The sequence below is a fragment of the Salvelinus alpinus genome, chromosome 25, assembly GCF_045679555.1.
Source record: "Salvelinus alpinus chromosome 25, SLU_Salpinus.1, whole genome shotgun sequence".
Taxonomy (NCBI): Eukaryota; Metazoa; Chordata; class Actinopteri; order Salmoniformes; family Salmonidae; genus Salvelinus; species Salvelinus alpinus.
This window is the reverse complement of record NC_092110.1, coordinates 44,711,816-45,000,173: the sequence shown is the minus strand read 5'-3', so window position 1 is coordinate 45,000,173 and position 288,358 is coordinate 44,711,816. Positions and strand designations below refer to the sequence as shown.

Below are 288,358 nucleotides of genomic sequence, written 5' to 3'. Positions count from 1 at the left end.
GTCAGACAGCAACATAGTGAACCCCACAGCGACAACAGTCAGTCAAACAGCAACATAGTGAACCCCACACCGACAACAGTCAGACAGCAACATAGTGAACCCCACACCGACAACAGTCAGACAGCAGCATAGTGAACCCCACACCGACAATAGTCAGACAGCAACATAGTGAACCCCACAGCGACAACAGTCAGTCAAACAGCAACATAGTGAACCCCACACCGACAACAGTCAGACAGCAACATAGTGAACCCCACACCGACAACAGTCAGACAGCAACATAGTGAACCCCACACCGACAACAGTCAGACAGCAACATAGTGAACCCCACAGCGACAACAGTCAGTCAAACAGCAACATAGTGAACCCCACACCGACAACAGTCAGACAGCAACATAGTGAACCCCACAGCGACAACAGTCAGTCAAACAGCAACATAGTGAACCCCACACCGACAACAGTCAGACAGCAACATAGTGAACCCCACACCGACAACAGTCAGACAGCAACATAGTGAACCCCACACCGACAACAGTCAGACAGCAGCATAGTGAACCCCACAGCGACAACAGTCAGTCAAACAGCAACATAGTGAACCCCACACCGACAACAGTCAGACAGCAACATAGTGAACCCCACACCGACAACAGTCAGACAGCAACATAGTGAACCCCACACCGACAACAGTCAGACAGCAACATAGTGAACCCCACACCGACAACAGTCAGACAGCAGCATAGTGAACCCCACACCGACAACAGTCAGACAGCAACATAGTGAACCCCACACCGACAACAGTCAGACAGCAACATAGTGAACCCCACACCGACAACAGTCAGACAGCAGCATAGTGAACCCCACAGCGACAACAGTCAGCAACATAGTGAACCCCACAGCGACAACAGTCAGACAGCAACATAGTGAACCCCACACCGACAACAGTCAGACAGCAACATAGTGAACCCCACAGCGACAACAGTCAGCAACATAGTGAACCCCACAGCGACAACAGTCAGACAGCAACATAGTGAACCCCACACCGACAACAGTCAGACAGCAACATAGTGAACCCCACACCGACAACAGTCAGACAGCAGCATAGTGAACCCCACACCGACAACAGTCAGACAGCAACATAGTGAACCCCACACCGACAACAGTCAGACAGCAGCATAGTGAACCCCACACCGACAACAGTCAGACAGCAGCATAGTGAACCCCACACTGACAACAGTCAGACAGCAGCATAGTGAACCCCACAGCGACAACAGTCAGACAGCAACATAGTGAACCCCACAACGACAACAGTCAGCAACATAGTGAACCCCACAGCGACAACAGTCAGCAACATAGTGAACCCCACACCGACAACAGTCAGACAGCAACATAGTGAACCCCACAACGACAACAGTCAAACAGCAACATAGTGAACCCCACAACGACAACAGTCAGCAACATAGTGAACCCCACAGCGACAACAGTCAGCAACATAGTGAACCCCACACCGACAACAGTCAGACAGCAACATAGTGAACCCCACACCGACAACAGTCAGACAGCAACATAGTGAACCCCACACCGACAACAGTCAGACAGCAACATAGTGAACCCCACAGCGACAACAGTCAGTCAAACAGCAACATAGTGAACCCCACACCGACAACAGTCAGACAGCAACATAGTGAACCCCACACCGACAACAGTCAGACAGCAGCATAGTGAACCCCACACCGACAACAGTCAGACAGCAACATAGTGAACCCCACACCGACAACAGTCAGACAGCAACATAGTGAACCCCACAGCGACAACAGTCAGTCAAACAGCAACATAGTGAACCCCACACCGACAACAGTCAGACAGCAACATAGTGAACCCCACACCGACAACAGTCAGACAGCAACATAGTGAACCCCACACCGACAACAGTCAGACAGCAACATAGTGAACCCCACACCGACAACAGTCAGACAGCAGCATAGTGAACCCCACACCGACAACAGTCAGACAGCAGCATAGTGAACCCCACAACGACAACAGTCAGACAGCAACATAGTGAACCCCACAGCGACAACAGTCAGACAGCAACATAGTGAACCCCACACCGACAACAGTCAGACAGCAGCATAGTGAACCCCACACCGACAACAGTCAGACAGCAGCATAGTGAACCCCACACCGACAACAGTCAGACAGCAGCATAGTGAACCCCACAGCGACAACAGTCAGACAGCAGCATAGTGAACCCCACACCGACAACAGTCAGACAGCAGCATAGTGAACCCCACACCGACAACAGTCAGACAGCAGCATAGTGAACCCCACACCGACAACAGTCAGACAGCAGCATAGTGAACCCCACACCGACAACAGTCAGACAGCAGCATAGTGAACCCCACAGCGACAACAGTCAGACAGCAGCATAGTGAACCCCACACCGACAACAGTCAGACAGCAGCATAGTGAACCCCACACCGACAACAGTCAGACAGCAGCATAGTGAACCCCACACCGACAACAGTCAGACAGCAGCATAGTGAACCCCACACCGACAACAGTCAGTCAAACAGCAACATAGTGAACCCCACACTGACAACAGTCAGACAGCAACATAGTGAACCCCACAGCGACAACAGTCAGTCAAACAGCAACATAGTGAACCCCACACCGACAACAGTCAGACAGCAACATAGTGAACCCCACACCGACAACAGTCAGACAGCAACATAGTGAACCCCACACCGACAACAGTCAGACAGCAACATAGTGAACCCCACACCGACAACAGTCAGACAGCAGCATAGTGAACCCCACACCGACAACAGTCAGACAGCAGCATAGTGAACCCCACAACGACAACAGTCAGACAGCAACATAGTGAACCCCACAGCGACAACAGTCAGACAGCAACATAGTGAACCCCACACCGACAACAGTCAGACAGCAACATAGTGAACCCCACACCGACAACAGTCAGACAGCAGCATAGTGAACCCCACACCGACAACAGTCAGATAGCAGCATAGTGAACCCCACACCGACAACAGTCAGACAGCAGCATAGTGAACCCCACACCGACAACAGTCAGACAGCAGCATAGTGAACCCCACACCGACAACAGTCAGACAGCAGCATAGTGAACCCCACACCGACAACAGTCAGACAGCAGCATAGTGAACCCCACACCGACAACAGTCAGACAGCAGCATAGTGAACCCCACAGCGACAACAGTCAGACAGCAGCATAGTGAACCCCACACCGACAACAGTCAGACAGCAGCATAGTGAACCCCACACCGACAACAGTCAGACAGCAGCATAGTGAACCCCACACCGACAACAGTCAGACAGCAGCATAGTGAACCCCACACCGACAACAGTCAGACAGCAGCATAGTGAACCCCACAGCGACAACAGTCAGACAGCAGCATAGTGAACCCCACACCGACAACAGTCAGACAGCAGCATAGTGAACCCCACAGCGACAACAGTCAGACAGCAGCATAGTGAACCCCACAGCGACAACAGTCAGACAGCAGCATAGTGAACCCCACACCGACAACAGTCAGACAGCAGCATAGTGAACCCCACACCGACAACAGTCAGACAGCAGCATAGTGAACCCCACACCGACAACAGTCAGACAGCAGCATAGTGAACCCCACACCGACAACAGTCAGTCAAACAGCAACATAGTGAACCCCACACTGACAACAGTCAGACAGCAACATAGTGAACCCCACAGCGACAACAGTCAGTCAAACAGCAACATAGTGAACCCCACACCGACAACAGTCAGACAGCAACATAGTGAACCCCACACCGACAACAGTCAGACAGCAACATAGTGAACCCCACACCGACAACAGTCAGACAGCAACATAGTGAACCCCACACCGACAACAGTCAGATAGCAGCATAGTGAACCCCACACCGACAACAGTCAGACAGCAGCATAGTGAACCCCACAACGACAACAGTCAGACAGCAACATAGTGAACCCCACAGCGACAACAGTCAGACAGCAACATAGTGAACCCCACACCGACAACAGTCAGACAGCAACATAGTGAACCCCACACCGACAACAGTCAGACAGCAGCATAGTGAACCCCACACCGACAACAGTCAGATAGCAGCATAGTGAACCCCACACCGACAACAGTCAGACAGCAGCATAGTGAACCCCACACCGACAACAGTCAGACAGCAGCATAGTGAACCCCACACCGACAACAGTCAGACAGCAGCATAGTGAACCCCACACCGACAACAGTCAGACAGCAGCATAGTGAACCCCACACCGACAACAGTCAGACAGCAGCATAGTGAACCCCACAGCGACAACAGTCAGACAGCAGCATAGTGAACCCCACACCGACAACAGTCAGACAGCAGCATAGTGAACCCCACACCGACAACAGTCAGACAGCAGCATAGTGAACCCCACACCGACAACAGTCAGACAGCAGCATAGTGAACCCCACACCGACAACAGTCAGACAGCAGCATAGTGAACCCCACAGCGACAACAGTCAGACAGCAGCATAGTGAACCCCACACCGACAACAGTCAGACAGCAGCATAGTGAACCCCACAGCGACAACAGTCAGACAGCAGCATAGTGAACCCCACAGCGACAACAGTCAGACAGCAGCATAGTGAACCCCACAGCGACAACAGTCAGACAGCAGCATAGTGAACCCCACAGCGACAAACAGAACACACTGAAACTCCTCCCCCAACCCTAGGAGATGAGCTGTTCTCACCTGACAGACAGATTCCTTCTTGGGGCCTCCTCCGTTGGTCTTCTTGGCCCCGTTGGTCTGGTCTATGCTGTCACTGGGGGACTCTGGACGCTCCTCAATGCCAGAGCCCTCCGGCTCAGGACTGGATGCTGCTTGCTTCCTCTTCTTGGTCTGGGAGGCTGCTAATTGGCTGGCTGAGTCCAGCCTCCTCTTCATGATTGGCTTTGTCTTCTCTGGTTCTTTCTCTGGTGATTTAGAACTAATGAATCCTTTAACTTCTGTCTCCGTTATCTTTCTGTTTCTCTTCTTCGTGGGGGCGGAGGAGTCTGCTGCCACAGCCTGAGGTTAGAGTTAGGAGAAGAAGATCTGACTCGTCATCATCATCATGGACATCTAAAAAGGCAACATACTGGCAGTGTTTTCCACAAGTACATGGAGTAGCCAGCCAACTAGAAAAAGGGCCAGACAGGTTCCCACGGGCCAGCTTGGTTTGTGGCCTCCGGTACATTCTAATGCCTTGATTCCATCCAAAATACACAGCTAAATTATTTCATGCTTTAATTGGGTTTACTTCCCAGAAAAAAAGCAAGCCCTGCAGGGTCTAATTTTGTCTTATCTTGATTATTGTCCAGTCCTGTGGTCGAGTGCTGCAAGGAAAGACCTAGTTAAGCTGCAGCTGTCGGGCTGCGCGTCTGTCCGTATTGATACGTAGGCTGCGCGTGTGTGTCCGTATTGATACGTAGGCTGCGCGTGTGTGTCCGTATTGATACGTAGGCTGCGCGTGTGTGTCCGTATTGATACGTAGGCTGCGCGTGTGTCCGTATTGATACGTAGGCTGCGCGTGTGTGTCCGTATTGATACGTAGGCTGCGCGTGTGTGTCCGTATTGATACGTAGGCTGCGCGTCTGTGCGTATTGATACGTAGGCTGCGCGTGTGTGCGTATTGATACGTAGGCTGCGCGTGTGTGTGCGTATTGATACGTAGGCTGTGTGTGTGTGTGTGCGTATTGATATGTAGGCTGTGTGTGTGTGTGCGTATTGATACGTAGGCTGCATTTGTGTGTACGTATTGATATGTAGGCTGCGTGTGCCTTTTTAAAATTGATGTAGTTCTTGTCTATTAGTGTCATGTTTCATGTGGACCCCAGGAAGAGTAGCTGCTGCTTTATCAACAGTTAATGGGCATCCTAATAAAATACCTCAAAAACCAGATTGGAAAAATGCCTGGTATTGAGTAGAAATACATGACTTTACAATTTAAAATTACAGAATATTTAGGAATTCAGTGCATTGTTCGTTATACCTAGTCAGTTGAATACCTTCAACTGAAATGGATCTTCCTCATTTAACCCAACCCCTCTGAATCAGAGAGGTGCGGGGGGCTGCCTTAATCAACATCCACGTCTTCCTCATTTAACCCAACCCCTCTGAATCAGAGAGGTGCGGGGGGCTGCCTTAATCAACATCCACGTCTTCCTCATTTAACCCAACCCCTCTGAATCAGAGAGGTGCGGGGGGCTGCCTTAATCAACATCCACGTCTTCCTCATTTAACCCAACCCCTCTGAATCAGAGAGGTGCGGGGGGCTGCCTTAATCAACATCCACGTCTTCCTCATTTAACCCAACCCCTCTGAATCAGAGAGGTGCGGGGGGCTGAGGGGGGCTGCCTTAATCGACATCCACGTCTTCGGAGCCCGAGGAACAGTGGGTTAACTGCCTTGTTCAGGGGCAGAACAACAGCTGTTTACCTTGTCAGCGCTGGGATTCAATCCAGCAACCTTAAGGTTACTGGCCCATCACTCTAACCACTAGGCCACCCGCCTCCTCTTAACCACCCGCCTGCTCTTAACCACCCGCCTCCTCTTAACCCACCCGCCTCCTCTAACCACTAGGCCACCCGCCTCCTCTTAACCACCCGCCTCCTCTTAACCACCCGCCTCCTCTTAACCACCCGCCTCCTCTTGGCCACCCGCCTCCTCTAACCACTAGGCCACCCGCCTCCTCTAACCACTAGGCCACCCGCCTCCTCTAACCACTAGGCCACCCGCCTCCTCTAACCACTAGGCCACCCGCCTCCTCTAACCACTAGGCCACCCGCCTCCTCTAACCACTAGGCCACCCGCCTCCTCTAACCACTAGGCCACCCGCCTCCTCTAACCACTAGGCCACCCGCCTCCTCTAACCACTAGGCCACCCGCCTCCTCTAACCACTAGGCCACCCGCCTCCTCTAACCACTAGGCCACCCGCCTCCTCTAACCACTAGGCCACCCGCCTCCTCTAACCACTAGGCCACCCGCCTCCTCTAACCACTAGGCCACCCGCCTCCTCTAACCACTAGGCCACCCGCCTCCTCTAACCACTAGGCCACCCGCCTCCTCTAACCACTAGGCCACCTGCCTCCTCTAACCACTAGGCTACCTGCCGCCCCCATGTGGTCTAGGCCTATATCATCAAGACTATTTTCTAACCTGTCTTCGAGATTAAAGTATTATTTCAAGTTTTACTGCAAGATATGAACTGTCACAATGTTTGTTTGTGCACCGGGGCCTCCCACTCCTCTTTCTATTCTGGTTAGAGACCGTTTGCGTTGTTCTGTGAAGGGAGTAGTCCACAGCGTTGTACAAGATCTTTCGTTTCTTGGCAATTTCTCGCATGGAAAAGGCTCCATTTCTCAGAACAAGAATACTGACGGGTTTCAGAAGAAAGGTCTTTGTTTCTGGCCATTTTGAGCCTGTAATCAAACCCACAAATGCTGATGCTCCAGATTCTCAACTAGTCTAAAGGCCAGTTTTGTTGCTTCTTTAAATCAGGACAACAGTTTTCAGCTGTGCTAACATTATTGCAAAATGGTTTTCTAATGATCAATTAGCTTTTTAAAATGATAAACTTGGATTAGCTAACACAACGTGCCATTGGAACACAGGAGTGATGGTTGCTGATAATGGGCCTCTGTACGCCTATGTAGATATTCCATAAAAAAAATCTATCGTTTCCAGCTACAATAGTCATTTACAACATTAATGTGTATACACCGCCGTGTTCTCTTCATGCTCCCCATACACCGCCGTGTTCTCTTCATGCTCCCCATACACCGCCGTGTTCTCTTCATGCTCCCCATACACCGCCGTGTTCTCTTCATGCTCCCCATACACCGCCGTGTTCTCTTCATGCTCCCCATACACCGCCGTGTTCTCTTCATGCTCCCCATACACCGCCGTGTTCTCTTCATGCTCCCCATACACCGCCGTGTTCTCTTCATGCTCCCCATACACCGCCGTGTTCTCTTCATGCTCCCCATACACAGCCGTGTTCTCTTCATGCTCCCCATACACCGCCGTGTTCTCTTCATGCTCCCCATACACCGCCGTGTTCTCTTCATGCTCCCCATACACCGCCGTGTTCTCTTCATGCTCCCCATACACCGCCGTGTTCTCTTCATGCTCCCCATACACCGCCGTGTTCTCTTCATGCTCCCCATACACCGCCGTGTTCTCTTCATGCTCCCCATACACCGCCGTGTTCTCTTCATGCTCCCCATACACCGCCGTGTTCTCTTCATGCTCCCCATACACCGCCGTGTTCTCTTCATGCTCCCCATACACCGCCGTGTTCTCTTCATGCTCCCCATACACCGCCGTGTTCTCTTCATGCTCCCCATACACCGCCGTGTTCTCTTCATGCTCCCTATACACCGCCGTGTTCTCTTCATGCTCCCCATACACCGCCGTGTTCTCTTCATGCTCCCTATACACCGCCGTGTTCTCTTCATGCTCCCTATACACCGCCGTGTTCTCTTCATGCTCCCTATACACCGCCGTGTTCTCTTCATGCTCCCTATACACCATGTTCTCTTCATGCTCCCTATACACCGCCATGTTCTCTTCATGCTCCCTATACACCGCCATGTTCTTTTCATGCTCCCTATACACCGCCATGTTCTCTTCATGCTCCCTATACACCGCCATGTTCTTTTCATGCTCCCTATACACCGCCATGTTCTATTCATGCTCCCTCTACACCGCCATGTTCTTTTCATGCTCCCTATACACCGCCATGTTCTATTCATGCTCCCTATACACCGCCATGTTCTATTCATGCTCCCTATACACCGCCATGTTCTATTCATGCTCCCTATACACCGCCATGTTCTCTTCATGCTCCCTATACACCGCCATGTTCTTTTCATGCTCCCTATACACCGCCATGTTCTATTCATGCTCCCTCTACACCGCCATGTTCTTTTCATGCTCCCTATACACCGCCATGTTCTATTCATGCTCCCTATACACCGCCATGTTCTATTCATGCTCCCTATACACCGCCATGTTCTATTCATGCTCCCTATACACCATGTTCTATTCATGCTCCCTATACACCGCCATGTTCTATTCATGCTCCCTATACACCGCCATGTTCTATTCATGCTCCCTATACACCATGTTCTATTCATGCTCCCTATACACCGCCATGTTCTTTTCTAATTACTGTGGTTGTGTGTGTGTGTGTGTGTGTGTAGCCAAGTTATTTTTATTCCTCATGTCATTATTTCTATTTAATAATATCTTTAACTCTGCGTTGTGGAAACGGACCCGTAAGTAAGCATTTTACTGTTAGTCTACACCCGTTGTCTACAAAGCATGTGACAAATCAAATTTGAGTAAATGGCCTATGGACCACGACTCTGCGTGGCTGGCTATGTGAAACACAAAAGAAAATAAATGAATTTTCCAAAAAACTAGGCTAAGTTGATTTTGACTCATCATTCATTACCACTTACCATTGTAATGCATGTGCAAATTCACTTGATAAAGGAGCATCATGCGCTCTCTCTCTTTAATGTAATGAAATTTGACTGTAACCAGCTACAACGCACACATCACACAGGTACCGGGAGGTGGAACAGACTGTCAAACCAGCAGTGTCCCCTGTCATTGCTCGCTTTGTGACTGACAGGTGACTTTCCTCTCAATAGATCGCTAGGAGATGCATATCGGTCATTCTAGCAGGAAAGGGCTCAACTTCATTTTCTGACTAACGAAATTAAACTTTTAAATGAAACGTAGCCTGGTTAATATGAAGTGGAAAAAGTCTTACCGGCTGTTTAGCTGATAACCAGTGCGAATGGAAAACACTGATCATACTGCACCGCCGTTTCATACCGTATAATAACTCACCTTCTGTTTGTCACCAACTCCACGTTTCTTCTTGGGTTGTTGGTCCTCATCGATCTGTAGAGCTCGTTTACCAGGCAGCTGCTTCTTCTGAGGATCCTTCTTACCTGGAAACAAGTCAGAGGCCAGATTGTGATGAAACTACAACGGATCCTCATGAGCAACATTCACCCGATCAGTAAAGACTGTGGAACTAACGGCAAGTATCAACAACTTCTTACCTTTATGTTCTGCCTTTAGCTGTTCTGTAACGGGACAGGTCTTGGTACCTTTCTTAGCTAGGAGGAAAACCGACATGTTAACTGACACATTTTACAAAACTAAATAATACCCTACCTATAACTGACGATATGTTGATATGACCCGAAATTACCTATAGGTGCATGCGGCAGGGTTTCTAGCATGTTGGTAGTCAAGGCAACCCCTTTGGACCTCTTCCTCTCCGTCTTGGCAGTTAGTTGAGGTTTCAGTTTGGACTTCTTCTGTTTCTGCTTGTGAGGGTCAAGTTGTCCAGTCTCTGAGCTAGGGGAGACAAGATCCTACAAGCAACAACTTCCTCAAAATAAGGACAACACAAAAGAGTGAAAACAGTCCCGTCCTGTAAATAACACAGTATATCAGTCCCGTCCTGTAAATAACACAGTATATCAGTCCCGCCCTGTAAACAACACAGTATATCAGTCCCGTCCTGTAAACACAGTATATCAGTCCCTTCCTGTAAACAACACAGTATATCAGTCCCGTCCTGTAAACAACACAGTATATCAGTCCCGTCCTGTAAACAACACAGTATATCAGTCCCTTCCTGTAAACAACACAGTATATCAGTCCCGCCCTGTAAATAACACAGTATATCAGTCCCTTCCTGTAAACACAGTATATCAGTCCCGTCCTGTAAATAACACAGTATATCAGTCCCGTCCTGTAAATAACACAGTATATCAGTCCCGTCCTGTAAATAACACAGTATATCAGTCCCGTCCTGTAAACAACACAGTATATCAGTCCCGTCCTGTAAACAACACAGTATATCAGTCCCTTCCTGTAAATAACACAGTATATCAGTCCCGTCCTGTAAACACAGTATATCAGTCCCGCCCTGTAAACAACACAGTATATCAGTCCCGTCCTGTAAACAACACAGTATATCAGTCCCTTCCTGTAAACACAGTATATCAGTCCCTTCCTGTAAACAACACAGTATATCAGTCCCGTCCTGTAAATAACACAGTATATCAGTCCCTTCCTGTAAACAACACAGTATATCAGTCCCTTCCTGTAAACAACACAGTATATCAGTCCCGCCCTGTAAACAACACAGTATATCAGTCCCGTCCTGTAAACAACACAGTATATCAGTCCCTTCCTGTAAACAACACAGTATATCAGTCCCTTCCTGTAAACAACACAGTATATCAGTCCCGTCCTGTAAATAACACAGTATATCAGTCCCGTCCTGTAAACACAGTATATCAGTCCCGTCCTGTAAACAACACAGTATATCAGTCCCGTCCTGTAAATAACACAGTATATCAGTCCCGTCCTGTAAACAACACAGTATATCAGTCCCGTCCTGTAAATAACACAGTATATCAGTCCCTTCCTGTAAATAACACAGTATATCAGTCCCTTCCTGTAAATAACACAGTATATCAGTCCCGTCCTGTAAATAACACAGTATATCAGTCCCTTCCTGTAAATAACACAGTATATCAGTCCCTTCCTGTAAATAACACAGTATATCAGTCCCTTCCAGGATTCCCAGGATTCTGCGAATACATAATTCAATCCAAAAATCAACCAATCAGCGCATATTATGCGAGAGCTCGCAATTTTGACCAATCCCCGCTGAAAGAATCAAGGCGAGTGGCGTTTTACTCAAACTTTGACTCTGCTAACCTTGCTCTCCCCAGTCTGTCTATGGAGAGCGCTGCTCAAAGCACTGAGTGAAATTTGCCAGCATTGCCTTTTTAAAAACTCTAAAACTTAACACGGATCACGAAAGAACAATCTTTCTGGATTAAAAAAAATGGTAATACTGTTTTAAAAGTACATCTCCTTTATGACCCTTTCGGGTTTTTATTTTTATTTTTTTTAATCACAATCTCTAATTAAAAACGTATTAGAAAGAAATATCGATCTTCAAATTGAAAGTGATTGATCACCTTTGAATCTATTTGATTTTTTGAGAGAGAGAAGGAATGGGAGGTGCATCCCGTGCTGATAACAAGCCCCAAGCCTGATGGAGGGGAGAGGTGTGAGAGTGGGAATGAGAGGTGCATCCCGTGCTGATAACAAGCCCCAAGCCTGATGGAGAGGAGGGGTGTGAGAGTGGGAATGAGAGGTACATCCCGTGCTGATAACAAGCCCCAAGCCTGATGGAGGGGTGTGAGAGTGGGAATGGGAGGTACATCCCGTGCTGATAACAAGCCCCAAGCCTGATGGAGAGGAGAGGTGTGAGAGTGGGAATGAGAGGTACATCCCGTGCTGATAACAAGCCCCAAGCCTGATGGAGAGGAGAGGTGTGAGAGTGGGAATGGGAGGTACATCCCGTGCTGATAACAAGCCCCAAGCCTGATGGAGAGGAGAGGTGTGAGAGTGGGAATGAGAGGTACATCCCGTGCTGATAACAAGCCCCAAGCCTGATGGAGGGGTGTGAGAGTGGGAATGGGAGGTACATCCCGTGCTGATAACAAGCCCCAAGCCTGATGGAGAGGAGAGGTGTGAGAGTGGGAATGAGAGGTACATCCCGTGCTGATAACAAGCCCCAAGCCTGATGGAGAGGAGGGGTGTGAGAGTGGGAATGGGAGGTACATCCCGTGCTGATAACAAGCCCCAAGCCTGATGGAGAGGAGGGGTGTGAGAGTGGGAATGGGAGGTACATCCCGTGCTGATAACAAGCCCCAAGCCTGATGGAGAGGAGGGGTGTGAGAGTGGGAATGGGAGGTACATCCCGTGCTGATAACAAGCCCCAAGCCTGATGGAGGGGTGTGAGAGTGGGAATGGGAGGTACATCCTGTGCTGATAACAAGCCCCAAGCCTGATGGAGAGGAGGGGTGTGAGAGTGGGAATGAGAGGTGCATCCCGTGCTGATAACAAGCCCCAAGCCTGATGGAGAGGAGGGGTGTGAGAGTGGGAATGGGAGGTGCATCCCGTGCTGATAACAAGCCCCAAGCCTGATGGAGAGGAGAGGTGTGAGAGTGGGAATGGGAGGTACATCCCGTGCTGATAACAAGCCCCAAGCCTGATGGAGAGGAGAGGTGTGAGAGTGGGAATGAGAGGTGCATCCCGTGCTGATAACAAGCCCCAAGCCTGATGGAGAGGAGGGGTGTGAGAGTGGGAATGAGAGGTACATCCCGTGCTGATAACAAGCCCCAAGCCTGATGGAGGGGTGTGAGAGTGGGAATGGGAGGTACATCCCGTGCTGATAACAAGCCCCAAGCCTGATGGAGAGGAGAGGTGTGAGAGTGGGAATGAGAGGTACATCCCGTGCTGATAACAAGCCCCAAGCCTGATGGAGAGGGGTGTGAGAGTGGGAATGGGAGGTGCATCCCGTGCTGATAACAAGCCCCAAGCCTGATGGAGAGGGGTGTGAGAGTGGGAATGGGAGGTGCATCCCGTGCTGATAACAAGCCCCAAGCCTGATGGAGAGGAGGGGTGTGAGAGTGGGAATGGGAGGTACATCCCGTGCTGATAACAAGCCCCAAGCCTGATGGAGGGGTGTGAGAGTGGGAATGAGAGGTGCATCCCGTGCTGATAACAAGCCCCAAGCCTGATGGAGGGGAGAGGTGTGAGAGTGGGAATGGGAGGTGCATCCCGTGCTGATAACAAGCCCCAAGCCTGATGGAGAGGGGTGTGAGAGTGGGAATGGGAGGTGCATCCCGTGCTGATAACAAGCCCCAAGCCTGATGGAGAGGAGGGGTGTGAGAGTGGGAATGGGAGGTACATCCCGTGCTGATAACAAGCCCCAAGCCTGATGGAGGGGTGTGAGAGTGGGAATGGGAGGTACATCCCGTGCTGATAACAAGCCCCAAGCCTGATGGAGAGGAGGGGTGTGAGAGTGGGAATGAGAGGTACATCCCGTGCTGATAACAAGCCCCAAGCCTGATGGAGAGGAGGGGTGTGAGAGTGGGAATGAGAGGTGCATCCCGTGCTGATAACAAGCCCCAAGCCTGATGGAGAGGAGGGGTGTGAGAGTGGGAATGAGAGGTGCATCCCGTGCTGATAACAAGCCCCAAGCCTGATGGAGAGGAGGGGTGTGAGAGTGGGAATGAGAGGTGCATCCCGTGCTGATAACAAGCCCCAAGCCTGATGGAGAGGAGAGGTGTGAGAGTGGGAATGGGAGGTACATCCCGTGCTGATAACAAGCCCCAAGCCTGATGGAGAGGAGGGGTGTGAGAGTGGGAATGAGAGGTGCATCCCGTGCTGATAACAAGCCCCAAGCCTGATGGAGAGGAGGGGTGTGAGAGTGGGAATGAGAGGTACATCCCGTGCTGATAACAAGCCCCAAGCCTGATGGAGAGGAGGGGTGTGAGAGTGGGAATGGGAGGTACATCCCGTGCTGATAACAAGCCCCAAGCCTGATGGAGAGGAGAGGTGTGAGAGTGGGAATGGGAGGTACATCCCGTGCTGATAACAAGCCCCAAGCCTGATGGAGAGGAGAGGTGTGAGAGTGGGAATGGGAGGTACATCCCGTGCTGATAACAAGCCCCAAGCCTGATGGAGAGGAGAGGTGTGAGAGTGGGAATGAGAGGTACATCCCGTGCTGATAACAAGCCCCAAGCCTGATGGAGAGGAGAGGTGTGAGTGGATTATGACGGAGCAGTTTGTTCAGGAAAATAAACACTTTAGATGTTTCTAATTGTTTTGTTTTCTGCTGGAAATCCTAAAACTGAGCACATTACTTTTTATTAATTAACATGAAATTAATGTGGAAAAAAACATAGCAAAATATATGGCAGGATTTCAGAAAAGCTGCCACAAAAATCAAGCATTTTTTGCCGCAGAAATCACAAAATTGTCGCGAAATCCTGGAGGGACAGGTATATATGGGAAAATGATTCTAGTTTATCCAGACCTGAGAGGGCATCTCTGTTTGTCCTTTATGGGAGACCAGGACTTCAGTCTTCTTAGTCGTTTCCTTTTTCAGTGTGGAAGTGGTCTGCTTCCGTTGTTTCTCAGTTCCATCTGTTGTTCTGGGGCCGTCACTCTTCTTTTCCTCCAGTGAAGTGCTGCAGTCTGTGGGGGTGGGCTGGACCTGGGGACTGGTTGGGCTGGGTGGCTCCTGGTCCGGTGTTTGGGCCTTTGTCTGCTCTGGTCCAAGGTCGGGGCTAGGCTCAGCGGGGCCGGGCTCAGCCAGCAGGCGGGGGTTGAGGTGTGGCCCGTCAGTATCGTAGGTAAAGGTATACTTGGCCAGGCGTTCCTCCAGGGCCAGGCTGGCAGCTTCCTTGGCCTGAGTGATGCCCACCACCCACTGGGCATGGAGCTTCCTGGGTACGGAAGAAGTGGTACTCTGGGGACAGAGGACAGTAAAACTCAGAACTACTAGTAAAGGACAGTAGAGCTCAGGCTGACAGTAGAGCTCAGAGGACAGTAGAGCTCAGGCTGACAGTAGAGCTCAGGCTGACAGTAGAGCTCAGGCTGACAGTAGAGCTCAGGCTGACAGTAGAGCTCAGGCTGACAGTAGAGCTCAGAGGACAGTAGAGCTCAGAGGACAGTAGAGCTCAGAGGACAGTAGAGCTCAGAGGACAGTAGAGCTCAGGCGACAGTAGAGCTCAGGCTGACAGTAGAGCTCAGGCTGACAGTAGAGCTCAGGCTGACAGTAGAGCTCAGGCTGACAGTAGAGCTCAGAGGACAGTAGAGCTCAGGCTGACAGTAGAGCTCAGGCTGACAGTAGAGCTCAGGCTGACAGTAGAGCTCAGGCTGACAGTAGAGCTCAGGCTGACAGTAGAGCTCAGGCTGACAGTAGAGCTCAGAGGACAGTAGAGCTCAGAGGACAGTAGAGCTCAGGCTGACAGTAGAGCTCAGGCTGACAGTAGAGCTCAGGCTGACAGTAGAGCTCAGGCTGACAGTAGAGCTCAGAGGACAGTAGAGCTCAGAGGACAGTAGAGCTCAGAGGACAGTAGAGCTCAGCTGACAGTAGAGCTCAGGCTGACAGTAGAGCTCAGGCTGACAGTAGAGCTCAGGCTGACAGTAGAGCTCAGGCTGACAGTAGAGCTCAGGCTGACAGTAGAGCTCAGGCTGACAGTAGAGCTCAGGCTGACAGTAGAGCTCTGGCTGACAGTAGAGCTCAGGCTGACAGTAGAGCTCAGAGGACAGTAGAGCTCAGAGGACAGTAGAGCTCAGGCTGACAGTAGAGCTCAGAGCTGACAGTAGAGCTCAGGCTGACAGTAGAGCTCAGGCTGACAGTAGAGCTCAGGCTGACAGTAGAGCTCAGGCTGACAGTAGAGCTCAGGCTGACTAGGCTGACAGTAAGCTCAGGCTGACAGTAGTGCTCAGGCTGACAGTAGAGCTCAGGCTGACAGTAGAGCTCAGGCAGGCTGACAGTAGAGCTCAGGCTGACAGTAGAACTCAGGCTGACAGTAGAGCTCAGACGGACAGTAGAGCTCAGGCTGACAGTAGAGCTCAGGCTGACAGTAGAGCTCAGGCTGACAGTAGAGCTCAGGCTGACAGTAGAGCTCAGGCTGACAGTAGAGCTCAGAGGACAGTAGAGCTCAGAGGACAGTAGAGCTCAGGCTGACAGTAGAGCTCAGAGGACAGTAGAGCTAGAGCTCAGGCTGACAGTCAGGCTGACAGTAGAGCTCAGAGGACAGTAGAGCTCAGAGGACAGTAGAGCTCAGGCTGACAGTAGAGCTCAGAGGACAGTAGAGCTCAGGCTGACAGTAGAGCTCAGAGGACAGTAGAGCTCAGAGGACAGTAGAGCTCAGAGGACAGTAGAGCTCAGGCTGACAGTAGAGCTCAGGCTGACAGTAGAGCTCAGGCTGACAGTAGAGCTCAGGCTGACAGTAGAGCTCAGGCTGACAGTAGAGCTCAGAGGACAGTAGAGCTCAGGCTGACAGTAGAGCTCAGAGGACAGTAGAGCTCAGGCTGACAGTATAGCTCAGAGGACAGTAGAGCTCAGGCTGACAGTATAGCTCAGGCTGACAGTAGTGCTCAGGCTGACAGTAGAGCTCAGGCTGACAGTAGAGCTCAGGCTGACAGTAGAGCTCAGAGCTGACAGTAGAGCTCAGGGACAGTAGAGCTCAGGCTGACAGTAGAGCTCAGGCTGACAGTAGAGCTCAGGCTGACAGTAGAGCTCAGGCTGACAGTAGAGCTCAGGCTGACAGTAGAGCTCAGGCTGACAGTAGAGCTCAGGCTGACAGTAGAGCTCAGGCTGACAGTAGAGCTCAGGCTGACAGTAGAGCTCAGAGGACAGCAGAGCTCAGGCTGACAGTAGAGCTCAGGCTGACAGTAGAGCTCAGAGGACAGTAGAGCTCAGAGGACTGTCAGAGGACAGTAGAGCTCAGAGGACAGTAGAGCTCAGAGGACAGTAGAGCTCAGAGGACAGTAGAGCTCAGAGGACAGTAGAGCTCAGGCTGACAGTAGAGCTCAGAGGACAGTAGAGCTCAGGCTGACAGTAGAGCTCAGGCTGACAGTAGAGCTCAGAGGACAGTAAAGCTCAGGCTGACAGTAGAGCTCAGAGGACAGTAGAGTTCAGAGGACAGTAGAGCTCAGAGGACAGTAGAGCTCAGAGGACAGTAGAGCTCAGGCTGACAGTAGAGCTCAGGCTGACAGTAGAGCTCAGGCTGACAGTAGAGCTCAGGCTGACAGTAGAGCTCAGAGGACAGCAGAGCTCAGGCTGACAGTAGAGCTCAGAGGACAGTAGAGCTCAGAGGACAGTAGAGCTCAGAGGACAGTAGAGCTCAGGCTGACAGTAGAGCTCAGGCTGACAGTAGAGCTCAGGCTGACAGTAGAGCTCAGAGGACAGTAGAGCTCAGGCTGAAAGTAGAGCTCAGAGGACAGTAGAGCTCAGGCTGACAGTAGAGCTCAGGCTGACAGTAGAGCTCAGGCTGACAGTAGAGCTCAGGCTGACAGTAGAGCTCAGAGGACAGTAGAGCTCAGGCTGACAGTAGGAGCTCAGGCTGACAGTAGGAGCTCAGGCTGACAGTAGGAGCTCAGGCTGACAGTAGAGCTCAGGCTGACAGTAGAGCTCAGGCTGACAGTAGAGCTCAGGCTGACAGTAGAGCTCAGGCTGACAGTAGAGCTCAGAGGACAGTAGAGCTCAGAGGACAGTAGAGCTCAGAGGACAGTAGAGCTCAGGCTGACAGTAGAGCTCAGGCTGACAGTAGAGCTCAGGCTGACAGTAGAGCTCAGGCTGACAGTAGAGCTCAGGCTGACAGTAGAGCTCAGGCTGACAGTAGAGCTCAGGCTGACAGTAGAGTTTAGAGGACAGTAGAGCTCAGAGGACAGTAGAGCTCAGGCTGACAGTAGAGCTCAGGCTGACAGTAGAGCTCAGGCTGACAGTAGAGCTCAGGCTGACAGTAGAGCTCAGGCTGACAGTAGTGCTCAGGCTGACAGTAGTGCTCAGGCTGACAGTAGAGCTCAGAGGACAGTAGAGCTCAGGCTGACAGTAGAGCTCAGGCTGACAGTAGAGCTCAGGCTGACAGTAGAGCTCAGGCTGACAGTAGAGCTCAGGCTGACAGTAGAGCTCAGGCTGACAGTAGAGTTTAGAGGACAGTAGAGCTCAGAGGACAGTAGAGCTCAGGCTGACAGTAGAGCTCAGGCTGACAGTAGAGCTCAGGCTGACAGTAGAGCTCAGGCTGACAGTAGAGCTCAGGCTGACAGTAGAGCTCAGGCTGACAGTAGAGCTCAGGCTGACAGTAGAGCTCAGGCTGACAGTGGAGTTTAGAGGACAGTAGAGCTCAGAGGACAGTAGAGCTCAGAGGACAGTAGAGCTCAGAGGACAGTAGAGCTCAGGCTGACAGTAGAGCTCAGGCTGACAGTAGAGCTCAGGCTGACAGTAGAGCTCAGGCTGACAGTAGAGCTCAGGCTGACAGTAGAGCTCAGGCTGACAGTAGAGCTCAGGCTGACAGTAGAGCTCAGGCTGACAGTAGAGCTCAGAGGACAGTGATGACATTGCTAGAAAAGGTACATTTCCTGAAGAAAACTTGAGTAATTGAGTGGGGGTTTAAGGTTACTGTACCTTTCTGTGGACGACCCGCGAAGATGGTTGTTTGTTGCCATGGCAGAGTTCAACATATTGCTCCTCCCTACTGAAGGAGGCCATGTTCTTCTCAAAGATGTAGCCCCTCTCCGGGGTGTTCCCAAAATACTGGACGTGGTACAGGATGCCAGATGTATGACTGTTAATTGCTAAAAAAAAAGTTTAATTAAAAACATTAGTTAGAACCTCTGTGCACAAATATTCCACTGGTTACTATTGCCATCATAAACATGCTTTCTAATGTCTCTTTGTAATCTAACCAAACTGTGTGTATAAGGACTTGACAGGTAGTCTGTTCTGTTATGTGTTTTTACCTTTGTGTTTGAGGTGTGTGTTGAGTTCTGGGTCGGTAGAGACCATGCAGGGCCACCATGGGTATCCTGACACCTTGGTCCACACTACATCACCCACAGAGAACACTGTATGGACAGGGAGCTCCTCCTCCTGGCTCTGTTCCACCAGAGGACTGGCCTGCTGGATCTGAGAGGAACAGCATGCTGTCAGAAACCTCAATATTAACACTGAGGATCAGGAGGACTCTCAGAAACAAGGACTCACAAGGAGTGTATGATAAAGTTCTATTGAATCACAAAGACTGACAGGCACAAGTGACACTATGATCAACCTTTCATTTGGTCAGGGTCCAGCCCATAGAGATACAACAGTTGTTTTATGTCAATGATCTGGCCTTCTGTGTATTGAACTATAGAACCCACCCCCACCTGTTGTGGTGCAGCAGTGCCCTCCTCTGGCTGACTGGCTGCTGACACCTCCACAGGAACTGGGTCATGGTTAGAGGCAGAGGCAAGTTTGTGCAGAGGTTTGGGTTTGATGAGTCTTCTCTTCCTCCCTGCCCTACTGGCTGGAACCAGGAGGCCCTCAGTAGGCAGGTTGGGCCCCTCTCCACAGAACGTCTCGAAGCGCGCCGGAGTCCCCTTGGACACCATCTTGGTGATCTTCAGTTTAATCTCAGGGGAGGTGGCCTTCCTCTGGGGGCTGGGGTGGGAGGAGGGGGCCTCTGCACCCTTCAGGGTGGGGGGCTCAGGGGGGCACAGCTTGGGCAGCTTGTCCTGGTCTCCGTTCAGCATGAGGGACGTCAGGTCCTTCAGCCTCTCATGACTATGACCATGGGAGGCCATGTTGTTTAGAACACTGTCCTGGAGCGTCACAGCCAGCTGGGCAGCTGCCTTGTCCATCAGCAGGGCCGGGTCCGCCCCCAGGTCCCCCCCACCCCGACCCTTCCTCCCCCCCAGGGGCTCAGACGGCTGCTTCATGCTGACTGGGTTGAGGGCCTCTGGCATCGAGGGCAGAGACCGCCCCTTACTGGTACTGTCCATCCCAGACCGTCCCTTACTGTCCATCCCATCAAACTCCAGCCTCACTCAGCTACAGCACAGAGGGGGAAGGAGAGAAATAATGAATTACTCCTTATGGTCCAAAGCCCATGCACCTTCCAAACACACTTCCAGTTTAAAGTCTGATTCAATAGGCATCAATCTGATTATTACATTACTCATCATGATGTTGTCAAGTAACTTGACAATCAAAATCATACTTACACTAACTCGTAATTTAATGGAAATACATGAGGCATTCTGGATTTCACATTGCATATTTTATGGCAGCCATTAATTTTTAAAAGTGTGTATTGTCAGACTAATGGAAGAGTCAGGACTTTTTCTATGAGTCTAGAATGACAATACTGAGCAAGCCAACACAATTTGCAACAAGCTTGACCTACAGGTATTCACAACTGCACCTGTTCTGGGTTGGTTTAGCAATGCATGTTGGAGCTAGGGTGATGCAGAAAGTCTAACTCAAAACAATAGTGCAAACAAATAGTCAGTGAAAATGCACAGGCGGATACATCAAACACTGGACTGAAAGCTGATAAAGCTGCGTCGTTAACGCACTAAGATGGCCCCACATTCAAATCTGAACAGTGCAAATGAGCTAGTAGTACAGTTAGCTACTTTGATAACCTGCTGACCAACTACAGCGCACCGAGTGGACACTTTGTTACAGTATATGATGTCAAATGTAGCAATCGGAAAACTTACGAGCTTGCTAAGCACTCTATAGTAGTTGGCTTGCTTACTTCTGCAATGTCCCAACATTGAATGAATGTCTAGTACATGCAAGGAACAGCTAGCTAGCTCGCTAACCACATGCAATGTGTAACAAGCTAACAGTAATGCAGCCAGCATCGCCGACCGTGAAAAGCCGCGGAAAGATGAGACAGTCTAGCTAGTTAACATATTTCACCAACAGAAACATGTAGACATTGCCAATCACATATCACGAATAAATAAAAGTCAATACACATTTTTTTAAAGTCTCACTCTTTAGGAATATGGTAACATATTTCCCATTTTGAGATACTGACCTAGCTTTAACTTAGCTAGGATCTCTGGGTAACGTTAATGGCCAAGGTTAGTTGCAGATCGCTTAAGTAGCGTCAACTAAACCATGGCATATGAAAAATAGAGAATGGCAATGTTCTGTTAGCTACTTCACATAATGAAATGCATCCAAAAAGTATTTAAATTAACCGATGCTCAATGACACTAGCTCCCGAGTTAACGTTAGCTAGCTAGAGTGGCTAACTGGCTATCTAGCCACCATTCAAAGTTAGCTAGCGACGTGCCAACTTGCCTGACATGCGCAGCTACAGCTAGCTAGCGAACGTTACATTGCTAGCTAACTCGCTATGTTAGAAGAGACAAGTTTATTGAAAGATGACCACGCTCGCCTTGTCCTCCCATAATTGTAGTAATGTGTTAAATTACCTGTTGAATTTCTCGAATAGTTATCAAATTTGAAAATAGCCTGTTTGAATCATCTTGAAAACCCCGATTTCATTCAACTTGAATCAAAGCTTGCGGGAAACTCTACTCCCAATCAGCGCGAAAAATACTCACTTCCGATTGGTTGGGAGGAGCGACGAGTTTAACCGGCCCTTTCAAAAATGTCTTTGCTATCTGAGATCCTTGGGACGTCCCTACCCCATTGAAGTTTACATTTTAAATGGATAAGGTCAGGTAAGGGTTATAGTAAGGGTAGGGGTCGGAGTTAAAGGGGGAAAAAAAGAATCATCATCTCCACTACCACCCCAACATATGTGAAAATTGTGCTTTTCTGTGTTTTGTCGTAGAAAGAGCTGTTTGGCATCACCCCTCAATAGAACAAAAATTATAATCAATATACCGTTTCCAAATAACGATGTTAGGCAAGAAAACATTTTTGAGAGGATTGAAAATAGACTTGTTTCTCCATGTAACCCACATACAAATTAGCATAGTTAGGAGCCATGGGGGATGCCATAGCAGTACCCTTCGTCTGAATAAAGACATCATTTAGAAACATGAAGTAGTTGTGTGTGAGTACTATTTCAGCCAATGTTATAATGCATGCACTGGAAGGTAGTTCATTAGGGTCACGTTGCAGAAGAAAATGTTCCATAGCTTCAATACCGCCCTCGTGTGGAATATTTGTGAATAATGACTCAACATCAAACGTAACTAACAAAGTATTCTCAGGGAGAGGATCAAGAGATTCAATAATAGAGATCATGCTAGTGGTGTCCTGTACAATGTTTCTAAAGAACTTAAACATGTCCACCTTCACATCAAAATCGTTGTAGGCACAAAATATAACCCTTTATTAAACAAGGAGATATGCGCAGGGCTCAATATCTTGCTTGATAAATTGAAAACACTCAGTCCCGTGGGTTCTGGGACCGTGTGAACGGTCTCCTCTGCCTCTGGTAGTCGTTTCTTCTTACCCCGTCGGGTGCGGCATCTCGTCAGTGCGCGTGCCCGTGGCCACCTCCGCGCTTCCGTCGGCCCAGTCTCTCGTTGAATAAAAAACTGCCACTGGAAGTGGAAGAGGCGCTGGTTGTAGAGCGTTGGTCAGACGGGTGGATAGAAGTAAACGGCATCCCTCCTGCGTCTGTCATGGAGAGGAGCAGAAGGACCTCTTTTGTCAGGGTTTCTCCAGAAGTAGACTTTGTCTTCGGCCTTGTCTTTTTTGTCTTGGTTGAATTTCTTGATTTTAAGTTCCTTAATTTCTGTAGACAACTTGTCCTGGAGCGCTTGGTTAGTTTTCATCAGTTCATTGAAAATGACATCATCAGTAACAGCTATTTGTAGAGCTGTGCGTTTCTCTTCAATCGTGTTTTCCATTTCAATAAAATCATTTTTCAACTGGTCAACAATTAATGTCATTAAATCAATAGAGCATTTGTCCAGGATGGCACACCAGCGCTCACAGAAAACATCTGTGCGCTGTCCCAATGATGGTTCTTTTTGCCACCTGAGTCCCCGTGGAACACCCGCAATAACATCTGCTAAATATATGTGCGACCAATAAAATTGATTTGATTTGAAGTGTTTCTAATGACATCATCGGTGTGCATCGTGATTTTAACACATGTTTAGTATGTGTTGCATACTAATTACCAAGTCATTGTCTACTAATTGGTTGGTGATGTCAATGGAAACACTTATCTTCCTCTATCTATTTTACCACAAAACATAGAAACGCCCATTTTCACATTTGTTGAAGTTGGGATGGTCCTGGAAATGCTGAAAAAGATAGGGACGCCCCAAGAATCCCAGATAGCATTGCCCTGTTCAAAAACCAACCTTTGTTAGTTATCTCCATGGGTTCTCTGAAGAATATCCAAATCATTATTTTGACTCCATGGCATTGTTGAATATTAATTTCTGATTGGCCTGAAGGCCATTCTAGAGCGTGCATTATTTCCCTGTAATGCAAGTTATAATTAAATTACTTTCAATTCCAAGATGGCGTTGCAGTGTTTGTCTTGTCCCGTGTATATATCGTTTTCTTCCTATTTATTTCGTACATACTTTTAATATTTTTAATCTCAATTTCCATCTACAGACTGAACATACTCTCCTCACCCAATGTGGTACGGATCTGCTATTTTTATACTTTAGAACCGGACCCCCATCAGAAGCTACCCAGCTTACTAGCTACTACCTAGTAGTCAGTTAGCCACTGCTAGCGGTCCTCACCGTCGGACATCAGCCAGCCTCAGCCCGGTCAACTTCTGCCAGTCTGCACAGCGCGATATCAACCCAGAGCATATTGGACTGCTTTTTCTCTACCACATCTCCGGATTCCTACCGCAAGTTCTGAACCTTTACACCGGATCATCGCAGCTAGCTAGTTGCTATCTGAGTGGCTACTCCTGGCTAACATCTCTGTCCCGAAGCAAGCACCAGTTAGCCTGGAACTAGCCACGAGCTAGGCCTATCTCCCGGCTAGCCGACGAGATCCATCAGACAATTCCTGGGTTTCAATACCTCTTTTGCCAATTGGCCTGGACCCTTTGCTGCAGACACGGAGCCCTGCCGATCCATCACGACTGGTCTGCCGACGTAATCCGTCCAAGGGGGTTTCAACAAGCTCTTCCGTTGCAACGTCCCCCTGAGGCCCATCTGCTAGCCCCGGCCTGCTGGCTGTCTGAATCACCGTAGAGCCTCCAGCCCTGCTCAATATGCCTTAGCTAGCCCTTTTGTTCCACCCCCCACACATGCAGTGACCTCACCTGGCTTAAATGGAGCCTCTAGAGACAAAACCTTTCTCATCGTCACTCAATGCCTAGGTTTACCTCCACTGTACTCACATCCTACCATACCCTTGTCTGTACATTATGCCTTGTATCTATTCTTCCGTGCCCAGAAATCTCCTCCTTTTACTCTCTGTTCCGAACGCACTAGATGACCAGTTCTTATAGCCTTTAGCCGTACTCGTATCCTTCTCCTCCTCTGTTCCTCTGGTGATGTAGAGGTTAAAACTTCTTATGGCTGGGGGCAGTATTGAGTAGCTTGGATGAATAAGGTGCCCAGAGTAAACTGCCTGCTACTCAGGCCCAGTTGCTAATATATGCATATTATTAGTAGATTTGGATAGAAAACACTCTGAAGTTTCTAAAACTGTTTGAATGATGTCTGTGAGTATAACATGAGAGAAAAACCTGAGAGAAAATCCAACCAGGAAGTGGGAAATCTGAGGTTTGTAGGTTTTCAACTCATCGCCTATCGAATATACAGTGGGATATTGGTCATATTGCATTTCCTAAGGCTTCCACTAGATGTCAACAGTCTTTAGAACCTTGTTTGATGCTTCTACTGTGAAGGAGGGGGGAATGAGGGCTTTTTGAGTCAGGGCTCTGGCAGAGTGCCATGAGCTGACCACACGCGTTCACGTGAGAGAGTTCCATTGCATTTCTGAAGACAAAGGAATTCTCCGGTTGGAACATTATTGAAGATTTATGTTAAAAACATCCTATGTATTGTGTAACATTAAGTCCTATGAGTGTCATCTGATGAAGATCATCAAAGGTTAGTGATTCATTTTATCTCTATTTCTGCTTTTTGTGACTCCTCTCTTTGGCTGAAAAAATGGCTGTGTTTTTCTGTGAATAGGTGCTGACCTAACATAATGATATGTTGTGCTTTCGTCGTAAAGCCTTTTTGAAATCGGACACTATGGTGCGATTAACAACAAGTTTATCTTTAAAATGATGTAAAATACTTGTATGTCTGAGGAATTTTAATTATGAGATTTCTGTTGTTTTGAATTTGGCGCCCTGCACTTTCACTGGCTGTTGTCATATCGATCCCGTTAACGGGATCCCAGCCATAAGAAGTTAACCCAGGCCCTGCAGCCCCCAGCACCACTCCCATTCCCAGGCACTCTCATTTGTTGACTTCTGTAACCGTAAAAGCCTTGGTTTCATGCATGTTAACATTAGAAGCCTCCTCCCTAAGTTTGTTTTATTCACTGCTTTAGTACACTCCGCCAACCCGGATGTCCTGGCCGTGTCTGAATCCTGGCTTAGGAAGGCCACCAAAAATCCTGAAATTTCCATCCCTAACTATAACATTTTCCGACAAGATAGAACTGGCAAAGGGGGCGGAGTTAGCCTGCAGAGTTCTGTCATACTATCCAGGTCTGTGCCCAAACAATTCGAGCTTCTACTTTAAAAAATCCACCTTTCCAGAAACAAGTCTCTCACTGTTGCTGCTTGTTATAGACCCCCTTCAGCCCCCATTTGTGCCCTGGACACCATATGTGAATTGACCGCCCCCCATCTATCTTCAGAGTTCGTACTATTAGGTGACCTAAACTGGGACATGCTTAACACCCCGGCCATCCTACAATCTAAGCTAGATGCCCTCAATCTCACACAAATGATCAATGAACCTACCAGGTACAACCCCAAATCCGTAAACACGGGCACCCTCATAGATATCATCCTAACCAACTTGCCATCCAAATACACCTCTGCTGTCTTCAACCAAGATCTCGGCGATCACTGACTCATTGCCTGCATCAATAATGTCTGCGGTCAAACGACCACCCCTCATCACTGTCAAACGCTCCCTAAAACACTTCAGCGAGCAGGCCTTTCTAATCGACCTGGCTCGGGTATACTGGAAAGATATTGACATCCCGTCAGTAGAGGATGCCTGGTTATTCTTTAAAAGTGCCTTCCTCACCATCTTCAACAAGCAACCCCATTAAAAAAATGTAGAACAAGGAACAGATATAGCCCTTGGTTCACTCCAGACCTGACTGCCCTTGACCAGCACAAAAATATCCTGTGGCGTACTGCATTAGCATCAAATAGCCCCCGTGATATGCAACTTTTCAGGGAAGTTAGGAACCAATATACACAAGCAGTTAGGAAAGCTAAGGCTAGCTTTTTCAAACAGAAATTTGCATCCTGTAGCACAAACTCTAAAAAGTTCTGGGACACTGTAAAGTCCATGGAGAATAAGAGCACCTCCTCCCAGCTGCCTACTGCACTGAGGCTAGGAAACACTGTCACCACCGATAAATCCACGATAATTGAGAATTTCAATAAGCATTTTTCTACGGCTGGCCATGCTTTCCACCTGGCTACCCCTACTCCGGTCAACTGCCCTGCACCCCCCACAGCAACTCGCCCAAGCCTCCCCCAGTTCTCCTTCACCCAAATCCAGTCGCTGATGTTCTGAAAGAGCTGCAAAATCTGGACCCCTACAAATCAGCCGGGCTAGACAATCTGGACCCTCTCTTTCTAAAAATATCTGCCGAAATTGTTGCAAGCCCTATTACTAGTCTGTTCAACCTCTCTTTTAACTTCTTTGATATAGGGGGCAGCATTTTCACTTTTGGATGAATTGCGTGCCCATAGTGAACTGCCTCCTACTCTGTCCCAGATGCTAATATATGCATATTATTATTACTATTGGATATAAAACACTCTGAATTTTCTAAAACTGTTTGAATGATGTCTGTGAGTATAACAGAACTCATATGGCAGGCAAAAACCTGAGAAAAAATCCAAACAGGAAGTGAGAATTCAGAGACTGGTCAACGTTCAACTCATCGCCTATTCAATTCCCTGTAAGATATGGATTTGTTTGCACTTCCTACGCCTTCCACTAGATGTCAACAGTCTGTAGAACGTGGAATGAAACTTATGCTGTGTTGTGGGGCCGGATGGGAGGGGAATGAGTCAGTGGTCTGGCAGATTGCCAGTTCCTGGTCATGCGCTTTCCTCATGATATCGCCTTGGGTTCCATTTCTTCTACAGACATGAAGGAATGCTCCGGTTGGAACGTTATTGGATATACAGTGGGGAGAACAAGTATTTGATACACTGACGATTTTGCAGGTTTTCCTACTTACAAAGCATGTAGAGGTCTGTAATTTTTATCATAGGTACACTTCAACTGTGAGAGAAGGAATCTAAAACAAAAATCCAGAAAATCACATTGTATGATTTGTAAGTAATTAATTTGCATTTTATTGCATGACATAAGTATTTGATACATCAGAAAAGCAGAACTTAATATTTGGTACAGAAACCTTAGTTTGTAATTACAGAGATCATACGTTTCCTGTAGTTCTTGACCAGGTTTGCACACACTGCAGCAGGGATTTTGGCCCACTCCTCCATACAGACCTTCTCCAGATCCTTCAGGTTTCGGGGCTGTCGCTGGGCAATACGGACTTTCGGCTCCCTCCAAAGATTTTCTATTGGGTTCAGGTCTGGAGACTGGCTAGGCCACTCCAGGACCTTGAGATGCTTCTTACGGAGGCACTCCTTAGTTGCCCTGGCTGTCTGTTTCGAGTCGTTGTCATGCTGGAAGACCCAGCCACGACCCATCTTCAATGCTCTTACTGAGGGAAGGAGGTTGTTGGTCAAGATCTCGCGATACATGGCCCCATCCATCCTCCCCTCAATACGGTGCAGTCGTCCTGTCCCCTTTGCAGAAAAGCATCCCCAAAGAATGATGTTTCCACCTCCATGCTTCACGGTTGGGATGGTGTTCTTGGGGTTGTACTCATCCTTCTATTCCTCCAAACACGGCGAGTGGAGTTTAGAGCAAAAAGCTATATTTTTGTCTCATCAGACCACATGACCTTCTCCCATTCCTCCTCTGGATCATCCAGATGGTCATTGGCAAACTTCAGACGGGCCTGGACATGCGCTGGCTTGAGCAGGGGGACCTTGCGTGCGCTGCAGGATTTTAATCCATGACGGCGTAGTGTGTTACTAATAGTTTTCTTTGAGACTGTGGTCCCAGCTCTCTTCAGGTCATTGACCAGGTCCTGCCGTGTAGTTCTGGGCTGATCCCTCACATTCCTCATGATCATTGATGCCCCACGAGGTGAGATCTTGCATGGAGCCCCAGACCGAGGGTGATTGACCGTCATCTTGAACTTCTTCCATTTTCTAATAATTGTGCCAACAGTTGTTGCCTTCTCACTAAGCTGCTTGCCTATTGTCCTGTAGCCCATCCCAGCCTTGTACAGGTCTACAATTTATCCCTGATGTCCTTACACAGCTCTCTGGTCTTGGCCATTGTGGAGAGGTTGGAGTCTGTTTGATTGAGTGTGTGGACAGGTGTCTTTTATACAGGTAACGAGTTCAAACAGGTGCAGTTAATACAGGTAATGAGTGGAGAACAGGGGGGCTTCTTAAAGAAAAACTAACAGGTCTGTGAGAGCCGGAATTCTTACTGGTTGGTAGGTGATCAAATACTTATGTCATGCAATAAAATGCAAATTAATTACTTAAAAATCATACAATGTGATTTTCTGGATTTTTGTTTTAGATTCCGTCTCTCACAGTTGAAGTGTACCTATGATAAAAATGACAGACCTCTACATGCTTTGTAAGTAGGAAAACCTGCAAAATCGGCAGTGTATCAAATACTTGTTCTCCCCACTGTATATGATAACAACATCCTGAAGATTGATTTTCTACTTAGTTTGACCAGTTTATTCGACCTGTTATATAACTTTTAGAAGTTTTCGTCCGAGTTCGCCTGCATTTGCACGAGCGTATGGACATGTGCACTAAACATGCTAGCAAAAGTAGCTACTTAGACATAAGTAATGGGCATTATCGAACAAAACAACAATTTATTGTGGAACTAGGATTCCTGGGAGTGCATTCTGATGAAGATAATCAAAGGTAAGGGAATATTTATGATGTAATTTCGTATTTCTGTTGACGCCAACATGGCGGAGAAATTTTATTATTTTTGAGTGCCGTCTCAGATTATTGCATGGTGTGCTTTTTACGTAAAGTATTTTTGAAATCTGACACAGCGGTTGCATTAAGAACAAGTGTATGGCTGTGTTTTTCTGTGGCTATGTACTGAGCTAACATAATCATTTGGTGTGCTTTCGCTGTAAATCCTTTTTGAAATCAGACAAGTTGGCTGGATTCCAGCCTACAAACAGAAATTAAAACTACAAGCTCCCGCGCTCAGGTCTGTTCAACGCTGGTCCGACCAATCTGAATCCACGCTTCAAGACTGCTTTGATCACGCGGATTGGAATATGTTCCGCACGGCGTCCAACAACAACAATGATGAATATGCAGATTCGGTGAGCGAGTTCATTAGGAAGTGCATTGACGATGTCGTACCCAGAGCAACGATTAAAACATTCCCAAACCAGAAACCGTGGATTAACGGCAGCATTCGCGTGAAACTGAAAGCGCGAACCACTGCTTTTAACCAGGGCAAGGTGACCGGAAACATGACCGAATACACACAGTGTAGCTATTCTCGCCGCAAGGCTATCAAACAGGCTAAGTCCCAGTACAGAGACAAAATTGAATCGCAATTCAACAGCTCAGACACAAGGGGTATGTGGCAGGGTCTACAGTCTATCACGGATTACAAAAAGAAAAGCAGCCCCGTCGCGGATCAGGATGTCTTGCTCCCAGACAGGCTAAATACCTTTTTTGCCCGCTTTGAGGATAATACAGTGCCACTGACACGGCCCACTACCAAAACCTGCGGGCTCTCCTTCACTGCAGCCGAGGTGAGTAAAACATTTAAACGTGTTAACCCTCGCAAGGCTGCAGGCCCAGACGGCATTCCCAGCCGCGTCCTCAGAGCATGCGCAGACCAGCTGGCTGGTGTGTTTACGGACATATTCAATCAATCCTTAGCCCAGTCTGCTGTTCCCACATGCTTCAAGAGGGCCACCATTGTTCCTGTTCCCAAGAAAGCTAAGGTAACTGAGCTAAACGACTACCGCCCCGTAGCACTCACTTCCGTCATCATGAAGTGCTTTGAGAGACTAGTCAAGGACCATATCACCTCCACCCTACCGGACACCCTAGACCCACTCCAATTTGCTTACCGACCCAATAGGTCCACAGACGACGCAATCGCAACCACACTGCACACTGCCCTAACCCATCTGGACAAGAGGAATACCTATGTGAGAATGCTGTTCATCGACTACAGCTCAGCATTTAACACCATAGTACCCTCCAAACTCGTCATCAAGCTCGAGACCCTGGGCCTCGACCCCGCCCTGTGCAACTGGGTCCTGGACTTCCTGACGGGCCGCCCCCAGGTGGTGAGGGTAGGTAACAACATCTCCACCCCGCTGATCCTCAACACTGGGGCCCCACAAGGGTGCGTTCTGAGCCCTCTCCTGTACTCCCTGTTCACCCACGACTGCGTGGCCATGCACGCCTCCAACTCAATCATCAAGTTTGCGGACGACACTACAGTGGTAGGCTTGATTACCAACAACGACGAGACGGCCTACAGGGAGGAGGTGAGGGCCCTCGGAGTGTGGTGTCAGGAAAATAACCTCACACTCAACGTCAACAAAACAAAGGAGATGATTGTGGACTTCAGGAAACAGCAGAGGGAGCTCCCCCCTATCCACATCGACGGGTCAGTAGTGGAGAAGGTGGAAAGTTTTAAGTTCCTCGGTGTACACATCACGGACAAACTGAATTGGTCCACCCACACAGACAGCGTTGTGAAGAAGGCGCAGCAGCGCCTCTTCAACCTCAGGAGGCTGAAGAAATTCGGCTTGTCACCAAAAGCACTCACAAACTTCTACAGATGCACAATCGAGAGCATCCTGTCGGGCTGTATCACCGCCTGGTACGGCAACTGCTCCGCACACAACCGTAAGGCTCTCCAGAGGGTAGTGAGGTCGGCAGAACGCATCACCCGGGGCAAACTACCTGCCCTCCAGGACACCTACACCACCCGATGTCACAGGAAGGCCATAAAGATCATCAAGGACAACAACCACCCAAGCCACTACCTGTTCACCCCGCTATCATCCAGAAGGCGAGGTCAGTACAGGTGCATCCAAGCAGGGACCGAGAGACTGAAAAACAGCTTCTATCTCAAGGCCATCAGACTGTTAAACAGCCACCACTAACATTTAGCGGCCGCTGCCAACAAACTGACTCAGCTCCAGCCACCTTAAAAATGGGAATTGATGGAAATTATGTAAAAATGCACCACCAGCCACTTTAAACAATGCCACCTAATATAATGTTTACATACCCTACATTACACATCTCTTATGTATATGTATATACTGTACTCTATATCATCTACTGCATCTTGCCATCTTATGTAATACATGGACCACTAGCCACTTTAAACTATGCCACTTTATATTTACATACCCTACAGTACTCATCTCATAGGTATATACCGTACTCTATACCATCTACTGCACCTTGCCTATGCCGTCTGTACCATCACTCATTCATATATCTTTATGTACATATTCTTTATCCCTTTACACTTGCGTGTATAAGGTAGTAGTTGCGGAATTGTTAGGTTAGATTACTTGTTGTTATTACTGCATTGTCGGAACTAGAAGCACAAGCATTTCGCTACACTCGCATTAACATCTGCTAACCATGTGTATGTGACTAATAAATTTGATTTGATTTGATTTGATTTGATTCACAACATGTGTAGCTTTAATTTGGTGTCTTTCATGTGTGATTTCATGAAAGATTGTTTTTATAGTAATATATTTGAATTTGGCGCGCTACATTTTTTCTGGCTTTTGGCCAAGTGGGACGCTACCGTCCCACATATCCCAGAGAGGTTACCAAACAAATCACCGACCATTCCGAATCCCACCGTACCTTCTCCGCTATGCAATCTAGTTGCCGAGCTGGTCATGGGTGCACATCAGCCATGCTCAAGGTCCTAAACGATATCATAACTGTCATCGATAAGAGACAATTATGTGCAGCCGTATTCATCGACCTGGCCAAGGGTTTCGACTCTGTCAATCACCACATTCTTCTCGGCAGACTCGACAGCCTTAGTTTCTCAAATGACTGCCTCGCCTGGTTCACCAACTACTTCTCTGATAGAGTTCAGTGTGTCAAATCGGAGGGCCTGTTGTCCGGAACTCTGGCAGTCTCTATGGGGGTGCCACAGGGTTCAATTCTCGGTCCAACTCTCTTCTCTGTATACATCAATGATGTCGCTCTTGCTGCTGGTGATTCTCTTGCTGCTGGTGATACGCAGACGACACCATTCTGTATGCTTCTGGCCCTTCTTTGGACACTGTGCTAACTAACCTCCAGACGAGCTTCAATGCCATACAACTCTCCTTCCGTGGCCTCCAACTGCTCTTAAATGCAAGTAAAGCTAAATGCATGCTCTTCAACCGATCGCTGCCCTCACCTGCCCGCCCGTCCAGCATCACTACTGATGCTGGACGGTTCTGACCTAGAATATGTGGACATCTACAAATACCTAGATGTCTGGTTAGACTGTAACCTCTCGTTCCAGACCCACATTAAGCATCTCCAATCCAAAATTAAATCTCAATTTGGCTTCCTATTTCGCAACAATGCCTCCTTCACTCATGCTGCCAAACATACCCTCATAAAACTGACTATCCTACCAATCCTCGACTTTGGCGATGTCATTTACAAAATAGCCTCCAACACTCTACTCAACAAATTGGATGCAGTCTATCACAGTGCCATCCGTTTTGTCACCAAAGCCCCATATACTACCCACCACTGCGACCTGTATGCTCTCGTTGGCTGGCCCTCGCTTCATACTCGTCGTCAAACCGACTGGCTCCAGGTAATCTATAAGTCTTTGCTAGCAGCACCCACCCGTAGCACGTGCTCCAGCAGGTATATTTCACTGGTCACCCCCAAAGCCAATTCCTCCTTTGCCTTTCCTTCCTGTTCTCTGCTGCCAATGACTGGAACGAACTGCAAAAAGCGCTGAAGCTGGAGACTCATATCTCCCTCACTAACTTCAAGCACCAGCTGTCAGAGCAGCTCACAGATCACTGCACCTGTACATAGCCCATCTGTAAACAGCCCGTCCAACTACCTCATCCCCATACTGTATTTATTTCTCTATCTTGCTCCTTTGCACCCCAGTATCTCTACTTGCACATTCATCTTCTGCACATCTACCACTCCAGTGTTTAATTGCTATATCGTAAATACCTCGCCACTATGGCCTATTTTATTGCCTTACCTCCCTTATCTTACCTCATTTGCACACACTGTACATATACTTTTTGTCCTGTATTATTGACTGTATGTTTGTTTATTCTATGAGTAACTCTGTGTTGTTGTATGTGTTGAACTGCTTTGCTTTATCTTGGCCAGGTCGCAGTTGTAAATGAGAACTTGTTCTCAACTAGCCTACCTGGTTAAATAAACGTGAAATAAAAAACCTCTGCACTTAGCAAAATAGTGCAATCTGTACTGCTATTTTAGTTTTTAATCTGACTATCTGACTATCCGCTTATTGATTTAATTTATACTGAACAAAATGATGAATGCAACATTTAAAGTGTTGGCCCCATGTTTCATGAGCTGAACTAAACGATCCCAGAAATTGTCCATATGCACAAAAAGCTTATTTCTCTAAAATGTTGTGCACAAATTTGTTTACATCACTGTTAGTGAGCATTTCTCCTTTGCCAAGATAATCCCGCCACCTGACAGGAAATCTTAGGTTTTATTACATATAGTCGGGAGGAACTATTGGATATAAGAGCAACGTCAACTCACCAACATTACGACCAGGAATACCACTTTCCCGAAGCGGATCCTCTGTTTGGCCCACCACCAAGGACAATGGATTGGATCCCAGCCAGCGACCCAAAACAACGGCGCCGCAGAAGGGGCAGACGGAGCGGTCTTCTGGTCAGGCTCCGTAGACGGGCACATCGCGCTCCACTCCCGAGCATACTACACGCCAATGTCCAGTCCTTTGACAACAAGGTAGACGAAATCCGAGCAAGGGTTGCCTTCCAGAGAGACATCAGAGAATGTAACGTTCTTTGCTTCACAGAAACATGGCTCACTCGAGACACGATATCGGATTCGGTACAGCCACCTGGTTTCTTCACGCATCCCGCCGACAGAAACAAGCATCTCTCTGGTAAGAAGAAGGGCGGGGGTGTATGCCTTATGATTAACGAGACGTGGTGTGATCATAACAACATACAGGAACTCAAGTCCCTTTGTTCACCTGACTTAGAATTCCTCACAGTCAAATGCCGACCGCATTATCTACCAAGAGAATTATCTTCGATCATAATCCCAGTCGTGTATATTCTCCCCCAAGCAGACACATCGACGGCCCTGAACGAACTTCATTTGACTCTATGTAACCTGGATACCACATATTCTGAGGCTGCATTCATTGTAGCTGGGGATTTTAACAAGGCTAATCTGAAAACAAGGCTCCCTAAATTCTATCAGCATATCGATTGCACGACCCGGGCTGGCAAAACCCTGGATCATTGTTATTCTAACTTCCGCAACGCATATTAGGCCCTCCCCCGCCCTCCTTTCGGAAAAGCTGACCACGACTCCATTTTGTTGCTCCTAGCATATAGACAGAAACTAAAACAGGAAGCGCCCGTGCTCAGGTCTGTTCAACGCTGGTCCGACCAATTGGATTCCACGCTTCAAGATTGCTTCGATCACGTGGACTGGGATATGTTCCACATAGCGTCGAACAACATTGATGAATATGCTGATTCGGTGAGCGAGTTTATTAGCAAGTGCATCGGTGATGTTGTACCCACAGCGTCTATTAAAACATTCCCCAACCAGAAACCGTGGATTGAGGGCGGCATTCGCGCACAACTGAAAGCGCGAACCACTGCTTTTAACCAGGGCAAGGTGACCGGAAACATGACCGAATACAGACAGTGTAGCTATTCTCTCCGCAAGGCAATCAAACTCAAGTAGAGTCAACTCAAGTAGAGTCGCAATTCAACGGCTCAGACACGAGAGGTATGTGGCAGGGTCTACAGTCAATCACGGACTACAAAAGAAAAACAAGCCCGTCGCGGACCATGATGTCTTGCTCCCAGACAAACTAAACAACTTCTTTGCTCGCTTTGAGGACAATACAGTGACACTGACACGACCCGCTACCAAAACCTGCGGGCTCTCCTTCACTGCAGCCGAGGTGAGTAAAACATTTAAACGTGTTAATCCTCGCAAGGCTGCAGGCCCAGACGGCATCCCCAGCCGCGTCCTCAGAGCATGCGCAGACCAGCTGGCTGGTGTGTTTACGGACATATTCAATCAATCCTTATCCCAGTCTGCTGTTCCCACATGCTTCAAGAGGGCCACCATTGTTCCTGTTCCCAAAAAAGCTAAGGTAACTGAGTTAAATGACTACCGCCCCGTAGCACTCACTTCCGTCATCATGAAGCGCTTTGAGAGACTAGTCAAGGACCATATCCCCTCCACCCTAGACCCACTCCAATTTGCTTACCGCCCCAATAGGTCCACAGTCAACGCAATCGCAATCACACTGCACACTGCACACTGCCCTAACCCATCTGGACAAGAGGAATACCTATGTAAGAATGCTGTTCATTGACTACAGCTCAGCATTTAACACCATAGTACCCTCCAAACTCGTCATTAAGCTCGAGACCCTGGGTCTCGACCCCGCCCTGTGCAACTGGGTCCTGGACTTCCTGATGGGCCGCCCCCAGGTGGTGAGGGTAGGTAACAACATCTCCACCCCGCTGATCCTCAACACTGGGGCCCCACAAGGGTGCGTTCTCAGCCCTCTCCTGTACTCCCTGTTCACCCACGACTGCGTGGCCATGCACGCCTCCAACTCAATCATCAAGTTTGCAGACGACACTACAGTGGTAGGCTTGATTACCAACAATAACGAGATGGCCTACAGGGAGGAGGTGAGGGCCCTCGGAGTGTGGTGTCAGGAAAATAACCTCACACTCAACGTCAACAAAACAAAGGAGATGATCGTGGAGGGATCAGCAGAGGGAGCAGCCCCCTATCCACATCAACGGGACAAGAGTGGAGATGGTGGAAAGTTTTAAGTTCCTCGGCCTACACATCACGGACAAACTGAAATGGTCCAACCACACAGACAGTGTGGTGAAGAAGACGCAGCAGCGCATCTTCAACCTCAGGAGGCTGAAGAAATTCGGCTTGTCACCAAAAACACTCACAAACTTTTACAGATGCACAATCGAGAGCATCCTGTCGGGCTGTATCACCGCCTGGTATGGAAACTGCTCTGCCCATAACCGTAAGGCTCTCCAGAGGGTAGTGATGTCACGTTCCTGACCTGTTTTCCCTTGTTTTTGTATTTATTTAGTATGGTCAGGGCGTGAGTTGGGTGGGTTGTTGATGTGTGATTTTTATGTTGGGATTTTGTGTGTTCGGCCTGGTATGATTCTCAATCAGAAGCAGCTGTCAATCGTTGTCCCTGATTGAGAATCATACTTAGGCAGCCGGGGTTTCACGTGTGGTTTGTGGGTGTTTGTTCTTGTGTCAGTGTTTCACCACACGGGACTGTCACGGTAGTTATTTTGTTATTTTGTATCGCATATTGTTTGTTATATTAAATCACTATGGAAACGAACCACTCTGCGTATTGGTCCGATCCTTCTCGCCTCTCCTCGTCCGAGGAGGAGGAAGAAAATGACTATCGTTACAAGTGAGGTCTACACAACGCATCACCGGGGGCAAACTACCTGCCCTCCAGGACACCTACACCACCCGATGTCACAGGAAGGCCAAAAAGATCATCAAGGACAACAACCACCCGAGCCACTGTGTAACGGTTTTCTTCTTGGGATGAAGGAGAGGACCAAAATGCAGCGTAGCCAGTGCTCAACATGTTTAATTAAACAATAACCGTGAACACTTAACAAATAACAAAATAACAAACCGTGAAAACCGAGACAGTCCTATCTGGTGCAGAACAAACACAGAGACAGGAAACAACCACCCACAACGAACACAGTGAAACAACCTACCTAAATATGACTCCTAATTAGAGGAACGCAAAACACCTGCCTCTAATTAAGAGCCATACCAGGCAACCCTAAACCAACATAGAAACACACAACATAGAATGCCCACCCAAAACTCACGCCCTGACCATCACACACATACAAAACAACAGAAAACAGGTCAGGAACGTGACAGAACCCCCCCCTCAAGGTGCGAACGCCGGGCGCACCAGCACAAAGTCCAGGGGAGGGTCTGGGTGGGCATCTGACCACGGTGGTGGCTCAGGCTCCGGACGCTGTCCCCACACCACCATAGTCACTCCCCGCTTCTGTATCCCCCTCCCAATGACCACCCTCCAACTAAAACCACCTAAATGAAGGGGCAGCACCGGGATAAGGGGCAGCGCCGGGATAAGGGGCAGCACCGGGATAAGGGGCGGCAGGTCCTGGCTGAGGGACTCTGGCAGGTCCTGGCTGAGGGACTCTGGCAGGTCCGGGCTGAGGGACTCTGGCAGGTCCGGGCTGAGGGACTCTGGCAGGTCCGGGCTGAGGGACTCTGGCAGGTCCGGGCTGAGGGACTCTGGCAGGTCCGGGCTGACGGAAGGCTCTGGCTGATCCGGTCTGGCAGAAGGCTCTGGCTGATCCGGTCTGGCGGAAGGCTCTGGCTGATCCGGTCTGGCGGAAGGCTCTGGCTGATCCGGTCTGGCGGAAGGCTCTGGCTGATCCGGTCTGGCGGAAGGCTCTGGCTGATCCGGTCTGGCGGAAGGCTCTGGCGGCTCCTGTCTGGCGGACGGCTCTGGCGGCTCCTGTCTGGCGGACGGCTCTGTAGGCTCATGGCAGACGGGCGGCTTTGCAGGCTCATGGCAGACGGGCGGCTTTGCAGGCTCATGGCAGACGGACAGTTCAGACGGCGTAGGGCAGACGGGCAGTTCAGACGCCGCTGGGCAGACGGGCAGTTCAGGCGCCGCTGGGCAGACGGGCAGTTCAGGCGCCGCTGGGCAGACGGGCAGTTCAGGCGCCGCTGGGCAGACGGCAGACTCTGGCCGGCTGAGACGCACTGTAGGCCTGGTGCGTGGTACCGGAACTGGAGGTACCGGGCTAAGGACACGCACCTTCAGGCTAGTGCGGGGAACAACAACAGGGCACACTGGACTCTCGTGGCGCACTCTAGGCCTGGTGCGTGGTACCGGAACTGGAGGTACCGGGCTGAGGGCACGCACCTCAGGGCGAGTGCGGGGAGAAGGAACAGTGCGTACAGGGCTCTGGAGACGCACAGGAGGCTTGGTGCGTGGTGCCGGAACTGGAGGTACCGGGCTGAGGGCACGCACCTCAGGGCGAGTGCGGGGAGAAGGAACAGTGCGTACAGGGCTCTGGAGACGCACAGGAGGCTTGGTGCGTGGTGCCGGAACTGGAGGCACTGGGCTGGAGACACGCACCATAGGGAGAGTGCGTGGAGGAGGAACAGGGCTCTGGAGATACACTGGAAGCCTGGTGCGTGGTGTAGGCACTGGTGGTACTGAGCTGGGGTGGGAAGGTGGCGCCGGATATACCGGACCGTGAAGGAGGACACGTGCTCTTGAGCACCGAGCCTCCCCAACCTTACCAGGTTGAATGGTCCCCGTAGCCCTGCCAGTGCGGCGAGGTGGAATAGCCCGCACTGGGCTATGCAGGCGAACCGGGGACACCACCTGTAAGGCTGGTGCCATGTACGCCGGCCCGAGGAGACGTACTGGAGACCAGATACGTTGGGCCGGCTTCATGGCACTCGGCTCGATGCCCAACCTAGCCCTCCCAGTGCGGCAAGGTGGAATAGCCCGCACTGGGCTAAGCACGCGTACTGGGGACACCGTGCGCTTTACCGCATAACACGGTGTCTGACCAGTACGACGCTCTCTCACTCCACGGCAAGCCCGGGGAGTTGGCTCAGGTATCCAACCCGGCTTCGCCACACTCCCCTTTAGCCCCCCCCCCCCCCAAGAAATTTTTGGGTGAGCCTCTCGGGCTTCCAGCCTCTCTTACGTGCTGCCTCCTCAATCCACCGCTCCTGGGCTGTGGCTGCCTCCACCTCCCGAGAGCGGCGATTCTCTCCAACCCTTCCCCAGGGTCCTTTTCCGTCCATGATCTCCCAAGACCATTCCTCCTGTGTCCAGTAGTCCTGTGTACTGGGCCGCTGCTGCTCCCCGTTGCTACGCTGCTTGGTCCTGGTTTGGTGGGTGTTTCTGTAACGGTTTTCTTCTTGGGATGAAGGAGAGGACCAAAATGCAGCGTAGCCAGTGCTCAACATGTTTAATTAAACAATAACCGTGAACACTTAACAAATAACAAAATAACAAACCGTGAAAACCGAGACAGTCCTATCTGGTGCAGAACAAACACAGAGACAGGAAACAACCACCCACAACGAACACAGTGAAACAACCTACCTAAATATGACTCCTAATTAGAGGAACGCAAAACACCTGCCTCTAATTAAGAGCCATACCAGGCAACCCTAAACCAACATAGAAACACACAACATAGAATGCCCACCCAAAACTCACGCCCTGACCATCACACACATACAAAACAACAGAAAACAGGTCAGGAACGTGACACACTGCCTGTTCACCCCGCTATCATCCAGAAGGCGAGGTCAGTACAGGTGCATCAAAGCGGGGACAGAGAGACTGAAAAACAGCTTCTATCTCAAGGCCATCAGACTGTTAGCGCCCCTCTTGGGTTGTGCCGTGGCGGAGATCTTTGTAGGCTATACTCTGCCTTGTCTCAGGATGGTAAGTTGGTGGTTGAAGTTATCCCTCTAGTGGTGTGGGGGCTGTGCTTTGGCAAAGTGGGTGGGGTTATATCCTGCCTGTTTTGCCCTGTCCGGAGGTATCGTTGGATGGGGCCACAGTGTCTCCTGACCCCTCCTGTCTCAGCCTCCAGTATTTATGCTGCAGTAGTTTATGTGTTGGGGGGCTAGAGTCAGTCTGTTATATCTGGAGTACTTCTCCTGTCTTATCCGGTGTCCTGTGTGAATTTAAGTATGCTCTCTAATTCTCTCTCTCTTTCTCTCTCGGAGGACCTGAGCCCTAGGACCATGCCTCAGGACTACCTGGCATGATGACTCCTTGCTGTCCCCAGTCCACCTGGCCGTGCTGCTGCTCCAGTTTCAACTGTTCTGCCTTCGGCTATGGAACCCTGACCTGTTCACCGGACGTGCTACCTGTCCCAAACCTGCTGTTTTCAACTCTCTAGAGACAGCAGGAGTGGTAGAGATACTCTTAATGATCGGCTATGAAAAGCCAACTGACATTTACTCCTGAGGTGCTGACTTGCTGCACCCTCGACAACTACTGTGATTATTATTATTTGACCATGCTGGTCATTTATGAACATTTGAACATCTTGGCCATGTTCTGTTATAATCTCCACCCGGCACAGCCAGAAGAGGACTGGCCACCCCTCATAGCCTGGTTCCTCTCTAGGTTTCTTCCTAGGTTTTGGCCTTTCTAGGGAGTTTTTCCTAGCCACCGTGCTTCTACACCTGCATTGCTTGCTGTTTGGGGTTTTAGGCTGGGTTTCTGTACAGCACTTTGAGATATCAGCTGATGTAAGGGCTATATAAATACATTTGATTTGATTTGTTAAACAGCCATCACTAACATTGAGTGGCTGCTGCCAACATACTGACTCAACTCTAGCCACTTTAATAATGGGAAAATTGATGTAATAAATATATCACTAGCCACTTTAAACAATTCCACTTTCTATAATGTTTACATACCCTACATTACTCATCTCATATGTATATACTGTACTCTATACCATCTACTGCATCTTGCCTATGCCGTTCGGCCATCACTCAGTCATATATTTTTATGTACATATTCTTATTAATTCCTTTACACTTGTGTGTATAAGGTAGTTGTTGTGAAATTGTTAGGTTAGATTACTTGTTAGATATTACTGCATGGTCGGAACTAGAAGCACAAGCATTTCGCTACACTCGCATTAACATCTGCTAACCATGTGTATGTGACAAATACAATTTGATTTGATTACACAGGTGCATCTTGTGCTGGGAACAATAAAAGGCCTAAAATGTGCAGTTTTGTCTCACAACACAATGCCACAGATGTCTCAAGTTTTGAGGGAGTGTACAATTGGAATGCTGACTGCAGGAATGTCCACCAGAGCTGTTGGCAGACAATTTCATGTTAATTTCTCTACCATAAGCCGCAGTACGTCAAACCAGCCTCACAACTGCAGAGCACGTGTTACCACGCCAGCCCAGGACCTCCACATCCGGCTTCTTCACCTGCGGGATCGGCTGACACCAGCCCATTCAGCTGATGAACCCGAGGAGTATTTCTGTCTGTAATAAAGCCTTTTTGTGGGGAAAAACGAATTATGATTGGCTGTGGGTGGGCCTGGCTCCCAAGTGGGTGGGCCAATGCCCAGTCATGTGAAATCCATATATTAGGAACTAATTCATACATTTTAATTGACTGACTTCCTTATATGAACTATAACTCAATACAATCCAGATGTCTATGTGTCAGGGGAGAAGCTCCAGGTGGTATCAGATTTTAAGTACCTTGGCATCATACTTGATTCCAACCTCTCTTTTAAAAAGCAGGTGAAGAAGGTATTTCAAATAACCAAATTCAACCTAGCTAATTTCAGATTTATACGAAATTGTTTGACTACAGAGGTAGCAAAACTGTTTTTCAAATCTATGATACTCCCCCACTTAACATACTGCTTGACTAGTTGGGCCCAAGCTTGGTGTACAACATTAAAACCTATTCAGTCTGTCTACAAACAGGCTCTCAAAGTGCTTGATAGGAAGCCCAATAGCCATCATCACTGTTACATCCTCAGAAAGCATGAGCTCCTGAGTTGGGAAAATCTTGTGCAATACACCGACGCATGTCTTGTATTCAAGATCCTAAATGGCCTGGCTCCCCCTCCACTCAGTATTTCTGTTAAACAGAAAACCCAAACATATGGCAGCAGATCCACAAGGTCTGCCATGAGAGGTGACTGTATAGTTCCCCTAAGGAAAAGCACCTTTAGTCAAACTGATTTCTCTGTGAGAGCTTCCCATGTCTGGAATACACTGCCATCAGACACACATAACGGCACCACCTATCACACTTTCACAAAAAAACATGAAGACATGGCTAAAGGTCAATCAGATTTGTGAATATAATCCCTAGCTGTGTATTGCCGCTTTCCATGTTGTCTGTTGTATGTAGCTTGTGAGGCGTGGAAACACTTTGTTGCTTTTATGAATTTTGTCTTGCTGCTTTTTGTTCTATGTTGTTCTGTCTGTATGCTATGTCTTGCGTGTCCTATGTTGCTCTGCGTGTGCTCACTGCTCAATGATTGTCTGTATTGTGATTGTTTTTAATAACCTGCCCAGGGACTGCGGCTGAAAATTAGCCGGCTGGCTAAAACCGGCACTTTGACTGAAACGTTGATTAATGTGCACTGTCCCTGTAAAAATAAAAATAAACCCAAACTCAAATTGTTGCATGTTGCGTTTATATTCTTGTTAATTTACTCATTTCAGCCCATTTGAGTTTGGGTTTTCATTATAGTTTTCTAATGATGGCGGGACATATTATTCTGTTTTAATATTACTCCTGAATCACTATGATAAATATAATAGTTTTTCTTCTGTATATTTTTTACCAGAGCTGAGATTTACTTTGAAGTTCAAAGTGTAGGAATAGGCCTACAGGTGAAATCAGTCATTGATACAGACATGGTGGCATAGGAGGAAGACACTTTGAACCAAGAGGTTGTGAGTTCAAATCCCAGGTGAGGACATGATGAATAAAATGACTGTATGAATACACAATGTAATCATATGTGTCAAAAATGCAGTTGAAAACACTTTATGTTAAAAGCACTGTGTGTGTGTGTCCCTAGCAGTGCCAAAGACAAAGAGCTGTGACTGGATCAGTGGTTCACCAATCAGGACCTTGAAGGGCTTGGCAACAGTAACAAGGGGTGATGTGTAATGAAACTAGCGTGCCCTGGGTAAAATGTTTTATTGGTGACGCCATCAGGTGACGTGCCCGGGACAAACTGGGAACTAGACAAACATCTCCATGGGACTATGACACAGTGTTCAGGGGACCTTCAAGGGACTACCAAAATGTATGGGCAGAACGGAAAAAGCGAGTGCGAGCAAGAAAGAATTGCTACACCTCTACTTCTGGATGTAAATGATGAGAAAAACACTTGACCAAACCCCCCTTGTTGAAATTTCAGATGCTCCTTATCTTCCAAATGAGTTTCTTGCAATATCAATATTTTATTTTTTCAAAAACGACAGTACCTTTTTCCTTTTAATGGAGTTATGGCTCCCTCTAATGTTCCATGTACACACATGCAGTCTGTTACCTGCCATTGCACTTTGACCAATCAATATCCAGACTGAATCCTACTGTAAAGATGGGGTGTCACCTTCTCTCATGTGCTGAACTCTCATCAATCTCACCGAGCATAAACACACGATATGAACCCTGAACCTGAACCATACTAAACCCAAAAATGAAACATGTAAAGATCCAAAAAGGGGTTTTCCCACTAGCTAACATGCAGGGGATTTCAACTCTCCAATGTAGACTCTTAAGTCCGCATAGCCACTCTATAGCCCCAGTCTTTATATATATATGGAAATTAAAATCAATAGAAGAATATTGAAGCTCTTCCACCTAAAACCAAGCCTGGGCACCAATATAGATTCACACATATCTCAGTCTGAGCTATAGTGGCAGTTACTTTAGCAAGGAAAATAATAAAGATATGAATATTACTGAACAGGAGCACGTGAGAACTCACACCACTGCTTCATGATCAGATTCAAATAAAAAAGTTATCCAATGCTGTGGAGGAGCAGCTTACAGTTATTTACCCGAGAGAGTCAATAAACGCAGCAGCCTCTTCAGGTGTGTAGAGTTTTTTAGGCGATCCGTTGACCATAATCTTCAATGTGGCCGGGTACAGCAGCGCGTAGTCCATCTTCATTCTCTTGTGTCGAGACTTCACCTCATCAAACGCTCTCTGCGTCTTCGTACAACCGCTGTGGAATAATCATTGAAGAATGAGACCTTTGGACCTTTACGTTGACTACCGTCAGAACTGATGCTTCTGGCCGCATCCATGACGCGCTGCTTGTCGGTGAAGTTGTGGAACTTTATAACCACTGGCCGTGGGCGCTGGTTGGGACCGGGTATCGGTGCTTGAGAGCGATGGGCTCTGTCCAGCTTCACACGACCAGCCTTAATATCCATTTGTAGGTAGCCAGGGATCCATTCCTCAAAATATTTTACTGAACGTGTCTCTTCAGAATTTTCCGGGAGTCCCAAAGCACGGATATTGCATCTGCGTCCTAGATTATCCAAGTCGTCAATGTGCTCTGCAATTTCACGCACCTGTTTCTCAAGTGCCTTTAATTTAGTGTCCATTGATGTAGTTGAAGTTTCCACAGTAGAAATTCTTCCGTCCGCCTCATCAACACGTTTGACAACCCTCTGTAGTTCAGCTGAATGGCCTGCTATTGCTTCCAAGACCGTTCCTTTCTTAACATTGATCACTTTAGTAATGTTATCTGTCATCCTTTGAATCACCAGGTCCATTGTGCCTGGATCTGCAGTGGTGTTAGCTTCGCTAACGTTAGCTAGCTCCTCCTGCACATCTACAGGGATGGTGGTTTTGGTCGAGTTCTTAGTAGTTCTGCTGGGCATGTTGTCGGAGATTTTTGAGAAATAGCCATCAAGACTCATTGTATTTAGCAAATTCTACCACTTTTTCAAGCTAGAAAAAATATATGTAAAAAGAGAAATTTACAAATGCCACGGGAGCTCGCTGAAACACAGTGTTCTCTCTATGACGCCATTGTGTTCCCTCGTGTGTTTTCTGTACCTGTTCGCACCTCTCCCTGTAGGCTTTAGACCCTCCACACCCCTTGGCTGCAACCTTTCTCATTTAGTGTACCCTGCACGCACAACCCGGGTCTCTGGCAGCATTTGGAACTGCCGATCTGCGGTCAAGAACGTTGAGTTCATCTCAGCCTATGCTGCCCTTCAGTCCTTGACTTGTTGGCCCTGACGGAGACATGAATCACCCCAGAGAACACTGCTACTCCAGCTGCTCTTTCTTCATCTGACTATGTTTTCTCTCATAGTCTGAGAGCATCTGGTCGTCATGGTGGTGACACAGGTCTACTCATTTCTCCTAAGTGGAGATGTTCTCTTTTCTCCCTCTCACCTGTCCATCTCCTCATTTGAATTCCATGCTGTCACTGTCACTTGTCTAATCAAGCTTAACATTATTGTCATCTATCTCCCACCATGTGCCCTTAGAGCGTTAATCAATGAGCTTGACAACTTGATAAGCTCATTTCCTGACGATGGCTCACCGCTCTTTGTACTTTCCGACTTCAACCTCCCGACATCTACTTTTGATTATTTTCTTTCCGACTCTCTTTTTCCCCTTCCTGCCTCTTTTGACCTCACCCTTTCCCCTTCCTGCCTCTTATGACCTCACCCTTTCCCCTTCCTGCCTCTTTTGACCTCACCCTTTCCCCTTCCTGCCTCTTTTGACCTCACCCTTTCCCCTTCCTGCCTCTTTTGACCTCACCCTTTCCCAGTCTCCCAACTCACAAGGCAGGCAATACGCTTGACCTCATCTTTACTAGAGGCTGTTCTCCTACTAATCTCACTGCAACCCCCCTCCAGGTCTCTGATCACTACTTTTTTTTCTTCTCTGTCTCCTTTCCTCCAACCCTAACCACTCAGCCCCAACCCAGATGGTCATGTTGTTTCCTTCTCTGTCTCCCTTTCCTCCAACCCTAACCACTCAGCCCCAACCCCCCTCCAGGTCTGTCTCCTTTCCTCCAACCCTAACCACTCAGCCCCAACCCAGATGGTCATGTTGTTTCCTTCTCTGTCTCCTTTCCTCCAACCCTAACCACTCAGCCCCAACCCCCCTCCAGGTTTGTCTCCCTTTCCTCCAACCCTAACCACTCAGCCCCAACCCAGATGGTCATGTTGTTTCCTTCTCTGTCTCCTTTCCTCCAACCCTAACCACTCAGCCCCAACCCCCCTCCAGGTCTGTCTCCTTTCCTCCAACCCTAACCACTCAGCCCCAACCCCCCTCCAGGTCTGTCTCCTTTCCTCCAACCCTAACCACTCAGCCTGGTCTTGCGCCATCACAATCATTGTTCTCTCTCTCCCACTACTCTCTCCTCTTCTATCCCATCGTCTCTCCCTTCTGCTAAATCCTTCTCCCTCCTGTCTCCTGATTCTGCCTCTTCAACCCAACTCTCCTCCCTTGACTCGCACTATCCCCTTTCCTCCCGGCCGGCTCGAACCTCTCCTCCTGCTCCGTGGCTGAGTGACTCATTGCGAGCTTACAGAACAGGGTTGCGGGCAGCTGAGCGAAAATGGAGGAAAACTAAACTTCCGGGGGACCTATCATCCTTTGACTCCCTCCTCTCAACCTTCTATTCCTCAGGATCCTCTGTTAAAGCCACTTTCTAGTACTCTAAATTTCTAGCTTCTGCCTTTAACCCTAGGAAACTTTTTCCCCCCTCTCCTCCCTCCTTAATCCTCCATTCCTCCCTCTGTGGACGACTTTGTCAACCACTTTAAAAAAAAAGGTTGATGACATCCGTTACTAATTCACTCACCCTATTGAATCCACTGGTCTCACTCACACAGAACTACCCTACGCCTTGACCTCTTTCTCCCATCCTGCAACTTACAAGGTCTGGCCACCCAACAACCTGCCCGTTCAACCCCATCCCTTCCTCCCTTCTCCAGACCATCTCTGGAGACCTTCTCAGTTCCCTAATCAACTCATCTCTGACCACTGGCTGCATTTCCTCTGACTTCAAAATGGCCTGAGTTGCTCCCCTCCTCAAGAAACCAAAACCCGACTCATCTGACATCAGAACCTACAGACCTGTGTCCCTTCTTTCTTTTCTTTCCAAAACCCTTGAGCGTGTTGTCTCTGATCAACTTTCTCGTTATTGCTCTCAAAGCGATCTTTTTGACCCTAACCAATCAGGCTTCAAGACGGGTCACTCAACTGAGACTGCTCTTCTCTGTGTCACGGAGGCTCTCCGCACTGTCAAAGCTGACTCTCTCTCCTCTGTTCTCATCCTCATAGATCTATCTGCTGAACCATCAGATCCTCCTCTCCACCCTCTCAGGGCTGAGGGTTTCAGACTCTGCACACTCTTGAATTGCATCCTACCAGGCAGGTCGCTCTGACCAAGTGACGTGGAGAGGATCTGTGTCTGCACCACATACTCTCACTACTGTTGTCCCCCAGGGCTCGGTTCTAGGTCCTCTCCTCTTCTCTCCATACACCAAGTCACTCGGCTCCATCATATCCTCACATGGTCTCTCCTATCACTGCTATGTGGACGACACTCAGCTACTTTTCTCCTTCCACCTTCTCACACCCAGATGGCAACATGCATCTCTGCGTGCCTGGCATATATCTCAACTTGGATATCGGCCCACCCCCTCAAGCTCAACCTCGACAAGACAGAACTGCTCATCCTCCCGGGGAAGGCCTGCCCGCTCAAAGACCTCTCCATCACAGTTGACAATTCCAGTGTCGACCCTCCCAAAGAACCTAAGCGTGACCCTGTCGTTCTCTGCAAATATCAAAGCAGTGACCCACTCCTGCAGGTTCATGCTCTACAACATCCGTAGAGTACGACCTTCCCTCACACAGGAAGCGGTGCAGGTCCTAATCCAGGCACTTGTCATCTCCCTCTGGACTACTGCAACTCGCTGGGCTCCCCGCTTGTGGCATCAAACCCCTGCAACTTATTCAGAATGCTGCAGCTCGCCTGGTTTTCTAAGTTCTCCCATGTCACCCGCTCCTCCGCACACTCCACTGCACTTGGCCCCACCCCTTCTAGCTCTGGCTCTACTGATAGCTTGTGATAAGTAGTTGTCTCACCTAGCGATCTTAAGATAAATGCACTTACTGTAAGTCTGCTAAATGACTCAAATGTAAAACAAAATACTCTGCTTTTACCTAAACACATTTTAATACACAATTGAAATAGTCAAATCTTTATGTATCAATGACTACTCCTCTCCCTCCTTCTCCTCTTCCTCATCTCCCTTTAGGGGTGATTTAGAGGTTGGGTCCAGACGGGGGTTGGGACCGGTGAAGAAAAAAGTAATGAGGCAGTGGATGGGGAGAGAGTGGGAGGAGCAAAGAGGAGAAGGGGAAGGAGGAGGAGCAAAGAGGAGGGGAAGGAGGAAAGAGGAGGGGGAGGAGCAAGGTGGAGGGGAGGAGGAGAGGGGAGGAGGAGCAAAGAGAAGGAGAAGGGGAGGAGAGAAAAGGAGGAGCAAAGAGAAGGAGAGGGGGAGGAGCGAGGAGGAGGAGAGAAGGGGGAGGAGAGGAGGAGAGGAGGAGGGGAGGAGAGGAGGAGGGGGAGGAGAGGAGGAGGGGGAGCAAAGAGAATGAGGGGGAGGAGTAAAGAGAAGGAGAGAAGGGTGGAGGAGAGAAAGGGAGGAGAGGAGGAGAGGAGGGGAGGAGAGGAGGAGAGGGAGGAGAGAAGGAGGAGGGGGAGGAGAGAAGGAGGAGGGGGAGGAGAGAAGGAGGAGGGATGGATGTAAATCCTCCCCAGCAGCAGCAGCAATGTGGAAACAGAACTATCCATTGAGTAGCAAACAAGCCCCCTCAGTAGAGTGTGAATAGAGCTATAGAAATCTTCAGCAGCAGCAGGAAGTTCCACTGAGAGGCAGGAAGTTCCCTTCAGGACGCACTTCAGATGGGACGGGACCTGGGCCAACGGCCGAGCAGCAGCCTCAGTACAGACCTCAACAGCCGAGCAAGTACGAGGGCAGCCTGTAGCATCAGTACATACAGTGCATTCAGACCCCTTGACATCAGGTTGGGTGGGGGGCGTTGCTGCACAGCTATTTTGAGGTCCCTCCTATATACATCCCTGGGTCGCTCGTCTCTTCAGTTCGCTGCAGCTAGCGACTGGAACGAGCTGCAACAAACACTCAAACTGGACAGATTTATCTCAATCTCTTCATTCAAAGACTCAACGATGGACCCTTACTGACAGTTGTGGCTGCTTTGCGTGATGTATTGTTGTCTCTACCTTTTTGCCCTTTGTGTTGTTGTCTGTGCCCGATAATGTTTGTACCCTGGGCTGCTGCCATGTTGTGTTGCTACCATGTTGTTGTCATGATGTGTTGCTACCATGTTGTTGTCAGGATGTGTTGCTACCATGTTGTTGTCATGATGTGTTGCTACCATGTTGTTGTCATGATGTGTTGCTACCATGTTGTTGTCATGATGTGTTGCTACCATGTTGTTGTCATGTTGTGTTGCTACCATGTTGTTGTCATGATGTGTTGCTACCATGTTGTTGTCATGTTGTGTTGCTACCATGTTGTTGTCATGATGTGTTGCTACCATGTTGTTGTCATGATGTGCTGCTACCATGTTGTTGTCATGATGTGCTGCTACCATGTTGTTGTCATGATGTGTTGCTACCATGTTGTTGTCATGTTGTGGTGTCTCTCTTTATGTAGTGTTGTGGTGTCTGTCTTTATGTAGTGTTGTGGTGTCTCTCTTTATGTAGTGTTGTGGTGTCTCTCTTTATGTAGTGTTGTGGTGTCTCTCTTTATGTAGTGTTGTGGTGTCTCTCTTTATGCAGTGTTGTGGTGTCTCTCTTTATGTAGTGTTGTGGTGTCTCTCTTTATGCAGTGTTGTGGTGTCTCTCTTTATGTAGTGTTGTGGTGTATCTCTTTATGTAGTGTTGTGGTGTCTCTCTTTATGCAGTGTTGTGGTGTCTCTCTTTATGTAGTGTTGTGGTGTCTCTCTTTATGTAGTGTTGTGGTGTCTCTCTCTTTATGTAGTGTTGTGGTGTCTCTCTTTATGTAGTGTTGTGGTGTCTCTCTCTTTATGTAGTGTTGTGGTGTCTCTCTCTTTATGTAGTGTTATAGTGTCTCTCTTTATGTAGTGTTGTGGTGTCTCTCTTTATGTAGTGTTGTGGTGTCTCTCTCTTTATGTAGTGTTATAGTGTCTCTCTTTATGTAGTGTTGTGGTGTCTCTCTTTATGTAGTGTTATAGTGTCTCTCTTTATGTAGTGTTGTGGTGTCTCTCTTTATGTAGTGTTGTGGTGTCTCTCTTTATGTAGTGTTGTGGTGTCTCTCTATATGTAGTGTTGTGGTGTCTCTCTTTATGTAGTGTTGTGGTGTCTCTCTTTATGTAGTGTTATGGTGTCTCTCTTTATGTAGTGTTGTGGTGTCTCTCTCTTTATGTAGTGTTGTGGTGTCTCTCTTTATGTAGTGGTGTCTCTCTTTATGTAGTGTTGTGGTGTCTCTCTTTATGTAGTGTAGTGTTGTCTCTCTTTATGTAGTGTTGTGGTGTCTCTCTTTATGTAGTGTTGTGTTGTCTCTCTATATGTAGTGTTGTGGTGTCTCTCTTTATGTAGTGTTGTGGTGTCTCTCTTTATGTAGTGTTGTGGTGTCTCTCTATATGCAGTGTTGTGGTGTCTCTCTTTATGTAGTGTTGTGGTGTCTCTCTTTATGTAGTGTTGTGGTGTCTCTCTTTATGTAGTGTTGTGGTGTCTCTCTTTATGTAGTGTTGTGGTGTCTCTCTATATGTAGTGTTGTGGTGTCTCTCTTTATGTAGTGTTGTGGTGTCTCTCTTTATGTAGTGTTGTGTTGTCTCTCTTTATGTAGTGTTGTGGTGTCTCTCTTTATGCAGTGTTGTGTTGTCTCTCTTTATGTAGTGTTGTGGTGTCTCTTTATGTAGTGTTGTGGTGTCTCTCTCTATGTAGTGGTGTGGTGTCTCTCTTTATGTAGTGTTGTGGTGTCTCTCTTTATGTAGTGTTGTGGTGTCTCTCTCTATGTAGTGTTGTGGTGTCTCTCTTTATGTAGTGTTGTGGTGTCTCTCTTTATGTAGTGTTGTGGTGTCTCTCTTTATGTTGTGTTGTGGTGTCTCTCTTTATGTAGTGTTGTGGTGTCTCTCTTTATGTAGTGTTGTGGTGTCTCTCTTTATGTAGTGTTGTGGTGTCTCTCTATATGTAGTGTTGTGGTGTCTCTCTATATGTAGTGTTGTGGTGTCTCTCTTTATGTAGTGTTGTGGTGTCTCTCTTTATGTAGTGTTGTGGTGTCTCTCTCTATGTAGTGTTGTGGTGTCTCTCTTTATGTAGTGTTGTGGTGTCTCTCTTTATGTAGTGTTGTGGTGTCTCTCTTTATGTAGTGTTGTGGTGTCTCTCTTTATGTAGTGTTGTGGTTTCTCTCTTTATGTAGTGTTGTGGTGTCTCTCTCTATTTAGTGTTGTGTTGTCTCTCTTTATGTAGTGTTGTGGTGTCTCTCTTTATGTAGTGTTGTGGTGTCTCTCTTTATGTAGTGTTGTGTTGTCTCTCTTTATGTAGTGTTGTGGTGTCTCTCTTTATGTAGTGTTGTGTTGTCTCTCTTTATGTAGTGTTGTGGTGTCTCTCTTTATGTAGTGTTGTGGTGTCTCTCTTTATGTAGTGTTGTGTTGTCTCTCTTTATGTAGTGTTGTGGTGTCTCTCTTTATGCAGTGTTGTGGTGTCTCTCTTTATGTAGTGTTGTGGTGTCTCTCTTTATGCAGTGTTGTGGTGTCTCTCTTTATGTAGTGTTGTGGTGTATCTCTTTATGTAGTGTTGTGGTGTCTCTCTTTATGCAGTGTTGTGGTGTCTCTCTTTATGTAGTGTTGTGGTGTCTCTCTTTATGTAGTGTTGTGGTGTCTCTCTCTTTATGTAGTGTTGTGGTGTCTCTCTTTATGTAGTGTTGTGGTGTCTCTCTCTTTATGTAGTGTTGTGGTGTCTCTCTCTTTATGTAGTGTTATAGTGTCTCTCTTTATGTAGTGTTGTGGTGTCTCTCTTTATGTAGTGTTGTGGTGTCTCTCTCTTTATGTAGTGTTATAGTGTCTCTCTTTATGTAGTGTTGTGGTGTCTCTCTTTATGTAGTGTTATAGTGTCTCTCTTTATGTAGTGTTGTGGTGTCTCTCTTTATGTAGTGTTGTGGTGTCTCTCTTTATGTAGTGTTGTGGTGTCTCTCTATATGTAGTGTTGTGGTGTCTCTCTTTATGTAGTGTTGTGGTGTCTCTCTTTATGTAGTGTTATGGTGTCTCTCTTTATGTAGTGTTGTGGTGTCTCTCTCTTTATGTAGTGTTGTGGTGTCTCTCTTTATGTAGTGGTGTCTCTCTTTATGTAGTGTTGTGGTGTCTCTCTTTATGTAGTGTAGTGTTGTCTCTCTTTATGTAGTGTTGTGGTGTCTCTCTTTATGTAGTGTTGTGTTGTCTCTCTATATGTAGTGTTGTGGTGTCTCTCTTTATGTAGTGTTGTGGTGTCTCTCTTTATGTAGTGTTGTGGTGTCTCTCTATATGCAGTGTTGTGGTGTCTCTCTTTATGTAGTGTTGTGGTGTCTCTCTTTATGTAGTGTTGTGGTGTCTCTCTTTATGTAGTGTTGTGGTGTCTCTCTTTATGTAGTGTTGTGGTGTCTCTCTATATGTAGTGTTGTGGTGTCTCTCTTTATGTAGTGTTGTGGTGTCTCTCTTTATGTAGTGTTGTGTTGTCTCTCTTTATGTAGTGTTGTGGTGTCTCTCTTTATGCAGTGTTGTGTTGTCTCTCTTTATGTAGTGTTGTGGTGTCTCTTTATGTAGTGTTGTGGTGTCTCTCTCTATGTAGTGGTGTGGTGTCTCTCTTTATGTAGTGTTGTGGTGTCTCTCTTTATGTAGTGTTGTGGTGTCTCTCTCTATGTAGTGTTGTGGTGTCTCTCTTTATGTAGTGTTGTGGTGTCTCTCTTTATGTAGTGTTGTGGTGTCTCTCTTTATGTTGTGTTGTGGTGTCTCTCTTTATGTAGTGTTGTGGTGTCTCTCTTTATGTAGTGTTGTGGTGTCTCTCTTTATGTAGTGTTGTGGTGTCTCTCTATATGTAGTGTTGTGGTGTCTCTCTATATGTAGTGTTGTGGTGTCTCTCTTTATGTAGTGTTGTGGTGTCTCTCTTTATGTAGTGTTGTGGTGTCTCTCTCTATGTAGTGTTGTGGTGTCTCTCTTTATGTAGTGTTGTGGTGTCTCTCTTTATGTAGTGTTGTGGTGTCTCTCTTTATGTAGTGTTGTGGTGTCTCTCTTTATGTAGTGTTGTGGTTTCTCTCTTTATGTAGTGTTGTGGTGTCTCTCTATATTTAGTGTTGTGTTGTCTCTCTTTATGTAGTGTTGTGGTGTCTCTCTTTATGTAGTGTTGTGGTGTCTCTCTTTATGTAGTGTTGTGTTGTCTCTCTTTATGTAGTGTTGTGGTGTCTCTCTTTATGTAGTGTTGTGTTGTCTCTCTTTATGTAGTGTTGTGGTGTCTCTCTTTATGTAGTGTTGTGGTGTCTCTCTTTATGTAGTGTTGTGTTGTCTCTCTTTATGTAGTGTTGTGGTGTCTCTCTTTATGTAGTGTTGTGTTGTCTCTCTCTTAATGTAGTGTTGTGGTGTCTCTCTTTATGTAGTGTTGTGGTGTCTCTCTTTATGTAGTGTTGTGTTGTCTCTCTTTATGTAGTGTTGTGGTGTCTCTCTTTATGTAGTGTTGTGTTGTCTCTCTTTATGTAGTGTTATGGTGTCTCTCTCTATGTAGTGTTGTGGTGTCTCTCTTTATGTCGTGTTGTGTTGTCTCTCTTTATGTAGTGTTGTGGTGTCTCTCTTTATGTAGTGTTGTGGTGTCTCTCTTTATGTAGTGTTATGGTGTCTCTCTTTATGTAGTGTTGTGTTGTCTCTCTATATGTAGTGTTGTGGTGTCTCTCTTTATGTAGTGTTGTGGTGTCTCTCTTTATGTAGTGTTGTGGTGTCTCTCTCTATGTAGTGTTGTGGTGTCTCTCTTTATGTAGTGTTATGGTGTCTCTCTTTATGTAGTGTTGTGGTGTCTCTCTTTATGTAGTGTTGTGGTGTCTCTCTTTATGTAGTGTTGTGGTGTCTCTCTTTATGTAGTGTTGTGTTGTCTCTCTCTTTATGTAGTGTTGTGGTGTCTCTCTTTATGTAGTGTTGTGGTGTCTCTCTTTATGTAGTGTTGTGGTGTCTCTCTTTATGTAGTGTTGTGGTGTCTCTCTTTATGTAGTGTTGTGGTGTCTCTCTTTATGTAGTGTTGTGGTGTCTCTCTTTATGCCGTGTTGTGGTGTCTCTCTTTATGTAGTGTTGTGTTGTCTCTCTCTTTATGTAGTGTTGTGGTGTCTCTCTTTATGTAGTGTTGTGGTGTCTCTCTTTATGTAGTGTTGTGTTGTCTCTCTCTTTATGTAGTGTTGTGGTGTCTCTCTTTATGTAGTGTTGTGGTGTCTCTCTTTATGTAGTGTTGTGGTGTCTCTCTTTATGTCGTGTTGTGGTGTCTCTCTTTATGTAGTGTTGTGGTGTCTCTCTTTATGTAGTGTTGTGGTGTCTCTCTTTATGTAGTGTTGTGGTGTCTCTCTTTATGTAGTGTTGTGTTGTCTCTCTCTATTTAGTGTTGTGGTGTCTCTCTTTATGTCGTGTTGTGGTGTCTCTCTTTATGTAGTGTTGTGGTGTCTCTCTTTATGTAGTGTTGTGGTGTCTCTCTTTATGTAGTGTTGTGTTGTCTCTCTCTTTATGTAGTGTTGTGTGGAGTCTCTCTTTATGTAGTGTTGTGGTGTCTCTCTTTATGTAGTGTTGTGGTGTCTCTCTTTATGTAGTGTTGTGGTGTCTCTCTTTATGTAGTGTTGTGGTGTCTCTCTTTATGTAGTGTTGTGGTGTCTCTCTTTATGTAGTGTTGTGGTGTCTCTCTTTATGTAGTGTTGTGGTGTCTCTCTTTATGTAGTGTTGTGGTGTCTCTCTTTATGTAGTGGTGTCTCTCTTTATGTAGTGTTGTGGTGTCTCTCTTTATGTAGTGTTGTGGTGTCTCTCTTTATGTAGTGTTGTGGTGTCTCTCTTTATGTAATGTTGTGGTGTCTCTCTATATGTAGTGTTGTGGTGTCTCTCTTTATGTAGTGTTGTGGTGTCTCTCTTTATGTAGTGTTGTGGTGTCTCTCTTTATGTAGTGTTGTGGTGTCTCTCTTTATGTAGTGTTGTGGTGTCTCTCTTTATGTAGTGTTGTGTTGTCTCTCTTTATGTAGTGTTGTGGTGTCTCTCTTTATGTAGTGTTGTGGTGTCTCTCTTTATGTAGTGTTGTGGTGTCTCTCTTTATGTAGTGTTGTGGTGTCTCTCTTTATGTAGTGTTGTGGTGTCTCTCTTTATGTAGTGTTGTGGTGTCTCTCTTTATGTAGTGGTGTCTCTCTTTATGTAGTGTTGTGGTGTCTCTCTTTCTGTAGTGTTGTGGTGTCTCTCTTTATGTAGTGTTGTGGTGTCTCTCTTTATGTAGTGTTGTGGTGTCTCTCTTTATGTAGTGTTGTGGTGTCTCTCTTTATGTAGTGTTGTGGTGTCTCTCTTTATGTAGTGTTGTGGTGTCTCTCTTCTAGTGATGTGTTTTGTCCTATATTTTAATTCAATTTATTTATATTTATAATCCCAGCCCCCGTACCCGCAGGAGGCCTTTTGGTAGGCAGTCATTGTAAATAAGAATTAGTTCTTAACTGACTTGCCTAGTTAAATAAAGGTTCAATAAATACAAAATATGTTAGATCGGGTTCAAGTCCGTGCTCTGGCTGGGCCACGAGGGAAGGTCCCTCAACACAATCCTGTCGAGGGAAGGTGTGTGCCTTTCCAAATCATGTCTAATCATTTGAATTTACCACAGGTGGACTCAAATCAAGTTGTAGAAACATCTCAAGGATGATCAATGTAAATAGGATGCACGCTTTTTCATTATGGGTATTTAGATTGATGAGGAATTGATTTATTTTCATTTTAGAATAAGGCTGTAACGTAACAAAATGTGGAAAAAGTCAAGGGGTCTGAATACTTTCCGAATGTACTGTAGCCTAGACCCTCAGCCCCACCTCAGTACAAAAGGGGACATCAGCCATTTCTCTGCCTGCCCCCCCCCCCCCCCACCCCCTCTCAAATACCCCCCACCATCTCTCTCTCTCCAGCTGCCTTATGGGCTGGCTGCCCTTTAAACATACAAGCCTTTAGCCCCTCCACATCGCTCTACATACATCCAGAGAGGCAGAAGGGGTGAATAGCAACTCCACTCAGCAAACAAAAAAGCAAATGAAAGAGCTGTTAAGAGTGGGTCATGTGTTCAGTACGCTAGAGTAAGGCAACATACATACAGCAGAGCATGTAGATTTGTTTAACATATCTTTATCAAGAAGCCTATTTGTTTTCAGGGTGTGTAGGAAGCTAACACACGCACTCTACACACACGTACACATGGATTTTGTATTGTAGATATGTGATAGCAGAGTAGCGGCCTGAGGGAATAAATTTAATGTGTTCTGAAAAGTGTTATGAAATGTAATGTCAGATTTTTTATTCTGTATAACTGCCTGAATGTTGCTGGACCCCGGGAAGAGTAGCTGCTGCCTTGGATCCTTAATAAATAAATAAATACGTGATCACTAATCATTCATCCTGGATAAAGACATGAGGAAGATGTTTACTTGTAAGGAACAACATCCGAGCGTAACCTCGACAACACCCCTATTGAACCAATCACACCCTGACTCAGTCTCACATAAATTCAGATGCAGAATAAAGTCTGCTTGGAGAGCTACCTTTTTGTATAAATACGACAAGTCAGAGGTGACCAAGCTGGTTGCAAAACCAACAGATATCCAGGAGACAGGAGAACGTCTCCATATCATGGAAACAGGAGAACGTCCCCATATCCAGGAGACAGGAGAACGTCTCCATATCATGGAGACAGGAGAACGTCTCCATATCCAGGAGACAGGAGAACATCTCCATATCCTGGAGACAGGAGAACATCTCCATATCCTGGAGACAGGAGAACGTCCCCATATCAAGGAGACAGGAGAACGTCTCCATATCCAGGAGACAGGAGAACGTCTCCATATCAAGGAGACAGGAAAACGTCTCCATATCCAGGAGACAGGAGAACGTCCCCATATCCAGGAGACAGGAGAATGTCTCCATATCAAGGAGACAGGAGAACATCTCCATATCCTGGAGACAGGAGAACATCTCAAATAAAACTGTGAAGGACCTCGGCTACTCTGGACCCTGATCTCTCTTTTGACTAACATATCAAGACTGTTTCAAGGAAAAGCTTTTTTCCATCTACGTAACATTGCAAAAATCAGAAACTTTCTGTCCAAAAATTATGCAGAAAAATAATCAGTGCTTTTGTCACTTCGGGGTTAGCCTACTGCAATGCTCTACTTTCCGGCTACCCGGATAAAGCACTAAATAAACTTCAGTTAGTGCTAAATACGGCTGCTAGAATCCTGACTAGAACCAAGAAATGTGATCATATTACTCCAGTGCTAGCCTCTCTACACTGGCTTCCTGTTAAGGCAAGGGCTGATTTCAAGGTTTTACTGCTAACCTACAAAGCATTACATGGGCTTGCTCCTACCTATCGTTCCGATTTGGTCCTGCCGTACATACCTACACGTACGCTACGATCACAAGACGCAGGCCTCCTAATTGTCCCTATAATTTCTAAGCAAACAGCTGGAGGCAGGGCTTTCTCCTATAGATCTCCATTTTTATGGAACGGTCTGCCTACCCATGTGAGAGACGCAGACTCGGTCTCAACCTTTAAGTCTTTATTGAAGACTCATCTCTTCAGTAGGTCCTATGATTGAGTGTAGTCTGGCCCAAGAGTGTGAAGGTGAATGGAAAGGCACTGGAGCAACGAACCACCCTTGCTGTCTCTGCCTGGCCGGTTCCCCTCTCTCCACTGGGATTCTCTGCCTCTAACCCTATTACAGGGGCTGAGTCACTGGCTTACTGGTGCTCTTCCATGCCGTCCCTAGGTGCGTCGCTTGAGTGGGTTAAGTCACTGACGTGGTCTTCCTGTCCAGGCTGGCGCCCCGCCTTGGGTTGTGCCGGGGCGGAGATCTTTGTGGGCTATACTCGGCCTTGTCTCAGGATGGTAAGTTGGTGGTTGAAGATATCCCTCTAGTGGTATGGGGGCTGTGCTTTGGCAAAGTGGGTGGGGTTATATCCTGCCTGTTTGGCCCTGTCTGGGGGTATCATCGGACGGGGCCACAGTGTCTCCCGACCCCTCCTGTCTCAGCCTCCAGTATTTATGTTGCAGTAGTTTATGTGTCAGGGGGCTAGGGTCAGTCTGTTATATCGGGAGTATTTCTCCTGTCTTATCCTTTGTCCTGTGTGAATTTAAGTATGCTCTCTCTCAATTCAATTCAATTCAATTCAAGGGGCTTTATTGGCATGGGAAACATGTGTTAACATTGCCAAAGCAAGTGAGGTAGATAATATACAAAAGTGAAATAAACAATAAAAATTAACAGTAAACATTACACAACAGAAGTTTCAAAACAATAAAGACATGACAAATGTCATATTATATATATACAGTGTTGTAACAATGTACAAATGGTTAAAGCACACAAGTTAAAATAAATAAACATAAATATGGGTTGTATTTACAATGGTGTTTGTTCTTCACTGGTTGCCCTTTTCTTGTGGCAACAGGTCACAAATCTTGCTGCTGTGATGGCACACTGTGGAATTTCACCCAGTAGATATGGGAGTTTATCAAAATTGGATTTGTTTTCGAATTCTTTGTGGATCTGTGTAATCTGAGGGAAATATGTCTCTCTAATATGGTCATACATTGGGCAGGAGGTTAGGAAGTGCAGCTCAGTTTCCACCTCATTTTGTGGGCAGTGAGCACATAGCCTGTCTTCTCTTGAGAGCCATGTCTGCCTACGGCGGCCTTTCTCAATAGCAAGGCTATGCTCACTGAGTCTGTACATAGTCAAAGCTTTCCTTAAGTTTGGGTCAGTCACAGTGGTCAGGTATTCTGCCACTGTATACTCTCTGTTTAGGGCCAAATAGCATTCTAGTTTGCTCTGTTTTTTTGTTAATTCTTTCCAATGTGTCAAGTAATTATCTTTTTGTTTTCTCATGATTTGGTTGGGTCTAATTGTGCTGTTGTCCTGGGGCTCTGTGGGGTGTGTTTGTGTTTGTGAACAGAGCCCTAGGACCAGCTTGCTTAGGGGACTCTTCTCCAGGTTCATCTCTCTGTAGGTGATGGCTTTGTTATGGAAGGTTTGGGAATCGCTTCCTTTTAGGTGGTTGTAGAATTTAACGGCTCTTTTCTGGATTTTGATAATTAGTGGGTATCGGCCTAATTCTGCTCTGCATGCATTATTTGGTGTTCTACGTTGTACACGGAGGATATTTTTGCAGAATTCTGCATGCAGAGTCTCAATTTGGTGTTTGTCCCATTTTGTGAAATCTTGGTTGGTGAGCGGACCCCAGACCTCACAACCATAAAGGGCAATGGGCTCTATGACTGATTCAAGTATTTTTAGCCAGATCCTAATTGGTATGTTGAAATTTATGTTCCTTTTGATGGCATAGAATGCCCTTCTTGCCTTGTCTCTCAGATCGTTCACAGCTCTGTGGAAGCTACCTGTGGTGCTGATGTTTAGGCCGAGGTATGTATAGTTTTTTGTGTGCTCTAGGGCAACGGTGTCTAGATGGAATTTGTGGTCCTGGCGACTGGACCTTTTTTGGAACACCATTATTTTGGTCTTACTGAGATTTACTGTCAGGGCCCAGGTCTGACAGAATCTGTGCAGAAGATCTAGGTGCTGCTGTAGGCCCTCCTTGGTTGGTGACAGAAGCACCAGATCATCAGCAAACAGTAGACATTTGACTTCGGATTCTAGTAGGGTGAGACCGGGTGCTGCAGACTGTTCTAGTGCCCGCGCCAATTCGTTGATATATATGTTGAAGAGGGTGGGGCTTAAGCTGCATCCCTGTCTCACCCCACGACCCTGTGTGAAGAAATGTGTGTGTTTTTTGCCAATTTTAACCGCACACTTGTTGTTTGTGTACATGGATTTTATGATGTCGTATGTTTTACCCCCAACACCACTTTCCATCAATTTATATAGCAGACCCTCATGCCAAATTGAGTCGAAGGCTTTTTTGAAATCAACAAAGCATGAGAAGACTTTGCCTTTGTTTTGGTTTGTTTGGTTGTCAATTAGGGTGTGTAGGGTGAATACATGGTCTGTTGTACGGTAATTTGGTAAAAAGCCAATTTGACATTTGCTCAGTACATTGTTTTCATTGAGGAAATGTACGAGTCTGCTGTTAATGATAATGCAGAGTATTTTCCCAAGGTTACTGTTGACGCATATTCCACGGTAGTTATTGGGGTCAAATTTGTCTCCACTTTTGTGGATTGGGGTGATCAGTCCTTGGTTCCAAATATTGGGGAAGATGCCAGAGCTAAGGACGATGTTAAAGAGTTTTAATATAGCCAATTGGAATTTGTTGTCTGTATATTTGATCATTTCATTAAGGATACCATCAACACCACAGGCCTTTTTGGGTTGGAGGGTTTTTATTTTGTCCTGTAACTCATTCAAGGTAATTGGAGAATCCAGTGGGTTCTGGTAGTCTTTAATGGTTGATTCTAGGATTTGTATTTGATCATGTATATGTTTTTGCTCTTTATTCTTTGTTATAGAGCCAAAAAGATTGGAGAAGTGGTTTACCCATACATCTCCATTTTGGATAGATAATTCTTCGTGTTGTTGTTTGTTTAGTGTTTTCCAATTTTCCCAGAATTGGTTAGAGTCTATGGATTCTTCAATTACATTGAGCTGATTTCTGACGTGCTGTTCCTTCTTTTTCCGTAGTGTATTTCTGTATTGTTTTAGTGATTCACCATAGTGAAGGCGTAGACTCAGGTTTTCCGGGTCTCTATGTTTTTGGTTGGACAGGTTTCTCAATTTATTTCTTAGATTTTTGCATTCCTTATCAAACCATTTGTCATTGTTGTTCATTTTCTTCGGTTTTCTATTTGAGATTTTTAGATTTGATAGGGAAGCTGAGAGGTCAAATATACTGTTAAGATTTTCTACTGCCAAGTTTACACCTTCACTATTGCAGTGGAACGTTTTACCCAGGAAGTTGTCTAAAAGGGATTGAATTTGCTGTTGCCTAATTGTTTTTTGGTAGGTTTCCAAACTGCATTCCTTCCATCTATAGCATTTCTTTTTTTTTTATTTTTTTATTTTTTTTTAAATTTTATCCCCTTTTCTCCCCAATTTTCGTGGTATCCAATCGCTAGTAATTACTATCTTGTCTCATCGCTACAACTCCCGTACGGGCTCGGGAGAGACGAAGGTCGAAAGTCATGCGTCCTCCGAAGCACAACCCAACCTAGCCGCACTGCTTCTTAACACAGCGCGCCTCCAACCCGGAAGCCAGTCGCACCAATGTGTCGGAGGAAACACCGTGCACCCGCCCCCTCGGTTTGCGCGCACTGCGCCCGGCCCGCCACAGGAGTCGCTGGAGCGCGATGAGACAAGGATATCCCTACCGGCCAAACCCTCCCTAACCCGGACGACGCTAAGCCAATTGTGCGTCGCCCCACGGACCTCCCGGTCGCGGCCGGCTGCGACAGAGCCTGGGCGCGAACCCAGACTCTGGTGGCGCAGCATAGCACTGCGATGCAGTGCTCTAGACCACTGCGCCACCCGGGAGGCCCTCTATAGCATTTCTTAATGTTACTCAGTTCCTTTGGCTTTGATGCCTCATGATTGAGTGTTGCTCTGTTCAAGTAGACTGTGATTTTGCTGTGGTCTGATAGGGGTGTCAGTGGGCTGACTGTGAACGCTCTGAGAGACTCTGGGTTGAGGTCAGTGATAAAGTAGTCTACAGTGCTACTGCCAAGAGATGAGCTATAGGTGTACCTACCATAGGAGTCCCCTCGAAGCCTACCATTGACTATGTACATACACAGCGTGCGACAGAGCTGCAGGAGTTGTGACCCGTTTTTGTTGGTTATGTTGTCATAGTTGTGCCTAGGTGGGCATATGGGGGAGGGAATGCTGTCACTTCCAGGTAGGTGTTTGTCCCCCTGTGTGCTGAGGGTGTCAGGTTCCTGTCCAGTTCTGGCATTTAGGTCGCCACAGACTAATACATGTCCCTGGGCCTGGAAATGATTGATTTCCCCCTCCAGGATGGAGAAGCTGTCTTCATTAAAGTATGGGGATTCTAGTGGGGGGATATAGGTAGCACACAGGAGGACATTTTTCTCTGTTAAGATAATTTCCTTTTGAATTTCTAGCCAAATGTAAAATGTTCCTGTTTTGATTAATTTAATGGAGTGAGTTAGGTCTGCTCTATACCAAATTAGCATTCCCCCTGAGTCCCTTCCCTGTTTCACACCTGGTAGTTTGGTGGATGGGACTACCAGCTCTCTGTAACCTAGAGGGCAACCAGTGGGTCCGTCTCCTCTATACCATGTTTCTTGCAGGATGACAATGTCTGCATTACCGATTTCTTTGGTGAAGTCCGGGTTCCTGCTCTTTAGGCCAAAGGCAGATGACCTCAGACCTTGGATATTCCAGGATGATATAGTGAAGGCTTTTTGTTCCATAAAGTGTCCAATGTTGTTGGTCGGGGTTTGGCCTCAGGCCAGTAAGTGTGAGCAGAGCCTGCTGAGCATCTGGTACATGCCGTTGTCTTGGGCGAGTGTAAGAGTGGGGGTTGGGCCAGTTTGCCCGCTCACTACCTGGGCGTATGTGTGACTTCCATGTTGATGCCCTCTTTGCGGGGGTGGGGTGCATGGGGTGGGCAGGAGTGGCATGGGTCTGATCTGAGGGGGCCTAAATTGGGTGTGGGCATGGTTGATGTGGGCGGGGTGTGTAGGTCTAGGGGGGGGGTCCTGGAGGTCTTGGAGGGTGTCTCGCTGGTCTGGGTGGGGTGTCTATTGATCTGTTGCTCCTGTGTGAAGTGTTGGGGCTTCGTTTGAGAGCGATGTCCTTTAGAGTCCGGGCAAAGGTGGGCACTGCTGCCTTGTAGAGGTGGACCTGGTCATAGAGGCTGTTCAAGTCCAGGGTGGAGTGGTGGGCCAGAAAAACATTTGGTTTTGAGGCACAGTCACGGGAAATGCTTGCGTTTACCCGCTGTATTGTAGCAGGGTGGAAGTCTTTTCGTGGTAGCAGGGTGGAGATAACCACTTGTGCGTTGGGGAAAGTAGAAGAAGCTTTTTCAATCACTCCCTTCAGTGCTGTGGCCACCCTTTCCTGCTGTGCTCTCAGGTCGTTTGTGCCTGTGTGTATTATTATGTGGCTAGGTGAGCCTAGTTTGTCCTCAGACAGAAGTTCTAGGGCGCGCTGGGTGTTTGGACACCAGAGTTTAGACACACTGTGTTTGGGAAAAAGTTTTTTTTCTTCTATATATTTCCCATTTGAGTCCATAAGAAGGACAATCTGTGTCTTGTGTTTGTCCTCAGTGGGTGTGGGGGGGTTGTCAGGAGGGCTATCGGGGTGGCTGACAGGGGGGGTGCTCAGAGGGGGTGAGAGCTGCTGGGCTTGGGGTTTTTATTTTGTCTGTTCTGCTGTGATGTCGACTCTATGGTCAGAGTCTGGTGTGGACTGTTCTGCTGTGGTGTCGAGACTTTTGTCGGGTGCTGAGGTGGGCTGTTCTGCTGGCGTCTCTGTGGGGATGGCCACCTCCCTAGTGGGTTGTTCTCTGTCACATGCCATCCCCCTCAACCTCTCCTCCAGCAGTCTGATCCTCTCCTCCATCCCCCTCTCCCTCTCCTCCAGCAGTCTGATCCTCTCCTCTAGTGCTTTGTTCTGCTCCTGCTTCTGCTCTTTCTCCTGTTGAAGTTGTCTCACCACTGTACAGAGTGCAGATATGTCTCTCTCCACCTCCAGCTCTCCTGGTCTGGTTAAGGGGTTGTTGTGCTGGACTGTTGTATGGGTCTGTGCTGACTGGAGTGTAATCACCTGCTGTTCCAGCTCCACCTGCCTTACCTCCAGCTGGGTAAATTTATCCTTCATTTCAATGAGGGAGGAGTGCTCTGTACTGGGAGGTTGACTGTTTGCTGAGGGTTGCTCGTCTGTGGGGTTATATGGTGAGGAGGTCTGGTCTGACCCACTTGGGGTGGGGGTATCTTTATCAAGGGAGAGCTTCTCCTGCTGGGCTAGTTCTTTGATTAGATGAAAGTCCAGCTGAAACTGTTTGGGGTTGCCCTGTACCATTACTGTTCCAGACTTATATAGATTTATATTAGCTGACTCCTCGTCCTCGTTGTCAAGAATCCTGAGTTTCCACCCCTCGTTAACCCCCCCTCTCTTGACAGAGGGGTAGTGTGCTAATATAGCACTGTGCCATGCCAGGGGATGGTTTGTGTGGAAGATAAGGTTGCTGATGTTCCCATTTTTGTAATAGTCAGCAAAAAGTGTCTCTTGATTTTCCATAAGGAGCTTCATTTTGTGATCTTTTCTTGCCTTATCATTCTTAACACTCACAGGGTAATGTATTTTAATTACCTCTGAACAGCGGGAGGCAGCTTCTAAGTTCTCTCCATTTGGTTGGGGTAGACTATTCGACTCTCCTGCCATTGTTGGGCTAATGTGCTTTGACACCTCTCACTTGACACGTCAGTGCTAGTTGAAGCTGTATCAAGCTTGGAAGAATTATGTTACCATTCAGGCCTTATAAAGTAATGTCATGTATTTTTCTTCTTGGCTTTTGGAAATAGAATATAGTTTCAGACTAAACATTACTCACTCAGTTCCAGGTTGGGTGGTGTTTTCAGGTTTCTGTTGTTTTCCAGAGAATATGCTGTAAATAATTATAAACCTTGGTTGTTGTGAACTTTTCAGGTGATTCCGTAATTCCGTCCAAAATCAGGTTGTAGGTTTTGAGTTTTGATTTGAAGTGAAGGTTATGTAGTAGAGGGTAGCATCCTGTATGTGTTCCTGACAAAAAATCCAAGTTTATCTAACTCTAAACCTATCTTTTTTAAAGAAAATGCTGAAAAATGCAGGAGCTCATCTGATCATGACCTCTCTCTCTCTCTCGCTCGCTCACTCTCTCTCTCTCTCTCTCTCTCTCTCTCTCTCTCTCTCTCTCTCTCTCTCTCTCTCTCTCTCTCTCTCTCTCTCTCTCTCTCTCTCTCTCTCTCTCTCTCTCTCTCTCTCTCTCTCTCTCTCTCTCTCTCTCAGACCTGCTGTTTTCAACTCTCTAGAGACAGCAGGAGCAGTAGAGATACTCTGAATGATCGGCTATGAAAAGCCAACTGATATTTACTCCTGAGGTGCTGACCTATTGCACCCTCGACAACCACTGTGATTATTATTATTTGACCCTGCTGGTCATATTTGAACATCTTGTCCATGTTCTGTTATAATCTCCACCCAGCACAGCCAGAAGAGGACTGGCCACCCCTCATAGCCTGGTTCCTCTCTAGGTTTCTTCCTAGGTTCTGGCCTTTCTAGGGGAGTTTTTCCTAGCCACCGTGCTTCTATAACTGCATTGCTTGCTGTTTGGGGTTTTAGGCTGGGTTTTCTGTACAGCACTTTGTGACATCAGCTAATGTAAGAAGGGCTTTATGAAGAAATTGTATTGATTGATTGATTGAACCCTTTGATGCTCTTCTTCTTCCTAGTAGCCGATGGATCATGTTCCGGAATCCTTTGATGCTCTTCTTCTTCCTAGTAGCCGATGGATCATGTTCCGGAACCCTTTGATGCTCTTCTTCTTCCTAGTAGCCGATGGATCATGTTCCGGAACCCTTTGATGCTCTTCTTCTTCCTAGTAGCCGATGGATCATGTTCCGGAACCCTTTGATGCTCTTCTTCTTCCTAGTAGCCGGTGGATCATGTTCCGGAACCCTTTGATGCTCTTCTTCTTCCTAGTAGCCGATGGATCATGTTCTGGAACACTGATGCCACTTGATTATTATTTTCCCTTTAGTTACTAAATATAGACTCTGTAAACATTTAGACCACTGAGGGTCAACCGGAAAGGCAATTGCATAACGACAGGGTATTTGGTTATACATCTCCTGATCCTACTGCACCTAGATAGATCTAGTGGCAACATCACTCTGCTTACATTCTCTTCACAGTGCAGTAAATCCTTCAGGATATTCAGGATATTTTTAAATAAGATGAAAAATAATTTATAGAAAGACTCATTTGGCACTTCTTTCTTGATAAACCACATTTTAGGATCTTGGACTTTACCATCTTGTTGCACATTTTGCATTTAATAAAAATGTCTAAGTTATCTTCCAATACGTTGGCACATCAATGACTTACAAACACACACATGATCCAGAGTGAAAGCTATAATGCTATAACTATCTGCTTTGTGATTGTGACACCACAGAGCACACCTTCATGTTCTAAATTTATATTCTATAACACTGTAGAGCAGCAAGGAAACCTGGAGCGCCTGTTCAGATGTTTCAGTAACACCAGATAATGTTTCAGATGTTTCAGTAACACTAGAACATGTCAGTAACATTCTAGAACATGTTTCAGTAACTTTAGAATATGTTTCAGATGTTTTGGTAACACTAGATATCAACTTTGGAAAAAATTACAACACATACTGTCTATTACTAGCTCTCTATTTATTATAGTATAAGAGCTTAAATAATATATTGGATGAAGAGTACTACTTCTAGAACTAGCATGGGAAACTAGCATGGTAACTACTTCTAGAACTAGCATGGTAACTACTTCTAGAACTAGCATGGTAAACTAGCATGGTAACTACTTCTAGAACAAGCATGGGAAACTAGCATGGTAACTACTTCTATAACTAGCATGGGAAACTAGCATGGTAACTACTTCTAGAACTAGCATGGGAAACTAGCATGGTAACTACTTCTAGAACTAGCATGGTAGCTACTTCTCGAACTAGCATGGGAAACTAGCATGGTAACTACTTCTAGAACTAGCATGGGAAACTAGCATGGTAACTACTTCTAGAACTAGCAAGGGAAACTAGCATAGTAACTACTTCTAAAACTAGCATGGTAGCTACTTCTCGAAATAGCATGGGAAACTAGCATGGTAACTACTTCTAGAACTAGCATGGGAAACTAGCATGGTAACTACTTCTAGAACTAGCATGGGAAACTAGCATGGTAACTACTTCTAGAACTAGCATGGGAAACTAGCATGGCAACTACTTCTAAAACTAGCATGGCAGCTACTTCTAGAACTAGCATGGGAAACTAGCATGGTAACTACTTCTATAACTAGCATTGGAAACTAGCATGGTAACTACTTCTAGAACTAGCATGGGAAACTAGCATGGTAACTACTTCTAGAACTAGCATGGGAAACTAGCATGGCAACTACTTCTAGAACTAGCATGGGAAACTAGCATGGCAACTACTTCTAGAACTAGCATGGGAAACTAGCATGGTAACTACATCTAGAACTAGCATGGGAAACTAGCATTGTAACTACTTCTAGAACTAGCATGGGAAACTAGCATGGTAACTACTTCTAGAACTAGCATTGTAAACTAGCATGGTAAAACATACTTAAAATGTAAAATGTACTAAAATAAATGTGACTTTTAGCAAACATTTTACTAAAATCCTCTCTAGTGAGTTTAGAGACTCAGCTTCTTCTTCTTCTTTCCCAGCAATAGTTACTTGTTGCTTGATGTTGCAAAAGTCAACTTTGCAAACAAGGTAACCAAGTTAACACTCAATGTTTCACATCCTAGATTTAAATTTCATCGAGCTAAATTTCCTTGTCCTGCTCTGCTCATTAAAATTGCTTTAAATCTTTCATACATTCTTATAATTTTTTTTTTACTGCAAATGAAAAAAAGATGGATAAAAAACGAGAGAAATAAAATCTGCCAGTTGTGAAAATAATGTTGTTCTGTTGTCAAATAAGTTACAGAAAAAGAAATAAAAAATATTTGCTTACAGTACTAAAATTCTAAACTAGATGAAGCACATGTTACGTCTATAAATATCTTTACAAATATACACGTTAATTATTAAAATAGACATTTTGTATCACTTTAAATGATTATATAATCATGACAGTGTATTTTAGATTGCAATGCTTTGACTCAAAAACAATATTTTAGGAAATTGTACAAGGCAACAATATGATACATTTGAGTTTATACATTTACAATAACACCTTTATAAAGATACATAGAAACCTCCCTATCTATATTTATCTCCTGCTGAAGGAGTTGACTGAAGGGGCTGACTGGGAATGGTGTGACCCATTGGATTGTCAATAACTAAAGACTGGCCAAGTACAAAAATATACATTTTCATTTTGAAGAAGGAAAAATCAAATCCATCCTTCAATGCAAAGAGTCTTTTAAAAACGTGTCAGTTTGTACAGCATTTAATTTCTATCAAGAGTAGGAACACAAACATATCTGAAGCACTGTGGAAGTAGTGCCTGCGCTGTTCTGTTTCCATATCTGGAGGAGGTTCAAAGATGTCACGGGGTGATCTATGTCATGATCACCCCATCGGTCTGCAGTAGTTTGACAGGGTTTGGGAGACTTCATTCCCCTGGATCAGGTTGGGGAGACAGGCTTCATTCCCCTGGATCAGGTTGGGGAGACAGGCTTCATTCCCCTGGATCAGGTTGGGGAGACAGGCTTCATTCCCCTGGATCAGGTTGGGGAAGCAGGGTTCGTCTGGGAGGGGGTCGTGGGCGAACACTGAGTCGTCTCCTGAGGAACAAGTACTGCTGGAGTCCTGGCAGGCTGGTGAGTACTGCTCAAAAGGAACAGACAGGTCCAGGTATTCCTGAAGGAACCAACACATCACACAGCTATAATACAGACAGGTCCAGGTATTCCTGAAGGAACCAACACATCACACAGCTATAATACAGACAGGTCCAGGTATTCCTGAAGGAACCAACACATCACACAGCTATAATACAGACAGGTCCAGGTATTCCTGAAGGAACCAACACAACACACAGCTATAATACAGACAGGTCCAGGTATTCCTGAAGAACCAACACAACACACAGCTATAATACAGACAGGTCCAGGTATTCCTGAAGGAACCAACACATCACACAGCTATAATACAGACAGGTCCAGGTATTCCTGAAGAACCAACACATCACACAGCTATAATACAGACAGGTCCAGGTATTCCTGAAGGAACCAACACATCACACAGCTATAATACAGACAGGTCCAGGTATTCCTGAAGGAACCAACACAACACACAGCTATAATACAGACAGGTCCAGGTATTCCTGAAGAACCAACACAACACACAGCTATAATACAGACAGGTCCAGGTATTCCTGAAGGAACCAACACATCACACAGTTATAATACAGACAGGTCCAGGTATTCCTGAAGAACCAACACATCACACAGCTATAATACAGACAGGTCCAGGTATTCCTGAAGGAACCAACACATCACACAGCTATAATACAGACAGGTCCAGGTATTCCTGAAGGAACCAACACATCACACAGCTATAATACCGACAGGTCCAGGTATTCCTGAAGGAACCAACACAACACACAGCTATAATACAGACAGGTCCAGGTATTCCTGAAGAACCAACACAACACACAGCTATAATACAGACAGGTCCAGGTATTCCTGAAGGAACCAACACATCACACAGCTATAATACAGACAGGTCCAGGTATTCCTGAAGGAACCAACACAACACACAGCTATAATACAGACAGGTCCAGGTATTCCTGAAGAACCAACACATCACACAGCTATAATACAGACAGGTCCAGGTATTCCTGAAGAACCAACACAACACACAGCTATAATACAGACAGGTCCAGGTATTCCTGAAGGAACCAACACATCACATAGCTATAATACAGACAGGTCCAGGTATTCCTGAAGGAACCAACACATCACACAGCTATAATACAGACAGGTCCAGGTATTCCTGAAGGAACCAACACATCACACAGCTATAATACAGACAGGTCCAGGTATTCCTGAAGAACCAACACATCACACAGCTATAATACAGACAGGTCCAGGTATTCCTGAAGGAACCAACACAACACACAGCTATAATACAGACAGGTCCAGGTATTCCTGAAGGAACCAACACATCACACAGCTATAATACAGACAGGTCCAGGTATTCCTGAAGGAACCAACACATCACACAGCTATAATACAGACAGGTCCAAAAAGTTATCTGCGATTCCAAGAAAGTAAACTGAGAGACCCCTAAGGAAGGTCAAAGAAAGTCCAAGACATTAATCTTGGGTTAGGGTTATAGTAATTTGGGGTTAGGGTTACAGTAATCAGGGTTTAGTGTTACAGTAATCAGGGTTTAGTGTTACAGTAATCAGGGTTTAGTGTTACAGTAATCTGTGGTTAAGGTTACAGTAATCAGGGTTTAGTGTTACAGTAATCAGGGTTTAGTGTTACAGTAATCAGGGTTTAGTGTTACAGTAATCAGGGTTAAGTGTTACAGTAATCAGGGTTCAGTGTTACAGTAATCAGGGTTTAGCGTTACAGTAATCAGGGTTTAGTGTTACAGTAATCAGGGTTTAGTGTTACAGTAATCAGGGTTTAGTGTTACAGTAATCAGGGTTTAGTGTTACAGTAATCAGGGTTTAGCGTTACAGTAATCAGGGTTTAGTGTTACAGTAATCAGGGTTTAGTGTTACAGTAATCAGGGTTTAGCGTTACAGTAATCAGGGTTTAGCGTTACAGTAATCAGGGTTTAGTGTTACAGTAATCAGGGTTTAGTGTTACAGTAATCAGGGTTTAGTGTTACAGTAATCAGGGTTCAGTGTTACAGTAATCAGGGTTTAGCGTTACAGTAATCAGGGTTTAGTGTTACAGTAATCAGGGTTTAGTGTTACAGTAATCAGGGTTTAGTGTTACAGTAATCAGGGTTTAGCGTTACAATAATCAGGGTTTAGCGTTACAATAATCAGGGTTTAGCGTTACAGTAATCAGGGTTTAGTGTTACAGTAATCAGGGTTTAGTGTTACAGTAATCAGGGTTTAGCGTTACAGTAATCAGGGTTTAGTGTTACAGTAATCAGGGTTTAGTGTTACAGTAATCAGGGTTTAGAATTACAGTAATCAGGGTTTAGTGTTACAGTAATCAGGGTTTAGCGTTACAGTAATCAGGGTTTAGCGTTACAGTAATCAGGGTTTAGCGTTACAGTAATCAGGGTTTAGCGTTACAGTAATCTGGGGTTAAGGTTACAGTAATCAGGGTTTAGCGTTACAGTAATCAGGGTTTAGTGTTACAGTAATCAGGGTTTAGTGTTACAGTAATCAGGGTTTAGCGTTACAGTAATCAGGGTTTAGTGTTACAGTAATCAGGGTTTAGCGTTACAGTAATCAGGGTTTAGTGTTACAGTAACCAGGGTTTAGTGTTACAGTAACCAGGGTTTAGCGTTACAGTAATCAGGGTTTAGTGTTACAGTAATCAGGGTTTAGTGTTACAGTAATCAGGGTTTAGCGTTACAGTAATCAGGGTTTAGTGTTACAGTAATCAGGGTTTAGTGTTACAGTAATCAGGGTTTAGCGTTACAGTAATCAGGGTTTAGCGTTACAGTAATCAGGGTTTAGTGTTACAGTAATCAGGGTTTAGTGTTACAGTAATCAGGGTTAGCGTTACAGTAATCAGGGTTTAGTGTTACAGTAATCAGGGTTTAGCGTTACAGTAATCAGGGTTTAGTGTTACAGTAATCAGGGTTTAGTGTTACAGTAATCAGGGTTTAGCGTTACAGTAATCAGGGTTTAGTGTTACAGTAATCAGGGTTTAGCGTTACAGTAATCAGGGTTTAGCGTTACAGTAATCAGGGTTTAGCGTTACAGTAATCAGGGTTTAGCGTTACAGTAATCAGGGTTTAGTGTTACAGTAATCAGGCTTTAGCGTTACAGTAATCAGGGTTTAGCGTTACAGTAATCAGGGTTTAGTGTTACAGTAATCAGGGTTTAGTGTTACAGTAATCAGGGTTTAGCGTTACAGTAATCAGGGTTTAGTGTTACAGTAATCAGGGTTTAGTGTTACAGTAATCAGGGTTTAGCGTTAGGGTAATCAGGGTTTAGTGTTACAGTAATCAGGGTTTAGTGTTACAGTAATCAGGGTTTAGCGTTACAGTAATCAGGGTTTAGCGTTACAGTAATCAGGGTTTAGTGTTACAGTAATCAGGGTTTAGCGTTACAGTAATCAGGGTTTAGCGTTACAGTAATCAGGGTTTAGCGTTACAGTAATCAGGGTTTAGCGTTACAGTAATCAGGGTTTAGCGTTACAGTAATCAGGGTTTAGTGTTACAGTAATCAGGGTTTAGTGTTACAGTAATCAGGGTTTAGTGTTACAGTAATCAGGGTTTAGTGTTACAGTAATCAGGGTTAGCGTTACAGTAATCAGGGTTTAGTGTTACAGTAATCAGGGTTTAGTGTTACAGTAATCAGGGTTTAGTGTTACAGTAATCAGGGTTTAGTGTTACAGTAATCAGGGTTAGCGTTACAGTAATCAGGGTTTAGTGTTACAGTAATCAGGGTTTAGTGTTACAGTAATCAGGGTTTAGTGTTACAGTAATCAGGGTTTAGTGTTACAGTAATCAGGGTTAGCGTTACAGTAATCAGGGTTTAGTGTTACAGTAATCAGGGTTTAGTTTTACAGTAATCAGGGTTTAGTGTTATAGTAATCAGGGTTTAGTGTTACAGTAATCAGGGTTTAGTGTTACAGTAATCAGGGTTTAGTTTTACAGTAATCAGGGTTTAGTGTTACAGTAATCAGGGTTTAGTGTTACAGTAATCAGGGTTTAGTGTTACAGTAATCAGGGTTTAGCTTTACAGAAATCAGGGTTAGTGTTACAGTAATCAGGGTTTAGTGTTACAGTAATCAGGGTTTAGTGTTAAAGTAATCAGTGTTTAGTTTTACAGTAATCAGGGTTTAGTGTTACAGTAATCAGGGTTTAGTGTTACAGTAATCAGGGTTTAGTGTTACAGTAATCAGGGTTTAGCGTTACAGTAATCAGGGTTTAGTGTTACAGTAATCCGGGTTTAGCGTTACAGTAATCAGGGTTTAGTGTTACAGTAATCAGGGTTAGTGTTACAGTAATCAGGGTTTAGTGTTACAGTAATCAGGGTTAGTGTTACAGTAATCAGGGTTTAGTGTTACAGTAATCAGGGTTTAGCGTTACAGTAATCAGGGTTAGCATTACAGTAATCAGGGTTTAGTGTTACAGTAATCAGGGTTAGTGTTACAGTAATCAGGGTTTAGCGTTACAGTAATCAGGGTTTAGTGTTACAGTAATCAGGGTTTAGCGTTACAGTAATCAGGGTTAGTGTTACAGTAATCAGGGTTTAGTGTTACAGTAATCAGGGTTAGTGTTACAGTAATCAGGGTTTAGTGTTACAGTAATCAGGGTTTAGTGTTACAGTAATCAGGGTTAGCGTTACAGTAATCAGGGTTAGCGTTACAGTAATCAGGGTTTAGTGTTACAGTAATCAGGGTTAGCGTTACAGTAATCAGGGTTTAGTGTTACAGTAATCAGGGTTAGCGTTACAGTAATCAGGGTTTAGTGTTACAGTAATCAGGGTTAGCGTTACAGTAATCAGGGTTAGCGTTACAGTAATCAGGGTTTAGTGTTACAGTAATCAGGGTTAGCGTTACAGTAATCAGGGTTACAGTAATAGTTGTGACTTACGTCCATGGAGGTCATGGATAGAACCCTGTCATGGTCTTCCACCAGCTGCCTGAAGGTAGGCCTCTGAGATGGAACAGCGTGCCAGCACTCCCTCATGATCATATATCTACAGAGACACACAACAGTTACAATATTTTATTTTTTATTTAGCTAGGCAAGTCAGTGAAGAACAAATTCTTATTTACAATGACGGCCTACACCGGCCAAACCCGGGCCAATTGTGCGCCGCCCTATGGTACTCCCAATCACGGCCGGTTGTGATACAGCCTGGATTCAAACCAGGTGTCTGTAGTGCATCTCTAGCACTGAGATGCAGTGCCTTAGACCACTGCGCCACTCGGGAGCCACAATACAACACTCCCTCATGATCATATACAGTGCTGTGAAAAAGTATTTGCCCCCTTCCTGATTTCTTATTTTTTTTGCACATTTGTCACACTTAAATATTTCAGATCATCAAACAAATTTAAATATTACACAAAGATAACTCAAGTAAACACAAAATGCAGTTTTTAAGTGATGATTTTATTTATTAATAACGGATGACTGACGTACTCAAAGTAAACTGCCTGTTACTCAGGCCCAGAAGCTAGGATATGCATATAATTGGTAGCATTGGATGGAAAACACTCTGAAGTTTCTAAAACTGTTAAAATGTGTCTGTGAGTATAACAGAACTGATATGGCAGGCGAAAACCCGAGGAGAAGCCATCCGGAATTTCTTTTTTTTGAGGTCACAGCCCATTCAAATGCTTGTTTATGGGATATTCAAAGGTATACCTCCCAGATTGCAGTTCCTATGGCTTCCACTAGATGTTAACAGTCTTTAGAAAGGGTTTCAGGCTTGTTAAAAAAAAAAAAAAAGAGTTAGTAATTGTAGTTTTTCAAGGTGGCTCTCATTTTGGACTGTAGTCTTGTGGCGCGCGTGGCTGAGGGCGCGCACTTCGTTATTTATCTCCGGTATTGAACATACTACATTCCGTCTTAAATTGTATCATTTATTTACATATTAGGGTACCTGAGGATGGATTAGAAACGTTGTTTGACTTGTTTGGACGAAGTTTATTGGTAACTTTTGGGATTCCTTTGTCTGCATGTTGAACGACTGGAACGGTTGGATTACTGAATCAAACGCACCAACTAAACTGACTTTTTTGGGATATAAAGAAGGACTTTTATCGAACAAACAACCATTTGTTGTGTAGCTGGGGCCCTTGGGATTGCAAACAGAGGAAGATCTACAAAGGTAAGTGATTTCTCTTATTGCTATTTCTGACTTTTGTGACGCCTCTGCTGGTTTGGAAAATGTTAATAATACTGGTGTATGCAGGGCTCTGTCCTCAGATAATCGCATGGTATGCTTTCGCCGTGAAGCCTTTTAGAAATTTGACAAAGCGGCTGGATTAACAAGAACGTTAGCTTTTAAACGATGTATGACACTTGTATTTTCATGAATGTTTAATATTAAAATTTTTGTATTTTGAATTTCGGGCTCTGCAATTTCACCGGATGTTGTCGAGATGGGGCGCTAGCGTCCCACATAGCCCAAAGAGGTTTTAAGGGAAAAAAGCTATCCGAACCTTCATGGCCCTATGTGAAAAGTAATTGCCCCCTAAACCTAATAACTGGTTGTGCCACCCTCAACAGCAACAACTGCAATCAAGCATTTGCGATAACTGGCAATGAGTCTTTCACATCACTGTGGAGGAATATTAGCCCATTATTCTTTGCAGAATTGTTTTAATTCAGCCACATTGGAGTGTTTTTGAGCATAAACCGCCTTTTTAGGGTCACGCCACAAACCGTCATTAAAGACCAGGGTCTTCAGCTTGAGGTCACGAACTGATGGCCGGACATTCTCCTTCAGGATGTTTTGGTAAAGAGCAGAATTCATGGTTCCATCAATCACAGCATGTCGTCCAGGTCCTGAAGCAGCAAAGCAGCCCTAGACCATCACACTACCACCACCATATTTGACTGTTGTTGGTATGATGTTCTTTTCTGAAATGCTGTGTTACTTTTACGCCAGATGTAACGGGACGCACACCTTGCAAAACGTTTACATTTTGTCTCGTCAGTCCACAGAATATTTTCCCAAAATCAATTAAATAACGTTCCCAAGGTAAACGGATTACTTCTCAGGTCCGGATCGTAGAATATGCATATCATTTACAGATTAGGATAGAAAATACTCCAAAGTTTCCAAAACTGTCAAAATATTGTCTGTGAGTATAACAAAACTGATTCTGCAGGCGAAAACCTGAGGAAATCTAACCCGGAAGTGATTTTTTTTATTTTTATCTGTGTTTCCTTGCCCGTCTTTCTTCCATTTAAAGGGGTATCAACCAGATTCCTTTTCCAATGGCTTCCTCAGGCTGTGACCAGGCTTTAGACATAGTTTCAGGCTATTATTTTGAGAAATGAGCGAGATTTTTCAAAACTAGTCAGGTGTCCTTTGATTAGTTCCTGCGCGCGAGAGGGGTAGCTCTCCATTTTCTTTCTCTCTTTTATTGAATAGGTTACGGTCTAAATATTATCGATTATGTTTGTTAAAAACAACCTGAGGATTGATTATAAAAAACATTTAACATGTTTCTACGAACATTACGGATACTTTTTGGAATTTTCGTCGAACGGAACGAGGCTTTGGTTTTCTGAACATAACGCGCAAACCAAATGGCGTTTTTTTGTTATAAAAGTAATATTTATCGAACAAAAATAACATTTATTGTGTAACTGGGAGTCTCGTGAGTGCAAACATCCGAAGATTATCAAAGGTAAGCGATTCATTTTAGTGCTTTTCTGACTTTCGTGACCGTGCTAATTTGGGGCTAGCTGTTCTAGCATTGATTGATACGCTCACAAAAGCTTGGATTGCTGTCGCTGCAAAGCATATTTTCAAAATCTGACACGATAGGTGGATTAACAACAAGCTAAGCTGTGTTTTGGTATATTTCACTTGTGATTGCATGATTATAAATATTTTTAGTAATATTTTGCGCCCTGTAATTCAGCGGTTGTTTAGGAAAATGATCCCACTAAAGGGATCCGTAGCGCAGAGAAGTTAACTTCTAATTGCACACCATCCCGGATCCGGGAGCACCCCATCAGTAAAAAAGCTGACTAGCATAGCCTAGCATAGCGTCACAACTAAATACTAGCATCTAAATATCATTAAATCACAAGTCCAAGACACCAGATGAAAGATACACATCTTGTGAATCCAGCCATCATTTCTGATTTTTTTGAAATTTTTTTGAAATGTTTTACAGGGAAGACACAATATGTAAATCTATTAGCTAACCACGATAGCAAAAGACACAACTTTTTTTTCCCCACCATTTTTTTCCTGCATAGGTAGCTATCACAATTTCGACCAAATAAAGATATAAATAGCCACTAACCAAGAAACAACTTCATCAGATGACAGTCTGATAACATATTTATTGTATAGCATATGTTTTGTTAGAAACATTTGCATATTTCAGGTATAAATCACAGTTCTACATTGCAGCTGCAATCTGAAATAGTGCCGAAGCAGCCAGAATAATTACAGAGACCAACGTGAAATACCTAAATACTCATCATAAAACATTTCTGAAAAATACACAGCGTACAGCAAATGAAAGACCAACATCTTGTGAATCCAGCCAATATTTCAGATTTTTTAAGTGTTTTACAGCGAAAACACAATATAGCATTATATTAGCTTACCACAATAGCCAGAAACACAAGCCGTTTACCAGCAGCAAAGGTTAGCGATCCTAACAAACCAGCAAAAGATATATAATTTTTGACTAACCTTCATATACTTCATCAGATGACAGTCCTGTAACATCATATTACACAATGCATATAGGATTTGTTCGAAAATGTGCATATTTAACGGCACAAATCGTGGTTATACAATGTGAATTGTAGCCAAACTTGAAGCAATCTGGCCAGCGCCATCTTGGAGAGGCACCTAATCTAATCGATAACTAATCGTAACTAAAAAATTTGACTTGACTAAAAAATACAGGTTGGACAGCAAATGAAAGATACATTAGTTCTTAATGCAACCGCTGTGTTAGATTTTTTAAATTAACGTTACTCGACATACAGCGTGCGTTACAGCGAGACCATGCCGAAATTAATGGCGGACTAATAATTTTACATTTTTCCACAGAAATACTAATTAACATCATAAATAGCTCTTACTTTTTGATGAGCTTCCATCAGAATCTTGGGCAAGTGGTCCTTTGTCCAGAACAATCGTCTTTTGGTTGAAAGATGTCCTCTACTCCTGTAGAATTAGCTGCTAACGCCAGCGATGTACCGGAGAGGTGCCCAACTCGCGATAACGCCTGACAAAGAAACTCCAGAAAATCGCAATAAACTGATATAAACTGCTATAAGTCGGTTTAAATGAACTACCTTATGAAGTTTTTAAGACAAAAAACAAATTAAATCAGAGCCGGAGATATAGAACTGCTAAACCAAAAGCTTTTCAGGACGCCATGCTGGTGTCCCTCCTGCGTCAGGCCCCGCGTCGAAAAGGTCGGTCCTTCCGTTCCAAGAGGCTTTATACTCCCCCAGATGGTGCTATCCACTCCATTCAAAGTCTCACCGCTTACTGACATCTAGGGGAAGGCGTATGCAGTGCATGTAGCCCCATAGCTTACAAGGGAATTTATAAACCGACCCTGGAACAGAGACCTCGATTTCAGAAATCTCACTTCTTGACAGGAAGTGTGCTGCAGAATGAGTTCTGTTTCACTCAGAGAAAAAATTCAAACGGTTTTAGAAACTAGAGAGTGTTTTCTATCCAATAGTAATAATAATATGCATATTGTACGAGCAAGAATTGAGTACGAGGCAGTTTAATTTGGGAACGAATTTTTTACAAAGTGCAAATAGCACCCCCTATTGACAAAAGGTTAACTGAGGCAAGTGAGGCCTGCAGTTCTTTAGATGTTGTTGTGGGTTCTTTTGTGACCTCTTGGATGAGTCGTCGCTGCGCTCTTGGGGTAATTTTGGTAGGCCGGCCACTCCTGGGAAGGTTCACCACTGTTCCAAATTTTCTCCATTTGTGGATAATGGCTCTCACCGTGGTTCGCTGGAGTCCCAAAGCTTTACAAATGGCTTTGTAACCCTTTCCAGACTGATAGATGTCAATTACTTTGTTTCTCATCTGTTTCTTTGGATCGCGGCATGATGTCTTGCTTTTTGAGATCTTTTGGCCTACTTCACTTTGTCAGACAGGTTCTATTTAAATGATTTCTTGATTCAACAGGTCTGGCAGTAATCAGGGCTGGTTGTGGCGATAGCGTCCCACCTGGCCAACATCCGGTGAAATTGCAGAGCGCGAAATTCAAACTACAGTATTATAAATATTTAACTTTCATAAAATCACAAGTGTAATACATCAAAATAAAGCTTAACTTCTTGTTAATCCAGCAGTTGTGTCAGATTTCAAAAAGGCTTTACGGTGAAAGCAAACCATGCGATTATCTGAGGACAGCGCCCCGCATACAAACACATGAAAAACATATTTCAACCAGGCAGGTGCGACACGAAAGTCAGAAATAGCGATATAAAAAATGCCTTACCTTTGATGATCTTCTTCTGTTGGCACTCCAAAGGTCCCTGTTCCCTCACAAATGGTCCTTTTGGTCGATAATGTCCTTCTTTATATCCATAAAAACTCAGTTTAGCTGGTGCGCTTCAGTCAATAATCCACCCAGTTTCCCTCCATCAAAATGCATACAAAATGAATCCCAAACGTTACTAATAAACTTTTCCAAACAAGTCAAACAACATTTATAATCAAACCTTAGGTACCCTAATACGTAAATAAACAATACAATTTAACCTGTCTAGGATGAGAGTGGCGCTAGCGGCACTCCCCCCCCACCCCCACTGAAAAACCAGTGCCGCGAAATTCAAAAACAATATTTTTTTAAAATATTTAACTTTCACACATTAAAGTCCAATACAGCTAATGAAAGACACAGATCTTGTGAATCCAGTCAACATGTCCGATTTTTAAAATGTTTTACAGGGAAGACACAATATGTAAAGATGTACATCTATTACCTAAAAACACATTAGCATAATCCACCATCTTTTATTTGTCCACCAACACCAGTAGCTATCACCAATTCGGCTAAACTAAGATATTTATAGCCCCTAACCAATAAAAAAACTCATCAGATGACAGTCTGATAACATATTTATGGTATGGGATAGGTTTTGTTAGAAAAAAGTGCATATTTCAGGTAGATGGCATAGGTTACAATTGCACCCACCGTCACAAATGGAATAGAAAAACTACTTAGAGCAACGTGTTTACCTACTTACTAATCATCAAACATTTCGTAAAAATACACAGCATACACGAATCGAAAGACACAGATCCTGTGAATACAGACAATATTTCAGATTTTCTAAGTGTCTTACAGCGAAAACACAATAAATCGTTATATTAGCATAGCACATAGCACATAGCAGCCCAGCATTGATTCTAGCCAAAGTGAGCGATAAAAGTAAACATCGCCAAAATATATTAATTTTTTCACTAACCTTCTCAGAATTCTTCAGATGACACTCCTGTAACATCATATTACACAATCCATATAGAGTTTGATCGAAAATGTTTATATTTAGCCACCAAAATCATGGTTAGACAATGTGAAATGTAGCTCAGCTGGTCAGAAAAAGTCTGTGCGCCACTTAGACAGTGATCTACTCTTATACATAAATACTCATAAACGTGACTAAAAAATATAGGGTGGACAGGGATTGATAGACAATTTAATTCTTAATACAATCGCGGAATTACATTTTTTAAATTATCCTTACTTTTCAATACAGCTTGCGCCAAGCGAAGCTACGTCAAAAAACATGGCGTCCTAAGCCACTAATATTTTTCGACAGAAACACGATTTATCATAATAAAAATGTCCTACTTTGAGCTGTTCTTCCATCAGTATCTTGGGCAAAGGATCCTTTCTTGGGTCCAATCGTCTTTTGGTGGAAAGCTGTCCTCTTGCCATGTGGAAATGCCAACTGCGTTCGGGATGAACTGGAAGCGTGCCCAGCAATTCACAGCGTTTCAGAAATAAATGTCCCAAAATCGCACTAAACGGATATAAATTGCTATAAAACGCTTTAAATTAACTACCTTATGATGTTTTTAACTCCCATAACGAGTAGAAACATGACCAGAGTAATATTACTCCCTCCACTAATGCTTGGAACAGGTGCGGTTCGGTGTCCTCTAGGCGCATGACGCAGCTCCAAAAGAGTGACTAGCCTCAGGGTTTTTTAATTTATAGTGCCTGTGAACGCGCAATCGACCCCATTCAAATCGTCATCACGTAAAGACATCCAGGGGAAGACGTAAGCAGTGTCCGTATAGTCATAGCAATAACAGTGCCCTTTTAACTGACTCCAGAACAGTGGCCAAAATTTCTGAAATAAGACTCCATGTCAGGGAAATTGCTGTAGAATGGGCTCTGTTCCACTTAGAGACAAAATTTCAACTCCTATAGAAACTATAGACTGTTTTCTATCCAATAATAATAATAATATGCATATTGTACGATCAAGAACTTTGTGGGAAGCCGTTTCAAAAAATTACACGATTAGCATAAATAGCCACAACAGCGCCCCCATCCTCAACAGGTTAAGACGGAGAATCGTTATTGTCTTTACCAGATAAAAATACAAAAGAACGCGCTCTCTTCCACGCGCTTGGAAACACTACAGCCAAAATGGGAGCCACCTAGAAAAACTACAATTTCTGGCTAATTTTTCCAAAAACCAGGCCAAAACTCTTTCTAAAGACCTTTGACATCTAGTGGAAGCCCTAGGAACTGCAATCTGTGAGGACTTGGCCTTATAATAAAAGTGATGGTCATTGAAAATAGTGGTAGGCTGAACTTTTTGGGGGGGGATTGTTTGTCGCCTGCCATATCAGTTATGTTATACTCACAGACATAATTTTAACAGTTTTAGAAACTTTAGAGTGTTTTCTATCCAAATCTATCCAACCAATTATATGCATATCCTAGCTTCTGGGCCTGAGTAACAGGCAGTTTACTTTGGGCCCGCTTTTTCATCCGGATGCCCCCTACCCAAGAGAGGTTAACAAGGGGGGCAATTACTTTGTCACATTGGGCCATGAAGGTTTGGATAATTTTTGTTATTAAGGTGAAAAAGCTATCACTTAAAAACTGCATTTAGTGTTTACTTGGGTTATCTTTGTGTAATATTAAAATTAGTTTGATGATCTGAAACATTTAAGTGTGACAAATGTGCAAAAAAATAAGAAATCAGGAAGAGGGCAAATACTTTTTCACAGCACTGTACCTACAGAGACACAACAGTTACAATTCAACACTCCTTCATGATCCATGTCTATATGATAGTGTGTATTACATACCATCCAACTGACATCTTCATACAGACACCATGCATTAACTTCTTATGGCTGCAGGGGCAGTATTGAGTAGCTTAGATGAAAGGTGCATAGAGGTGCCCATAGTAAACTGCCTGCTCCTCAGTCCCGGTTGCTAATATATGCATATTATTATTCATATTGGATAGACAACACTCTGAAGTTTCTAAAACTGTTTGAATGATGTCTGTGAGTATAACAGAACTCATATGGCAGTCAAAAACCTGAGAAAAAATCCAAACAGGAAGTGGGAATTCTGAGGCTGGTCGATTTTCAACCAAGATCCTATTGAATTCACAGCGAGATATGGATGAGTTTGCACTTCCTACGGCTTCCACTAGATGTCAACAGTCTGTAGAACCTTGTCTGATGCCTCTGCTGTGAAGGGGGGCCGAATGAGAGGGGAATTAGTCCATGACCTGCCTCCATGACCTGACCATGACCTGCCATGACCTGACCATGCTCTGACCATGCGCGTTCACATGAGAGGGAGCTCTGTTCCATCGCTCATCTGAAGTCAATGTAATTCTCCGGTTGGAACGTTATTCAAGATTTATGTTAAAAACATTCTAAAGATTGATTCAATACATCGTTTGACATGTTTCTACTGACTGTTACGGACCTTTTGGACATTTCATCAGCTTTTAGTGAACGCGCTTCCTGACGTTGGATTTGTTTACCAAACACGCTAACAAAAATAGCTATTTGGACATAAATGATGGACATTACCGAACAAAACAAACATTTCTTGTGGAAATGGGAGTCCTGGGAGTGCATTCCGACGAAGATCAGCAAAGGTAAGTGAAGATTTATAATGCTTTTTATGAGTTTTGTTGACTACACAATTTGGCGGGTAACTGAAAGGTTACCCGCCAAATTGTGAGAACGCTGTTCTCAGATTATTGTGCTTTTGGCGTAAAGCTTTTTGAAATCTGACACAGCGGTTGCACTAAGAACAAGTGTATCTTTAATTATATGTAAAACATGTATCTTTCATCAAAGTTTATGATGAGTATTTATGTTATTTGACGTGGCTCTCTGCAATTTCTCCGGATATTTTGGAGGCATTTCTGAACATGGCGCCAATGTAAACTGAGGTTTTTGGACATAAATATGAACTTTATCTAACAAAACATATATGTATTGTGTAACATGAAGTCCTATGGGTGTCATCTGATGAAGATCATCAAAGGTTAGTGAATAATTTTATCTCTATTTCTGCTTTTTGTGACTCCTGTCTTTGGCTGGAAAAATTACTGTTTGTCTGTGATTTTGCGGTGACCTAACATAATCGTTTGTGGTGCTTCGCTGAAAAGCCTATTTGAAATGGGACACTTTGGTGGGATTAGTGTTTCAACATTACGTACTGTTCATGTGTGCAGTTGGCAGGCTTGTCCATGCGGTGGCCTTCCTTTAGCAGTTTGAACAGCTCCTCTACAGGGATGCCGGGGTACGGGGACCCTCCCAGGGTAAAGATCTCCCATAGCAGTACCCCATAGGACCACCTGGAGAGAGGGAACATAGGTCAAAGGTTAGGAACACAGTACAGTTGTACATTTTTTCCAGTTCCACTGCTCTTAGAAAGTCTGATATGTGTCTGGTTACTCTTCTTCGCTCAGAATAAAAGTTATAAGTTGAGGGGACAGTCTATTAACCCAGAGATCTATTGTTCAGCCTCCTCCTCCTCCCCCTCCCCCCCTCCTCCCCCTCCTCCCCCTCCTCCCCCTCACCTTCCACCTCCTCCTCCCCCTCCTCCTCCTCCTCCCCTCCTCCTCCTCCTCCTCCTCCTCCTCCCCCTCCTCATCCCCCTCCCCCCTCCTCCTCCCCCTCCTCCTCCTCACACTCCCCCTCCTTCTCCTGCCTCCTCTTCCTCCTCCTCACCCTCCCCCTCCTCCTCCTCCCCCTCCTCCTCCTCACCTTCCTCCTCCCCCTCCTCCTCCTCCCCCTCCCCCTCCTCCTCCTCCTCCTCCTCACCCCCCCCTTCTCCTGCCTCCTCTTCCTCCTCCTCACCCTCCCCCTCCTCCTCCCCCTCCTCCTCCTCCTCCTCCCCCTCCTCCCCCTCCTCCTCCTCCTCCTCCTCCTTCTCCACCTCCACCCCCTCCTCCTCCGCACCCTCCTCCTTCCTCCACTTCCGCCTCCCCCTCTTCCTTCTCCCCCTCCTCCTCCTCCTCCTCCTCACCCCCCCTTCTCCTGCCTCCTCTTCCTCCTCCTCACCCTCCCCCTCCTCCTCCTCCTCCTCCCCCTCCTCCTCCCCCTCCTCCCCCTCCTCCCCCTCACCTTCCACCTCCTCCTCCCCCTCCTCCTCCCCCTCCTCCTCCTCCTCCTCCTCCTCCCCCTCCTCATCCCCCTCCCCCCTCCTCCTCCCCCTCCTCCTCCTCACACTCCCCCTCCTTCTCCTGCCTCCTCTTCCTCCTCCTCACCCTCCCCCTCCTCCTCCTCCCCCTCCTCCTCCTCCCCTTCCTCCTCCTCATCCTCCTCCTCACTCCTCCTCCTCCTCCTCCCCCTCCTCCCCTCCCCCCTCCTCCTCCTCCTCCTCCTCACCCCCCCCTTCTCCTGCCTCCTCTTCCTCCTCCTCACCCTCCCCCTCCTCCTCCCCCTCCTCCTCCTCCCCCTCCTCCTCCTCACCCTCCCCCTCCTCCTCCTCCCCCTCCTCCTCCTCCTCCTCCTCCTCCTCCTCCTCCACCTCCACCCCCTCCTCCTCCGCACCCTCCTCCTTCCTCCACTTCCGCCTCCCCCTCTTCCTTCTCCCCCTCCTCCTCCTCCTCCTCCTCCTCCTCACCCCCCCTTCTCCTGCCTCCTCTTCCTCCTCCTCCCCCTCCCCCTCCCCCTCCTCCCCCTCCTCCTCCTCCTCACCCTCCCCCTCCTCCTCCTCCTCCTCCTCACCCTCCCCCTCCTCCTCCTCCTCCTCCTCCACCTCCACCCCCTCCTCCTCCGCACCCTCCTCCTTCCTCCACTTCCGCCTCCCCCTCTTCCTTCTCCCCCCTCCTCTTCCTCCCTCTCCCCCTCTTCAGGCCCAGAACAGAAGATGGACAAGGTGGGACTCTGACATCTAGCTAAACAAAGAGAGGCCCATGGACATTCCACAGGGGAGCCAGAGGGAAATACATCAAATGTATAGCTGGGGAGGTGACACATATAAGAGGGGGGTCACCAAAAGGAGGGAAGAGTTTAAAATGTGTTGTGAACTTTCTAAATGGATGCACTCAGCTGGTATTAAACACTTTAAACTTCTCTTGAGATTTTGGTCTCAATTCCTTATTGCAAAGAGGTTGCAACAGCATTTTCCTTTTGAACATTGCGTTACAGCCTTATTTACATAAGTATTCAGACCCTTTGCTATGAGACTCAAAATTGAGCTCAGTTCACCTGTGGTAAATTCAATTGTTTGGTCATGATTTGGAAAGGCACACACCTGTCTATATAAGGTCCCACAGTTGGCAGTGCATGTCAGAGCAAAAACCAAGCCATGAGGTCGAAGGAATTGTGCAAAGAGCTCCAAGGCAGGATTGCGTCAATGCACAGATCTGCGGAAGGGTACCAACAAATGTCTGCGGTATTGAAGGTCCCCAAGAACACAGTGGGCTCTATCATTCTTAAATGGAAGAAGTTTGGAACCACCTAGACTCTTCCTAGAGCTGGCCGCCCGGCCAAACTGAGCAATCGGGGGAGAAGGGCTTTTAGTCATGGAGGTGACCAAGAACCTGATGGTCACTCTGACAGAGCTCCAGAGTTCCTCTGTGGAGATGGGAGAACCTTCCAGAAGGATAACCATCTCTGCAGCACTCCACCAATCAGGCCTTTATGGTAGTGTGGCCAGACTGAAGGCACTCCCCAGTAAAAGGCACACGACAGCCCGCTTGGAGTTTGCCAAAAGGTACCTAAAGACTCTCAGACAATGAGAAACAATATTCTTTTGTGTGATGAAACCAAGATTGAACTCTTTGGCATGAATGCCAAGCGTCACGTCTGGAGGAAACCTTGCACCATTCCTACGGGGAAGTATGATGGTGGCAGACTGGGAGACTAGTCAGGATCGAGGGAAGGATGAACGGAGCAAAGTACAGAGATATCCTTGATAAAAACCTGCTCCAAAGCACTCAGGACCTCGGAGTGGGGCGAAGGTTCACTGTCCAACAGGATAGCGACCCTAACCACACAGCCAAGACAACGCAGGAGTATCTTTACCCCTACCTACATGTACAAATGACCTCAACTAACCTGTACCCCTGCACATTGACTCGGTACTGGTACCCCCTGTATAAAACCTCGTTATTGTTATTTTATTATGTTCATTTTGTTTATTTGTTAAGTATTTTCTTAACTCTTTCTTGAACTGCATTGATGGTTAAGGGCTTGTAAGTAAGCATTTCACAGTAAGGTCTACATCTGTTGTATTCGGCGCATGTGACAAATAAAGTTTGATTTGATTTGAATGTCCTTGAGCGGCACAGCCAGAGCCCGGACTTGAACATCTCTGGAAAGACCTGAAAATAACTGGGCAGTGACGCTCCCCATCCAACCTGACAGAGCTTGAGAGGATCTGCAGAGAAGAAAGGGAAAAACTCCCCAAATACAGGTGTGCCAAACTTGTAGCGTCATAGAAGACTCAAGGCTGTAATCGCTGCACTTCATCCACCAAACTTTACAGTTGGCACTATGCATCGGGGCAGGTAGCGGTCTCCTGGCAAACCCAGATTCTTCTGTCGGACTACCGGATGGTGAAGCCTGATTCATCACAGCCAGAGTCCAATGACTGCGAGCTTTAACACCACTCCAGCCGACACTTGGCATTGTGCATGGTGATCTTAGGCTTGTGTGCGGCTGCTCGACCATGGAAACCCATTTCATGAAGCTTCCGACAAACAGTTATTCTGCTGACGTTGCTTCCAGAGGCAGTTTGGAACTTCGTAGTGCAACCAAGTACAGATGGTTTTTACGTGCTACGTGATTCAGCACTTGGTGGTCCACATTCTATGAGCTTGTTTTTTGTTGATTTTTTTTGTGTGAGAATGAGGCTAAGGGAGGAAAATAAATAAATAGGCCATGGTGGCAAAGTAATTACAATATACCAATTCAACACTGGAATGGTAGATGTGCAGAAGATGAAAGCGCAAGTAGAGATACTGGGGTGCAAAGGAGCAAGATAAAGAAATAAATACAGTATGGGGATGAGGTAGTTGGATGGGCAATTTACAGATGTGCTATGTACAGGTGCAGTGATCTGTGAGCTGCTCTGACAGCTGGTGCTTAAAGATACTGAGGGAAATATGAGTCTCCAGCTTCAGTGATTTTTGCAGGTCGTTCCAGTCATTGGCAGCAGAGAACTGGAAGGAAAGGCGACCAAAGGAATAATTGGCTTTGGGGGTGACCAGTGAGCTTTACCTAATGGAGCGCGTGCTACAGGTGGGTGCTGCTATGGTGACCAGTGAGCTGAGACAAGGCGGGACTTTACCTAGCAGAGACTTGTAGATGACCTGGAGCCAGTGGGTTTGGCGGCGAGTATGAAGCGAGGGCCAGACAACGAGTGCGTACAGGTCGCAGTGGTGGGTAGTATATGGGGCTTTGATGACAAAACGGATGACACTGTGATAGACTGCATCCAATTTGTTGAGTAGATTGTTGGAGGCATTTTTGTAAATGACATCGCCGAAGTCGAGGATCGGTAGGATGGTCAGTTTTATGACGGTATGTTTGGCAGATTGAGTGAAGGATGCTTTGTTGCGAAATAGGAAGCCGATTCTAGATTTCATTTTGGATTGGAGATGCTTTATGTGAGTCTGGAAGGAGAGTTTACAGTCTAACCAGACACCTAGGTATTTGTAGTTGTCCACATATTCTAAGTCAAAACCGTCCAGAGTGGTGATGCTGGACGGGCGGACAGGTGCGGGCAGCGATCGGTTGAAGAGCATGCATTTAGTTTTACTTGCATTTAAGAGCAGTTGGAAGCCACGGAAGGAGAGTTGTATGGCATTGAAGCTCGTCTGGAGGTTAGTTAACACAGTGTCCAAAGAAGGGCCAGAGGTATACAGAACGGTGTCGTCTGCGTAGAGGTGTATCAGAGAATCACCAGCAGCAAGAGCGACATCATTGATGTATACAGAGAAGAGAGTCGGCCTGAGAATTGAACCCTGTGGCACCCCCATAGAGACTGCCAGAGGCCCGGACAACAGGCCCTCCGATTTGACACACTGAACTCTGTCAAGTAGTTGGTGAACCAGACGAGGCAGTCATTTGAGAAACCAAGGCTGTTGAGTCTGTGGTGATTGACAGAGTCAAAAGCCTTGACCAGGTTGATGAATACGGCTGCACGGTAATGTCTCTTATCGATGGCGGTTATGATATCGTTTAGGACCTTGAGCATGACCAGCTCTGAAACCAGAATGCATAGCGGAGAAGGCACGGTGGGATTGAAAATGGTCGGTTATCTGTTTGTTAACTTAGCTTTCGAAGACCTTAGAAAGGCATGGTAGGATAGATATAGTTCTGTCGCAGTTTGGGTCTAGAGTGTCTCACCCTTTGAAGAGGGGGGTGACCGTGGCAGTTTTCCAATCTTTGGGAATCTCAGACGATACGAAAGAGAGGTTGAACAGGCTAGTAATAAGGGTTGCAACAATTTCAGCAGATAATTTTAGAAAGAGAAGGTCCAGATTGTCTAGCCCGGCTGATTTGTAGGGGTCCAGATTTTGCAGCTCTTTCAGAACATCAGCTATCTGGATTTGGGTGAAGGAGAAATGGGGGAGGCTTGGGCGAGTTGCTGTGGTGGGTGAAGGACTGTTAATCGGGGTAGGGGTAGCCAGGTGGAAAGCATGGCCAGCTAGCCTCAGTGCAGTGGGCAGCTGGGAGGAGGTGCTCTTATTCTCCATGGACTTTACAGTGTCACAGAACTTTTTTGAGTTTGTGCTACAGGATGCAAATTTATTTTTGAAAAAGGTAGCCTTAGCTCTCCTAACTGCCTGTGTATATTGGTTCCCAACTTCCCTGAAAAGTTGCATATCACGGGGGCTATTCAATGCTAATGCAGAACGCCACAGGATGTTTTTGTGTGGCCTACCACTTAGTGGCTGAGCCGTTGTTGCTCCTAGACATTGCCACTTCACAATAACAGCACTTACAGTTGACCTGGGCAGTTCTAGCAGGGCATAAATCTGACGAACTGACTTGTTTGAAAGTCACTGAGCTCTTCGGTAAGGCCATTCTACTGCCAATGTTTGTCTATGGAGATTGTATGGCTGTGTGCTCAATTTTACACATGTCAGCAACGTGTGTGGCTGAAATTGACAAATCCACTAATTTGAAGGGGTGTCCCTATACTTTTGTATATATACACAGACATATATATACTGTATATATATGTGCAGGGGCACCGGTTAGCCAGGCTAATTGAGGTAATATGTACGTGAATGTATAGTTAAAGTGACTATGCATAGATGATAAACAGAGAATAGCAGCAGAGTAAAAGATGGGCTGGCGGGGTGGGGGGGGGGTAAAAGCTGGAGTCTTATGGCTTGGGGGTAAAAGCTGTTTAGAAGCCTTTTGGTCCTAGGCTTGGCGTTCCAGTACCGCTTGCCATGCGGTAGCATAGAGAACAGTCTATGACTGGGGTGGCTGGGGTCTTTCACAATTCTTAGGGCCTTCCTCTGACACCACCTGGAGAGAGTGGTCCTGGATGGCAGGCAGCTTAGCCCCAGTGATGTACTGGGCCGTACGCACTACCCTCTGTAGTGCCTTGCGGTCGGAAGCCGAGCAGTTGCCGTACCAGGCAGTGATGCAACCAGTCAGGATGCTCTCGATGTTACTGCGGTATAACCTTGTGAAGATCTGAGGACGCATGCCAAATCTTTTCAGTCTCCTGAGGGGGAATAGGTTTTGTCGTGGCCTCTTCACGACTGTCTTGGTGTGTTTGGACCATTCTAGTTTGTTGGTGATGTGGACATCAAGGAACTTGAAGCTCTCAACCTGCTTCACAACAGCCCCGTTGATGAGAATGGGGACGTGCTCGGTCCTCCTTTTCCTGTAGTCCACAATCATCTCCTTTGTCTTGATTACGTTGACGGATGGGTTGTTATTCCTGCACCAGCCAGGCAAGGTCTCTGACCTCCCTATAGGCTGTCTTGTCGGTGATCAGGCCTACCACTGTTGTGTCGTCTGCAAGCTTAATGATGGTGTTGGAGTTGTGCCTAGCCATGCAGTCGTGGGTGAACAGGGAGTACAGGAGGGGACTGAGCACACACCCCTGAGGGGCTCCAGTGTTGAGGATCAGCGTGGCAGATGTGTTGCTACCTACCCTCACCACCTGGGGCCGGCCCGTCAGGAAGTCCAGGATCCAGTTGCAGAGGGAGGTGTTTAGTCCCAGGATCCTTCGCTTAGTGATGAGCTTTGAGTGTACTATGGTGTTGAACGTTGAGCTGTAGTTAATGAACAGCATTCTCACATAGGTGTTCCTTTTGTCCAGGTGGGAAAGGGCAGTGTGGAGTGCAATAGTCATCATCTGTGGATCTGTTTGAGCGGTATGCAAATTGGAGTGGGTCTAGGGTTACTGGGATAATGGTGTTAATGTGAGCCATTACCAGCCTTTCAAAGCACTTCATGGCTACGGACGTGAGTGCTACTGGTCTGTAGTCATTTAGGCAGGTTACCTTAGTGCTCTTGGGCACAGGGACTATGGTGGTCTGCTTGAAGCATGTTGGTATTACAGATTCAGTCAGGGACATGTTGAAAATGTCAGTGAAGACACCTGCCAATTTGTCAGCATATGCCCGGAGCACACGTCCTGGTAAGTCCTGGCCTGTTTAAAGGTCTTACTCATGTCGGCTACGGAGAGCGTGATCACACAACTGTCCGGAACAGCTGATGCTCTCATGCATGCCTCAGGGTTGCTTGCCTCGAAGCGAGCATTGAAGTGATTTAGCTCGTCTGGTAGACTTGTGTCACTGGGCAGCTCGCGGCTGTGCTTCCCTTTGTAGTCTGTAATAGTTTGCAGGCCCTGCCACATCCGACGAGAGTTGGAGCCGGTGTAGTATGATTCAATCTTAGTCCTGTATTGGCGCTTTGCCTGTTTGATGGTCCGTCTGAGGACATAGCAGGATTTCTTATAAGCTTCTGGTGAGAGTCCAGCACCTTGAAAGCGGCAGCTCTAACCTTTAGCTCAGTGCGAATGTTGCCTGTAATCCATGGCTTCTCGTTGGGTTATGTACGTACAGTCACTGTGGGGATGACGTCCTCGATGCACTTATTGATAAAGCCAGTGACTGATGTGCTGTACTCCTCAATGCCATCGGAAGAATCCCGGAACATGTTCCAGTCTGTGATAGCAAAACAGTCCTGTAGTTTAGCATCTGACCACTTTTTTATATACTGAGTTACTGGTGCTTCCTGCTTTAATTTTGATTGTAAGCAGGAATCAGGAGGATATAATCATGGTCAGATTTGCCAAATGGAGGGTGGGGGAGAGCTTTGTACGCGTCTCTGTGTGTGGAGTAAAGGGGATCTAGAATTGTTTCCCCTCTGAGTTGCGCATTTAACATGCTGATAGAAATGAGGTAAAACTGATTTAAGTTTCCCTGCATTAAAGTCCCCGCCCACTAGGAGCGCCGTCTCTGGGGGAGCGGTTTCCCGTCTGCTTATTTCCTTATACAGCTGACTCAGTGCGGTCTTAGTGCCAGCGTCCGTCTGTGGTGGTAAATTAACAGCCTCGAAAAAAATAGATGAAAACTCTCTTGGCAAATAGTGTGGTCTACAGCTTATTCATGATAAGCTGTAGACCACACTATTTGCCAAGAGAGTTTTCATCTATTTTCATTTTATTTTTTTCAGGCGAGCAAAATCTAGAGGCTGTTTACAAATATACACAGACAACCCCCCCCTCTTCTTACCAGAGTGTGCTGTTCTGTCTAGCCAGTGCAGCGTGTATCCCGCCAGCTGAATCTTTTCCATGTCGTCATTCAGCCACAATTCGGTGAAACATAAGATGTTACAGTTTTTGATGTCCCGTTGGTAGGATTTTCGTGACTGTACCTCGTCTAATTATTTGTCCAATGTTTGTATGTTGGCAAGTAATATTGATGGTAAGGGCAGATTTCCCACTCGCCGTCGGTGGATCCTTACGAGACACCCCGCCCTGTGTCCTCTATACCTGCGTCTCTTTCTCCTGCCAATGACGGGAATTTCGGCCTTGTCGGGTGTCTGAAGTACATCCTGTGCGTCCTGCTTATTGAATCATTTTTGTTGTTGTCTAATCCGAGGTGAGTGATCGCTGTCCTGATACCCAGAAGCTCTTTTTGCCGTAAGACACTGTGGCAGAAACATTATGTACAAATTAAGTTACAAATAACGCGAAAAACCCCACATAATAGCACAATAGGTTAGTCGCCCGTAAAACGGCTGCCATTTCTTCCTGTGCCATCTTCTTGTACTGTCCTTATAATATGTAAAACACTGTTTAAGAGGTGGTGGGGAAAGTGTGAACTTAAACAGCATAGAGGTGGTGTTGGCAAGGCATACGAAGCTGTCAAAGCTCAGCAGGTTGTATTTCTTAATGATATTGGTAATAGCACTTTCAGAGTTTGTTTCTAAAGCTTTTGGAGTGGTTTCATTGCTGTGATACTAGTTTGTGACCAGGTTGTGATACAGTACGAGAAATGGGACAAAATCATTGAGAGCATATACAGTTTAGTTTGGTTTCTGATCAATCTGGAATTACCAGGTTGGGTTGGACTGCTCCATATACTTTGTATTTTGAAAGAAAGGCTAGAGTCAATAATTACTCCTAAGCATTTAAAATGTGACACAACATCGATCTTTCTTTAAACACTAGAAGCTTATTTACCAACATTTCTGTAAATTGATATATAGCGTTTTGGAATGAAAGTCTTCACATACTACGTCATTCTCCATCAGCCAGTGTGCTTCAATAGGACAAAGTGGAAAGAGTCAGTATGTGCTGCCACTTGGAATTATAGTGTAGTGTGCAATGCACTGCTAGAAAAACAGGCGATACGTATCTACAGGACGTAGAAAGTCCTGTAGAAAAGGTGATCTTGTATAATGTTGCAGAAACACTGTGCTACATTTTTACAGTAGCCAACTGCTTTACAACGCCCCTATTTCTGATCATTTAGCCAACTGCTTTACAACGTCCCTATTTCTGATCATTTAGCCAACTGCTTTACAACGTCCCTATTTCTGATCATTTAGCCAACTGCTTTACAACGTCCCTATTTCTGATCATTTAGCCAACTGCTTTACAACGTCCCTATTTCTGATCATTTAGCCAACTGCTTTACAACGTCCCTATTTCTGATCATTTAGCCAACTGCTTTACAACGTCCCTATTTCTGATCATTTAGCCAACTGCTTTACAACGTCCCTATTTCTGATCATTTAGCCAACTGCTTTACAACGCCCCTATTTCTGATCATTTAGCCAACTGCTTTACAACGTCCCTATTTCTGATCATTTAGCCAACTGCTTTACAACGTCCCTATTTCTGATCATTTAGCCAACTGCTTTACAACGTCCCTATTTCTGATCATTTAGCCAACTGCTTTACAACGTCCCTATTTCTGATCATTTAGCCAACTGCTTTACAACGTCCCTATTTCTGATCATTTAGCCAACTGCTTTACAACGTCCCTATTTCTGATCATTTAGCCAACTGCTTTACAATGTCCCTATTTCTGATCATTTAGCCAACTGCTTTACAACGCCCCTATTTCTGATCATTTCTCCCACATACGGTGCATTCGGAAAGTATTCAGACCCCTTGACTTTTTCCACATTTTGTTGCGTTACAGCCTTATTCTAAAATTGATTAAATCTTTTTTCCCCTTATCAATCTACACACAATACCCACCACAGGTTTTACATTGTTTATTACAAATGTATAAAAAAATAAAAAACAAAAAAATCTAATTTACATAAGTATTCAGACCCTTTACTCAGTACTTTGCTGAAGGACCTTTGGCAGCGATTACAGCCTGGAGTCTTCTTGGGTATGACGCTACAAGCTTGACACACCTGTATTTGGGGAGTTTCTCCCATTCTTCTCTGCAGATCGTCTCAAGCTCTGTCAGGTTGGATGGGGAGCGATCGGTGCACAGCTATTTTCAGGTCTCTCCAGAGATGTTCAATCGGGTCCGGGCTCTGGCTGTGCCACTCAAGGATATTCAGAGATTTGTCCCAAAGCCACTCCTGCGTTGTCTTGGCTGGTTTTCATCAAAGATCTCTCTGTTCTTTGATCCGTTCATCTTTCCCTTGATCCTGACTAGTCTCCCAGTCCCTGCCCCAGAAAGACATCCCCACAGTATGATGCTGCCACCACCATGCTTCACCGTAGGGATGGTGCCAGGTTTCCTCCAGACGTGACGCTTGGCATTCAGGGCAAAGAGTACCATCTTGTTTTCATCAGACCAGAGAATTTTGTTTCTCATGGTCAGAGTCCTTTAGGTGCGTTTTGCAAACTCCAAGCGGGCTGCCATGTGCTTTTTACTGAGGAGTGGCTTCCGTCTGGCCACACTACCATAAAGGCCTGATTGGTGGAGTGCTGCAGAGATGGTTGTCCTTCTGGAAGGTTCTCCCATCTTCACAGAGGAACTCTAGAGCTCTGTCAGAGAGACCATCAAGTTCTTGGTCACCTCCCTAACCAAGGCCCTTCTCCCCCGATTGCTCAGTTTGGCCGGGTGGCCAGCTTTAGGAAGAGTCTTAGAGGTTCAAAACTGCTTCTATTTAAGAATGACGGAGGCCACTGTGTTCTTGGGGACCTTCAATGCTGCAGAAATGTGTTGGTATCTTTTCCCCATATCTGTGCCTCGACCCAATCCTGTCTCTGAGCTCTACAGACAATTCCTTCGACCTCATGGCTTGGTTTTTGCTCTAACATAAACTGTCAACTGTGGGACCTTATATAGACTGGCATGTGCCTTTCAAAATCATGTCCAATCAATTTCATTTACCACAGGTGGACTCCAATCAAGTTGTAGAAATATCTCAAGGATGATCAATGGAAATAAGACTACTAACCATCGGTCCTGGCAACCCACATTACGCACACCTGGCAGCCATCATTGCGCACACCTGCTCACCATCGTTACACACACCTGGACTTCATCATGGTCCTGATTACTCTCCCTTCATTTAGCCCTCAGTAGTATCAGTCATCAGGTAGTATTGTTTTCTCTCACGTTCTGTACCCGGCTCATGTTTGTTCATTTGTATCGTTTAATTATTAAATGTGTCTGAAAACGTATTTAAATAACAAACATTTCTAAAAACCTGTTTTTCCTTTGTCATTATGGGGTATTGTGTGTATATTGATGATTATAATTGTTTTATTCAATCCATTTTAGAATAATGCTGTAACGTAACAAAATGTGGAAAAAGTAAAGGGGTCTGAATACTTTCCGAATGCTCTGTATGAGGGTAATGAAACTAAGACTGACATTTCATAAACGTGCTCTCAACCTGCCATTGAATACAAATTATTTTAAATTGTGCATGTCAAGTTATAGTCAAATACTATATGGAAAATTATATTTACCATCTACAATTGTTTCTATTCAACACTTGAAAAAGAGCAGTTTTGATATGTTTATCTTGTATGTTTTGCTGTAGGATTAAATGGTAGTTAAATGACTAAATGGTGAGTATCATTATCCGATGTCTTGGGGACTAAACTAAATGGTCTCAAGGTATGTCATGGAAAATGTAGATTTTGTATGAATGAGTCTGGGGTGAAAGATGTGTGAAAAATGTTGAACATAAGATAGGGGGCATTACAAGTGTTATCAGTTTACAGTCTTGTACCTAAGAGTTTTTCAAACATAACCACTTCGGCACATTTTTCAGATGTAAGGGGGTGTCTTCTATAAGAGATGGTGGATTACATGGCTACAACAAAATACAGGGCTGTGACACCTCTCTGATGCCTCGTTTAGAGATTAAAGTAAAAACTGTGGATGGAATGTGGTAGTCTGATAAAATGGAGCTGGAGTATCACACAGCACAGATGACAGGGAGAGAGGGAGATACAAGGGAGATTGAGAGTTACAGATACCGAGGGAGAGAGAGAGAGACGGATACTGAGGAAAAGATGGAGGGAGGGAGAGGACGAAAGAAAGAGAGAGAGTGAGACAGAGGGGCAGACAGAGGGAGAGAGAGAGAGAGACAGAGAGGGAGGTAGAAGAGGCAGAGAGCCATACGAGAGAGAGACAGAGATAGAGACAGAGGGAGAGCGAGAGAGAGGGAAACATATTGAGAGAGAGATGGAGAGCGAGGGAAGCTAATGAATCCATATTGACACACAGGACGTTAGGTTTGATGCTAATTGACTAAGTCATGATATTACAAAACAGATTCCTGTCCTGCATATCTCTCTACATGGAAGGAGCAGAGGCGTGCTGCTAATTGACTAAGTCATGATATTACAAAACAGATTCCTGTCCTGCATATCTCTCTACATGGAAGGGGTAGAGGCGTGATGCTAATTGACTAAGTCATGATATTACAAAACAGATTCCTGTCCTGCATATCTCTCTACATGGAAGGAGCAGAGGCGTGCTGCTAATTGACTAAGTCATGATATTACAAAACAGATTCCTGTCCTGCATATCTCTCTACATGGAAGGAGCAGAGGCGTGCTGCTAATTGACTAAGTCATGATATTACAAAACAGATTCCTGTCCTGCATATCTCTCTACATGGAAGGAGCAGAGGCGTGATGCTAATTGACTAAGTCATGATATTACAAAACAGATTCCTGTCCTGCATATCTCTCTACATGGAAGGAGCAGAGGCGTGCTGCTAATTGACTAAGTCATGATATTACAAAACAGATTCCTGTCCTGCATATCTCTCTACATGGAAGGAGCAGAGGCGTGATACTAATTGACTAAGTCATGATATTACAAAACAGATTCCTGTCCTGCATATCTCTCTACATGGAAGGAGGCGTGATGCGCGGCCAGCTGTCTCCACTCACACATCACTCTGGTTCGTGTAGACGCGGTCGAACAGAGCCTCTGGTGCCATCCATTTCACGGGCAGACGACCCTGCAACAACACACAGACAACAGAACAATAACCTCAGCACAACGGATTAAACTAGCAGCCACACAGAACAGATATACCCTACCAACCCACTACGCCTCCCAAATACTGTCTTACCCATAAAATATATATCCCGCCCACCCACATTCCCCAAATTATGTTTTACCCAGAACAGATACAACATCCACCCACACCCCCAATCACCGTATTTTCCATAACAGATATAGCACCTTAAACTCACATTGGTGGTCTTCTTGTAGTAGTCTATGTTGTGCACATCTCTAGCCAGACCGAAGTCTGCGATCTTCATCACGCTTTCTTCAGTTACCAGGACGTTCCTGGCTGCCAGGTCTCTATGGATACACTGAGGAGGAAGAGGAACAACACCTCAGGTTAAAACACACTGGACTGTATTATACTGTATAGACCAATACACTGGACTGTATTATACTGTATAGACCAACACACTGGACTGTATTATACTGTATAGACCAACACACTGGTCTGTATTATACTGTATAGACCAACACACTGGACTGTATTATACTGTATAGACCAACACACTGGACTGTATTATACTGTATAGACCAACACACTGGACTGTATTATACTGTATAGACCAACATACTGGGCTGTATTATACTGTATAGACCAACACACTGGACTGTATTATACTGTATAGACCAACACACTAGACTGTATTATACTGTATAGACCAACACACTGGACTGTATTATACTGTATAGACCAATACACTGGACTGTATTATACTGTATAGACCAACACACTGGGGTGTATTATACTGTATAGACCAACACACTGGGCTGTTTTATACTGTATAGACCAACACACTGGGCTGTATTATACTGTATAGACCAACACACTGGACTGTATTATACTGTATAGACCAATACACTGGGCTGTTTTATACTGTATAGACCAACACACTGGGCTGTATTATACTGTATAGTCCAACACACTGGACTGTATTATACTGTATAGACCAACACACTGGGGTGTATTATACTGTATAGACCAACACACTGGACTGTATTATACTGTATAGACCAACACACTGGGCTGTATTATACTGTATAGACCAACACACTGGGCTGTATTATACTGTATAGACCAACACACTGGGCTGTATTATACTGTATAGACCAACACACTGGACTGTATTATACTGTATAGACCAATACACTGGACTGTATTATACTGTATAGACCAACACACTGGACTGTATTATACTGTATAGACCAACACACTGGACTGTATTATACTGTATAGACCAACACACTGGACTGTATTATACTGTATAGACCAACACACTGGACTGTATTATACTGTATAGACCAACACACTGGACTGTATTATACTGTATAGACCAACACACTGGACTGTATTATACTGTATAGACCAACACACTGGACTGTATTATACTGTATAGACCAACACACTGGACTGTATTATACTGTATAGACCAATACACTGGGCTGTATTATACTGTATAGACCAATACACTGGGCTGTATTATACTGTATAGACCAACACACTGGACTGTATTATACTGTATAGACCAATACACTGGGCTGTATTATACTGTATAGACCAATACACTGGGCTGTATTATACTGTATAGACCAACACACTGGACTGTATTATACTGTATAGACCAACACACTGGACTGTATTATACTGTATAGACCAACACACTGGGCTGTATTATACTGTATAGACCAACACACTGGACTGTATTATACTGTATAGACCAACACACTGGACTGTATTATACTGTATAGACCAACACACTGGACTGTATTATACTGTATAGACCAACACACTGGGCTGTATTATACTGTATAGACCAACACACTGGACTGTATTATACTGTATAGACCAACACACTGGACTGTATTATACTGTATAGACCAACACACTGGGCTGTATTATACTGTATAGACCAACACACTGGGCTGTATTATACTGTATAGACCAACACACTGGACTGTATTATACTGTATAGACCAACACACTGGACTGTATTATACTGTATAGACCAATACACTGGACTGTATTATACTGTATAGACCAACACACTGGACTGTATTATACTGTATAGACCAACACACTGGACTGTATTATACTGTATAGACCAACACACTGGGCTGTATTATACTGTATAGACCAACACACTGGGCTGTATTATACTGTATAGACCAACACACTGGGCTGTATTATACTGTATAGACCAACACACTGGACTGTATTATACTGTATAGACCAACACACTGGACTGTATTATACTGTATAGACCAACACACTGGGCTGTATTATACTGTATAGACCAACACACTGGACTGTATTATACTGTATAGACCAACACACTGGACTGTATTATACTGTATAGACCAATACACTGGACTGTATTATACTGTATAGACCAACACACTGGACTGTATTATACTGTATAGACCAACACACTGGACTGTATTATACTGTATAGACCAACACACTGGGCTGTATTATACTGTATAGACCAACACACTGGACGGTATTATACTGTATAGACCAACACACTGGGCTGTATTATACTGTATAGACCAACACACTGGACTGTATTATACTGTATAGACCAACACACTGGGCTGTATTATACTGTATAGACCAACACACTGGACTGTATTATACTGTATAGACCAACACACTGGACTGTATTATACTGTATAGACCAACACACTGGGCTGTATTATACTGTATAGACCAACACACTGGACTGTATTATACTGTATAGACCAACACACTGGACTGTATTATACTGTATAGACCAATACACTGGACTGTATTATACTGTATAGACCAACACACTGGACTGTATTATACTGTATAGACCAACACACTGGACTGTATTATACTGTATAGACCAACACACTGGACTGTATTATACTGTATAGACCAACACACTGGACTGTATTATACTGTATAGACCAACACACTGGACTGTATTATACTGTATAGACCAACACACTGGACTGTATTATACTGTATAGACCAATACACTGGACTGTATTATACTGTATAGACCAACACACTGGACTGTATTATACTGTATAGACCAACACACTGGACTGTATTATACTGTATAGACCAACACACTGGGCTGTATTATACTGTATAGACCAACACACTGGACGGTATTATACTGTATAGACCAACACACTGGGCTGTATTATACTGTATAGACCAACACACTGGACTGTATTATACTGTATAGACCAACACACTGGGCTGTATTATACTGTATAGACCAACACACTGGACTGTATTATACTGTATAGACCAACACACTGGACTGTATTATACTGTATAGACCAACACACTGGGCTGTATTATACTGTATAGACCAACACACTGGACTGTATTATACTGTATAGACCAACACACTGGACTGTATTATACTGTATAGACCAATACACTGGACTGTATTATACTGTATAGACCAACACACTGGACTGTATTATACTGTATAGACCAACACACTGGACTGTATTATACTGTATAGACCAACACACTGGGCTGTATTATACTGTATAGACCAACACACTGGACTGTATTATACTGTATAGACCAACACACTGGACTGTATTATACTGTATAGACCAACACACTGGGCTGTATTATACTGTATAGACCAACACACTGGGCTGTATTATACTGTATAGACCAACACACTGGGCTGTATTATACTGTATAGACCAACACACTGGGCTGTATTATACTGTATAGACCAACACACTGGACTGTATTATACTGTATAGACCAACACACTGGACTGTATTTTACTGTATAGACCAATACACTGGGCTGTATTATACTGTATAGACCAACACACTGGGCTGTATTATACTGTATAGACCAACACACTGGGCTGTATTATACTGTATAGACCAACACACTGGACTGTATTATACTGTATAGACCAACACACTGGGCTGTATTATACTGTATAGACCAACACACTGGGCTGTATTATACTGTATAGATCAGTGGTACTCATTGCGCGGCCAGCCGGCTGCATTAATTTGTGGCTCGCAGTGATTTTCCTATTGTTTTTTCAGAATACATAACAAATACAATTTAATTCCAATGTGTTTAATGCAGGCCTGAATCACTTCATTGAATATATCTATTGTTCCCTGGACGGCAGATAGATGGCAGTATAGCGCAGCTGTTTAACAGAATCCCAAAATGGAAAGTTTGTGTAAATAGAACGCAACTGCTCAGCTATCATATCAGTTTGCTTCTAGCTAATTTTGCAGTCTGGTCGACATGGATTCATTTATTGTAAAAAAGAAACGTACATCTATTGACAACGAAATTGAGGGGGAAGAGCTGGAGAACAACGTGACAGCTATGAACGAACAACCACTGGAGAACCAGGAAAATCAGGAAGATGGTGGTGGGGAAATGCAGCAAGCTAACGTGGCTAACGTGGCTAACGTGGCTAAGAGAAGGATACGGTTGATTCAGGAAGAACACAGAAAGTTCCAAGAGAAATGGACAGACAAGTATTTTGTTGTACTGCATGATGGGTCTTATTTGCCAGAAGGCAGTCAACATGTTTAAAACGAGCAAATTTAAAGCAACATTTCCAGTCACACCATGCCCACTTTGACAAAACATATCCGCCACAAAGCAACCTCAGAAACAACAAAATAGCGCATCTCAAAGGACAACAACAAATGGACAGATCTAGCACTGTTGCAGAGAAAACCACAGAGGCAACATATGACATTGCTTGGATACTAGCAAGAAACAAGAAGGCCTTCACAGATGCTGAGACTGTCAAAGAATGTTTTTTGGCCTCAGCCAAACAAGGAAGCTTTTTTAAAGCAAATTAAGGGACTGCAACTCTCAGACTCGACCATAACAAGACACATAGAAAACATCGACGAGGACATCGCTAAGCATCTGATTACTGACATATCCTTGGCGCCGTGTTTTTAGTATTGCGCTTGCCGAAAGCACTGATGTAAGTGACATTGCCCAATTATGTGTTTGGGTCCTCTTCCCTCAAAACGAGTCGTTCAGAGAGGAACTTTTATGTTTACTGCCCCTTCAGGGACCAACACGAGGAGAGGATATTCTGAAAGCCCTTGATACATTGACTGGTCCAATCTGGCATCTGTGTGCACTGACGGCACCCTAAACATGCGAGTGAAGGAGAAGGGGTCATAGGCCTGATTAGAAAGAGAGAGGATATTCCCGAATTTGTTACGTTTCATTGCATCATTCATCAGGAAGCACTTGTGGCTGAACCCAAAGTGTGACTTAGAGAAAGTGATGCAGCAAGTTGTGCGCATGGTGAACATTAATATTGCGAGGGCACTGAATCACCGGAGGAATACCATACAGAATACCATACAGAATACCATACAGAATACCTGACAGAATACCTGACAGAATACCTGACAGACTACCTGACAGAATACCTGACAGAATACCAGACAGAATACCAGACAGAATACCAGACAGAATACCAGACAGAATACCAGACAGAATACCAGACAGAATACCAGACAGAATACCAGACAGAACACCAGACAGAATACCAGACAGAATACCAGACAGAATACCAGACAGACTACCTGACAGAATACCAGACAGAATACCAGACAGAATACGGCGACTTCATATTTCACTCTGCCACGAGAGTTTTGGAAAAATGTCTCTCTCTCCTCCCTCAAATCCGTGAATTTGTGGCAAGCAAGAGAAGAGAGGAGCCAGAGCTGGATGATCCACAGTGGATATTAAAGCTGGCTTTATTAACTGACATTACCTGCCACCTGAACACGAATGTCAGGAATTGTGAAAAACTGAGTTTAAATGTATTTGGCTAAGGTGTATGTCAATTTCCGACTTACCTTAGCCAAATACATTTAAACTCAGTTTTTCACAATACCTGACATTTAATCCTAGTAAACATTCCCTGTCTTAGGTCAATTAGGATCACCACTTTATTTTAAGAATGTGAAATGTCAGAATAATAGTAGAGAGAAGGATTTATTTCAGCTTTTATTTCTTTCATCACATTCCCAGTGGGTCAGAAGTTTACATACACTCAATTAGTATTTGGTAGCATTGTCTTTGAATTGTATAACTAGGGTCAAATGTGTCAGGTAGCCTTCTACAAGCTTTCCACAATAAGTTGGGTGAATTTAGCCCATGCCTCCTGACAGAGCTGATTTAACTGAGTCAGGTTTGTAGGCCTACTTGCTCGCACACACTTTTTCAGTTCTGCCCACATATTGTCTATAAGATTGAGGTCAGGGCTTTGTGATGGGCCCTCCAATACCTTTCCTTAAGCCATTTTCCACAACTTTGGAAGTATGCTTGGGATCATTGTCCATTTGGAAGACCCATTTGCGACCAAGCTTTAACTTCCTGACTGATGTCTTGAGATGTTGCTTCAATATATCCACATAATTGTCCTTCCTCATGATGCCATCTATTTTGTGAAGTGCACCAGTCCCTCCTGCAGCAAAGCACCCCCACAACATGATGCTGCCACCCCCGTGCTTCACGGTTGGGATGGTGTTCTTCGGCTTGCAAGCATCCCCCTTTTTCCTCCAAACATAACAATGGTCATTATGGCCAAACAGTTCTATTTTTGTTTCATCAGACCAGAGGACATTTCTCCAAAAAGTACGATCTTTGTCCCCATATGCAGTTGCAAACCTTAGTCTGGCTTTTTTATGGTGGTTTTGGAGCAGTGGCTTCTTCCTTGCTGAACGGCCTTTCAGGATTTGTCGATATAGTACTATTTTTACTGTGGATATAGATACTTTTGTACCTGTTTCCTTCAGCATCTTCACAAGGGCCATTGCTGTTGTTCTGGTATTGATTTTCACGTTTAGCACCAAAGTACGTTTATCTCTAGGAGACAGAACGCATCTCCTTCCTGAGTGGTATGGCGGCTGCTTGGTACCATGGTGTTTATACTTGCGTACTATTGCTTGTACAAATGAACGTGGTACTTTCAGGCATTTGGAAATTGCTCCCAAGGATGAACCAGACTTGTGGGTATTATTTTATGAGGTCTTGGCTGATTTCTTTTGATTTTCCCATGATGTCAAGCAAAGAGGCACTGAGTTTGAAGGTAGGCCTTGAAATACATCCACAGGTACACCTCCAATTGACTCAAATTATGTCAATTAGCCTATCAGAAGCTTCTAAAGCCATTACATAATTTTCTGGAATTTTCCAAGCTGTTTAAAGGCACAGTCAACTTAGTGTATGTTAACTTCTGACCCACTGGAATTGTGATACAGTGAATTATAAGTGAAATAATCTGTCTGTAAACAATTGTTGGAATAATTACTTGTGTCATGCACAAAGGAGATGTCGGAAACCGACTTGACAAAACTATAGTTTGTTAAGGATTCACATGTGAGGCTACATGTGAGGCTATGTTTCTGTACAGCACTTCGAGATATTAGCTGATGTACGAAGGGCTATATAAAATAAACTTGATTTGATATGTACTAAACAACCAAAGATTTCAAGACTAAAGGCTGGTTTATACTACGGGTGTGTTCGTAAATTTAATCTGGAGTGCCAGAGTGTGCTTTGGGCATTTGTAAACTCAGAGCGTTGTCAGATTGGCCGTTCGTAAATTCAGAGCGTTTCGCTCTTGAAGCACACACTGGATGCTCTGGCTGACCTAACAACATCAGTCAAGCACCCAAGCTAACTGGCTAGCGTTGGCTAGCTTGCTAGCTACTTCCAGAATTCAAATGAAAAACAACTTTCTGACAAAATTTGAAATGTGTAATACCTGAAAATGTAGCTAGCTAGACTCCGTATACATGGATGGACGCTTAGTTTGACGATGTAATCCGGAGCCGTGTTCTCTTTTCGTCTCCCTCTGCATATTTGCAATCAAATGTCAGAATTTTCTCCATCTCCTTAGCTATCATACTATAATTCCACTGGGCATTCCTTAACTATCATACTCTAATTCCACTGGGCACTCCTTAACTATCATACTCTAATTCCACTGGGCATTCCTTAACTATCATACTATAATTCCACTGGGCATTCCTTAACTATCATACTCTAATTCCACTGGGCATTCCTTAACTATCATACTCTAATTCCACTGGGCATTCCTTAACTATCATACTCTAATTCCACTGGGCATTCCTTAACTATCATACTATAATTCCACTGGGCATTCCTTACTCACGTGACCGCGCATGTTCAGCTCGTGCCAGACACCTGACTCAAAGAGCTCTCCTTCCCTCATTCCTCACAGTAGAAGCATCAAACAAGGTTTCAAAGACTGTTGACATCTAGTGGAAGCCGTAGGAAGTGCAAAAGGACCAATATCCCACTGTATATTGGATAGGCAAACCTACAAACCTCAGATTTCCCACTTCCTGGTTGGATTTTTTCTCAGGTTTTTGCCTGCCATATGAGTTCTGTTATACTCACAGACATCATTCAAACGGTTTTAGAAACTTCAGAGTGTTTTCTATCCAAATCCACTAATAATATGCATATATTAGCCTGAGTAGCAGGCAGTTTACTCTGGGCACCTTTTCATCCAAGCTACTCAATACTGCCTAAGGTTAGCACCATAGGGCCTAAGGCCGCAGCCAATATCAAAATGAGGTACTCTCAGAGTAACCAATCATGTGATGGGTTGCAAATTTCCACAAACTTTAAAAAAATTCCAAGGTTTTCCAGAAATCCTGGTTGGAAGATTCGACGGAACCAGGAGGGAATAACCAGGATTTCTGGAATCCTCCTACCAGGATTTCTGGAAAATCTATGAATTGGGAAAAGTTTTTTTGCAACCGTACTATGCCCAGTATGCCACCCACCTTCTGTGAGGCCAGATACTCCATGCCGCGGGCCACCTGGTAGGCACAGGACACCAGGTCTTTAAAGGTGAGCTGCTCGTCAGGGATCTTACAGGTGTCGAAGGAGTAGTCCGTCCCCGGGGGCCGACGGGCTCTCAGGTACTCCCTCAGGTTCCCTTTAGACGCGTACTCCACCAGCACATACAGGGGACCTGGGGAATATATAATATATATATACTGTATTTATACTTTATACCTAAACCCTGTACTCCACCAGCACGTACAGGGGACCTGGGGAATATATAATATATATATACTGTATTTATACTTTATACCTAAACCCTGTACTCCACCAGCACGTACAGGGGACCTGGAGAATATATAATATGAATACAATATATATACTGTATTTATACTTTATACCTAAACCCTGTACTCCACCAGCACGTACAGGGGACCTGGGGAATATATAATATAGATACAATATATATACAAAAGTATGTGGACACCCCTTCAAATTAGTGGATTCTGATATTTACACCACACCCATTGCTTACAGACAGTGGTGGAAAAAGTACTCAATTGTCATACTTGAGTAAAAGGAAAGATACCTTAATAGAAAATGACTCAAGTAAAAGTGAAAGTCACCCAGTAAAATACTATTTGAGTAAAAGTCTAAAAGTATTTAGTTTTAAATATACTTAAGTATCAAAAGTAAATGTAATTCCTAAAATATACTTAAGTATAGAGAGTAAAAGTATGAATAATTTCAAATTCCTTATATACAGTGTCTTCGGAAAGTATTCAGAGTCAAGTATTCGGTATTCAGATCAGTACTTGTATGTTTATTGATGACAACATAAAGCTGTAACGTAACAAAATGTGGACAAAGTCAATACTTTCCGAAGGCACTGTAAAGCAGACGGCAACATGCTCTTGTTCTTATTTATTGACGGATAGCCAGGGGCACCCTCCAACACTCAGACATCATTTACAAACGAAGCATTTGTAATTAGTGAGTCCTCCAGATCAGAGGCAGTGGGGATGACCACGTGTTCTCTGTTTAGTGAGTCCTCCAGATCAGAGGCAGTAGACAAACATTAGCAGTAGAATGGTTTTACTGAAGTGCTCAGTGACTTTCAACGTGGCACCGTCATAGGATGCCACCTTTCCAACAAGTCAGTTCGTAAAATTTCTGACCTGCAAGAGCTGCCCCGGTCAACTGTGAGTGCTGTTGGTAGTGTCATGAAATGGGTTTCCATGGCCGAGCAGCCGCACACAAGCCTAAGATCACCATTCTCAATGCCAAGCGTTGGCTGGAGTGGTGTAAAGCTTGCTGCCATTGGGCTCTGGAGCAGTGGAAACACATTCTCTAGAGTGATGAATCACGCTTCACAAATCTGGGATTGGCGGATACCTGCCCGAATGCATAGTGCCAAGTGTAAAGTTTGGTGGAGGAAGAATAATGGTCTGGGGCTGGTTTTCATGGTTCGGGCTAGGGCCCTTAATTCCAGTGAAGGAAAATCTTAACACTACAGCATACAATGACATTCTTGACGATTCTGTTCTTCCAACTTTGTGGCAATAGTTTGGTGAAGGCCATTTCCTGTTTCAGCATGACAATGCCCCCATGCACAAAGCGAGGTCCATACAGAAACGGTTTGTCGAGATCGGTGTGGAAGAACTTGACTGGCCTGCACAGAGCCCTGACCTCAACCTCATCGAACACCTTTGGGATGAATTAAAGGGATGAATCTCTAACTTTAAGCATCAGCTGTCAGAGCAGCTAACCGATCACTGTACCTGTACACAGCCCATCTGTAATTAGCACATCCAACTACCTCATCCCCATACTGTTATTATTTTTTGTTGCTCTTTTGCACCCCAGTATCTCTACTTGCACATCATCATCTGCACAGCTATCATTCCAGTGTCAATGCTAAATTGTAATTATTTTGCCTCTATGGCCTATTTATTGCCTTACCTCCCTAATTTTACGACATTTGCACACACTATACATATACTTTTATATTATGTTATTGACTGTACATTTGTTTATCCCATTGTTGTTTTTGTTGCACTGCTTTGCTTTATCTTGGCCAGGTCGCAGTTGTAAATGAGAACTTATTCTAAACTGGCCTACCTGGTTAAATAAAGGTGAAATAAAATTAATGAAACTACAGAAAATGTTTGGTTGAGGTTATTGCTGCCAAAGGACGGTCAACCAGTTATTAAATCTAATGGATCAAATACTTTTCCCACCCTGCACTGTGAATGTTTACACGGTGTGTTGTAACTTACCATCCTGTGTACAAGCTCCCAGCAGGTTATGTAGTAACTTACCATCCTGTGTACAAGCTCCCAGCAGGTTACGTAGTAACTTACCATCCTGTGTACAAGCTCCCAGCAGGTTATGTAGTAACTTACCATCCTGTGTACAAGCTCCCAGCAGGTTATGTAGTAACTTACCATCCTGTGTACAAGCTCCCAGCAGGTTATGTTGTAACTTACCATCCTATGTACAAGCTCCCAGCAGGTTATGTAGTAACTTACCATCCTGTGTACAAGCTCCCAGCAGGTTATGTTGTAACTTACCATCCTGTGTACCAGCTCCCAGCAGGTTACGTAGTAACTTACCATCCTGTGTACAAGCTCCCAGCAGGTTATGTAGTAACTTACCATCCTGTGTACAAGCTCCCAGCAGGTTATGTTGTAACTTACCATCCTGTGTACAAGCTCCCAGCAGGTTATGTTGTAACTTACCATCCTGCTCCCAGCAGGTTATGTAGTAACTTACCATCCTGTGTACAAGCTCCCAGCAGGTTACGTAGTAACTTACCATCCTGTGTACAAGCTCACAGCAGGTTATGTTGTAACTTACCATCCTGTGTACAAGCTCCCAGCAGGTTATGTAGTAACTTACCATCCTGTGTACAAGCTCCCAGCAGGTTACGTAGTAACTTACCATCCTGTGTACAAGCTCCCAGCAGGTTATGTTGTAACTTACCATCCTGTGTACAAGCTCCCAGCAGGTTATGTAGTAACTTACCATCCTGCTCCCAGCAGGTTACGTAGTAACTTACCATCCTGTGTACAAGCTCCCAACAGGTTATGTTGTAACTTACCATCCTGTGTACAAGCTCCCAGCAGGTTATGTAGTAACTTACCATCCTGTGTACAAGCTCCCAGCAGGTTACGTAGTAACTTACCATCCTGTGTACAAGCTCCCAGCAGGTTATGTAGTAACTTACCATCCTGTGTACAAGCTCCCAGCAGGTTATGTAGTAACTTACCATCCTGTGTACAAGCTCGCAGCAGGTTACGTAGTAACTTACCATCCTGTGTACAAGCTCCCAGCAGGTTATGTAGTAACTTACCATCCTGTGTACAAGCTCCCAGCAGGTTATGTAGTAACTTACCATCCTGTGTACAAGCTCCCAGCAGGTTATGTAGTAACTTACCATCCTGTGTACAAGCTCCCAGCAGGTTACGTAGTAACTTACCATCCTGTGTACAAGCTCCCAGCAGGTTATGTAGTAACTTACCATCCTGTGTACAAGCTCCCAGCAGGTTATGTTGTAACTTACCATCCTGTGTACAAGCTCCCAGCAGGTTATGTTGTAACTTACCATCCTGCTCCCAGCAGGTTACGTAGTAACTTACCATCCTGTGTACAAGCTCCCAACAGGTTATGTTGTAACTTACCATCCTGTGTACAAGCTCCCAGCAGGTTATGTTGTAACCTACCATCCTGTGTACAAGCTCCCAGCAGGTTATGTAGTAACTTACCATCCTGTGTACAAGCTCCCAGCAGGTTATGTAGTAACTTACCATCCTGTGAACAAGCTCCCAGCAGGTTATGTTGTAACTTACCATCCTGTGTACAAGCTCCCAGCAGGTTATGTTGTAACTTACCATCCTGTGTACAAGCTCCCAGCAGGTTATGTTGTAACTTACCATCCTGCTCCCAGCAGGTTACGTAGTAACTTACCATCCTGTGTACAAGCTCCCAACAGGTTATGTTGTAACTTACCATCCTGTGTACAAGCTCCCAGCAGGTTATGTAGTAACTTACCATCCTGTGAACAAGCTCCCAGCAGGTTATGTTGTAACTTACCATCCTGTGTACAAGCTCCCAGCAGGTTATGTTGTAACTTACCATCCTGTGTACAAGCTCCCAGCAGGTTATGTTGTAACTTACCATCCTGCTCCCAGCAGGTTACGTAGTAACTTACCATCCTGTGTACAAGCTCCCAACAGGTTATGTTGTAACTTACCATCCTGTGTACAAGCTCCCAGCAGGTTACGTAGTAACTTACCATCCTGTGAACAAGCTCCCAGCAGGTTATGTTGTAACTTACCATCCTGTGTACAAGCTCCCAGCAGGTTATGTAGTAACTTACCATCCTGTGAACAAGCTCCCAGCAGGTTACGTAGTAACTTACCATCCTGTGAACAAGCTCCCAGCAGGTTATGTAGTAACTTACCATCCTGTGAACAAGCTCCCAACAGGTTATGTAGTAACTTACCATCCTGTGTACAAGCTCCCAACAGGTTATGTAGTAACTTACCATCCTGTGTACAAGCTCCCAGCAGGTTATGTAGTAACTTACCATCCTGTGTACAAGCTCCCAGCAGGTTATGTAGTAACTTACCATCCTGTGTACAAGCTCCCAGCAGGTTATGTAGTAACTTACCATCCTGTGTACAAGCTCCCAACAGGTTATGTAGTAACTTACCATCCTGTGAACAAGCTCCCAGCAGGTTATGTAGTAACTTACCATCCTGTGTACAAGCTCCCAGCAGGTTATGTAGTAACTTACCATCCTGTGTACAAGCTCCCAGCAGGTTATGTTGTAACTTACCATCCTATGTACAAGCTCCCAGCAGGTTATGTAGTAACTCACCATCCTGTGAACCATCTCCCAGCAGGTTATGTAGTAACTTACCATCCTGTGTACAAGCTCACAGCAGGTCATGTAGTAACTTACCATCCTGTGTACAAGCTCCCAGCAGGTTATGTAGTAACTTACCATCCTGTGTACAAGCTCCCAACAGGTTATGTTGTAACTTACCATCCTGCTCCCAGCAGGTTATGTTGTAACTTACCATCCTGTGTACAAGCTCCCAGCAGGTTATGTTGTAACTTACCATCCTGCTCCCAGCAGGTTATGTTGTAACTTACCATCCTGTGTACAAGCTCCCAGCAGGTTATGTTGTAACTTACCATCCTGTGTACAAGCTCCCAGCAGGTTATGTTGTAACTTACCATCCTGTGTACAAGCTCCCAACAGGTTATGTTGTAACTTACCATCCTGTGTACAAGCTCCCAGCAGGTTATGTTGTAACTTACCATCCTGTGTACAAGCTCCCAGCAGGTTATGTAGTAACTTACCATCCTGCTCCCAGCAGGTTATGTTGTAACCTACCATCCTGTGTACAAGCTCCCAGCAGGTTATGTAGTAACTTACCATCCTGTGTACAAGCTCCCAGCAGGTTATGTAGTAACTTACCATCCTGTGTACAAGCTCCCAGCAGGTTATGTAGTAACTTACCATCCTGTGAGCAAGCTCCCAGCAGGTTATGTAGTAACTTACCATCCTGTGTACAAGCTCCCAACAGGTTATGTAGTAACTTACCATCCTGTGTACAAGCTCCCAGCAGGTTATGTTGTAACTTACCATCCTGCTCACAGCAGGTTACGTAGTAACTTACCATCCTGTGTACAAGCTCCCAGCAGGTTATGTTGTAACTTACCATCCTGTGTACCAGCTCCCAGCAGGTTATGTAGTAACTTACCATCCTGTGAACAAGCTCCCAGCAGGTTATGTTGTAACTTACCATCCTGTGTACAAGCTCCCAGCAGGTTATGTAGTAACTTACCATCCTGTGTACAAGCTCCCAGCAGGTTATGTAGTAACTTACCATCCTGTGAACAAGCTCCCAGCAGGTTATGTTGTAACTTACCATCCTGTGTACAAGCTCCCAGCAGGTTATGTAGTAACTTACCATCCTGTGAACAAGCTCCCAGCAGGTTATGTTGTAACTTACCATCCTGTGTACAAGCTCCCAGCAGGTTATGTAGTAACTTACCATCCTGCTCCCAGCAGGTTATGTAGTAACTTACCATCCTGTGTACAAGCTCCCAGCAGGTTATGTTGTAACTTACCATCCTGCTCCCAGCAGGTTACGTAGTAATTTACCATCCTGTGTACAAGCTCCCAACAGGTTATGTTGTAACTTACCATCCTGTGTACAAGCTCCCAGCAGGTTATGTTGTAACTTACCATCCGGTGTACCAGCTCACAGCAGGTTATGTTGTAACTTACCATCCTGTGTACAAGCTCCCAGCAGGTTATGTAGTAACTTACCATCCTGTGTACAAGCTCCCAGCAGGTTATGTTGTAACTTACCATCCTGTGTACAAGCTCCCAGCAGGTTATGTAGTAACTTGCCATCCTGTGTACAAGCTCCCAGCAGGTTATGTTGTAACTTACCATCCTGTGTACAAGCTCCCAGCAGGTTATGTTGTAACTTACCATCCTGTGTACAAGCTCCCAGCAGGTTACGTAGTAACTTACCATCCTGTGTACAAGCTCCCAGCAGGTCATGTTGTAACTTACCATCCTGTGTACAAGCTCCCAGCAGGTTACGTAGTAACTTACCATCCTGTGTACAAGCTCCCAGCAGGTTACGTAGTAACTTACCATCCTGTGTACAAGCTCCCAGCAGGTTATGTTGTAACTTACCATCCTGCTCCCAGCAGGTTATGTAGTAACTTACCATCCTGTGTACAAGCTCACAGCAGGTTATGTTGTAACTTACCATCCTGCTCCCAGCAGGTTACGTAGTAACTTACCATCCTGTGTACAAGCTCCCAACAGGTTATGTTGTAACTTACCATCCTGTGTACAAGCTCCCAGCAGGTTATGTTGTAACCTACCATCCTGTGTACAAGCTCCCAGCAGGTTACGTAGTAACTTACCATCCTGTGTACAAGCTCCCAACAGGTTATGTTGTAACTTACCATCCTGTGTACAAGCTCCCAGCAGGTTATGTTGTAACTTACCATCCTGTGAACAAGCTCCCAGCAGGTTATGTTGTAACTTACCATCCTGTGTACAAGCTCCCAGCAGGTTATGTTGTAACTTACCATCCTGTGTACAAGCTCCCAGCAGGTTACGTAGTAACTTACCATCCTGTGTACAAGCTCCCAACAGGTTATGTTGTAACTTACCATCCTGTGTACAAGCTCCCAGCAGGTTACGTAGTAACTTACCATCCTGTGTACAAGCTCCCAACAGGTTATGTAGTAACTTACCATCCTGTGTACAAGCTCCCAGCAGGTTATGTAGTAACTTACCATCCTGTGTACAAGCTCCCAGCAGGTTATGTAGTAACTTACCATCCTGTGTACAAGCTCCCAGCAGGTTATGTAGTAACTTACCATCCTGTGTACAAGCTCCCAGCAGGTTATGTTGTAACTTACCATCCTATGTACAAGCTCCCAGCAGGTTATGTAGTAGCTCACCATCCTGTGAACAAGCTCCCAGCAGGTTACGTAGTAACTTACCATCCGGTGTACAAGCTCCCAGCAGGTTATGTTGTAACTTACCATCCTGCTCCCAGCAGGTTATGTTGTAACTTACCATCCTGTGTACAAGCTCCCAGCAGGTTATGTTGTAACTTACCATCCTGTGTACAAGCTCCCAGCAGGTTATGTAGTAACTTACCATCCTGTGTACAAGCTCCCAACAGGTTATGTAGTAACTTACCATCCTGTGTACAAGCTCCCAGCAGGTTATGTTGTAACTTACCATCCTGCTCCCAGCAGGTTATGTAGTAACTTACCATCATGCTCACAGCAGGTTACGTAGTAACTTACCATCCTGTGTACAAGCTCCCAGCAGGTTATGTAGTAACTTACCATCCTGTGAACAAGCTCCCAGCAGGTTATGTTGTAACTTACCATCCTGTGTACAAGCTCCCAGCAGGTTATGTTGTAACTTACCATCCTGTGTACAAGCTCCCAGCAGGTTATGTAGTAACTTACCATCCTGTGTACAAGCTCCCAGCAGGTTATGTTGTAACTTACCATCCTGTGTACAAGCTCCCAGCAGGTTATGTTGTAACTTACCATCCTGTGTACAAGCTCCCAGCAGGTTATGTAGTAACTTACCATCCTGTGTACAAGCTCCCAGCAGGTTATGTAGTAACTTACCATCCTGTGTACAAGCTCCCAGCAGGTTATGTTGTAACTTACCATCCTGTGTACAAGCTCCCAGCAGGTTATGTTGTAACTTACCATCCTGTGAACAAGCTCCCAGCAGGTTATGTAGTAACTTACCATCCTGTGTACCAGCTCCCAGCAGGTTATGTAGTAACTTACCATCCTGTGTACAAGCTCCCAGCAGGTTATGTTGTAACTTACCATCCTGTGTACAAGCTCCCAGCAGGTTATGTTGTAACTTACCATCCTGTGTACAAGCTCCCAGCAGGTTATGTAGTAACTTACCATCCTGTGTACAAGCTCCCAGCAGGTTATGTAGTAACTTACCATCCTGTGTACATGCTCCCAGCAGGTTATGTTGTAACTTACCATCCTGTGTACAAGCTCCCAGCAGGTTATGTAGTAACTTACCATCCTGTGTACAAGCTCCCAGCAGGTTATGTAGTAACTTACCATCCTGTGTACAAGCTCCCAGCAGGTTATGTTGTAACTTACCATCCTGCTCCCAGCAGGTTATGTAGTAACTTACCATCCTGTGTACAAGCTCCCAGCAGGTTATGTAGTAACTTACCATCCTGTGTACAAGCTCCCAGCAGGTTATGTTGTAACTTACCATCCTGTGTACAAGCTCCCAGCAGGTTATGTTGTAACTTACCATCCTGTGTACAAGCTCCCAGCAGGTTATGTTGTAACCTACCATCCTGTGTACAAGCTCCCAGCAGGTTATGTAGTAACTTACCATCCTGTGTACAAGCTCCCAGCAGGTTACGTAGTAACTTACCATCCTGTGTACAAGCTCCCAGCAGGTTATGTTGTAACTTACCATCCTGTGTACAAGCTCCCAGCAGGTTATGTTGTAACTTACCATCCTGTGTACAAGCTCCCAGCAGGTTATGTAGTAACTTACCATCCTGTGTACAAGCTCCCAGCAGGTTATGTTGTATCCTACCATCCTGTGTACAAGCTCCCAGCAGGTTATGTTGTAACTTACCATCCTGTGTACAAGCTCCCAGCAGGTTACGTAGTAACTTACCATCCTGTGTACAAGCTCCCAGCAGGTTATGTTGTAACTTACCATCCTGTGTACAAGCTCCCAGCAGGTTATGTTGTAACTTACCATCCTATGTACAAGCTCCCAGCAGGTTATGTAGTAACTCACCATCCTGTGAACAAGCTCCCAGCAGGTTACGTAGTAACTTACCATCCGGTGTACAAGCTCCCAGCAGGTTATGTTGTAACTTACCATCCTGCTCCCAGCAGGTTATGTTGTAACTTACCATCCTGTGTACAAGCTCCCAGCAGGTTATGTTGTAACTTACCATCCTGTGTACAAGCTCCCAGCAGGTTATGTAGTAACTTACCATCCTGTGTACAAGCTCCCAACAGGTTATGTAGTAACTTACCATCCTGTGTACAAGCTCCCAGCAGGTTATGTTGTAACTTACCATCCTGCTCCCAGCAGGTTATGTAGTAACTTACCATCATGCTCACAGCAGGTTACGTAGTAACTTACCATCCTGTGTACAAGCTCCCAGCAGGTTATGTAGTTACTTACCATCCTGTGAACAAGCTCCCAGCAGGTTATGTTGTAACTTACCATCCTGTGTACAAGCTCCCAGCAGGTTATGTTGTAACTTACCATCCTGTGTACAAGCTCCCAGCAGGTTATGTAGTAACTTACCATCCTGTGTACAAGCTCCCAGCAGGTTATGTTGTAACTTACCATCCTGTGTACAAGCTCCCAGCAGGTTATGTAGTAACTTACCATCCTGTGTACAAGCTCCCAGCAGGTTATGTTGTAACTTACCATCCTGTGTACAAGCTCCCAGCAGGTTATGTAGTAACTTACCATCCTGTGTACAAGCTCCCAGCAGGTTATGTTGTAACTTACCATCCTGTGTACAAGCTCCCAGCAGGTTATGTAGTAACTTACCATCCTGTGTACAAGCTCCCAGCAGGTTATGTAGTAACTTACCATCCTGTGTACAAGCTCCCAGCAGGTTATGTTGTAACTTACCATCCTGTGTACAAGCTCCCAGCAGGTTATGTTGTAACTTACCATCCTGTGAACAAGCTCCCAGCAGGTTATGTAGTAACTTACCATCCTGTGTACCAGCTCCCAGCAGGTTATGTAGTAACTTACCATCCTGTGTACAAGCTCCCAGCAGGTTATGTTGTAACTTACCATCCTGTGTACAAGCTCCCAGCAGGTTATGTTGTAACTTACCATCCTGTGTACAAGCTCCCAGCAGGTTATGTAGTAACTTACCATCCTGTGTACAAGCTCCCAGCAGGTTATGTAGTAACTTACCATCCTGTGTACAAGCTCCCAGCAGGTTATGTTGTAACTTACCATCCTGTGTACAAGCTCCCAGCAGGTTATGTAGTAACTTACCATCCTGTGTACAAGCTCCCAGCAGGTTATGTAGTAACTTACCATCCTGTGTACAAGCTCCCAGCAGGTTATGTTGTAACTTACCATCCTGCTCCCAGCAGGTTATGTAGTAACTTACCATCCTGTGTACAAGCTCCCAGCAGGTTATGTAGTAACTTACCATCCTGTGTACAAGCTCCCAGCAGGTTATGTTGTAACTTACCATCCTGTGTACAAGCTCCCAGCAGGTTATGTTGTAACTTACCATCCTGTGTACAAGCTCCCAGCAGGTTATGTTGTAACCTACCATCCTGTGTACAAGCTCCCAGCAGGTTATGTAGTAACTTACCATCCTGTGTACAAGCTCCCAGCAGGTTACGTAGTAACATACCATCCTGTGTACAAGCTCCCAGCAGGTTATGTTGTAACTTACCATCCTGTGTACAAGCTCCCAGCAGGTTATGTTGTAACTTACCATCCTGTGTACAAGCTCCCAGCAGGTTATGTAGTAACTTACCATCCTGTGTACAAGCTCCCAGCAGGTTATGTTGTATCCTACCATCCTGTGTACAAGCTCCCAGCAGGTTATGTTGTAACTTACCATCCTGTGTACAAGCTCCCAGCAGGTTATGTTGTATCCTACCATCCTGTGTACAAGGTCCCAGCAGGTTATGTTGTAACTTACCATCCTGCTCCCAGCAGGTTATGTTGTAACTTACCATCCTGTGTACAAGCTCCCAGCAGGTTATGTAGTAACTTACCATCCTGTGTACAAGCTCCCAGCAGGTTATGTTGTAACTTACCATCCTGTGTACAAGCTCCCAGCAGGTTACGTAGTAACTTACCATCCTGTGTACAAGCTCCCAGCAGGTTATGTTGTAACTTACCATCCTGTGTACAAGCTCCCAGCAGGTTATGTTGTATCCTACCATCCTGTGTACAAGCTCCCAGCAGGTTATGTTGTAACTTACCATCCTGTGTACAAGCTCCCAGCAGGTTATGTTGTAACTTACCATCCTGCTCCCAGCAGGTTACGTAGTAACTTACCATCCTGTGTACAAGCTCCCAGCAGGTTATGTTGTAACTTACCATCCTGTGTACAAGCTCCCAGCAGGTTATGTTGTATCCTACCATCCTGTGTACAAGCTCCCAGCAGGTTATGTTGTAACTTACCATCCTGCTCCCAGCAGGTTACGTAGTAACTTACCATCCTGTGTACAAGCTCCCAGCAGGTTATGTAGTAACTTACCATCCTGTGTACAAGCTCCCAGCAGGTTATGTTGTAACTTACCATCCTGTGAACAAGCTCCCAGCAGGTTATGTAGTAACTTACCATCCTGTGTACAAGCTCCCAGCAGGTTACGTAGTAACTTACCATCCTGTGTACAAGCTCCCAGCAGGTTATGTAGTAACTTACCATCCTGCTCCCAGCAGGTTATGTTGTAACTTACCATCCTGTGTACAAGCTCCCAGCAGGTTATGTAGTAACTTACCATCCTGTGTACAAGCTCCCAGCAGGTTATGTTGTAACTCACCATCCTGCTCCCAGCAGGTTATGTTGTAACTTACCATCCTGTGTACAAGCTCCCAGCAGGTTATGTTGTAACTTACCATCCTGTGTACAAGCTCCCAACAGGTTATGTTGTAACTTACCATCCTGTGTACAAGCTCCCAACAGGTTATGTTGTAACTTACCATCCTGTGTACAAGCTCCCAACAGGTTATGTTGTAACTTACCATCCTGTGTACAAGCTCCCAGCAGGTTATGTAGTAACTTACCATCCTGTGTACAAGCTCCCAGCAGGTTATGTAGTAACTTACCATCCTGTGTACAAGCTCCCAGCAGGTTATGTAGTAACTTACCATCCTGTGTACAAGCTCCCAGCAGGTTATGTAGTAACTTACCATCCTGTGTACAAGCTCCCAGCAGGTTATGTTGTAACTTACCATCCTGTGTACAAGCTCCCAGCAGGTTATGTTGTAACTTACCATCCTGTGTACAAGCTCCCAGCAGGTTATGTAGTAACTTACCATCCTGTGTACAAGCTCCCAGCAGGTTATGTAGTAACTTACCATCCTGTGTACAAGCTCCCAGCAGGTTATGTTGTAACTTACCATCCTGTGTACAAGCTCCCAGCAGGTTATGTAGTAACTTACCATCCTGTGTACAAGCTCACAGCAGGTTATGTTGTAGCTTACCATCCTGTGTACAAGCTCCCAGCAGGTTATGTTGTAACTTACCATCCTGCTCCCAGCAGGTTACGTAGTAACTTACCATCCTGTGTACAAGCTCCCAACAGGTTATGTTGTAACTTACCATCCTGTGTACAAGCTCCCAGCAGGTTATGTTGTAACTTACCATCCTGTGAACAAGCTCCCAGCAGGTTATGTAGTAACTTACCATCCTGTGTACAAGCTCCCAGCAGGTTACGTAGTAACTTACCATCCTGTGTACAAGCTCCCAGCAGGTTATGTAGTAACTTACCATCCTGCTCCCAGCAGGTTATGTTGTAACTTACCATCCTGTGTACAAGCTCCCAGCAGGTTACGTAGTAACTTACCATCCTGTGTACAAGCTCCCAGCAGGTTATGTAGTAACTTACCATCCTGTGTACAAGCTCCCAGCAGGTTATGTAGTAACTTACCATCCTGCTCCCAGCAGGTTATGTTGTAACTTACCATCCTGTGTACAAGCTCCCAGCAGGTTATGTAGTAACTTACCATCCTGCTCCCAGCAGGTTATGTTGTAACTTACCATCCTGTGTACAAGCTCCCAGCAGGTTATGTTGTAACTTACCATCCTGTGTACAAGCTCCCAGCAGGTTATGTAGTAACTTACCATCCTGCTCCCAGCAGGTTATGTAGTAACTTACCATCCTGTGAACAAGCTCCCAGCAGGTTATGTTGTAACTTACCATCCTGTGTACAAGCTCCCAGCAGGTTATGTAGTAACTTACCATCCTGTGTACAAGCTCCCAGCAGGTTATGTTGTAACTTACCATCCTGTGTACAAGCTCCCAGCAGGTTATGTAGTAACTTACCATCCTGTGTACAAGCTCCCAGCAGGTTATGTTGTAACTTACCATCCTGTGTACAAGCTCACAGCAGGTTATGTTGTAACCTACCATCCTGTGTACAAGCTCCCAGCAGGTTATGTTGTAACTTACCATCCTGTGTACAAGCTCCCAGCAGGTTATGTAGTAACTTACCATCCTGTGTACAAGCTCCCAGCAGGTTATGTTGTAACTTACCATCCTGTGTACAAGCTCCCAGCAGGTTATGTTGTAACCTACCATCCTGTGAACAAGCTCCCAGCAGGTTATGTTGTAACTTACCATCCTGTGTACAAGCTCCCAGCAGGTTATGTAGTAACTTACCATCCTGCTCCCAGCAGGTTATGTAGTAACTTACCATCCTGTGAACAAGCTCCCAGCAGGTTATGTTGTAACTTACCATCCTGTGTACAAGCTCCCAGCAGGTTATGTTGTAACTTACCATCCTGTGTACAAGCTCCCAGCAGGTTATGTAGTAACTTACCATCCTGCTCCCAGCAGGTTATGTAGTAACTTACCATCCTGTGAACAAGCTCCCAGCAGGTTATGTAGTAACTTACCATCCTGTGTACAAGCTCCCAGCAGGTTATGTAGTAACTTACCATCCTGTGTACAAGCTCCCAGCAGGTTATGTTGTAACTTACCATCCTGCTCCCAGCAGGTTATGTTGTAACTTACCATCCTGTGTACAAGCTCCCAGCAGGTTATGTCGTAACCTACCATCCTGTGTACAAGCTCCCAGCAGGTTATGTTGTAACTTACCATCCTGTGTACAAGCTCCCAGCAGGTTATGTTGTAACTTACCATCCTGTGTACAAGCTCCCAGCAGGTTATGTAGTAACTTACCATCCTGTGTACAAGCTCCCAGCAGGTTATGTAGTAACTTACCATCCTGTGTACAAGCTCCCAGCAGGTTATGTTGTAACTTACCATCCTGTGTACAAGCTCCCAGCAGGTTATGTAGTAACTTACCATCCTGTGTACAAGCTCCCAGCAGGTTATGTTGTAACCTACCATCCTGTGAACAAGCTCCCAGCAGGTTATGTTGTAACTTACCATCCTGTGTACAAGCTCCCAGCAGGTTATGTTGTAACCTACCATCCTGTGAACAAGCTCCCAGCAGGTTATGTAGTAACTTACCATCCTGTGTACAAGCTCCCAGCAGGTTATGTTGTAACCTACCATCCTGTGTACAAGCTCCCAGCAGGTTATGTAGTAACTTACCATCCAGCTCCCAGCAGGTTATGTTGTAACTTACCATCCTGTGTACAAGCTCTGAACAGGTTATGTTGTAACTTACCATCCTGCTCCCAGCAGGTTATGTAGTAACTTACCATCCTGTGTACAAGCTCCCAGCAGGTTATGTTGTAACTTACCATCCTGTGTACAAGCTCTGAACAGGTTATGTTGTAACTTACCATCCTGTGTACAAGCTCCCAGCAGGTATTGTAGTAACTTACCATCCTGCTCCCAGCAGGTTATGTAGTAACTTACCATCCTGTGTACAAGCTCCCAGCAGGTTGAGGATGTTTTTGTGTTTTCCAATCATCTTCATCATCTCCATCTCTGAGACCAGGTCTGACAGGTCCTTATCTGTGGCGTTGTCTGATGAAGAAAGAGAGAGGGAAGAGAAGGACAAAGAGAGAGAGAGAGAGAGAGAGAGAGAGAGAGAGAGAGAGAGAGAGAGAGAGAGAGAGAGAGAGAGAGAGAGAGAGAGAGAGAGAGAGAGAGAGAGAGAGAGAGACAGAGAGAGAGAGGCAGAGAGAGAGAGACGGAGAGAGAGAGAAGAATACATTACTTCCAGAATGTATTCACAGAGGAGATAGGCAGACTGACTATCTCATAGGAGAATGGACAGTCAGAGATAGTCAGTCACTATCAGAGGAGAATGGACAGTCAGAGATAGTCAGTCACTGTCAGAGGAGAATGGACAGTCAGAGATAGTCACTGTAAGAGAAGAACGGACAGTCAGAGATAGTCAGTCACTGTCAGAGGAGAATGGACAGTCAGAGATAGTCAGTCACTATCAGAGGAGAATGGACAGTCAGAGATAGTCAGTCACTATCAGAGGAGAACGGACAGTCAGAGATAGTCAGTCACTGTCAGAGGAGAATGGACAGTCAGAGATAGTCAGTCACTGTCAGAGGAGAATGGACAGTCAGAGATAGTCACTGTCAGAGGAGAATGGACAGTCAGAGAATGTCAGTCACTGTCAGAGGAGAACAGACAGTCAGAGATAGTCAGTCACTGTCAGAGGAGAATGGGCAGTCAGAGATAGTCACTGTCAGAGGAGAATGGACAGTCAGAGATAATCACTGCCAGAGGAGAATGGACAGTTAGAGATAGTCAGTCACTGTCAGAGGAGAATGGACAGTCAGAGATAGTCAGTCACTGTCAGAGGAGAATGGACAGTCAGAGATAGTCAGTCACTGTCAGAGGAGAATGGACAGTCAGAGATAGTCAGTCACTGTCAGAGGAGAATGGATAGTCAAAGATCGTCAGTCACTGTCAGAGTAGAATGGACAGTCAGAGATAGTCAGTCACTGTCAGAGGAGAATGGACAGTCAGAGATAGTCAGTCACTGTCAGAGGAGAATGGACAGTCAGAGATAGTCAGTCACTGTCAGAGGAGAATGGATAGTCAAAGATCGTCAGTCACTGTCAGAGTAGAATGGACAGTCAGAGATAGTCAGTCACTGTCAGAGGAGAATGGACAGTCAGAGATAGTCAGTCACTGTCAGAGGAGAATGGATAGTCAAAGATCGTCAGTCACTGTCAGAGGATAATGGACAGTCAGAGATAGTCAGTCAATGTCAGAGATAGTCAGTCACTGTCAGAGGAGAATCGACAGTCAGAGATAGTCACTGTCAGAGGATAATGGACAGTCAGAGACAGTCAGTCACTGTCAGAAAATAATGGACAGTCAGAGTTAGTCAGTCAATGTCAGAGATAGTCACTGTCAGAGAAGAACGGGCAGTCAGAAATAGTCACTGCCAGAGGAGAATGGACAGTCAGAGATAGTCAGTCACTGTCAGAGGAGAACGGACAGTCAGAGAAAGTCAGTCACTGTCAGAGGAGAATGGACAGTCAGAGATAGTCACTGTCAGAGGAGAACGAACAGTCAGAGATAGTCAGTCACTGTCAGAGGAGAATGGACAGTCAGAGATAGTCACTGTCAGAGGAGAACGGAGAGTCAGAGATAGTCAGTCACTGTCAGAGGAGAATGGACAGTCAGAGATAGTCAGTCACTGTCAGAGGAGAATGGACAGTCAGAGATAGTCACTGTCAGAGGAGAATGGACAGTCAGAGATAGTCAGTCACTGTCAGAGGAGAACGGACAGTCAGAGATAGTCAGTCACTGTCAGAGGAGAACGGACAGTCAGAGATAGTCAGTCACTGTCAGAGGAGAATGGGCAGTCAGAGATAGTCACTGTCAGAGGAGAATGGACAGTTAGAGATAGTCAGTCACTGTCAGAGGAGAATGGACAGTCAGAGATAGTCAGTCACTGTCAGAGGAGAATCAACAGTCAGAGATAGTCACTGTCAGAGGATAATGGACAGTCAGAGACAGTCAGTCACTGTCAGAGAATAATGGACAGTCAGAGATAGTCAGTCAATGTCAGAGATAGTCACTGTCAGAGAAGAACGGGCAGTCAGAAATAGTCACTGCCAGAGGAGAACGGACAGTCAGAGATAGTCAGTCACTGTCAGAGGAGAATGGACAGTCAGAGATAGTCAGTCACTGTCAGAGGAGAACGGACAGTCAGAGAAAGTCAGTCACTGTCAGAGGAGAATGGACAGTCAGAGATAGTCACTGTCAGAGGAGAACGGACAGTCAGAGATAGTCAGTCACTGTCAGAGGAGAATGGACAGTCAGAGATAGTCACTGTCAGAGGAGAACGGAGAGTCAGAGATAGTCAGTCACTGTCAGAGGAGAACGGACAGTCAGAGATAGTCAGTCACTGTCAGAGGAGAATGGACAGTCAGAGATAGTCACTGTCAGAGGAGAATGGACAGTCAGAGATAGTCAGTCACTGTCAGAGGAGAACGGACAGTCAGAGATAGTCAGTCACTGTCAGAGGAGAACGGACAGTCAGAGATAGTCAGTCACTGTCAGAGGAGAATGGGCAGTCAGAGATAGTCACTGTCAGAGGAGAATGGACAGTTAGAGATAGTCAGTCACTGTCAGAGGAGAATGGACAGTCAGAGATAGTCAGTCACTGTCAGAGGAGAATCGACAGTCAGAGATAGTCACTGTCAGAGGATAATGGACAGTCAGAGACAGTCAGTCACTGTCAGAGAATAATGGACAGTCAGAGATAGTCAGTCAATGTCAGAGATAGTCACTGTCAGAGAAGAACGGGCAGTCAGAAATAGTCACTGCCAGAGGAGAATGGACAGTCAGAGAAAGTCAGTCACTGTCAGAGGAGAATGGACAGTCAGAGATAGTCACTGTCAGAGGAGAACGGACAGTCAGAGATAGTCAGTCACTGTCAGAGGAGAATGGACAGTCAGAGATAGTCACTGTCAGAGGAGAACGGAGAGTCAGAGATAGTCAGTCACTGTCAGAGGAGAACGGACAGTCAGAGATAGTCAGTCACTGTCAGAGGAGAATGGACAGTCAGAGATAGTCACTGTCAGAGGAGAATGGACAGTCAGAGATAGTCAGTCACTGTCAGAGGAGAATGGACAGTCAGAGATAGTCACTGTCAGAGAATAATGGACAGTCAGAGATAGTCACTGTCAGAGGAGAATGGACAGTCATAGATAGTCAGTCACTGTCAGAGGAGAATGGACAGTCAGAGATAGTCAGTCACTGTCAGAGGAGAATGGACAGTCAGAGATAGTCAGTCACTGTCAGAGGAGAATGGACAGTCAGAGATAGTCAGTCACTGTCAGAGGAGAATGGACAGTCAGAGATAGTCACTGTCAGAGGAGAACGGACAGTCAGAGATAGTCAGTCACTGTCAGAGGAGAATGGACAGTCAGAGATTGTCACTGTCAGAGGAGAATGGACAGTCAGAGATAGTCAGTCACTGTCAGAGGAGAATGGACAGTCAGAGATAGTCAGTCACTGTCAGAGGAGAATGGGCAGTCAGAGATAGTCACTGTAAGAGAAGAACGGACAGTCAGAGATAGTCAGTCACTGTCAGAGGAGAATGGACAGTCAGAGATAGTCACTGTCAGAGGAGAACGGACAGTCAGAGATAGTCAGTCACTGTCAGAGGAGAATGGACAGTCAGAGATAGTCAGTCACAGTATTCTAGACTGGGAGGGGGTTTACAAGGTAACAGTATTCTAGACGGGGAGGGGGTTTGAAAGGTAACAGTATTCTAGACTGGGAGGGGGTTTGAAAGGTAACAGTATTCTAGACTGGGAGGGGGTTTGAAAGGTAACAGTATTCTAGACTGGGAGGGGGTTTGAAAGGTAACAGTATTCTAGACCGGGAGGGGGTTTGAAAGGTAACAGTATTCTACACTGGGAGGGGGTTTGAAAGGTAACAGTATTCTAGACTGGGAGGGGGTTTGAAAGGTAACAGTATTCTAGACTGGGAGGGGGTTTGAAAGGTAACAGTATTCTACACTGGGAGGGGGTTTGAAAGGTAACAGTATTCTAGACTGGGAGGGGGTTTGAAAGGTAACAGTATTCTAGACTGGGAGGGGGTTTGAAAGGTAACAGTATTCTAGACCGGGAGGGGGTTTACAAGGTAACAGTATTCTACAGTGGGAGGGGGTTTGAAAGGTAACAGTATTCTAGACCGGGAGGGGGTTTACAAGGTAACAGTATTCTACACTGGGAGGGGGTTTGAAAGGTAACAGTATTCTAGACCGGGAGGGGGTTTACAAGGTAACAATATTCTAGACTGGGAGGGGGTTTGAAAGGTAACAGTATTCTAGACTGGGAGGGGGTTTGAAAGGTAACAGTATTCTAGACTGGGAGGGGGTTTACAAGGTAACAGTATTCTAGTCTGGGAGGGGGTTTGAAAGGTAACAGTATTCTAGACCGGAAGGGGGTTTACAAGGTAACAGTATTGTCGACTGGGAGGGGGTTTCCAAGGTAACAGTATTGTCGACTGGGAGGTATGAACAGTGATCTTGTACTAATACCAACCTTTCAGCATCTTCACAGCAACGTTGAGTTGTGTGTTGGGTTTCTCCTTTTCGATCCCGATGGCCTCCGCCATTACCACCTGACCGAAGCAGCCTTCTCCCAGAGGTTTACCCAACGTTAGCCTAAAACACAACCCAAACCAGTTAGCCTGCAACACAACCACAACCAGTTAGCCTGAAACACAACCATGACTAGTTAGTCTGAAACACAACCAGTTAGTCTGAAACACAACCACGACTAGTTAGCCTGAAACACAACCACAACCAGTAAGCCTGCAACACAATCACAACCAGTTAGCCTGCAACACAACCAGTTAGCCTGAAACACAATCACAACCAGTTAGCCTGAAACACAACCAGTTAGCCTGAAACACAACCAGTTAGCCTGAAACACAACCAGTTAGCCTGAAACACAACCAGTTAGCCTGAAACACAACCAGTTAGCCTGAAACACAACCACAACCAGTTAGTCTGAAACACAACCAGTTAGCCTGCAAGACAATCACAACCAGTTAGCCTGAAACACAACCAGTTAGCCTGAAACACAACAAGCTAGCCTGAAACACAACCAGTTAGCCTAAAACACAACCACAACCAGTTCTTCTGAAACACAACCAGTTAGCCTGAAACACAGCCACAACCAGTTAGTCTGAAACACAACCAGTTAGCCTGCGAGACAATCACAACCAGTTAGCCTGAAACACAACCAGTTAGCCTGAAACACAACAAGCTAGCCTGAAACACAACCAGTTAGCCTAAAACACAACCACAACCAGTTTGCCTGCAACACAATCACAACCAGTTAGCCTGAAACACAACAAGCTAGCCTGAAACACAACCAGTTAGCCTAAAACACAACCACAACCAGTTTGCCTGAAACACAACCACAACCAGTTCTTCTGAAACACAACCAGTTAGCCTGAAACACAACCACAACCAGTTTGCCTGAAACACAGCCACAACCAGTTAGTCTGAAACACAACCAGTTAGCCTGCGAGACAATCACAACCAGTTAGCCTGAAACACAACCAGTTAGCCTGAAACACAACAAGCTAGCCTGAAACACAACCAGTTAGCCTAAAACACAACCACAACCAGTTTGCCTGCAACACAATCACAACCAGTTAGCCTAAAACACAACCAGTTAGGCTGAAACACAACCAGTTAGCCTGAAACACAACCAGTTAGCCTGCAACACAACCACAACCAGTTAGCCTGCAACACAACCACAACCAGTTAGCCTGCAACACAACCACAACCAGTTAGCCTGAAACAAAACCAGTTATCCTGAAATACAACCACAACCAGTTAGCTTGCAACACAACCACAACCAGTTAGCCTAAAACACAACCAGTTAGCTTGAAACACAACCAGTTAGCCTGCAAGACAACCACAACCAGTTAGCCTGCAACACAACCACAACCAGTTAGCCTGAAACAAAACCAGTTATCCTGAAATACAACCACAACCAGTTAGCCTGCAACACAACCACAACCAGTTAGCTTGCAACACAACCACAACCAGTTAGCCTAAAACACAACCAGTTAGCTTGAAACACAACCAGTTAGCCTAAAACACAACCAGTTAGCTTGAAACACAACCAGTTAGCCTGAAATACAATCAGTTTGCCTGAAACACAACCAGTTATCCTGAAATACAACCAGTTAGCCTGAAACACAACCAGTTAGCCTGAAACACAACCAGTTAGCCTAACACACAACCAGTTAGCCTGAAACACAACCAGTTATCCTGAAACAACAACAATGACACACATGTTAAAGTGTAAAGAAACTACCAGAGAAATGTTTTAATCTGATCTGGGACAATCTTCTCTGAAGGTACACATAAAATAATCCAAAAGGTATGTTAAGGTATTCCTCTGTCTCACCTGGTCTAAGGTATGTTAAGGTATCCCTCTCTCACCTGGTCTAAGGTATGTGAAGGTATCCCTCTCTCACCTGGTCTAAGGTATGTTACGGTATCCCTCTCTCACCTGGTCTAAGGTATGTTAAGGTATCCCTCTCTCACCTGGTCTGTATGTTAAGGTATTCCTCTCTCACCTGGTCTAAGGTATGTTAAGGTATCCCTCTCTCACCTGGTCTAAGGTATGTTAAGGTATTCCTCTCTCACCTGGTCTAAGGTATGTTAAGGTATTCCTCTCTCACCTGGTCTAAGGTATGTTAAGGTATTCCTCTGTCTCACCTGGTCTAAGGTATGTTAAGGTATCCCTCTCTCACCTGGTCTAAGGTATGTTAAGGTATCCCTCTCTCACCTGGTCTAAGGTATGTTAAGGTATTCCTCTCTCACCTGGTCTAAGGTATGTTAAGGTATTCCTCTGTCTCACCTGGTCTAAGGTATGTTAAGGTATTCCTCTGTCTCACCTGGTCTAAGGTATGTTAAGGTATTTCTCTGTCTCACCTGGTCTAAGGTATGTTAATGTATCCCTCTTTCACCTGGTCTAAGGTATGTTAAGGTATCCCTCTCTCACCTGGTCTAAGGTATGTTAAGGTATCCCTCTCTCACCTGGTCTAAGGTATGTTAAGGTATTCCTCTGTCTCACCTGGTCTAAGGTATGTTAAGGTATTCCTCTGTCTCACCTGGTCTAAGGTATGTTAAGGTATCCCTCTCTCACCTGGTCTAAGGTATGTTAAGGTATTCCTCTGTCTCACCTGGTCTAAGGTATGTTAAGGTATCCCTCTGTCTCACCTGTTCCTAGAGAACTCCCATTTGGGATCTGAGGGCAGCTCCAGCTCGGAGACGTTGGCCAGCATTGGTCCATCACTGGATGACAGGCGGGCGATCCTGACTAATGGCGTGTTGGAGTTCATGGAGGAGTTAGACTCCAAGGAAACCTGCTGGGTGATAAAGAGACTGTTATAGGGATGAGCGAGAGAGAGTAGTTAGAAAGAGAAGAGGAGAGGAGTGGATATGAGATGTTACAACAGGCTGGGTGCATCTGGTTGGTTCACTCCACTGGGTGATAAAGACAGACTGTTATCGTCTCTGAAGAGGTGAGAGGAGTGTATATGAGCTGTTACAACAGGCAGGAACTGGGTCGTTCCTTTGAAAAATGGGCTCCTCTCTGAAACCTCCCGAGCCTTTTACTGGTGTACTGTAGAGGTAGTTATCTATAAAATGCCACAATGGGGTGCAGAGCGTTTTATTTTGATGCTGAAGGGTAGCCCCGCTAAAACCATTGACAATTGTATGTCGTTTTCAAGGGATTGTTAAATAAATGTTAACTATTTTAATATCAGCACCTCTTGAAGAGCATAGTCAGAACTGCAAATGTCAGATTATTCCATGTGAAACAATTTCGGACATTTAGCTCTATCAGAGTTATACAAGCAGAGCCGCTGGAAAACGAGTGTCAGGACAACATTTGCCCCAGTACTTTTCAATCTGGTGGCGCCGCCACACCACTTTCAAAGCAGCAGCACCTAATGCGTTTACCAGACACATTCATTAGTACACGTCATAGAAAAACGTTTCGCAACCATGCCTCTCAACAACTATTTTTGGTTGCACCAACACCTCGATGTTTGACTCTGCACTAAGTTGCTTTCTTCGCTCACGCTCCTCTCCTGCATGCCTGGCAGCCTGCTTCATGAGAGAACGAACACACATTTAAATTGAACCCAATGACCCAATCTATAGCTAGCTAACAAAACTACTAACGTTAGCTTTAGAGTCGCCGAGCTAGATAGCTAGCTAACATTAGCTAGTTAGGTTGATGCAATCATGCAGTCAGCAGCTAACGTTAATAATTTAGACTCACTGAATAAATATGTTTGGCACAGGACAAAGACGATGAAACGATCTGCTGCTGCTACAAAAGGGATACTGAAGTTCCTGAAAAGGTTAGTCGATCAGTTTGTTAGTCCAGTAATGTTCGTTGGCATATTATTTTATTTCCACTGCTGGTGATTATTCACAAATGCTTGTGGCACAAATTTCAACGCCTTAAAAGTAAACAACCTACAAATTCTACCACAGAGCAGTCTACACAGACAATATGAACACATTTGTCCAACCATAACAGATGGATGGATAATGTAGAAAGAGATAATTTATGGATTCCAGCACCACCATAACTTTTATCAAATACAGAGACAGGCAGCCATCATGGCATCAGTCTTTTTCAACTAGCTAGTGCATAGTGACACCTACTGATACGAACTGGTATTGCAGGTTTGGTTAGAATAGAGTGCAATAGAATGAGTTAAATTCAATCAAATCAACTTCATGAAAATGGGGATATTCTTTTTTATGAAAAATGTCAAATTAGTTTAATTAATGATTGAATTATAGGAATTTTACAGACATTCAGTTCCTACATTGAGCGCAAGGGAACCAACCTATGGTGGGCCAGATGGAGACCAGGACAACAACACAAGGTTACTGGTTTTATGACTTACACGTGAAACAAACTTTGTTACGGAGTCTACTGTCTATAGTGATAAATGTAACCCTGTCTTGTTACAGCCTACTGTCTATAGTGTTAAATGTAACCCTGTCTTGTTACAGCCTACTGTCTATAGTATTAAATGTAACCCTGCCTTGTTACAGTCTACTGTCTATAGTGTTACATGTAACCCTGTCTTGTTACTGTCTATAGTGTTAAATGTAACCCTGTCTTGTTACAGTCTACTGTCTATAGTGTTAAATGTAACCCTGTCTGTTACAGTCTACTGTCTATAGTGTTAAATGTAACCCTGTCTTGTTACAGTCTACTGTCTATAGTGATAAACGTAACCCTGTCTTGAAACAGTCTACAGTTTATAGTGTTAAATGTAACCCTGCCTTGTTACAAAGTATATAAATAACAGTTTAATCAAAACTCTGCATTTAACACATTTACCAACGTCTTATTCTTTCCTGTCTCAACTTTTTTCATTCAACTTTTTCGCTCCGGACGCTTAATCTGGAAAAAAGTTAGGTAGTAACATTAACACTATGCCATCTAATTGCAGTTGCTTTACTTATAATATACAGGAGCTTTATGGCGAGGATAGCCGAGTTGCAAGCCCAGCTTCAGATGCAATCGTTAGGCAAGGGCAATTTAAGTGTAGGAAAGGATGAAACAGCATCTGTGCCACCAGTAAGTACAGATAGTAGTTTAAATCCCCCCCGCACAGTCCCCACAGCTGGACAATTTCCTCAAGGCTTCTGGAAAGAAATGCTGTCAGTATTCTCAACCGGTGTCACTCATTTCAACCGATTCTCCCCATTAAGCAACCAGTTCTCCCTGAGCCTTCTCAGGTCTCTCCTCCACCTGTTACGGGGTCTGACACACTGAAGCCTGCCACCACGAGCTCTGACAAATTGATCATACACTGATTACCATGGGGCAGGGCTACCGACGTAAAGGCTAAAACTGACGAGTGTAGAGAGTATAGGGATATTGTTATCCACGTCGGCACCAACAATGTTAGGATGAAATAGTCAGAGGTCACCAAGGGCAACAGAGCTTCAGCGTGTAAATCAGCTAGAAAGATGTGTCGGCATCGAGTAATTGTCTCTGGCCCCCTCCCAGTCAGGGGGAGTGATGAGTTCTACATCAGTCTCACAACTCAATCGCTTGTTGAAAACTGATTTTTGCCCTTCCCAAAAGATAGAATTTGCAGATAATTGGCACACTTTCTGGGACTCACCAACAAACATGACCAAGCCTGGTCTGCTGAGAAGTGACGGACTCCATCCTAGCTGGAGGGGTTCTCTCATCTTATCAATGAACATAGACAGGGCTCTAACTTCTCTAGCTCCACAATGAGATAGGGTGCAGGCCAGGCAGCAGGCTGTTAGTGTGCCACTAGCACAGGCAGTGTAGTCAGCTCAGCTATCCCCATTGAGACGTGTCTGTGCTTCGATCTAGGTCTGCCTAAACTAAACATGGCGGTGTTCGCCTTAGCAATCTCACTGGAATAAAGACCTCCTCCATTCCTGTCATTATTGAAAGAGATTGTGATTATACATCACATCTTAAAATAGGACTACCTAATGTTAGATCCCTCACTTCAAGACAGATTGTCAATGAACAAATCACTGATCATAAACATGATGTGATTGGCCTGACTGAAACAAGGCTCAAGCCTGATGAATTTACTACGTTAAATGAGGCCTCTCCTCCTGGTTACACTAGACTCTCTTGAAAAAGCCAAAATTTGACCTTGACCCAGAAAATATAAAAAACTATCGGCCTATATCGAATCTTCCATTCCTCACTGCTGTTGCGCAGTAACTCACTGCCTTCCTGAAGACAAACAATGTTCACGAAATGCTTCAGTCTGGTTTTAGACCCCATCATAGCACTGAGACTGCACTTGTGAAGGTGGTGAATTACCTTTTAATGGCGTCAGACCGAGGCTCTGCATCTGTCCTTGTGCTCCTAGACCTTAGTGCTGCTTTTGATACCATCGATCACCACATTCTTTTGGAGAGATTGGAAACCCAAATAGGTCTACACGGACAAGTTCTGGCCTGGTTTAGGTCTTATCTGACGGAATGATATCAGTTTGTCTCTGTGAATGGTGTGTTATCTGACAAATCAACTGTAAATTTCAGGTGTTCCTCAAGGTTCCGTTTTAGGACCACTATTGTTTTCACTATATATTTTACCTCTTGGGGATGTCATTCGAAAACATAAAGTTAACTTTCACTGCTATGCGGATGACACACAGCTGTACATTTCAATGAAACATGGATACATTTTTCTGCATCATTTTGGACAGAAAGTTTCTGATTTTTGCAATGTTACGTAGATGGAAAAAAGCTGTCCTTGAAACAGGCTTGATATGTTCGTCAAAAGAGAGATCAGGGTCCAGAGTAACGCAGAGGTCCTTCACATTTTAATTTGAGACGACTGTACAACCATCAAGATGAATTGTCAGATTCAACAGAAGATCTCTTTGTTTCTTGGGACCTAGACCTTTGCAGCCATCCACTTCCTTATATCTGAAACACAGGCTTCTAGCGATGGCAATTTTGGGGCTTCTAGGTTAGACTACTGCAATGCTCTACTTTCCAGCTACCCAGATAAAGCACTAAATAAACTTCAGTTAGTGCTAAATACGGCTGCTAGAATCCTGACTAGAACCCCCAAAAATTATCATATTACTCCAGTGCTAGCCTCCCTACACTGGCTTCCTGTTAAGGCAAGGGCTGATTTCAAGGTTTACTGCTAACCTACAAAGCATTACATGGGCTTGCTCCTACCTATCTTTCCGATTTGGTCCTGCCGTACATACCTACACATACACTATGGTCACAAGATGCAGGCCTCCTTCCTGTTCCTAGAATTTCTAAGCAAACAGCTGGAGGCAGGGCTTTCTCCTATAGAGCTCAATTTTTATGGAATGGTCTGCCTACCCATGTGAGAGACGCAGACTCGGTCTCGACCTTTAAGTCTTTACTGAAGACTCATCTCTTCAGTGGGTCATAGGATTGAGTGAGTCTGGCCCAGGAGTGTGAAGGTGAACGGAAAGGCTCTGGAGCAACGAACCGCCCTTGCTGTCTCTGCCTGGCCGGTTCCCCTCTCTCCACTGGGATTCTCTGCCTCTAACCCTATTACAGGGGCTGAGTCACTGGCTTACTGGTGCTCTTCCATGCCGTCCCTAGGAGGGGTGCGTCACTTGAGTGGGTTGAGTCACTGACATGATCTTCCTGTCTGGGTTGGCGCCCCCCCTTGGGTTGTGCCGTGGCAGAGATATTTGTGGGCTATACTCGGCCTTGTCTCAGGATGGTAAGTTGGTGGTTGAAGATATCCCTCTAGTGGTGTGGGGACTGTGCTTTGGCAAAGTGGGTGGGGTTATATCCTGCCTGTTCGGCCCTGCCCGGGGGTATCATTGGTGGGGCCACAGTGTCTCCTGACCCCTCCTGTCTCAGCCTCCAGTATTTATGCTGCAGTAGTTTATGTGTCGGGGGGCTAGGGTCAGTCTGTTATATCTGGAGTACTGTCTTATCCGGTGTCCTGTGTGAATTTAAGTATGCTCTCTCTAATTCTCTCTTTCTCTCTTTCTTTCTCTCTCTCGGAGGACCTGAGCCCTAGGACCATGACTCCTTGCTGTCCCCAGTCCACCTGGCCGTGCTGCTGCTCCAGTTTCAACTGTTCTGCTTGCGGCTATGGAACCCTGACCTGTTCACCGGACAAGATACCTGCTGTTTTCAACTCTCTAGAGACAGCAGGAGCGGTAGAGATACTCTTAATGATCGGCTATGAAAAGCCAACTGACATTTACTCCTGAGGTGCTGACCTATTGCACCCTCGACAACTACTGTGATTATTATTATTTGACCATGCTGGTCATTTATGAACATCTTGGCCAAGTTCTGTTATAATCTCCACCCGGCACAGCCAGAAAAGGACTGGCCACCCCTCATAGCCTGGTTCCTCTCTAGGTTTCTTCCTAGGTTTTGGCCTTTCTAGGGAGTTTTTCCTAGCCACCGTGCTTCTACACCTGCATTGCTTGCTGTTTGGGGTTTTAGGCTGGGTTTCTGTACAGCACTTTGAGATATCAGCTGATGTAAGACGGGCTATATAAATACATTTGATTTGATTTGATCCCCCGCGCATCTGGCTAAGGCAGAGGTTTTGTTAACATTTCCGACAGCAAGTAATAATAAAATGTAAAAAAGACAGTGTTTTCAACTTTTGAGCTTTTAGTCATGAAATCTATGCAGCCTTTTCATTGGGACAACAGATTTCTAAGGGACTTGTTTGCAGTTCCTACGGCTTCCAGTGGATGTCACCAGTCTTTGGAAATTGGTTGAGGTTATGTAACGAGTATTACCGAAGGTGGCCTCCCTTCCTGTTCGAGTGGCGCTCGGCGGTCGTCGTCGCCGGTCTACTAGCTGCCACCGATCCCTTTTTCCTTTTCGTTTGGTTTTGTCTAATTGATTTCACCTGTTTATTGTTTGGTTGTTAGGGTGGTGTTATTTAAGTTCGTTTAGCCCGTTTCTGTTTGTGCGGGCTTGTCTCTCTGTTTGTGTATGAGGTTGTTATTTTCACGTTGGGGTTTTTCCACAGTCTGGATTTATTTTCCAGTGTGTACTTTATTCAAGTCGGATTTTTACGCCAAATGTTTTTGACGTTACCAGTTGTTCATCTGGTTGGACATTAAAGAGTGGTTTTCCCCATTACCTTTGCTCTCTGCGCCTGACTCCTTTCAATTGTCCTCATTGAACGTAACAGAAGCCCGCACCCACATATGGAGCCAGCAGGAGCAGCGACCACCCCTCTCCCCACGATGGAGGAGAGAGTCCTTCATCACACGTCCATCCTCCATCGCATCGGATCAGCTATGGATCTTATGATGGAGAGGATGGATCGTTGGGAGAGGAGTGGTCTCCCTACTAACCCACCTACCCTCCCTCCAGCAACTATACCATCTCCTCCAGCGGGATCCGGTACCAGCGCCTTGCGTATTACGCCTCCAAGCCAGTACGATGGAGCGGCGGCGGGGTGCCAGGGATTCCTGCTACAATTAGATCTATACCTGGCCACCGTCCGACCAGCTCCCTCGGACGAAGAGAGCGTGAGTGTCCTCGTCTCCTGCCTGACGGGTAGAGCCCTAGAGTGGGCCAATGCGGTCTGGAACGGGGCCGACTCAGCGAGGGGCCACTACCCGGAGTTCACCCGCCGTTTTCGGGCCGTGTTCGATCACCCTCCAGATGGCCGAGCGGTGGGTGAGAGATTGTTCTATCTACGACAGGGGACGAGGAGCGCGCAGGACTTCGCGCTGGATTTCCGGACCTTGGCCGCTGGAGCAGGGTGGAACGACAGGGCCCTGATAGACCATTACAGGTGTAGCCTGAGAGAGGACGTCCGCAGAGAGCTGGCTTGTCGGGACACTACGCTAAGTTTGGATGAACTAATAGACATGTCTATCCGGTTAGACCATCTGCTAGCTGCTCGCGGACGTTCTGAAAGGGTCCTGTCCGTTCCATCTCCTGACCCTCCTGCTCCTATCCCGATGGAGCTAGGAGGGGCAGCATCTAGGGAGATCGGAGGAGGCTCCTCCTGTACCAGTTGTGGCCGAAGAGGGCACACTTCCGGTCGGTGCTGGAGGAGTTCATCTGGGAATCGAGAGGGCAGGCAGAACACTCCTCGGTCACCTCAGGTGAGTCAGCACCACACTCTCCCAGAGCTTCCTGTTGGTCACATGTTTTTGTTAATATGTTTCCTTAAATTTTTTCCCTCTCTCCAGCATAAGGCGCTAGTCGATTCAGGCGCAGCTGGGAACTTTATAGATCGCGGACTCGCTCAAAGGTTGAGGATTCCGTTAGTTAAGGTAGACCCCCCTTTCCCTGTGCACTCCTTAGATAGTCGACCGTTAGGGTCAGGGCTGGTCAGGGAGGCCACAATTCCTTTGGAGATGATTACGCAGGGGAATCATAAGGAACGGATTAGTCTGTTTCTTATCGATTCACCTGCGTTTCCGGTGGTGCTGGGGATTCCCTGGCTGGCTATTCACAATCCGACGATTTCGTGGAAACAGGGAGCTCTACAGGGGTGGTCTGATGAGTGTTCAGGCAGGTGTGTAGGAGTTTCCATCGGTGCGACAACGGTGGAGAGTCCAGACCAGGTTTCCACCGTGCGCATTCCCGCTGAGTATGCCGATTTGGCTATCGCTTTCAGTAAAAGGAAGGCGACCCAATTACCACCCCATCGACACGTGGATTGCGTGATAAACCTCCAGGTAAACGCTGCACTTCCCAGGAGTCATGTGTATCCTTTGTCCCAGGAGGAGACGTTGGCTATGGAGACATATGTCACGGAAGCTCTTGGACAGGGATTCATTCGGCCCTCCATGTCACCCGTCTCCTCGAGTTTCTTTTTTGTGAAGAAAAAGGATGGTGGGTTGCGTCCGTGTATTGATTATCGTGATCTCAATTCCATCACGGTGGGTTTTAGTTACCCACTACCTCTCATCGCTACGGCGATGGAATCATTCCACGGAGCACGGTTCTTCACGAAACTGGATCTCAGGAGCGCGTATAATCTGGTGCGTATTCGGGAGGGAGATGAGTGGAAAACCGCGTTTAGTACTACATCGGGCCATTATGAGTACCTCGTCATGCCGTACGGGTTAAAGAATGCTCCAGCGGTCTTTCAATCCTTTGTTGACGAGATTCTCAGAGACCTGCACGGACAGGGTGTGGTGGTGTATATTGATGATATTTTGATCTACTCCGCTACACGAGCCGCGCATGTGTCTCTGGTGCGCAAGGTTCTTGGGCGACTGCTGGAGCATGACCTGTACGTGAAGGCGGAGAAATGTGAGTTTTCTAAACAAGCCGTTTCCTTCCTGGGTTATCGCATTTCCAGCTCGGGGGTGGATATAGGGGGTGACCGCGTAAAAGCCGTGCGTAATTGGCCGACTCCGACCACGGTAAAAGAGGTGCAGCGGTTCTTAGGGTTTGCCAATTACTACCGGAGGTTTATCCGGGGTTTTGGTCAGGTAGCAGCCCCTATTACCTCACTGCTGAAGGGGGGGCCGGTGCGTTTGCAGTGGTCAGCAGAGGCGGACAGAGCCTTCTGTAGGTTGAAGGTGCTGTTTACCGAGGCGCCAGTGTTGGCGCATCCGGACCCTTCTTTGGCGTTTATAGTAGAGGTGGACGCATCCGAGGCTGGGGTTGGAGCGGTGCTCTCACAGCGCTCGGGTGTGCCACCAAAACTCCGCCCTTGTGCTTTTTTTTCGAAAAAACTCGGGCCAGCGGAGCGGAATTATGATGTGGGGGATAGGGAGTTGTTGGCTATGGTTAAAGCCCTGAAGGTGTGGAGACACTGGCTTGAGGGGGCTAAGCACCCTTTCCTCATCTGGACTGACCACCGTAACCTGGAGTATATCCGATCAGCTAAGAGACTGAATCCGCGTCAGGCAAGGTGGGCCATGTATTTCACCAGATTTCGTTTTACGATCTCGTATCGACCAGGTTCCCTCAACACTAAGGCCGACGCGCTGTCTCGCCTCTATGACTCAGAGGAGCGGTCCATCGATCCTACTCCCATCATTCCGGCGGCCAAGTTGGTGGCACCGATAGTATGGGAGGTGGACGCGGACATCGAGCGGGCGTTAAGGGAGGAACCTGCGCCTCCACAGTGCCCGGAGGGGCGTAGGTATGTACCGCTCGCTGTTCGTGATCAATTGATTCGATGGGCTCATGGTATACTCTCGTCAGGTCACCCGGGTATTTCGAGGACAGTGCGAGGTCTTAGGGGGAAGTACTGGTGGCCCACCTTGGAGAGGGATGTGCGATTCTATGTCTCTTCCTGTTCGGTGTGCGCTCAGAGTAAGGCTCCTAGGCACCTGCCTCGAGGGAAGTTACAACCCCTCCCCGTTCCACAACGGCCGTGGTCCCATCTTTCGGTGGATTTTCTGACTGACTTACCTCCATCTCAGGGGAACACTACGATCCTGGTCGTTGTGGATCGGTTCTCTAAGTCCTGCCGTCTTATCCCGTTGCCCGGTCTCCCTACGGCCCTGCAGACTGCGGAGGCATTATTTACCCATGTCTTCCGGCACTACGGGGTGCCCGAGGATATTGTTTCTGATCGGGGTCCCCAGTTCACTTCCAGAATATGGAAGGCGTTTATGGAGCATTTGGGGGTCTCGGTCAGCCTTACATCGGGGTATCACCCGGAGAGTAATGGGCAGGTGGAGAGAGTGAACCAGGAGGTGGGTAGGTTTCTGCGGTCGTATTGCCAGGACCGGCCAGGGGAGTGGTCAAGATACATCCCCTGGGCAGAGATTGCTCAGAACTCACTAAGCCACTCCTCTACCAACATGTCACCATTTGAGTGTGTGTTGGGGTATCAGCCGGTTCTGGCACCATGGCATCAGAGTCAGACCGAGGCTCCTGCGGTGGAGGAGTGGGTACAGCGCTCTAAGGAGACTTGGAGAGCCGTCCAGGAGTCTCTGCGTCAGGCGAGTAGACGGCAGAAGAAGAGCGCTGACCGTCACCGCAGTGAGGCCCCCGTGTTTGCACCGGGGGATAGGGTCTGGCTCTCGACCCGAAACCTGCCCCTCCGCTTGCCCTGCCGGAAGCTGGGTCCGCAGTGTGTAGGGCCATTTAAAGTCCTGAGGAGAATAAATGAGGTGTGTTACCGATTGTTACTTCCTTCGTATTATCGTATTAACCCCTCATTTCATGTGTCTCTCCTCAGGCCGGTGGTAGCTGGTCCCATGCAGGAAGGTGAGGTTCCGGAGGTCCCTCCACCCCCTCTGGATATAGAGGGGTCCCCGGCGTACAGGATAAGGTCCATTCTGGATTCCAGACGCCGGGTGAGGGGCCTGCAGTACCTCGTGGACTGGGAGGGGTACGGTCCGGAGGAGAGGTGCTGGGTCCCGGTGGGGGATATATTGGATCCATCTATGCTGAGAGAGTTCCATCGCCTCCATCCGGATCGCCCTGCGCCTCGGCCCCCGGGTCGTCCTCGAGGCCGGCGTCGGCGCGCTGCGGGAGCTGCGCGTCAGGAGGGGGGTACTGTAACGAGTATTACCGAAGGTGGCCTCCCTTCCTGTTCGAGTGGCGCTCGGCGGTCGTCGTCGCCGGTCTACTAGCTGCCACCGATCCCTTTTTCCTTTTCGTTTGGTTTTGTCTAATTGATTTCACCTGTTTATTGTTTGGTTGTTAGGGTGGTGTTATTTAAGTTCGTTTAGCCCGTTTCTGTTTGTGCGGGCTTGTCTCTCTGTTTGTGTATGAGGTTGTTATTTTCACGTTGGGGTTTTTCCACAGTCTGGATTTATTTTCCAGTGTGTACTTTATTCAAGTCGGATTTTTACGCCAAATGTTTTTGACGTTACCAGTTGTTCATCTGGTTGGACATTAAAGAGTGGTTTTCCCCATTACCTTTGCTCTCTGCGCCTGACTCCTTTCAATTGTCCTCATTGAACGTAACAGGTTATTCCTTTGTGTAATGAAGAAGTACGGCCATCGTAAATGAGGGTCACATGAAGTAAATTGTTTGAGAGAGGCACGCTACCAAAAAAGTTGCGTCAGTTTGTTTTCTTTTTGTATTGAACACAGATCATCCCGTCTTCAAATTGATCGATTATTAACGTTTAAAAATACCTAACGTTGTATTACAAAAGTAGTTTGAAATGTTTTGGTAAAGTTTACATGTAACTTTTGATATATTTTGTAGTGACGTTGCGCAAGTTGGAAGCTGTGTTTTTCTGGATGAAACGCGCCAAATAAATTGACATTTTGGATATATATCGACGGAATTAATCGAACAAAAGGACCATTTGTGATGTTTATGGGACATATTGTAGTGCCAACAAAAGAATTTCGTCAAAGGTAAGGCATGAATTATATTTTTATTTCTGCGTTTTGTGTCGTGCCTGCAGTGTTGAAATATGTTACTCTCTTTGTTTACTGTTGTGCTATCATCAGATAATAGCATCTTATACTTTCACCGAAAAGCCATTTTGAAATCTGACATGTTGGCTGGATTCACAACGAGTGTAGCTTTAATTTGGTATCTTTCATGTGTGATTTAATGAAAGTTTGATTTTTATATCATTTTATTTGAAATGGCGCTCTGTATTTTCCCTGGCTATTGGCCCAGAGAGGTTAATCACTTTTTATAGCTACTGTTTACAGTCCTCCTGGGCCGTATACAATGTTCCTGACAGAGTTCCCTGAAATCCTTCTGGACCTCATAGTCACGATAGATAATATTTAAATGTTTTGGTGACTTCAATATTCACATGGAAAAGTCCACAGACCAACTCCTAAAGGCTTATGAGCCATCATCGACTCAGTAGGTTTTGTCCAACATCTCTCCGGACCTACGCGTTGCCACAGTCATTCCCTGGATCTAGTTTTGTCCCGTGGAATAAATATTGTGGAACTAAATGTTTTTCCTCATAATCCTGGACTATCGGACCACCATCTTATTACGTTTGCAATCGCAAAATAATCTTCTTAGAGCCCAACAAAGGATTATCAAAAGTCACGCTATAAATTCTCGGACAACCCAAAGATTCCTAGATGCCCTTCCAGAATCCCTCCACCTACTCCAAGAACGTTGGAGAACAAAAATCGGTTAACCACCTACAGTTGAAGTCGGAAGTTTACATATACTTAGGTTGGAGTCAATTGAACTCGTTTTTCAATCACTCCCCACATTTCTTGTTAACAAACTAAAGTTTTGACAAGTCGGTTAGGACATCTACTTTGTGCATGACACAAGTAATTTTTCCAACAATTGTTTACAGACAGATTATTTCACTTATAATTCACTGTATAACAATTCCAGTGGGTCAGAAGTTTACATACACTAAGTTGACTGTGCCTTTAAACAGCTTGGAAAATGATGTCATGGCTTTATAAGCTTCTGATAGGCTAATTGACATAATTTGAGTCATGAAAAAGCCAGACTACGGTTTGCAACTGCACATCGGGACAAATATCGTAACTTTTTAGAGAACTGTCCTCTGGTCTGATGAAACAAAAATAGAACTGTTTGGCCATAATGACCATCGTTATGTTTGGAGGAAAAAGGGGGAGGCTTGCAAGCCAAAGAACACCATCCCAACTGTGAAGCACGGGGGTGACAGCATCATGTTGTGGGGGTGCTTTGCTGCAGGAGGGACTGGTGCACTTCACAAAATAGATGGCATCATGGGGGAGGAAAATGATGTGGATATATTGAAGCAACATCTCAAGACATCAGTCAGGAAGTTAAAGCTTGGTCGCAAATGTGTCTTCCAAATGGACAATGACCCCAAGCATACATCCAAAGTTGTGGCAAAATGGCTTAACTTATTATGGATCATTGGGACGCTAACGTCCCCCCTGGACAACATCCGGTGAAATTGCAGAGCGCCAAATTCAAATTACAGAAATATTAATACTAAACATTCATGAAAATACAAGTGTTATACATCATTTAAAAGCTTTACTTCTTGTTAATCCAGCCACATTGTCAGATTTCAAAAAGGCTTTACGGCGAAAGTACACCATGCGATTATCTGAGGACAGCGCCCCGCACACAAAAGCATTACATACATTTTCCAACCAAGCAGGTGCGTCACGAAAGTTAGAAAAAGCGATAAAATAAATCGCTTACCTTTGAAGATCTTCATCTGGTTGCAATCAGGGTCCCAGCTACATAACAAATGGTCCTTTTGTTCAATAAAGTCCTTCTTTATATCCCCAAAAAGTATGTTTCATTGGCGCGCTAGACTCAGTAATCCACCGGTTTCCCTCGTTCAAAATGCATACAAATGAATCCCGTAAGTTACCAATAAACTTCTTCCAAACATATCAAACAACATTCTTAATCAATCCTCAGGTACCCTATTATGTAAATAAACAATAACATTTAAGACGGAGAATACCGGAGATAAATAAACTCTTAAAGAAACTCTTTCTAAAGACTGTTGACATCTAGTGGAAGCCCTAGGAACTGCAATCTCAGCCATTGTATTCAGATGTGAGCTGAAAAAAAATAATTCTGGATGGATTGTCTTCGGGTTTTCGCCTGCCATATAAGTTCTGATATACTCACAGACATTATTTTAACAGTTTTGGAAACTTTAGAGTGTTTCCTATCCAATACTACCAATTATATGCATATCCTAGCTTCTGGGCCTGAGTAATAGGCAGTTTACTTTGGGCACGCTTTCATCCGGACGTGAAAATTCCGCCCCCTACCCAAGAGAGGTTAAGAGGCCATGACTATTTCTGTGAATTTGTCAAGAGATGCAGGATTTAAAAACTTGAGTGTCTCCATTGATCCTAGGTCCTGGCACTTCTGTGCAGACTCAGGACAACTGAGCTGTGACGAAATACGCAGATTCAAAGAGGAGTATGTAATTTTCTTGCTAATGATCATCAAATCAAATCAAATGTATTTATTTATAGAATTGAAATATATTTATAGAATGTAACCAGAATCCATGGGAGTGTACAGACTGAGTCAACATGGAGTTAATCACTAGACATATAAAAACAGAACGTAAGTAGAATCCACGGGAGTGTACAGACTGGGTCAACATGGAGTTAATCACTAGACATGTAAAAACAGAACGTAAGCAGAATCCACGGGAGTGTACAGACTGGGTCAACATGGAGTTAATCACTAGACATATAAAAACAGAACGTAAGTAGAACATGTGTACCGTAATTAATTAACACCACAAGCCATGTATCTGTGATATGAACATATGTTTGTACTAATCAAGTATTATTAGAAGAGCACTTATATTAGGAAATTATATATGCAATAAATGTATTATTTTTTGTATTAACACTATGGCGCCGCCACCAATATAATTTAAACTGAGCAGATGTGGGCGTTAACAAGCAAGAATTGAGACAGAAAGAGAATTGTGGCGAGAGGCCAAGGGGTGTTACTCATCTACATAGAGGGGAGTGACCATGTGTGTTATCTGAAGGTGGAAACCTATAAAGCCTGAGGTCTGTAACAATACAATTCAGTTGTTCCATGGAATTGCTCGTGTTAGTCGAGTTAGTGTGTGTGCGTGCTCGGCTTCTGTTACTGTTGTAATAAAGTGTTTTTGAATTTACCATTTCCGGTATCCGAGAAATATTTCATTCAATATTTCCACGACACGTGTCGAAAGCGTTCCACAGGGATGATGGCCCATGTTGACTCCAATGCTTCCCACGGTTGTTTTCAAGTTGGCTGGATGTCATTTGGGTGGTGGACCATTCTTGATACACACAGGAAAGTGAGTGTGAAAAACCCAGCAGTGTTGCAGTTCTTGACACCAACTGATGCGTCTGGCACCTACTTCTGTTGGGTTCACCTTGGGGTCATGATAGGGGCTGTACCAAATGTTTGAGGTATTATAATAATTGATTATTCTTATGTTGTATTAATAGAAGGGGAAGGGTTATAAGACCCCCCCCCCTTACATTTCTAGGGTCCTAGACTACAGATTAACAATATGTATATGTAACGAACGTCGTCGGGTGAAGGAGAAGAGGACCAAGGTGCAGCGTGGTAAGTATTCATAATACGTATTTTTAATAAATAAGAACACTCTCACAAAAACAACAACACGACAAACGAACAGTTCTGTGACGAAAAACACTAAACAGAAAATAATCACCCACAACTCAAAGTGGGAAAACAGACTACCTAAGTATGGTTCTCAATCAGAGACAACGATAGACAGCTGCCTCTGATTGAGAACCACACACGGCCAAACACAAAGAAATAGACAACATAGAACACCAGACATAGAATGCCCACCCAAACTCACGCCCTGACCAACCAAAATAGAGACATAAAAAGGATCTCTACGGTCAGGGCGTGACAGTATATGCATTATAAGGTTTAATATTGTTCCACAGTTATTTTCTATTTTCTGCTTCTTATAAAAAAACGGTCTGAGAGACGCGTCAAAGATAAAAGAGATGCATAGACACAGAACTCTGCAGGGGAGTGAAAGAGATAAGAGACTAGTCAGACATTCCACTATAAATCAACTAGGGGAGTGGACATTTACTGCTGAGTCTTTAGATAACACTGAAACTCTTGTTTGTATAGCTGTGTAGGCATGGGTTTGGTCTCATGAGTAGAAGGTAATGACATAGGCAGTGACATCATTAAGATATGACTGCAGGCATTATAAAACAACTTGTACCCTTTACTATTGTGCAGAACTTACTCGGAAACATGCGTGCTATGTTCCTGTTGTCAACTTCTGTCTGCAATTGCATTAATATATGAATGATTGATTTACTTAAAGATATTGTCTGAATGCTAATTTCACCATTGAGCCAATGATTGACAAGAAACAAGGAACGAACCCCAACACTTCCATACCCCTTTCAAAGGCACTTAAATTTTCTGTCTTGCTCGTTCACCCTCTGAATGGCAGACATGCACAATCCATGTCTCAATTGTCTCAAGGCTTAAAAATCCCTCTTTAACGTGTCTCCTCCCCTTCATCTACACTGATTGAAGTGGATTTGACAAGTGACATCAATAACGGATCGTAGCTTTCACCTGGATTCACCTGATCAGTCTACAGTACATTCGAAAAGTATTCAGACCCCTTGACTTTTTCGACATTTTGTTACGTTACAGCCTTATTCTAAAATGGATTAAAACGGGGGTTTTTACTCATCAATCTACACACAATACCCCATAATGACAAAGCAAAAACTGGTTTTTAGAAATTTCTGCAAATGTATAATATATATTTTTTAAATTAAATATCACATTTACATAAGTATTCAGACCCTTTACTCAGTACTTTGTTGAAGCATTCTATATTCTATATTATATTCTATACACATGATCAAGGGATACTACAGTGTGTAGTATAGTATTATACAGTATACTACTGTTTACTATAGAATTCTATAGTAAGTTCTGTAGTATTCCATAGTAAACAGTAGTATTTTTTAATGTGGGTTTTGCTGCACCACAGTCTGTAGAATTTCGTCCCTACGCATTCATTACCTACAATATATTTTTGCAACAGAGTGCCATCTGCACTGTTTTTTAGTTATCTGACTATTCTCTCATTGATTTCATTGACTTATTTCAGCCCATTTGAGTTTGGGTTTTCATGATAGTTTTCTAATGATGGCGGGACATATTATTCTGTTTTAATATTACTCCTGAATCACTATGATAAATATAATAGTTTTTCTTCTGTATATTTTTACCAGAGCTGAGATTTACTTTGAAGTTCAAAGTGTAGGAATAGGCCTACAGGTGAAATCAGTCATTGATACAGACATGGTGGCATAGGAGGAAGACTGGAACACTTTGAACCAAGAGGTTGTGTAATGAAACTAGTGTGCCCTGGGTAAAATGTTTTATTGGGTGGACGTTTCTTTGAAACCATCAGGTGATCTGCAGAGCCCTATGGACAGCCATATTCCCTATATGTAGGTTTCTTCTAACCCTTTCTACTACAGATAATAATACGATTAGGTTCATTCTTTACATTAAATACTTGTGGTCTTGATAAATTCAACTGGTTGTTGACAGTATGGAACACAATACTGGGAGTTTAGAAGGGAGACACTCAAACTGTTATTCCATAGGATCCACACTATGCAGCTGTTGGAAGAGCACATTTATCTCTGGCTGTCCACTGGGGCGTATTCATTACGCTGATTCTGTTGCGAAACGTTTCTTGAGTTTCAGAAGCAAACAGAACGAAACGGAGAGGGACCTACCTGAATGTGTCTAACAGAAACCCTCCTTCTGCTCTGTTTGCTTCCATTTGGTTCGCAAAAACAATGATTGATAGGCAGCTTAAACTTCTTCAATTCAACCATTATTGGGTTAAAATACACATACTGTATACATTTGTGAACAGCCATCCTGAACAACCACAATCTGTAAGGAGCAAATAGCTAAATGAGAGAGCAGCAGTGTGAGTCACATCAATGCGCTATGTAGATAGTAATAACACATCATATCCTATTGGCCCGTAGGCTACACCACTGCTGTCGTCCTTACCTTCAAGTGTTTATTCAAGTTGGATAATCTGCCGACAGCAGTCGCACCATTGGAAGAAATAGCTTGGCCTGTAGCATACTAAAGCCTATTCCTGCTCTTTTCCCACATTCCATTAAACACATTTGGTGTGTCGTCAGACTCGCTCAGGCGGACCTAACTTGGCCTTTTTTCAATGCTGATTTGAATGTCATTGAGAAAATAGAAAGGTGTCAAAGACTCTTTTCACAAACATTCTTTCTGAATTTAAAAGTAATCCGAGAAGTAATCAGCCAGTTTTTCAAAAGTATCTGTAATCTGATTACAATATTTTTGCTGGTAACGGATTACCGTAACAGTTACTCCCCAACCCTGTGTCACTACATAGGGAATACGGCTGTCCATTAGGCTCTGCTCCAACCCTGTGTCACTACATAGGCTGTCCATTAGGCTCTGCTCCAACCCTGTGTCACTACATAGGGAATACGGCGGTCCATTAGGCTCTGCTCCAACCCTGTGTCACTACATAGGCTGTCCATTAGGCTCTGCTCCAACCCTGTGTCACTACATAGGGAATACGGCTGTCCAGAAGGCTCTGCTCCAACCCTGTGTCACTACATAGGGAATATTTATTTATTTATTTATTTTACCGTTATTTTACCAGGTAAGTTGACTGAGAACACGTTCTCATTTGCAGCAACGACCTGGGGAATAGTTACAGGGGAGAGGAGGGGGATGAATGAGCCAATTGTAAACTGGGGATTATTAGGTGACCGTGATGGTTGAGGGCCAGATTGGGAATTTAGCCAGGACACCGGGGTTAACACCCCTACTCTTACGATAAGTGCCATGGGATCTTTAATGACCTCAGAGAGTCAGGACACCCGTTTAACGTCCCATCCGAAAGACGGCACCCTACACAGAGCAGTGTCCCCAATCACTGCCCTGGGGCATTGGGATCTTTGTTTAGACCAGAGGAAAGAGTGCCTCCTACTGGCCCTCCAACACCACTTCCAGCAGCACCTGGTCTCCCATCCAGGGACTGACCAGGACCAACCCTGCTTAGCTTCAGAAGCAAGCCAGCAGTGGTAACAGGGTGGTATGCCTGTTCATAGGGCTCTGCTCCAAAGTAGTGCACTATATAGGGAACATGACTGTTCATAGGGCTCTGCTCCAAAGTAGTGCACTATATAGGGAACATGACTGTTCATAGGGCTCTGCTCCAAAGTAGTGCACTATATAGGGAACATGACTGTTCATAAGGCTCTGCTGCAAAGTAGTGGACTATATAGGGAACATGACTGTTCATAGGGCTCTGCTCCAAAGTAGTGCACTATATAGGGAACATGACTGTTCATAGGGCTCTGCTCCAAAGTAGTGCACTATATAGGGAACATGACTGTTCATAGGGCTCTGCTCCAAAGTAGTGCACTATATAGGGAACATGATGCCATTAGGGACACATCCATAATGTATACAGTAATAGAGACAGAGAGGAAGGTTTAAGGTTTGAAGGTTTAAAGGTTTGCTGGAAATCTTGTGTCTACTTTCTGTTACCTGTCTCTTAAAGGGGAACTTAGACAGTTTCTGGATGGGCGGGGAGGGCAGGGTATCCTGGGTAGACATCCTCATACGACAGAGGATGATGATGACGACGCACAGGATGAACAGCACGCAGCCCGTCACGTGGATCAAGATGTCAGCATAGTCATCCTCCTTGTCACTATCCTCCAGCACTGGGAGAGATCAGGGGTTAGAGGTCAGGGGTTAGAGGTTAAGGGTTAGAGGTTAGATGTTAGGGGTTAGATGTTAGGGGTTAGATGTTAGGGGTTAGAGGTCAGGGGTTAGAGGTTAGGAGTTAGAGTTAGGGGTTAGAGGTTAAGGGTTAGAGGTTAGATGTTAGGGGTTAGATGTTAGGGGTTAGAGGTTAGATGTTAGGGGTTAGAGGTCAGGGGTTAGAGGTCAGGGGTTAGATGTCAGGGGTTAGAGGTTAGGGGTTAGAGGTCAGGGGTTAGAGGTCAGGGGTTAGAGGTCAGGGGTTAGAGGTCAGGGGTTAGAGGTTAGGGGTTAGAGGTTAGGGGTTAGAGGTCAGGGGTTAGAGGTCAGGGGTTAGAGGTCAGGGGTCAGATGTCAGGGGTTAGAGGTTAGGGGTTAGAGGTTAGGGGTTAGAGGTCAGGGGTTAGAGGTTAGGGGTTAGAGGTCAGGGGTTAGAGGTCAGGGGTTAGATGTCAGGGGTTAGAGGTTAGGGGTTAGAGGTTAGGGGTTAGAGGTCAGGGGTTAGAGGTCAGGGGTTCAGGGGTTAGATGTCAGGGGTTAGAGGTTAGGGGTTAGAGGTTAGGGGTTAGAGGTCAGGGGTTAGAGGTCAGGGGTTAGAGGTCAGGGGTTAGATGTCAGGGGTTAGAGGTTAGGGGTTAGAGGTTAGGGGTTAGAGGTCAGGGGTTAGAGGTTAGGGGTTAGAGGTCAGGGGTTAGAGGTCAGGGGTTAGAGGTTAGAGGTCAGGGGTTAGAGGTCAGGGGTTAGATGTCAGGGGTTAGAGGTTAGGGGTTAGAGGTTAGGGGTTAGAGGTTAGGGGTTAGAGGTCAGGGGTTAGAGGTCAGGGGTTAGAGGTCAGGGGTTAGATGTCAGGGGTTAGAGGTTAGGGGTTAGAGGTTAGGGGTTAGAGGTCAGGGGTTAGAGGTTAGGGGTTAGAGGTCAGGGGTTAGAGGTTAGGGGTTAGAGGTCAGGGGTTAGAGGTCAGGGGTTAGAGGTCAGGGGTTAGAGGTTAGAGGTTAGATGTTAGGGGTTAGAGGTTAGGGGTTAGAGGTTAAGGGTTAGATGTTAGGGGTTAGAGGTTAAGGGTTAGAGGTCAGGGGTTAGAGGTTAAGGGTTAGAGGTTAGATGTTAGGGGTTAGATGTTAGGGGTTAGAGGTTAGGGGTTAGATGTTAGGGGTTAGAGGTTAAGGGTTAGAGGTCAGGGGTTAGAGGTTAAGGGTTAGATGTTAGGGGTTAGATGTTAGGGGTTAGATGTTAGGGGTTAGAGGTTAGGGGTTAGATGTTAGGGGTTAGATGTTAGGGGTTAGAGGTTAGGGGTTAGAGGTCAGGGGTTAGATGTTAGGGGTTAGATGTTAGGGGTTAGAGGTCAGGGGTTAGATGTTAGGGGTTAGATGTTAGGGGTTAGATGTTAGGGGTTAGATGTTAGGGGTTAGAGGTTAGGGGTTAGAGGTTAGGGGTTAGAGGTCAGGGGTTAGATGTTAGGGGTTAGAGGTCAGGGGTTAGAGGTTAGGGGTTAGAGGTTAGGGGTTAGAGGTCAGGGGTTAGAGGTTAGGGGTTAGAGGTTAGATGTTAGGGGTTAGAGGTTAGGGGTTAGAGGTTAGGGGTTAGATGTTAGGGGTTAGATGTTAGGGGTTAGAGGTTAGGGGTTAGAGGTTAGGGGTTAGATGTTAGGGGTTAGATGTTAGGGGTTAGATGTTAGGGGTTAGATGTTAGGGGTTAGAGGTTAGGGGTTAGATGTTAGGGGTTAGAGGTTAGGGGTTAGATGTTAGGGGTTAGAGGTTAGAGGTTAGATGTTAGGGGTTAGAGGTTAGGGGTTAGATGTTAGGGGTTAGATGTTAGGGGTTAGATGTTAGGGGTTAGAGGTTAGGGGTTAGATGTTAGGGGTTAGAGGTTAGGGGTTAGATGTTAGGGGTTAGAGGTTAGGGGTTAGATGTTAGGGGTTAGAGGTTAGGGGTTAGATGTTAGGGGTTAGAGGTTAGGGGTTAGATGTTAGGGGTTAGATGTTAGGGGTTAGATGTTAGGGGTTAGATGTTAGAGGTTAGGGGTTAGATGTTAGGGGTTAGAGGTTAGGGGTTAGATGTTAGGGGTTAGAGGTTAGGGGTTAGATGTTAGGGGTTAGAGGTTAGGTGTTAGATGTTAGAGGTTAGATGTTAGAGGTTAGATGTTAGGGGTTAGAGGTTAGGGGTTAGATGTTAGGGGTTAGATGTTAGAGGTTAGATGTTAGAGGTTAGATGTTAGGGGTTAGAGGTTAGGGGTTAGAGGTCAGGGGTTAGATGTTAGGGGTTAGATGTTAGGGGTTAGAGGTCAGGGGTTAGATGTTAGGGGTTAGAGGTTAGGGGTTAGATGTTAGGGGTTAGAGGTTAGGGGTTAGATGTTAGAGGTTAGATGTTAGAGGTTAGATGTTAGGGGTTAGAGGTTAGGGGTTAGATGTTAGAGGTTAGATGTTAGGGGTTAGAGGTTAGATGTTAGATGTTAGGGGTTAGATGTTAGGGGTTAGATGTTAGGGGTTAGATGTTAGGGGTTAGATGTTAGGGGTTAGAGGTTAGGGGTTAGATGTTAGGGGTTAGATGTTAGGGGTTAGAGGTTAGGGGTTAGAGGTTAGATGTTAGGGGTTAGATGTTAGGGGTTAGAGGTTAGGGGTTAGATGTTAGGGGTTAGATGTTAGGGGTTAGATGTTAGGGGTTAGAGGTCAGGGGTTAGAGGTTAGGGGTTAGAGGTTAAGGGTTAGAGGTCAGGGGTTAGAGGTTAGGGGTTAGAGGTTAGGGGTTAGAGATCAGGGGTTAGATGTTAGGGGTTAGAGGTTAGGGGTTAGATGTTAGGGGTTAGAGGTCAGGGGTTAGAGGTTAGGGGTTAGAGGTTAAGGGTTAGAGGTCAGGGGTTAGAGGTTAGGGGTTAGATGTTAGGGGTTAGATGTCAGGGGTTAGATGTTAGGGGTTAGAGGTAACAGAGTTAATGTTGGACCACAGTCACAACCACAACTACACTACAACCATTGCAGCCGGGTCCCAGATCTGTTTGTGCTATCATGAGAACTGCTTATACCTCATCAATATGTTTGGCATGACAATATGTAATAAGGAGTTGTCAACTTGGCAAAAGAGCAGAAACAGACTGCCACCCAGGCTACAAGCATTGTGTTGTTTAAATGTGTTGATTAGTACCATCCTAAACATGTCTTTACTCAGTAACACACTGGAATAACAGCAGCTGGGGTTTGAACAGAACAACTCTTCCAGAAGTAGTGTGGGAGAAAAGGCGACTGCATTGTACTGTACTGTAGCTGACATTTTGTTAATGAGCTCACTAACCCTAAACCCTTTAGTTAAAGAAAACACAGTCAGAGAAAACAACCAGCGTGTGGAGATATGGGATAACAGATACAATGTTTTCAGGAGTTTTGAGAGTCAAATAATGTTATAACAATGTAATCAACCATAAACCACATATTCCCGCAGATAGAGTAATTACACCATAACACGGATGAGTTGCTTAGATTAAAAGGGATTTTCTAAGAGGCTGGTTGGTCATATTTCAGATTAGGAGGTTGGGGGACATAGTTCAGTCTAGGAGGCTGGGGGACATAGTTTAGTCTCTAGGAGGCTGGTTGGTCATATTTCAGTCTAGGAGGCAGGGGGACATAGTTCAGGCTCTAGGAGGCTGGGGGACATAGTTCAGTCTAGGAGGCAGGGGGACATAGTTCAGTCTAGGAGGCTGGGGGACATAGTTCAGGCTCTAGGAGGCTGGGGGACATAGTTCAGTCTAGGAGGCTGGGGGACATAGTTCAGTCTCTAGGAGGCTGGGGGACATAGTTCAGTCTAGGAGGCTGGGGGACATAGTTCAGGCTCTAGGAGGCTGGGGGACATAGTTCAGTCTAGGAGGCAGGGGGACATAGTTCAGTCTAGGAGGCTGGGGGACATAGTTCAGGCTCTAGGAGGCTGGGGGACATAGTTCAGTCTAGGAGGCTGGGGGACATAGTTCAGTCTCTAGGAGGCTGGGGGACATAGTTCAGTCTAGGAGGCTGGGGGACATAGTTCAGGCTCTAGGAGGCTGGGGGACATAGTTCAGTCTAGGAGGCTGGGGGACATAGTTCAGTCTCTAGGAGGATGGGGGACATAGTTCAGTCTAGGAGGCTGGGGGACATAGTTCAGGCTCTAGGAGGCTGGGGGACATAGTTCAGTCTAGGAGGCAGGGGGACATAGTTCAGTCTAGGAGGCTGGGGGACATAGTTCAGGCTCTAGGAGGCTGGGGGACATAGTTCAGTCTAGGAGGCTGGGGGACATAGTTCAGTCTCTAGGAGGCTGGGGGACATAGTTCAGTCTAGGAGGCTGGGCGACATAGTTCAGTCTAGGAGGCTGGGGGACATAGTTCAGTCTAGGAGGCTGGGGGACATAGTTCAGTCTAGGAGGCTGGGGGACATAGTTCAGTTTAGGAGGTTGGGGGACATAGTTCAGTCTCTAGGAGGCTGGGGGACATAGTTCAGTCTCTAGGAGGCTGGGGGACATAGTGCAGTCTCTACGAGGCTGGGGGACATAGTTCAGACTCTAGGAGGCTGGGGGATATATTTAGTCCATGAGGCTGGGGGATATAGTTCAATCTCTAGGAGGCTGGGGGTCATGGTTTAGTCTCTAGGAGGATGGGGGATATAGTTCAGTCTAGGAGGCTGGGGGACACAGTTCAGTCTCTAGGAGGCTGTGGGACATAGTTCAGTCTCTAGGAGGCTGGGGGACACAGTTCAGTCTCTAGGAGGCTGTGGGACATAGTTCAGTCTCTAGGAGGCTGTGGGACATAGTTCAATCTCTAGGAGGCTGGGGGTCATGGTTTAGTCTCTAGGAGGATGGGGGATATAGTTCAGTCTAGGAGGCTGGGGGACACAGTTCAGTCTCTAGGAGGCTGTGGGACATAGTTCAGTCTCTAGGAGGCTGGGGGACACAGTTCAGTCTCTAGGAGGCTGTGGGACATAGTTCAGTCTCTAGGAGGCTGTGGGACATAGTTCAATCTCTAGGAGGCTGGGGGTCATGGTTTAGTCTCTAGGAGGATGGGGGATATAGTTCAGTCTAGGAGGCTGGGGGACACAGTTCAGTCTCTAGGAGGCTGTGGGACATAGTTCAGTCTCTAGGAGGCTGGGGGACACAGTTCAGTCTCTAGGAGGCTGTGGGACATAGTTCAGTCTCTAGGAGGCTGTGGGACATAGTTCAATCTCTAGGAGGCTGGGGGACATAGTTCAGTCTAGGAGGCAGAGGGACATAGTTCACTTGAGGAGGTTGGGGGACATAGTTCAGTCTAGGAGGCTGGGGGACAAAGTTCAGTATAGGAGGCTGGAGGTCATAATTCAGACTCTATCAAGCTGGGGGAAAAAGTTCAGTCTCTCGGAGGTTGGGGAACAAAGTTCACTCTAGGAGGTTGGGGGACATAGTTTAGTCAAGGAGGCTGGGGGATATAGTTCAGTCTAGGAGGATGGGGGACATAGTTCACTTAAGGAGGATGGGGGACATAGTTCTGTCTCTAGGAGGGTGGGGGACATATGTTATTCTCTAGGAGGTTGGGGGACACAGTTCAGTCTAGGAGGCAGGGGGACATAGTTCAGATTAGGAGGTTGGGGGACATATTTTAGTCTCTAGGAGGTTGGGGGACATAGTTCAGTCTAGGAGGCAGGGGGACATAGTTCATTCTAGGAGGCTGGGGGACATAGTTCAGTTTCTAGGAGGCTGGGGGACATAGTTCAGTCTAGGAGGCTGGGGGACATAGTTCAGTCTCTAGGAGGCTGGGGGACATAGTTCAGTCTCTAGGAGGCTGGGGGACATAGTTCAGTCTAGGAGGCTGGGGGACATAGTTCAGTCTAAAAGGCTGTGGGACACAGTTCATTCTAGGAGGCTGGGGGACATAGTTCAGTTTCTAGGAGGCTGGGGGACATAGTTCAGTCTCTAGGAGGCTGGGGGACATAGTTCAGTCTAGGAGGCTGGGGGACAAAGTTCAGTCTAGAAGGCTGGGGGACAGAGTTCAGTCTAGGAGGATGGGGGACATAGTTCAGTTTCTAGGAGGTTGGGGGACATAGTTCAGTCTCTAGGAGGCTGGGGGACATAGTTCAGTCAAGGAGGATGGGGGACAAATTCAGTCTAGGAGGCTGGGGGACATAGTTCAGTTTCTAGGAGGCTGGGGGACATAGTTCAGTCTAGGAGGCTGGGGGACATAGTTCAGTCTAGGAGGCTGGGGGACATAGTTCAGTCTAGGAGGCTGGGGGGACATAGTTCAGTTTCTAGGAGGCTGGGGGACATAGTTCAGTTTCTAGGAGGCTGGGGGACATAGTTCAGTTTCTAGGAGGCTGGGGGACATAGCTCAGTCTAGGAGGCTGGGGGACATAGTTCAGTCTAGGAGGCTGGGGGGACATAGTTCAGTTTCTAGGAGGCTGGGGGACATAGCTCAGTCTAGGAGGCTGGGGGACATAGTTCAGTTTCTAGGAGGCTGGGGGACATAGTTCAGTTTCTAGGAGGCTGGGGGACATAGTTCAGTTTATAGGAGGCTGGGGGACATAGTTCAGTTTATAGGAGGTTGGGGGACATAGCTCAGTCTAGGAGGCTGGGGGACATAGTTCAGTCTAGGAGGCTGGGGGACATAGTTCAGTTTCTAGGAGGCTGGGGGACATAGTTCAGTCTCTAGGAGGCTGTGGGACATAGTTCTATCTCTAGGAGGCTGGGGGACATAGTTCAGTCTAGGAGGCAGAGGGACATAGTTCACTTGAGGAGGTTGGGGGACATAGTTCAGTCTAGGAGGCTGGGGGACAAAGTTCAGTATAGGAGGCTGGAGGTCATAATTCAGACTCTATCAAGCTGGGGGAAAAAGTTCAGTCTCTCGGAGGTTGGGGAACAAAGTTCACTCTAGGAGGTTGGGGGACATAGTTTAGTCAAGGAGGCTGGGGGATATAGTTCAGATTAGGAGGTTGGGGGACATATTTTAGTCTCTAGGAGGTTGGGGGACATAGTTCAGTCTAGGAGGCAGGGGGACATAGTTCACTTAAGGAGGATGGGGGACATAGTTCTGTCTCTAGGAGGCTGGGGGACATATGTTATTCTCTAGGAGGTTGGGGGACACAGTTCAGTCTAGGAGGCAGGGGGACATAGTTCAGATTAGGAGGTTGGGGGACATATTTTAGTCTCTAGGAGGTTGGGGGACATAGTTCAGTCTAGGAGGCAGGGGGACATAGTTCATTCTAGGAGGCTGGGGGACATAGTTCAGTTTCTAGGAGGCTGGGGGACATAGTTCAGTCTAGGAGGCTGGGGGACATAGTTCAGTCTCTAGGAGGCTGGGGGACATAGTTCAGTCTCTAGGAGGCTGGGGGACATAGTTCAGTCTAGGAGGCTGGGGGACATAGTTCAGTCTAAAAGGCTGTGGGACACAGTTCATTCTAGGAGGCTGGGGGACATAGTTCAGTTTCTAGGAGGCTGGGGGACATAGTTCAGTCTCTAGGAGGCTGGGGGACATAGTTCAGTCTAGGAGGCTGGGGGACAAAGTTCAGTCTAGAAGGCTGGGGGACAGAGTTCAGTCTAGGAGGATGGGGGACATAGTTCAGTTTCTAGGAGGTTGGGGGACATAGTTCAGTCTCTAGGAGGCTGGGGGACATAGTTCAGTCAAGGAGGATGGGGGACAAATTCAGTCTAGGAGGCTGGGGGACATAGTTCAGTTTCTAGGAGGCTGGGGGACATAGTTCAGTCTAGGAGGCTGGGGGACATAGTTCAGTCTAGGAGGCTGGGGGACATAGTTCAGTCTAGGAGGCTGGGGGACATAGTTCAGTCTAGGAGGCTGGGGGGACATAGTTCAGTTTCTAGGAGGCTGGGGGACATAGTTCAGTTTCTAGGAGGCTGGGGGACATAGTTCAGTTTCTAGGAGGCTGGGGGACATAGCTCAGTCTAGGAGGCTGGGGGACATAGTTCAGTCTAGGAGGCTGGGGGGACATAGTTCAGTTTCTAGGAGGCTGGGGGACATAGCTCAGTCTAGGAGGCTGGGGGACATAGTTCAGTTTCTAGGAGGCTGGGGGACATAGTTCAGTTTCTAGGAGGCTGGGGGACATAGTTCAGTTTATAGGAGGCTGGGGGACATAGTTCAGTTTATAGGAGGTTGGGGGACATAGCTCAGTCTAGGAGGCTGGGGGACATAGTTCAGTCTAGGAGGCTGGGGGACATAGTTCAGTTTCTAGGAGGCTGGGGGACATAGTTCAGTTTCTAGGAGGCTGGGGGACATAGTTCAGTTTCTAGGAGGCTGGGGGACATAGTTCAGTTTCTAGGAGGCTGGGGGACATAGTTCAGTTTATAGGAGGTTGGGGGACATAGCTCAGTCTAGGAGGCTGGGGGACATAGCTCAGTCTAGGAGGCTGGGGGACATAGTTCAGTTTCTAGGAGGTTGGGGGACATAGCTCAGTCTAGGAGGCTGGGGGACATAGCTCAGTCTAGGAGGCTGGGGGACATAGTTCAGTTTATAGGAGGTTGGGGGACATAGCTCAGTCTAGGAGGCTGGGGGACATAGCTCAGTCTAGGAGGCTGGGGGACATAGTTCAGTCAAGGAGGCTGGGGGACATAGCTCAGTCTAGGAGGCTGGGGGACATAGCTCAGTCTAGGAGGCTGGGGGACATAGTTCAGTCTCTAGGAGGCTGGGGGACATAGTTCAGTCTAGGAGGCTGGGGGACATAGTTCAGTCAAGGAGGCTGGGGGACATAGTTCAGTCTAGGAGGCTGGGGGACATAGCTCAGTCTAGGAGGCTGGGGGACATAGTTCAGTCTCTAGGAGGCTGGGGGACATAGTTCAGTCTAGGAGGTTGGGGGTCATAGTTCAGTCAAGGAGGCTGGGGGACATAGTTCAGTCTAGGAGGTTGGGGGTCATAGTTCAGTCTCTAGGAGGCTGGGGGACATAGTTCAGTCTAGGAGGCTGGGGGACATATTTTAGTCTCTAGGAGGCAGGGGGACATAGTTCAGTCTAGGAGGCAGGGGGACATAGTTCAGGCTCTAGGAGGCTGGGGGACATAGTTCAGTCTAGGAGGCTGGGGGACATAGTTCAGTCTCTAGGAGGCTGGGGGACATAGTTCAGTCTAGGAGGCTGGGGGACATAGTTCAGGCTCTAGGAGGCTGGGGGACATAGTTCAGTCTAGGAGGCTGGGGGACATAGTTCAGGCTCTAGGAGGCTGGGGGACATAGTTCAGTCTAGGAGGCTGGGGGACATATTTTAGTCTCTAGGAGGCAGGGGGACATAGTTCAGTCTAGGAGGCTGGGGGACATAGTTCAGGCTCTAGGAGGCTGGGGGACATAGTTCAGTCTAGGAGGCTGGGGGACATAGTTCAGGCTCTAGGAGGCTGGGGGACACAGTTCAGTCTCTAGGAGGCTGTGGGACATAGTTCAGTCTCTAGGAGGCTGGGGGACACAGTTCAGTCTCTAGGAGGCTGTGGGACATAGTTCAGTCTCTAGGAGGCTGTGGGACATAGTTCAATCTCTAGGAGGCTGGGGGACATAGTTCAGTCTAGGAGGCAGAGGGACATAGTTCACTTGAGGAGGTTGGGGGACATAGTTCAGTCTAGGAGGCTGGGGGACAAAGTTCAGTATAGGAGGCTGGAGGTCATAATTCAGACTCTATCAAGCTGGGGGAAAAAGTTCAGTCTCTCGGAGGTTGGGGAACAAAGTTCACTCTAGGAGGTTGGGGGACATAGTTTAGTCAAGGAGGCTGGGGGATATAGTTCAGTCTAGGAGGATGGGGGACATAGTTCACTTAAGGAGGATGGGGGACATAGTTCTGTCTCTAGGAGGCTGGGGGACATATGTTATTCTCTAGGAGGTTGGGGGACACAGTTCAGTCTAGGAGGCAGGGGGACATAGTTCAGATTAGGAGGTTGGGGGACATATTTTAGTCTCTAGGAGGTTGGGGGACATAGTTCAGTCTAGGAGGCAGGGGGACATAGTTCATTCTAGGAGGCTGGGGGACATAGTTCAGTTTCTAGGAGGCTGGGGGACATAGTTCAGTCTAGGAGGCTGGGGGACATAGTTCAGTCTCTAGGAGGCTGGGGGACATAGTTCAGTCTCTAGGAGGCTGGGGGACATAGTTCAGTCTAGGAGGCTGGGGGACATAGTTCAGTCTAAAAGGCTGTGGGACACAGTTCATTCTAGGAGGCTGGGGGACATAGTTCAGTTTCTAGGAGGCTGGGGGACATAGTTCAGTCTCTAGGAGGCTGGGGGACATAGTTCAGTCTAGGAGGCTGGGGGACAAAGTTCAGTCTAGAAGGCTGGGGGACAGAGTTCAGTCTAGGAGGATGGGGGACATAGTTCAGTTTCTAGGAGGTTGGGGGACATAGTTCAGTCTCTAGGAGGCTGGGGGACATAGTTCAGTCAAGGAGGATGGGGGACAAATTCAGTCTAGGAGGCTGGGGGACATAGTTCAGTTTCTAGGAGGCTGGGAGACATAGTTCAGTCTAGGAGGCTGGGGGACATAGTTCAGTCTAGGAGGCTGGGGGACATAGTTCAGTCTAGGAGGCTGGGGGGACATAGTTCAGTTTCTAGGAGGCTGGGGGACATAGTTCAGTTTCTAGGAGGCTGGGGGACATAGTTCAGTTTCTAGGAGGCTGGGGGACATAGCTCAGTCTAGGAGGCTGGGCGACATAGTTCAGTCTAGGAGGCTGGGGGGACATAGTTCAGTTTCTAGGAGGCTGGGGGACATAGCTCAGTCTAGGAGGCTGGGGGACATAGTTCAGTTTCTAGGAGGCTGGGGGACATAGTTCAGTTTCTAGGAGGCTGGGGGACAGAGGTCAGTTTATAGGAGGCTGGGGGACATAGGTCAGTTTATAGGAGGTTGGGGGACATAGCTCAGTCTAGGAGGCTGGGGGACATAGTTCAGTCTAGGAGGCTGGGGGACATAGTTCAGTTTCTAGGAGGCTGGGGGACATAGTTCAGTTTCTAGGAGGCTGGGGGACATAGTTCAGTTTCTAGGAGGCTGGGGGACATAGTTCAGTTTCTAGGAGGCTGGGGGACATAGTTCAGTTTATAGGAGGTTGGGGGACATAGCTCAGTCTAGGAGGCTGGGGGACATAGCTCAGTCTAGGAGGCTGGGGGACATAGTTCAGTTTCTAGGAGGTTGGGGGACATAGCTCAGTCTAGGAGGCTGGGGGACATAGCTCAGTCTAGGAGGCTGGGGGACATAGTTCAGTTTATAGGAGGTTGGGGGACATAGCTCAGTCTAGGAGGCTGGGGGACATAGCTCAGTCTAGGAGGCTGGGGGACATAGTTCAGTCAAGGAGGCTGGGGGACATAGCTCAGTCTAGGAGGCTGGGGGACATAGCTCAGTCTAGGAGGCTGGGGGACATAGTTCAGTCTCTAGGAGGCTGGGGGACATAGTTCAGTCTAGGAGGCTGGGGGACATAGTTCAGTCAAGGAGGCTGGGGGACATAGTTCAGTCTAGGAGGCTGGGGGACATAGCTCAGTCTAGGAGGCTGGGGGACATAGTTCAGTCTCTAGGAGGCTGGGGGACATAGTTCAGTCTAGGAGGTTGGGGGTCATAGTTCAGTCAAGGAGGCTGGGGGACATAGTTCAGTCTAGGAGGTTGGGGGTCATAGTTCAGTCTCTAGGAGGCTGGGGGACATAGTTCAGTCTAGGAGGCTGGGGGACATATTTTAGTCTCTAGGAGGCAGGGGGACATAGTTCAGTCTAGGAGGCAGGGGGACATAGTTCAGGCTCTAGGAGGCTGGGGGACATAGTTCAGTCTAGGAGGCTGGGGGACATAGTTCAGTCTCTAGGAGGCTGGGGGACATAGTTCAGTCTAGGAGGCTGGGGGACATAGTTCAGGCTCTAGGAGGCTGGGGGACATAGTTCAGTCTAGGAGGCTGGGGGACATAGTTCAGGCTCTAGGAGGCTGGGGGACATAGTTCAGTCTAGGAGGCTGGGGGACATATTTTAGTCTCTAGGAGGCAGGGGGACATAGTTCAGTCTAGGAGGCTGGGGGACATAGTTCAGGCTCTAGGAGGCTGGGGGACATAGTTCAGTCTAGGAGGCTGGGGGACATAGTTCAGGCTCTAGGAGGCTGGGGGACATAGTTCAGTCTCTAGGAGGATGGGGGACATAGTTCAGTCTAGGAGGCTGGGGGACATAGTTCAGGCTCTAGGAGGCTGGGGGACATAGTTCAGTCTAGGAGGCAGGGGGACATAGTTCAGTCTAGGAGGCTGGGGGACATAGTTCAGTCTCTAGGAGGCTGGGGGACATAGTTCAGTCTAGGAGGTTGGGGTCATAGTTCAGTCTAGGAGACTGGGGGTCATAGTTCAGTCTAGGAGGGTGGGGTCATAGTTCAGTCTAGGAGGCTGGGGGTCATAGTTCAGTCTAGGAGGCTGGGGGTCATAGTTCAGTCTAGGAGGGTGGGGTCATAGTTCAGTCTAGGAGGCTGGGGGTCATAGTTCAGTCTAGGAGGCTGGGGGACATATTTTAGTCTCTAGGAGGCTGGGGGACATAGTTCAGTCTAGGAGGCTGGGGGACATAGTTCAGTCTCTAGGAGGCTGGGGGACATAGTTCAGTCTAGGAGGCTGGGGGACATAGTTCAGTCTCTAGGAGGCTGGGGGACATAGTTCAGTCTAGGAGGTTGGGGTCATAGTTCAGTCTAGGAGACTGGGGGTCATAGTTCAGTCTAGGAGGGTGGGGTCATAGTTCAGTCTAGGAGGCTGGGGGTCATAGTTCAGTCTAGGAGGGTGGGGTCATAGTTCAGTCTAGGAGGCTGGGGGTCATAGTTCAGTCTAGGAGGGTGGGGTCATAGTTCAGTCTAGGAGGCTGGGGGACATAGTTCAGTCTAGGAGGTTGGGGTCATAGTTCAGTCTAGGAGACTGGGGGTCATAGTTCAGTCTAGGAGGTTGGGGGACATAGTTCAGTCTCTAGGAGGCTGGGGGACATAGTTCAGTCTAGGAGGTTGGGGTCATAGTTCAGTCTAGGAGACTGGGGGTCATAGTTCAGTCTAGGAGGGTGGGGTCATAGTTCAGTCTAGGAGGCTGGGGGTCATAGTTCAGTCTAGGAGGGTGGGGTCATAGTTCAGTCTAGGAGGCTGGGGGTCATAGTTCAGTGTATGAGGTTGGGGGGGGGGGGTCATAGTGCAGCCTCTATGAGGCTGGGGGTCATAGTTCAGACTCTATGAGGCTGGGGGTCATAGTTCAGACTCTAGGAGGCAGGGGGACATAGTTCAGTCTAGGAGGCTGGGGGACATAGTTCAGTCTAGGAGGGTGGGGGACATAGTTCAGTCTAGGAGGCTGGGGGACATAGTTTAGTCTCGGAGACTGGGGGTCATAGTTCAGTCTAGGAGGGTGGGGTCATAGTTCAGTCTAGGAGGCTGGGGGACATAGTTCAGTCTAGGAGGGTGGGGTCATATTTCAGTCTAGGAGGCTGGGGGTCATAGTTCAGTCTAGGAGGGTGGGGTCATAGTTCAGTCTAGGAGGCTGGGGGTCATAGTTCAGTCTAGGAGGGTGGGGTCATAGTTCAGTCTAGGAGGCTGGGGGTCATAGTTCAGTGTATGAGGTTGGGGGGGGGGGGTCATAGTGCAGCCTCTATGAGGCTGGGGGTCATAGTTCAGACTCTATGAGGCTGGGGGTCATAGTTCAGACTCTATGAGGCTGGGGGTCATAGTTCAGACTCTATGAGGCTGGGGGTCATAGTTCAGTCTCTAGGAATCTGGGGGACAGTTTAGTTTCTAAATAAAAGGGCAATAACCTTTTACAAGCAGTAATCATCAACACCCATACTGAAGTTTCTGCTCTGCAATCATCTCTGAGGTGCTGCTACAGAATCATGTTTGGTACTTACTAAATTACAAAATCATCTTCATGACCGGTTTAAATTGCTTTTATCTTATTTCGAAGTTACATTTGTGGACAGTTTCAGACACAGATATGCTTGCATTCAACAACCAGCAAGCAGCAGTTCTGAGATTCAATAGTTAATAGTTAGGAATGACATGTATTTAGAGGGGAAGAGAGGAGAGAGAGAGAGATGATATACCTGGGAGCACGGTGAGCCAAGCAGAGTGGTAAGCGTACCCAATAGAGTTCCCTGCTAGACAAGTATACTCTCCTGCATCCTCTAAGGACACATTGGTAAGGAAGAGGCTCTCTAGTTCCTTATCCGTAGTGTTTATACCAGCCGTCTGGGGAGGAGGGGGGAGAGGGGAGGAGGGGAGGAGGGGAGGCGGAGAGGAGGGGAGGAGGAGGAGGAGGAGGAGAGGGGGAGGGGAGGAGGAGAGGAGGGGGGAGAGGGGAGGAGGGGAGGAGGAGAGGAGGGGAGGAGGGGAGAGATGGGAGGGGAGGAGGAGAGGAGGGGGGAGGGGAGGAGGAGAGGAGGAGGGGTGGAGGAGAGGGGAGGAGGGGTGGAGGAGAGGAGGGGAGAGAGGGGAGAGAGGGGAGGAGGGGGAGGGGATGAGGAGAGGAGGGGAGGGGAGGAGGGGGGAGGGGAGGAGGAGAGGAGGAGGGGTGGAGGAGAGGGGAGGAGGGGTGGAGGAGAGGAGGGGAGGAGGGGGAAGGAGAGGAGGGGAGGGGAGGGGAGGGGACGGGAGGAGGGGGGGAGGAGAAGGGGGGGAGGAGGAGAGGAGGGGTGGAGAAAAAGGAACAGAGATATTTCATAAACCAAACGCTCCAAGAGAAAATTCACCAAACACCAAATACACAGAGTACCAAGAGAGACCAGTCACCATTGGAACAGAGGGTTAGAGGTCAGGGGTCACAGGAAGCAGTACTGAAGACTGAAGACCTTATTCTACAGGGTTCCAGGCTGCTTGATGGGACGGTCGTTACCACAACCTGAAAACAGCTGACACACAGAGGAGCAGTAGAGAACCACACCACCACACCACACCACATACTGAACTAAGCTGAGAAGGAGGGGAGGAAGGGAGAGAGAGGAGAAGGGGAGGAGGAGGAGAGAGGAGGAGGGGAGGAAGGGAGAGGGAGGAGGTGAGGGGAGGAAGAGGAGAGAGGAGGAGGGGAGGAAGGGAGAGGGAGGAGGTGAGGGGAGGAGGAGAGGGAGGAGGTGAGGGGAGGAGGAGGAGAGAGCAGGAGGGGAGGAAGGGAGAGGGAGGACGTGAGGAGAGGAGGAGAGGGAGGAGGTGAGGGGAGGAGGAGGAGAGAGGAGGGGGGGAGGAAGGGAGAGGGAGGAGGTGAGGGGAGGGGGAGGAGAGGGGAGGAGATGTGAGGAGACAGGCTGAACACATGTTTGCTTTTGACTACATGCTTTTTGAACTAAGACCCAAGGCCATATGATCAGCACCATGGTATCTTTTGAACTAGGACCCAAGGCCATATGATCAGCACTATGGTATCTTTTGAACTAAGACCCAAGGCCATATGATCAGCACCATGGTATCTTTTGAACTAGGACCCAAGGCCATATGATCAGCACCATGGTATCTTTTGAACTAGGACCCTAGGCCATATGATCAGCACTATGGTATCTTTTGAACTAGAACCGAAGGCCATATGATCAGCACTATGGTATCTTTTGAACTAGGACCCAAGGCCATATGATCAGCACCATGGTATCTTTTGAACTAGGACCCTAGGCCATATGATCAGCACTATGGTATCTTTTGAACTAGGACCCTAGGCCATATGATCAGCACCATGGTATCTTTTGAACTAGGACCCTAGGCCATATGATCAGCACTATGGTATCTTTTGAACTAGGACCCAAGGCCATATGATCAGCACCATGGTATCTTTTGAACTAGGACCCTAGGCCATATGATCAGCACTATGGTATCTTTTGAACTAGGACCCTAGGCCATATGATCAGCACTATGGTATCTTTTGAACTATGACCCACGGCCATAAAATCAGCACCATGGTATCTTTTGAACTAAGACCCAAGGCCATATGATCAGCACCATGGTATATTTTGAACTAGGACCCTAGGCCATATGATCAGCACCATGGTATCTTTTGAACTAGGACCCTAGGCCATATGATCAGCACTATGGTATCTTTTGAACAAGGACCGAAGGCCATATAATCAGCACCATGGTATCTTTTGAACTAAGACCCAAGGCCATATGATCAGCACCATGGTATCTTTTGAACTAGGACCCTAGGCCATATGATCAGCACTATGGTATCTTTTGAACTAGGACCCTAGGCCATATGATCAGCACTATGGTATCTTTTGAACTAGGACCCTAGGCCATATGATCAGCACCATGGTATCTTTTGAACTAGGACCCAAGGCCATATGATCAGCACTATGGTATCTTTTGAACTAGGACCCTAGGCCATATGATCAGCACCATGGTATCTTTTGAACTAGGACCCAAGGCCATATAATCAGCACCATGGTATCTTTTGAACTAGGACCCAAGGCCATATGATCAGCACCATGGTATCTTTTGAACAAGGACCCAAGGCCATATGATCAGCATTATGGTATCTTTTGAACTAGAACCGAAGGCCATATAATCAGCACCATGGTATCTTTTGAACTAAGACCCAAGGCCATATGATCAGCACCATGGTATCTTTTGAACTAGGACCCTAGGCCATATGATCAGCACTATGGTATCTTTTGAACTAGGACCCTAGGCCATATGATCAGCACCATGGTATCTTTTGAACTAGGACCCTAGGCCATATGATCAGCACTATGGTATCTTTTGAACTAGGACCCAAGGCCATATGATCAGCACCATGGTATCTTTTGAACTAGGACCCTAGGCCATATGATCAGCACTATGGTATCTTTTGAACTAGGACCCTAGGCCATATGATCAGCACTATGGTATCTTTTGAACTAGGACCCACGGCCATAAAATCAGCACCATGGTATCTTTTGAACTAAGACCCAAGGCCATATGATCAGCACCATGGTATATTTTGAACTAGGACCCTAGGCCATATGATCAGCACCATGGTATCTTTTGAACTAGGACCCTAGGCCATATGATCAGCACTATGGTATCTTTTGAACAAGGACCGAAGGCCATATAATCAGCACCATGGTATCTTTTGAACTAAGACCCAAGGCCATATGATCAGCACCATGGTATCTTTTGAACTAGGACCCTAGGCCATATGATCAGCACTATGGTATCTTTTGAACTAGGACCCTAGGCCATATGATCAGCACTATGGTATCTTTTGAACTAGGACCCTAGGCCATATGATCAGCACCATGGTATCTTTTGAACTAGGACCCTAGGCCATATGATCAGCACCATGGTATCTTTTGAACTAGGACCCTAGGCCATATGATCAGCATTATGGTATCTTTTGAACTAGGACCCAAGGCCATATAATCAGCACCATGGTATCTTTTGAACTAAGACCCAAGGCCATATGATCAGCACCATGGTATCTTTTGAACAAGGACCCAAGGCCATATGATCAGCACCATGGTATCTTTTGAACTAGGACCCTAGGCCATATGATCAGCACCATGGTATCTTTTGAACTAGGACCCAAGGCCATATAATCAGCACCATGGTATCTTTTGAACTAGGACCCTAGGCCATATGATCAGCACCATGGTATCTTTTGAACTAGGACCCTAGGCCATATGATCAGCACCATGGTATCTTTTGAACTAGGACCCTAGGCCATATGATCAGCACCATGGTATCTTTTGAACTAGGACCCTAGGCCATATGATCAGCACCATGGTATCTTTTGAACTAGGACCCAAGGCCATATGATCAGCACTATGGTATCTTTTGAACTAGGACCCTAGGCCATATGATCAGCACTATGGTATCTTTTGAACTAGGACCCAAGGCCATATGATCAGCACCATGGTATCTTTTGAACTAGGACCCTAGGCCATATGATCAGCACTATGGTATCTTTTGAACTAGGACCCAAGGCCATATGATCAGCACCATGGTATCTTTTGAACTAAGACCCAAGGCCATATGATCAGCACCATGGTATCTTTTGAACTAAGACCCAAGGCCATATGATCAGCACCATGGTATCTTTTGAACTAGGACCCACGGCCATATGATCAGCACCATGGTATCTTTTGAACTAAGACCCAAGGCCATATGATCAGCACCATGGTATCTTTTGAACTAGGACCCAAGGCCATATGATCAGCACCATGGTATCTTTTGAACTAGGACCCAAGGCCATATGATCAGCACCATGGTATCTTTTGAACTAGGACCCTAGGCCATATGATCAGCACTATGGTATCTTTTGAACTAGGACCCTAGGCCATATGATCAGCACTATGGTATCTTTTGAACTATGACCCACGGCCATAAAATCAGCACCATGGTATCTTTTGAACTAAGACCCAAGGCCATATGATCAGCACCATGGTATATTTTGAACTAGGACCCTAGGCCATATGATCAGCACCATGGTATCTTTTGAACTAGGACCCTAGGCCATATGATCAGCACTATGGTATCTTTTGAACAAGGACCGAAGGCCATATAATCAGCACCATGGTATCTTTTGAACTAAGACCCAAGGCCATATGATCAGCACCATGGTATCTTTTGAACTAGGACCCTAGGCCATATGATCAGCACTATGGTATCTTTTGAACTAGGACCCTAGGCCATATGATCAGCACTATGGTATCTTTTGAACTAGGACCCTAGGCCATATGATCAGCACCATGGTATCTTTTGAACTAGGACCCAAGGCCATATGATCAGCACTATGGTATCTTTTGAACTAGGACCCTAGGCCATATGATCAGCACCATGGTATCTTTTGAACTAGGACCCAAGGCCATATAATCAGCACCATGGTATCTTTTGAACTAGGACCCAAGGCCATATGATCAGCACCATGGTATCTTTTGAACAAGGACCCAAGGCCATATGATCAGCATTATGGTATCTTTTGAACTAGAACCGAAGGCCATATAATCAGCACCATGGTATCTTTTGAACTAAGACCCAAGGCCATATGATCAGCACCATGGTATCTTTTGAACTAGGACCCTAGGCCATATGATCAGCACTATGGTATCTTTTGAACTAGGACCCTAGGCCATATGATCAGCACCATGGTATCTTTTGAACTAGGACCCTAGGCCATATGATCAGCACTATGGTATCTTTTGAACTAGGACCCAAGGCCATATGATCAGCACCATGGTATCTTTTGAACTAGGACCCTAGGCCATATGATCAGCACTATGGTATCTTTTGAACTAGGACCCTAGGCCATATGATCAGCACTATGGTATCTTTTGAACTAGGACCCACGGCCATAAAATCAGCACCATGGTATCTTTTGAACTAAGACCCAAGGCCATATGATCAGCACCATGGTATATTTTGAACTAGGACCCTAGGCCATATGATCAGCACCATGGTATCTTTTGAACTAGGACCCTAGGCCATATGATCAGCACTATGGTATCTTTTGAACAAGGACCGAAGGCCATATAATCAGCACCATGGTATCTTTTGAACTAAGACCCAAGGCCATATGATCAGCACCATGGTATCTTTTGAACTAGGACCCTAGGCCATATGATCAGCACTATGGTATCTTTTGAACTAGGACCCTAGGCCATATGATCAGCACTATGGTATCTTTTGAACTAGGACCCTAGGCCATATGATCAGCACCATGGTATCTTTTGAACTAGGACCCTAGGCCATATGATCAGCACCATGGTATCTTTTGAACTAGGACCCTAGGCCATATGATCAGCATTATGGTATCTTTTGAACTAGGACCCAAGGCCATATAATCAGCACCATGGTATCTTTTGAACTAAGACCCAAGGCCATATGATCAGCACCATGGTATCTTTTGAACAAGGACCCAAGGCCATATGATCAGCACCATGGTATCTTTTGAACTAGGACCCTAGGCCATATGATCAGCACCATGGTATCTTTTGAACTAGGACCCAAGGCCATATAATCAGCACCATGGTATCTTTTGAACTAGGACCCTAGGCCATATGATCAGCACCATGGTATCTTTTGAACTAGGACCCTAGGCCATATGATCAGCACCATGGTATCTTTTGAACTAGGACCCTAGGCCATATGATCAGCACCATGGTATCTTTTGAACTAGGACCCTAGGCCATATGATCAGCACCATGGTATCTTTTGAACTAGGACCCAAGGCCATATGATCAGCACTATGGTATCTTTTGAACTAGGACCCTAGGCCATATGATCAGCACTATGGTATCTTTTGAACTAGGACCCAAGGCCATATGATCAGCACCATGGTATCTTTTGAACTAGGACCCTAGGCCATATGATCAGCACTATGGTATCTTTTGAACTAGGACCCAAGGCCATATGATCAGCACCATGGTATCTTTTGAACTAAGACCCAAGGCCATATGATCAGCACCATGGTATCTTTTGAACTAAGACCCAAGGCCATATGATCAGCACCATGGTATCTTTTGAACTAGGACCCACGGCCATATGATCAGCACCATGGTATCTTTTGAACTAAGACCCAAGGCCATATGATCAGCACCATGGTATCTTTTGAACTAGGACCCAAGGCCATATGATCAGCACCATGGTATCTTTTGAACTAGGACCCAAGGCCATATGATCAGCACTATGGTATCTTTTGAACTAGGACCCTAGGCCATATGATCAGCACCATGGTATCTTTTGAACTAGGACCCAAGGCCATATTATCAGCACCATGGTATCTTTTGAACTAGGACCCAAGGCCATATGATCAGCACCATGGTATCTTTTGAACTAAGACCCAAGGCCATATGATCAGCACCATGGTATCTTTTGAACTAGGACCCAAGGCCATATGATCAGCACTATGGTATCTTTTGAACTAGGACCCTAGGCCATATGATCAGCACCATGGTATCTTTTGAACTAGGACCCAAGGCCATATTATCAGCACCATGGTATCTTTTGAACTAGGACCCAAGGCCATATGATCAGCACCATGGTATCTTTTGAACTAAGACCCAAGGCCATATGATCAGCACCATGGTATCTTTTGAACTAGGACCCAAGGCCATATGATCAGCACCATGGTATCTTTTGAACTAGGACCCAAGGCCATATGATCAGCACCTTGGTATCTTTTGAACTAAGACCCAAGGCCATATGATCAGCACCATGGTATCTTTTGAACTAGGACCCTAGGCCATATGATCAGCAGCATGGTATCTGTAAAAACACACTGCTGTAAAGTTGAGGATAGGAAACCCCATGGGTGTATTTCAATAGAGGATAGGAAAGAGAAGGAGGGAGAAGGGGAGGAGGGAGAGGAGGGAGAGGGAGAGGAGGAAGAGGAGAGAGAAGACATGAGGGGGAGGAGGGAGAGGAGAGGAGGAGGTAGAGGAGGGAGATGGAGAAGGGAGGAGAGAGAGGTAGAGGGAAGGAGTGTGAGGGAGAAGGGAGGAGAGAGAGGTAGAGGAGGGAGAGGGAGAAGGGAGGAGAGAGAGGTAGAGGAGGGAGAGGGAGAATGGAGGAGAGAGAGGTAGAGGGAAGGAGTGTGAGGTAAATGGATGAGACACTAACTATCTCAGTGTAACGGGGCTGAATTCAACCAAACCCGCAGTGCAGAATTTACACAGTAGCTTTTTTTCCAATGTTCAAATGAACTCTCAGATTGGTTTTGGGTAATGTATAAAAACCTACAACTACTACCAGGGCGACCCCTCTCACAGGTATGCTTTCACTTTTCACAATTAGTGTGTGGGCACAGGATGAATATTGTAAAGAAAGACACAGTGTAAACATTGCTAGGGAGGGTTAGGATGAATCCCAGCCTAACTCAGTGTGGGGCGATTCTCTATCTTAGACCTGCTAGATCAGAGTGGGGTTTGTCCTCATCAGTGAACCAGCATGGAGGAGAGACAAACCAAGAGCCAGGGAGAGACAGACAAGAGAGACAGACATGTAGGGACAGACAAGGAAAGACAGACAGTTAGAGACAGACAGGGGAGACAGAAAGGGAGAAACAGACAGGGGAGACACAGGCAGAGATATAGAGGGAGAGACAGACAGGGGGAGACAGACAGGGAGAGACAGACAGGGGGAGACAGACAGGGAGAGACAGACAGGGAGAGACAGACAGGGGGAGACAGACAGGGAGAGACAGACAGGGGGAGAGAGACAGTGAGAGACAGACAGGGGAGACACAGGGAGAGAGACAGGGGGAGAGACAGACAGGGGGAGACAGACAGGGAGAGACAGACAGGGAGAGACAGACAGGGGGAGACAGACAGGGAGAGACAGACAGGGGGAGAGAGACAGGGAGAGACAGACAGGGGAGACAGACAGGGGAGACACAGGGAGAGAGACAGGGAGAGACAGACAGGGGAGACAGACAGGGGAGACACAGGCAGAGATAGACAGGGTAGACAGACAGGGAGAGATATAGAGGGAGAGACAGTCAGGAGGAGACAGTCAGGAGGAGACAGACAGGTGGAGACAGACAGGTAGAGACAGACAGGGAGAAAAAGACAGGGAGAAAAATACAGGGGCTGACAGACAGGGAGAGATATAGACAGGGGAGAGAGACAGGGAGAGACAGAGGGAGACATGGCGAGACAGAGGGACACAAGGAGTGACAGAGGGAGACAGGGAGAGATAGGGAAAGACAGAGGGAGACAGGGAGAGACAGAGGGAGACAGGGAGAGAGATAGAGGGGGATAGGGAGAGATAGAGGGAGACAGGGAGAGACAGGGAGAGACAGAGGGAGACAGGGAGAGACAGAGGGAGACAGAGGGAGACAGGGAGAGATAAAGGGGGACAGGGAGAGATAGAGGGAGACAGGGAGAGACAGGGAGAGACAGAGGGAGACAGAGGGAGACAGGGAGAGATAGAGGGGGACAGGGAGAGACAGGGAAAGACAGGGAGAGACAGGGAGAGATAGAGGGGGACAGGGGGAGACAGGAAGAGACAGAGGGAGACAGGGAGAGATAGAGGGGGACAGGGAGAGACAGGGAAAGACAGAGGGAGACAGGGAGAGACAGAGGGAGACAGGGAGAGATAGAGGGGGACAGGGAGAGACAGGGAAAGACAGAGGGAGACAGGGAAAGATAGAGGGAGACAGGAAGAGACAGAGGGAGACAGGGAGAGATAGAGGGGGACAGGGAGAGACAGAGGGAGACAGGGAAAGAAGGGGGGAGACAGGGAGGGTTGTTACAACAGGTGACAGCTTGGAGCGCCAGGTGGTCGTAGTGATAGTGAGTTTACCTGGTTTACCTGGTCTGTGTATTTTAAGCCAGGTGTTTTCTGACTTTCCTACAAAGTTAGATGCTCGACACCAGTACTTCCCGGCATCAGCTTCTCTCACATTCAACACATTCAGTTTAACATCAACCTCCGTTCTCCTGCTCACTAGACTCTGGAGAGAAGGGGGTTAAAACCATGAAGTTAGATGTAATAGGATCTCTGTGGTTAAAACACTGGAAATTACACACATATGCACACACACACACAGGCACACACACACACACCCCAGCATTACTGGTGACAAAATAAATTGTTGATGAATAATTTAACACATAGTACATGAGAAAACAGATTATAGATTATAGTTGACTAAAACATATCATGTATTCATAATATTTTTTTTACCTTTATTTAACTAGGCAGGTCAGTTAAGAACAAATTCTTATTTTCAATGACGGCTTAGGAACAGTGGGTTAACTGCCTTGTTCAGGGGCAGAGCGACAGATTTTTACCTTGTCAGCTCGGGGATTCGATCTTGCAACCTTTTGGTTACTAGGCCAACGACTAAAACATTTCATGTATTCATGATATTATAGTTGATAAAACACATAATGTATTAATATATTATAGTTGATAACCTGTTCACCGGACATGCTACCTGTCCCAGACCTGCTGTTTTCAACTCTCTAGAGACCGCAGGAGTGGTAGAGATACTCTGAATGATCGGCTATGAAAAGCCAACTGACATTTACTCCTGAGGTGCTGACCTGTTGCACCCTCTACAACCACTGTGATTATTAATATTTGACCCTGCTGGTCATTTATGAACATCTTGGCCATGATCTGTTATAATCTCCACCCGGCACAGCCAGAAGAGGACTGGCCACCCCTCATAGCCTGGTTCCTCTCTAGGTTTCTTCCTAGGTTCCTGCCTTTCTAGGGAGTTTTTCCCAGCCACCGTGCTTCTACACCTGCATTGCTTGCTGTTTGGTGTTTTAGGCTGGGTTTCTGTGCAGCACATTGAGACATCAGCTGATGTAAGAAGGGCTTTATAAATACATTTGATTTGATTGATAAAAGACCATGTATTTATAATATTATAGTTGATAAAATACATCGTATTCATAATATTATAGTTGATTAAAATACATAATGTATTAATAGATTATAGTTAGTTAAAACATATAATGTATTCATAACAGTATAGTTGATTCATTAAAACCATGGCTGCTTCTAACCTATTCATGGGTCAGACATCAGCATTTTAGGCTTTCATACAGATAGCCTTTCACATAATAGTTTTCATTTTTTTTCATTTCTTAAAAACATCCCACATTTTTTTCAATTGAAAGCTGCTCTGCCACCACCACTCCACACCTCTCCACATCCTCTCTCTCTTCCTCCTCCTCCTCCTCTCTCTCTCTCTCCTACTCCTCCTCATCTCTCTCTCTCTCTCTCTTCCTCCTCTTCCTCCCTCTCTCTTTCTCTCCTTTCCCTCTCTCTCTCTCCTACTCCTCCTCATCTCTCTCTCTCTCTCCTCTCCCTCTCTCTCTCTCCTACTCCTCCTCATCTCTCTCTCTCTCCCTCCTCCTCCTCCCTCTCTCTTTCTCTCCTCTCCCTCTCTCTCTCTCCTACTCCTCCTCATCTCTCTCTCTCTCTCCCTCCTCCTCCTCCCTCTCTCTCTCTTTCTCTCCCTCTCTCTCTCTTCCTCCTCCTCCTCCTCTCTCTCTCTCTCTCTCTCTCTTCCTCCTCCTCTCCCTCTCTCTTTCTCTCCTCTCCCTCTCTCTCTCTTCCTCCTCCTCCTCCCCTCTCTCTCTCTTCCTCCTCCTCTCTCTTTCTCTCTTCCTTCCTGCCCTCTCTCATCTTCCTCCTCCTCCCTCTCTCTTTCTCTCCTCTCCTTCTCTCCTTCTCTCTCTCTCTCTCTCTCTTTCTCTCCTCCTCCTCCCTCTCTCTCTCTCCCTCTCTCTCTCTCTCTCTGCTGACTGCCCTTCCCCTCATTATTTAGCTCAGTTTTTCCATGATAGCATTTTCGGGTGCCTCTTCCCTCTCTCTACGACGCGACGCAGCACATCAGAGTCTGGGTGGTTAAACACTGTCTCTCTGCCTGTCTGCCACCACCACATCAGTTAACACTCTAACTCTCTCCTCTATCTCTCTCTCTCTCTCACTTTCTCTCTCCTCCATCTCTCTCTCGCTTTCTCTCTATTGCTCTCCATCTCTCTCTCCTCACTCTCGGTCTCTCCCTCTCTCTTTCTCTCTCTCTACTCTCCTCCGTCTCGCTGCTTGCCTGCCGCCACCACACCAGTTCCCTTTAGTCCAAACCAGATGTTTGTTTTATTCCTTCGATGCAGAAAAAGACGAGAATGAGAAAGCAAGATTCTTGATTTCTCTGGAAGTCTCTTTCTCTGAGCTCAATAAAATAGTTTTTTAAAACTCTCTGGTGAGAAGGAAGGGTGTTGTCCCTCGAGACTGCTCTGTTGCAGAACACTACAGTTATAGAACTCTGATACAAACACCAAATGACTTCTGTTATAATAATATCAACACCAAACTATCTAGAAGACTAGAGAGAGAACACCCAACTAGTCATTCTGAAGCTAGCGTAATCTTAGTACTGTATGTAGACCTCCCATTCAGCCTCATCATAGACCTCCCATTCAGACTCATCCTAGACCTCCCATTCAGACTCATCATAGACCTCCCATTCAGACTCATCATAGACCTCCCATTCAGACTCATCATAGACCTCCCATTCAGACTCATCATAGACCTCCCATTCAGACTCATCATAGACCTCCCATTCAGACTCATCATAGACCTCCCATTCAGACTCATCCTTGACCTCCCATTCAGACTCATCCTAGACCTTCCCTTAAGACTCATCCTAGACCTCCCCTTCAGACTCATCCTAGACCGCCCATTCAGACTCATCCTAGACCGCCCATTCAGACTCATCCTAGACCTCCCCTTCAGACTCATCCTAGACCTCTTATTCAGACTCATCCTAGACCTCTCATTCAGACTCATCCTAGACCTCCCATTCAGACTCATCCTAGAACTCCCCTTCAGATTCATCCTAGACCTCTCCTTCAGACTCATCCTAGACGTTCCCTTCAGACTCATCCTAGACCTCCCCTTCAGACTCATCCTAGACCTCCCCTTCAGACTCATCATAGACCTCTCATTCAGACTCATCCTAGACCTTCCCTTCAGACTCATCATAGACCTCCCATTCAGACTCATCCTAGACCTCCCATTCAGACTCATCATAGACCTCTCATTCAGACTCATCCTAGACCTCTCATTCAGACTCATCCTAGACCTCCCCTTCAGACTCATCATAGACCTCTCATTCAGACTCATCCTAGACCTTCCCTTCAGACTCATCCCAGACCTCCCCTTCAGACTCATCATAGACCTCTCATTCGTTCCAAGATGGCGTAGCAGTGTAGACGTGTTTGTTTAGCCCTCTCGTGTACGTTTGTATTTTTTTCGTATTTCTTGTATATATAAAAAAAAAAAAATCTATCTCTTTTTGATTTTTAATTCGATTATACCTTCCGGTAACCTACCTCACCCAATGTGACACGGAATCGCTATTATTTTCAACTTTGGAACACATTCAAGAACCCCCAGTAGCTAACCAGCTAATCAGCTACAAGCTACTTAGCCATTTTTAGCCGCTGCTAGCAGCTTTTACCTTCTGCACAGACACCAGCCCTGTTATTAGCCTGGATATTACTCACCAATTTACCAGCATCGGACTGTCTCTCGACAACAACGCCGGATTCCTGCCGTAATCCCTGAGCCACTATTTCTGATCCTCACAGCTAGCTTGCAGCTAGCGCAGCTAGCGCCACTGCCACGAAGCTAGCACCAGTTAGCAAACACAATTCTACAATCACAACCTCTCTTTTGCCATCGCCATCCGGCTTGGATTCTCTGTCGACACGACCACGACCCCTCCGTCTGAGCAGACCACCCCCCGGGCTACTAACTTTAAACGTTGCGTGCTAGCTTAGTGGCGGCTTCCCTGCTCCATCTACGGCTGCCCCCTGGACACTATGATCACTTGGCTACATAGCTGATGCCTGCCGGACTGTCCATTAATTCACGGTACTCCATTCTGTTTATTTGTGTTTTATCTGTCGGCTCTGTGTTTTAACTCAGGCTCTGTGTGTAGTCAATCCGACCCTCTCTGCCTAGTCGTCGCCATTTTTACCTGCTGTTGCTGTGTTAGCTGACTAGCTGCTGTTATCTCACCTGTTGTTTTAGCTAGCTCTCCCAATCAAGACCTGCAATCACTTTATGCCTTACTGTATGTCTCTCTCAAATATCAATATGCCTTGTATACTGTTGTTCAGGCTAGTTATCATTGTTTTGGTTTGCAATGGACCCCGTAGTTCCACTCTCCGTACCTCTGATACCTCCTTTGTCCCACCTCCCACACATGCGGTGACCTCACCCATTGAGACCAGCATCTCCAGAGATACAACCTCTCTTATCATCACCCAGTGCCTGGGCTTGCCTCCGCTGTACCCGTGCCCCACCATACCCCTGTCTGCACATTATGCCCAGAATCTATTCTACCACGGCCATAAATCTGCTCCTTTTATTCCTTGTCCCCAACGCTCTAGGCGACCAGTTTTGATAGCCTTTAGCCGCACCCTCATCCTACTACTCCTCTGTTCCTCGGGTGATGTGGAGGCAAACCCAGGCCCTGCATGTCCCCAGGCACCCTCATTTGTTGACTTCTGTGATCGAAAAAGCCTTGGCCTCATGCATGTCAACATCAGAAGCCTCCTCCCTAAGTTTGTCTTACTCACCGCTTTAGCACACTCTGCCAACCCTGATGTCCTTGCCGTGTCTGAATCCTGGCTTAGGAAGGCCACCAAAAATTCTGAGATTTCCATACCCAACTATAACACTTTCCGTCAAGATAGGCAGTTCTAAGGGGGAGGAAATGCAATCTACTGCAGAGATAGCCTGCAAAGTTCTGTCATACTTTCCAGGTCTATGCCCAAACAGTTCGATCTTCTAATTTTAAAAATTAATCTCTCCAGAAATAAGTCTCTCACTGTTGCCGCCTGCTACCGACCCCCCTCAGCTCCCAGCTGTGCCCTGGACACCATCTGTGAATTGATCGCTCCCCATCTAGCTTCAGAGTTTGTTCTGTTAGGTGACCTAAACTGGGATATGCTTAACACCCCGGCAGTCCTACAATCTAAGCTAGATGCCCTCAATCTCACACAAATCATCAAGGAACCCACCAGGTACAACCCTAAATCCGTAAACATGGGCACCCTAATAGACATTATCCTGACCAACTTGCCCTCCAAATACACCTCTGCTGTCTTCAATCAAGATCTCAGCGATCACTGCCTCATTGCCTGTATCCGCTACGGGTCCGCGGTCAAACGACCACCCCTCATCACTGTCAAACGCTCCCTAAAACACTTCTGCGAGCAGGCCTTTCTAATCGATCTGGCCCGGGTACCCTGGAAGGATATTGACCTCATCCCGTCAGTTGAGGATGCCTGGTCATTCTTTAAAAGTTACTTCCTCACCATATTAGACAAGCATGCTCCGTTCAAAAAATGCAGAACTAAGAACAGATATAGCCCTTGGTTCACTCCAGACCTGACTGCCCTCGACCAGCACAAAAACATCCTGTGGCGAACTGCAATAGCATCGAAGAGCCCCCGCGATATGCAACTGTTCAGGGAACAGTACACGCAGTCAGTCAGGAAAGCAAAGGCCAGCTTTTTCAAGCAGAAATTTGCATCCTGTAGCTCTAACTCCAAAAAGTTCTGGGATACTGTAAAGTCCATGGAGAACAAGAGCACCTCCTCCCAGCTGCCCACTGCACTGAGGCTAGGTAACACGGTCACCACCGATAAATCCGTGATAATCGAAAACTTCAACAAGCATTTCTCAATGGCTGGCCTTCCTCCTGGCGACTCCAACCTTGGCCAACAGCCCCGCCCCCCCCGCTGCTACTCGCCCAAGCCTCCCCAGCTTCTCCTTTACCCAAATCCAGATAGCAGATGTTCTGAAAGAGCTGGAAAACCTGGACCCATACAAATCAGCTGGGCTTGACAATCTGGACCCCCTATTTCTGAAACTGTCCGCCGCCATTGTCGCACCCCCTATTACCAGCCTGTTCAACCTCTCCTTCGTATCATCTGAGATCCCCAAGGATTGGAAAGCTGCCGCGGTCATCCCCCTCTTCAAAGGGGGAGACACCCTGGACCCAAACTGTTACAGACCTATATCCATCCTGCCCTGCCTATCTAAGGTCTTCGAAAGCCAAGTCAACAAACAGATCACTGACCATCTCGAATCCCACCGTACCTTCTCCGCTGTACAATCCGGTTTCCGAGCCGGTCACGGGTGCACCTCAGCCACGCTCAAGGTACTAAACGATATCATAACCGGCATCGATAAAAGACAGTACTATGCAGCCGTCTTCATCGACCTGGCCAAGGCTTTCGACTCTGTCAATCACCATATTCTTATCGGCAGACTCAGTAGCCTCGGTTTTTCTAATGACTGCCTTGCCTGGTTCACCAACTACTTTGCAGACAGAGTTCAGTGTGTCAAATCGGAGGGCATGTTGTCCGGTCCTCTGGCAGTCTCTATGGGGGTACCACAGGGTTCAATTCTCGGGCCGACTCTTTTCTCTGTATATATCAATGATGTTGCTCTTGCTGCGGGCGATTCCCTGATCCACCTCTACGCAGACGACACCATTCTGTATACTTCTGGCCCTTCCTTGGACACTGTGCTATCTAATCTCCAAACGAGCTTCAATGCCATACAACACTCCTTCCGTGGCCTCCAACTGCTCTTAAACGCTAGTAAAACCAAATGCATGCTTTTCAACCGTTCGCTGCCTGCACCCGCACGCCCGACTAGCATCACCACCCTGGACGGTTCCGACCTAGAATATGTGGACATCTATAAGTACCTAGGTGTCTGGCTAGACTGCAAACTCTCCTTCCAGACTCATATCAAACATCTCCAATCCAAAATCAAATCTAGAGTCGGCTTTCTATTTCGCAACAAAGCCTCCTTCACTCACGCCGCCAAACTTACCCTAGTAAAACTGACTATCCTACCGATCCTCGACTTCGGCGATGTCATCTACAAAATAGCTTCCAATACTCTACTCAGCAAACTGGATGCAGTTTATCACAGTGCCATCCATTTTGTTACTAAAGCACCTTATACGACCCACCACTGCGACCTGTATGCCCTAGTCGGCTGGCCCTCGCTACATGTTCGTCGTCAGACCCACTGGCTCCAGGTCATCTACAAGGCTATGCTAGGTAAAGTGCCGCCTTATCTCAGTTCACTGGTCACGATGGCTACACCCACCCGTAGCACGCGCTCCAGCAGGTGTATCTCACTGATCATCCCTAAAGCCAAAACCTCATTTGGACGCCTTTCCTTCCAGTTCTCTGCTGCCTGCGACTGGAACGAATTGCAAAAATCTCTGAAGTTGGAGACTTTTATCTCCCTCAACAACTTTAAACATCTGCTATCCGAGCAGCTAACCGATCGCTGCAGCTGTACATAGTCCATCGGTATATAGCCCACCCAATTTACCTACCTCACCCCCCATACTGCTTTTATTTATTTACTTTTCTGCTCTTTTGCACACCAGTATCTCTACTTGCACATGATCATCTGATGATTTATCACTCCAGTGTTAATCTGCTAAATTGTAATTATTCGATTTATTGCCTACCTCCTCATGCCTTTTGCACACATTGTATATAGATTCTCTTTTTTCTACCATGTTATTGACTTGTTTATTGTCTACTCCATGTGTAACTCTGTGTTGTTGTCTGTTCACACTGCTATGCTTTATCTTGGCCAGGTCGCAGTTGCAAATGAGAACTTGTTCTCAACTAGCCTACCTGGTTAAATAAAGGTGAAAAAAAAAAAGTCAGACTCATCATAGACCTCTCATTCAGACTCATCATAGACCTCTCATTCAGACTCATCATAGACCTCCCCTTCAGACTCATCCTAGACCTCTCCTTCAGACTCATCCTAGACCTCCCCTTCAGACTCATCCTAGACCTCCCCTTCAGACTCATCATAGACCTCCCCTTCAGACTCATCCTAGACCTCCCCTTCAGACTCATCCTAGACCTCCCCTTCAGACTCATCCTAGACCTCCCCTTCAGACTCATCATAGACCTCTCATTCAGACTCATCATAGACCTTCCCTTCAGACTCATCCTAGACCACCCATTCAGACTCATCCTTGACCTCCCATTCAGACTCATCCTAGACCTCCCATTCAGCCTGAAGGGGAGGTCTAGGGGTGTCTACATACAGGACTAGGGTGAGGCTAAAGGGGAGGTCTAGGGGTGTCTACATACAGGACTAGGGTGAGGCTAAAGGGGAGGTCTAGGGGTGTCTACATACAGGACTAGGGTGAGGCTAAAGGGGAGGTCTAGGGGTGTCTACATACAGGACTAGGGTGAGGCTAAAGGGGAGGTCTAGGGGTGTCTACATACAGGACTAGGGTGAGGCTAAAGGGGAGGTCTAGGGGTGTCTACATACAGGACTAGGGTGAGGCTAAAGGGGAGGTCTAGGGGTGTCTACATACAAGACTAGGGTGAGGCTAAAGGGGAGGTCTAGGGGTGTCTACATACAGGACCAGGGTGAGGCTAAAGGGGAGGTCTAGGGGTGTCTACATACAGGACTAGGGTGAGGCTAAAGGGGAGGTCTAGGGGTGTCTACATACAGGACTAGGGTGAGGCTGAAGGGGAGGTCTAGGGGTGTCTACATACAGGACTAGGGTGAGGCTAAAGGGGAGGTCTAGGGGTGTCTACATACAGGACTAGGGTGAGGCTAAAGGGGAGGTCTAGGGGTGTCTACATACAGGACTAGGGTGAGGCTAAAGGGGAGGTCTAGGGGTGTCTACATACAGGACTAGGGTGAGGCTAAAGGGGAGGTCTAGGGGTGTCTACATACAGGACTAGGGTGAGGCTAAAGGGGAGGTCTAGGGGTGTCTACATACAGGACTAGGGTGAGGCTAAAGGGGAAGTCTAGGGGTGTCTACATACAGGACTAGGGTGAGGCTAAAGGGGAAGTCTAGGGGTGTCTACATACAGGACTAGGAGAACTCCATGTTTCCATTGTTTCCTCACTGCTAATACTGACTGGACTCCTACTGTGTGATGGGTGGATAGTGGTAGAGCCTCTTTCCTTATTGGTCTAAGTAACCAAGAAAAATATATGATTGGTCCAGCAGACCATTAAGCCCCACCCACCTTGAGTATGTTGACGTATGGGACACCGTCGGGGCCGTATCGAGAGCCGTTCACCTCGATGTGTTTAAGCCACTGGATATGAGGCTGGGCATCGCTGTACACTTTACAGTGGAATTCCACATCACTGCCCAGATCCACTGTCTGATTGGCTGGAAGACCCGCCTGGAGGATGGGCCTGTGAGGGGAGCGCTCTGGTTGGGCCAGGGAAGGGAAAGCGGCAGGAGGTTTATTGGTAAACAAAACACACAGAGTATAATGAACTCACCTCAATCACATTGATGATTGATAGCATGTGACAATATAAAGTAATGTAAATTCATCCAATCCAGTTGTCCGTCATATAGTGCTCCCAGACCACCTTGCCTAGCATGTCTAACTGGTAGCTGTGGTGGTGTCTTACCTAGCATGTCTAGCTGGTAGCTGTGGTGGTGTCTTACCTAGCATGTCTAACTGGTAGCTGTGGTGGTGTCTTACCTAGCACGTCTAGCTGGAAGGTGTGGTGATGTCTTACCTAGCACATCTAGCTGGTAGCTGTGGTGATGTCTTACCTAGCATGTCTAGCTGTGGTGGTGTCTTACCTAGCACGTCTAACTGGTAGCTGTGGTGGTGTCTTACCTAGCATGTCTAGCTGGTAGCTGTGGTGGTGTCTTACCTAGCATGTCTAGCTGGTAGCTGTGGTGGTGTCTTACCTAGCACGTCTAGCTGGTAGCTGTGGTGGTGTCTTACCTAGCATGTCTAACTGGTAGCTGTGGTGGTGTCTTACCTAGCATGTCTAACTGGTAGCTGTGGTGGTGTCTTACCTAGCACGTCTAGCTGGTAGCTGTGGTGGTGTCTTACCTAGCACGTCTAGCTGGTAGCTGTGGTAATGTCTTACCTAGCACGTCTAGCTGGTAGCTGTGGTGGTGTCTTATCTAGCACGTCTAGCTGGTAGCTGTGGTGGTGTCTTACTTAGCACGTCTAGCTGGTAGCTGTGGTGATGTCTTACCTAGCACGTCTAGCTGGTAGCTGTGGTGGTGTCTTACCTAGCATGTCTAACTGGTAGCTGTGGTGATGTCTTACCTAGCATGTCTAGCTGTGGTGGTGTCTTACCTAGCACGTCTAACTGGTAGCTGTGGTGGTGTCTTACCTAGCATGTCTAGCTGGTAGCTGTGGTGGTGTCTTACCTAGCATGTCTAGCTGGTAGCTGTGGTGGTGTCTTACCTAGCACGTCTAGCTGGTAGCTGTGGTGGTGTCTTACCTAGCATGTCTAACTGGTAGCTGTGGTGGTGTCTTACCTAGCATGTCTAACTGGTAGCTGTGGTGGTGTCTTACCTAGCACGTCTAGCTGGTAGCTGTGGTGGTGTCTTACCTAGCACGTCTAGCTGGTAGCTGTGGTAATGTCTTACCTAGCACGTCTAGCTGGTAGCTGTGGTGGTGTCTTACCTAGCACGTCTAGCTGGTAGCTGTGGTGGTGTCTTACTTAGCACGTCTAGCTGGTAGCTGTGGTGATGTCTTACCTAGCACGTCTAGCTGGTAGCTGTGGTGGTGTCTTACCTAGCATGTCTAACTGGTAGCTGTGGTGGTGTCTTACCTAGCACGTCTAGCTGGTAGCTGTGGTGGTGTCTTACCTAGCACGTCTAGCTGATAGCTGTGGTGGTGTCTTACCTAGCATGTCTAACTGGTAGCTGTGGTGGTGTCTTACCTAGCACATCGAACTGGTAGCTGTGGTGGTGTCTTACCTAGCACGTCTAACTGGTAGCTGTGGTGGTGTCTTACCTAGCATGTCTAGCTGGTAGCTGTGGTGATGTCTTACCTAGCATGGCTAGCTGTGGTGGTGTCTTACCTAGCACATCGAACTGGTAGCTGTGGTGATGTCTTACCTAGCACATCGAACTGGTAGCTGTGGTGGTGTCTTACCTAGCATGTCTACCTGGTAGCTGTGGTGATGTCTTACCTAGCATGTCTAACTGGTAGCTGTGGTGGTGTCTTACCTAGCACGTCTAACTGGTAGCTGTGGTGATGTCTTACCTAGCATGTCTAGCTGGTAGCTGTGGTGGTGTCTTACCTAGCATGTCTAACTGGTAGCTGTGGTGGTGTCTTACCTAGCACGTCTAGCTGGTAGCTGTGGTGGTGTCTTACCTAGCATGTCTAGCTGGTAGCTGTGGTGGTGTCTTACCTAGCACGTCTAACTGGTAGCTGTGGTGGTGTCTTACCTAGCACGTCTAGCTGGTAGCTGTGGTGGTGTCTTACCTAGCACGTCTAGCTGGTAGCTGTGGTGGTGTCTTACCTAGCACGTCTAGCTGGTAGCTGTGGTGGTGTCTTACCTAGCATGTCGAACTGGTAGCTGTGGTGGTGTCTTACCTAGCACGTCTAGCTGGTAGCTATGGTGGTGTCTTACCTAGCACGTCTAGCTGGTAGCTGTGGTGGTGTCTTACCTAGCACGTCTAGCTGGTAGCTGTGGTGGTGTCTTACCTAGCACGTCTAGCTGGTAGCTATGGTGGTGTCTTACCTAGCACGTCTAGCTGGTAGCTGTGGGTGATGGTGTCTTACCTAGCACGTCTAGCTGGTAGCTGTGGGTGATGGTGTCTTACCTAGCATGTCTAGCTGGAAGCTGTGGTGGTGTCTTACCTAGCATGTCTAGCTGGTAGCTGTGGTGGTGTCTTACCTAGCATGTCTAACTGGTAGCTGTGGTGGTGTCTTACCTAGCACGTCTAGCTGGTAGCTGTGGTGGTGTCTTACCTAGCATGTCTAGCTGGTAGCTGTGGTGATGTCTTACCTAGCATGTCTAGCTGGTAGCTGTGGTGGTGTCTTACCTAGCATGTCTAACTGGTAGCTGTGGTGGTGTCTTACCTAGCACGTCTAGCTGGTAGCTGTGGTGGTGTCTTACCTAGCATGTCTAGCTGGTAGCTGTGGTGGTGTCTTACCTAGCACGTCTAACTGGTAGCTGTGGTGGTGTCTTACCTAGCACGTCTAGCTGGTAGCTGTGGTGGTGTCTTACCTAGCACGTCTAGCTGGTAGCTGTGGTGGTGTCTTACCTAGCACGTCTAGCTGGTAGCTGTGGTGGTGTCTTACCTAGCATGTCGAACTGGTAGCTGTGGTGGTGTCTTACCTAGCACGTCTAGCTGGTAGCTGTGGTGGTGTCTTACCTAGCATGTCTAACTGGTAGCTGTGGTGATGTCTTACCTAGCATGTCTAGCTGGTAGCTGTGGTGGTGTCTTACCTAGCATGTCTAACTGGTAGCTGTGGTGGTGTCTTACCTAGCACGTCTAGCTGGTAGCTGTGGTGGTGTCTTACCTAGCATGTCTAACTGGTAGCTGTGGTGATGTCTTACCTAGCACGTCTAGCTGGTAGCTGTGGTGGTGTCTTACCTAGCACGTCTAGCTGGTAGCTGTGGTGGTGTCTTACCTAGCACGTCTAGCTGGTAGCTGTGGTGGTGTCTTACCTAGCACGTCTAGCTGGTAGCTGTGGTGGTGTCTTACCTAGCATGTCGAACTGGTAGCTGTGGTGGTGTCTTACCTAGCATGTCTAACTGGTAGGTGTGGTGATGTCTTACCTAGCACGTCTAGCTGGTAGCTGTGGTGGTGTCTTACCTAGCACGTCTAGCTGGTAGCTGTGGTGGTGTCTTACCTAGCACGTCTAGCTGGTAGCTATGGTGGTGTCTTACCTAGCACGTCTAGCTGGTAGCTGTGGGTGATGGTGTCTTACCTAGCACGTCTAGCTGGTAGCTGTGGGTGATGGTGTCTTACCTAGCACGTCTAGCTGGTAGCTGTGGGTGATGGTGTCTTACCTAGCACGTCTAGCTGGTAGCTGTGGGTGATGGTGTCTTACCTAGCATGTCTAGCTGGAAGCTGTGGTGGTGTCTTACCTAGCACGTCGAGCTGGTAGGTGTGGGTGATGGTGCCGTACTTGTTCTGTACAACACAGGTGTAGTTCCCACGGTCTGAAGGGACAGCACTCTCCATCACCAGACTCCACTGCTGGTGCCTTAGCTGAGGGGGAGAGAGGGGGTAAGGCAGGGAGGGAGGAGAGAGGGGGAAGCAGGAGGGGAGTATGGGCAGGGAGAGACAAGGAGAGAAGTAGGGAGGGGTAGAGACAGGTTTAGCATGAGAGTTCAACATAAGACTGGGGCCAAGTGACAAAGAGGAGAGACAGAGGTTTGTCAAACATGGCAAGGAGAAAAGAGAGAGGAGATGGGTGTTAGAGCTAATCTCTGGGAGTAGCTCTGAGCTAATCCCAGAGCTACGGTAATCGGGCTGGAATAAGGACCAGAGCTACGGTAATCGGGCTGGGATAAGGACCAGAGCTACGGTAATCGGGCTGGGATAAGGACCAGAGCTACGGTAATCGGGCTGGGATAAGGACCAGAGCTACGGTAATCAGGCTGGGATTAGGACCAGAGCTACGGTAATCGGGCTGGGATAAGGACCAGAGCTACGGTAATCAGGCTGGATAAGGACCAGAGCTACGGTAATCAGGCTGGATAAGGACCAGAGCTACGGTAATCAGGCTGGGATAAGGACCAGAGCTATGGTAATCGGGCTGGGATAAGGACCAGAGCTACGGTAATCAGGCTGGGATAAGGACCAGAGCTATGGTAATCAGGCTGGGATAAGGACCAGAGCTACGGTAATCGGGCTGGATAAGGACCAGAGCTACGTTAATCGGGCTGGGATAAGGACCAGAGCTACGGTAATCGGGCTGGGAATAGGACCAGAGCTACGGTAATCGGGCTGGGATAAGGACCAGAGCTACGGTAATCGGGCTGGGATAAGGACCAGAGCTACGGTAATCGGGCTGGATAAGGACCAGAGCTACGGTAATCGGGCTGGGATAAGGACCAGAGCTACGGTAATCGGGCTGGGATAAGGACCAGAGCTACGGTAATCAGGCTGGGATAAGGACCAGAGCTACGGTAATCGGGCTGGGACCACGGTAATCGGGCTGGGAATAGGACCAGAGCTACGGTAAAATAGGCTGGATTAGGACCAGAGCTTCGGTAATCGGGCTGGGATAAGGACCAGAGCTATGGTAATCGGGCTGGGATAAGGACCAGAGCTACGGTAAAATAGGCTGGATTAGGACCAGAGCTACGGTAATCGGGCTGGGATAAGGACCAGAGCTACGGTAATCGGGCTGGGATAAGGACCAGAGCTACGGTAATCGGGCTGGGATTAGGACCAGAGCTACGGTAATCGGGCTGGCTTTGTAGTGCCTGTCCAGAATGGCTCGATCATGTGAATGGGCATATTGGAAGACTCCATGTCAGTAGGGATGGGATTTTGTAAATGTGTTATATTGGTATATTGTATCATGAGAAACGTGTTGTAATGTATATAATTCATTATGTTTAGATGAGTGGAAAATGTTGGCTTTGATGAAGGTAATTGCTTAATTAATTAGTGCTGGGTATGTTCTGACGGGAGGGGCTTCCCCTACAAAAGGAGCCTCTCTTTCAGTTCAAGGGGGGAGCCATTTTGTATTGAGCTGTTGATGGGGCAGCAGTGTTTTGAAGCTGTCCCCAAAATGGATACCTTGGATGGTAGGTTGTTTTTCTTCCATATTCACTATGTAAATAAACACCCAGAAGCACAGAAGAACTTTTACAGCTCCGCCATCTTTAAATTTGATAGAGGTTTTTCAGTTTAGCCTTCTGGCCTAGTCTACATGACAGGGTTACTACACTGCCTGTCTATACTACACTACACAGGGTTACTACACTGTACCAGTCTATACTACACTACACAGGGTTACTACACTGTGCCAGTCTATACTACACTACACAGGGTTACTACACTGCCAGTCTATACTACACTGCACAGGGTTACTACACTGCCAGTCTATACTACACTACACAGGGTTACTACATTGTGCCAGTCTATACTACACTACACAGGGTTACTACACTGACAGTCTATACTACACTACACAGGGTTACTACAATGCCAGTCTATACTACACTACACAGGGTTACTACACTGCCAGTCTATACTACACTACACAGGGTTACTACACTGTACCAGTCTATACTACACTACACAGGGTTACTACACTGTGCCAGTCTATACTACACTACACAGGGTTACTACACTGTACCAGTCTATACTACACTACACAGGGTTACTACACTGTACCAATCTATACTACACTACACAGGGTTACTACACTGACAGTCTATACTACACTACACAGGGTTACTACAATGCCAGTCTATACTACACTGCACAGGGTTACTACACTGTACCAGTCTATACTACACTACACAGGGTTACTACACTGTACCAGTCTATACTACACTACACAGGGTTATTACACTGTGCCAGTCTATACTACACTACACAGGGTTACTACACTGTACCAGTTTATACTACACTACACAGGGTTACTACACTGTACCAGTCTATACTACACTACACATGGTTACTACACTGTACCAGTCTATACTACACTACAGAGGGTTACTACACTGTACCAGTTTATACTACACTACACAGGGTTACTACACTACACATGGTTACTACACTGTACCAGTACACATGTACAGTGTACTACCCCTGTGTAGTATAGACTGGTACAGTGTAGTATAGACTGGTACAGTGTAGTACCCCTGTGTAGTATAGACTGGTACAGTGTAGTATAGACTGGTGCTGTGTAGTAAAGACTGGTACTGTGTAGTACAGACTGGTACTGTGTAGTAAAGACTGGTACTGTGTAGTATAGGCTGGTACTGTGTAGTATAGACTGGTACAGTGTAGTATCCCTGTGTAGTATAGGCTGGTACAGTGTAGTATAGACTGGTACTGTTTAGTATAGACTGGTACAGTGTAGTACCCCTGTGTAGTATAGACTGGTACAGTGTAGTATAGACTGGTACAGTGTAGTATAGACTTGTACGGTGTAGTATAGACGTGTACGGTGTAGTATAGACTTGTACTTTGTAGTATAGACTTGTATGGTGTAGTACCCCTGTGTAGTATAGACTGGTACAGTGTAGTAACCCTGTGTAGTGTAGTATAGACTTGTACAGTGTAGTACCCCTGTGTAGTGTAGTATAGACTGGTACAGTGTAGTAACCCTGTGTAGTGTAGTATAGACTGGCACAGTGTAATAACCCTGTGTAGTGTAGTATAGACTGGTACAGTGTAGTATAGACTGCTACAGTGCAGTATAGACTTGTACAGTGTAGTACCCCTGTGTAGTATAGACTGGTACAGTGTAGTATAGACTGCTACAGTGCAGTATAGACTTGTACAGTGTAGTACCCCTGTGTAGTATAGACTGGTACAGTGTAGTATAGACTGCTACAGTGTAGTATAGCCTGCTACAGTGTAGTACCCCTGTGTAGTATAGACTTGTACAGTGTAGTATAGACTGGTACAGTGTAGTATAGACTGGTACAGTGTAGTAACCCTGTGTAGTGTAGTATAGACTTGTACAGTGTAGTACCCCTGTGTAGTATAGCCTGATACAGTGTAGTACCCCTGTATAATGTAGTATAGACTTGTACTGTGTAGTATAGACTTGTACTGTGTAGTATAGACTGGTACTGTGTAGTATAGACTGGTACAGTGTAGTACCCCTGTATAATGTAGTATAGACTTGTACAGTGTAGTCTAGACTGGTACAGTGTAGTATAGACTTGTACGGTGTAGTACCCCTGTGTAGTATAGCCTGATACAGTGTAGTATAGACTGCTACAGTGTAGTACCCCTGTGTAGTATAGCCTGATACAGTGTAGTATAGACTGGTACCCTTGTTGATAATTATTGATAATGTATGTGATATCAACAGATAAGTATAAGTATTCTGGGTGATTTAAATATTGACTGGCTCTCATCAAGCTGCCCACTCAAGATTGTTTTTTAAACTGTAACCAGTGCTGGCAACCTGGTTCAACCTGGTTCTATAACCAGTGCTGGCAACCTGGTTCAACCTGGTTCAACGTGGTTCAACGTGGTTCAACCTGGTTCTGTAACCAGTGCTGGCAACCTGGCTGCAGAAATGTGCTTTAAAGCAGTGTCCAGATCCACAGGATGTAGTGATCACAATATAGTAGCCATATCTAGGAAAACCAAAGTTCCCAAGGCTGAGCCTAATATAGTGTAAAAGAGTTCATACAATACGTTTTGTAGTGATTCCTGATGATGTAAATAATATTTGCTGGTCTGTGGTGTGTAATGAGGAGCAACCAGACGATGCACTTGACACATTTATGAAACTACTTATTCCAGTTACTAATAAGCACCCATTAAGAACATGTCTGTAAAAACTATTAAATCTCCTTGGATTGATGAGGAATTGAAAAATTGTATGGTTGAGAGAAATTAGGCATTTAAATCATGGCAGCCCAACAGATTGGCAAACGTACTGCAAATTAAGAAATCATGTGACTAAACTAAATAAAAATAAACTATAGTATGAAACAAATATAAATGATATAAAGAATGATAGTAAAAAGCTTTGGGGCTCCTGAAATGACATTTTGGGAAAAAAGCAGCTCCTTCATTCATTGAATCAGATCATTCATCACAAAACCCACTGATATTGCCAACTACTTTAATGTGTTTTTCATTGGCAAGATGAGCAAACTAAGGCCTGACACGCTAACAACCAACGCTGACACTACACATCCAAGTATATCGGACCAAATTAAGAAAAACAAGAATTGTACTTTGAATTCCTTAAAGTCAGTGTGGAAGAGGTGAAAAAAATATTGTTGTCTATCAACAATGACAAGCCACCGGGGTCTGACAATCTGGATGGAAAAATACTGAGGATAATAGAGGACGATATTGCCACTCCTATTTGCCACATCTTCAATGTAAGCCTTCTAGAGAGCATCTGCCCTCAGGCCTGGAGGGAAGCTAAAGTAATTCTGCTACCCAAGAATAGTAAAGCCCCCTTTACTGGCTAAAATAGCTGACCAATCAGCCTGTTACCAACCCTTAGTAAACTATTGGGGGAAAATGGTGTTTGACCAGATACAATGCTATTTCACAGTAAACAAATTGACAACAGAATGTCAGCACACTTATAGGGAAGGACACTCAACAAGCACTTACACAAATTACTGATGATTGGCTGAGAGAAATTGATGACAAAATTATTGTGGGGTCTTGTTAGACTTCAGTGCAGCTTTTGACATTATCGATCATAGTCTGCTGCTGGAAAAACGTATGTGTTATGGCTTTACAATCCCTGCTATAATGTGGATAAAGAGTTACCTGTCTAACAGAACGCAGAGGGTGTTCTTTAATGGAAACCTCTTCAACATAATCCAGGTAGAATCAGGAATTCCCCAGGGCAGCTGTTAACTAACGACATGCCACTGACTTTGAGTAAAGCCAGAGTGTCTATGTATGTGGATGACTGTAACGATTTTCATCGGGAGAAGGAGAAGAGGACCAAGGTGCAGCGTGGTAAGTGTTCATTTTAATGATCTAAAATAAACCGAACACTGAAATGACAAAAACAACAAAGAGAGAGAACGAAACAAAACAGTTCTGTAAGGTGAACACACAAAACAGAAAACAACTACCCACAAACACAGGTGGGAACAGGCTACCTAAATATGGTTCTCAATCAGAGACAACGATAGACAGCTGCCTCTGATTGAGAACCACACACGGCCAAACACAAAGAAATAGGCAACATAGAACACTAGACATAGAATGCCCACCTAAACTCACGCCCTGACCAACCAAAATAGAGACATAAAAAGGATCTCTAAGGTCAGGGCGTGACAATGACTCAACACTATACACGTCAGCTACTACAGCGACTGAAATGACTGCAACACTAAACAAAGAGCTGAGTGGTTTCAGAATGGGTGGCAAGGAATAAGTCCTAAATATTTCTAAAACTAAAAGCATTGTATTTGGAACAAGACACTGACTAAACCCTAAACCTCAACTAAACCTTGTAATAAATAATCTGGAAATTGAGCAAATTGAGATGACTAAACTGCTTGGAGTAACCCTAGATTGTAAACTGTTATGGTCAAAACATATTGATACAACAGTAACTAAGATGGGGAGAAGTCTGTCCATAATAAAGCGATGCTCTACCTTCTTAACAACACTATCAACAAGGCAGGTTCTACAGGCCCTAGTTTCTACCTTCTTAACAACACTATCAACAAGGCAGGTCCTACAGGCCCTAGTTTCTACCTTCTTAACAACACTATCAACAAGGCAGGTCCTACAGGCCCTAGTTTCTACCTTAACAACACTATCAACAAGGCAGGTCCTACAGGCCCTAGTTTCTACCTTCTTAACAACACTGTCAACAAGGCAGGTCCTACAGGCCCTAGTTTCTACCTTAACAACACTATCAACAAGGCAGGTCCTACAGGCCCTAGTTTCTACCTTCTTAACAGCACTATCAACAAGGCAGGTCCTACAGGCCCTAGTTTCTACCTTCTTAACAACACTATCAACAAGGCAGGTCCTACAGGCCCTAGTTTCTACCTTCTTAACAACACTATCAACAAGGCAGGTCCTACAGGCCCTAGTTTCTACCTTCTTAACAACACTATCAACAAGGCAGGTCCTACAGGCCCTAGTTTCTACCTTCTTAACAACACTATCAACAAGGCAGGTCCTACAGGCCCTAGTTTCTACCTTCTTAACAACACTATCAACAAGGCAGGTCCTACAGGCCCTAGTTTCTACCTTCTTAACAACACTATCAACAAGGCAGGTCCTACAGGCCCTAGTTTCTACCTTCTTAACAACACTATCAAGAAGGCAGGTCCTACAGGCCCTAGTCTCTACCTTCTTAACAACACTATCAACAAGGCAGGTCCTACAGGCCCTAGTTTCTACCTTCTTAACAACACTATCAACAAGGCAGGTCCTACAGGCCCTAGTTTCTACCTTCTTAACAGCACTATCAACAAGGCAGGTTCTACAGGCCCTAGTTTCTACCTTCTTAACAACACTATCAACAAGGCAGGTTCTACAGGCCCTAGTTTCTACCTTCTTAACAACACTATCAACAAGGCAGGTCCTACAGGCCCTAGTTTCTACCTTCTTAACAACACTATCAACAAGGCAGGTCCTACAGGCCCTAGTTTCTACCTTCTTAACAACACTGTCAACAAGGCAGGTCCTACAGGCCCTAGTTTCTACCTTAACAACACTATCAACAAGGCAGGTCCTACAGGCCCTAGTTTCTACCTTCTTAACAGCACTATCAACAAGGCAGGTCCTACAGGCCCTAGTTTCTACCTTCTTAACAACACTATCAAAAAGGCAGGTCCTACAGGCCCTAGTTTCTACCTTCTTAACAACACTGTCAACAAGGCAGGTCCTACAGGCCCTAGTTTCTACCTTAACAACACTATCAACAAGGCAGGTCCTACAGGCCCTAGTTTCTACCTTCTTAACAACACTATCAACAAGGCAGGTCCTACAGGCCCTAGTTTCTACCTTCTTAACAACACTATCAACAAGGCAGGTCCTACAGGCCCTAGTTTCTACCTTCTTAACAACACTATCAACAAGGCAGGTCCTACAGGCCCTAGTTTCTACCTTCTTAACAACACTATCAACAAGGCAGGTCCTACAGGCCCTAGTTTCTACCTTCTTAACAACACTATCAACAAGGCAGGTCCTACAGGCCCTAGTTTCTACCTTCTTAACAGCACTATCAACAAGGCAGGTCCTACAGGCCCTAGTTTCTACCTTCTTTACAACACTATCAACAAGGCAGGTCCTACAGGCCCTAGTTTCTACCTTCTTAACAGCACTATCAACAAGGCAGATCCTACAGGCCCTAGTTTCTACCTCCTTAACAACACTATCAACAAGGCAGGTCCTACAGGCCCTAGTTTCTACCTTCTTAACAACACTATCAACAAGGCAGGTCCTACAGGCCCTTGTTTTGTCGCACCTTGACTACCTTTCAGTCATGTGGTCAGGTGCCACAAAAAAGGACAAAGGAAAATTGCAATTAGCTCAGAACAGGGTAGCACATCTTGCCCCTGTATGTACACAGAGAGCTAATATTAATAATACGCATGTCAATCTCTCCTGGCTGAAAGTAGAGGAGAGATTGACTTCATCACTACTTGTATTTATGAGAGTTATTGACATGTTGAATGTCTGTTTAAACTACTGGCACACAGCTCGGACACCCATGCATACCCCACAAGACATGCCACAAGAGGTCTCTTCACAGTCCCCAAGTCCAGAACAGACTATGGAAGGTGCATAGTACTACATAGAGCCATGACTACATGGAACTCTATTCCACATCAGTGGAGTGTAGTATAGACTGGTACAGTGTAGTAACCCTGTGCAGTGTAGTATAGACTGGTACAGTGTAGTAACCCTGTGTAGTGTAGTATAGACTGGTACAGTGTAGTAACCCTGTGTAGTGTAGTATAGACTGGTACAGTGTAGTAACCCTGTGCAGTGTAGTATAGACTGGTACAGTGTAGTAACCCTGTGCAGTGTAGTATAGACTGGTACAGTGTAGTAACCCTGTGTAGTGTAGTATAGACTGGTACAGTGTAGTAACCCTGTGTAGTGTAGTATAGATTGGTACAGTGTAGTAACCCTGTGTAGTGTAGTATAGATTGGTACAGTGTAGTAACCCTGTGTAGTGTAGTATAGACTGGTACAGTGTAGTAATCCTGTGTAGTGTAGTATAGACTGGTACAGTGTAGTAACCCTGTGTAGTGTAGTATAGACGGGCAGTGTAGTAACCCTGTGTAGTGTAGTATAGACTGGTACAGTGTAGTAACCCTGTGTAGTGTAGTATAGACTGGTACAGTGTAGTAACCCTGTGTAGTGTAGTATAGACTGGTACAGTGTAGTAACCCTGTGTAGTGTAGTATAGATTGGTACAGTGTAGTAACCCTGTGTAGTGTAGTATAGACTGGCACAGTGTAGTAACCCTGTGTAGTGTAGTATAGACAGGCAGTGTAGTAACCCTGTGTAGTGTAGTATAGACTGGTACAGTGTAGTAACCCTGTGTAGTGTAGTATAGACTGGTACAGTGTAGTAACCCTGTGTAGTGTAGTATAGACTGGTACAGTGTAGTAACCCTGTGTGGTGTAGTATAGACTGGTACAGTGTAGTAACCCTGTGTAGTGTAGTATAGACTGGCAGTGTAGTAACCCTGTGTAGTGTAGTATAGACTGGTACAGTGTAGTAACCCTGTGTAGTGTAGTATAGACTGGCAGTGTAGTAACCCTGTGTAGTGTAGTATAGACTGGTACAGTGTAGTAACCCTGTGTAGTGTAGTATAGACTGGTACAGTGTAGTAACCTTGTGTAGTGTAGTATAGATTGATACAGTGTAGTACAGACCCATACAGTGGGTAGAACCATTCAACCCCTACCCTGGGTAGAACCATTTACCCCCTACCCTGGGTAGAACCATTTAACCTCTACCCTGTGTAGAACCATTTAACCCCTACACTGGGCAAAAGCATTTAACCCGTTCACTGGGCAAAAGCATTTAACCCGTTCACTGGGCAAAACCATTTAACCCCTACACTGGGTAGAACTGTTAAACCCCTACCCTGGGTAAAACCATTTAACCCGTTCACTGGGTGGAACAGTTTACCCCCTACCCTGGGTAGAACCATTTAACCCCTACCCTGGGTAAAACCATTTAACCCCTACACTGGGTAGAACCATTTAACCCCTACCCTGGGTAGAACCATTTAACCCCTACCCTGGGTAAAACCATTTAACCCCTACACTGGGTAGAACCATTTAACCCCTACCCTGGGTAGAACCATTTAACCCCTACCCTGGGTAAAACCATTTAACTCCTACACTGGGTAGAACCATTTAACCCCTACCCTGGGTAGAACCATTTAACCCCTACCCTGGGTAAAACCATTTAACCCCTACACTGGGTAGAACCATTTAACCCCTACACTGGGTAGAACCATTTAACCCCTACCCTGGGTAAAACCATTTAACCCCTACACTGGGTAGAACCATTTAACCCCTACCCTGGGAGGAACCATTTAACCCCTACCCTGGGTAAAACCATTTAACCCCTACACTGGGTAGAACCATTTAACCCCTACCCTGGGTAGAACCATTTAACCCCTACCCTGGGTAAAACCATTTAACTCCTACACTGGGTAGAACCATTTAACCCCTACCCTGGTTAGAACCATTTAACCCCTACCCTGGGTAAAACCATTTAACCCCTACACTGGGTAGAACCATTTAACCCCTACACTGGGTAGAACCATTTAACCCCTACCCTGGGTAAAACCATTTAACCCCTACACTGGGTAGAACCATTTAACCCCTACCCTGGGTAGAACCATTTAACCCCTACCCTGGGTAAAACCATTTAACCCCTACACTGGGTAGAACCATTTAACCCCTACCCTGGGTAGAACCATTTAACCCCTACCCTGGGTAAAACCATTTAACCCCTTCACTGGGTAGAACAGTTTAACCCGTTCACTGGGTAAAACCATTTAACCCGTTCACTGGGTAGAACCATTTAACCCCGACCCTGGGTAGAACCATTTAACCCGTTCACTGGGTAGAACCATTTAACCCCTACACTGGGTAGAACAGTTTAACCCGTTCACTGGGTAGAACCATTTAACCCGTTCACTGGGTAGAACCATTTAACCCCTTCACTGGGTAGAACCATTTAACCCCTACCCTGGGTAGAACCATTTAACCCGTTCACTGGGTAAAACCATTTAACCCGTTCACTGGGTAGAACCATTTAACCCCTTCACTGGGTAGAACCATTTAACCCGTTCACTGGGTAGAACCATTTAACCCCTACACTGGGTAGAACCATTTAACCCCTTCACTGGGTAGAACCATTTAACCCCTACCCTGGGTAGAACCATTTAACCCGTTCACTGGGTAGAACCATTTAACCCCTACACTGGGTAAAACAGTTTAACCCGTTCACTGGGTAAAACCATTTAACCCGTTCACTGGGTAGAACCATTTAACCCGTTCACTGGGTAGAACCATTTAACCCCTTCACTGGGTAGAACCATTTAACCCGTTCACTGGGTAGAACCATTTAACCCCTTCACTGGGTAGAACCATTTAACACGTTCACTGGGTAGAACCATTTAACCCGTTCACTGGGTAGAACCATTTAACCCGTTCACTGGGTAGAACCATTTAACCCCTTCACTGGGTAGAACCATTTAACACGTTCACTGGGTAGAACCATTTAACCCCTTCACTGGGTAGAACCATTTAACCCGTTCACTGGGTAGAACCATTTAACCCGTTCACTGGGTAGAACCATTTAACCCCTTCACTGGGTAGAACCATTTAACACGTTCACTGGGTAGAACCATTTAACCCGTTCACTGGGTAGAACCATTTAACCCCTTCCCTGGGTAGAACCATTTAACACGTTCACTGGGTAGAACCATTTAACCCCTACCCTGGGTAGAACCATTTAACCCGTTCACTGGGTAAAACCATTTAACCCGTTCACTGGGTAGAACCATTTAACCCGTTCACTGGGTAGAACCATTTAACCCCTTCACTGGGTAGAACCATTTAAGACGTTCACTGGGTAAAACCATTTAACCCCTACACTGGGTAGAACCATTTAACCCGTTCACTGGGTAGAACCATTTAACCCGTTCACTGGGTAGAACCATTTAACCCGTTCACTGGGTAGAACCATTTAACCCCTACACTGGGTAGAACCATTTAACCCCTACACTGGGTAGAACCATTTAACCCGTTCACTGGGTAGAACCATTTAACCCGTTCACTGGGTAGAACCATTTAACCCCTACACTGGGTAGAACCATTTAACCCCTTCACTGGATAGAACCATTTAACCCGTTCACTGGGTAGAACCATTTAACCCCTACACTGGGTAGAACCATTTAACCCGTTCACTGGGTAGAACCATTTAACCCGTTCACTGGGTAGAACCATTTAACCCCTTCACTGGGTAGAACCATTTAACCCCTACACTGGGTAGAACCATTTAACCCCTACCCTGGGTAGAACCATTTAACACGTTCACTGGGTAAAACCATTTAACCCGTTCACTGGGTAGAACCATTTAACCCGTTCACTGGGTAGAACCATTTAACCCGTTCACTGGATAGAACCATTTAACCCGTTCACTGGGTAGAACCATTTAACCCCTTCACTGGGTAGAACCATTTAACCCCTTCACTGGGTAGAACCATTTAACCCCTACCCTGGGTAGAACCATTTAACACGTTCAATGGGTAAAACCATTTAACCCGTTCACTGGGTAGAACCATTTAATCCCTACACTGGGTAGAACCATTTAACCCCTTCACTGGGTAGAACCATTTAACCCCTACCCTGGGTAGAACCATTTAACCCCTTCACTGGGTAGAACCATTTAACCCCTACCCTGGGTAGAACCATTTAACACGTTCACTGGGTAAAACCATTTAACCCGTTCACTGGGTAGAACCATTTAACCCGTTCACTGGGTAGAACCATTTAACCCCTTCACTGGGTAGAACCATTTAACCCCTACCCTGGGTAGAACCATTTAACACGTTCACTGGGTAGAACCATTCAACCCCTACCCTGGGTAAAACCATTTAACCCGTTCACTGGGTAGAACCATTTAACCCGTTCACTGGGTAGAACCATTTAACCCGTTCACTGGGTAGAACAGTTTAACCCCTACACTGGGTAGAACCATTTAACCCCTACACTGGGTAGAACCATTTAACCCGTTCACTGGGTAGAACCATTTAACCCGTTCACTGGGTAGAACCATTTAACCCCTACACTGGGTAGAACCATTTAACCCGTTCACTGGGTAGAACAGTTTAACCCCTACACTGGGTAGAACCATTTAACCCGTTCACTGGGTAGAACCATTTAACCCGTTCACTGGGTAGAACAGTTTAACCCCTTCACTGGGTAAAACCATTTAACCCCTTCACTGGGTAGAACCATTTAACCCGTTCACTGGGTAGAACCATTTAACCCGTTCACTGGGTAGAACCATTTAACCCCTTCACTGGGTAAAACCATTTAACCCCTACACTGGGTAGAACCTTTTAACCCGTTCACTGGGTAGAACCATTTAACCCGTTCACTGGGTAGAACCATTTAACCCCTTCACTGGGTAGAACTGTTAAACCACTACACTGGGTAGAACCATTTAACCCGTTCACTGGGTAGAACCATTTAACCCGTTCACTGGGTAGAACCATTTAACCCGTTCACTGGGTAGAACCATTTAACCCCTACACTGGGTAGAACCATTTAACCCCTTCACTGGGTAGAACCATTTAACCCCTACCCTGGGTAAAACCATTTAACCCGTTCACTGGGTAGAACCATTTAACCCGTTCACTGGGTAGAACCATTTAACCCGTTCACTGGGTAGAACAGTTTAACCCCTACACTGGGTAGAACCATTTAACCCCTACACTGGGTAGAACCATTTAACCCGTTCACTGGGTAGAACCATTTAACCCGTTCACTGGGTAGAACCATTTAACCCCTACACTGGGTAGAACCATTTAACCCCTTCACTGGTAGAACCATTTAACCCCTACCCTGGGTAGAACCATTTAACACGTTCACTGGGTAAAACCATTTAACACGTTCACTGGGTAAAACCATTTAACCCGTTCACTGGGTAGAACCATTTAACCCGTTCACTGGGTAGAACAGTTTAACCCCTACCCTGGGTAGAACCATTTAACACGTTCACTGGGTAAAACCATTTAACCCCTTCACTGGGTAGAACCATTTAACCCCTACCCTGGGTAGAACCATTTAACACGTTCACTGGGTAAAACCATTTAACCCGTTCACTGGGTAGAACCATTTAACCCGTTCACTGGGTAGAACCATTTAACCCGTTCACTGGGTAGAACCATTTAACCCCTACCCTGGGTAGAACCATTTAACACGTTCACTGGGTAAAACCATTTAACCCCTTCACTGGGTAGAACCATTTAACCCCTACCCTGGGTAGAACCATTTAACACGTTCACTGGGTAAAACCATTTAACCCGTTCACTGGGTAGAACCATTTAACCCCTTCACTGGGTAGAACCATTTAACCCCTTCACTGGGTAGAACCATTTAACCCCTTCACTGGGTAGAACCATTTAACCCCTACACTGGGTAGAACCATTTAACCCGTTCACTGGGTAGAACCATTTAACCCCTACACTGGGTAGAACCATTTAACCCGTTCACTGGGTAGAACCATTTAACCCGTTCACTGGGTAGAACCATTTAACCCCTTCACTGGGTAGAACCATTTAACCCCTACCCTGGGTAGAACCATTTAACCCGTTCACTGGGTAGAACCATTTAACCCGTTCACTGGGTAGAACCATTTAACCCGTTCACTGGGTAGAACCATTTAACCCCTACACTGGGTAGAACCATTTAACCCCTAGACTGGGTAGAACCATTTAACCCGTTCACTGGGTAGAACCATTTAACCCGTTCACTGGGTAGAACCATTTAACCCCTACACTGGGTAGAACCATTTAACCCCTTCACTGGGTAGAACCATTTAACCCGTTCACTGGGTAGAACCATTTAACCCCTACACTGGGTAGAACCATTTAACCCGTTCACTGGGTAGAACCATTTAACCCGTTCACTGGGTAGAACCATTTAACCCCTTCACTGGGTAGAACCATTTAACCCCTACACTGGGTAGAACCATTTAACCCCTACCCTGGGTAGAACCATTTAACACGTTCACTGGGTAAAACCATTTAACCCGTTCACTGGGTAGAACCATTTAACCCGTTCACTGGGTAGAACCATTTAACCCGTTCACTGGGTAGAACCATTTAACCCGTTCACTGGGTAGAACCATTTAACCCCTACACTGGGTAGAACCATTTAACCCCTAGACTGGGTAGAACCATTTAACCCGTTCACTGGGTAGAACCATTTAACCCGTTCACTGGGTAGAACCATTTAACCCCTACACTGGGTAGAACCATTTAACCCCTTCACTGGGTAGAACCATTTAACCCGTTCACTGGGTAGAACCATTTAACCCCTACACTGGGTAGAACCATTTAACCCGTTCACTGGGTAGAACCATTTAACCCGTTCACTGGGTAGAACCATTTAACCCCTTCACTGGGTAGAACCATTTAACCCCTACACTGGGTAGAACCATTTAACCCCTACCCTGGGTAGAACCATTTAACACGTTCACTGGGTAAAACCATTTAACCCGTTCACTGGGTAGAACCATTAAACCCGTTCACTGGGTAGAACCATTTAACCCGTTCACTGGGTAGAACCATTTAACCCGTTCACTGGGTAGAACCATTTAACCCCTTCACTGGGTAGAACCATTTAACCCCTTCACTGGGTAGAACCATTTAACCCCTACCCTGGGTAGAACCATTTAACACGTTCACTGGGTAAAACCATTTAACCCGTTCACTGGGTAGAACCATTTAACCCCTACACTGGGTAGAACCATTTAACCCCTTCACTGGGTAGAACCATTTAACCCCTACCCTGGGTAGAACCATTTAACCCCTTCACTGGGTAGAACCATTTAACCCCTACCCTGGGTAGAACCATTTAACACGTTCACTGGGTAAAACCATTTAACCCGTTCACTGGGTAGAACCATTTAACCCGTTCACTGGGTAGAACCATTTAACCCCTTCACTGGGTAAAACCATTTAACCCCTACACTGGGTAGAACCTTTTAACCCGTTCACTGGGTAGAACCATTTAACCCGTTCACTGGGTAGAACCATTTAACCCCTTCACTGGGTAGAACTGTTAAACCCCTACACTGGGTAGAACCATTTAACCCGTTCACTGGGTAGAACCATTTAACCCCTTCACTGGGTAGAACCATTTAACCCCTACCCTGGGTAAAACCATTTAACCCGTTCACTGGGTAGAACCATTTAACCCGTTCACTGGGTAGAACCATTTAACCCGTTCACTGGGTAGAACATTTTAACCCCTACACTGGGTAGAACCATTTAACCCCTACACTGGGTAGAACCATTTAACCCGTTCACTGGGTAGAACCATTTAACCCGTTCACTGGGTAGAACCATTTAACCCCTACACTGGGTAGAACCATTTAACCCCTTCACTGGTAGAACCATTTAACCCCTACCCTGGGTAGAACCATTTAACACGTTCACTGGGTAAAACCATTTAACACGTTCACTGGGTAAAACCATTTAACCCGTTCACTGGGTAGAACCATTTAACCCGTTCACTGGGTAGAACAGTTTAACCCCTACACTGGGTAGAACCATTTAACCCGTTCACTGGGTAGAACCATTTAACCCGTTCACTGGGTAGAACCATTTAACCCGTTCACTGGGTAGAACCATTTAACCCCTACACTGGGTAGAACCATTTAACCCCTTCACTGGGTAGAACCATTTAACCCCTACCCTGGGTAGAACCATTTAACACGTTCACTGGGTAAAACCATTTAACCCCTTCACTGGGTAGAACCATTTAACCCCTACCCTGGGTAGAACCATTTAACACGTTCACTGGGTAAAACCATTTAACCCGTTCACTGGGTAGAACCATTTAACCCCTTCACTGGGTAGAACCATTTAACCCCTTCACTGGGTAGAACCATTTAACCCCTTCACTGGGTAGAACCATTTAACCCCTACACTGGGTAGAACCATTTAACCCGTTCACTGGGTAGAACCATTTAACCCCTACACTGGGTAGAACCATTTAACCCCTTCACTGGGTAGAACCATTTAACCCGTTCACTGGGTAGAACCATTTAACTCCTACACTGGGTAGAACCATTTAACCCCTACACTGGGTAGAACCATTTAACCCGTTCACTGGGTAGAACCATTTAACCCGTTCACTGGGTAGAACCATTTAACCCCTTCACTGGGTAGAACCATTTAACCCCTACACTGGGTAGAACCATTTAACCCGTTCACTGGGTAGAACCATTTAACCCGTTCACTGGGTAGAACCATTTAACCCGTTCACTGGGTAGAACCATTTAACCCCTTCACTGGGTAGAACCATTTAACCCCTACCCTGGGTAGAACCATTTAACACGTTCACTGGGTAAAACCATTTAACCCGTTCACTGGGTAGAACCATTTAACCCGTTCACTGGGTAGAACCATTTAACCCGTTCACTGGGTAGAACCATTTAACCCCTACACTGGGTAGAACCATTTAACCCGTTCACTGGGTAAAACCATTTAACCCGTTCACTGGGTAAAACCATTTAACCCGTTCACTGGGTAGAACCATTTAACCCGTTCACTGGGTAGAACCATTTAACCCCTACACTGGGTAGAACCATTTAACCCGTTCACTGGGTAGAACCATTTAACCCGTTCACTGGGTAGAACCATTTAACCCCTACACTGGGTAGAACCATTTAACCCCTACACTGGGTAGAACCATTTAACCCGTTCACTGGGTAGAACCATTTAACCCGTTCACTGGGTAGAACCATTTAACCCCTTCACTGGGTAGAACCATTTAACCCGTTCACTGGGTAGAACCATTTAACCCGTTCACTGGGTAGAACCATTTAACCCCTACACTGGGTAGAACCATTTAACCCCTTCACTGGGTAGAACCATTTAACCCCTACACTGGGTAGAACCATTTAACCCCTACACTGGGTAGAACCATTTAACCCCTACACTGGGTAGAACCATTTAACCCCTACACTGGGTAGAACCATTTAACCCGTTCACTGGGTAGAACCATTTAACCCCTACACTGGGTAGAACCATTTAACCCCTACACTGGGTAGAACCATTTAACCCGTTCACTGGGTAGAACCATTTAACCCCTTCACTGGGTAGAACCATTTAACCCCTACACTGGGTAGAACCATTTAACCCCTACACTGGGTAGAACAGTTTAACCCCTACACTGGGTAGAACCATTTAACCCGTTCACTGGGTAGAACCATTTAACCCCTACACTGGGCAAAACCATTTAACCCCTACACTGGGTAGAACAGTTTAACCCCTACACTGGGTAGAACCATTTAAATGGTTCTACCCAGTGAACGGGTTAAATGGTTCTACCCAGTGAAGGGGTTAACCCCTTCTCCCTCTCTCCTCTCCCTCCCTCGCCCTCTCCCTCTCTCCTCTCCCTCTCTTTCTACCCCTTCTGTCTTACTATGTTTCTCTCTTCTCCTTCTCTCTTCTCCCTCTCTCCTCTCTCCTCTCCCTCCCTCGCCCTATCCCTGTCTCCTCTCCCTTTCTCCCTCTCTCCCTCTCTTTCTACCCCTTCTGTCTTACTCTGTTTCTCTCTTCTCCCTCTCTCTTCTCCCTCTCTCCTCTCCCTCCCTCGCCCTCTCCCTCTCTCCTCTCCCTCTCTCCCTCGCCCTCTCCCTCTCTCTTCTCCCTCTCTCCTCTCCCTCCCTCTCTCCTCTCCCTCTCTCCCTCGCCCTCTCCCTCTCTCCTCTCCCTCCCTCTCCCTCTCTCCTCTCCCTCTCGCCCTCTCCCTCTCTCCTCTCCCTCCTCTCCCTCTCTCCCTCGCCCTCTCCCTCTCTCTCTCTTTCTACCCCTTCTGTCTTACTATGTTTCTCTCCTCTCCCTCCCTCGCCCTCTCCCTCTCTCCTCTCCCTCTCTTTCTACCCCTTCTGTCTTACTATGTTTCTCTCTTCTCCCTCTCTCTTCTCCCTCTCTCCTCTCCCTCCCTCTCCCTCTCTCCTCTCCCTCTCTCCTCTCCTCTCCCTCTCTCCTCTCCCTCTCTTTCTACCCCTTCTTACTCTGTTTCTCTCTTCTCCCTCTCCCTCTCCCTCTCTCCTCTCCCTCCCTCACCCTCTCCCTCTCTCCTCTCTCCTCTCCCTCCCTCCCTCACCCTCTCTCCTCTCCCTCTCTCCTCTCCCTCCCTCGCCCTCTCCCCTCTCCCTCTCTTTCTACCCCTTCTGTCTTACTATGTTTCTCTCTTCTCCCTCTCTCTTCTCCCTCTCTCCTCTCTCTCCCTCTCCCTCCCTCTCCCTCTCTCCTCTCCCTCTCTTTCTACCCCTTCTGTCTTACTATGTTTTCTCTTCTCCCTCTCTCTTCTCCCTCTCTCCTCTCCCTCCCTATCCCTCTCTCCTCTCCCTCTCGCCCTCTCCCTCTCTCCTCTCCCTCTCTCCTCTCCCTCTCTCCCTCGCCCTCTCTCTCTCTTTCTACCCCTTCTGTCTTACTATGTTTCTCTCTTCTCCCTCTCTCTTCTCCCTCTCTCCTCTCCCTCCCTCTCTCCTCTCCCCTCTCCCTCCCTCTCCCTCTCTCCTCTCCCTCTCTCCTCTCCCTCCCTCGCCCTCTCCCTCTCTCCTCTCCCTCTCTTTCTACCCCTTCTGTCTTACTATGTTTCACTGGGTAAAACCATTTAACCCGTTCACTGGGCAAAACCATTTAACCCCTTCACCTCTCCCTCTCTCTTCTACCTCTCCCCTCTCCCTCCCTCTCCCTCTCTCTTCTCCCTCTCTCCTCTCCCTCCCTCGCCCTCTTCCTCTCTCCTCTCCCACTCTTTCTACCCCTTCTGTCTTACTCTGTTTCTCTCTTCTCCCTCTCCCTCTCCCTCTCCCTCTCTCCTCTCCCTCCCTCACCCTCTCCCTCTCTCCTCTCTCCTCTCCCTCCCTCACCCTCTCTCCTCTCCCTCTCTCCTCTCCCTCCCTCGCCCTCTCCCCTCTCCCTCTCTTTCTACCCCTTCTGTCTTACTATGTTTCTCTCTTCTCCCTCTCTCTTCTCCCTCTCTCCTCTCCCTCCCTCTCCCTCCCTCGCCCTCTCCCTCTCTCCTCTCCCTCTCTTTCTACCCCTTCTGTCTTACTATGTTTTCTCTTCTCCCTCTCTCTTCTCCCTCTCTCCTCTCCCTCCCTCTCCCTCTCTCCTCTCCCTCTCGCCCTCTCCCTCTCTCCTCTCCCTCTCTCCTCTCCCCCCCTCTCTCCTCTCCCTCTCTCCTCTCCCTCTCTCCCTCGCCCTCTCTCTCTCTTTCTACCCCTTCTGTCTTACTATGTTTCTCTCTTCTCCCTCTCTCTTCTCCCTCTCTCCTCTCCCTCCCTCTCTCCTCTCCCCTCTCCCTCCCTCTCCCTCTCTCCTCTCCCTCTCTCCTCTCCCTCCCTCGCCCTCTCCCTCTCTCCTCTCCCTCTCTTTCTACCCCTTCTGTCTTACTATGTTTCACTGGGTAGAACCATTTAACCCCTTCACTGGGTAAAACCATTTAACCCCTTCACTGGGCAAAACCATTTAACCCCTTCACCTCTCCCTCTCTCCTCTCCCTCTCTCCTCTCCCTCCCTCGCCCTCTCCCTCTCTCCTCTCCCTCTCTTTCTACCCCTTCTGTCTTACTATGTTTCTCTCTTCTCCCTCTCTCCTCTCCCTCTCCCTCTCTCCTCTCCCTCTCTCCTCTCCCTCCCTCGCCCTCTCCCTCTCTCCTCTCCCTCCCTCTCTCCTCTCCCTCTCTCCTCTCCCTCTCTCCCTCTCCCTCTCTCCTCTCCCTCTCTTTCTACCCCTTCTGTCTTACTATGTTCCTCTCTTCTCCCTCTCCCTCTCTCCTCTCCCTCTCTCCTCTCCCTCCCTCGCCCTCTCCCCTCTCCCTCTCTTTCTACCCCTTCTGTCTTACTATGTTTCTCTCTTCTCCCTCTCTCTTCTCCCTCTCTCCTCTCCCTCCCTCTCCCTCCCTCGCCCTCTCCCTCTCTCCTCTCCCTCTCTTTCTACCCCTTCTGTCTTACTATGTTTCTCTCTTCTCCCTCTCTCTTCTCCCTCTCTCCTCTCCCTCCCTCTCCCTCTCTCCTCTCCCTCTCGCCCTCTCCCTCTCTCCTCTCCCTCCCTCTCTCCTCTCCCTTTCTCCCTCTCCCTCTCTCCCTCTCCCTCTCTCCTCTCCCTCTCGCCCTCTCCCTCTCTCCTCTCCCTCCCTCTCTCCTCTCCCTCTCTCCTTTCCCTCTCTCCCTCGCCCTCTCCCGCTCTCTCTCTTTCTACCCCTTCTGTCTTACTATGTTTCTCTCTTCTCCCTCTCTCTTCTCCCTCTCTCCTCCCTCTCCCTCTCCCTCTCTCCTCTCCCCTCTCCCTCTCTCCTCCCCCTCTCTCCCTCTCCCTCTCCCTCTCTCCTCTCCCTCTCTCCTCTCCCTCCCTCGCCCTCTCCCTCTCTCCTCTCCCTCTCTTTCTAGCCCTTCTGTCTTACTATGTTTCTCTCTTCTCCCTCTCTCTTCTCCCTCTCTCCTCTCCCTCTCTCCTCTCCCTCCCTCGCCCTCTCCCTCTCTCCTACCCCTTCTGTCTTACTATGTTTCTCTCTTCTCCCTCTCTCTTCTCCCTCTCTCCTCTCCCTCTCTCCTCTCCCTCCCTCTCCCTCTTCCTCTCTCCTCTCCCTCTCTTTCTACCCCTTCTGTCTTACTATGTTTCTCTCTTCTCCCTCTCTCCTCTCCCTCCCTCTCCCTCTCTCCTCTCCCTCTCTCCTCTCCTCTCCCTCCCTCGCCCTCTCCCTCTCTCCTCTCCCTCCCTCTCTCCTCTCCCTCTCTCCTCTCCCTCTCCCCCTCTCCCTCTCTCCTCACCCTCTCTTTCTACCCCTTCTGTCTTACTATGTTCCTCTCTTCTCCCTCTCTCTTCTCCCTCTCTCCTCTCCCTCCCTCTCCCTCTCTCCTCTCCCTCTCTCCTCTCCTCTCCCTCCCTCGCCCTCTCCCTCTCTCCTCTCCCTCCCTCTCTCCTCTCCCTCTCTCCTCTCCCTCTCTCCCTCTCCCTCTCTCCTCTCCCTCTCTTTCTACCCCTTCTGTCTTACTATGTTCCTCTCTTCTCCCTCTCTCTTCTCCCTCTCTCCTCTCCCTCCCTCTCCCTCCCTCTCCCTCTCTCCTCTCCCTCCCTCGCACTCTCCCTCTCTCCTCTCCCTCTCTTTCTACCCCTTCTGTCTTACTATGTTTTCTCTTCTCCCTCTCTCCTCTCCCTCCCTCTCCCTCTCTCCTCTCCTCTCCCTCTCTTTCTACCCCTTATATGTTTCTCTCTTCTCTTTCTCTCTTGAAGGCCAATGTGGAAAATAATGAACCAGTGTAAATATTATGACTGTATTTTTTTGTTAAGTTGCATGGTAACAGAGGGCAGGAATAGCACAGGCTGGCAAATGTTTTTTGTACCCTTCCCCACCCCATTCCCCACCACAGCCCCCCTCTACCCCAGCCCCCTAGTCAGCCACCTCTCCCACAAAGCTCCATCCCACCAAAACATGTTGTAATTTCAGGCGGTCTTTTCATACCTCTCTTACAGTAAAAGGACATTAGTATAATGTTCACAATTTCACAGTATTATTCCCACCACATAGTGTGGAAATATATATAAAACACAGCAAAATCATGTTTTTGACAGCACTGGGCCTTTAAGCAGCTTTAATCTGCAGTCAGCAAGAGTTAAGGTTTTACAGATCTGGCTGTGATGGGAAGCATGGATGGGAAAGAGTTTTGGTCTGGTCAGAACTACATGGGAAAGACAAGAGTTTTGGTCTGGTCAGAACTACATAAAGCTCTCCTCTCTACAAATTCTAGAAACAGCTCCTCTGTCCTCACCTGACTGATTAACAGTCCTATCAGAACCAGCAGGGATAAGGGTTAGTAATGTATGGATCTGTCTGTAGACACCAGCAGGGATAAGGGTTAGTAATGTATGGATCTGTCTGTAGACACCAGCAGGGACAAGGGTTAGTAATAGAGGTCGACCGATTAATCGGAATGGCTGATTTCAAGTTTTCATAACAATCGGAAATCGGTATTTTTGGGCGCCGATTTGCCGATTTTTATTTATTTTTTTATTTTTTTACACCTTTATTTAATCTTTATTTAACTAGGCAAGTCAGTTAAGAACACATTCTTATTTTCAATGACGGCCTAGGAAACGAGGCAGAACGACAGATTTTTAACCTTGTCAGCTCGGGGGATCCAATCTTGCATTGATTACATTGCACTCCAATGAGGAGCCTGCCTGTTAGCGAATGCAGTAAGCTAAGGTAAGTTGCTAGCTAGCATTAAACTTATCTTATAAAAAACAATCAATCAATGACTGTCATTGCTCCAATGTGTACTTAACCATAAACATCAAATCCTTTCTTAAAATCAATACACAAGTATATATTTTTAAACCTGCATATTTAGCTAAAAGAAATCCAGGTTAGCAGGCAATATTAACCAGGTGAAATTGTGTCATTTTTCTTGCGTTCATTGCACGCAGAGTCAGGGTATATGCAACAGTTTGGGTCGCCTGGCTCTTTGCGAACTAATTTGCCAGAACTTTACGTAATTATGACAACATTGAAGGTTGTGCATGTAACAGGAATATTTAAACTCATGGATGCCACCCGTTAGATAAAATACGGAACGGAATAAACGTTTTGTTTTCGAGGTGATAGTTTCCAGATTAGTCAAAGGTATATGGTTTAGAGAGAAATAGTCGACGCGTTATAATTCCTGTAATAACTTGCGGCTGAATTTGAAAGGGGTTCCTTCGTTATTTTAACGTTCATGTCTTCCATAGAGAATGTCTTGATCTACTTCAAATAAGGTCTGTGTTTCGTGCAGGCTTAAACCGCCTCGACGTTTTGATACCCGTGTAAATCTCACTAGGATAAGGTAACGTTTGTGTCACGTTCCTGACCTATTTCTGTTAGTTTTTGTGTGTTAGTTGGTCAGGACGTGAGTTTGGGTGGGCATTCTATGTTATCTGTTTCTATGTTGGTTTAGGGTTGCCTGGTATGGCTCTCAATTGGAGGCAGGTGTTTGGCGTTCCTCTAATTGAGAGTCATATTTAGGTAGGCTGTTCACAGTGTTTGTTTGTGGGTGGTTGTCTCCTGTGTCAGTGTTTGTCGCACCGTACGGGACTGTTACGGTTTGTTCATTTCATGTAGGCTATTTTTCCCTGTTCGTGCGTTCTCGTGTTTATGTATGTTCGTCGTTCAGGTCTGTCTACTTTCGTTTTGTTATTTTGTATCATTTTCAAGTATAGTTCGTTTTCGTGTTTGTTCGTTTTGTTTATTTAAAATAAAATTCATCATGTATTCACAACCCGCTGCGCCTTGGTTCGATCACTACTCCTCCTCTTCTTATGAAGAGAGAGAGGACAGCCGTTACAGAATCACCCACCACCACGCTAAGACCAAGCGGCAAGGGAAAAATAAACGGAGTAAGGGACAGGAGAAAAACAAGGATTTCTGGACATGGGAGCAGATAATGAATGGAGAAGGTCCCTGGGCTAAGGCAGGAGAAAATCGCCGTTCCCAGGAAGAGAGGGAGGCAGCTAAAGCCCAGGAGCGGTGGTTTGAGGAGGCAGCAAGGAGACGTGGCTGGAAGCCCGAAAAGCCATGGGAACAGGTGGAGGCACTGAGGAGAGCAGAGGCTACCGGGGAGAGGAACCGGAGCTATGAGGGAACGCGTCTGGCACGGAAGCCAAAAAAGCCCGTGAGTAATTCCCAAAAATTTCTTGGGGGGGGGCTAGGAGATAGTGGGCCAAGGGCAGGTAGGAGACCTGCGCCCACTTCCCAGGCTTACCGTGGAGAGCGGGAGTACGGGCAGGCGCCGTGTTACGCAGTAGAGCGCACGGTGTCTCCTGTACGAGTGCATAGCCCAGTGCGGGTTATTCCACCTCCCCGCACTGGTAGGGCTAGATTGAGTATTGAGCCAGGTGTCATGAGGCCGGCTCAACGCGTCTGGTCTCCAGTGCGTCTCCTCGGGCCGGCATACATGGCACCTGCCTTACGCATGGTTTCCCCGGTTCGCCTACATAGCCCGGTGCGGGTTATTCCACCTCCCCGCACTGGTCGGGCAACCGGGAGTATTCAACCAGGTAAGGTTGGGCAAGCTCAATGCTCAAGAGTGCCAGTACGCCTCCACGGTCCGGTATTTCCGGCACCACCTCCCCGCCCCAGCCTAGTACCTACAGTGTCTACACTACGCACTAGGCTACCAGTGCGTATCCTGAGCCCTGTTCCTCCTCCACGCACTCTCCCTGTAGTGCTTGTATCTAGCCCGGTGCCTCCAGTTCCGGCCCCACGCACTAAGCTACCAGTGCGTCTCCAGAGCCCTGTACACACTGTTTCTTCTCCCCCTACTAATCCTGATGTGCTTGCCCTCAGCCCGGTGTCACCAGTGCCGGTACCTCGCACCAGGTATAGAGTGGGCTTTGAGAGTCCAGTGTGCCCTGTCCCTGCTCCCCGCACTAGTAGGAAGGTGCTTATCATTAGCACGGTGCCTCCAGTTCCGGCACCACGCACCAGGTCTACAGTGCGCCGTATCCGGCCAGAGCCATCCGTCTCACCAGCGCCGTCTGAGCCATCCGTCTACCCAGCGCCATCTGAGCCATCCGTCTCCCCAGCGCCATCTGAGCCATCCGTCTCCCCAGCGCCGTCTGAGCCATCCATCTGCAATGAGCCTGCAAAGCCGCCCGTCTGCCATGAGCCTGCAAAGCCGCCCGTCTGCCATGAGCCTACAGAGCCGTCCGCCAGACAGGAGCCGCTAGAACCGTCCGCCAGACAGGAGCCGCTAGAGCCGCCCGTCAGACAGGATCTGCCAGAGCCGCCAACCAGACAGGATCTGCCAGAGCCGCCAATCAGACAGGATCTGCCAGAGCCGCCAATCAGACAGGATCTGCCAGAGCCGCCAGCCAGACAGGATCTGCCAGAGCCGCCAGCCAGACGGGATCTGCCAGAGCCGCCAGCCAGACAGGATCTGCCAGAGCCGTCAGCGAGCCATGAGCAGCCAGAGCCGTCAGAGAGCCATGAGCAGCCAGAGCCGTCAGAGAGCCATGAGCAGCCAGAGCCGTCAGAGAGCCATGAGCAGCCAGAGCCGTCAGAGAGCCATGAGCAGCCAGAGCCGTTAGAGAGCCATGAGCAGCCAGAGCCGTCAGCCTGCCATGAGCGTCCAGAGCCGTCAGCCTGCCATGAGCGTCCAGAGCCGTCAGCCTGCCATGAGCGTCCAGAGCCGTCAGCATGCCATGAGCGTCCAGAGCCGTCAGCATGCCATGAGCGTCCAGAGCCGTCAGCCTGCCATGAGCGTCCAGAGCCGTCAGCCTGCCATGAGCGTCCAGAGCCGTCAGTCAGCCATGAGCTGTCCCTCAGCCAGAAGCGGCTAGTAATTCAGAACTGCCCCTCAGTCCAGAGCTGTCTCTCTGTCCGGAGCTGCCCTTCAGTCCGGAGTTGCCCCTCTATCCTGAGCTACCTCTTTATCCTGAGCTACCTCTCTCTCCTAAGCTATCCCTCTGTCCTGAGCTATCCCTATGTCCTGAGCTACCTTGTCCCAGAGCTGTCCTTGATTCTGGTGTTGCCCCTAAATTTAAGTGGGGGAAGTAAGAGGGTGGACATTCTTGAAGGGAGGGGGCTAGGATGGATTATGGTGGGGTGGGAACCGCGCCCGGAGCCTGAGCCACCACCGTGGTTAGATGCCCACCCAGACCCTCCCCTAGACTTTGTGCTGGTGCGTCCGGAGTTCGCACCTTGTGGGGGGGGTACTGTCACGTTCCTGACCTATTTCTGTTAGTTTTTGTGTGTTAGTTGGTCAGGACGTGAGTTTGGGTGGGCATTCTATGTTATCTGTTTCTATGTTGGTTTAGGGTTGCCTGGTATGGCTCTCAATTGGAGGCAGGTGTTTGGCGTTCCTCTAATTGAGAGTCATATTTAGGTAGGCTGTTCACAGTGTTTGTTTGTGGGTGGTTGTCTCCTGTGTCCGTATGTCTGTTCGTACCACATGGGACTGTAGCGTTTGTTTGTTTCGTTTCGTTTCGATGTCGTCTGTTTTCCTGTACGTAAGTTTATGTTTAGTTATGTAAGTTTATGTTCAGGTTGCGTCAACGTCGTTTTCTTATTTTGTAGTTTGGAAAGTGTTTGTGTTTTCGTGTTGCCATCGTCGTATTTATAATAAAGATGGCTTATTTCCCTCAAGCTGCATTTTGGTCTGAAGATCCTTCTCTCCTCACCTCGTCCGAGGATGAGGAGAGCGACAGCCGTTACAGTTTGTCAACATATTTTCATAAATCCACTCTACATTTTTTTAAATCTTCGCTTATATTTAGCCAATATTAATCAGAGTTACCTTGTCCTATGGATATCTACACAGTTATAAAATTGGCACGGTGATGTAAGCCTACACGAAACACAGACCTTATTTTAAGTGAATCTAAAAATATCCTATGGAATAAATGAAGGAACCGCTTTTCAGATTTTGCTAGGTGTCATGGGAATTATGACTCGCACTTTGGTTGTCAATTCTTACCATGCCCATTATTAAAATAGGATTTCCTGCATATAGAAATTAAAGTTTTTGTTTTCAACATTCATCACAGGTAACTTAAACTCTATTTTTATTCAAACAGTTGAGAGTATTTGTCTCCTAAGCAGACTCTTCAGTATCATTGTCACTTCAGAGCTGTGTGCGTGTGTGTATTTATGTATTATATTAAGTTAAAATAAGTGTTCATTGTTCATTCAGTATTGTTGCAATTGTCATTATTACAAAAATGTGTGTGTGTGTATGATATACAGTGGGGAGAACAAGTATTTGATACACTGCCGATTTTGCAGGTTTTCCTACTTACAAAGCATGTAGAGGTCTGTACTTTTTATCATAGGTACACTTCAACTGTGAGAGACGGAATCTAAAACAAAAATCCAGAAAATCACATTGTATGATTTTTAAGTAATTCATTTGCATTTTATTGCATGACATAAGTATTTGATCACCTACCAACCAGTAAGAATTCCGGCTCTCACAGACCTGTTAGTTTTTCTTTAAGAAGCCCTCCTGTTCTCCACTCATTACCTGTATTAACTGCACCTGTTTGAACTCGTTACCTGTATAAAAGACACCTGTCCACACACTCAATCAAACAGATTCCAACCTCTCCACGATGGCCAAGACCAGAGAGCTGTGTAAGGACATCAGGGATAAAATTGTAGACCTGCACAAGGCTGGGATGGGCTACAGGACAATAGGCAAGCAGCTTGGTGAGAAGGCAACAACTGTTGGCGCAATTATTAGAAAATGGAAGAAGTTCAAGATGACGGTCAATCACCCTCGGTCTGGGGCTCCATGCAAGATCTCACCTCGAGGGGCATCAATGATCATGGGGAAGGTGAGGGATCAGCCCAGAACTACACGGCAGGACCTGGTCAATGACCTGAAGAGAGCTGGGACCACAGTCTCAAAGAAAACCATTAGTACCACACTACGCCGTCATGGATTAAAATCCTGCAGCACACGCAAGGTCCCCCTGCTCAAGCCAGCGCATGTCCAGGCCCGTCTGAAGTTTGCCAATGACCATTTGGATGATCCAGAGGAGGAATGGGAGAAGGTCATGTGGTCTGATGAGACAAAAATAGAGCTTTTTGGTCTAAACTCCACTCGCCGTGTTTGGAGGAAGAAGAAGGATGAGTACAACCCCAATAACACCATCCCAACCGTGAAGCATGGAGGTGGAAACATCATTCTTTGGGGATGCTTTTCTGCAAAGGGGACAGGACGACTGCACCGTATTGAGGGGAGGATGGATGGGGCCATGGATCGCGAGATCTTGGCCAACAACCTCCTTCCCTCAGTAAGAGCATTGAAGATGGGTCGTGGCTGGGTCTTCCAGCATGACAACGACCCGAAACACACAGCCAGGGCAACTAAGGAGTGGCTCCGTAAGAAGCATCTCAAGGTCCTGGAGTGGCCTAGCCAGTCTCCAGACCTGAACCCAATAGAAAATCTTTGGAGGGAGCTGAAAGTCCGTATTGCCCAGCGACAGCCCCGAAACCTGAAGGATCTGGAGAAGGTCTGTATGGAGGAGTGGGCCAAAATTCCTGCTGCAGTGTGTGCAAACCTGGTCAAGAACTACAGGAAACGTATGATCTCTGTAATTGCAAACAAAGGTTTCTGTACCAAATATTAAGTTCTGCTTTTCTGATGTATCAAATACTTATGTCATGCAATAAAATGCAAATTAATTACTTAAAAATCATACAATGTGATTTTCTGTATTTTTGTTTTAGATTCCGTCTCTCACAGTTGAAGTGTACCTATGATAAAAATTACAGACCTCTACATGCTTTGTAAGAAGGAAAACCTGCAAAATCGGCAGTGTATCAAATACTTGTTCTCCCCACTGTATATATACTGTATATATATATTTTAAAAACTTTTTTTAAATAAATAAATCGGCCGATTAATTGGTATCGGCTTTTTTTGTCCTCCAATAATCGGTATCGGTATCGGCAATGAAAAATCATAATCGGTCGACCTCTAGTTAGTAATGTATGGATCTGTCTGTAGACACCAGCAGGTTATTCATGTATGGATCTGTCTGTAGACACCAGCAGGGCTAAGGATTAGTAATGTATGGATCTGTCTGTAGACTCCAGCAGAGATAAGGGTTAGTAATGTATGGATCTGTCTGTAGACACCAGCAGGGCTAAGGGTTAGTAATGTATGGATCTGTCTGTAGACACCAGCAGGGATAAGGGTTAGTAATGTATGGATCTGTCTGTAGACACCAGCAGGGATAAGGGTTAGTAATGTATGGATCTGTCTGTAGACTCCAGCAGGGATAAGGGTTAGTAATGTATGGATCTGTCTGTAGACACCAGCAGGGATAAGGGTTAGTAATGTATGGATCTGTCTGTAGACACCAGCAGGGATAAGGGTTAGTAATGTATGGATCTGTCTGTAGACACCAGCAGGGCTAAGGGTTAGTAATGTATGGATCTGTCTGTAGACACCAGCAGGGATAAGGGTTAGTAATGTATGGATCTGTCTGAAGACACCAGCAGGGATAAGGGTTAGTAATGTATGGATCTGTCTGTAGACACCAGCAGGGATAAGGGTTAGTAATGTATGGATCTGTCTGTAGACTCCAGCAGGGATAAGGGTTAGTAATGTATGGATCTGTCTGAAGACACCAGCAGGGATAAGGGTTAGTAATGTATGGATCTGTCTGAAGAATCCAGCAGGGATAAGGGTTAGTAATGTATGGATCTGTCTGAAGACACCAGCAGGGATAAGGGTTAGTAATGTATGGGTCTGTTTGTAGACACCAGCAGGGATAAGGGTTAGTAATGTATGGATCTGTCTGTAGACTCCAGCAGGGATAAGGGTTAGTAATGTATGGATCTGTCTGTAGACACCAGCAGGGATAAGGGTTAGTAATGTATGGATCTGTCTGTAGACACCAGCAGGGCTAAGGGTTAGTAATGTATGGATCTGTCTGTAGACACCAGCAGGTTATTCATGTACTGTACAGCTCTATCAGACCTAGCCAGTTAGCAGGATGATTGGTTGTGTCACAGCAGAGCAGTGGGCCAGTCGGCCAGATCTATGGTAAATATGACCAATAGAAAGAGACAGAAAGAGAGAGAAAAAGGTCATGATCAGATGAGGTCCTGCATTTTTCAGCATGTTCTTAAAAAAATATAGATTTAGAGTTCGATAAACTTGGATCTTTTGTCAGGAAAATATACAGGATACTACCCTCTACAACATAACCTTCACTCCAAATCAAAACTCAAAACCCACAACCTGATTTTGGATGGAATTACGGAATCCCCTGGAAGGTTTACAACTACCAAAGATTATTATTCCAACGCTATACAGCAAATGTTCTGGAGAACAACAGAAACCTGAAAACACCATCCAACCTGGAACTGAGTGAGTAATGTTTAGTCTGAAGGTATAGTTTATTTCCTAAAGCCAAGAAGAAAAATACATTACATTACTTTATAAGGACTGAATGCTATATTAAGGCTGCCAAGCTCGATACAACTTCAATTAGCACTGACGTGTCAAGTGAGAGGTGTCCAAGCCCTTTAGCCCAACAAAGGCAGGAGAGTCGAACAGTCTCCTCCAACCAAATGGAGAGGCCTTAGAAGCTGCCTCCTGCTGTTCAGAGGTATTTAAATACAGTACCCTGTGAGTGTAAAGAATGATAATGCAAGAAAAGATCACAAAATGAAGCTCCTTATGGAAAATCAAGAGACACTTTTTGCTGACTGCTATAAAAATGGGTACATCAGCAACCTCATCTTCCACACAAACCATCCCCTAGCATGGCACAGTCCTATATTATCACACTACCCCTCTGTTAAGAGAGGTGGTGTTAACGAGCGGTGGAAACTCAGGATACTAGACAATGAGGACTCTGAGTCAGCTAATATAAATCTATATAAGTCTGGAACAGTATTGGTACAGGGCAACCCCAAACAGTTTCAGATGGACTTTCACCTAATCAAAGAATTAGCCCAGCAGGAGAAGTTCTCTCCTGAGCGGGTCAGACCAGACCTCTTCATTATATAACCCCACAGACGAGCAACCCCAAGCGGAAAGTAAACCTCCCAGCACAGAGTACTACTCCCTCGTTGAAATGAAGGATAAATTCACCCAGCTGGAGGTAAGGCAGGTGGAGCTGGAACAGCAGCTGACTACACTCCAGTCAGCACAAAAAACAGTCCAGCTCAACAACACCCCCTCAACCAGACATGGAGAGCTGGAGGTGGAGAGAGACTTATCTGCACTCTGGATTGTGGTGAGACAACATCAACAATATAAAAAGCAAGAGCAGGAGAAGAACAGAGCACTAGAGGAGAGGATCAGACTGCTGGAGGAGAGGTTGAGGGGGATGGAGGAGAGGGTGAGGGGGATGTAGGAGAGGGTGAGGGGGATGGAGTGTGACAGAGAACAACCCACTAGAGAGGTGGCCAACCCCACAGAGAAGCCAGCAGATCAGCCCACCTCAGCTCCCGACAAAAGTCTGGACACCACAGCAGAAAAGTCCACCTCAGACCCTGACCATAGCGTCGACATCACAGCAGAACAGTCCACACCAGACCCTGACCATAGCCTCCACATCACAGCAGAACAGTCCACACCAGACCCTGACCATAGCCTCCACATCACAGCAGAACAGTCCACCCCAGACCCTGACCATAGCCTCGACACCACAGCAGAACAGTCCACCTCAGACCCTGACCATAGCGTCGACATCACAGCAGAACAGTCCACCCCAGACCCTGACCATAGCCTCGACACCACAGCAGAACAGTCCACCCCAGACCCTGACCATAGCCTCGACATCACAGCAGAACAGACAAATGAAGAACCCCAAGTCCAGGGGATCTCACCCCCTCTGAGCACCCCCCCGTCAGCCACCCTGATACCCCTCCTGACAACCCCCCCACACCCACTGAGGACATTCACCAGACAGAGAATGTTCTCCTTATGGACTCAAATGGGAAATATATACAAGAAAAAAACTTTTCCCCAAACACACTAAACTCTGGTGTCCAAACACCCAGCGCGCCCTAGACCTTCTGTCTGAGGACCAACTAGGTTCACCCAGCGCCTCCTAGACCTTCTGTGTGAGGACCAACTAGGTTCACCTAGCCACATAGTAATACACCCAGCGCCCCCTAGACCTTCTGTCTGAGGACCAACTAGGTTCACCCAGGCACATAATAATACACCCAGCGCCCCCTAGACCTTCTGTCTGAGGACCAACTAGGTTCACCCAGCGCCCCCTAGACCTTCTATCTGAGGACCAACTAGGGTCACCCAGCGCCCCCTAGACCTTCTGTCTGAGGACCAACTAGGTTCACCCAGCCACATAATAATACACCCAGCGCCCCCTAGACCTTCTGTCTGAGGACCAACTAGGTTCACCCAGCCACATAATAATACACCCAGCGCCCCCTAGACCTTCTGTCTGAGGACCAACTAGGTTCACCCAGCCACATAATAATACACCCAGCGCCCCCTAGACCTTCTGTCTGAGGACCAACTAGGTTCACCCAGCCACATAATAATACACCCAGCGCCCCCTAGACCTTCTGTCTGAGGACCAACTAGGTTCACCCAGCACCCTAGACCTTCTGTCTGAGGACCAACTAGGGTCACCCAGCCACATAATAATACACACAGGCACAAACAACGTGAGAGCACAGCAGGAAAGGGTGGCCACAGCACTGAAGGGAGTGATGGAAAAAGCTTCTTCTACTTTCCCCTACGCACAAGTGGTTATCTCCACCCTGCTACCACGAAAAGACTTACACCCTGCCACCATACAGCGGGTAAACGCAATCATTTCCTGTGACTGTGCCTCAAAACCAAATGTTTTCCTGGCCCACCACTCCACCCTGGACTTGAACAGCCTCTATGACCAGGTCCACCTCTACAAGGCAGCAGTGCCCACCTTCACCCGGACTCTAAAGGACATCGCTCTCAAACGTATCCCCAATACTTCACACAGGAGCAACAGATCAATAGACACCCCGCCCAGACCAGCGAGACACCCTCCCAGACCTGCGGGACCCCCCCGTGGACCTACACATAGAGGACCCACGCCGAGAGGACTTACATCCAGACTACAACACCACCAGCCACATCCACACCCCAACCAATCAACACCCCCCCAAGTCAACCATGCCCACATACAATTTAGGCCCACTCAGATCAGATCTATACCCCTCCTGCCCACCCCATGCACCCCACCCCCGCAAAGAGAGCCTCAACATGGAAGTCACACATACGCCCAGGCCGTGAGTGGGCAAACAGGCCCAACCCCCACTCTTACACTAGCCCAAGCCAATTTCATGTCCCAGATGCTCAGCAGGCTCTGCTCACACTTACTGGTCTGAGGCCAAACCACACGACCAACAACATTGGACACTTTATGGAACACAAAGCCTTCACTATCTCATCCTGGAATATCCAAGGCCTGAGGTCATCTGCCTTTGGCCTAAAGAGCAGGAACCTGGACTTCATCAAAGACATTGGAAATACAGACATTGTCATCCTACAAGAAAAATGGTATAGAGGAGATGGACCCACTGGTTGCCCTTTAGGTTACAGGGAGCTGGTAGTCCCATCCACCACACTACCAGGTGGGTGGTATAGAGGAGATGGACCCACTGGTTGCCATTTAGGTTACAGGGAGCTGGTAGTCCCATCCACCACACTACCAGGTGGGTGGTATAGAGGAGATGGACCCACTGGTTGCCCTTTAGGTTACAGGGAGCTGGTAGTCCCATCCACCAAACTACCAGGTGGGTGGTATAGAGGAGATGGACCCACTGGTTGCCCTCTAGGTTACAGAGAGCTGGTAGTCCCATCCACCACACTACCAGGTGGGTGGTATAGAGGAGATGGACCCACTGGTTGCCCTCTAGGTTACAGAGAGCTGGTAGTCCCATCCACCACACTACCAGGTGGGTGGTATAGAGGAGACAGACCCACTGGTTGCCATCTAGGTTACAGAGAGCTGGTAGTCCCATCCACCACACTACCAGGTGGGTGGTATAGAGGAGATGGACCCACTGGTTGCCCTTTAGGTTACAGGGAGCTGGTAGTCCCATCTACCACACTACCAGGTGGGTGGTATAGAGGAGACAGACCCACTGGTTGCCCTCTAGGTTACAGACAGCTGGTAGTCCCATCCACCACACTACCAGGTGGGTGGTATAGAGGAGACGGACCCACTGGTTGTCCTCTAGGTTACAGACAGCTGGTAGTCCCATCCACCACACTACCAGGTGGGTGGTATAGAGGAGACAGACCCACTGGTTGCCCTCTAGGTTACAGACAGCTGGTAGTCCCATCCACCACACTACCAGGTGGGTGGTATAGAGGAGACGGACCCACTGGTTGTCCTCTAGGTTACAGAGAGCTGGTAGTCCCATCCACCAAACTACCAGGTGGGTGGTATAGAGGAGATGGACCCACTGGTTGCCCTCTAGGTTACAGAGAGCTGGTAGTCCCATCCACCACACTACCAGGTGGGTGGTATAGAGGAGACAGACCCACTGGTTGCCATCTAGGTTACAGAGAGCTGGTAGTCCCATCCACCACACTACCAGGTGGGTGGTATAGAGGAGATGGACCCACTGGTTGCCCTTTAGGTTACAGGGAGCTGGTAGTCCCATCTACCACACTACCAGGTGGGTGGTATAGAGGAGACAGACCCACTGGTTGCCCTCTAGGTTACAGACAGCTGGTAGTCCCATCCACCACACTACCAGGTGGGTGGTATAGAGGAGACGGACCCACTGGTTGTCCTCTAGGTTACAGACAGCTGGTAGTCCCATCCACCACACTACCAGGTGGGTGGTATAGAGGAGACAGACCCACTGGTTGCCCTCTAGGTTACAGACAGCTGGTAGTCCCATCCACCACACTACCAGGTGGGTGGTATAGAGGAGACGGACCCACTGGTTGTCCTCTAGGTTACAGAGAGCTGGTAGTCCCATCCACCAAACTACCAGGTGGGTGGTATAGAGGAGATGGACCCACTGGTTGTCCTCTAGGTTACAGGGAGCTGGTAGTCCCATCCACCACACTACCAGGTGGGTGGTATAGAGGAGATGGACCCACTGGTTGTCCTCTAGGTTACAGGGAGCTGGTAGTCCCATCCACCACACTACCAGGTGGGTGGTATAGAGGAGACAGACCCACTGGTTGCCCTCTAGGTTACAGAGAGCTGGTAGTCCCATCCACCACACTACCATGTGGGGGGTATAGAGGAGACGGACCCACTGGTTGCCCTCTAGGTTACAGAGAGCTGGTAGTCCCATCCACCACACTACCATGTGGGTGGTATAGAGGAGATGGACCCACTGGTTGTCCTCTAGGTTACAGAGAGCTGGTGGTCCCATCCACCAAACTACCAGGTGGGTGGTATAGAGGAGACAGACCCACTGGTTGTCCTCTAGGTTACAGGGAGCTGGTAGTCCCATCCACCAAACTACCAGGTGGGTGGTATAGAGGAGACAGACCCACTGGTTGTCCTCTAGGTTACAGGGAGCTGGTAGTCCCATCCATCACACTACCAGGTGGGTGGTATAGAGGAGACGGACCCACTGGTTGCCCTCTAGGTTACAGAGAGCTGGTAGTCCCATCCACCACACTACCAGGTGGGTGGTATAGAGGAGACGGACCCACTGGTTGCCCTCCAGGTTACAGAGAGCTGGTAGTCCCATTCACCACACTACCAGGTGGGTGGTATAGAGGAGACGGACCCACTGGTTGTCCTCTAGGTAACAGAGAGCTGGTAGTCCCATCCACCAAACTACCAGGTGGGTGGTATAGAGGAGACGGACCCACTGGTTGCCCTCCAGGTTACAGAGAGCTGGTAGTCCCATTCACCACACTACCAGGTGGGTGGTATAGAGGAGACGGACCCACTGGTTGTCCTCTAGGTAACAGAGAGCTGGTAGTCCCATCCACCAAACTACCAGGTGGGTGGTATAGAGGAGACGGACCCACTGGTTGCCCTCCAGGTTACAGAGAGCTGGTAGTCCCATCCATCACACTACCAGGTGGGTGGTATAGAGGAGACGGACCCACTGGTTGCCCTCTAGGTTACAGAGAGCTGGTAGTCCCATCCACCACACTACCAGGTGGGTGGTATAGAGGAGACGGACCCACTGGTTGCCCTCCAGGTTACAGAGAGCTGGTAGTCCCATTCACCACACTACCAGGTGGGTGGTATAGAGGAGACGGACCCACTGGTTGTCCTCTAGGTAACAGAGAGCTGGTAGTCCCATCCACCAAACTACCAGGTGGGTGGTATAGAGGAGACGGACCCACTGGTTGCCCTCCAGGTTACAGAGAGCTGGTAGTCCCATTCACCACACTACCAGGTGGGTGGTATAGAGGAGACGGACCCACTGGTTGTCCTCTAGGTTACAGAGAGCTGGTAGTCCCATCCACCACACTACCAGGTGTGAAACATGAAAGAGACTCAGGGGGCATGCTAATTTGATATAGAGCAGACCTAAACCACTTTATTAAATGAATCAAAACAGGAACATTTTACATTTGGCTAGAAATTAAAAAGGAAATTATCTTAACATAAATTCAAAATGATCTCAACAGAGAAAAATGTCCTCCTGTGTGCTGTCTATATTCCCCCACTAGAATCCCCATAATTTAATGAAGACAGCTTCTCCATCTTAGAGGGGGAAATCAATCATTTCCAGGCCCAGGGACAAGTAATAGTCCGTGGCAACCTAAATGCCAGAACTGGACAAGAACCTGACACCCTCAGCACACAGGGGGACAAACACCTTCCTGGAGGTGACAGCATTCCCTCCCCCATATGCCCCCCTAGACACAACTATGACAACATAACCAACAAAAACGGGTCACAACTCCTGCAGCTCTGTTGCACGCTGGGTATGCACATAGTCAATGGTAGGCTTCGAGGGGACTCCTATGGTAGGTACACCTATAGCTCATCTCTTGGCAGTAGTACTGTAGACTACTTTATCACTGACCTCAAACCAGAGTCTCACAGAGCGTTCACAGTCAGCCCACTGACACCCCTATCAGACCACAGCAAATTCACAGTCTACTTGAACAGAGCAATACTCAATCATGAGGCATCAAACCCAAGGGAACTGAATAATATTAAGAAATGCTATAGATGGAAGGAAAGTAGTGTGGAAACCTACCAAAAAACAATTAGGCAACAACAAATTCAATCCCTTTCAGACAATACCTGGACAAAACGTTTCACTGTTATAGTGAAGGTGTAAACTTGGCAGTAGGAAACCTAAACAGTATATTTGACCACTCAGTTTCAATATCAAATCTAAACATTTCAAACAGACAACATAAGAAAATTAATAACAATGATAAACGGTTTGATGAAGGATGCAAAAACCTAAGAAAGAAATTGAGAAACCTGTCCAGCCAAAAACAGAGACCCAGAAAACCTGAGTCTACGCCTTCACTATGGTGAATGACTAAAATTATACAGAAATGCACTACGGAAAAAGAAGGAACAGCACGTCAGAAATCAGCTCAATGTAAATGAAGAATCCAAAGAGTGAGTGGGTGAAATACCACAGTGTGCCATCACAGAAGCAAGATTTGTGACCTGTTGCCACAAGAAAAGGGCAACCAGTGAAGAACAAACACCATTGTAAATACAACCCATATTTACGTATGTTTATTTATTTTCCCTTTTGTACTATTTGCACATCGTTACAACACTGTTAATTTACATAATATCACATTTGAAACGTCTCTATTTTTGGGGAACTTTTGAGTGTAATGTTGATTTTATTGTATATTTAACTTTAGTTAATTATCTACTTCACTTGCTTGGGCAATTTTAACATATGTTTCCCATGCCTTTTATATTTACGCCTTCAAACACACAGTCAGCAACCAGGGGCTCTTTCTCAACACAGCAGGATGGTAACTAGGCACCCTATTTATTCCTTATACAGTGTATCACTTTTGACCAACAGGACTTAAAAGTAGTAGTCTATGTAGTGCTCTATGTAGTGCTCTATGTAGTGCTCTATGTAGTGCTCTATGTAGTGCTCTATGTAGTGCTCTATGTAGTGCTCTATGTAGTGCTCTATGTAGTGCTCTGGTGCAGTATAAGGAATAGGGTGCCATTTTGGATGCAGACTAACTTCTAATTGGCTGTCTGACTCACCTTGATTCCACCCATCCTCTGCTCGCCCTTAAACTCCTTCCCGTTCTTCAGCCAATGGATGGAGGGTGTGGGGTTGCCGGCAGCAGCGCAGCGGAACTTGACGGTATTGGCTGCTGGGATGGCGAGGAGCTTCTTCTCCATGCGGTCCGGTCGGGTCCAGTACGGTGTTTCTGATTGGACGGAAGAGAGAGAGAGTGTTAGGGTTCTGAATGGACAGGAGAGAGAGAGAGAGAGAGAGAGAGAGAGAGAGAGAGAGAGAGAGAGAGAGAGAGAGAGAGAGAGAGAGAGAGAGAGAGAGAGAGAGAGAGAGAGAGAGAGAGAGAGAGAGAGAGACACAGAGAGAGAGAGAGAGAGAGAGAGAGAGAGAGAGAGAGAGAGAGACACAGAGAGAGAGAGACACAGAGAGAGAGAGAGAGAGAGAGAGAGAGAGAGTGGCTTTCCAAATCGCCCAACACTGCTACTTATAAGGTTAATTTTAAGTGCATGTTGAGATTTTTTTATCATTCCTGAACCTGTGTCCAGAAATAAGCTACATAGGGGCAATACCAGAATAAATGATCTATTGATTCTGTCTCTTCACAACAAAATCTACAGAGCTGAGATTGTTGTATGTCCCATATACAGTATATTGCATTCTGTTGGTGGCAAGAATTGTATATAATAATTTAAATTAAAAAACTCTAAGTGTTGAATCAAGTGTAGTTTTTTGTACCAGTTCATAAACCATCTGCCATGAAATTGGTACATCGAAAATCTCCCATTTATTTTGCATCCTGTATACGCAGCTGTTAACATTTTTGTCCTCAGATGAAACTGGTATATTTTTCTATTTATGCCAGTTCCTTTCAGCCAATTTGTATCTTTAATATATGGCAGACAAACAAGTTCCCTACCTTCTCCCTTTTCCTCTTGCCTCATCCAGTTTTGTTGTAGTGCTGCAATCAGTTGGTTGTAAGCTTGGACTGAGCAGATATTCCCATATTTTCCATAACTGCATATGTGACACAACTCCTCCATTTTGTTTTATCCATAAAGAATGTTTGTTTTATTAATCAGTATATTTCAGTTTAACCATAACATTTGTTGTAACATTTGTTTTATCTTTTCTGGATGATAAAACTGAAATTGGAACCAGCTTTGTGGCTTGTTAAAGAAACCTGTTGGGGACCAGGGGTGCTATTTTCACTTTTGGTGAAAATCGTATGATTTTTAAACGGCCTCGTACTCAATTCTTGCTAGTACAATATGCATATGTTTATTACTATTGGATAGAAAACAACCTCTAGTTTCTAAAAACGTTTGAATTTTTTCTCTGAGTGGAACAGAAGTCATTTGGCAGCACTTTCCCTGAACAGGAAGTAGAATGCAAGATGTCTATGCTCGCTTCAACGCTCTGCCTATACATGGTCATGCCACCTATGACCCGAAACACACCTCATACGCCTTCCTCTGGGTGTCAAGAGGACGTCAGAGGAGAAATTTTGTGTTTATCTTGTTCTGACGTGAAATAAGACCTATTTCTTTGACGTGACCGTCCATTTCCGGAAGTCTGAAGCGCGCGACTTGGAAGAGAGATTGTGTTTTGTTTTGCTGCCGTGTCGGATGTCAACTATCTCCGGCTCGGATTTGATTTGATAAATGAGACCATATCATCGTAATGTATGTTTTTTCAATATAGTTTAATCAGATTATTTGAATTTTTTCGGGAGTTTTGCCGTGTTCCGTTCTGTGACTTTGCTTACGTTGGAGAGATCCGTGCCACTCGACTAGTACCCATGCTAAATGAAGTGGGAAAGGTACCATTCTGAATGGAATGAACGACTCATCTGGACTAAGGACACCTTGATCAACATTCTGATGAAAGATCAGCAAAAGTAAGACCCAATTTATAATGTTATTTCATATATCTGTCGTGCATGTGAACTGGTCGTGGGCGCCCAGTTGGTTCTGGCTGGCGTGGCTATGCTAATTTAGCGCTACATTTTGTTTTCGCTATAAAACATTTAATAAATCTGAAATATTGTCTGGAATCACAAGAATCCTGTTTTTCAATTGCTGCACAGTATGTATTTCTCAGAAATGTTTTATGAGGAGTAATTAGGTATTTGACGTTGGTGTCTGTCAATGTTATGGCTGCTTTCGGTGCAATTTCTGATTGTAGCTGAAATGTAATTTATGATTTATACCATAAATATGCACATTTTTCAAAAAAAACATATGCTATACAATAAATATGTTATCAGACTGTCATCTTATGAAGTTGTTTCTTGGTTAGTGGCTATATATATCTTTATTTGGTCGAATTAGTGATAGCTAGTGATGGAGTAAAAAACTGATGGAGGTAGAAAAGTGGTGTAATAGATTTACATATTTTGTCTTCCCTGTAAAACATTTAAAAAATCGGACATGTTGGCTTGATTCACAAGATGTGTACCTTTCATATGCTGTATTGGACTTGTTAATGTGTGAAAGTTAAATATTTAAAAAAAATGTTTTTTTTTAATTTGCCGCTCTGCCTTTTCAGTGGAATGTGGGAGGAGTGCCGCTAGCGGCACCCGTGGCCTCAACAGGTTTAAAGAAAGGGCGATACTTTAAACAAAATAGCATTTTCAATTAGTCGGAAATGAGAAGTTGTAATCTGTATGAAGGCAAAAAGGTCATTTTTGAACAAAGGATGAACCTTAATAATCTACTGGAGAACCATTTGGGGTTTCAGTATAATTTATGGATGAGTGAAGCTTTTAGTGAAAGGTTTACATTTTAGCCCCCTAAACTCATATTCATTATATAAATAGGCACGTTTAATTTTGTCTGGTTTAGCGTTCCAAATAAAATGAAATATTTTTTGCTCACATGATCTAAAAAACGAGTCATCTAGAGTAGGCAGTGCCATTAGTAAATAAGTAAACTGTGATCGGACCAAAGAGTTCATCAATGTGACTTTTCCATAAATAGACAAGTAGTGTTACATTATCCTACAGTATAGTACATTATCATACAGTATGTTACAGTATCCTACAGTATGGTACATTATCATACAGTATGGTACATTATCCTACAGTATGTTACATTATCATACAGTATGGTACATTATCCTACAGTATAGTACATTATCATACAGTATGGTACATTATCATACAGTATGGTACAGTATCCTACAGTATAGTACATTATCATACAGTATGTTACATTATCCTACAGTATAGTACATTATCATACAGTATGGTACAGTATCCTACAGTATAGTACATTATCATACAGTATGTTACATTATCCTACAGTATAGTACATTATCATACAGTATTCTACAGTATAGTACATTATCATACAGTATGGTACAGTATCCTACAGTATAGTACAGTATCATACAGTATAGTACATTATCATAGAGTATAGTACAGTATTCTACAGTATAGTACAATATTCTACAGTATCTTACAGTATAGTACAGTACCCTACAGTATAGTACAGTATTCTACAGTATAGTACAGTATCCCCCATCATAGTACAGTATCCTACAGTATGGTACAGTATTCTACAGTATGTTACAGTACCCTACAGTATAGTACATTATCATACAGTATGGTGCAGTATTCTACAGTATGTTACAGTACCCTACAGTATAGTACAGTATCCCCCAGCATAGTACAGTATCCTACAGTATAGTACAGTATCCTACAGTATGGTACAGTATTCTACAGTATGTTACAGTACCCTACAGTATAGTACATTATCATACAGTATGGTGCAGTATTCTACAGTATGTTACAGTACCCTACAGTATAGTACAGTATCCCCCAGCATAGTACAGTATCCTACAGTATAGTGCAGTATCCTACAGTATGGTACAGTATTCTACAGTATGTTACAGTACCCTACAGTATAGTACATTATCATACAGTATAGTACAGTATTCTACAGTATAGTACAATATTCTACAGTATCTTACAGTATAGTACAGTACCCTACAGTATAGTACAGTATTCTACAGTATAGTACAGTATCCCCCATCATAGTACAGTATCCTACAGTATGGTACAGTATTCTACAGTATGTTACAGTACCCTACAGTATAGTACATTATCATACAGTATGGTGCAGTATTCTACAGTATGTTACAGTACCCTACAGTATAGTACAGTATCCCCCAGCATAGTACAGTATCCTACAGTATAGTACAGTATCCTACAGTATGGTACAGTATTCTACAGTATGTTACAGTACCCTACAGTATAGTACATTATCATACAGTATGGTGCAGTATTCTACAGTATGTTACAGTACCCTACAGTATAGTACAGTATCCCCCAGCATAGTACAGTATCCTACAGTATAGTGCAGTATCCTACAGTATGGTACAGTATTCTACAGTATGTTACAGTACCCTACAGTATAGTACATTATCATACAGTATAGTACAGTATTCTACAGTATAGTACAATATTCTACAGTATCTTACAGTATAGTACAGTACCCTACAGTATAGTACAGTATTCTACAGTATAGTACAGTATCCCCCAGCATAGTACAGTATCCTACAGTATGGTACAGTATTCTACAGTATGTTACAGTACCCTACAGTATAGTACATTATCATACAGTATGGTGCAGTATTCTACAGTATGTTACAGTACTCTACAGTATAGTACATTATCATACAGTATAGTACAGTATTCTACAGTATAGTACAATATTCTACACTATCTTACAGTATAGTACAGTATCCTACAGTATAGTGCAGTATCCTACAGTATGGTATAATATACTACGGTATATAACAGTCTTCCCTACAGTATAGTGCAGTATCCTACAGTATGTAGCGTTACAGTATCCCACAGCATAGTACAGTATCCTACAGTATAGTACAGTATACTACAGTATAGTACAGTATCCTACAGCATAGTACAGTATCCCACAGCATAGTACAGTATCCCACAGCATAGTACAGTATCCCCCAGCATAGTACAGTATCCTACAGTATAGTGCAGTATCCTACAGTATGGTACAATATACTACAGTATATAACAGTCTTCCCTACAGTATAGTGCAGTATCCTACAGTATGGTACAATATACTACAGTAAATAACAGTCTTCCCTACAGTATAGTGCAGTATTCTACAGTATGTGGCGTTACAGTATTCTACAGTATAGTACAGTATCCCACAGCATAGTACAGTATCCTACAGTATAGTACATTATCCCACAGCATAGTACAGTATCCTACAGTATTGTACAGTATCCTACAGCATAGTACAGTATCTTACAGTATAGTGCAGTATCCTATAGTATGGTACAATATACCACAGTATATAACAGTCTTCCCTACAGTATAGTGCAGTATCCTACAGTATGGTACAATATACTACAGTATATAACAGTCTTCCCTACAGTATAGTGCAGTATCCTACAGTATGTAGTGTTACAGTATCCTACAGTATAGTCAGTATACTACAGTACAGTACAATATCCTACAGTATGGTACACTATACTACAGTATATAACAGTCTTCCCTACAGTATAGTGCAGTATCCTACAGTATGTAGTGTTACAATATCCTACAGTATAGTCAGTATACTACAGTACAGTACAATATCCTACAGTATGGTACAATATACTACAGTATATAACAGTCTTCCCTACAGTATAGTGCAGTATCCTACAGTATGTAGTGTTACAGTATCCTACATTATAGTACAGTATGCTACAATATAGTACAGTATACTACAGTATAGTACAGTATCCTACAGTATAGTACAGTATCCTACAGTATAGTACAGTATACTACAGTATAGTACAGTATCCTTCAGTATAATACATTATCCCACAGCATAGTACAGTATCCTACAGTATAGTACAGTATCCCACAGCATAATACAGTATCCTACAGTATAGTCAGTATACTACAGTACAGTACAATATCCTACAGTATGGTACAATATACTACAGTATATAACAGTCTTCCCTACAGTATAGTGCAGTATCCTACAGTATGTAGTGTTACAGTATCCTACAGTATAGTACAGTATCCTACAATATAGTACATTATACTACAGTATAGTACAGTATCCTACAGTATAGTACAGTATACTACAGTATAGTACAGTATCCTACAGTATAATACATTATCCCACAGCATAGTACAGTATCCTACAGTATAGTACAGTATCCCACAGCATAGTACAGTATCCTACAGTATAGTCAGTATACTACAGTACAGTACAATATCATACAGTATGTGGGGGTACAGTAACATAATGTTATGTGGTGTGTGGGGGGAGCAGTAATTGGTAAGCATGAGAATATCTGTTCATCTGAGCCATGTACTGTAACGTTTACTATAGTAAATACATCACCCTAGCTGAGGAAAGCCTTAGACAGGGAGTGATACAGCGAGCTACGATGCTACGGTGCTGAGCTATGCTGTAGAGCAAGCCTTAGACAGGGAGTGATACAGCGAGCCACGGTGCTACGGCGCTGAGCTATGCTGTAGAGCAAGCCTTAGACAGGGAGTGATACAGCGAGCCACGGTGCTACGGCGCTGAGCTATGCTGTAGAGCAAGCCTTAGACAGGGAGTGATACAGCGGGCCACGGTACTACGGTGCTGAGCTATGCTGTAGAGCAAGCCTTAGACAGGGAGTGATACAGCGGGCCACGGTACTACGGTGCTGAGCTATGCTGTAGAGCAAGCCTTAGACAGGGAGTGATACAGCGAGCCACGGTGCTACGGCGCTGAGCTATGCTGTAGAGCAAGCCTTAGACAGGGAGTGATACAGCGGGCCGTTACAGCAGGCATGGATCAGAGCTGACCCCTGACCCTAACCCTGAGAGCAGAACACTGCCAGATCTGATGCAGATATAGAGAGCTCTTTGAAGGCCCCCGGCCCCCTAGACAAACAGAGACGGCATAGCGCTGCCCTCCGGACCACCTCCGGACCACCTCCGGACCACCTCCGGACCACCTCCGGACCACCTCCGGCCTCTAGTCCCCTGCCAGAGTCAACAACGCTACATAACTCAGCAGCATAGAGATGTAACTGTTAACATAACTCACAGATCTAACTCTGTTACCATTCATAGGTCAAGAGCACATCACAGATTACTGTTAACATAACTCACAGATCTAACTCTGTTATCATTCCTCTTGTGATACAAGAACCTGTGTAGCCCTGTCAAACCTGTGTACCCCTGGTCTGACCTGTGAACCTGTGTAGTCCTGGTCTGACCTGTGAACCTGTGTAGTCCTGGTCTGACCTATGAACCTGTGTAGTCCTGGTCTGACCTATGAACCTGTGTAGTCCTGGTCTGACCTGTGAACCTGTGTACCCCTTGTCTGACCTTGTGTAGGGGTTGACAATAAGACAGACCACACAGACAGACAGACAGACAGTATCATGCTCTGTGTTTCTCCTCTCTCTGTGTGAGGGCTCCTCTCTCTGTGTGAGGGCTCCTCTCTCTGTGTGAGGCCTCCTCTCTCTGTGTGAGGCCTCCTCTCTCTGTGTGAGGCCTCCTCTCTATATGTGCCTCCTCTCTCTGTGTTTCTCCTCTCTCTGTGTGAGGGCTCCTCTCTCTGTGTGAGGCCTCCTCTCTCTGTGTGAGGGCTCCTCTCTCTGTGTGAGGCCTACTCTCTCTGTGTGAAGGCTCCTCTCTATATGTGCCCCCTCTCTCTGTGTGAGGCCTCCTCTCTCTGTGTGAAGGCTCCTCTCTCTGTGTGAGGCCTCCTCTCTCTGTGTGAGGGCTCCTCTCTCTGTGTGAAGGCTCCTCTCTCTGTGTGAGGCCTCCTCTCTCTGTGTGAGGCCTCCTCTCTCTGTGTGAGGCCTCCTCTCTCTGTGTGAAGGCTCCTCTCTATATGTGCCCCCTCTCTCTGTGTGAGGCCTCCTCTCTATATGTGCCCCCTCTCTCTGTGTGAGGCCTCCTCTCTATATGTGCCCCCTCTCTCTGTGTGAGGCCTCCTCTCTATATGTGCCCCCTCTCTCTGTGTGAAGGCTCCTCTCTATATGTGCCCCCTCTCTCTGTGTGAGGCCTCCTCTCTCTGTGTGAAGGCTCCTCTCTATATGTGCCCCCTCTCTCTGTGTGAGGCCTCCTCTCTATATGTGCCCCCTCTCTCTGTGTGAGGCCTCCTCTCTATATGTGCCCCCTCTCTCTGTGTGAGGCCTCCTCTCTATATGTGCCCCCTCTCTCTGTGTGAGGCCTCCTCTCTATATGTGCCCCCTCTCTCTGTGTGAGGCCGCCTCTCTCTGTGTGAAGGCTCCTCTCTATATGTGCCCCCCCTCTCTGTGTGAGGCCTCCTCTCTCTGTGTGAGGCCTCCTCTCTCTGTGTGAAGGCTCCTCTCTATATGTGCCCCCTCTCTCTGTGTGAGGCCTCCTCTCTCTGTGTGAGGCCTCCTCTCTCTGTGTGAAGGCTCCTCTCTATATGTGCCCCCTCTCTCTGTGTGAGGCCTCCTCTCTATATGTGCCCCCTCTCTCTGTGTGAAGGCTCCTCTCTATATGTGCCTCCTCTCTCTGTGTGAGGCCTCCTCTCTCTGTGTGAAGGCTCCTCTCTATATGTGCCCCCTCTCTCTGTGTGAAGGCTCCTCTCTATATGTGCCCCCTCTCTCTGTGTGAGGCCTCCTCTCTATATGTGCCCCCTCTCTCTGTGTGAAGGCTCCTCTCTATATGTGCCCCCTCTCTCTGTGTGAGGCCTCCTCTCTCTGTGTGAAGGTTCCTCTCTATATGTGCCCCCTCTCTCTGTGTGAGGCCTCCTCTCTATATGTGCCCCCTCTCTCTGTGTGAAGGCTCCTCTCTATATGTGCCTCCTCTCTCTGTGTGAGGCCTCCTCTCTCTGTGTGAAGGCTCCTCTCTATATGTGCCCCCTCTCTCTGTGTGAAGGCTCCTCTCTATATGTGCCTCCTCTCTCTGTGTGAGGCCTCCTCTCTCTGTGTGAAGGCTCCTCTCTATATGTGCCCCCTCTCTCTGTGTGAAGGCTCCTCTCTATATGTGCCCCCTCTCTCTGTGTGAAGGCTCCTCTCTATATGTGCCCCCTCTCTCTGTGTGAGGCCTCCTCTCTATATGTGCCTCCTCTCTCTGTGTTTCTCCTCTCTCTGTGTGAGGCCTACTCTCTCTGTGTGCCTCCTCTCTCTGTGAGCCTCCTCTCTCTGTGTGAGGCCTACTCTCTCTGTGTGCCTCCTCTCTCTGTGAGCCTCCTCTCTCTGTGTGAGGCCTACTCTCTATATGTGCCTTCTCTCTCTGTGTGCCTCCTCTCTCTGTGTGAGGCCTCCTCTCCAGCGAGGGAAAGAGAAACAGAAGAACTAGAGACGACACAGGGTATTGGGTCATGTGTAAAGCAGCCTTCTCCCCAGAGCTGACTGAGGGCTCCTCTCTCTGTGTGAGGGCTCCTCTCTCTGTGTGAGGCCTCCTCTCTCTGTGTGAGGGCTCATGTGTAAAGCAGCCTTCTCCCTAGAGCTGACTGAGGGCTCCCGAGTGGCACAGCGGTCTTAGGCACTGCATCTTAGTGCTAGAGGAATCACTACATACACCCTGGTTCGAATCCTGGCTGTTTCACAACCGGCCGTGATTGGGAGTCCCATAGGGCGGAGCACAATTGGCCCTGTGTCGTCCAGGTTTGCCAAATTTGTTCTTAACTGACCTGCCTCGTTAAATAAATAAAAAAATACAATTATGGTTATAAAAAAAATGGAACTACTTAAATTCAAAACATTAAAAATATATACAAATTCAATGGCATCCAGGACCTCTATACCAGGTGGTGTCAGAGAAAGGCCCTAAAAAAGACTCCAGCCACCCCAGTCATAGACTGTTCTCTCTGCTACCGCACGGCAAGTGGTACCGGAGCGCAAGTCTAGGTCCAAGAGGCTTCTAAACAGCTTCTACCCCCAAGTCATAAGACTCCTGAACAGCTAATCAAATGGCTAGTCAGACTATTTGTATTCTCCCCCCCCCCCTCTTTTACGCTGCTGCTACTCTCTGTTTATTATCTATGCATAGTCACTTTAACTCTACCTACATGTACATATTACCTCAATTACCTTGAGTAACTGGTGCCGCCGCGCATTGACTCTGTACCGGTACCCCCTGTATATAGCCTCCACATTGACTCTGTACCGTAATACCCTGTATATAGCCTCCACATTGACTCTGTACCGTAACACCCTGTATATAGCCTCCACGTTGACTCTGTACCGTAATACCCTGTATATAGCCTCCACACTGACTCTGTACCGGTACCCCCTGTATATAGCCTCCACATTGACTCTGTACCGTAATACCCTGTATATAGCCTCCACATTGACTCTGTACCGTAATACCCTGTATATAGCCTCCACATTGACTCTGTACCGGTACCCCCTGTATATAGCCTCCACATTGACTCTGTACCGGTACCCCCTGTGTATAGCCTCCACATTGACTCTGTACCGTAATACCCTGTATATAGCCTCCTCATTGACTCTGTACCGTAATACCCTGTATATAGCCTCCACATTGACTCTGTACCGGTACCCCCTGTATATAGCCTCCACATTGACTCTGTACCGGTACCCCTCGTATATAGCCTCTACACTGACTCTGTACCGGTACCCCTCGTATATAGCCTCGCTATTGTTATTTTACTGCTGCTCTTTAATTATTTGTTACTTAAATGTTTTATTTATCAGCGCATGTGACAAACACAATTTGATTTGAATTAGTTTAAATTGATCTAATCCAAAACAGCTGACTTAAAATGTTGTGCTTCCCTCACTCTCTCTTTTTTTCTGATCTCTCACTCTCTTTTTTCTGATCCTTCACTCTCCTCTTTTCTGATCTATCACTCTCTCTTTTCTGTTCCCTCACTCTCCTCTTTTCTTATCCCCCACTCTCCTCTTTTCTGATATATTACTATTTTGATTCTGATCCCTCACTCTCTTTTTTCTGATCTCTCACTCTCTTTTTTCTGCTCCTTCACTCTCCTCTATTCTGATCTCTCACTCTCCTCTTTTCTGTTATATTACTCTTTTGTTTCTGAATCCTTACACTGTCTTTTCTTATCCCTCACTCTCTCTTTTCGTATCCCTCACTCTCCTCTTTTCTGATCTATCACTCTCTCTTTTCTTATTCCTCACTCTCCTCTTTTCTTATCCCCCACTCTCCTCTTTTCTGATCCCTCACGCTCCTCTTTTCTGATCTAATACTCTCTCTCTTTTCTTATCCCTCACTCTCCTCTTTTCTTATCCTCCACTCTCCTCTTTTCTGATCCCTCACGCTCCTCTTTTCTGATCTATCACTCTCTCTTTTCTGATCCCCAGTCTCCTCTTTTCTGATCCTTTACTCTCCTCTTTTCTGATCCCTCACTCTCCTGTTTTCTGATCCCTCACTCTCTTCTTTCTGATCTATCACTCTCCTATTTTCCGATCCCTCGCTCTCTTATTTTCTTATCCCCCACTCTCCTCTTTTCTGATCCCTCACGCTCCTCTTTTCTGATCTATCACTCTCTCTCTTTTCTTATCCCCCACTCTCCTCTTTTCTGATCTCTCACTCTCCTCTTTTCTGATATATTACTCTTTTGTTTCTGATCCCTCACTCTCTTTTTTCTGATCTCTCACTCTCTTTTTTCTGCTCCTTCACTATCCTCTTTTCTGATCTCTCACTCTCCTCTTTTCTGATCTCTCACTCTCCTCTTTTCTGATATATTACTATTTTGTTTCTGATTCCTCACTCTCCTCTTTTCTTATCTATCACTCTCTCTTTTCCTATCCCTCACTCTCTCTTTTCGTATCCCTCACTCTCCTCTTTTCTGATCTATCACTCTCTCTTTTCTTATCCCTCACTCTCCTCTTTTCTTATCCCCCACTCTCCTCTTTTCTGATCCCTCACGCTCCTCTTTTCTGATCTATCACTCTCTCTCTTTTCTGATCCCTCACTCTCCTCTTTTCTGATCTATCACTCTCTCTTTTCTGATCTATCACTCTCTCTTTTCTTATCCCTCACTCTCCTCTTTTCTTATCCTCCACTCTCCTCTTTTCTGATCCCTCACGCTCCTCTTTTCTGATCTATCACTCTCTCTTTTCTGATCCCCACTCTCCTCTTTTCTGATCCCTCACTCTCCTGTTTTCCGATCCCTCACTCTCTTCTTTCTGATCTATCACTCTCCTATTTTCCGATCCCTCACTCTCTTATTTTCTTATCCCCCACTCTCCTCTTTTCTGATCCCTCACGCTCCTCTTTTCTGATCTATCACTCTCTTTTCTGATCTATCACTCTCTCTTTTCTTATCCCTCACTCTCCTCTTTTCTTATCCCCCACTCTCCTCTTTTCTGATCTCTCACTCTCCTCTTTTCTAATATATTACTCTTTTGTTTCTGATTCCTTCACTCTCTTTTCTGATCCCTCACTCTCTCTTTTCGTATCCCTCACTCTCCTCTTTTCTGATCTATCACTCTCTCTTTTCTTATTCCTCACTCTCCTCTTTTCTTATCCTCCACTCTCCTCTTTTCCTATCCCTCACTCTCCTCTTTTCTGATCTATCACTCTCTCTTTTCTTATTCCTCACTCTCCTCTTTTCTTATCCTCCACTCTCCTCTTTTTCTATCCCTCACGCTCCTCTTTTCTGATCTATCACTCTCTCTCTTTTCTTATCCCTCACTCTCCTCTTTTCTTATCCTCCACTCTCCTCTTTTCTGATCCCTCACGCTCCTCTTTTCTGATCTATCACTCTCTCTTTTCTGATCCCCACTCTCCTCTTTTCTGATCCTTTACTCTCCTCTTTTCTGATCCCTTACTCTCCTGTTTTCTGATCCCTCACTCTCTTCTTTCTGATCTATCACTCTCCTTCTTTCCGATCCCTCACTCTCTTATTTTCTTATCCCCCACTCTCCTCTTTTCTGATCCCTCACGCTCCTCTTTTCTGATTTATCACTCTCTCTCTTTTCTGATCTATCCCTCTCTTTTCTGTTCCCTCACTCTCCTCTTTTCTGATCTCTCACTCTCCTCTTTTCTGATCTCTCACTCTCCTCTTTTCTGATATATTACTATTTTGTTTCTGATCCCTCACTCTCTTTTTTCTCATCTCTCACTCTCTTTTTTCTGCTCCTTCACTCTCCTCTTTTCTGATATCTCACTCTCCTCTTTTCTGATCTCTCACTCTCCTCTTTTCTGATATATTACTATTTTGTTTCTGATCCCTCACTCTCCTCTTTTCTGATCTATCACTCTCTCTTTTCTTATCCCTCACTCTCCTCTTTTCTTATCCCCACTCTCCTCTTTTCTGATCTATCACTCTCTCTCTTTTCTGATCTATCACTCTCTCTTTTCTTATCCCTCACTCTCCTCTTTTCTTATCCCCCACTCTCCTCTTTTCTGATCCCTCACGCTCCTCTTTTCTGATCTATCACTCTCTCTCTTTTCTGATCCCTCACTCTCTCTCTTTTCTGATCTATCACTCTCTCTTTTCTGATCTATCACTCTCTCTTTTCTTATCCCTCACTCTCCTCTTTTCTTATCCTCCACTCTCCTCTTTTCTGATCCCTCACGCTCCTCGTTTCTGATCTATCACTCTCTCTTTTCTGATCCCCACTCTCCTCTTTTCTGATCCTTTACTCTCCTCTTTTCTTATCCCTCACGCTCCTCTTTTCTGATCTATCACTCTCTCTTTTCTGATCCCCACTCTCCTATTTTCTGATCCTTTACTCTCTTATTTTCATATCCCCCACTCTCCTCTTTTCTGATCCCTCACGCTCCTCTTTTCTGATCTATCACTCTCTTTTCTGATCTATCACTCTCTCTTTTCTTATCCCTCACTCTCCTCTTTTCTTATCCCCCACTCTCCTCTTTTCTGATCTCTCACTCTCCTCTTTTCTAATATATTACTCTTTTGTTTCTGATTCCTTCACTCTCTTTTCTGATCCCTCACTCTCTCTTTTCGTATCCCTCACTCTCCTCTTTTCTGATCTATCACTCTCTCTTTTCTTATTCCTCACTCTCCTCTTTTCTTATCCTCCACTCTCCTCTTTTCCTATCCCTCACTCTCCTCTTTTCTGATCTATCACTCTCTCTTTTCTTATTCCTCACTCTCCTCTTTTCTTATCCTCCACTCTCCTCTTTTCCTATCCCTCACGCTCCTCTTTTCTGATCTATCACTCTCTCTCTTTTCTTATCCCTCACTCTCCTCTTTTCTTATCCTCCACTCTCCTCTTTTCTGATCCCTCACGCTCTTCTTTTCTGATCTATCACTCTCTCTTTTCTGATCCCCACTCTCCTCTTTTCTGATCCTTTACTCTCCTCTTTTCTGATCCCTTACTCTCCTGTTTTCGGATCCCTCACTCTCTTCTTTCTGATCTATCACTCTCCTTCTTTCCGATCCCTCACTCTCTTATTTTCTTATCCCCCACTCTCCTCTTTTCTGATCCCTCACGCTCCTCTTTTCTGATTTATCACTCTCTCTCTTTTCTGATCTATCCCTCTCTTTTCTGTTCCCTCACTCTCCTCTTTTCTGATCTCTCACTCTCCTCTTTTCTGATCTCTCACTCTCCTCTTTTCTGATATATTACTATTTTGTTTCTGATCCCTCACTCTCTTTTTTGATCCCTCACTCTCTCTTTTCGTATCCCTCACTCTCCTCTTTTCTGATCTATCACTCTCTCTTTTCTTATTCCTCACTCTCCTCTTTTCTTATCCTCCACTCTCCTCTTTTCCTATCCCTCACTCTCCTCTTTTTTGATCTATCACTCTCTCTTTTCTTATTCCTCACTCTCCTCTTTTCTTATCCTCCACTCTCCTCTTTTCCTATCCCTCACGCTCCTCTTTTCTGATCTATCACTCTCTCTCTTTTCTTATCCCTCACTCTCCTCTTTTCTTATCCTCCACTCTCCTCTTTTCTGATCCCTCACGCTCCTCTTTTCTGATCTATCACTCTCTCTTTTCTGATCCCCACTCTCCTCTTTTCTGATCCTTTACTCTCCTCTTTTCTGATCCCTTACTCTCCTGTTTTCTGATCCCTCACTCTCTTCTTTCTGATCTATCACTCTCCTTCTTTCCGATCCCTCACTCTCTTATTTTCTTATCCCCCACTCTCCTCTTTTCTGATCCCTCACGCTCCTCTTTTCTGATTTATCACTCTCTCTCTTTTCTGATCTATCCCTCTCTTTTCTGTTCCCTCACTCTCCTCTTTTCTGATCTCTCACTCTCCTCTTTTCTGATCTCTCACTCTCCTCTTTTCTGATATATTACTATTTTGTTTCTGATCCCTCACTCTCTTTTTTCTCATCTCTCACTCTCTTTTTTCTGCTCCTTCACTCTCCTCTTTTCTGATATCTCACTCTCCTCTTTTCTGATCTCTCACTCTCCTCTTTTCTGATATATTACTATTTTGTTTCTGATCCCTCACTCTCCTCTTTTCTGATCTATCACTCTCTCTTTTCTTATCCCTCACTCTCCTCTTTTCTTATCCCCACTCTCCTCTTTTCTGATCTATCACTCTCTCTCTTTTCTGATCTATCACTCTCTCTTTTCTTATCCCTCACTCTCCTCTTTTCTTATCCCCCACTCTCCTCTTTTCTGATCCCTCACGCTCCTCTTTTCTGATCTATCACTCTCTCTCTTTTCTGATCCCTCACTCTCTCTCTTTTCTGATCTATCACTCTCTCTTTTCTGATCTATCACTCTCTCTTTTCTTATCCCTCACTCTCCTCTTTTCTTATCCTCCACTCTCCTCTTTTCTGATCCCTCACGCTCCTCGTTTCTGATCTATCACTCTCTCTTTTCTGATCCCCACTCTCCTCTTTTCTGATCCTTTACTCTCCTCTTTTCTTATCCCTCACGCTCCTCTTTTCTGATCTATCACTCTCTCTTTTCTGATCCCCACTCTCCTATTTTCTGATCCTTTACTCTCTTATTTTCATATCCCCCACTCTCCTCTTTTCTGATCCCTCACGCTCCTCTTTTCTGATCTATCACTCTCTTTTCTGATCTATCACTCTCTCTTTTCTTATCCCTCACTCTCCTCTTTTCTTATCCCCCACTCTCCTCTTTTCTGATCTCTCACTCTCCTCTTTTCTAATATATTACTCTTTTGTTTCTGATTCCTTCACTCTCTTTTCTGATCCCTCACTCTCTCTTTTCGTATCCCTCACTCTCCTCTTTTCTGATCTATCACTCTCTCTTTTCTTATTCCTCACTCTCCTCTTTTCTTATCCTCCACTCTCCTCTTTTCCTATCCCTCACTCTCCTCTTTTCTGATCTATCACTCTCTCTTTTCTTATTCCTCACTCTCCTCTTTTCTTATCCTCCACTCTCCTCTTTTCCTATCCCTCACGCTCCTCTTTTCTGATCTATCACTCTCTCTCTTTTCTTATCCCTCACTCTCCTCTTTTCTTATCCTCCACTCTCCTCTTTTCTGATCCCTCACGCTCTTCTTTTCTGATCTATCACTCTCTCTTTTCTGATCCCCACTCTCCTCTTTTCTGATCCTTTACTCTCCTCTTTTCTGATCCCTTACTCTCCTGTTTTCGGATCCCTCACTCTCTTCTTTCTGATCTATCACTCTCCTTCTTTCCGATCCCTCACTCTCTTATTTTCTTATCCCCCACTCTCCTCTTTTCTGATCCCTCACGCTCCTCTTTTCTGATTTATCACTCTCTCTCTTTTCTGATCTATCCCTCTCTTTTCTGTTCCCTCACTCTCCTCTTTTCTGATCTCTCACTCTCCTCTTTTCTGATCTCTCACTCTCCTCTTTTCTGATATATTACTATTTTGTTTCTGATCCCTCACTCTCTTTTTTCTCATCTCTCACTCTCTTTTTTCTGCTCCTTCACTCTCCTCTTTTCTGATATCTCACTCTCCTCTTTTCTGATCTCTCACTCTCCTCTTTTCTGATATATTACTATTTTGTTTCTGATCCCTCACTCTCCTCTTTTCTGATCTATCACTCTCTCTTTTCTTATCCCTCACTCTCCTCTTTTCTTATCCCCCACTCTCCTCTTTTCTGATCTATCACTCTCTCTCTTTTCTGATCTATCACTCTCTCTTTTCTTATCCCTCACTCTCCTCTTTTCTTATCCCCCACTCTCCTCTTTTCTGATCCCTCACGCTCCTCTTTTCTGATCTATCACTCTCTCTCTTTTCTGATCCCTCACTCTCTCTCTTTTCTGATCTATCACTCTCTCTTTTCTGATCTATCACTCTCTCTTTTCTTATCCCTCACTCTCCTCTTTTCTTATCCTCCACTCTCCTCTTTTCTGATCCCTCACGCTCCTCTTTTCTGATCTATCACTCTCTCTTTTCTGATCCCCACTCTCCTCTTTTCTGATCCTTTACTCTCCTCTTTTCTTATCCCTCACGCTCCTCTTTTCTGATCTATCACTCTCTCTTTTCTGATCCCCACTCTCCTCTTTTCTGATCCTTTACTCTCTTATTTTCATATCCCCCACTCTCCTCTTTTCTGATCCCTCACGCTCCTCTTTTCTGATCTATCACTCTCTTTTCTGATCTATCACTCTCTCTTTTCTTATCCCTCACTCTCCTCTTTTCTTATCCCCCACTCTCCTCTTTTCTGATCTCTCACTCTCCTCTTTTCTAATATATTACTCTTTTGTTTCTGATTCCTTCACTCTCTTTTCTGATCCCTCACTCTCTCTTTTCGTATCCCTCACTCTCCTCTTTTCTGATCTATCACTCTCTCTTTTCTTATTCCTCACTCTCCTCTTTTCTTATCCTCCACTCTCCTCTTTTCCTATCCCTCACTCTCCTCTTTTCTGATCTATCACTCTCTCTTTTCTTATTCCTCACTCTCCTCTTTTCTTATCCTCCACTCTCCTCTTTTCCTATCCCTCACGCTCCTCTTTTCTGATCTATCACTCTCTCTCTTTTCTTATCCCTCACTCTCCTCTTTTCTTATCCTCCACTCTCCTCTTTTCTGATCCCTCACGCTCTTCTTTTCTGATCTATCACTCTCTCTTTTCTGATCCCCACTCTCCTCTTTTCTGATCCTTTACTCTCCTCTTTTCTGATCCCTTACTCTCCTGTTTTCTGATCCCTCACTCTCTTCTTTCTGATCTATCACTCTCCTATTTTCCGATCCCTCACTCTCTTATTTTCTTATCCCCCACTCTCCTCTTTTCTGATCCCTCACGCTCCTCTTTTCTGATTTATCACTCTCTCTCTTTTCTGATCTATCCCTCTCTTTTCTGTTCCCTCACTCTCCTCTTTTCTGATCTCTCACTCTCCTCTTTTCTGATCTCTCACTCTCCTCTTTTCTGATATATTACTATTTTGTTTCTGATCCCTCACTCTCTTTTTTCTCATCTCTCACTCTCTTTTTTCTGCTCCTTCACTCTCCTCTTTTCTGATATCTCACTCTCCTCTTTTCTGATCTCTCACTCTCCTCTTTTCTGATATATTACTATTTTGTTTCTGATCCCTCACTCTCCTCTTTTCTGATCTATCACTCTCTCTTTTCTTATCCCTCACTCTCCTCTTTTCTTATCCCCCACTCTCCTCTTTTCTGATCTATCACTCTCTCTCTTTTCTGATCTATCACTCTCTCTTTTCTTATCCCTCACTCTCCTCTTTTCTTATCCCCCACTCTCCTCTTTTTTGATCCCTCACGCTCCTCTTTTCTGATCTATCACTCTCTCTCTTTTCTGATCCCTCACTCTCTCTCTTTTCTGATCTATCACTCTCTCTTTTCTGATCTATCACTCTCTCTTTTCTTATCCCTCACTCTCCTCTTTTCTTATCCTCCACTCTCCTCTTTTCTGATCCCTCACGCTCCTCTTTTCTGATCTATCACTCTCTCTTTTCTGATCCCCACTCTCCTCTTTTCTGATCCTTTACTCTCCTCTTTTCTGATCCCTCACGCTCCTCTTTTCTGATCTATCACTCTCTCTTTTCTGATCCCCACTCTCCTCTTTTCTGATCCTTTACTCTCTTATTTTCATATCCCCCACTCTCCTCTTTTCTGATCCCTCACGCTCCTCTTTTCTGATCTATCACTCTCTCTCTTTTCTGATCTATCACTCTCTCTCTCTTTTCTGTTCCCTCACTCTCCTCTTTTCTGATCTATCACTCTATCTTTTCTGATCCCTCACACTCCTCTTTTCTGATCTATCACTCTCTTTTCTGATCTATCACTCTCTCTTTTCTGATCCCTCACTCTCCTCTTTTCTGATCTATCACTCTCTCTTTTCTTATCCCTCACTCTCCTATTTTCTTATCCCCCACTCTCCTCTTTTCTGATCCCTCACTGTCCTATTTTCTTATCCCCCACTCTCCTCCTTTTATCCCTCACACTCCTCTTTTCTGATCTATCACTCTCTCTCTTTTCTGATCCCTCACTCTCCTGTTTTCCGATCCCTCACTCTCTTCTTTCTGATCTATCACTCTCCTATTTTCCGATCCCTCACTCTCTTATTTTCATATCCCCCACTCTCCTCTTTTCTGATCCCTCACTCTCCTCTTTTCTGATCTCTCACTCTCCTCTTTTCTGATATATTACTCTTTTGTTTCTGATTCCTTACACTCTCTTTTCCTACCCCTCACTCTCTCTTTTCTTATCCCTCACTCTCCTCTTTTCTGATCTATCACTCTCTCTTTTCTTGTCCCTCACTCTCCTCTTTTCTTATCCCCCACTCTCCTCTTCTCTGATCCCTCACGCTCCTCTTTTCTGATCTATCACTCTCTCTTTTCTGATCTATCACTCTCTCTTTTCTTATCCCCACTCTCCTCTTTTCTGATCCTTTACTCTCCTCTTTTCTGATCCCTCACTCTCCTGTTTTCCGATCCCTCACTCTCTTCTTTCTGATCTATCACTCTCTCTTTTCTTATCCCTCACTCTCCTCTTTTCTTATCCTCCACTCTCCTCTTTTCTGATCCCTCACGCTCCTCTTTTCTGATCTATCACTCTCTCTTTTCTGATCCCCACTCTCCTCTTTTCTGATCCTTTACTCTCCTCTTTTCTGATCCCTCACTCTCCTGTTTTCCGATCCCTCACTCTCTTCTTTCTGATCTATCACTCTCCTATTTTCCGATCCCTAACTCTCTTATTTTCATATCCCCACTCTCCTCTTTTCTGATCCCTCACGCTCCTCTTTTCTGGTCTATCACTCTCTCTCTTTTCTGATCTATCACTCTCTCTCTTTTCTGTTCCCTCATTCTCCTCTTTTCTGATCTATCACTCTATCTTTTCTGATCCCCACTCTCCTCTTTTCTGATCCTTTACTCTCCTCTTTTCTGATCCCTTACTCTCCTGTTTTCTGATCCCTCACTCTCTTCTTTCTGATCTATCACTCTCCTATTTTCCGATCCCTCACTCTCTTATTTTCTTATCCCCCACTCTCCTCTTTTCTGATCCCTCACGCTCCTCTTTTCTGATTTATCACTCTCTCTCTTTTCTGATCTATCCCTCTCTTTTCTGTTCCCTCACTCTCCTCTTTTCTGATCTCTCACTCTCCTCTTTTCTGATCTCTCACTCTCCTCTTTTCTGATATATTACTATTTTGTTTCTGATCCCTCACTCTCTTTTTTCTCATCTCTCACTCTCTTTTTTCTGCTCCTTCACTCTCCTCTTTTCTGATATCTCACTCTCCTCTTTTCTGATCTCTCACTCTCCTCTTTTCTGATATATTACTATTTTGTTTCTGATCCCTCACTCTCCTCTTTTCTGATCTATCACTCTCTCTTTTCTTATCCCTCACTCTCCTCTTTTCTTATCCCCCACTCTCCTCTTTTCTGATCTATCACTCTCTCTCTTTTCTGATCTATCACTCTCTCTTTTCTTAACCCTCACTCTCCTCTTTTCTTATCCCCCACTCTCCTCTTTTCTGATCCCTCACGCTCCTCTTTTCTGATCTATCACTCTCTCTCTTTTCTGATCCCTCACTCTCTCTCTTTTCTGATCTATCACTCTCTCTTTTCTGATCTATCACTCTCTCTTTTCTTATCCCTCACTCTCCTCTTTTCTTATCCCCCACTCTCCTCTTTTCTGATCCCTCACGCTCCTCTTTTCTGATCTATCACTCTCTCTTTTCTGATCCCCACTCTCCTCTTTTCTGATCCTTTACTCTCCTCTTTTCTGATCCCTCACGCTCCTCTTTTCTGATCTATCACTCTCTCTTTTCTGATCCCCACTCTCCTCTTTTCTGATCCTTTACTCTCTTATTTTCATATCCCCCACTCTCCTCTTTTCTGAACCTTCACGCTCCTCTTTTCTGATCTATCACTCTCTCTCTTTTCTGATCTATCACTCTCTCTCTCTTTTCTGTTCCCTCACTCTCCTCTTTTCTGATCTATCACTCTATCTTTTCTGATCCCTCACACTCCTCTTTTCTGATCTATCACTCTCTTTTCTGATCTATCACTCTCTCTTTTCTGATCCCTCACTCTCCTCTTTTCTGATCTATCACTCTCTCTTTTCTTATCCCTCACTCTCCTATTTTCTTATCCCCCACTCTCCTCTTTTCTGATCCCTCACTGTCCTATTTTCTTATCCCCCACTCTCCTCCTTTTATCCCTCACGCTCCTCTTTTCTGATCTATCACTCTCTCTCTTTTCTGATCCCTCACTCTCCTGTTTTCCGATCCCTCACTCTCTTCTTTCTGATCTATCACTCTCCTATTTTCCGATCCCTCACTCTCTTATTTTCATATCCCCCACTCTCCTCTTTTCTGATCCCTCACTCTCCTCTTTTCTGATCTCTCTCTCCTCTTTTCTGATATATTACTCTTTTGTTTCTGATTCCTTACACTCTATTTTCTTACCCCTCACTCTCTCTTTTTTTTCCCTCACTCTCCTCTTTTCTGATCTATCACTCTCTCTTTTCTTGTCCCTCACTCTCCTCTTTTCTTATCCCCCACTCTCCTCTTTTCTGATCCCTCACGCTCCTCTTTTCTGATCTATCACTCTCTCTTTTCTGATCCCCACTCTCCTCTTTTCTGATCCTTTACTCTCCTCTTTTCTGATCCCTCACTCTCCTGTTTTCCGATCCTCACTCTCTTCTTTCTGATCTATCACTCTCCTATTTTCCGATCCCTCACTCTCTTATTTTCATTCCCCCACTCTCCTCTTTTCTGATCCCTCACGCTCCTCTTTTCTGATCTATCACTCTCTCTTTTCTGATCTATCACTCTCTCTCTCTTTTCTGTTCCCTCACTCTCCTCTTTTCTGATCTATCACTCTATCTTTTCTGATCCCTCACACTCCTCTTTTCTGATCTATCACTCTCTTTTCTGATCTATCACTCTCTCTTTTCTGATCCCTCACTCTCCTCTTTTCTGATCTATCACTCTCTCTTTTCTTATCCCTCACTCTCCTATTTTCATTCCCCCACTCTCCTCTTTTCTGATCCCTCACGCTCCTCTTTTCTGATCTATCACTCTCTCTTTTCTGATCTATCACTCTCTCTCTCTTTTCTGTTCCCTCACTCTCCTCTTTTCTGATCTATCACTCTATCTTTTCTGATCCCTCACACTCCTCTTTTCTGATCTATCACTCTCTTTTCTGATCTATCACTCTCCTCTTTTTATCCCTCACGCTCCTCTTTTCTGATCTATCACTCTCTCTCTTTTCTTATCCCTCACTCTCCTCTTTCTGATCTATCACTCTCCTATTTTCTGACCCCTCACTCTCCTGTTTTCCGATCCCTCACTCTCTTCTTTCTGATCTATCACTCTCCTATTTTCCGATCCCTCACTCTCTTATTTTCATATCCCCCACTCTCTCTCTTTTCTTATCCCTCACTCTCCTCTTTCTGATCTATCACTCTCTTATTTTCTGATCCCTCACTCTCCTGTTTTCTGATCCCTCACTCTCTTCTTTCTGATCTATCACTCTCCTATTTTCCGATCCCTCACTCTCTTATTTTCATATCCCTCACTCTCCTCTTTTCTGATATATTACTCTTTTGTTTCTGATTCCTTACACTCTCTTTTCTGATCCCTCACTCTCTCTCTTTTCTGATCTATCACTCTCTCTTTTCTGATCTATCACTCTCTCTTTTCTTATCCCTCACTCTCCTCTTTTCTTATCCTCCACTCTCCACTTTTCTGATCCCTCACGCTCTTCTTTTCTGATCTATCACTCTCTCTTTTCTGATCCCCACTCTCCTCTTTTCTGATCCTTTACTCTCCTCTTTTCTGATCCCTTACTCTCCTGTTTTCTGATCCCTCACTCTCTTCTTTCTGATCTATCACTCTCCTATTTTCCGATCCCTCACTCTCTTATTTTCTTATCCCCCACTCTCCTCTTTTCTGATCCCTCACGCTCCTCTTTTCTGATTTATCACTCTCTCTCTTTTCTGATCTATCCCTCTCTTTTCTGTTCCCTCACTCTCCTCTTTTCTGATCTCTCACTCTCCTCTTTTCTGATCTCTCACTCTCCTCTTTTCTGATATATTACTATTTTGTTTCTGATCCCTCACTCTCTTTTTTCTCATCTCTCACTCTCTTTTTTCTGCTCCTTCACTCTCCTCTTTTCTGATCTCTCACTCTCCTCTTTTCTGATCTCTCACTCTCCTCTTTTCTGATCCCTCACTGTCCTATTGTCTTATCTATCACTCTCTCTCTTTTCTGATCTATCACTCTCTTTTCTGATCTATCACTCTCTCTTTTCTGATCCCTCACTCTCCTCTTTTCTGATCTATCACTCTCTCTTTTCTGTTCCCTCACTCTCCTCTTTTCTTATCCCCCACTCTCCTCTTTTCTGATCCCTCACTGTCCTATTGTCTTATCTATCACTCTCTCTCTTTTCTTATCCCCCACTCTCCGCTTTTCTGATCCCGCACGCTCCTCTTTTCTGATCTATCACTCTCTCTTTTCTGATCCCCACTCTCCTCTTTTCTGATCCCTCACTCTCCTGTTTTCCGATCCCTCACTCTCTTCTTTCTGATCTATCACTCTCCTATTTTCCGATCCCTCACTCTCTTCTTTTCTTATCCCCCACTCTCCTCTTTTCTGATCCCTCACGCTCCTCTTTTCTGATCTATCACTCTCCTCTTTTCTGATCTATCACTCTCTTTTTCCTGATCCCTCACTCTCCTATTTTCCGATCCCTCACGCTCTTCTTTCTGATCTATCACTCTCTCTTTTCTGATCCCTCACTCTCCTATTTTCTTATCCCTCACTCTCCTCTTTTCTGATCCCTCACTCTCCTCTTTTCTGATCTATCACTCTCTATTTTTTGATCCCTCACTCTCCTCTTTTCTGATCACTCACTCTCTCGTTTCTCATCCCTCACTCTCCTCTTTTCTCATCCCTCACTCTCCTATTTTCTCATCCCTCACTCTCCTCTTTTCTGATCCTTACCTCTCCTCTTTTCTGATCCCTCACTCTTCTCTTTTATGATCCCTCACTCTCCTCTTTTCTGATCTATAACTCTCTCTTTCCCTATCCCTCACTCCTCTTTTCTTATCCCCCACTCTCATCTTTTCTGATCCCTCACGCTCCGCTTTTCTGATCTATCACTCTCTCTTATCTGATCTATCACTCTTTCTTTTCGTATCCCTCACTCTCCTATTTTCTTATCCCCACTCTCCTCTTTTTTGATCCCTCACTCTCTTCTTTCTGATCTAACACTCTCTCTTTTCTGATCCCTCACTCTCCTAGTTTCTGATCCCTCACACTCCTCTTTTCTTATCCCTCACTCTCCTATTTTCTGATCCCTCACTCACCTATTTTCTTATCCCTCACTCTCCTCTTTTCTGATCTATCACTCGCTCTTTTCTCATCCCTCACGCTCCTCTTTTCTGATCTAAAACTCTCTTTTCTCATCCAGCAATTTGTCTTTCACTAACCCTCTTTCTCTCAGTCTGGGATTCTCTTCGTCTTTCATTTCAAAATCTCTCTCTTGCTCTCCCTCCCTCCCTCTTTACCTCTCTTCCTCTCTCCTAAGCTGTGAGGTCACATGCTGTGTCGTATCCTGTATCAGACTTATGAAGGAGGATGTCCCAAGAGGATTATGGGACATTAAGAGGAGAAAGGGTTTAACGTTCCTCCTCTAATCCAAGGTAATCTGAGTCATGTTGTCATGAGGTAGACTCACATCAGATGAACTCCGTGAGAATAGTAATACTAATAGGTATTTATCATGGTATTAACTACCAGTGTTAGATCTCAGTACAACACTTCTCCTCAAAAACTAGGTATGCATTCTGAGAGCATTAAGACATGTAACAAATACAAGGAAAAACAAAACTAAAGCAGTCCCCACAGTCCCCGCAGTCCCCGCAGTCCCCACAGTCCCCACAGTCCCTACAGTCCCGCAGTCCCCGCAGGCCCCGCAGTCCCCGCAGTCCCCGCAGTCCACAGTCCCCGCAGTCCCCACAGTCCCCCACAGTCCCTGCAGTCCCTGCAGTCCCCACAGTCCCCCACAGTCCCTGCAGTCCCCACAGTCCCTGCAGTCCCTGCAGTCCCCGCAGTCCCCGCAGTCCACAGTCCCCGCAGTCCCCACAGTCCCCCACAGTCCCTGCAGTCCCTGCAGTCCCCACAGTCCCCCACAGTCCCTGCAGTCCCCGCAGTCCCCGCAGTCCCCACAGTCCCCGCAGTCCCCACAGTCCCCCACAGTCCACAGTCCCCGCAGTCCCCACAGTCCCCCACAGTCCACAGTCCCCGCAGTCCCCCACAGTCCACAGTCCCCGCAGTCCCCCACAGTCCACAGTCCCCGCAGTCCCCCACAGTCCACAGTCCCCGCAGTCCCCACAGTCCCCCACAGTCCACAGTCCCCGCAGTCCCCACAGTCCCCCACAGTCCACAGTCCCCGCAGTCCCCGCAGTCCCCGCAGTCCCCGCAGTCTCCGCAGTATCCGCAGTCCCCGCAGGCCCCGCAGTCCCCGCAGTCCCCCGCAGTCCCCGCAGTCCCCGCAGTCCCCGCAGTCCCCCACAGTCCCCCACAGTCCCCGCAGTCCCCGCAGTCCCCCGCAGTCCCCGCAGTCCCCGCAGTCCACGCAGTCCCCGCAGTCCCCGCAGTCCCCGCAGTCCCCGCAGTCCCCACAGTCCCCGCAGTCCCCACAGTCCCCACAGTCCCGCAGTCCCTGCAGTCCCCACAGTCCCCGCAGTCCCCACAGTCCCCACACTCCCCACAGTCCCCACAGTCCACACAGTCCCCACAGTCCACACAGTCCCCACAGTCCCCACAGTCCCCGCAGTCCCCACAGTCCTAAAGATTGGAAAGCTGCCGCGGTCATCTCCCTCTTCAAAGAGTGTGACACTCTAGACCCAAACTGTTACAGACCTATATCTATCCTACCCTGGCTTTCTACAGACGTGAGTGCTACGGGTTGGTAGTCATTTAGGCAGGTTACCTTAATGTTCTTGGGCACAGGCACTATGGTGGTCTGCTTAAAACATGTTACAGACTCGGACAGGGAGAGGTTGAAAATGTCAGTGAAGACACTAAAACGCCCTGATCTGTTTCACCTGTTCCTGTGATTGTCTTCACCTCCTCCAGGTGTCGCTTATTTTCCCCAGTGTATTTATCCCGTCTCTGTCTGTGGGGTAAAGGGGGTCCAGAGTTTTTTCCTCCTCTGGTTGCACATTTAACATGCTGATAGAAATTTGGCAAAACAGATTTAAGTTTCCCTGCATTAAAGTCCCCTGCTATTAGGAGAGCCGCCTCTGGTTAACTTCTTGAGGCTAGTGGTCAGATTTTTTTAAATTTTAAATAACGTTCCCAAGGTAAACAGACTATTTCTCAGGTCCAGATCTTAGAATATGCATATCATTTACAGATTAGGATAGAAAACACTCCAAAGTTTCCAAAACTGTCAAAATATTGTCTGTGAGTATAACAAAACTGATTTTGCAGGTCGAAAACCTGAGAAAATCTAACCCGGAAGTGATATATATATATTTTTTAATCTGTGTTTCCTGGCCAGTCTTTCTTCCATTTAAAGGGGTATCAACCAGATTCCTTTTCCAATGGCTTCCTCAGGCTGTGACCAGGCTTTAGACATAGTTTCAGGCTTTTATTTTGAAAAATGAACGTGATTTTTCAAAAGTAGTCAGGTGTCCTCTGAATAGTTCCTGCGCGCGAGAGGGGAGCTCTCCATTTTCCTTTTCTCTCTTATTGAATAGGTTACGGTCCGGTTGAAATATTATCGATTATGTTTGTTAAAAACAACCTGAGGCTTGATTATAAAAAACATTTGACATGTTTCTACGACCATTACGGATACTTTTTGGAATTTGTCGAACGGAACGAGGCTGTAGTTTTCTGAACATAACGCGCAACCCAAATGGCGTTTTTTTGTTATAAAATAATATTTATCGAACAAAAAGAACAATTGTTGTGTAACTGGGAGTCTCGTGAGTGCAAACATCCGAAGATTATCAAAGGTAAACGATTAATTGTATTGCTTTTCTGACTTTCGTGACCAAGCTAACCAAGCTAATATAAGGCTAACTGTTCTAGCATTGATTGATACACTCACAAAAGCTTAGATTGCTTTCGTTGCAAAGCATATTTTCAAAATCTGACACGATAGGTGGATTAACAACAAGCTAAGCTGTGTTTTGGTATATTTCACTTGTGATTGCATGATTATAAATATTTTTTGTAATATTTTTGTATCTGATACGTTTGGGAATTTTCTTCTGCCTTTCAGCACCGGAACGAGGCTGTAGTTTTCTGAACCTAACGCGCAACCCAAATGGCGTTTTTTTGTTATAAAATAATATTTATCGAACAAAAAGAACAATTGTTGTGTAACTGGGAGTCTCGTGAGTGCAAACATCCGAAGATTATCAAAAGTAAGCGATTCATTTTATTGCTTTTCTGACTTTCGTGACCATGCTAATTTGGTGCAAGCTGTTGTAGCATTGATTGATACACTCACAAAAGCTTGGATTTCTTTCTCTGTAAAGCATATTTTCAAAATCTGATACGATAGGTGGATTAACAACAAGCTAAGCTGTGTTTTGGTATATTTCACTTGTGATTGCATGATTATAAATATTTTTTGTAATATTTTTGAATTTGGCGCCCTGCAATTCAGCGGTTGTTTAGGGAAATGATCCCGCTAAAGGGATCTGTAGCGCAGAGAGGTTAAGCCACTGACGCCTTTGTTCTATCCTGCCGGTGCATCGTATAACCAGCCAGCTGTATGTTGATAGTGTCGTCGTTCAGCCACGTCTCTGTGAAGCATAAGATATTACAGTTTTGAATGTCCCGTTGGTAGTTTAATCTTCCGCGTAGGTCATCTATTTTATTGTCCAAAGATTGCACATTTGCTAGCAGAATGGAAGGAAGTGGAGATTTATTCGAGATTTATTCACCTACAAATTCTCAGAAGGCATCCTGCCCTCCGGACCTTTTTTCTCCACCTCCTCTTCACGTAAATCACGGGGATCTGGGCCTGTTCCTGAGAAAGCAGTATATCTTTCGCGTCGGGCTCGTCAGACTCGTTAAAGGAAAAACATGATTCTGCCAGTCTGTGGTGAGTAATTGCAGTCCTGATGTCCAGAAGATATTTTCGGTCGTAAAAGACCGAAAACATTATGTACAAAATAAGTAAAAAAATAAGTTGCAAACATCGCAAATATACGAACAAAAAACCACAATCGGTTGGGGGCACATAAAACGTCTGACTTCTTCTCCGGCGCCATCTTAGTACAAACAAACACGATTTTGATAAACTCTCATATCTACTGGGTGAAATACCACAGTGTGACATCACAGCAGCAAGATCTGTGACCTGTTGCCACAAAAAAAGGTCAACCAGTGAAGAACTAACACCATTGTAAATAAAACCCATATTTATGCTTATTTATTTTCCCTTTTGTACTTTAACTATTTGCACATCGTTACAATACTGTATATATAAACGTAATGACATTTGTAATGTCTTTATTATTTTGTAACTTCTGTCAGTGTAATGTTTACTGTTCATTCCCTTGAATTGAATTGAACTGAGTTGGATAGGTGGACCAAACTGATAGACTTCAATGCCACAACAGAGAGGGAGGAGGAGAGTTGGATAGGTGGACCAAACTGATAGACTTCAATGCCACAACAGCTCAAAACAGCAGTGTTGTGTTGTATTCTGTCTAAACCTTTCACCAGGTTCCTGAAGCTGTTACCATGTTTTCAATTCAACATGTAATGACATCAGAGTAATGAAGAATTTAATGAATGATGGAACCTGTATTTACATTACCTGTATTGTCCAAGTCTTCATCATAGTCTTCATCATCTCCAGAAGACAGGGAATCTGTCGGCACGGAAACACACAAAGAAATTACATTACATTACAACACATAACATTACATTACAACACATTCAATTACATTATGACACATTAAATTACATTACAACACATTACATTACAATAAATTACATTACAACACATTACAACACATTACAACAAATTACATTACAACACATTACATTACATTATAACACATTACAACACATCACATTGCAACAAATTACAACACATTACATTACAACATATTACATTACAACACAACACATTCAATTACATTACAACACATTACATTACATTACATTACAACACATTACATTACATTACAACACATTCAATTACATTACAACACATTCAATTACATTACAACACATTACATTACATTACATTACAACACATTACAACACATTACATTACAACACATTACATTACAACACATTACATTACAACACATTACAACACATTACATTACAACACATTACATTACAACATATTACATTACAACACATTACATTACATTACAACACATTACATTACGTAACAACACATTACATTACAACACATTACAACACATTACATTACAACACATTACATTACAACACATTACAACACATTACATTACAACACATTACATTACAACACATTACATTACAACACATTACATTACAACTTATTACATTACATTACAACATATTACATTACAATACAACACATTACAACACATTACATTACAACACATTCAATTACATTACAACACATTCAATTACATTACATTACATTACAACACATTACAACACATTACATTACAACATATTACATTACATTACAACACATTCAATTACATTACAACACATTCAATTACATTACAACACATTACAACATATTATATTACATTGCAACACATTACATTACATTACAACACATTACATTACAACACATTACAACACATTACAACACATTACATTACATTACAACACATTAAAACACATTATATTACATTACAATACATTATATTACATTACAATACATTATATTACAACACATTACATTACATTACAACACATTATATTACAACACATTAAATTACATTACATTACAACACATTGTATTACATTACAACACATTACATTACAACACCTTAAATTACATTACAACACATTACATTACATTACAACACATTACATTACAACACATTATATTACATTACAACACATTACATTACAACACATTACAACACATTACATTACAACACATTACAACACATTACAACACATTACATTACATTACAACACATTACAACACATTACATTATATTACATTACAACACATTACAACACATTACATTACATTACAACACATTACATTACAACACATTACAACACATTACATTACAACACATTACAACACATTACATTACAACTTATTACTTTACAAAACATTACATTCTCTCTCTAACTTTCCTCCCTCTCTCTCACTCTCTCTCTGTCTCCCAGTCTCTATCTCCTGTCATTTGGTAAACATCTATTAACATTGCCTTATCTATTATAGTGAAATAGATAATAAACAAAAGTGAAAGAAACACAAATTAACAGTGTTGTAACGATGTGCAAATAGTTAAAGTACAAAAGGGAAAATAAATATGGGTTGTATTTACAATTGTGATTATTCTTCACTGGTTGCCCTTTCCTTGTGGAAACAGGTCACAAATATTACTGCTGTGATGGCACACTGTGGAATTTCACCCAATAGATATGGGAGTTTATCAAATTGGGCTTGTTTTTTAATTCTTTGTGGATCTGTGTAATCTGAGGGAAATATGTCTCTCTAATATGGTCATACATTGGGCAGGAGGTTAGGAAGTGCAGCTCAGTTTCCACCTCATTTTGTGGGCAGTGTGCACATAGCCTGTCTTCTCTTGAGAGCCAGGTCTGCCTACGGTGGCCTTTCTCAATAGCAAGGCTATGCTCACTGAGTCTGTACATAGTCAACGCTTTCCTTCAATTTGGGTCAGTCACAGTGGTCAGGTATTCTGCCAAAATATCATTCTAGTTTGTTCTGTTTTTTTGTTAATTCTTTCCAATGTGTCAAGTAATTATCTTTTTGTTTTCTCATGATTTGTTTGGGTCTACCTCTCCTCCCTCACTCTACCTCTCCTCCCTCACTCTACCTCTCCTCTCTCTTTCTCTACCTCTCCTCCCTCTCTCTCTACCTCTCCTCCCTCTCTCTCTACCTCTCCTCTCTCTTTCTCTACCTCTCATCCCTCTCACTCTACCTCTCCTCCCTCTCACTCTACCTCTCCTCCCTCTCACTCTACCTCTCCTCCCTCTCTCTCTCTACCTCTCCTCCCTCACTCTCTACCTCTCCTCCATCTCACTCTACCTCTCCTCCCTCTCACTCTACCTCTCCTCTCTCACTCTCTACCTCTCCTCCCTCTCTCTCTCTACCTCTCCTCCCTCTCTCTCTACCTCTCCTCCCTCTCTCTCTACCTCTCCTCCCTCCCCCTCTCTCACTCTCCCTCTCCTCCCTCTCTCTCTACCTCTCCTCCCTCTCTCTCTACCTCTCCTCCCTCCCCCTCTCTCACTCTCCCTCTCCTCCCTCTCTCTCTACCTCTCCTCCCTCTTTCTCTACCTCTCCTCCCTCTTTCTCTACCTCTCCCCCCTCTCTCTCTACCTCTCCTCCCTCACTCTCTACCTCTCCTCCCTCTCACTCTACCTCTCCTCGCTCGCTCACTCTACCTCTCCTCTCTCACTCTCTACCTCTCCTCCCTCTCTCTCTACCTCTCCTCCCTCTCTCTCTCTACCTCTCCTCCCTCTCTCTCTCTACCTCTCCTCCCTCTCTCTCTACCTCTCCTCCCTCTCCGCCCTCTCACTCTACCTCTCCTCTCTCACTCTCTACCTCTCCTCCCTCTCACTCTCTACCTCTCCTTCCTCTCTCTCTCTACCTCTCCTCTCTCACTCTCTACCTCTCCTCCCTCTCACTCTCTACCTCTCCTCTCCTTATCTCTCTCTACCTCTCCTCCCTCTCTCTCTCTACCTCTCCTCCATCTCTCTCTCTCCCTCTCCTCCCTCTCTCTCTCTACCTCTCCTCCCTCTCTCTCTACCTCTCCTCCCTCTCACTCTACCTCTCCTCCCTCTCTCTCTACCTCTCCTCCCTCTCGCACTACCTCGCCTCTCTCTCGCACTACCTCGCCTCTCTCTTTCTCTACCTCTCCTCCCTCTCACTCTACCTCTCCTCCCTCTCTCTCTACCTCTCTCTCCTTCTCTTTCTCCACCTCTCCTGTCCTTCTCTTTCTCCACCTCTCCTCTCCTTCTCTTTCTCCATCTCTCCTCTCCTTCTCCACCTCTCCTGTCCTTCTCTTTCTCCACCTCTCCTCTCCTTCTCTTTCTCCACCTCTCCTCTCCTTCTCTTTCTCCATCTCTCCTCTCCTTCTCCACCTCTCCTCTCCTTCTCTTTCTCCATCTCTCCATCTCTCCTTCCCTTTCTCCACCTCTCCTGTCCTTCTCTTTCTCCACCTCTCCTGTCCTTCTCTTTCTCCACCTCTCCTGTCCTTCTCTTTCTCCACCTCTCCTCTCCTTCTCTTTATCCACCTCTCCTCTCCTTCTCTTTCTCCACCTCTCCTCTCCTTCTCTTTTCCACCTCTCCTCTCCTTCTCTTTCTCCATCTCTCCTCTCCTTGTCTTTCTCCATCTCTCCTGTCCTTCTCTTTCTCCATCTCTCCTGTCCTTCTCTTTCTCCACCTCTCCTCTCCTTCTCTTTCTCCATCTCCTGTCCTTCTCTTTCTCCATCTCTCCTCTCCTTCTCTTTCTCCACCTCTCCTGTCCTTCTCTTTCTCCATCTCTCCTCTCCTTCTCTTTCTCCACCTCTCCTCTCCTTCTCTTTCTCCATCTCTCCTCTCCTTCTCTTTCTCCACCTCTCCTCTCCTTCTCTTTCTCCACCTCTCCTGTCCTTCTCTTTCTCCACCTCTCCTCTCCTTCTCTTTCTCCACCTATCCTGTCCTTCTCTTTCTCCACCTCTCCTGTCCTTCTCTTTCTCCATTTCTCCTCTCCTTCTCTTTCTCCACCTCTCCTCTCCTTCTCTTTCTCCATCTCCTGTCCTTCTCTTTCTCCACCTCTCCTGTCCTTCTCTTTCTCCACCTCTCCTCTCCTTCTCTTTCTCCACCTCTCCTGTCCTTCTCTTTCTCCACCTCTCCTGTCCTTCTCTTTCTCCATTTCTCATCTCATTCTCTTTCTCCACCTCTCCTCTCCTTCTCTTTCTCCACCTCTCCTCTCATTCTCTTTCTCCATCTCCCCTCTCCTTCTCTTTCTCCATCTCTCCTCTCCTTCTCTTTCTCCATTTTTCCTCTCCTTCTCTTTCTCCACCTCTCCTGTCCTTCTCTTTCTCCACCTCTCCTCTCCTTCTCTTTCTCCACCTCTCCTGTCCTTCTCTTTCTCCACCTCTCCTGTCCTTCTCTTTCTCCATTTCTCCTCTCATTCTCTTTCTCCACCTCTCCTCTCCTTCTCTTTCTCCACCTCTCCTCTCCTTCTCTTTCTCCACCTATCCTGTCCTTCTCTTTCTCCACCTCTCCTGTCCTTCTCTTTCTCCATTTCTCCTCTCATTCTCTTTCTCCACCTCTCCTCTCCTTCTCTTTCTCCATCTCCTGTCCTTCTCTTTCTCCACCTCTCCTGTCCTTCTCTTTCTCCACCTCTCCTCTCCTTCTCTTTCTCCACCTCTCCTGTCCTTCTCTTTCTCCACCTCTCCTGTCCTTCTCTTTCTCCATTTCTCATCTCCTTCTCTTTCTCCACCTCTCCTCTCCTTCTCTTTCTCCACCTCTCCTCTCATTCTCTTTCTCCATCTCCCCTCTCCTTCTCTTTCTCCATCTCTCCTCTCCTTCTCTTTCTCCATTTTTCCTCTCCTTCTCTTTCTCCACCTCTCCTGTCCTTCTCTTTCTCCACCTCTCCTCTCCTTCTCTTTCTCCACCTCTCCTGTCCTTCTCTTTCTCCACCTCTCCTGTCCTTCTCTTTCTCCATTTCTCCTCTCATTCTCTTTCTCCACCTCTCCTCTCCTTCTCTTTCTCCACCTCTCCTCTCCTTCTCTTTCTCCACCTCTCCTGTCCTTCTCTTTCTCCACCTCTCCTCTCCTTCTCTTTCTCCACCTCTCCTCTCCTTCTCTTTCTCCACCTCTCCTGTCCTTCTCTTTCTCCACCTCTCCTGTCCTTCTCTTTCTCCATTTCTAATCTCCTTCTCTTTCTCCACCTCTCCTCTCATTCTCTTTCTCCATCTCCCCTCTCCTTCTCTTTCTCCATCTCTCCTCTCCTTCTCTTTCTCCATTTTTCCTCTCCTTCTCTTTCTCCACCTCTCCTGTCCTTCTCTTTCTCCATCTCCTGTCCTTCTCTTTCTCCATCTCTCCTCTCCTTCTCTTTCTCCACCTCTCCTGTCCTACTCTTTCTCCACCTCTCCTCTCATTCTCTTTCTCCATCTCTCCTCTCCTTCTCTTTCTCCATCTCTCCTCTCCTTTTCTTTCTCCACCTCTCCTCTCCTTCTCTTTCTCCATCTCCTGTCCTTCTCTTTCTCCATCTCTCCTCTCTTTCTCTTTCTCCATCTCCTGTCCTTCTCTTTCTCCATCTCTCCTCTCCTTCTCTTTCTCCACCTCTCCTCTCCTTCTCTTTCTCCATCTCCCCTCTCCTTCTCTTTCTCCACCTCTCCTCTCTTCTCTTTCTCCATCTCCCCTCTCCTTCTCTTTCTCCATCTCCTGTCCTTCTCTTTCTCCATCTCTCCTCTCCTTCTCTTTCTCCATCTCTCCTCTCCTTCTCTTTCTCCACCTCTCCTGTCCTTCTCTTTCTCCACCTCTCCTCTCATTCTCTTTCTCCACCTCTCCTCTCCTTCTCTTTCTCCATCTCCTCTCCTTCTCTTTCTCCATCTCTCCTCTCCTTTTCTTTCTCCACCTCTCCTGCCCTTCTCTTTCTCCATCTCTCCTGTCCTCTCTCACCTCTCCTCTCCTTCTATTTCTCCATCTCTCCTGTCCTCTCTCTCTCCTCTCCTTATCTCAATTTCAATTTAGGTTAGGGGCTTTATTGGCATGGGAAACATACGTTAACATTGCCAAAGCAAGTGAAGTAGATAATTAACAAAAGTTAAATACATCTCTCGCTCCTCTCCTTCTCTCCTCTCCATCTCTCTTCTCCTCTCTCTCCTCTTATCTCTCTCTATCTTTCCTTTCATTATATCTCTTCCTTTGTCCTCTCCATGTCTCCTATACTTCCTCTCTCTCTCTTTCAACTCAATTATCCATACATCTCCGTTTTCGATAGATAACTCTTTGTGTTGTTGTTTGTTAGGTGTTTTCCAATTTTCCCAGAAGTGGTTAGAGTCTATGGATTCTTCATTTACATTGAGCTGATTTCTGACGTGCTGTTCCTTCTTTTACCGTAGTGTATTTCTGTATTGTTTTAGTGATTCACCATAGTGAAGGCGTAGACTCAGGTTTTCTGAGTCTGTATGTTTTTGGTTGGATAGGTTTCTCAATTTCTTTCTTAGGTTTTTGCATCCTTCATCAAACCGTTTATCATTGTTATTAATTTTCTTTAGATTTAATATTGAAGCTGAGAGGTCATATATAGTGTTTAGGTTTTCTACTGCCAAGTTTACACCTTCACTCTCTCTCTGTTTATTTCTGTATCTCTCCATGAGGATAATGATTTCATCAGCCAGTTCTGTTTAGTGACCACCCAGACAGTAAGCTATGTGACTCACTGTTTGGAGCAGCAAGCAGCACTGTATCTCAGTCAGCCTGGTGCTTCTCAACAAATGACAGAGAGCTATTAGTAGGTGTTATAACCAGTCAGTGCTACTGATTTCTGCCAGTGGTGTTAGTCCAGAAACACCTCCAAAGTTGTAACATGAAAACAAGGTCACTGTGAAGAAGGTCAGTTATTGAGTTATTGTTGCTGCTGGTCTGTTTCTAGTTTAACAGTCAGACACACACATAGTAGCACATGCTGACCAAGGCAGTGACCCTTCCAGCTCCAACTGTTCCACTCTAATAAAGGTCTTCCATCTTCGGTCACTGGACAGTTTCTGTTCCTGGACTCTGATTGGTCTGTTACTCCACACAGCTCCATAATATTGGTCCATTTCTCCCCAACACGGCTCTGATTGGTCTGTTACTCCACACAGCTCCATAATATTGGTCCATTTCTCCCCAACACGGCTCTGATTGGTCTGTTACTCCACACAGCTCCATAATATTGGTCCATTTCTCCCCAACACGGCTCTGATTGGTCCATTTCTCCCCAACACGGCTCTGATTGGTCTGTTACTCCACACAGCTCCATAATATTGGTCCATTTCTCCCCAACACGGCTCTGATTGGTCTGTTACTCCACACAGCTCCATAATATTGGTCCATTTCTCCCCAACACGGCTCTGATTGGTCTGTTACGCCACACAGCTCCATAATATTGGTCCATTTCTCCCCAACACGGCTCTGATTGGTCTGTTACGCCACACAGCTCCATAATATTGGTCCATTTCTCCCCAACACGGCTCTGATTGGTCCATTACTCCACAACTTGGCTCTGTACATACCTTCAGTGAGTTAGCAGCAATACCCCCCCCCCCCCAATCAATCTGTAATGTAAACACACAGTCTATTGTGCTGTTCTGCTAATATTTGAGGAAGGTGTCAGATATTTAGGAGTGGTATCAGATTTAGTCCCTGGTCTGTGTCTAGCCAGTCAGAGTAAGGTGCGTGATAAATGTAGATCTGTAATGTGAAGACAGAGTAAGGGTCATGTTAACAGTAGAATGACACCACAGGATGGTTGTTTGTGTGAAATGTATTTTCTTTCTGAACTGTAATGTTTAGAAAATGTTTGATTGGTGAAAAATGGAGACAAATGTTTTTTATGTAAATATAAAAAGAGAGAGGGAAAGGACAGATAGAGAGGTAGAGTGAGAGGGAGGAGAGGTAGAGAGAGAGAGGAGAGGTAGAGAGAGAGGGGGGAGAGGTAGAGAGAGGAAGGAGAAAGAGAAGCAGAGGAGAGGTGGAGAAAGAGAAGCAGAGGAGAGGTGGAGAAAGAGAAGGAGAGGAGAGATGGAGAAAGAGAAGGAGAGGAGAGGTGGAGAAAGAGAAGGACAGGAGAGGTGGAGAAAGAGAAGGAGAGGAGAAGTGGAGAAAGAGAAGGACAGGAGAGATGGAGAAAGAGAAGGAGGGGAGAGATGGAGAAAGAGAAGGAGAGGAGAGGTGGAGAAAGAGAAGGAGAGGAGAGGTGGAGAAAGAGAAGGAGAGGAGAGATGGAGAAAGAGAAGGAGAGGAGGGATGGAGAAGGAGAGGAGAGGTGGAGAAAGAGAAGGAGAGGAGATGTGGAGAAAGAGAAGGAGAGGAGAGGTGGAGAAAGAGAAGGAGAGGAGAGGTGGAGAAAGAGAAGGAGAGGATGAGAAAGAGAAGGAGAGGAGAGATGGAGAAAGAGAAGAGACAGGAGAGGTGGAGAAAGAGAAGGAGGCAGGGAGGAGGTGGAGAAAGAGAAGAAGAGGAGAGATGGAGAAAGAGAAGGAGAGGAGAGATGGAGAAAGAGAGGGAGAGGAGAGATGGAGAAAGAGAAGGACAGGAGAGGTGGAGAAAGAGAAGGAGGGGAGAGGTGGAAAGAGAGAAGGACGGGAGAGATGGAGAAAGAGAAGGAGAGATGGAGAAAGAGAGGGAGAGATGGAGAAAGAGAAGGAGAGGAGAGATGGAGAAAGAGAAGGAGAGGAGAGGTGGAGAAAGAGAAGGAGAGGAGAGATGGAGAAAGAGAAGGAGAGGAGAGATGGAGAAAGAGAAGGAGAGGAGAGATGGAGAAAGAGAAGGACAGGAGAGGTGGAGAAAGACAAGGACAGGAGAGGTGGAGAAAGACAAGGACAGGAGAGGTGGAGAAAGAGAAGGACAGGAGAGATGGAGAAAGACAAGGACAGGAGAGGTGGAGAAAGAGAAGGACAGGAGAGATGGAGAAAGAGAAGGACAGGAGAGATGGAGAAAGAGAAGGACAGGAGAGGTGGCGAGAGACAGTGTTGTGTTCGAGACCACCTAAAGCGAGACCGATTCAAGACCAAGACGGGCAAATTGAGACTGAGTCAATACCGATACCGGGAGGGGGACAAAGGGTTCGAGACCGAGTCAATACCGAGACCGGGCGGGGGACAAGGGGTTCGAGACCGAGTCAAGACCGAGACCGGGAGGGGGACAAAGGGTTCGAGACCGAGTCAAGACCGAGACCGGGCGGGGGACAAAGGGTTCGAGACCGAGTCAAGACCCAGACCGGGCGGGGGACAAGGGGTTCGAGACCGAGTCAAGACCGAGACCGGGCGGGGGACAAAGGGTTCGAGACCGAGTCAAGACCGAGACCGGGCGGGGGACAAAGGGTTCGAGACCGAGTCAAGACCGAGACCGGGCGGGGGACAAAGGGTTCGAGACCGAGTCAAGACCGAGACCGGGCGGGGGACAAAGGGTTTGAGACCGAGTCAAGACCGAGACCGGGCGGGGGACAAAGGGTTCGAGACCGAGTCAATACCGATACCGGGCGGGGGACAAAGGGTTCGAGACCGAGTCAAGACCGAGACCGGGCGGGGGACAAAGGGTTCGAGACCGAGTCAAGACCGAGACCGGGCGGGGGACAAAGGGTTCGAGACCGAGTCAAGACCGAGACCGGGCGGGGGACAAAGGGTTCGAGACCGAGTCAATACCGATACCGGGAGGGGGACAAAGGGTTCGAGACCGAGTCAAGACCGAGACCGGGCGGGGGACAAAGGGTTCGAGACCGAGTCAATACCGATACCGTGAGGGGGACAAAGGGGTTCGAGACCGAGTCAAGACCGAGACCGGGCGGGGGACAAAGGGTTTGAGACCGAGTCAAGACCCAGACCAGAAAAATCTGAGTCACATTCAAGACCATGATTGTAATTTTGTAAAATCACCACCATAATAAGAGTATTTCTGTTCATATTTCAGAACCACATTTGGATTCTTTAGACATTAGAAAACATTCTTATTTACAATGACGGCCTACCAAAAGATAAAAGGCCTCCTGCGAGGATGGGGGCTGGGATTAAAAATAACAAATAAAAATATAAATATAGGACAAAACACACATCACGACAAGAGAGACAACACTACACTACATAAAGAGAGACCTAAGACAACAACATAGCAAGGCAGCAACACATGACAACACAGCATGGTAGCAACACAACATGGTAGCAGCACAGAACATGGTGCAAACATTTTTGGGCACAGACAACAGCACAAAGGGCAAGAAGGTAGAGACAACAATACATTGCGCGAAGCAGCCACAACTGTCAGTAAGAGTGTCCATGATTGAGTCTTTGAATGAAGAGATTGAGATAAAACTGTAAAATTGGAAAATAGTTGGGAAGAGATTTTTGTTGTACCGATTCCACATGGTTTATGAACCCAAAACACAGCTCGATTCAAAACGTAAAAGTTCTCCATTTAAATGATTATACAAAATGATTGTAACCAATACATGTTATTCAATACCAGTCAAAGGTTTGGACACACCTACTCACTCAAGGGTTTTTCTTTATTTGTACTATTTTCTACATTGTAGAATAATAGTGAAGACATCAAAACTATGAAATAACACACATGGAATCATGTTGTAACCAGAAAAGTGTGAAACAAATCAAAATATATATTTGATATTCTTCAAAGTAGTCACCCTTTGCCTTGATGACAGCTTTGCACACTCTTGGCATTCTCTCAACCAGCTTCAGCTGGAATGCTTTTCCAACAGTCTTGAAGGAGTTCCCACATATGCTGAGCACTTGTTGGCTGCTTTTACTTCACTCTGCGGTCCAACTCATCCCAAACCATCTCAATTGGGTTGAGGTCGGGTGATCGCGTAGGCCAGGTCATCTGATGCAGCACTCCATCACTCTCCTTCTTGGTCAAATAGCCCTTAAACATCCTGGAGGTGTGTTGGGTCATAGTCTTGTTGAAAAACAAATCATGGTCCCACTAAGCCCAAACCAGATGGGATGGAATATCGCTGCAGAATGCTGTGGTAGCCATGCTGGTTAAGTGGGCCTTGAATTCTAAATAAATCACAGACAGTGTCACCAGCAAAGCACCCCCACACCATCACACCTCCTCCTCCATGCTTCACGGTGGGTCCACACATGCGGAGATCATCCATTCACCTACTCTGCATCTTACAAAGACACGGCGGTTGGAACCAAAAATCTCAAATTTGGACTCATCAGACCAAAGGACAGATTTCCACCAGTCTAATGTCCATTGCTCGTGTTTCTTGGCCCAAGCAAGTCTCTTCTTCTTATTGGTGAGAGCCAGTTTCATCATTGGGCTCCCGAGTGGCACAGTGGTCTAAGGCACTGCATCTCAGCGCAAGAGGCGTCACTGCAGTCCCTGGTTTGAATCCAGGCTGCATCACAACTGGCCTTGATTGGGAGTCCCATAGGGCGGCGCACAATTGGCCCAGTGTCGTCCGGGTTTTGTTCCTAGGCCGCCATTGTAAATAAGAATTTGTTCTTAACTGACTTGACTAGTTAAATAAAGGTTAAATAAAATTGTAAAACATGCCCTTGATGATTTTTCCGACTGCACTTGAAGAAACGTTCAAAATTCTTGACATTTTCCAGATTGACTGACCTTCATATCTTCAAGTAATGATGGACTGTCGTTTCTCTTTGCTTATTTGAGCTGTTCTTGCCATAATATGGACTTGGTCTTTTACCAAATAGGGCTATCTTCTGTATACCACCCCTACCTTGTCACAACACAACTGATTGGCTCAAACGCATTAAGATGGAAAGAAATTACACAAATTAACTTTTAGGAAGGCACCACCTGTTAATTGAAATGCATTCCTCTTCAGAGATAGATGGGAGGGGCTGAGATTAGCTGATAGGACTAAAAACAAAGAAAAGTTAACTATTGTAAAATAGTATGTACAGTATAAGCTGGAAGCAGAAGTGTTGTTGTCCATTAGTTTACTCCAATTATGGGAAGGGTGGTAGGGTAAGGTGAAAATAATAAAGGAACATATATTTAAAATAGATATATATTTTACTTATATATTTACAAAAAATATATATGGGGGATCATCATCTGGTGAACTGTGTTTTTTATTGCAGAGCACTTCCTGCTGTTAGCCATCTCTTTGAAAATACCTTGTGTGTGAAACATTGTTGCATTTAAAATGGAACTGACAGCATTGTAGCAACATGACATCTTATTAATATCTGTTCATATACACCTCAGGAAGAATATGAAACTTTATTTTTTCAGGTCATTTTGACATTTTCTTAACTTGTTAGAATGTTTGGGATTTACGTATACTAAGGCATTTGGGAAAATGCTATGGAGATATAGAGTGGGAATGCAGCCGTGTGTTTGGATACTATATATATATATATATATGGATAATAGATACTGCAGTGGATAATACTGAATAAAAACATCTTCCAGGACCAGAGTCTACACAGACCTGTGCAGTATAGCCAATCAGAGCTTCAGTAGACCTTTATACAAAAAAGCCATTTGCCAAACGGGCCTGCCATCTTTCACTTTGAACTGGACTATGTGTTTACAGGAAGTAGTAACAGTGTGACTTTAGATCATTAGAACGCATTCGCCAAAAGCCACAAAACACACCTGAATGGGTTTCTGTAAATATGACAACACCACGGGAGTCCTCTTACATTTGGGAACTTTACAGTCCTATTGCTCAAACAACCATGAAAAGGTACGCTCTCGCTCTCTCAGTTATGCACATCATCAAGATCAACAACTAATGCTAGCCAGAGCAAGATGAGCTAAACTCTAACGAAGGAACATTAGATAAATCCTCAAACTGTTTTAGCTAGCGGGGCACTAGAGAGCGTGCTATGGAGTAGACGTGCTTTGCTAGAGATCTGCTCAATTTTGAAACAAATTCATATTTATCTTAACCTCTCACAACCAATAACTTCAAACATTGTCTGGCAATATGACAAAGGGAAAAGGCACCAAAAAAGGGGGCACTAAACAAGATAATTTGAATGAGATAGACAACGAACCAATTTCAACGTCGCCGACCCACGAGGAGTTAGCTGAAGATGCTAGCTACCAAGAGTTCCCCACAGATCCTACTCAAAGTGACCTACTGGCTGCTATGAACTCACTAAGCAAGAAGGTGGACACAAGGTTGGTTGATATCTCAAAGAGTATTGGGACTTTGACTGAAACTGTGAAGGCAACTAAGGGAAGGGTGCACGAGGTTGAGCAGACGACAGTCGATCACGAGGCCAGACTACAGGACATAGAGAAACAGTGCGCAACGTTCAAAAATGACAACAAAACCCTGAAGGCCCGACTGGAAATGCTCGAGTCGCATTCAAGACGCCAGAACATCCGAATATGTGGGATCCAGGAGGACACTGAGAACGTTACATAGATTACTGTAGCCTCGGGAAACCCACTGAATTACATAGATTACTGTAGCCTCGGGAAACCCACTGAATTACATAGATTACTGTAGCCTCGGGAAACCCACTGAATTTGTCTCGCAGCTGATACCAGCACTGCGACCGCGCACACAGATCACAGGCAACGAAGCCGGCCAAGGGCGGGCCACCAAGGCCATTCATTGTAAGGCTGCACTATCCCCAGACCAGGGATCTCATCCTCAAGCTGGCTAGTCAAAAGTTCCCCCTTAACTACAACAGAGCCAGGGTGTCTTTCTACCCAGATCTTACTTTGGAGGTGAGGAACCAACGGAAAGAGTATGATGAGGTACGCAACAAATGCAGGGCGGCCAACATCCGGTATGGATTCTTCTTCCCGGCCTGGTTTAAGGTGACAGTCGAGGGATCAACACGTACGTTTGACAACCCAAAAGAGGCTGACCTGTTCTTGTCAAGCAAGCTCCCTGGCTGAGGATACAGAACGGCTAAATGTCAACCGGCTAAATGGCCAAATACAGGCCAGGGATGTGTTTGAATTTCCTGCCTATGTCTTTTCGATCAGAAGATCTGAAATTGGGACTTATGATGGGTGAGATGTTATGGCTTATATAGCATTGTTTAGCCTATCACCCCCTAACGTGAGAGTTAAGTGTTATTTAATATTAGTTTATATGCGGAGCATCTATAGACGAGGAGTTAGTTCAAGCTGTATGTCTAAACACCCTAAGGTTTGTGTGTTAGCCAAGGAGTGCTTCGTTTGGGGAAGTCACTCAGTAAAGGGACGGGAGGGGGAATGGGAGGGGGGACGGGAGGGGGGACGGGAGGGGGAACGGGAGGGGGAACGGGAGGGGGGACGGGAGGGGGGATGGGGTCTGTGTTTTATGTTCACGTTTATTAATACAGGTGGCATGACAAGCTCCCCCACGGCGGGACGTTTTTCTTCTGGGTTTTGTATGACAGCAGCAATTTGCTTAAAAATTATTAATTGCCATATAGTGATCGAGCACAGAGTAGACCCGGTGGAAAAAAGATAGTCAGTTGGAACTGTAATCCTGATAAGAAAAAACATTCCTTTTGTTTACTCATCCTCGATTTAAGATCCTAATATTAAGATCCTAATATTATTGTGGCTGGTACACTGAATTCGAAACCAATAACCTTGGTCAATTTATATGGACCCAATTTCGATGATCCATAATTTTTTCAAAGGGTATTTAAGGCCATACCAAATATCTCAGATACAAGTGTTATTGTTGGAGGTGACTTTAACTGTACGTTAGATCCTCTTTTAGATAAACAGCTATCAAGGTCACTTCAACAATCAAATGCCAGTGTCTGTCTAAATACATTGATGACAAACCTTAACATTGTGGATATTTGGAGACCCAACAGACAGGGATTATTCTATATTTTCATCAGTTCATAAATCATATTCCAGAAATGACTCTCTTTTGTTGGACTCCAAACTAATTTCAGCAGCTGCGTCGGTTACCTATCACCCTATTCAAATTTTGGGGTTTTTATTTAATTTCACCTTTATTTAACCAGGTAGGCCAGTTGAGAACAAGTTCTCATTTACAACTGCGACCTGGCCAAGATAAAGCAAAGCAGTGCGACAAAAACAACAACACAGAGTTACACATGGGATAAACAAAAGTACATTCAATAACACAATAGAAAAATATATATACAGTGTGTGCAAATGGAGTAAGAAGGTAAGGCAATACATAGGCCATAGTAGCGAAGTAATTACAATTTAGCAAATTAACACTGGAGTGATAGATGTGCAGATGATGATGTGCAAGTAGAAATACTAGTGTGCAAAAGAGCAAAACATTTAAATAAAAACAAAATGGGGATGAGGTAGGTAGTTGGATGGGCTATTTACATATGGGCTGTGTACAGCTGCAGCAATCGGTGAGCTGCTCAGATAGCTGATGCTTAAAGTTAGCGAGGGAGATGTAAGTCTCCAACTTAAGCGAATTTTGCAATTCGTTCCAGTCATTGGCAGAAGAGAACTGGAAGGAAAGGCGGCCAAAGTAGGTGTTGGCTTTGGGGATGTTGGCTGGAGCGCGTGCTACGGGTGGGTGTTGTTATGGTGACCAGTGAGCTGAGATAAGGCGGAGCTTTACCTAGCAAAGACTTATAGATGACCTGGAGCCAGTGGGTCTGGCGACGAATATGTAGCGAGGGTCAGCCAACGAGAGCATACAGGTCGCAGTGGTGGGTAGTATAAAGGGCTACGGACCACTCTCCTCTGTCCATGACGCTGAAACTCGACAATATGTCGACAGGTTGGCGACCGTGGTGCTTAGACGCATACTTGTTTAAAGATGAGACCTTTTGTCAGTATTTTAAGGAGCAGATTGCCTTTTTCCTCAGAGCTAACGACACGAGTGATGTTGACGAATCCACCCTTTGGGAATCTCTAAAGGCTGTGAATAGAGGTTACAGTATTTCTTATACATCAGAGAGGAAGAAACGCGCCAATACTAGGCTGAGAGAAATTGAAAGAGAGTTAGGGGAACAGGAGAACGTTTTTAGGACGAATTCCTCAAATGCAGAAATTGAGGAGAAGATCACAAAGTTGAAATATGAATACAATTACCATCCTTTTGAAACAGATGGGCTCTTTACTTGCTAGAATGCAATGAAGTTATTTTGAACTTGGTGACAACCACATAAATTATTAGCAAGACAGCTAAGGCATGTACAGGCATCTAGAGCTATTCACAAAATAAAAGACAAGAAGGGTCAAATAGTAACAGATCCGCAGGATATTAATAAATGCTTTGCGCAGTTTTACTCTAGAGCTATATCAATCAAAATGCGATGCTTCTGATTCACAAACTATGGAACGCTTTCTCGCTGAATGTGAACTTCCTAAACTAGACAGGGGGGCAGCTGCTGCACTCGATGCAGGGATAACCTTAGAGGAAATTAACACAGCGATAGCACCATTTCCAAACAGCTGGGCCCCTGGGCCCGATGGATACGTAGTAGAATTCTATAAGAAGTACTGCGCCAGTCGAGCTCCACTTATGTTGCGAATGTTTCAACATTCCAAAGAAAATGCCAAACTCCCGCAAACACTGTACAATAGCACTGATCTTGAAAAAAAATAGAGATTCCATGGAGAAGTCGTGATAATTGCTCTTGACGCAGAGAAGGCGTTTGATTAGATTGACTGGAAGTATATGATGTCGGTTCTGGAGCATTTCGGGTTTGGAAAGGAATTTATTAATTGGATAAGAATTATTTATGCACACCCAATGGCGTCCGTGGTAACCAATCAGGAAATGTCGCAGTCATTCCGCCTGTTCAACGGCTGCCGACAGGGGTGCCCTATTTCGCCTGCTCTCTTCGCTATTGTTACGCACGCCTCTAAGAAGAGGGAACGCGACACCCTGCTGCAACTCAACTCCCCGTGAAGTGAAAAAGGTATGGGCTGTAGGTGCGAGTAAGGATGACACAAAAAGCAGAATTTACCATTTACTAGGATTTATTTCCTACACGGTAATATGGGGAAAAGGGGCTGGACGGAACCAAAGCAAAGAAAGTAAATATCAAAGCTTCCCCCTCTCCTATCTAACCTGCCTACCCACTTAACTTACCTAACTTAGCACCACCTGGTGCCCTAACCAAAATACAGGAGATGGTCCGCCCAGGTCTTACCTAGTGTGCCTAGACAGTGAATATACTACGGGTTATGTATGCCCGCGGGCCTCATGCCTAAGCACTCCCTAGGTGCCTTCCCCTTCCCCCCTGGGAACAAATGAAACAGAACAACAAACAATCCACTTCACAACAAAACTGAGAACAAAACTGAGAAAACTAACTCAGGTCACTAAAGAAGCTCTGACCAAGCAACAAACACAGAACATTGCAAAGCTGCTACCAACAACAACTAACACAATGCATACAACATGCTATAACCCCTCAGCCATAAACCTCTCTCTCTCTCTCTCTCTCTCTCTCTCTCTCTCTCTCTCTCTCTCTCTCTCTCTCTCTCTCTCTCTCTCTCTCTCTCAGCTGCTTCTTGACGAGGGGGCGGGGTCAGCTCTCCAATCATCAATTAGCCATTGAGTCGACCAATCAGCTGGTTGGGGAGAACTCAGGAAGCTATCTCCTGAAACACACACACTCAAATACAAAAGCTACAACACAGAAACTGGGGAACGTAACAGCTATAGCCATGGAACGAATCCCTTGCTACTCTCATTCGTGCATGTGCCGATATAGCTCCGGTTAAAATAAAAGACACTTAGCACAAAATGTCCCTATATGCAGACGATGTTCTTTTGTTTTTATCCAAGCCTAAAACTTCTATTCCCCCTTACTTAACCTGATGTCACGCCCTGACCTTAGAGATCCTTTTATGTATCTATTTTGGTTTGGTCAGGGCGTGAGTTGGGGTGGGTATTCTATGTTCTATGTTTTGTAGTTCTATGTTTTGGCCGGGTAGGGTTCTCAATCAGGGACAGCTGTCTATCGTTGTCTCTGAGAACCATACTTAGGTAGCCTTTTTTCCCACCTGTCTTGGTGGGAAGTTGACTTTGTTTAGGGCACATAGCCTTTAGCTTCACGGTTTGTTTTTGTAGTGTTTATTGTTTTGTTCGGCGTCATTGTTATTAATTAAAGAAAATGTACGCTGACCACGCTGCACCTTGGTCCTCTTCTTTTCACGGCCGTGACAGAACATCCCATCATAAACGGACCAAGCAGCGTGGTAAAAAGGAGGAATGGAGATTGGAGGAGATCCTGGCCGGAAGGGATCGCCTTCCATGGGAACAGGTGGAAGCATTGAGGAAGGCGAAGGCAGCGACGAAAGCAGAGCGGCAGCGTTACAAGGGGACACGGCTGGCAAGGAAGCCCGAGAGCTAACATAAATATATGTTGTGTTTTCGCTGTAAAACATTTAAAAAATCGGACACGTTGGCTGGATTCACAAGATGTTTATCTTTCATTTGCTGTATTGGACTTGTGATTTCATGAAATTATATTATATTATATTAAGAAACTGGATTCAATAGTAATTCCATTTTTATGGGATAACAGGCAGCCAGAATTTCAAAGAAGCATTTATGCAAGTACAGGATAGAGGGGGACTTTGGCCTTCTTCACTTTAAACTGTATTATTGGGCTGCTAATCTGAACATTGTGTCTTTCTGGAGGGAAAGTTTACCTTGGATGCGACAGAATGATTATCCTTTCATGGCTTTTGATAGAGCAGACCTGTCAACGTTCCTCACTCCCTGCACTTGTTAATAGTCCAGCATATGTGGAAAAAGCCACTTCTGACTCTAATCCAGTCATTTGCCACACTCTTAGGATCTGGACACAGATGAGGTATTTTCTGAACATTCCCACTGTATTCATTGACAGCCCGATTAGCCTGAATCATGCTTTCCACCCTGCATTGGATGATGTGGTGTTTTCACAGTGGAGGGAGAAGGGGCTCACATTGGTAATTTATACATGGATGGTCAGTTAGCTTCATTTCAACTATTACAGGGAAAGTTTAACATGCAAACAACATGTTTTTTCAGATTCCTCCAAATCAGGAATTTCTTAACTTCTTGGAACTATAGGGGGTGCTGTTCCGCATTAGCATATTTGTGTCTCCAAATTAAACTGCCTCGTGCTAAATTCTTGATCGTACAATATGCATATTATTGTTATTATTGGATAGAAAACAGTCTATAGTTTCTATAGGAGTTGAAATTTTGTCTCTGAGTGGTACAGAACAATTTCTACAGCACTTTTCATGACAGGGTTCAGATTTCAGAAATTTTTACCTCTGATCTGGGGTCTGTTTATAAGGCCACAGTGAATGCTATGAAGAAACCGACACTACCTACGTCTTCCTCTGGGTGTCTGTACGTCATCACGTTTTCAATGAAGTCTATGGGACGTTCACAGCCATTATAAATGACAAAAATGTACAGAGACCCCTCTTTCTCAACGTGCGCCTCAAGCGTGAAGGCCATCGGACCTGCCTCGTTCCAAATCGTTTTCTAACCAGCAGTATTTCTCCGGTCATGTTTTCAGTCGTTATAGTTGTTAAAAACATCATAATGTAGTGAATTTTAACCGTTTTATATCAATTTATATCCGTTTAGTGCGATTTTGAGGAATTTCTTTGTCGTGCACTCTGAAAGTTTGGACACGCTTTAGGGTGTCGGTCGTTGGTGATGGACATTTCGAAGGACAGAGGACATCTATCGACCAAAAGACGTTTATAACATAGAAAGGATACATTGCCCAAGAATATGATGGAAGATCAGCTCAAAGTAAGCAATATTTAATATGATAAACCGTGTTTCTGTCGAAATATTTTAAACGCATACATCGCCATTTTGTTTGGTATAGCTTCACTTGGCCAACCCTGTATTGAAAAGTAAGGATAATTTTAAAAATGTAAATCAGCGGTTGCATTAAGAACTAATTTGTCTTTCGATTCCTGTCAACCCTGTATTTTTTAGTCAAGTATATGATTAGCTTTTAATTAAACTAGATCACTCTGATAGATGACGTCAGACATATTGAGGCTTGATTTCCTAGTATTTTCATTGTGTAACCACGGTTTTGTATGGCTAAATATGCACCTTTTCGAACAAACTGTATATGTATGTTGTAAAATGATGTTACAGGAGTGTCATCGGAAGAATTCTGAGAAGGTTAGTGAAAAAATTAATATCTTTTGGCGGTGATTACGTTATAGCGCTCTTTGCCTGGAATCGATGCTCTGGTAACGTTTTCACATGTGGTATGCTAACTTATCGATTTATTGTGTTTTCGCTGTAAAACGCTTAGAAAATCTGAAATATTGTCTGGAATCACAAGATCTGGGTCTTTCCATTGCTATGCTTTGTCTATTCTTATGAAATGTTTTATGATGAGTAAATTGGTCATACACGTTGCTCTATCTAGTAATTCTAGTGGATTTGTGATGGTCGGTGCAATTGTAAACTGTGATTTCTACCTGAAATATGCACTTTTTTCTAACAAAAACTATCCTATACCATGAATATGTTATCAGACTGTCATCTGATGGTTTTTTTTATAGGTTATTGGCTATCAATATCTTAGTTGAGCCGAATTGGTGATAGCACCTGAAGGAGTAAGAAACTGATGGAGTTAGAATAGTGGTGTATTTTGCTAACGTGTTTAGCTAATAGATTTACATATTTTGTCTTCCCTGTAAAACATTTTAAAAATCTGAAATGGTGGCTTTATTCACAAGATCTGTATCTTTCATCTGGTGTCTTGGACTTGTGATTTAATGATATTTAGATGCTACTATCTACTTCTGAAGCTATGCTATCTATGCTAATCAGTGTGTGGGGGGTGGGGGGTGCTCCCGGATCCGGGTTTCTGAGGCAGTAGAGGTTTTAAGGACACATATCCCACAGTATGGCATTAAGCCAAATAATCCTACATTAGATATCCTGATCCTTGTGAATCCCCTTTCAAAAGGGCCGGTCTCTAGACTGTATGATGTGCTACAGGCTCACATAGAGGTATCCACAGACACTATTAAAAGGGCTTGGGAACAAGAACTTGGTTCAGAAATCTCAGATGAGGACTGGGTAGAAGCACTCAGGAATATAAACCACAGTTCAGTGAATGCCAGACACAACCTTGTACAGTTTAAAGTGATACACAGGTTACATTACTCAAAAGTAAAACTGCATAAAATATTCCCGGACACCTCACCACTGTGTGAGAGCTGCAAGCAGGATGGGGGGACGTTGACCCACTTGTTTTGGACATGTCGTAAGTTACATGCTTACTGGGCTCTCATTTTTGATGACTTATCTAAAGCCTTCGATAGAGTTCTAGCCCCAGACCCATTGATCGCTCTGTTTGGTACAGTTGATGGGAATAACCAGGAAGGGAAAGCTGTCTGTTTGGTTACAGTTGATGGGAATAACCAGGAGGGGAAAGCTGTCTCTCTGTTTGGTACAGTTGATGGGAATAACCAGGAGGGGAAAGCTGTCTCTCTGTTTGGTACAGTTGATGGGAATAACCAGGAGGGGAAAGCTGTCTCTCTGTTTGGTACAGTTGATGGGAATAACCAGGAGGGGAAAGCTGTCTCTCTGTTTGGTACAGTTGATGGGAATAACCAGGAAGGGAAAGCTGTCTCTCTGTTTGGTACAGTTGATGGGATAACCAGGAAGGGAAAGCTGTGTCTCTGTTTGGTACAGTTGATGGGAATAACCAGGAGGGGAAGGCTGTCTCTCTGTTTGGTACAGTTGATGGGAATAACCAGGAAGGGAAAGCTGTCTCTCTGTTTGGTACAGTTGATGGGAATAACCAGGAAGGGAAAGCTGTCTCTCTGTTTGGTTACAGTTGATGGGAATAACCAGGAAGGGAAAGCTGTCTCTCTGTTTGGTACAGTTGATGGGAATAACCAGGAGGGGAAAGCTGTCTCTCTGTTTGGTTACAGTTGATGGGAATAACCAGGAGGGGAAGGCTGTCTCTCTGTTTGGTACAGTTGATGGGAATAACCAGGAGGGGAAAGCTGTCTCTCTGTTTGGTTACAGTTGATGGGAATTACCAGGAGGGGAAGGCTGTCTCTCTGTTTGGTACAGTTGATGGGAATAACCAGGACGGGAAAGCTGTCTCTCTGTTTGGTTACAGTTGATGGGAATAACCAGGAAGGGAAAGCTGTCTCTCTGTTTGGTACAGTTGATGGGAATAACCAGGAAGGGAAAGCTGTCTCTCTGTTTGGTACAGTTGATGGGAATAACCAGGAAGGGAAAGCTGTCTCTCTGTTTGGTACAGTTGATGGGAATAACCAGGAAGGGAAAGCTGTCTCTCTGTTTGGTACAGTTGATGGGAATAACCAGGAGGGGAAAGCTGTCTCTCTGTTTGGTTACAGTTGATGGGAATAACCAGGAAGGGAAAGCTGTCTCTCTGTTTGGTACAGTTGATGGGAATAACCAGGAAGGGAAAGCTGTCTCTCTGTTTGGTACAGTTGATGGGAATTACCAGGAAGGGAAAGCTGTCTCTCTGTTTGGTACAGTTGATGGGAATAACCAGGAAGGGAAGACTGTCTCTCTGTTTGGTACAGTTGATGGGAATAACCAGGAAGGGAAGGCTGTCTCTCTGTTTGGTTACAGTTGATGGGAATAACCAGGAAGGGAAGGCTGTCTCTCTGTTTGGTTACAGTTGATGGGGATAACCAGGAAGGGAAAGCTGTCTCTCTGTTTGGTACAGTTGATGGGAATAACCAGGAGGGGAAGACTGTCTCTCTGTTTGGTACAGTTGATGGGAATAACCAGGAAGGGAAAGCTGTCTCTCTGTTTGGTACAGTTGATGGGAATAATCAGGAAGGGAAGGCTGTCTCTCTGTTTGGTACAGTTGATGGGAATAACCAGGAAGGGAAAGCTGTCTCTCTGTTTGGTACAGTTGATGGGAATAACCAGGAAGGGAAGGCTGTCGCTCTGTTTGGTACAGTTGATGGGAATAACCAGGAAGGGAAAGCTGTCTCTGTTTGGTACAGTTGATGGGAATAACCAGGAAGGGAAAGCTGTCTCTCTGTTTGGTTACAGTTGATGGGAATAACCAGGAAGGGAAAGCTGTCTCTCTGTTTGGTACAGTTGATGGGAATAACCAGGAAGGGAAAGCTGTCTCTCTGTTTGGTACAGTTGATGGGAATAACCAGGAAGGGAAGGCTGTCTCTCTGTTTGGTACAGTTGATGAGAATAACCAGGAAGGGAAAGCTGTCTCTCTGTTTGGTTACAGTTGATGAGAATAACCAGGAAGGGAAAGCTGTCTCTCTGTTTGGTACAGTTGATGGGAATAACCAGGAAGGGAAAGCTGTCTCTCTGTTTGGTTACAGTTGATGGGAATAACCAGGAAGGGAAGGCTGTCTCTCTGTTTGGTACAGTTGATGGGAATAACCAGGAAGGGAAAGCTGTCTCTCTGTTTGGTACAGTTGATGGGAATAACCAGGAAGGGAAAGCTGTCTCTCTGTTTGGTACAGTTGATGGGAATAACCAGGAGGGGAAAGCTGTCTCTCTGTTTGGTACAGTTGATGGGAATAACCAGGAAGGGAAGACTGTCTCTCTGTTTGGTACAGTTGATGGGAATAACCAGTAGGGGAAAGCTGTCTCTCTGTTTGGTACAGTTGATGGGAATAACCAGGAAGGGAAACCTGTCTCTCTGTTTGGTACAGTTGATGGGAATAACCAGGAAGGGAAGACTGTCTCTCTGTTTGGTACAGTTGATGGGAATAACCAGGAAGGGAAAGCTGTCTCTCTGTTTGGTACAGTTGATGGGAATAACCAGGAAGGGAAAGCTGTCTCTCTGTTTGGTACAGTTGATGGGAATAACCAGGAAGGGAAGGCTGTCTCTCTGTTTGGTACAGTTGATGGGAATAACCAGGAAGGGAAAGCTGTCTCTCTGTTTGGTTACAGTTGATGGGAATAACCAGGAAGGGAAAGCTGTCTCTCTGTTTGGTACAGTTGATGGGAATAACCAGGAAAGGAAAGCTGTCTCTCTGTTTGGTACAGTTGATGGGAATAACCAGGAAGGGAAAGCTGTCTCTCTGTTTGGTACAGTTGATGGGAATAACCAGGAAGGGAAAGCTGTCTCTCTGTTTGGTACAGTTGATGGAAATAACCAGGAAGGGAAAGCTGTCTCTCTGTTTTGTACAGTTGATGGGAATAACCAGGAAGGGAAAGCTGTCTCTCTGTTTGGTACAGTTGATGGGAATAACCAGGAGGGGAAAGCTGTCTCTCTGTTTGGTTAAAGTTGATGGGAATAACCAGGAAGGGAAAGATGTCTCTCTGTTTGGTACAGTTGATGGGAATAACCAGGAAGGGAAAGCTGTCTCTCTGTTTGGTACAGTTGATGGGAATAACCAGGAAGGGAAAGCTGTCTCTCTGTTTGGTACAGTTGATGGGAATAACCAGGAAGGGAAAGCTGTCTCTCTGTTTGGTACAGTTGATGGGAATAACCAGGAAGGGAAGGCTGTCTCTCTGTTTGGTTACAGTTGATGGGAATAACCAGGAAGGGAAGGCTGTCTCTCTGTTTGGTTACAGTTGATGGGAATAACCAGGAAGGGAAAGCTGTCTCTCTGTTTGGTACAGTTGATGGGAATAACCAGGAAGGGAAAGCTGTCTCTCTGTTTGGTACAGTTGATGGGAATAATCAGGAAGGGAAGGCTGTCTCTCTGTTTGGTACAGTTGATGAGAATAACCAGGAAGGGAAAGCTGTCTCTCTGTTTGGTTACAGTTGATGAGAATAACCAGGAAGGGAAAGCTGTCTCTCTGTTTGGTACAGTTGATGGGAATAACCAGGAAAGGAAAGATGTCTCTCTGTTTGGTACAGTTGATGGGTATAACCAGGAAGGGAAGGCTGTCTCTCTGTTTGGTACAGTTGATGGGAATAACCAGGAAGGGAAAGCTGTCTCTCTGTTTGGTTACAGTTGATGGGAATAACCAGGAAGGGAAGGCTGTCTCTCTGTTTGGTACAGTTGATGGGAATAACCAGGAAGGGAAAGCTGTCTCTCTGTTTGGTACAGTTGATGGGAATAACCAGGAAGGGAAAGCTGTCTCTCTGTTTGGTACAGTTGATGGGAATAACCAGGAGGGGAAAGCTGTCTCTCTGTTTGGTACAGTTGATGGGAATAACCAGGAAGGGAAGACTGTCTCTCTGTTTGGTACAGTTGATGGGAATAACCAGTAGGGGAAAGCTGTCTCTCTGTTTGGTACAGTTGATGGGAATAACCAGGAAGGGAAACCTGTCTCTCTGTTTGGTACAGTTGATGGGAATAACCAGGAAGGGAAGACTGTCTCTCTGTTTGGTACAGTTGATGGGAATAACCAGGAAGGGAAAGCTGTCTCTCTGTTTGGTACAGTTGATGGGAATAACCAGGAAGGGAAAGCTGTCTCTCTGTTTGGTACAGTTGATGGGAATAACCAGGAGGGGAAAGCTGTCTCTCTGTTTGGTACAGTTGATGGGAATAACCAGGAAGGGAAGACTGTCTCTCTGTTTGGTACAGTTGATGGGAATAACCAGTAGGGGAAAGCTGTCTCTCTGTTTGGTACAGTTGATGGGAATAACCAGGAAGGGAAACCTGTCTCTCTGTTTGGTACAGTTGATGGGAATAACCAGGAAGGGAAGACTGTCTCTCTGTTTGGTACAGTTGATGGGAATAACCAGGAAGGGAAAGCTGTCTCTCTGTTTGGTACAGTTGATGGGAATAACCAGGAAGGGAAAGCTGTCTCTCTGTTTGGTACAGTTGATGGGAATAACCAGGAAGGGAAGGCTGTCTCTCTGTTTGGTACAGTTGATGGGAATAACCAGGAAGGGAAAGCTGTCTCTCTGTTTGGTTACAGTTGATGGGAATAACCAGGAAGGGAAAGCTGTCTCTCTGTTTGGTACAGTTGATGGGAATAACCAGGAAAGGAAAGCTGTCTCTCTGTTTGGTACAGTTGATGGGAATAACCAGGAAGGGAAAGCTGTCTCTCTGTTTGGTACAGTTGATGGGAATAACCAGGAAGGGAAAGATGTCTCTCTGTTTGGTACAGTTGATGGGAATAACCAGGAAGGGAAAGCTGTCTCTCTGTTTGGTACAGTTGATGGGAATAACCAGGAAGGGAAAGCTGTCTCTCTGTTTGGTACAGTTGATGGGAATAACCAGGAGGGGAAAGCTGTCTCTCTGTTTGGTTACAGTTGATGGGAATAACCAGGAAGGGAAAGCTGTCTCTCTGTTTGGTACAGTTGATGGGAATAACCAGGAAGGGAAAGCTGTCTCTCTGTTTGGTACAGTTGATGGGAATAACCAGGAAGGGAAAGCTGTCTCTCTGTTTGGTACAGTTGATGGGAATAACCAGGAAGGGAAAGCTGTCTCTCTGTTTGGTACAGTTGATGGGAATAACCAGGAAGGGAAGGCTGTCTCTCTGTTTTGTTACAGTTGATGGGAATAACCAGGAAGGGAAGGCTGTCTCTCTGTTTGGTTACAGTTGATGGGAATAACCAGGAAGGGAAAGCTGTCTCTCTGTTTGGTACAGTTGATGGGAATAACCAGGAAGGGAAAGCTGTCTCTCTGTTTGGTACAGTTGATGGGAATAATCAGGAAGGGAAGGCTGTCTCTCTGTTTGGTACAGTTGATGAGAATAACCAGGAAGGGAAAGCTGTCTCTCTGTTTGGTTACAGTTGATGAGAATAACCAGGAAGGGAAAGCTGTCTCTCTGTTTGGTACAGTTGATGGGAATAACCAGGAAAGGAAAGATGTCTCTCTGTTTGGTACAGTTGATGGGTATAACCAGGAAGGGAAGGCTGTCTCTCTGTTTGGTACAGTTGATGGGAATAACCAGGAAGGGAAAGCTGTCTCTCTGTTTGGTTACAGTTGATGGGAATAACCAGGAAGGGAAGGCTGTCTCTCTGTTTGGTACAGTTGATGGGAATAACCAGGAAGGGAAAGCTGTCTCTCTGTTTGGTACAGTTGATGGGAATAACCAGGAAGGGAAAGCTGTCTCTCTGTTTGGTACAGTTGATGGGAATAACCAGGAGTGGAAAGCTGTCTCTCTGTTTGGTACAGTTGATGGGAATAACCAGGAAGGGAAGACTGTCTCTCTGTTTGGTACAGTTGATGGGAATAACCAGTAGGGGAAAGCTGTCTCTCTGTTTGGTACAGTTGATGGGAATAACCAGGAAGGGAAACCTGTCTCTCTGTTTGGTACAGTTGATGGGAATAACCAGGAAGGGAAGACTGTCTCTCTGTTTGGTACAGTTGATGGGAATAACCAGGAAGGGAAAGCTGTCTCTCTGTTTGGTACAGTTGATGGGAATAACCAGGAAGGGAAAGCTGTCTCTCTGTTTGGTACAGTTGATGGGAATAACCAGGAAGGGAAGGCTGTCTCTCTGTTTGGTACAGTTGATGGGAATAACCAGGAAGGGAAAGCTGTCTCTCTGTTTGGTTACAGTTGATGGGAATAACCAGGAAGGGAAAGCTGTCTCTCTGTTTGGTACAGTTGATGGGAATAACCAGGAAAGGAAAGCTGTCTCTCTGTTTGGTACAGTTGATGGGAATAACCAGGAAGGGAAAGCTGTCTCTCTGTTTGGTACAGTTGATGGGAATAACCAGGAAGGGAAAGCTGTCTCTCTGTTTGGTACAGTTGATGGGAATAACCAGGAAGGGAAAGCTGTCTCTCTGTTTGGTACAGTTGATGGGAATAACCAGGAAGGGAAAGCTTTCCCTTCCTGGTTATTCCCATCAACTGTACCAAACAGAGAGACAGCTTTCCCTTCCCTGGTTATTCCCATGCGAATTGTACCAAACAGAGAGACAGCTTTCCCTTCCTGGTTATTCCCATCAACTGTACCAAACAGGAGACAGCTTTCCCTTCCTGGTTATTCCCATCGACTGTACCAAACAGAGAGACAGCTTCCTTTCCTGGTTATTCCCATCAACTGTACCAAACAGAGAGACAGCTTTCCCTTCCTGGTTATTCCCATCAACTGTAACCAAACAGAGAGACAGCTTTCCCTTCCTGGTTATTCCCATCAACTGTACCAAACAGAGAGACAGCCTTCCCTTCCTGGTTATTCCCATCAACTGCTACCAAACAGGAGACAGCTTTCCCTTCCTGGTTATTCCCATCAACTGCTACCAAACAGAGACAGCTTTCCCTTCCTGGTTATTCCCATCAACTGTACCAAACAGAGAGACAGTCTTCCCTTCCTGGTTATTCCCATCAACTGTACCAAACAGAGAGACAGGTTTCCCTTCCTGGTTATTCCCATCAAGTATACCAAACGGAGAGACAGCTTTCCCCTACTGGTTATTCCCATCAACTGTACCAAACAGAGAGACAGTCTTCCCTTCCTGGTTATTCCCATCAACTGTACCAAACAGAGAGACAGCTTTCCACTCCTGGTTATTCCCATCAACTGTACCAAACAGAGAGACAGCTTTTCCCTTCCTGGTTATTCCCATCAACTGTACCAAACAGAGAGACAGCTTTCCCTTCCTGGTTATTCCCATCAACTGTACCAAACAGAGAGACAGCCTTCCCTTCCTGGTTATTCCCATCAACTGTAACCAAACAGAGAGACAGCTTTCCCTTCCTGGTTATTCCCATCAACTGTACCAAACAGAGACAGCCTTCCCTTCCTGGTTATACCCATCAACTGTACCAAACAGAGAGACATCTTTCCTTTCCTGGTTATTGCCATCAACTGTACCAAACAGAGAGACAGCTTTCCCTTCCTGGTTATTCTCATCAACTGTAACCAAACAGAGAGACAGCTTTCCCTTCCTGGTTATTCTCATCAACTGTACCAAACGGAGCAGCTGATTATTCCATCGACTGTACCAAACAGAGAGACAGCTTTCCTTCCTGGTTATTCCCATCAACTGTACCAAACAGAGAGACAGCTTTCCCTTCCTGGTTATTCCCATCAACTGTAACCAAACAGAGAGACAGCCTTCCCTTCCTGGTTATTCCCATGACCTTCCTGGTTATTCCCATCAACTGTACCAAACAGAGACAGCTTCCCTTCCTGGTTATTCCCATCAACTGTACCAAACAGAGAGACAGCTTTCCCTTCCTGGGTATTCCCATCAACTGTACCAAACAGAGAGACAGCTTTCCCTTCCTGGTTATTCCCATCAACTGTACCAACCAGCAGAGACAGCTTTCCCTTCCTGGTTATTCCCATCAACTGTGACCAAACAGAGAGACAGCTTTCCCCTCCTGGTTATTCCCATCAACTGTACCAAACAGAGAGACAGCTTTCCCTTCCTGGTTATTCCCATCAACTGTACCAAACAGAGAGACAGCTTTCCCTTCCTGGTTATTCCCATCAACTGTACCAAACAGAGAGACATCTTTCCCTTTCCTAGGTTATTCCCATCAACTGTACCAAACAGAGAGACAGCTTTCCCTTCCTGGTTATTCCCATCAACTGTACCAAACAGAGAGACAGCTTTCCTTTCCTGGTTATTCCCATCAACTGTTCCGAACAGAGAGACAGCTTTCCCTTCCTGGTTATTCCCATCAACTGTAACCAAACAGAGAGACAGCTTTCCCTTCCTGGTTATTCCCATCAGACTGTACCAAACAGAGAGAACATAGCCCTCCCTTCCTGGTTATTCCCATCAACTGTACCAAACAGAGAGACAGCTTTCCCTTCCTGGTTATTCCCATCAACTGTACCAAACAGAGAGACAGCTTTCCCTTCCTGGTTATTCCCATCAACTGTACCAAACAGAGAGACAGTCTTCCCTTCCTGGTTATTCCCATCAACTGTACCAAACAGAGAGACAGGTTTCCCTTCCTGGTTATTCCCATCAACTGTAGCCTACAACAGAGAGACAGCTTTCCCCTACTGGTTATTCCCATCGACTGTTGCCAAACAGAGAGACAGTCTTTCCCTTCCTGGTTATTCCCATCAACTGTCTACCAAACAGAGAAGACAGCTTTCCCCTCCTGGTTATTCCCATGAACTGCTGCCAAACAGAGAGACAGCTTTCCCTTCCTGGTTATTCCCATCAACTGTACCAAACAGAGAGACAGCTTTGCCTTCCTGGTCATTCCCATCAACTGATACCAAACAGAGAGACAGTCTTCCCTTCCTGGTTATTCCCAGTCAACTGTACCGAACAGAGAGACAGGTTTCCCTTCCTGGTTATTCCCATCAACTGTACCAAACAGAGAGACAGCTTTCCCCTACTGGTTATTCCCATCAACTGTACCAAACAGAGAGACAGTCTTCCCTTCCTGGTTATTCCCATCAACTGTTTTACCAAACAGAGAGACAGCTTTCCCCTCCTGGTTATTCCCATCAACTGTACCAAACAGAGAGAACAGCTTTCCCTTCCTGGTTATTCCCATCAACTGCTACCAAACAGAGAGACAGCTTTCCCTTCCTGGTTATTCCCATCAACTGTACCAAACAGAGAGACAGCCTTCCCTTCCTGGTTATTCCCATCAACTGTAACCAAACAGAGAGACAGCTTTCCCTTCCTGGTTATTCCCATCAACTGTACCAAACAGAGAGACAGCCTTCCCTTCCTGGTTATACCCATCAACTGTACCAAACAGAGAGACATACCTTTCCTTTCCTGGTTATTCCCATCAACTGTACCAAACAGAGAGACAGCTTTCCCTTCCTGGTTATTCTCATCAACTGTAACCAAACAGAGAGACAGCTTTCCCTTCCTGGTTATTCTCATCAACTGTACCAAACAGAGAGACAGCCTTGCCTTCCTGATTATTCCCATCAACTGTACCAAACAGAGAGACAGCTTTCCCTTCCTGGTTATTCCCATCAACTGTACCAAACAGAGAGACAGCTTTCCCTTCCCTGGTTATTCCCATCAACTGTAACCAAACAGAGAGACAGCCTTCCCTTCCTGGTTATTCCCATCAACTGTAACCAAACAGAGAGACAGCCTTCCCTTCCTGGTTATTCCCATCAACTGTACCAAACAGAGAGACAGCTTTTTCCCTTCCTGGTTATTCCCATCAACTGTACCAAACAGAGAGACAGCTTTCCCTTCCTGGTTATTCCCATCAACTGTACCAAACAGAGAGACAGCTTTTTCCCTTCCTCGGTTACTCCCATCAACTGTACCAAACAGAGAGAGACATCTTTCCCTTCCTGGTTATTCCCATCAACTTTAACCAAACAGAGAGACAGCTTTCCCCCTCCTGGTTATTCCCATCAACTGTACCAAACAGAGAGACAGCTTTCCCTTCCTGGTTATTCCCATCAACTGTTCTTAGAAACAAGAGAAGACAGCTTTCCCTTCCTGGTTATTTCCATCAACTGTACCAAACAGAGAGACAAGGACTTTCCCTTCCTGGTTATTCCCATCAACTGTACCAAACAGAGAGACAGCTTTCCCTTCCTGGTTATTCGCCATCAGACTGTTACCAAACAGAGAGACAGCTTTCCTTTCCTGGTTATTCCCATCAACTGTTCCAAACAGAGAGACAGCTTTCCCTTCCTGGTTATTCCCATCAACTGTAACCAAACAGAGAGACAGCTTTCCCTTCCTGGTTATTCCCATCAACTGTACCAAACAGAGAGACAGCCTTCCCTTCCTGGTTATTCCCATGGACTGTACCGGAACAGAGAGACAGCTTTCCCTTCCTGGTTATTCCCATCAACTGTACCAAACAGAGAGACAGTCCTTTTCCCTTCCTGGTTATTCCCATCAGACTGTACCAAACAGAGAGACAGTCTTCCCTTCCTGGTTATTCCCATCAACTGTACCAAACAGAGAGACAGGTTTCCCTTCCTGGTTATTCCCATCAACTGTACCAAACAGAGAGACAGCTTTCCCCTACTGGTTATTCCCATCAACTGTACCAAACAGAGAGACAGTCTTCCCTTCCTGGTTATTCCCATCAACTGTACCAAACAGAGAGACAGCTTTCCCCTCCTGGTTATTCCCATCAACTGTACCAAACAGAGAGACAGCTTTCCCTTCCTGGTTATTCCCATCAACTGTACCAAACAGAGAGACAGCTTTCCCTTCCTGGTTATTCCCATCAACTGTACCAAACAGAGAGACAGCCTTCCCTTCCTGGTTATTCCCATCAACTGTAACCAAACAGAGAGACAGCTTTCCCTTCCTGGTTATTCCCATCAACTGTACCAAACAGAGAGACAGCTTTCCCTTCCTGGTTATTCTCATCAACTGTAACCAAACAGAGAGACAGCTTTCCCTCTGCTCTGGTTATTCTCATCAACTGTACCAAACAGAGAGACAGCCTTCCCTTCCTGGTTATTCCCATCAACTGTACCAAACAGAGAGACAGCTTTCCCTTCCTGGTTATTCCCATCAACTGTACCAAACAGAGAGACAGCTTTCCCTTCCTGGTTATTCCCATCAACTGTAACCAAACAGAGAGACAGCTTTCCCTTCCTGGTTATTCCCATCAACTGTACCAAACAGAGACAGCTTTCCCTTCCTGGTTATTCCCATCAACTGTACCAAACAGAGCGACAGCCTTCCCCTTCCTGGTTATTCCCATCAACTGTACCAAACAGAGAGACAGCTTTCCCCTTCCTGGTTATTCCCATCAACTGTACCAAACAGAGAGACAGCCTTCCCTTCCTGATTATTCCCATCAACTGTACCAAACAGAGAGACCGCTTTCCCTTCCTGGGTTATTCCCATCAACTGTACCAAACAGAGAGACAGTCTTCCCCTCCTGGTTATTCCCATCAACTGTACCAAACAGAGAGACAGCTTTCCCTTCCTGGTTATCCCCATCAACTGTAACCAAACAGAGAGACAGCCTTCCCTTCCTGGTTATTCCCATCAACTGTAACCAAACAGAGAGACAGCCTTCCCTTCCTGGTTATTCCCATCAACTGTACCAAACAGAGAGACAGTCTTCCCTTCCTGGTTATTCCCATCAACTGTACCAAACAGAGAGACAGCTTTCCCTTCCTGGTAATTCCCATCAACTGTACCAAACAGAGAGACAGCTTTCCCTTCCTGGTTATTCCCATCAACTGTACCAAACAGAGAGACAGCTTTCCCTTCCTGGTTATTCCCATCAACTGTAACCAAACAGAGAGACAGCTTTCCCCTCCTGGTTATTCCCATCAACTGTACCAAACAGAGAGACAGCTTTCCCTTCCTGGTTATTCCCATCAACTGTACCAAACAGAGAGACAGCTTTCCCTTCCTGGTTATTCCCATCAACTGTACCAAACAGAGAGACAGCTTTCCCTTCCTGGTTATTCCCATCAACTGTACCAAACAGAGAGACAGCTTTCCCTTCCTGGTTATTCCCATCAACTGTAACCAAACAGAGAGACAGCTTTCCCTGTCCTGGTTATTCCCATCAACTGTACCAAACAGAGAGACAGCCTTCCCCTCCTGGTAATTCCCATCAACTGTAACCAAACAGAGAGACAGCTTTCCCCTCCTGGTTATTCCCATCAACTGTACCAAACAGAGAGACAGCCTTCCCCTCCTGGTTATTCCCATCAACTGTAACCAAACAGAGAGACAGCTTTCCCCTCCTGGTTATTCCCATCAACTGTACCAAACAGAGAGACAGCTTTCCCTTCCTGGTTATTCCCATCAACTGTAACCAAACAGAGAGACAGCTTTCCCTTCCTGGTTATTCCCATCAACTGTACCAAACAGAGAGACAGCTTTCCCTTCCTGGTTATTCCCATCAACTGTACCAAACAGAGAGACAGCCTTCCCCCTCCTGGTTATTCCCATCAACTGTACCAAACAGAGACACAGCTTTCCCTTCCTGGTTATTCCCATCAACTGTACCAAACAGAGAGACAGCTTTCCCTTCCTGGTTATTCCCATCAACTGTACCAAACAGAGAGACAGCTTTCCCCTCCTGGTTATTCCCATCAACTGTACCAAACAGAGAGACAGCTTTCCCCTCCTGGTTATTCCCATCAACTGTACCAAACAGAGAGACAGCTTTCCCCTCCTGGTTATTCCCATCAACTGTACCAAACAGAGAGACAGCTTTCCCCTCCTGGTTATTCCCATCAACTGTAACCAAACACCGAGACAGTTTTCCCTTCCTGGTTATTCCCATCAACTGTACCAAACAGAGCGATCAATGGGTCTGGGGCTAGAACTCTATCGAAGGCTTTAGATAAGTCATCAAAAATGAGAGCCCAGTAAGCATGTAACTTACGACATGTCCAAAACAAGTGGGTCAACGTCCCCCCATCCTGCTTGCAGCTCTCACACAGTGGTGAGGTGTCCGGGAATATTTTATGCAGTTTTACTTTTGAGTAATGTAACCTGTGTATCACTTTAAACTGTACAAGGTTGTGTCTGGCATTCACTGAACTGTGGTTTATATTCCTGAGTGCTTCTACCCAGTCCTCATCTGAGATTTCTGAACCAAGTTCTTGTTCCCAAGCCCTTTTAATAGTGTCTGTGGATACCTCTATGTGAGCCTGTAGCACATCATACAGTCTAGAGACCGGCCCTTTTGAAAGGGGATTCACAAGGATCAGGATATCTAATGTAGGATTATTTGGCTTAATGCCATACTGTGGGATATGTGTCCTTAAAACCTCTACTGCCTCAGAAACCCGGATCCGGGAGCACCCCCCACCCCCCACACACTGATTAGCATAGATAGCATAGCTTCAGAAGTAGATAGTAGCATCTAAATATCATTAAATCACAAGTCCAAGACACCAGATGAAAGATACAGATCTTGTGAATAAAGCCACCATTTCAGATTTTTAAAATGTTTTACAGGGAAGACAAAATATGTAAATCTATTAGCTAAACACGTTAGCAAAATACACCACTATTCTAACTCCATCAGTTTCTTACTCCTTCAGGTGCTATCACCAATTCGGCTCAACTAAGATATTGATAGCCAATAACCTATAAAAAAAACCATCAGATGACAGTCTGATAACATATTCATGGTATAGGATAGTTTTTGTTAGAAAAAAGTGCATATTTCAGGTAGAAATCACAGTTTACAATTGCACCGACCATCACAAATCCACTAGAATTACTAGATAGAGCAACGTGTATGACCAATTTACTCATCATAAAACATTTCATAAGAATAGACAAAGCATAGCAATGGAAAGACCCAGATCTTGTGATTCCAGACAATATTTCAGATTTTCTAAGCGTTTTACAGCGAAAACACAATAAATCGATAAGTTAGCATACCACATGTGAAAACGTTACCAGAGCATCGATTCCAGGCAAAGAGCGCTATAACGTAATCACCGCCAAAAGATATTAATTTTTTCACTAACCTTCTCAGAATTCTTCCGATGACACTCCTGTAACATCATTTTACAACATACATATACAGTTTGTTCGAAAAGGTGCATATTTAGCCATACAAAACCGTGGTTACACAATGAAAATACTAGGAAATCAAGCCTCAATATGTCTGACGTCATCTATCAGAGTGATCTAGTTTAATTAAAAGCTAATCATATACTTGACTAAAAAATACAGGGTTGACAGGAATCGAAAGACAAATTAGTTCTTAATGCAACCGCTGATTTACATTTTTAAAATTATCCTTACTTTTCAATACAGGGTTGGCCAAGTGAAGCTATACCAAACAAAATGGCGATGTATGCGTTTAAAATATTTCGACAGAAACACGGTTTATCATATTAAATATTGCTTACTTTGAGCTGATCTTCCATCATATTCTTGGGCAATGTATCCTTTCTATGTTATAAACGTCTTTTGGTCGATAGATGTCCTCTGTCCTTCGAAATGTCCATCACCAACGACCGACACCCTAAAGCGTGTCCAAACTTTCAGAGTGCACGACAAAGAAATTCCTCAAAATCGCACTAAACGGATATAAATTGATATAAAACGGTTAAAATTCACTACATTATGATGTTTTTAACAACTATAACGACTGAAAACATGACCGGAGAAATACTGCT

The 288,358-nt window shown here is 45.8% G+C and overlaps 3 protein-coding genes across 8 annotated transcripts in view; all 3 read right to left on the bottom strand.

Annotated features, from left to right (window-relative positions):
• LOC139554026 (histone-lysine N-methyltransferase NSD2-like) overlaps positions 1–22,059 on the bottom strand; it is a 56,065-nt gene extending 34,006 nt beyond the window's left edge. For 4 of the 6 annotated variants that reach the window (XM_071366912.1, XM_071366914.1, XM_071366915.1 and 1 more), the window contains exons 1-9: positions 21,913–22,059; positions 19,840–20,509; positions 19,438–19,603; positions 19,103–19,272; positions 14,999–15,433; positions 10,295–10,460; positions 10,143–10,199; positions 9,925–10,028; positions 4,770–5,087 (exon numbers count right to left, since the gene is read on the bottom strand). In XM_071366912.1, the coding sequence (XP_071223013.1) occupies positions 4,770–5,087; positions 9,925–10,028; positions 10,143–10,199; positions 10,295–10,460; positions 14,999–15,433; positions 19,103–19,272; positions 19,438–19,603; positions 19,840–20,484 (2,061 nt within the window). In that variant the 5' untranslated portion in view covers positions 20,485–20,509; positions 21,913–22,059. The remainder of the gene's footprint in view (positions 1–4,769; positions 5,088–9,924; positions 10,029–10,142; positions 10,200–10,294; positions 10,461–14,998; positions 15,434–19,102; positions 19,273–19,437; positions 19,604–19,839; positions 20,510–21,912) is intronic. The other 2 variants (XM_071366913.1, XM_071366918.1) reach the window with 1 other exon arrangement.
• Positions 22,060–68,540: 46,481 nt separating this feature from the next.
• Positions 68,541–129,249, bottom strand: LOC139554024 (fibroblast growth factor receptor 3-like). Its single transcript, XM_071366911.1, has 9 exons — positions 129,104–129,249; positions 126,399–126,520; positions 121,783–121,893; positions 106,653–106,843; positions 98,006–98,128; positions 97,697–97,767; positions 84,090–84,227; positions 74,280–74,385; positions 68,541–69,395 (listed from the first exon to the last, which is right to left on the bottom strand). Exons 1-9 carry the CDS (start codon positions 129,223–129,225, stop codon positions 69,105–69,107), a joined length of 1,275 nt encoding a protein of 424 aa, XP_071223012.1. The 5' UTR covers positions 129,226–129,249; the 3' UTR covers positions 68,541–69,104.
• Positions 129,250–143,072: 13,823 nt separating this feature from the next.
• On the bottom strand, positions 143,073–223,495 carry LOC139553117 (fibroblast growth factor receptor 3-like). The gene is made up of 6 exons (XM_071365071.1): positions 223,355–223,495; positions 184,853–184,976; positions 181,009–181,199; positions 162,580–162,724; positions 148,395–148,573; positions 143,073–143,186 (listed from the first exon to the last, which is right to left on the bottom strand). Exons 1-6 carry the CDS (start codon positions 223,493–223,495, stop codon positions 143,073–143,075), a joined length of 894 nt encoding a protein of 297 aa, XP_071221172.1.
• Between the last annotated feature and the right edge of the window lie 64,863 nt (positions 223,496–288,358).

Excerpts from the sequence above, each read along its gene's own strand:
- LOC139554024 (XM_071366911.1), bottom strand. The coding sequence starts at position 129,225 with ATGAACTCCAACACGCCATTAGTCAGGATCGCCCGCCTGTCATCCAGT. Across the intron at positions 126,521-129,103 it reads TGGGAGTTCTCTAGGAACAG|GCTAACGTTGGGTAAACCTC; the intron begins GTGAGACAGAGG and ends GTTGTGTTTTAG. Across the intron at positions 69,396-74,279 it reads TATCCATGACCTCCATGGAC|GAATACCTGGACCTGTCTGT; the intron begins GTAAGTCACAAC and ends TGGTTCCTTCAG.
- LOC139553117 (XM_071365071.1), bottom strand. The coding sequence starts at position 223,495 with ATGGAGAAGAAGCTCCTCGCCATCCCAGCAGCCAATACCGTCAAGTTC. Across the intron at positions 184,977-223,354 it reads AGAGGATGGGTGGAATCAAG|CTAAGGCACCAGCAGTGGAG; the intron begins GTGAGTCAGACA and ends TCTCCCCCTCAG. Across the intron at positions 181,200-184,852 it reads CTACCAGCTCGACGTGCTAG|AGCGCTCCCCTCACAGGCCC; the intron begins GTAAGACACCAC and ends TGGCCCAACCAG.